Source organism: Dromaius novaehollandiae, chromosome 1 (genome assembly GCF_036370855.1).
Source record: "Dromaius novaehollandiae isolate bDroNov1 chromosome 1, bDroNov1.hap1, whole genome shotgun sequence".
Taxonomy (NCBI): Eukaryota; Metazoa; Chordata; class Aves; order Casuariiformes; family Dromaiidae; genus Dromaius; species Dromaius novaehollandiae.
The window spans coordinates 153,967,831-154,256,188 of NC_088098.1; the positions used below are offsets into that span (position 1 = coordinate 153,967,831).

The 288,358-nt window shown below is 37.6% G+C and overlaps 2 protein-coding genes across 11 annotated transcripts in view; both read right to left on the reverse strand.

The window, feature by feature from the left end:
- Positions 1-882: 882 nt before the first annotated feature.
- On the reverse strand, positions 883-168,656 carry MCF2L (MCF.2 cell line derived transforming sequence like). Of its 7 annotated transcripts, XM_064503796.1 has the most exons (33): positions 168,500-168,656; positions 159,147-159,345; positions 71,736-71,819; positions 63,243-63,357; positions 44,863-44,953; positions 32,511-32,630; positions 31,529-31,645; positions 30,873-31,022; positions 30,048-30,172; positions 28,032-28,146; positions 26,954-27,073; positions 25,863-26,054; positions 25,470-25,661; positions 24,586-24,745; positions 24,369-24,439; positions 23,183-23,259; positions 22,083-22,149; positions 18,217-18,332; positions 17,200-17,269; positions 15,459-15,551; positions 15,250-15,342; positions 13,703-13,828; positions 12,819-13,040; positions 12,175-12,267; positions 11,469-11,547; positions 11,265-11,331; positions 9,857-9,972; positions 8,234-8,293; positions 7,805-7,879; positions 4,278-4,405; positions 3,544-3,656; positions 3,313-3,416; positions 883-3,171 (listed from the first exon to the last, which is right to left on the reverse strand). In XM_064503796.1, exons 2-33 carry the CDS (start codon positions 159,322-159,324, stop codon positions 3,077-3,079), a joined length of 3,624 nt encoding a protein of 1,207 aa, XP_064359866.1. In that variant the 5' UTR covers positions 159,325-159,345; positions 168,500-168,656; the 3' UTR covers positions 883-3,076. The 7 variants fall into 7 exon arrangements, with proteins under 7 accessions (XP_064359866.1, XP_025952734.1, XP_064359883.1 ...); XM_026096949.2 differs by lacking the exon at positions 8,234-8,293; XM_064503813.1 differs by lacking the exons at positions 159,147-159,345; positions 168,500-168,656 and adding an exon at positions 147,004-147,179.
- A 14,508-nt stretch (positions 168,657-183,164) lies between these two features.
- The window catches only part of ATP11A (ATPase phospholipid transporting 11A), a 137,491-nt gene continuing 32,297 nt past the window's right edge, over positions 183,165-288,358 (reverse strand). The window contains exons 1-30 of one of the 4 annotated variants that reach the window (XM_064503842.1): positions 259,614-259,632; positions 253,019-253,141; positions 237,959-238,094; positions 236,585-236,674; positions 235,957-236,037; positions 233,206-233,313; positions 231,696-231,824; positions 231,103-231,206; positions 229,673-229,723; positions 227,265-227,329; positions 225,589-225,670; positions 224,184-224,334; positions 222,697-222,894; positions 220,670-220,843; positions 219,009-219,172; positions 218,688-218,759; positions 216,849-216,922; positions 216,488-216,591; positions 213,921-214,102; positions 212,976-213,227; positions 211,227-211,401; positions 209,674-209,776; positions 209,275-209,420; positions 208,232-208,291; positions 206,237-206,364; positions 204,288-204,423; positions 197,092-197,157; positions 196,739-196,842; positions 194,558-194,723; positions 183,165-187,436 (exon numbers count right to left, since the gene is read on the reverse strand). In XM_064503842.1, the coding sequence (XP_064359912.1) occupies positions 187,179-187,436; positions 194,558-194,723; positions 196,739-196,842; positions 197,092-197,157; positions 204,288-204,423; positions 206,237-206,364; positions 208,232-208,291; positions 209,275-209,420; positions 209,674-209,776; positions 211,227-211,401; positions 212,976-213,227; positions 213,921-214,102; positions 216,488-216,591; positions 216,849-216,922; positions 218,688-218,759; positions 219,009-219,172; positions 220,670-220,843; positions 222,697-222,894; positions 224,184-224,334; positions 225,589-225,670; positions 227,265-227,329; positions 229,673-229,723; positions 231,103-231,206; positions 231,696-231,824; positions 233,206-233,313; positions 235,957-236,037; positions 236,585-236,674; positions 237,959-237,994 (3,459 nt within the window). In that variant the 5' untranslated portion in view covers positions 237,995-238,094; positions 253,019-253,141; positions 259,614-259,632 and the 3' untranslated portion in view covers positions 183,165-187,178. Of the gene's footprint in view, positions 187,437-189,882; positions 189,999-194,557; positions 194,724-196,738; positions 196,843-197,091; positions 197,158-204,287; positions 204,424-206,236; positions 206,365-208,231; positions 208,292-209,274; positions 209,421-209,673; positions 209,777-211,226; positions 211,402-212,975; positions 213,228-213,920; positions 214,103-216,487; positions 216,592-216,848; positions 216,923-218,687; positions 218,760-219,008; positions 219,173-220,669; positions 220,844-222,696; positions 222,895-224,183; positions 224,335-225,588; positions 225,671-227,264; positions 227,330-229,672; positions 229,724-231,102; positions 231,207-231,695; positions 231,825-233,205; positions 233,314-235,956; positions 236,038-236,584; positions 236,675-237,958; positions 238,095-253,018; positions 253,142-259,613; positions 259,633-288,358 lie in introns of those variants that run through there. The other 3 variants (XM_064503851.1, XM_064503859.1, XM_026096982.2) reach the window with 3 other exon arrangements.

Genomic DNA, 288,358 nt, shown 5'->3' on the forward strand with positions numbered 1-288,358 from the left:
AAATAAGTGTTACTAGAGTTAAAAAGCAATCAGTTATCATTAGAAATATTTAGAAAACTGTTTACTCTCCACTAAGGTAAGTCTGGGCTGGGATTCTTTTATCATTTCGCTGTAGCAATTATGATGTGGTTGTGCTCAGAACAGGAACTTCCTAGTTTGCAAAGGAGGTAGCTGTTAGGTTAACAACAAGAGTAAATAAAGGTGATCAAATCTCCGAAACAGTTTAGGCTGGGTCATGCAATTACACAAAGGCACCACCTCACTCCAGTGAAGTGTGAAATTCACTTCCTACCAGGGCTTGATGGTCCTTAAAGCCCTTAACCCATGAATGTGCAAACACTTCTTCTTCAGATGCTGCAAGTATGAACCGAGTTTCTCATTTCCTCAGCCAGCTGCAGCCATTGCCAGACACAGACCTCCAACTTCTGCCAAGGCCACAGGACCAAGAGCAGTGTATGCAGAAAGGGAACCACAGGATACACTGCTCTCTTTGAAAAGTGTACATCAAAGGTATGCAGTCTTCGAAGAACAGGGGAAGGGAATCAATCTGATTAGCTGGCATACCAAAAATGGTACACATTTTTTATATCTTCAACCTGTGCACATGTTTTAATTTCCTAGATTTCCCCCCCCCCCAAAAAAAAAAAAAAAAAAAAGACAGGATCACAGGGGTAAAACAGTTTTTTTTCTGAGACGGTCCAAACAAGTAGGCAAAGGATTTGAACACACAGACTCTGCCAAACATCACATTTTCTAGGCTTCCAACAGCTAGACAGACCTGATTTGCTGTTTCAAATCCATCAACCTATTTATGTTTTTATACAATCCCTGTCAGAAGGTTTTAAAACTGTGAGATAAAATAAAACACAGAGCATGTCTATATAGAAGGAATTCAGCAAGAAGTGCTGAAATTTATTCAAATTTTCATAGTTACAATACAGACCTCTGACTTTGAAATTCTAATTCACAACAGCAGTAGAAAAGGAAATGGTGCATTGGGTTGTATTAAAGTGCAATGATGTGTATAAGATCATTGAAACAACAGAAATGAGGCTGTAGTGAGAAATGAAACGACAGTCTCATCTTACCGATGACAGCAATATATAAGTAAGTTATGTTACAGATAATTTACAAAATAACTTACAAAGACGACAAGCTGAATCTCTGCACATTACCATTTCATTATTAAATATCAGACTAAACATTCCTGGCCAGCACAGTATTACATGGGATAATTAAAAAAGATCAGAGGATTTCTATATTGGGAAAGATGCCTGAAGTAAAACCCTGATCAGTCTTTATATTGCAGTATTGCAAGAAACCTAAGTAATTTTGAATTGTAAAGTGACACATTCAGCAGCATGAAGACTATAAATACATCTTTTACATTGATACATTATATCTACATACATATACATATCTACACACACACATATATACGCACATATATATGTGCGTATATATGTGTACATATAAGTGTTTCAGTTTGTACTGACCACAGTCAGCTACATTTTGATTGTATCTGGGATGGGGTTGCTTTTGCAACTCAGGAGCAAGAGCATTCTTTAGAGGGTTTCTCCTTTAAGTTTTCTAAGCTGCAGCCTCTAAAAATTTCAATTTCTGGAATTAAAAAAAAAGGACTTTGGTGCTCAGTCATCAGAGGGTCTGATAATTAACAGCAGTTCTTGTTGACAGTTTGCTGTTACTTAGTGCTTTTGAAAAACAAAGCTCTTCCACATTATTTTTAAGAAATATGATACATGAACCAGGTTAAAACATTTTCATGTAAGTAAAAATATTTGAAAGATGGCAAGGAATGAATACAGTATTCCATACATTACAAGCACAAGTTTCTGTACTATTTGTTAGGATGAAGTGCAAAGAACACCTGACAACCTGAAAATTTACAACATTGGCTTACATCATATCTTGAAAAATGGCAAGTTTAGCATTAGCATTTCTTAAAAAAAATTAAAATTATTTGTCTATAGTACAAATCTGACTCTTCTCTAATGTTTTCTCCTGTCTTCCCCTTTTATAGAAAAATTGTGTGATTGTTTTTGTCTTTTTGACTAAATCTGCAACAAACACTATTGACTAAAAATGTCAGGTTTCTAGCCCTCAGAGGTTTGTCTGAATGAAGGCTCTTGACCCATAGTGCAACTGCAATATTTTTCTTTGCCTGTAACTACATGCTAATTGATAGAGCTGAAGGTAACCATGCAACTGCAGATTATTACTAAATTATTTAGCGAATACAAATGTTTGTGATTCATCGTGCACTTGAATTAAAAAAAAAAAAGATACCTCTAAATTGCCAAAGCTATGTAAACACAGTGATCTTGGTAAAGAATTTGGTTGTGAGGTCAAAATGCCTCAGAAAATAGCTATCCCACTGCACACAGAAAAAGGCTGGAAAGGATAAAACAGTGTTTTCTTTTGATGCTGTTGTGGTCAGTCAATTGGTCATTTCTGCATCACAGCCTCTAGGAAGTATTTTACTGCAGAAAAAGTCTCCTGAAGACCCAAGACATGAGAAGTGGCTGGGCCAAACTTACTTCCTGGCTGCTGTAAGAGTCCCATTCACATGCACTGACACAGGTGCATCCTTGGAGAAAGGGTTTTGGGGGAGCAGAAATTGTAAACTCAGTTTTATGTTCCTTATACCTATCCTGTACAGTGATTGCTAATTTATTAATTTACAATAAGGAATTAGCACTGAACACATTTTGTTTGCTCACATTCGGATTCTGGCTGTTATGAAATGATATACTTCTGCAGAAACCTGATTGTATATCTATGAGTAAATGTGTTTGATGCTAGCAGCTCTGGAGCTTCAGACTTCAGAGCAGAAGCCTCTACAAGACCTAATTTCAAATCTTTTATTTACAACTTCACATTCCATGCACTTTTCATTGGGATCTTCTGTGAGAACTTCTAGAAATCACCAAGGAAAATATACAGAGTTGGCAACACAAAATAGGGATTCTCCATTACAGTTGAACATTCAGAACTCTGCACAAGATGACAAACTCCAGATTTCCACCTTCCCTGGAGGTGGGATGCAAATTTAACATTAGCCCTTAATGTCTGAGAAGCTGGTGCTGCTGGCATTGCAACCATCACTGCAACTTGATGACGTGCTCAAAGTGCTGGAAGCAGTGCCTGATTCTGGGAGAGGGAAAGAGAAAGAGAAAGGAAAGAAACAAAAAAACCCACAATGTAATTGATTTTTTTCCACAACTTTTTTTTTTTTTTAAACAATATGTATCTTTAAATAGACAATTATCTCATTTATTATGAGTAGCCTACCAGAACTGCTTAAAGACTGAGCTGATTTTGAATTGCCTATGAGCATCAGCAGATTGTTTGCTGGGATCCAACCTTCTCTACCAGTGCTCAGATTCTTTACATACCTGAAAAAGAAAAAAAAAAAAAAAAAGTCAAACTGCTTCATTTAATGCCTTTGAAAGTTCTGCCCTAAACACCAGCCTTCTAAACAGTTCTGTGTATAAAAAAGTTTCCAAACACAAATTTGCATACCAAAGTCCATCCTCCCCTTCTCGAATCAGTTGAACTAGATCTCCACTTTTCACTGTAAATTCTTCAGAAACTCCTTTCTCATAGTCAGTCACAACTGTATATTTACCAGGTGTCTAAATGCACACAGGGAAAAACCACAAATAAATTATTTCTACTGAGTACTTTAACATATGTTCCAGCTTTTGTTATGAAAATCATGGTACTTTACCCTTCTTGCTCTCTCTCATGCACATACATGCTGAAGACAGTATAAACATGTATACTGAGAATCAGTAAAACTTTGCTATTCAATTACACACAAATCCAGTACATGAATTCTCACACCCTTAAGAATATCCTGGGAAATCTTTCCATTACAACAATTAACATTTCCAGAAAAAAATTCCGAGAGAGAGAGATAAGGAGGAAAGGGGAAAAAAAGGCAAGCCAGTGAGCTAGAGACTTCCACACATACATTGTGACACTACTGAGGCAGTAACTGAACACTTCATGACTTGACTTCTGTACAATGACATAAGCAGTCACAGTCCCACTACTCTGCAGGCACACAAAGGCACAGATGCAAATTCCCAACTAACAAATAAAAGGCTTATTTAGGAAAAGGGATTATTTTCCCCTGCCCTAGAAATTTTGCCCAACCAAGGACTTCAAGGCAAGAAGCACTTTCCTTCCTGCCAGCTTCAAAAGCATTCCTACATACTGTAATGAAAACATAGGAAAACATTTCTAGTTACCAGTTTCATCTCGCCTCCCCCTCCTCCTCCTTCCTCCTCTGCATCTGATGAATTCAGCGGATCTTCGGCACTAGACCAGCCGTCATTTTCTTCAGATGCATCAAGAGAATGAGATGTCTTAGCCCAACCTTGGTGGACAAACAGCCAACAGTCAACTTTGTTGCAGCACACCACTGACTGGGAAAAATGCTCTTCCTGCTGAAAAGCACTTAAGTGATTAACATAAATAGGAGGAAAACCTTATATAGGAAGTTATTACAACCTCTGCGCGAAATTCACAGCTGGCACAAGTTGGCCCATTTCCACCAGTGTAAGTGGAGTTGTGGCAGGCGCAGCAGTGTGAATTTGGCCCTTTGGGTTTATGTAGAGGGGAACAGATGGAAAGAACACCAATTCCCAACTGAAAATGCAGCTGTACAAAGATAGATGAATGATAGATAGATGCTCTTTTTCTTGGGAGGAGATAGAGAATGGGAACATGTACTTTATGGGAAGAGGATGAACACACATGGCTGTCACCCCAAGCAACCTAATCAGCTTGTTGGAACAAGGGACAGATGAGTATTTGCTTATTCACACTGTTGAACACTTATAGCTGTCAACAAATTCAATAGGAGCTACAGCTGCTCTGTACTTCAACTGATGAGCCAGCTTATTATTCAGGGGTACCCAGGACTGACACAACGATACTTAACCATGATGAATTATCTTTGTGTTAAGACATTGCACCAAACACCACAAGAACTATCTCCTGCCTGTCAATTGCCAAATGTTTGTTTCTCTCTCAGGTTGAAATATTTCATTTATGAGGCTGAATCATATCCAGAGTGCACAAAATCCTTCTCCAAATAAAACTACAGTAAGTTTTACTAGTGGGATGCTTTTTACTGAGGTCAGCAGCCACTCATAAACACACTGAGCTTATAATGAAAGAAGTCACAATGAAAAGCACAAATATTTTTAGGTTAAGTTACATTTTGGTTCAGGACAAATAGTTATTATAATAAAACCAATGAAAAGAGTGAAAGGAACAACCAACCCCCAACTAATATGCAACTATTAGCTAGGCTGAGAAAGGAACCAGCAGTTTTGCTTTTCACTGCTTCTGAGGCAGCTTATGGTTGTTGCGTGGCTGGCCATGCTAGTGCGTTAAAGAACTGCTGCAGTATTACCATAGCAAAGCTAAAGCAATCTAAGAAATCACACTCAGAGCACACCAAACTGAGTGGGTTTTTACCTTGCCTGCACTGCTGGATGACCTGTACAAGATTAGAAGTACTGACCCATTTGGCCCTGTCCAGGGTTAGGCATGAATTTCCATCTGTGAAAAAACTGAGTAATGAATTCCTGCTGTATTCCATGCAAATGTCACTGGAAGCTCACGGGACACAGCTAAAATCCTTTCAATCACTTCCAAGTGAAGAACAACACAAGAGAAGATAGTTTGGTTGTTCATAATTGTTCCAAGCTCTCATTAGAAACAGACCCCAAAAGTTACACAAAAGAAAAGGGAATTAAATCACTGTAACTACTGGGCCTGTTGCATCATGTTTACTGGCCTGCTCATCTGGGACATGCTGGATAACAGCTCCTGTTTCTCAGACTCTTTATTTTAATATATTGTACTGATACAGGTAAGACCAGACCTGCCTGACCCTGCCACAACACTAGTGTTCCTAGTCCTCCTACAGGTTGGCACTTCAATTTTAAAATTAAATTTTAATTAAATTATAAAAGCCATCAGATCTTGGGAGAAATGTGGCCCCCTATGCTCATACTCATACTGCCTTACTACAGGCACCAAATCTGTGTGTGCTCATCTAATGTGTATGCATGTATTTTGCATGATGTGACTAAATTAGAGCTCCATATAAAGGCAGGAAATATAAGGAAAAAAGCAGAGTCTTGAGAAAAGTGAAGGTTATGCATAAATAAGCTTACAGTTGATGTGCCAGGAAAACCAAGAATTCATAAACCTGCTTCTCCAGATTTGGGCCCACACGCCTATCTTTGCAGAGACAGCATTTATCTGCGTGACTTGATTCTGTCACTAATTCCTACTTGCATTGCAGTGAGCTCAAGGAAAATGAGTCACTCTTCAACTACATGGCACCCACTATATTATGTGAAAGGAAATAAGTGGTTGCAGTGTGCTCTACGCAGACTATCGTCTGGTACAGTTTCACCCCAAAATGGCCAAGTTCACTGCCTGTTTATCCCTCTTTGAGTTGATGAAAGGGGAGAGATGAAGTGTCAGAAAAGAGACTAGAAGGTACAAGAGAGAGAGGGGAATTACTAGATGTTTTTAATTCATTTACTTGGTTTTAGTTGTTTCTTAAAATGATGCTGCTGGAAAGGACAGCAAATCAGAGAAGTCTATTCTGAAGACCCTAACAATTTTGTTGGAAATTAGCAATGATCAAGGACTCTCCCTCTGAGAAAATTCTGGCGTCTCTGGAAGCGGCCACAAACCTCACTTTGCTTTCTGATAGCATTTTCAAGCCCTCAGGATTTCCATGATATCTGGAGATCTCAGAGGTCTGACCGCTTCCTGCGGCGTTTCCGCATGCACCTGGGCTGGGGTTTCATTCCTGGCTGCTCAGGCCACGCTGGATGAAGCTGCTGGATGAAGTCTCCCCAGTACAGCAGCTGAACCAGCCTGGTTTTCATAGGTGAGACAGTTAAAGACAAAGGCTGGGGAAACTTGTAGAACAGGCGGATGATATGGCTAGAAACAGCTGAATCTTTAGAATATTTTTCTAAAAGAAATAATGGTGAAAATAGAGCCAGGAAGAGACTGTCTGCTTTCCTCCCTACTGTCTAGTTAATTGGCCCCAGATTTGGGCTCGAGCCTTTGTCAAAAAATCCATTTTTAGCTAGGGTTGTTAACTGAAATGCTCTTTTACTCCTTGCCTAGCTGGAGGTTGGCAGGACAAAAGGCAGTTATGGGTTCAGTTAAGACATCTGGAGTTAGCAGGGTGGTGAAAAGTGACTACTATCACCCAAAAAAGAAGCAACGGGACTATGAATACAGTAATAAAAATGTATATAAAAATAGAATAAGGCAATACAAATTTCACACGACAGTGATGATCCCCACTCTTATTAGAGTAAACAAATTTCAGATTTTTTTTTCTTTTTTTAAAAGTTAAATCCTCTCCACAAGGAGCACAGTGGATGGAGAATGCTACCTGGAAAACCACGTGCCTCATAGCAATTGAATGCTACTGAAGTTCCATTAAATACCCAGCTTCTGGTTATTTCATCAGCAAAAAATTCATTTCCCACCACCCTCTTCTAAAAATGAAAATTAGCCACATGCTAACCGTGATGCCAAGGTAAAACTTTGATAAACTGTGCTATCAAAAGCAATATACACAAAAGCTGACAGATCCATTTGGAAAATCCAGCTGATATCAATACCACTAGGCACAACAGCATCATACAGGTATCTTCATCTTTTTGATTTAATATATTACACGAGGGATGTGTGGATATTTGTGGAGTACAAGAAGTGGTAACACTACCTCTTAAACCAAAAGGAGTTGGGTCACTCACTACTTCATGTCGTTTAGCTTTTTTGTCAGGGCTGGTAGGAGAAGCTGCAGGAGGATGAATAGGCAAAAAATACAGAAGAGAGATATTGAAGAACTGGAAAAAAGAGAATAGGTGGATTGCATGCTAAATACCTTTGAGTTTACACTGGAAAACAAGTGGATTTCTGTAATCACTCTAATTTTAGTTGTCATTGGTCAATTACAGCAAAAGGAGTTAATTATTCACATAAAACTATTTGAACAAAAACTGAGAAATTTATTCTATAGTAATAGATAAAAGTATATGCAAATTTATCTGAATGAACTAGGTATCAACTGAGTACAATTAATCTGAATTTCAGACAAACATCACCAGATTGAAACAATCATTTTTATGTAAGTCTAGTTGTACAGCAATACCTGGTCCTGTAAGAAGGATCATTGGCAATGTCTGGCTTTTAGCAGTAGGTGATGGAGTTTCTGTCAAGGCAAGCATGGAATATTAGTGCTCACCTCATTAGTATTTAGACTATTTAGATATGCAACCCTACAGTCTCTCCAGAAACAACTCAAAGGTAATCAGGTTTTAAAAAGACATTTTGAAAAAATGCTTGAGGGGGAAAAGAAAAAAAACTCATGCTCTCAAACAAGTGTCATCATCTTAGTGCAATTCAGACTGTTCAAAAGATAGCTGTTCAAAGCAAGAAGTGCATGTACCAGTGCAGTTACTTGGCAAGAGGAAACAAGAAAGATCTCAGACTCCTATTGCCTGTTTCAGCAACAAAAAGGACCTTTTCTGGAAGCATAGGGAAATTTTTATTTTTTTGCATCTAGCAAAGGATATTGTAATAAACATTCTGCCATAGTCATGCTTTGGGAGTTCAAACAAGGGAAGCTAATATGAAAATACTCTAGTAAAACCTTGATTCCTTTTTGCCAAGTACAGGTGCATTTGGGACAGATCCACTGAAGCTAGAAGCAGGTCAGGCATTTGATCTGAAGATAACTTCCTTCCTCTAGGCTTCCTACAGGAGTGGGGTACTCTAAGCTCCTTCCTAGGCCTCGACAGCGAGAGCTGAGGCGTTAGGATCTGCATTCCTTCCCTCACACCTCTAACAGCTCCTCTTTTCTGAGCTGCATCTCCCTCTCCCTCTGTGGAGCCAGTTTCTCTTGAAGTCTCCCTGTCAGGGTCTGCGATTCAGGAACCTAGCTGGAACGCAGGAGAACAAGCTAATACAACACTGACAGAGTATACGTGAACCTGTTACACTACACACACATACACACAAAGGGATGCGCTAATTGCAGCCTTAAATAGAAGAAAATCTAGCTTTTTTAAAAAAATTACCTTTCTGACCTTTGAGGTTAGTAAAGCCCTGCAGTGTAAAGCGCTTTTTTGACAGTACAGAGCATTCTGAGGTAAAGCTAGTGTCATCTACAAAGGAAAAGAGAGATACAGAAGGGGAGAAGCCCAAGAAAATGTTGAGGCAACAAATTAGGGAGGAGAAAGAATAACCAAAAGTCCAAGAATAACAAAAGGACCTAAGTGCTATTTATTCTCACTGTGCAGTGGTTTATGTTATCCCTAATCCAGTAAATAATTGCAGCAATAAGAACCAAACCTCAAGAAATAAAACACTCTCCTGGATAAATTTCTTGACAATAGCTGTTCTGAAGACAAAAACTCAGAAGCCAGTCGGTCAGCTCTAAGGGAAGACCTATGGCAGTCAGGCCTCACAACCCATAGTTCCCATCTCCTTTTGGCTGTCCCTCATCCTCAGTCAACGAAGTGGCTTTGGACCTGTCCACGCCACACAGGGAACGCAGCAACCCTGGAGCTAAGTGCAGACGGGACAAGCATGCTCATGCAACACTGTGGGTGGGCTACCTTAGGTCTGATAGCAGCAAAGACCAGCTCGCTCAGGTATAATGTTGTATTTACCCACACTACCATGGCTATGCTATGGGTGGATCTGCCTATATATCTGCAGTGTAGACACATTCTTCACATCTAGGGATAACAACGCATACATGTAAACTCACCTTTGCCTTTCTCAGGGTACTTTGGTGCTACTGTGGTGCCATAACCTTCTGGACTCGTGAGATCAGCTTTTCTCTCTTCCAGTTTTTTAATGTTTCTAACATTGTTCCGTGAAGGACTGTTCATTGGAAGAAAATTAAGACAATCAATCCATCTCCAGCAAATTTGAGTCTGAACAAGGGTGATGAGCTTGTGTCACAGGCTGCCTGTTGCATGCAGATATATAAGTTGAAAACTGTCTCTTAGCTACTTCTCAGCTCATAGCTTCCAGGATTGAAGAAGTCACTGATGACTGTGCACAGAAAGACCATGACCAGGTACAAAGGAGAGACTACGGCTGCAGGAGCAACCAAAGGCAGCTCAGGACAGCTTCCACTCACCCTCTACTACAGACACACATTCTGTGCTGACAGCATCCTCCTCAGCGTGCCAAGAAAAGAAAAGGAATAAAATATGCCCCTCACATGCTCTTAATACATGAAAGAGACAAGGAATGAACAAATAACACAGGCTGAGTCTTGCAATTGGATTCCCATCACACTTCAGTTTGGGAATGGAAGAAAGCAAGCCATCTCACAAATACTACACATCTGGGAAATCTCTCTGACTAATAAGCAGATGCATAAAACATGCAGGGCAGAGAGCTATTGATATATATTTGAGTATATATCATGTCGGAATGACTAAGATCATAAATGCATTGGCTCATGGGTAAAGCCCATACATACACAGGGGCACATATATCATGAAGAAAAGAGTGAGCAGCAGGGGACTGAAAGAGGGGTCAGAAAAGGGCAGAGCAGCAGGAGGGAGCAGAAGAATATAGTTATATAGGTTGGTAGGGTGAAGGATAAAAGAAATAAAAGTAGAAAAAAAAGCCTGAATTGGAACTCGGACACTGGAGGAATGAATGCATCATTTAGTAAAAGAGAGCAGAACCTGGAAGAAAAGAACCAGAAACACAGGAAAGACAGAACACTGAAAAGGACACAGAGAAAGATAACATAAAATTTATGTAGAAAAAAAGAACAACATAAATCAAGTGAGGGAAAAAAAAACAGAGAAGGAAGGGAAAGGCAGCTCCACATAACTCTTTCATCTGGAGTTTAAAGTATGTAATTAGCTATTCAACAAATAATGATATAATACCACCAGGATTTTGGCCAGCACAGAAAATTAGTAATCTGCACTGTTCTCTAGCAGCTAGCAAAGCCTATGCCGCTGCTGCTGAACTTAACAATTCTGGAGAGGTGTAAACCCCAATATCTGCAATTTTAAAGCAGAAAGAAACCTGAAAACCCTAAAATATAAGGGTCAGCATTAAGGGACATAAACAATGAAGAACTGCAATGTGAATGTGTTAATGTATTTGCAAGACAGCTAGGCTGAGTTGATAATATATTTACTCACCTTGTACAAGATGTTGTTGGTAGAGGTAAACTGTGTGTTTGTTCTAGTGTCCTGTGCTGACTAGCTTCTGTAATGGAGAAAAAAGAAATATTAAACTCATTTGTATTTTGAGCTTTTAATTCTTACAGTACTACACCATGAGTATATGCAGGGTATGTTTGGAAGCTCAAGGGAAAAAGAGAGAAAAAATTCAAAATATTTTACCTCTGCATGCTTGCAGTTGACTAGTCAGCACTTTTCTTATTTCATTTACCCAAGTAGCTTTAACTTCAGGAGTTGGTGCCTACCCAAAAATAAATGCAATCAGACATAAAGCACAGAATACTTGTTACACAAAAAGCTGCATGCCAAAGCACAGCCTCAGAGGAATCCTTCCAGAGGGACAACCAGAACCTTCTCTCTAGCTCTTAATCAAACAGAAACTATTTGTGAGATTTTGACCATGCTGAGACAGGGACCTGTACAGTTAGTACTGCCAGTCCCCAGATCCTAACACACCACTATTCCTGTGAGAATAGCAATGGTGCATACAGCTGATTTGGAAGTGTTGCCAAGTTGTTGGTTTTTTTCCTGTTGTAAAAATTCTTACACTGCAAACACACGTTGTTTCACATGTCTGAGTAATATTAGTATAACCAGTGGGATTCCAGAGATGTAAAATTTAAGTTCTTCCACGATCAATGTTGACCCTACATGCTTTTATTCCATTTTTTCAGCTGAGTTTAATATTACAGTCACTACTACAGCAGTGTTCCCACATTGGAATATATCATTTAAAAACGGTCTTATGAATTAACCTGTTCATTGTTTTTTTCCCCTTTTGCTTCACTGTTTATTAGTGATAACAAAAGGAAATAACCCAGATCCTCTTAGGGTTATTTATTTATTTGAAGTAGCAACATGGTTTTACCTGTATGATGTAAACTTCTTCCCTTGCGTTATACCAGATTTCAAATTTCTTTGCATCACCTTTCACATTTTCTGTTATTCCAACTGCTGCCATCTGGAGGCAAAGAAAACAGAAGCTGACCTACCAAATTGCAATTAAGATGACAGCAGAAGCAGAAGTCTACTGATGTTGTTTGGCAATTTTTTTTCCTGAAAAGCAAAACCACATTTAACTTCTTGCTCAACTAAAAAGAATAACCAACACCACATGGTCTGTATGCTAAAAACAAGAGATTTACTGTTTCATGTCGGCTTAGCTGCAGAGAGAAGGACGGTTTAATTATGTTAAATTGAGACCGACCCACAAGGAAAATCCAGACTGCTGGATCTTCTTTCTGTTTTATACTATCTTACTCTACCCATGATTTCATTTTCTGTGTAATTAACGCAATCTGCCATTCAGTCAGACTAACATGGTTTGGATTTTCTCAAAGCAGAGGTTTTTTTCCCCTCTGGCTCTCTAAAATGACACAGAACTGCAGCACCAGTCAAACTTGCCTCAAAGGGCAAAGCTATATCACATCTTCACTGACAAAAATAAAGTATTGTATTACTGCAACCTAAGCCTTCAGTACCACTACCTTACTGGACTGCTCAGTGTCTTACATTTAAGGAGTGTTTATAGCTATAGGAAGGTGCCTTCTCATATCCCTCTCCATTTTCTTCTCTCTTTTTACAGAACAGCACTGCTTTCTCATGGAGGAACAGGTGTCGCTGCATCGGCTTGAAGCGTGCCAAATCCTTCACCTTCGAGTGACCCTTTTTATGATCAATCCAGACACTGAAGGATCCCTGCATCAAAAGCTTGCCCAGTTCATTCAGGTTTCCCTGGAACAAAAAAAGTTATATTTATAACTACAAAGTGATAGCATCAGACTAAAACGCATACTCTGAACATGTCTTTACAAGTTCTGTTGTTGCAAGTGATCTGTTACCTCAGTGTTTATGCCAGGTTTTGAAAGGTAGTAAAAATATAATCAGTGGTGGACATTTATGCTTAATTTTCTCCCTCCCCTACATTGCTCTGGCAAGATTTCATGGTCGAGAACACCAGCAGCAAAGATAGAGTGGTGTACACATGGAAAGACGGGGGAGGCACAATACACACATTTGGTTTCTCAAAACTACTTCAAGGCTTCTTGCAGTTTTTAGTGGAAGTTTTGGGTGTAGTTTTACACTTGGAAGCCACAACTATGTTTTTACATCCATCTAGCAGTAGCCTAAAACAGATTAAAACAGCCTCTTCATGATAATTTCTGTTTCTAATTTGGTGTCAAGTAGATCAAAGGAAGAAAACTGGGGTAGACAGGCAGCAAACTATTATTCTTAGCAGGAAAAACGTGAGTATCGAGAGATCCATTTTCCATTGTTTTCATTATACAATTCAGCAAAAGGCACCTTTGTAAAATACCCTTCTCTTTATTAGCACACAATATGGGGTATGCTGTATACAGGTATGTAAAAAAAGATAATAAAATGCTATTACTCACATCATAGCCAGTAATGGCTATCTGGTGCATAGAATCATTAACTGCTTTGAGAATACCCAGTATAGAAGTTAATGCCTCCTGAAGATCTTCAGCACCTTCACAGTTCTTACTGTATTTCAGCATTTCCTAAGGGTGTGGGGAACAACAACATATTTACTTAGCTTTGGAAACAGCAGTATCTAGGCATGTTCAAATTTTAACACCAACCATGCACTACATTTTCAAAGTTATCCAGTAAAGTGTTATGCCATGTAGCTAGTGGATAAAACAGCACCTGAAACTCAGAAGACCAAGTTTTCCCTCTCACATCTATTGCTAATCAGCCTGAAAATATTTCAATCATATAACTTTTGTAAGTGCTACCTAAGAATTTTAGGAGACTAATTTTGCAAACATTTTTCATCATAATAGTTGCTAAAATTGCATGTATTTTTGTAACTTTTTTAAATTAACAAGTGTAAAAACTTAGGCCAATTTTATTCATTATTTGAATGATGGTAATATCTGGGATGCTGGTCACAGATCTAAACTTACTGTTTTGAGAATACTCTACACATTTAAAAAGGCATTCCTTCTCCAAAAGGTTTATTGGTGAAGCTGCAAGAGACATGTTAATCCAAGGGCCCTGATCCTGCAATTTGATCCAGACAAACATAGCTGCAGGTCCACGTGGAGCCCCACAGCCTTGACAGGAGATGACACATCAGAATATGCATTTATTCATGGAGGTCAGATTTCAGGAACTAAAGATACTTTAAGACACAAACATTTTAAGTACTCCTATCTTCACACAAGCATAATGTAATTAATTCTGTAAAGTTATTAACTTTAAATGAGTTCTGTTGAGCGCAAATTTAGGACAAGGTAATTTTTTAAAACTACCATTAAATAAAAGTATTGAAACTTAGTGTCTATGTGTGAAATATTTCTTAAAACAAGCTGTTTTCAAACAGTTGCATAGTAAAAGTTTTTGCTGGCAAGAAGTTTGGACATTCATTTTTAAGTTTATAATAGTATATTCCTCTCATTTTGTGCTCTCAGTTTAGTGTCTTTCCTAAAAATACCGTACAGTCCTGTCAGTTAAAAAGCACTTCTTCCATTAAGCACACTTCCTAGAAACCTGAGCAACTTTAGAGACTGTGATTAACTTGGAGATACCTTCTCGGTGCAGCCCCAGAGCCAGCAAGGCTAAGTCCTGTAATGTGCATGAGGTCACTGTAACTGACAGCTAACAAGCAATTCGGACAGTCTCTTTTCTTTTTTGCAAAGATTTCTCGGTCCTTTTCCTTTCCCTGGTCAACTTTCTCATCTTCTTCAGCAGAAATATAAAGGCAAAAAGTTAAACAAGGTATTGCTGTGACAACATTTGCCTGTCAGCTTTGCCTAGCAGCTTTTTGGCTGAAACAGAAAAGAACCGAGCAAGAAGTTCTTAGACTGGGATTTGTCTCTGTTGATTTATACGGCTCTCCGCTAACTGAGAGGAGCAGCAGTAAAACACCCCGCCCCACCCCCCAGGGTACTTTACAATACTGTTCCATAAAACATACCTTTAGCAATAACTGATATTTGGTTATTCTTTGAACAGGTTTCAGCAAGTATGAGTCCAAACTCAGCTTGTGATCAAGTTTCCTTTGACATTCCTGTGATCAGTGTTGGATTTCATTAGTATACAAACCAATATCTTTTGTCATTCATTCTTGAGATAAAAGGTGAAATTTAAAAGCACAAATATTTTTTGAGACTCAAAGAAGTATACCTGAAAGAATATGGAATCTGAAAACTGTCTCCACAAACTTTCAGATCGGGGTTTATTTTGGCAGTATTTTTCATAAATCTGGAAATCTTCCATCTGAAATTGGGAAAGAACAGCAAAAAATTAATAAATGATTGTGATTCCAACATAGTCCTCAAGAAAAATATAATTCCTTGGTGCATCACAAGCAAAAAAAAAAAATTCAAAAATATTTGTAATGGTTATTAACTTTGCACACAGAATTTCAGAAATGCTCCTGCTAATTTTTGCTTCAGTTGGATGGTAAGCACTTTACAAAGCAGCACATATTACATTCACAAATATATTTAAGTTACTATATGAAAATACAGGGTCTTTATAGTAACACCCAATCTTAAGTCACTGTCTGTGCAACTTATTTAAAAGTCTTTGCTCTTTTTCCATTATTGATTGAATTTTATGTGTTGTTCACTGAAAGTGGTACTAAGGTAGACCAAGCAATTGGTTGCACATTATCATTTCAACAGTCTTCAAATTTTACTATTTGTTATTCATGACTGCTTATGTCTGCTTACACTAATCACATACCATTCTTGCTGCTCCCAGAGACTTGCACACATAAGAAAGCTATTATTTTCATATGCTTATTCATGAAAACTTTCACTTTCTGGGTGAAATATCTTACAGAAGGACAGCCCAAGATTTTTATGGCCTCTCAGCTCAGTCCCCTAAATTGACCTTAAATAGCATTTTATCTAGAAGTTACACAAGTCTCCTCTGTAGTGGTTATTTTCATTTTTAAATAATAAAAGAAATAAGATTATATTAAAAAAATCCCACATAAGTCATAAATATGGGCTTTATATACACTCGAAAGTCATCTGCACGGCTCCACCATCACCTCATTACAATTCTAGACATGGCCTCCCAGTCACCCTTCTAAGTCTGCAGGAAACCCACCGCCCTCTATCTGCTCTCACACATTTGCCAGTTCCTTTGAATGAGATAGTAATTGAATTGCACCACTACAGCATTTGTGGAAAGCAGAAGGAACTAAGGCTGTGTTGCAACTGTTATCGTAACTACAGATTCAATGGAAAGGCTGGGTAGGAAATTAGCAAGCACAGAAGTACCTTTGTCCCTCAGTTTTAGGAAGCACCATCTCCACATAACATGGCCGTAAATAACAGAGGGAGGGAGGGCTCCTCCCAGGAATTTTAGAGCATTAATGCATACAAACAGCAAAAGAGATGGCTCTCTTATGACTGATCACAAACAGATTCCTAATTAGCTGTAAATAAACTATGAGTGAGACTCATTGTTTTATAAATCTCAGTTTACTTCTGTCATAACTTTCGATTTTCACAGTAAAAATATTTTGAACCTACTCTGTTGATGTGTAATCTTTAGAGAAACTAAAAGTGAACTAAAAAAAGTTCTGTGACAGAAATAAAATAAACCTACCATTTATAGGGATGACAAATAATGCAACGCACAACTCATCTTTGTTTTTTTCTAACTGCAAGTTTAATAAAGCAGTTCTCTTTCAACATGGTAGCAGCTCTTTCTAACCAAATGAATTACCCAAGGCAGCTGAAAATATCCCCAGCTCCAATTAACAATTACTCGTGTAACTATGCATTATCTGTTCAGGCTAAATGAAGGGGATCTGATGGCAATTATTACAAGAAAAATCGCTCTCATCTGTACAATCTTAGATGGGCTTATGAATGAAATGCTAGCAAAAGACATTTATGATACATACCTGATCCAGAAAACACCGGCCTACTTGTTCTGGGTATTCTACGTAATTTTCCAGTTCTCTCAGGAATATTCTACGAGGAAGAAGAATTTCTTAGAGCACATGTTAAAAAAAAGTTGCAGTAAAAGTTCACATTCTTACAATTCATCTTCTAAACTTTTGGAAATAAGAGTTGTAGTTTTGTACTATACAACTACAGAAAAGTCTCATAGATCATATATTTAAAAAGGCATAGCAAATTAAAACAATATTCTGACCAATTTCTTGTAGCTTACAACTGAAACCAAATATAAGACACTGGGGGAAGTAAATTTTTGCTCCCTAACCATATCTATCTAGCAGCAGGATTTTTACAGTTTGTTTGTTTGTTTTTTCCCCCTCTCCTTTCAAATTCTACCAAACACCACAAAGAAAAAAAAAAGACCAAAAAACCCCCACCCAGTGGCAAAACTTACAGTCCAGTTTTGCCTGAATAAGAAATATTTAATACGCTTAACTTCTCTTGAAAATACTTCTCTTTTCTACCAACTTTAATATTATCCTGTGAAGAAAGACCTCACTAGCAGCAGGGAATCAAACCTGATAGAGAGGTCACTCAGTTATAAAATTAAACAGTCTCAACCAGACATAAGAATATTGAGAGGTTGTGGCTTAGGATAACGGTTTATTCTCCATAGCAGGTTTCAGTAAAAAACAAACAAAACCTCCACAAACAAACCTTGCTTTAATTAGCCTGTAACCAAAATCACAATGATTTTTCTTCAGGAAAATGAGCACAATGAAAAATATTACTTGTGTTCTGCGAATATTTGAGTAAAATTTCACACAGCTTATCTTTTGTAGATACTCTTCCTCTCCTACGCAATATGAATTTTGGTATGCTAAACAGCCAGATGGGACTCGATAAAGCTCTTCTAGCAACTTTATTCAGATTGAAAGAAACAGTATAAGAAACCTAGTGGTAAATGTAAAGTATCTGCCCATTGAAATGCCTTTTTTATAACTCAATGCATATCTCACCTGTTGTGAAAGTGATAAATTTCCTCCATATTCCCAAACAAAATATCCTTCTTATTTTGGAGCTCTGATGGAATAAGATGAGCCATGAGGGGGTTGTCCATCTCTGCAGCATAGCCCTAGAACACAGGAGAGAGGCACACCGATTATCTCCATATAGTCCCAGTACCTACCCCTCCCCAACAAGGCAGTCTGCCTGCAGGCTGATAAACAGCCAAGAAAGAGTTCAGTATTAACTGTGAACTAAGTCTACTAATTCTTTTTTTCTCAGTCCAGTAAGACACACTTACAGCTTCTGGAAAGACAATTTGAATAATTACTGTAATTCTTAGTTAAGCAAGGCAAAGTTTGCAGTCATTGCCACCAAGCAACAGCTATGTATTTCCATACTGCTTGAAAGTTAGTTTACACTTCTTCCATTAGACTTTACCCAGCACAGTTTAAAGCCACAGTTTCAGTATACATGCAGACCTACACACTAGTCTTCGCTACAGTCACCTTGTTCCCTCATATCGATAACTATTTCTGCAGGCAACAGGAATGATTAAGCTGCAAATTTTATCTTTAAGATATTTTCATTAGATTTGTCACTAAAAGTCATTACTTCAGATTCAGACATCTTCCACTTGTCATGTAAGGCCACATCCTCTTGCCTGTGCATCTGGCACCAATCAGGAGCAGAGGGCACACAAGTGGCTTTAGCCCAGGACTCTTCTCCTCTGCTCCTGAGGTTGCTTACCTATTCCTCTGCAGTGATTTCCAAATGATTTAAATAAACCAGTAGGAAAACCCTCCCCCGTGCTGGCCTGACTAGTAAGTTGTAAATAATAAACACAGCAAGTCTGCTGGAACATCTTGATTTAATGGCAATGTACTGACATCTGCACGTTTTAGACTCTCATATGACTGGTACTGCAGTCACCTTCTCAAACACAAAATCAGAGGGCCCTCAGGTAAAACAACTTCCTTCAAGTTTAACAAGGGGAACTGAACCAAACCAAACCTTCTGAATTTCAGTTACTACAGATTGGAGAACAGATGTTAGGAACAATGTAAGACTATCTATTCCTGGATTAAATAGCAGATATTTTTCTTCAGTAAGTGTTAAATTAAGATGTGATCTACTATAGATTTTGATTTATTTATTTATTTTTACAACCATCATGGACAAGGTAATCATGGAAAAACAATTGCATTAATTATATTGATTTATAATAAACTGCACTGAATTATAACAAACTGACTGCTTAAATTAAACGGAAGGAAAGTGCACCTACAACCAAGACTTTCATTTGCAAAGTTATGTAACTACAAAAAGTAGGGGAACTAGCTGGTAAAGTTAGCTAGCCTGAAGAGTGTGAAGGCTTGGTTAGGAAAGTGATGGGATTTTTTTTTTTTTTTTTTTTTTTTTTAAAGAATTCAAAAACATTCTTTTAAAAATCTGGATATCATATCTCAAGCACAAGACAAAAGAACAGCACTGTAGAAAATGACACCAGACCTCATGGGATAAGCAACTCCCTCTCCCATGTCTCTGCCCCAAAATAGGAAAAAGAAAAGACTGAAAGGAAAATAAAAAGTAGTATTTTGAGAAGACCAAAAGTGCAGCCTTAAAAAAAAAGATAACAACATTCAATCATTTACATAAAATGGAGTTAAAAAAATGAACACGGAAATAAGAACTGGGAACACCATGCAGCTTAGATTGAGCAAACTTTAAAAATAATCAGAAACAGCCTCAACAGAACATCTCATTTCCATTTGAAGTAAGCGTGACATTGAATACAGCAACAAAGATAGAATTGGCTTAAAGGAGAAAGTAACCCAACTGAGATGGAAACAAAACTCAGAGCTCAGTACTTCAGAATTCTGAAAAAACGAAAGCGTGAAATCCATACATCAACAAAAAGCTTTTAACAAATCTTTCACTTCAGGCTGGCACAGTACTTATGTTTTAAAATTCAGTATAAAAACTTCACATTTTACTACCTATGCAGTACTTGTATTTTAAGAAAAAAAAGCGGTAAACTATCCAAGCAGCCACAAAGATCATGAATCCTACCTCAATAGTATATCAGGCTTTGCTAAGTCTTCCCTTTGAAAACTGTTCCAAAAGCACAGATGTAAATGGGAAAAGGAATAGAATAAAATATCGCAAAATAGACTAGGCTAATATTTTGCTCCAATAGAATTACTGGATTTCACAGGCTAAAATGGAACAACCATGTTTATTAATGAAATCACGGCTCAGATGAAAGCATCTAAAGGAATTTCCCAGTGATTGATCTTGGTGATTGCAACTTTCCACCGGAATCCTTGTCAGAGAGAAAAAGCATGGTGATGAAATGTGATGTAATATTAGAAGACACGGTCCATATAGAGGAGTATCAGGTCATTGTACAGGAAAAATGGAAAGATTAATAGAGCAGGAGAAACAAAGGAATTGGGAGAACAGCCAAAACTAGAGACGAATAACTGTAACTACTCAAAACCTGGAAAAGTGCCATTGAACAAGACATCAGCAAGGATCTGATTCAGAATTACTCTTGGCAGTTCTGATCACCCAAGTTCAAGAGAGATTAACCCCAAACAGCAAGAGGTGTACTTGGCATGGTCAGAGTATTGGAGAGTTTATCACACCAGCAGAAAACTAAGACAGTTCAGCCTAGCAAGACAAAGGATGCACTGCATTCTATGTAAGACAGGAGTAAGCACTAGAGGAACAGAAAGACAGATTCTGCAACAGCTGTCCAGCAGCATCAGTAAGAACCAAAAATTCCTCAGCTATTTAAGCCTTGATTTTATGCATATAATTATGTAGACAGCACTGCCTACAACAACAAGGAATAGATCCAAGTGATCCTTAAGGTCCACCCCAGTCCTGCATTGCTTTATCACCACATATCTAACGTGACTGTGCTATTGTCATCAGTACTTCCCAGGACTTGGGCAGGACCTAGGACAAGAATGCTGTAGGAAGCAGAGCACAAACTAGCCAGAGGCAAGGCCAGTGGGGGTGGTGGGAGTGTTTTGAAGACTTAAAAGCCTTCATACAGTACTCTTATTTGAAGGTGCACACCCAGAAATCGTCACTCCCTGTCCATAATTTTAGACAGCTTCTGCTTAAGAGCTTAACCTTGGCATGGACATCAGGAGTACCCCATTGGCTCACTTCCAATTCTTCCTGAAGAAAATAATTCATCCTCAGTTTTCTGTGATTTTCATCTTCTACAGTCAAACTGGACTACAATGAAATGATGTATCCATGCCTGAGGATTTAATACACTTGAGAAACAATATAGGATACTGCAGCATATCTCCAAAGCAGCTCATACTACTGCAGGTATGCTTCCATACTTCTATACCTTTGTTTCCTTTATAAATTTGAATCAAGATACTCTTATTTCAAGACACACCGTTGCTGTAGCTGGATCCAAGATATTTGGAAGATCGCCCAAAGGTCTACAAAGAAATACGCAGTTTTGCTCATCTGACACAAGGTTCTCCCAATGTAGGCTCCTGTTCCTACATGTGCCAGAACCTTTTTGGGGTTGACTCAAGGCTCTGTAATGAGCTTCTGCAAGGACCATTACAAATCTTGCTGCCTTCTACCTACATAGTTAGGCATATCTTATTTTCTGCCCAATTTGTGTTTTCTAATGTAAGATCCTAGATGCAGGAATATTTTCAGAAAAACAATTGCCTATTCCTGCCTCTGTGAAAATATGATTAGAGAAGAGAGATGTAGCAATCACACTGCTTGATAGGACAAGCCGAGGCACTACAGTGATAAGGAAAGTATATGAACAACTATGAAACAGAATAGATAAACAGATTCACTAACAGCCACAGTGAAATTTAATCCTTACCTCAAGAACGCAGAGAAGTTCTTCCACATACGCTCGTTCGGTTTCAATAAGTTCATTAATTACATGCCTGTAAACAAGGATTGATAATTAAGGAAGGCCTACTCACTTATGCAAATAAATGAGGCAAAAATTAACTTTGTCTGTGTGCCTATTTTATTTCAGACAATAAAGGATCAATTTCCTGTAAATGGAAAATGTGAAGTTTTATATAAAATTTCTGTAAACAGTTTACATATCCTTGTTGAGAGGTATGCATTTTTAAAACATTTTAAAGTTGAAAATGTGTTTAAAAGGGGAAAAAGCCAAGCCTAGTATTTTAAGTGCTGTAGGAACTGAACTGAAGCAGTGAACTGCTTCATCACCATACATCTGCCATGTTTACAAGTATTATAGGAGCTAGAATTAGAGCTGCACAGGATTATCAAATACAGATTTAAAGTTACTCTGGTCATTCTGAAGTTGAGGCATATAATATTCAGGTATTTAGGGCATATTTAGATATACACAGTGACTCTATTATATTTAATTTTTTTAATATTCAAGCAAGCGTGCGTTTTTTCTTTCCTGTCATTTTGGATGAATTAGCGTGAGGTTGTAACAGTGAAAAGTTAGCAAAGCATCCAGTTCTCAGGTAGAAAAGCAAGCTCTGCTATACCAATTGCAGGCAGTACTAAGTTATTTTTGGAATATAAGTGACAGTTCACTTTTTATGTGGAAAAGTGATTTTTCTTAAGGTTTATCAAAACAGGGACTAAAGAGAGTCAAATCAAAAAAAAAAAAAAAAAAAAAAAAGTCCTTTGAAGTACAGAAACCAAGACTTCTGAAAGTTTAAATGAGGCTTAGATGTTTCTGAAATGAAAACTTACAATTACCCAGCCAGGGCATCACCTAGCTATAGTAAAGCTAGAAACTGGTGCTATATAAAGTATGAATAAAGCTACAGACTGAAACAGACTAAAGTATCTTCCTCTGTGTGTAGACCATAGCCAATGCATTTCCAAAAGTACTGAGGCTTAATTCAGAGAAGCATACTCAAATCTTTCCAGATTTTGCTGGAACCAAATCAGAGAAAGAGCATTTTTTAATCAAGATATACTTACTGCCGTAATACAGCTAGGTTTTCTTCATCATCCATTGTAGATCCTCCCCTATTTTGATGGAGTTCAGTCATTTCACTCTAAAAAAGGAAACAAACAGGAAAAAGAAAAGTCACAACAGCATCATAGAAGGGGGGAAAAACACATTTAAAAATATGTAACTTTTCATCTGCTCTACTTGCATGCATTTTCACAGGGAAGACTGTACTCCATTAGAGATAAAGGCAATTTGCAAGAAGGCAGTAAAAGACTCAAAGTCAGCCTGAAGGTCTTGAGGCACACAAGACCACTTAGACACAAGCAGTTCTCCAGGAAGGGCCACCTTTGAAAACACCTTGGTTTAAGCTTCCTTTCCAGAAAAGGCATTAGAGCATCAGCATAACCTTGGAGGCAACTTGGTCTGTTTTCTAACCTAAAAAATGAAATATATGTCACCCCTTTCTGCTAATGTCCTAACTTGACATGGAAGTTCACTTTTGCAATGTTTACTGTAAACAGCTGAGCTACTCACAGCTTGCTGAAAAAAAGGGAGGTTCTGCTTCCAATCGCCCCCAAACCAACCCTTCCCCTTCCTCCCCGCTCCCCCAACTGCTGCCCCTACTGGTCATGTGGTCCTGCCTGCCTCCTTGCATCGCTTCTTGGCTCTTACTGAACCTTTGCTGAGCTAGTTCAACTCTCAAACCCAGTGGGAAACTACTCGTTTCTGTTGCTGCTGTCAGGTTACTTTCCTTGCTGAAGGCAGCACAGGAAGACCTTCCCCACTTGGGAATGGCAACCCATTAGATCAGGTGAAGCTCTCTTTGAGCCAACGACAACTACCTTTTCACTCTTGCCAGTTTTAAGTGTAGCTAATTACTATCGGCAAATAATAAATGTTTTCTGTTCACAGATTTTATATTTTGCTGCCCCTAACATTCTTCCTAATATAGGCAGCTATTTACTTTACCTTCCCTCATACCTAGCTGAGCAACAAAGCAGCCTCTATTTAAACCACGTGACTGCTTCACCAGAGTTGCTTCGATAGGGGCAATACCATCACTTTTTCTGTGGAACCACCTCATTCTTCAAGTTCTTCAATAATTTAATATTAAATATATATTTAATATTGTGTTAGGACTTTCCCTGGCAGTATGTGCATGAAAAGCACATAGGAAAAAAAAAAAAAAAACACAAAAATTACCAAAATTACCTTTGTTCTTTTGTAGTTTACCCTCCGAAGCACACTACTTTCTGAGTTGGACATGTAATTTCTATGAGGACCTAGCATGTAAAACAGAATCCAACAGCGGTTAGAACTTGAGCGGATCTGACACAGATGTTTGTGCAACCACAAGTTATAGCTGAAAGTTTCTTCAAGGTCCTTAGCACAGTGCAAAAAATATTTAAAGACTACTCCAGTTACTTACCTGGAGAGGTACAAGGAGATTTTACAAAGGCTTCAGGTCTTGGTGCAACTGGCTGAACAGGACGCATCTGCTTAGCTGCCAATTTCTTGAGGCTTACTTGTCTCTTCTGAAACATTTCCTCCATGCTTTCCTGCTTCTGGAATACCTTTTGCACATGCTCCTACAGTTGTCACAGAAGAAAAAAAGTCACTGTCTAGACCTTTCACAACAAGCTACACTACCATTTGTGGTACATAGATTTTCAATGGTTATCACTTTTATACCACATATAAAAATATTACCCTACTCTTCCCTCCTAACAAGGTGTAATTTACAGTTGTTTAGTACCCTTAAAAAAGGGGGACATCACTTCATAAAACATTCAAGCTCACTGTAGAGAAACTTACAGGGCTCAGGTTTGTATTTCTTATAGGAACTTAGGGAAAAGTTTTCTTGAAGGTGTCTAGCATTTTTCTTACAAGAAGGGATCAGCCAAGAAGAGAGACATATTTTCAAATTCTACTTCATAACTGCCTTTTTCTAGAAGTCACACAAATACCAGGGACAGTCATGTTTTTGCTACATAAGTAGATATTTTAAGCACTCATTCAGTAGAACTTCCCCCGCTTCCAGAAAAACGAAAAATTCTACCATCTGAAAAGTTGAAGTCACTATTAAAAGGCTCTTAAGTCCTTGATATCTATCCAAAGATATGAGAAGACCAGCAGCTCAGACAGGGAAATGTGCTGGCTTTCCAGTTCCCAGGTATAACAACTAGATGATTGACCTGATTGATGATTAGAATAAGGTCACCTAGCAGGATTAGCTTTATCAGTGGCCATGCAAGAGAGCAATTCTAAAAGTAACAAATGGCTGCATATATACACATAAAATTCTTCTGGTACCTTTAGGTCCTCATTGAGAATGTGTGCATATTCTCTGTAAATTTTATTCAACTCCTTGATTTTATTGCCTGCACCAGTGTCCAGGAACTTCTCAATCTCCTGTAATGCTGATTCTGCACCATCCTGAGACTGACACTTATCTACAGGCTGTGAAGCCAGCAGATAAATTCCTTCATCGCACCACTTCATAGACTAGCAACAGAAAAGAACAGGCTTAGCATACACTGATGTCAACACTAAGAGGTCTAAAACATTTTATATTTGTGAAGTATTCAGCTATATAGGGAGAAAACTTCCAGCACATGCAGATATTTTTACCTGCTGTTACGATAACTGGTTGACTGAGATTTTACAAGCAAGATGGGAAACAGAACTGTTCCATACAAAATTTACCTTTTCTAATAAGCCATGAAGTTCTAGAGATTTGTTAAGAAGATTCCTCTTCTGTTCTGTCTCAGTAGTAAAGACATCACAGAGATGATGAAGTTCACTGCATTTTGGAATAATGGAGTCCACAGCATAATGATTGCTTTGAATAAAACCATCACCCTCTGAGGCTAGCATTCTGGCCTTTGCTATAGTTTCCTGAGAAAGTAAGCATTGATTTAGGTACATCTTTTCCTGTATCAACTTCAGTTAAAAGAAAAAAAAATTAAAAATTATGCTATCTATTTTTTCCACAGTAAAACAGACATGATATAGAGTAAAACACCCCTCTAGTTAACAGCCGCCTCACTTAATAGATGCAAGTGATTTCCTGTCTTTCTAGATGCGTAAAAACTTCTGTGCCTCCACCTTTATTGTATTAAGAGTACTTCGGGAACATTAACAAGTTTAACTGTATGGCCCCCTGAGGGAACTGCTTTCAGTCTTTTCTATGCCTTAGTTCAGCAGCAGCAAATAAGTGACTTACCAGAGATGTTGGGGGTGTTTGTGTGCAACCTGATGGACTAACAACAATCTGAACCCAAATCAAAAAATACCCACCTCCAGCATCTCAGCATCAACAGCTCACTTATATTGTTCTATTATAAAACACAGATCATAATATGATAATAAGGCTCTACTTCTACGCTGTTCAGAGTATCTGTTTTTGTTTGTCATGTTTTAGCATATTCTATACTTAATACACAGCCTTCTGACTTTTAATGAAATCAATAGTTTTAATAGGAATGGAAGAAGCCCCTTGATAACTAAATCCAGAAATTGGCTACTGTACACACTTCACGTGATTCTTCGACGAACTGAACAAATCTACTTCAGGACTGGTCACTTGACTCTTTACGGAGGGATGCCCTAGACCTGGGTTACTCCAGTGCTTAAAAACTTTATTCTAAATTCCATCTTTACCTTACTTCAGACTGATTCTGTCCTGTTGTCAGCTTAAGCTCTGGACATAAGATATAGTCTGCAACTAAACATTGCTCCCCTCCAAACACCCACAGTATCATATTGGAAATAAGGAGAAATTACAGAATTCTTACACACGATTTTTCTTCAAAGTTGGCAAGATCTTTCAAAATGTGCTCCACATGTGAGCAGCTGTTTCCCACATCTGTGAAAGCATACAGTCTCTCGGACACAATATCCAAAGCTGCTTTAACCTGAAACAAGATACAGCTGTGCATCAATGAAGATGATTTCACCTCTCTGTAGACCCATCACTTAAATGGCCAATAATCAGTGTTGTGACCCACAGTATAAAATGAGTGGAACACCGAGATAAATCACTTTTTGTCAACCTACATGTACCTCCAATTCAAAATGAAAACAAACACAGAGAAAAGGCAGTGAAGTAATCTTGTTTTCTAGTACTGGAAAAAATCCAAGAAGAACAGTGCTCAAGGAACATATATGATCTTGCTTTTACCAGTTGACTATAATATGAAATGACATTAATATAAACAAATGGCCAAATATGAGGGAGAGGTCCCCACCACACCAACTGATTGAGACACAGATAGAAACCCTTTACAAATGTTTGTCTAAGTGTTGTTCCCATGGGACCAGATCCTGAGATTAGCTACACCAGTGTAAAGTGATCATAGGTGCCATCAAGCATATGAGTTAAACTAACATGAGATCAGAAACTGGCTGTACAATTTTTAATTCAGCCTCCACCCAGCTTCTAATGCTGTGGCTTCAACTTCCCACCCACAGTGCTGGAGGCTGTTTTATAAAATTTTACAAAGTAAACCAGGCAGAATGTTTAAGTAAGTCTTGGTTCCATAAAAGGGCTACTGGCAAGACAAAAGCTTTGCAGTCAACATACTATGCTTCTGTAGTGGAGAATAGGTTTCAAAGGAGTTTGAGTTCTTATACAGTGCTGAGCCTCTGAAAAAAACCCATACCACTGCAGAAGAGAAACCATTATGTCTCTATAGACAAGTATTCAAGGTAGTAAAGATAACAGGATGTCAAGTAAGGACAAGAAAAACAGTTGGAGAAAACTTTCACACACACACGAGTTGCAAAAAGAAAAAAAGGTGGGGGGAGGGGATGTATTTGCTTCTGAATCACTTCTGTATTACCAAATATTGACTGTCACCAAGAAGTTCTCACCTCTCTAAAATTCTGTTCAAAATTCCGAAGGTGCAGGCACTGCTCAAGTTTTTGCTGATGCTTAGTCCAAAACTGATCAAAGGCAATCTCTGTTTCATGCAATTGAGCCAGAAGCCTAAAAAGAAATACTGTAAGAATGATGGATGCAACCTTCAAGGGACAATACAATCCTCCACAGTAAACAGAAGACCTCCCTCAAAGCAGTATTTCCTCCCCCCAAATGACTGGGACACAGGAAGCTTTTTTCCTTTTTTTGGTATTGCACAGAATCGTATCCTAGAATAACACTGATGAAAAACTGAAACCCAATACAAACATTAAGTTCTGAAAAACTGGCAAGTGCTGATTAGAGGTTAGCTGCTGTGTGCACCTACTTCTCAGTTGTGACTCGGGACATGGGGACTTGGGGCTAGCAAACATGAAGAAAATGTGCAAATGCAGGTGGGCCAGGACTCAGGAGCCAAAGCCCTGGGCTATAAGGAAAAAATGAAGGCAAAGATACATACTGCTGTGACTAGCGGGCTGCCCTTACATTACATTTCTTGGAGAAAGGCCCATAAAAAACCTCAAGGTCATTGCTCCTACTCTTCTGAGCAGAGAGGCTCCTTTATATCATAGGCAACTGCACAGCAGTACTGCTCCACTTGTAATTTTAGCCAAACACCTTAAGGCTTTATTTTTCAACTCATCTACCAATACTGCATTTGACATTATGATATCCTATGGACTTATCTCTACAATGTGTTTTGCTGTGCTTAGGCTACATCAAGAGAAGGCTGTAGGTCAGAATTTTAATAAACTTTCCTTTTTCATATCACAGAAATGAACCTTGAATTTACAGGCTGAACTGATTAGAAAAAAGGCGCACACACACAGAGTCAGCTCATTCCAACTTTCTTCAGATGTTATATGTAGTAGGAACACTTTAGATAAATTAATACCCCCTGCAGCTGCCTTTCAGATTGGTGATAGCAACAATGACCACAAAAAAAAGACTCCTGCCAAGCTTTGTTCATTAGAACTGGCAGTTATTCAGAAAGAAGAGTCAGTCCAAGCGTAACAGAAACATGGAATGACAGAAAAAAAAAGAATGCAGACTACTGCCTTGGGGAAATGAGCTATGCCCTTATAGCTTTGTTCAGATTTACATCTGTGTTATGACGATAGAATGTCTTGAAAACCAGCAGTAATTTTGGGTGTTTGGAGGGAATAACATCTATTACTTCCCCTAAGCACACACACATTTCTGTGTAGATACTTCAAGAGCAGAGTACTCTCTAAGGGCCCTTTAAAAACTGCTAGCTACATTGAGATCAGCAATGCTAGAAGCTCCTTCAGGCATGTTTAAAGGAAAAGCAATCTCCTAACTCCAATTCTCTCTCTGAAGGAATGATGTGAAATTAATAGATAGCTCACCCCAGAAACCACAAAAAGCACTGACCATTGCTCTTTCAAGATCGTGGGGGTTGAAGAAATCCCAGAGTTCAAAATCCTCCACTGAAAACACCTTGTCTCAACAATGGATGTATAAAAAACATCCAGAGCTCCCAAACAACTTAATGAACAGTGGGCAAGCTACTCAAAAGAAGGGATATATCACTTCCATCTTTTTCCCTCTGCCTTCCTGACAACAGTGAGACATCTTTGGATTGTGCTCTGGTCTTTTAAACAGAGCACCGATCTTCTTTAAACCCAGGAAAAGCTGTTCAACTATACAGTCCAAGTATGACAAAAAAGAAAAAAAAACCCCACAAAATAACCAAAAAACCCCCCCAAACACAGTGATACTTTGTTGACACTGGAACTCAGATTGTATCCCCTATTCCCTTATTTGCAGGTGACCAAGAGATTACTTTGCTCAAGACAGATTTGATAACAGAAGTGTTGTTTTTGAAAGTACCTTTCACATACTTGCTTTGTAACATTTGCTAAGCATGCATATAGAATTAAGTACTAGAGGCAGGGAGAGGTCAAAAATCCAGAAAAGCATCATGCTCAGTATTTCACACCTCTCACCTTTCTACAGTTGTTTGATTGTCTAGTTGATCTTGATTCAGTTTGTATTCAGGGTTCTCAGTAACTGGTTTTGTAATACCTCCAAGGATATCATCTCCGTGTTCTACTGCTAACCTTATATCCTCCTACAAAATAAACAAACAAAAAAAGTCATCACAGGAATTCTGTAGGTTTCTGTAAAGACTTCATAAGGCACCAAAACAGAAAAAAATATTTTGTTTTAATAGCAATAGAGCAAGCATAGTTTGATTAAAAGCCATGCAATATAAAGACACTAAATGCTAAATGTCAACTTTTTGCATGCTTACTTCCACCTCAAGACTCTGTTATGAAAATTCAAATTCAGTGTAATAGATAGCCTTATAGTTTCTCCTTAGGCTACAAACATCTCGAAGGTTTTAGACATACAGTTTTGAAATCCTGACATAGCTTCTATTTTAGCTGATTTGAAAGAACATTTGTCCGTTCTTCAAGAGATCATATGTTTTTACATGTATGCAAATACAATCAAATTTATTGCTGCAAACAAAAGCTATAAATCAAATTCACCACAACTTATAAAGGAAATTCTACTTCCACACAAGTCATTATGCATTTGTACATAAGTACACTTGGCCTTAAGAAATGTCCTTTTTGAATGCAATAGAAATTCTTTCTTAACTTCTAACCAAACAAAACAACTTTAATAGGATTTCAGCATCTCACTTCATCATCATCCTCATCATCTATTAATTTCAAATACTCTCCAGATTTTCTATGAATGCTGCTAGTCATGGATTAAAACACACTTTAACAGAAAACAGTATCTTTACACAAAGTACATACCTTCATTTTGTTCTTCTTCTCTGCATGTGCTGCAAGAAGGGAGCTGGTTGACTGCACATCATTTGGTAGTTCTGTTTCAGCCAGCTCAGTCCCAAAGGACTGAAGAATCTGAGCTGTTTGCTTAACCATTTGGGCGAAACTTTCTATAGCCTTTTGGAATAAAAACCATGAAAGATGTTTCATGTCCTAAACACACTCACACATACACACAAACGCATGCACACAAGATACAACTCATAACACAAACCCGCACAGCTGAACTATAAGACGGAAAAATGGTCTAAGTATAATTTTGTAAGCAAAAGGAACCGTCACCATTAATTCCTTAATTGTATATTTTTCCTAGGCTTGTATCAGGTACATCTTCCTCATATTTTTATAATCTGGAGTTATTTTACAACTTGAGATTTTCTTTCCTCTAGCAAAAACAATAAACCTCAGCACAATATACTGTAGTTCCTTTGCTCCAAGCCCTAAGAAAACCACTCCCAAATTATTACTCATATTATTTCTCTAAGATGACTAAGTACCATTGGGAACATCATCTCACTCAGAGTATGTCAACTTGCATCAACTGGAATCTGCTTTATAAATGACAGGGTATAAAACAGAAGGGCCCATTAAACTGATAAGTTAAAATAATAACTAAGACTTACAGTGCGATGGGATAGCCATCTGTTATGGCAGTAATCCAGGGTGCCACCAAGATCTTCTGTTAATTGTGTTTTATCAATGTAACCCTGCAGTTCTGATACTGAGCCCAGCATTATGATCTGCAACAGCAAAGAAAGGGAACACGATCGGTGGTGGCAAGTCCCTTATTAGGGATTTTAAGCCATATCCTTCAGCCTCTGAGGGAGTACTTTCAATTTAATACAAAAGCATATGATGGAAGTGCTTCCTCTGGGTACAGAAAAACACAAAGTTGTTTCAATGAAAGTAATGTAAATTTAAATAACTGCAAATATGAGCATGAGCATCAGGCTTAACAGCACATACTAAAATAAAGCTTATGAATTACACAACATAGACAAGTCCAAAAGTGTTTTTTGTTGTTGTTGTTTTGCTAAACCACACACGGCTATCTTCTAGCAGAGCAACACCACTTCATTCATTACTTGCTCATTTTTCCTTGCTGTCCTGGGTCCATGGGAGAGAATACCGGATCTCCACAGATTCTGCATGTAAGGATATGGTTCCCAAAAAGCAGAAATAAGGGGATGGAAGGGAAGTATCTTAAAGACTAGCCTTCACCTTTGAAATTGGTATCTGATAAGTAAACAAACAAACAATAATAAAACCACTCACCCCCTCTCTGTATTTGTTTATCACCTATAGTTTTACATTTTTTTCTTAAAATATAAATGCTGTACACTTAAAGGTATAAACAGTGGGTTTATTGGTGAGCTAATATCAGGCATCAATAGTATGTTCACTCAAATGATAAAATTTATTGTATTTGTCCTTGGGAAATGCATTTGCCTAAAAATTCACACACTCCCAAGAATAAAACCATCATGAATTAGCCAAAATTGCTGGAACTACTTTTAAGCTTTTTTTTTTTTTTTCCTCCTCACTGGCCACATTAAGTGCTTTAACAGATCCCTGATAATGAAGTGAAAACAGAGGATTACTTACAGGTACTTTCATTTTAAACTCATCTTTGTTGAGCTTGAAAGCAATGTCTGAGAGCGCTCGATGAAAAAATCCCGTTGGGCGCAGCACGAGGACTAGTTGCAGGTTTCCTGGGAAAGATGCCTGCAAAACAGGTTCACTCCGTAATTTTCTATGTCTCAGTTCCAGAAGGTATTTTTAAACAACGAAAACCCTCTGATAAACCACAGACTAACTGTAGCAAAGGCACCGTAACGGGGCAACCAAGACTTGCGCGGAGCACTTCGTTCAAAAAGAAACGTACTCATCTTTGGGAGAATGGATCTATTTTCCTGGTATCAAAGTTTTCAGGGCTGGCTTGTATCGCCCTTAAGGTTACATCACAGCCAAAGAGACTAATGAATGGAGGTGGCTGAGTCCTTTTTCAACAGCATTACTTTCATGGTTACCCTACCTTCTCTTTAATAGGGGGTGCCAAGAGAAACCTCCATTACCATCCAAGTGCGTAACAGCAAATTTGTTTGTTCATATATTATCTTGCTAGTTGCCTACACAAACTATTGGCACCCTGGCCGAATTTCTCAGGCAGTAACTTAAGAGAAGCAAGGCTGAATTTTTTGGACAAAAATAAAAATTAGAAACAAACACAAAATAAACCTCAGCTAAGGTTTTCCGCATCATTCTCTTCCAGCTAGTAGTCCAATAGATCTTTTCCAGTTTTACATGCGATATGGTAGGAAATCAGCAGAAAGGAGAAGAAAAGCAATGAAACCACATTAAATTACTAAAAATCAACCCCTGTTGCAGCAGATGTTCACATACTTAGTATTTAGCCATTCTTGAAATCATGCAAATCTTCTCCCCTATTCAGTATTTCCACTGTAGGGAGGGATTGAAGTAAAAGCTCACTAAAGAAGTGATCATTATAATGATTAAACATGCAATTTTCTGCATTATACTGTTTGAAATTATGTCACATTTGTAGCAAATTGGATTACTAAAAGAAGTGAAACACTGACTGAACGAGCTGTCTGTTTCTCTGTCTCTAGAGAAACTGTTAATATCTGGATGGCTGGAGAGTGGTTTAATACATATTTGAAGGTTTTCAAGGGTTCCAGTCATTTAGCATTGGAGGTGACAAACTTTTAAATAGAAAAGTAGTTAATTTTTCTGGAAGGCTTCACAGATTATACTGCGGCTCCCCAGATAATCAACACACAACTGAGATTTCAAATTGATTGATGCACCTTAAAGAGTTCAGCTTTACAGTCTGCCTCCACTTCACTGATGTCTAAATTTTCTAGAAAGCGCAGCGATTCAGTCCCAAAGGGGTGCGCTGGACAGCTGGGAAAAGAATCCAGATAATGCTGATTTCCCACACTAGCTCTCCATCCTTGTACTACAAACAATCTTTCTATGCGTAGTAAAAGTAGTAACACCTCGTGGCCTGATTAACCCGGTTACCAAACACAGACAAAAAAGGTTACAGAAAAATCCTGACTGCACTGAGAAAGAAAAGTGGAGAAGAGTTTGGGTTTTTTTAACATTTATTCTAAATTACTGTAACGAAGCTGACAGCAAATTTATTTGAGAAAATGATTTAACTCATGCTAACAAATACTGCAAGAATGGACAAAAGAAAATTTTTACTAAATCTCCTGAAAAATATTTTTGGAGTGATAGCTGCATAGCCTATTGATATAGACTTGTACCAGCTTATTTTGTGCCTGTAATAGCAGTGTGCACACTATAACTGAGCTCTTAATTTTCTCTCTCGCAATTCCCCAGAGTGAGATTTATTTAATGACAACACCAACATTTCAGAAGAAAAAGCTCCAAGAAACAACATGTTTCAGATGACATTTTGAAAAAAAAAAAAAGATGGATATTCACATGAAATATTCACCTCAGCACACAACATCCAGACACAGAGTCTCTCGCAAGGTGAGTGGATAGAGCACAGTATGTTTTTCCCATTTAGCCTTGTCTAAAACATTGGTAAATGTCTATCCAGTTAACTTCAAGTTGAATATTTTACTAGATACATTAGAAACACATAGCAGAGTGAAACTATTAGGTATGAAAGACACTGAACTGTAAGAGTAATTTTTAGTTACATGTATGAGTAAAATTTCTTTATTCTCCCTTTACATTCTCACTTTTACACTTACTGACTATGATGTAGATTTTGATGCCAGAATTCTAAGGAAAATATTTAGACTATTACTGGGGGGGGAAGCAGGGAACAGTTGCAGCCAACTGCAAGGTTAAATTTTTCTGAACTCTGTTTTAGGTTTTTCTGAGATACAAAGTCTAACTGCATGACTGAATCAAGTGGGGTCTCCCATTGAGGTTCAATCCAAAGGAAACAGAGTATATGCATTACAGTTATTCTCCATCTCAGCACATCTGTCTGAAACAATGCTGTTGAGATCACTATGGGCTTCTGCTGTTCAGACTTATTCCCATTCAAGATTTGTCAGGAGTTTGGTATCTCCTGCAAAAGCTCAAATTCTAGACTACTTTGTTTGATCTTGTCTCTACTAGTCTCTGTCTCATGTGCTTCCCTTCTGTTTTCTTTAAAAATGTCTTTAAAAAACAATGCTTACTCTGCCTGGCACGCCTGGGAGTCAACTCTGCAAATTGACCTTTGTCAAACAACAAAAGGAGAATTTCTTTGGTAAACAATGTTGGACCAGTGCCATCCTATTTTATCTGAGCTTACATCTTCACTGTTTAAATACTACTGTTTTCCTAACTTTTATTTTATTTTATAGCCCTGGTGACCTGCAGAGACAACGATATGATGTAAGAGGCACTCCTTAAACATGCTTGAACTCCACCAACCAGCCAACTTCACACTGAACAAAAGAGAACAACCACCACAACAAATCTCCACCCCAGTCCAGCAGCATGTGTGTTTGAAGCCACTGTATACTGAGCAGACAAAACAAACAATGACTTCTCAGTAACACTGCTGTGCCAAATGCTGAAAACAAATAAATATTCATGTAAGTTTAATAGTGTCATAAAATAAACTACCTTCAAAGACTGTTTTAGTAGAGTCATTGAACGTTGCTGTGACTTGAAGAAGGGTTTGTGTTACCCGGGACTGCTTTTTCCGAAAGTGTCTTTCCTTACTAGCCTAATAAATATGGATTGCTCCCCCAGCCTCTTGTCTCAAATATCATACTGTAACTAATTTGATGCTTATACAAAAGAGACCAGGGATAAAACACTGTCACATCTTTAGTATCCTTTATTAACTGATGAAGTTATCATTTGAGGGATAATGTCACCTATTCATAGAGAAATTGAGTACCTCTAGGAGAGCTATTGAATGGGAAATTAAGACCTTTCAGCATTCTCTCATACTCATTAATGCAGTAGAAGGCATCCTAAAGGCTTTCTCAGTTCAACATTTCTGATTAGTTAGTTAGAGAGAAATTTTCATGGCATCACTCCCTTTTTTAGGTAATCGATTTACAGAATTTATTGTAGCTAATAACTTCTGGAAATTTATCTAGCCATTAAAAAAGAGACACGATCTTTTGACCCAACTGTAATTCTATGGTCCACGACCACATGCAAGTGATACACAGTTCCCTCTACATACAGAGTAAGAACTGTTCCCAGTCTATCCTCTGCAAGAGCCCCTTTCAGTGATCAAAAAATTACACTATTTCACTTCTGTTCATAAATATCAAACTCCTTAAACATCCTGATGGCAAGATTTAGCTTCTGATAGGTCAGCTGCAGCAAAGCCATTTTCAGCAGTCATTAAAACAAATTGACACACAGAACACCAAGAAATGTACTCTAAGTCCTTCCCTGCAATGCAGCAGGCAATAGTGTGTGTAACCCACTACTGCAGCATTATAGGAATGCAACAAAACCATAAAATGAAAGTGCACTGAATATTATTTTCAGCAACTATGAATCTATGATTTAATGCTGTGTGACTAAATAAGCTCTTTACTTAACAATACAGCTGCCTTCTGATATGGCTAATATTTAAGCATGCCTAGTGACCCAAGTTCTCTCTCCTGAGGCAGAAAACACAGTCCATATGAGTCACTGCATTGCATTCTTGTATTTGCTAACCAAAAATATCAGTGAAGAAAAATAACATTTAAATAGCTAAAAGATTTTTCAAGAGCAGTATGTTAAAAACCTGTAATTTTCTACACCCATGTGGGACACTGTTCATTTCACTTGAGAACTTTGAAATAATAATACAAAAAAACCCTAGTTTTATTTCATGATGTTGAAATGGTGAGAAGAAACTTTGTTTTTAAAGATGAAAATCTTTTCTTGTACCAATATGAACCTATCAGTACCTCATGTTGGTATATATGTAAGCATATGCACCAAGGTAACTTATGAGAAAAAATGTCTAACAAAATTAACTGGTTAATGACAATCTTATTTTCAGTGAAAAGAGTAAAAAAGACAATTAAAAAACTCTTTACTTTTTTTTCACTTCAAGATCTGGTACTGCTGGTAAGAATTAAGTTTAGAAATGCTACGCCTGAACAAGATCACTTCACAGAATCACACAGTAGTTGAGGTTGGAAGGCACCTCTGAAGATTATCTGGTCCAACCTCCCTGCTCAAGCAGGGCCAGCAAGAGCAGGGTGCCCAGGACTGTATCCAGTTGGGTTTTCAATATCTCCAAGGATGGACTCCAAGGACAGACTCCAACTATTTAATTAAAAGTATTGTGAAGGCCCATGGCAGTGGAAGTAAGTAAAGTCAGCAAGCTGGACCCATAACTTTAGGCTCAAACATCTGTCATCCTCCCCTGCTCTTGCTGTGTCCTAGTTGGAAAATTTATGTAAGATTCTTCCTTGAAAACTGTTTATAGAAGTCTACACAAATTAGAGTAGAAATACTGATTAACAGACAAGTTCCTGTATGAACCTCTCTAGATCCGTGAGTTCTAGAGTAAGGCTCTCTAAAAGCAGCCTTGGAAGGATTTTACACCCATACGTTCCGAACATCTGGGCTGAGCTGTCGAACAGCAGCCTAAGCAGGCAGTCACTGACAAGAGGGACAGCCCGTATCCCACCCCTGCCCAACTCATGTATCGCTTCCTCTCACTGGCATCAGCATTGGCACTTGTTCAATCCTACTCAATGATACCAGTGCTTCATTTTCTGTGTTTGTCTCCTTTCTTCACTTCTCCATCAAGTCAAGCAAGAGTCAGTTCCAAAGATATATTAAAAAGAAAAGGAAAAAAAAAAAAAGACGGACATGCATGTACATATTAGGTTTGAAAAAAAGCCTACCAACTTCAACAGCTGAGCACAATGTTTCACTTAAAATAGTTAAGACTAAGTCTGCCCAAACCAGGAATTTATACACAGCACAGCCCTTAAATCAAAGCTTTCCAATACACAGAAGTATTTGCCACCCTTCAATTTCCTCAAACCTGGAAATGAGAAGAACCTTCAGTGGCTGAACAAAATGAGAGCTACCTTAAATCCTCATGGAAACTGGCTAACGCTACTCAGAAATAGGCTGACCCATCTGCTTTAGGCCTTTTTTTTTTTTTTTTTTTTTTTTTTTAAGAGAGAGAGAGAGAGAGAGAGAGAGAGAGAGAGAGAGAGAGAGAGAGAGAGAGAGAGAGACTGAATCCAGCTGTGGTTTAAGCAGAATGTAAAAATCAAGTTAGCTGCATACAATCTTAATTATCACTTTCCTTCACAGAACATTAACAATAGAGACTGTCTTCAGCACTGAAATGCATCCTCAAGTTAAGAAGCTGTTTATAAGGGGACACAAAGAGAGGCAGGCCAGACCTTGATTATGTCACTAATAAAGAGGATATGATGCTGAATAACTGGAAAGGAACAATGAAAGCAGAGCAGGAAGCAATCCTCACCTGCTCTTTGAGGGGAGAGTGAGTAGTAGCAGCTTATTTAGTGGGGAACAAAGATCAGAGTTTCCTTGCAGACAGGCACTGGCATTTTTCCTGTCTCCAGACTGCCATCGTGTAGAGTGGCCTTGCTTTGTTGGTGCCAGCAGGGAGCTATTTAAACTTGCTGTCACCTGAAAGCTCAGCCATTTCACCCACACCAAGCAGGCAGAGCAGCAATCCCACCCACTCCTACTTTACAGGAGCTGTAAACAGCATTTAGGTGCTATACACTATTGGGCTGACGGCATGTTCAAAGAAGGAATGTGGCGATGTGGTCAAACTGCCCAAGACCTCACAGTATCAGCAGGAAAGAAAGAACTGTATCTTAGTAAACTGCATGTTTTGCACTAGTCCCACCAAGGATGGGAGGCACTTGTTGAGACAGGTTGCAGCGCAGTCAGAGTGCTGCAGCCCACCCCTCAGAAGGGGCAGCACAGGAGCAGAGCTGTGCCTTGGGACTACACCCAGGCAGGCAGCCTTTCTGCAGCAAATGCCAGAAGGTGAGCTTTTGGAAAAGGAAAGCAATACCTTTGAATTTTCATATCTCAGGTCTCCTCCTGTGATGCTCTAAGCTTATTTAAAACACAAATGAATTATGTTGATAGATACGTATACCTTTCAGATAAAGATGCAGTTAAAATAAAGTTGCAGTCTGCTATTCAGTCCCACTTGGCATCTGTCACCCCTTCACCTACACATATCCAAGCATGTGGATCACCTAAGGAGAACAGAATTTCCAATTTCTATGACTGAAACTTTTCCTTCAAGAGCTACAGAACAGTTCATTCTGCTGCTTCTACGCTCCTACAGAGCAAAGGAAAGCCATTCTGATAAGCAATTAATCCAAAAAGCTTTTTCTTCCATTTCCCAGGTAAACATCCAGCTTTCAGATATGACACTTGAACCACATGAGCCAAAGAGCTAATGCTTAATTCCATTTTAGTCTAAGGAGTGCAGTTTTAAAATATTTGGAACATAACTCCTTTTTGTTTTATGAAGAGTCTCAATATAGCTGCATTACCCAACTCTGTGGTTTTGTTTTTCCTGCTTCACTTAGTAGTATGCAGTAAGCCACCTGACACTTCTTTCCAAAATACCTCTGCATATAAAAGAGCTAATAAGTACCTTTTTGCAAGACTACGTTTATTCCTGGCTAGAATGAAGTCTCTTACACAGGCTTCTTGTCAAGAAATAATCTTGAATAAATCAATTTATCAATTTTTTTTTTAAACTAGATTTCAAACGATAAAGTTGAGCTTTTTTTATGGGTTAGATCTGTTTGATATTTGTGATATTACAACTTCATTTTCAGTGTTTAAGTGATTCTGTTTTCTCCTTTTATGCATTAAAAATAATGTAATAAAAAAGAGAAATGACTGACCAAGAAGACTGTGAAAGTGCACATATAATGTTCTCAAGACATCTAAACCAACAGACAAAACCATGCAGCATCTCCAAATAACCTTTTAATTTAGTTTATCAGTCACTGGAATCACTCATTTACAATAGCTAGAAAATTGATACAAATTATTCTAGCTTAATTACACTATTAACTTCTCGGTGTTGCTTTGAACACAAGCAAAAATGCCTCAGATCAGAAACATGTCTAGGGCTTGAAAGACCACCATTTTTTTCAAACTTTGCCCATACAAACTGGCAAATGTCATTTCATTTTTCAGAACACGATGCAAAGAGCTAGCTAGAAACTAGACTAGCAGAAAACTATACATAACAAAATAGCACTTTTCATGACCGTGGAGCATTGGTTATTAAACACATTTTTCCTCCATCATCCGCTAAGTAACTCAACCTCTCTCATAAACAAGGCCAAAGAACTCCAAGCTTGGATTACTGTAATTCACAGTTTCTCACCTTGGATGTAAAACCAATGACAAGATTCCAGATGGCACAGAAATGGGACTGCCTGGCTCCTGCAAGGTTTAGGCTGGTATTAGCACTGCAGTCTCTTCACTGGCTTCCAGTCTCCTCCTCCTGCCAGCTTAAGGTCTTGGCCCTAAGCTTCAAAGCAATTAATGGGCTAGGCCTCTGTTGCATTGAAGGCTGCATTTTGATTTATGAAGAGCTAAGAAAAACACAGCCTTTGGACAATGCAATCCAAAACAGAAGGCATGAAAGCAGCACGCAAAGCATTCTCGGTCAAAGATGGCAAATCATGAAGCAAACTTACACAGGAGGCTGGATGAAACTCAAGTCTTGACATCCCCCCCTTCCCCCCAACTGCTTCCTAAAGATCAGTTGCCCACATACGTTATTCCCTAAGCACCAAACGTAAGAAAGTTTATTTCCTCCAAACTTTCAATATGACGCTCATTGATGGCTATGAGTGAAACTCTTCACGATACTGAGAACAGGTTTTATGCATGTAAAAGGGTGAGCTCACCCTTCAGCCTTTACCCAAAGATGCAAGATAACAAAACAGAGACACAGACAAAGTAATTATATAAGTTTCATTTTTCTTTTTAAAGAAACCACACTGAAACTATGAACAAAGCAGTATGAAACACTAGAACACACTGATTAGTATGGTGGCTTGCTCCTACACTGTGCATTGATTATTGCTTCCTTGGATCTGATAATGCAAGGAAAAGAAGAGTCATCTATAACTCCAGGAAGGGGGAAAGAGGTGATCTGTTTTGTCAGGTGTTTGTCATTCACCACTTCTCTCAGTTGGGACAATATGGAGTGGTTTTACTGACCTCTGTGACTGCACCCTCACTCAGAAGTCCTGCCTTTTTTCTACAACCCTATCCACTTGCTCAGCCAGGGAGCACAAAAGGTTCAGTAGGCCATTAACTCTTTGCCTGCCAGCACAACTGCAAGGTCTGCTTGGTCTCCATACTTTCAGCAAGGCATTTAAATGAAAATGGGACATTTTAATACAGATTTATGCTGAAGAATCTCAATCCAAACCTTAGCAGCTAACAAGACAAGAGGAAAAAAAACACCCAATTTTGATTTCAAGCAACAATGTAATAACAGAAGAGTGAACAATTTGCCATGGCTAACTAGTTTTCTTGTAATACATTTGAGTTTTCTACAGCCTCTCCAGGAACATACCAATTCAGTGCCAAGATTTCACATTTAACAACATAGAGCTTGGCTTTTGGCATCTCTACCAAAACTCCACCCCTTAGCCCTGGCTTCCCCAATAGGCAAAATTTCTCAGAGAGACCTCAGGGTAGGATGAATTCTGTCCAACTTAGAGCCATCTAAAAGCTACGCTTTTCATATAGTCAACAGTATCTCCAGAAGGTTATCCATCCCACCTACATCAGACAGGATGATTCACCCTCCAAATGTGTGCTTCTTGACTGCTGTAGGAGAATAATCTCATTTTGCGGTAGCTAAATCAAGAAAATAAAAATATATCGTGTTTGCAGTGTCTTGTGAGACAGAGTCAGCACATTTGCGAAGGACACCTTCTTGGGCATCCTCCCTTTGCAACTTTGTCAACTAGAAAGCAACAACAGCAAAGCCTGCATGCCCATGCACACTTGCCACAATCTCTCTCCTTGTCATATCTCAGGGAAAGTGAGGCCTTTTTTCAGCCTAACATCTCTGTCGTTGATTTCAGTTCTGCTGTTGCTACATGTTCTTCAACAGCAGTTACTCAGAGCAAATGGTACAGCACTGGCCTTCCACTACTTCTGCTAAAGTAGCTTCAGATGGTCTTCATAGTCTTAGTAGACTCTACAGCAACCCTGAAGTATCAGCATGAAAGAGAGATCAGCACTTCATCACTCATTTTCTGTCACAAAAAAAAGAAATGAGTCCTTCCATCCATCCATCACAGCTAGCAACGAAAAACGAAAAATAAGTGCTAGAAAGTTTTCATAAAATGTTTTCCACATTAATTTCAATTTGAAACATATATATATACATACATATATATTCCTTTGTTCTCTTTCTTTCAAAATGCATTTCCAGCATGCACTAAAACAAGTCAAATGTCTATATGCAAAGAGTATTGAAAAGAAAAGGAAAAAAACACAGTAAGAATTTCTGGTTAGCAGCTGCTTAATGCTCAGAAGTGCATTGCCCTCAGTTGTCAGGATAATACTGTTGGGCAGATGCTCCAGCCAGGATATTAGCGTTGGCCAGAGGACCTTGTGCTGGCATCTCTGATTTCACAAATCAAAAGGGTCTACCACCTCAGGGCAATTACAAAACATCAAAAAAGACTGCAGGGTAGATGTTGCAGGAACTAGCGTAGATGTGCCAAAAGCCAGAACTCTCTTCTCAAATAACGCAAGAATAGTATTTTCACATACAGCAATAAGTTTAAGCAATACAAAGTTGTTAAAGATACCAGGCTTTCAGACAAAGTTCATTCTGAGCAGCCCAAATGATACTTAGATACTTGATCATCTACAAAAAGACACAAAATCTGACAGTTTGGAAAACCAGACAAGTTAAGCCTCTAGTTACCCTTGAGCCATTTAAAATTTTTGTCTATCAGTAGAACCCAGACAAATCCCCAGGACTTTGGTGCAAGATGCGTACTGTATGTTTGGGTTTGATTTTTTAAGGCACAGACAGCAGAAACCTACACTTTTAGAGTTCTCTTATAGCAAATATTACATTATAAATATAGTAGGCAAGGATTTGTCATGTTATCCTTTGTTGGAATGGATGCGAGGGTAGCATTTTCAAGTATTCAGACCTGACGTGACTCCTGCTGAAGCCCACCAGGAGTACTGCCACATGCTGCTGTGGCAGCATCAGAAAGCCAAAGCTGAGTGAGTTCAGGGACAGAAACGTAAATATAAGAAAGAACAGATAATACTTCAGCTAAGAAGCACAATTTCTCTTTTAAATGAAGCTCTCAGAAGAACAAGAAAGGAAAGGAAGAAAAAAGAAAAAAACCCCAACCAACTACAGCACTACAACCTTCAGTGCTCTCTACATTTAAGACTTAATACGCTTCTCCAAGCAGAGACTCCAGGCATCAACACAATCACTACAATTATAGACCTGTTATCATAGGAAATAGATAATCAGGTTCTGTCTACTGTGCTTCTAAGCAAAATAACACGCACCGGAGTAGAGGTACCATAAGCATTAACACTATGGCTCTAAGCACAAATACAAGCAAGTGCCCAATATATTTGTAGCTGCTCCCAAAGTCTCACCCTAAATAAAGCACTGTCACCTACAGAATAATTATATGCTGTTGAACAGAAAACACAGCATTGAATTTTGAAAGAGATTCACAAACTCCGTAAAAATAACTATTTATTTCATCAACCCAAACTATGCTGCACTTTGTTTCCACTACTGAAACCTTCTTAATCCTGCACCTCAAAGTTTCGAAATGAGCTTCAAAATCAAATTTTGGTAGTATTACTTCATATTTTCAACTGTTAACTTTCATAAAATCCTTCACTGTGGAAAATGTATTGGGGGAATATTGTATCATCATTATACATTCATTCAGGAAAAGTCATACTGTGACAGTAATGTAGCACCTCTAAATAAATACATTTTAACATATGATAGACAAACAGTTCTTGGATTAAAATGGGGCTACACAAAAATGACATTTACAATTTTGATCTGACTTTTACTTTACAGAAATAAAATTGTCAGGGATGAAAAATTAAAAGAAAAGATGCTTACAGCTCGGTTCTTCAGCACTTACTGAAAAGATTATAAATATCAATAATTCAAACCAGGATAATGAGAAAAAAAAGAAACAGACAACATAGCTTGAACACTATAGCTTGAAGCATGTCTTGAAAAAAAACATGAATCTCTCTTTCTCCTAATTGTGTGCAGGGGGGAAGTAATTCTTTAACAATTTACTCTTAAAAACAGTAATTAAACAGGAGACTGAATTTAACGGTGTGTGTTGAAATCTATTGTAACAGGTATGTAAGATTTTCTTGGTTAAAAGGCAACCTTTGTTTACATTCAAACACCACAAGAGTTTTTACCTCCGAATGCCTTTCACAAGTAGCACACTTTTAGGAGTCAGTTCCATGGGTGCATTGTTGAAAATGTAGATTATAAAGTCTGTTACTTTCAGTACAAACTGTTTTTAAGTGAGGACCCCAAACTTCAAATCTTTCTAAAAAGAAAGCTGACTTGAATAGTGAAAAGTGGTTCCCAAGCTCTGTGAGACGCAGGCTGTAGGTGCAAAGAGCAGGTCCCACCTGAAAGAGCGGCACGGCACACACATGTGCACACACATATTCCCAGTGCCTTCTTGGGCTGACATTCTCAGCCACAAGCTGTACGAAAGACATATTACAGACACATGATGCTGGGTCCCAGTTGGTTGAGATCGAAAAGACTACTAGATACTATTTAGGGTCACATATAACCTCATATTTTGTTAAGGAAATAAGGTGTTTTCTATATTTTTATTTATAGGAGAAAGGTTTGGTATGAAAAGATCCTTTTAAGGATTTAAATTAAAACAGTACTCACTGCTATCCTCAGTATAGAAGCTTTCACAGAGGTCCATTTGTCCTGTCTGCGATCAATGACAAGAATAAATCCAATTCCAGCATCTGGTAAACTAAGTTTGGAGAAGGAAAAAAAGGGGAAAAAAAGAGACAGAAAGTTTAGTTAAATGTATAGGTAAAACTGTTCTGGTTCTCTCACTCAAAAAAAGCATACTTTGGACATTTAAAAAAAAAAAAAAGTAGCTTGACCTTTTTGTGCAGACTCTTCTTTATTTAGGATGTTTACATGAACATATTCTATTCACATTAGAAAGATGCAGCAATCCCAAATATATTCCACAGAGCTTCAAACCATATTCAAATCACGAACTGTTCTTATCCACAAAAGGCAGGTTTTTACATTTCTTGTACAGAGATTATTTCAGAAGAAAATAAAACCCACTGATCCTCAATAGTTTTGGTGCTGATATAATCCATCTTTCCTGCTGTTTTCAACAGTATAAATCCAGGATAAAAACAAAGTCATTTTCCTTTTGCATCTGCTTTTAGCCTTCTTTTCGGATTGTCTTCCTCCCTACCAACATCTAAAACTCCTTAAAAATGTAAGTCCTTATGATCATTCCCTGATCCTGATCTGTGCATCTGGAATTCTCATACCCTTCTCGGTTACAAATTTGTCCTCAGGTATATTTTTACGTTTACCGAAACAAAAAATCCCTGTGGCCTTTAAAAACTCAAAGTCATAGATGAGAAAAAGGAGGTATGATGCACTTCTCTGAAATGGAAACATCTGTGAAAACAATCGCACTCAAACCCTTGCGTGAAGATGACCTTTCTTTTTCTGCTGTGTTCAGCTGCATGTGCTGCACAGTACAAACAGGGAGATCTGCTCATGTTTTGTAATTTTGCGTCCAAGCCAATTGTGTAATGCCAGCAGCGGCCGTCCCAGCCAATCGCAAGCAAAAACAAAATGACAGGCCAATACCAGGCAGAGAGATGTGAATTTGTTATTTTCTTGTATATTTACAGAATATACAAGAATATACAGAATTTACAAGAATTTACAGAATTACAGATTTCACAAGAATATACAATATAATAATTATATGTGCACTGTACTTTCATTCTAGTTAATAATGGGGAAAAAGAAAACATACGCAAACTTATTGCAGGGCCTACAGTTTGTACTGTGCAACATTCATGGAAATATTATATATTGATTTATCATCATACTTTAAACAAAACCAACACAACAGAATGTTAGAATTCCTTATTTAAGGCTGAACTGTATAAAAATACAAGCTTTGATTTATAATAAGATTATATGTTGATAACATAACAACAGGATACCAAGGAGGAGGAAGATGACAGCTATCCAGATGTAGCACCTCACGCTAATCTTCAAAATTAGAAATTTTAACATGATCCCCTCTGCTTTATGCATTGTAAATCCCTCAAATGTATAAACCAAATATTTATGGGGAACAAAATATTCAGAAAAAAAGAAACACAGAAACATCAACAAACACTTTCTTTCAAAAAAGCTAAGCAGTTATTTTACCATAGGAAAATTTTAGAAGCTACCCCTCACTACCCACATTCAATGCATTACTTGCTTTTGCCTCTGGGTAGGATGACAGTGATAAACAGCATCTGAGTACTTGGCTTGTAAACCCAAATAACCTCAGCAGACAAATAGATTTTTACATTAGGAATATGCTTACTGCTACAGTAAGTTTCACTGGTTTACTAAAGCTCTCTTTCTCCCCCCCCCATTTTTTTTTTTGAAAGGCACAAGGAGGAGAGAGATCCAGATTGCTTTTCAGCATCTTTATGTTTCCCATTAAATGCTCCCACCATTTTAACTTTTTGTCACTGAACAAAATAAAATGCTAATAGCAACTATGACCCAAAATAACCAGGTAACAAAAGGAACCTTGGGCCACACAGCCCTACATGGATGAATGGAATCAAAAAGGTCCTACATCTGTTTCCACAACAGTTCATGTGGGTTTGGGAGAGCTTTTAAGACTCTCAAAGTGCTATTCCACATGCTCAATAGAAGCCCACGGGAGTCCTGAAACTTCTGCATAATCCCTCAGTGCAAAGCATGATCTCAGATCCAACAGAGTATCTAAATATTTGTAAGATATTTCCAGAACCTACTGACAACTTGCGCAACAGGAACAAAAGCCTATGACGGAATATCAATAAGATTTCTTTTCAGAGCAAAGCAGCTGACTTCAAACCATACACACTCCACACTCTCTCAATATAGATTGCTAAAAACAAAACAAAACAAAAACCACCCAAAAATCCCTATTCTGAACCTGTCACTGAGTTTTGTATGCCACTCAAAAAAACATAATCCATTATTAGCAGGGCTTAAATCAACCTCTGAAACCTATTTTGGCATCCCACTACCATTATCCCACTACCAGAATGAGATGAAAGACAGGAAAGCCCAGAGACAAAAAGTGAAATAACTCCAACTTGTTACCAGAAAATATTAGAAATGTAACAGTTCCTTTCACATATCAAACTGCTCCTAAGTTTAGGATTGTTACTTAAGATACTCTTGACAACAGGTATCGTGACAACAGCATCTTGTTTCAAAGCACTGGCTACCGAGTCTGGGATCCAGATCGAGCAAGCGGTAGATAGAGAGTGACAAACAGAACTAAGATGTCACGTGCAGCAAGATGGAGTCCATTATGAAGGTGGCAAAGTCACATATTCAAGAACCAGTACCTACTGGAAGGAGGTCTGCCTGCTAGCACAGCCTTACTCTACTCCCCTCTCTTCTGTGCCACACACACCTGCATACATAGCTACAAACTGATGTGCAAGACCCTTCTCTTTCAGTGCACAGGATCAATGGTGATCTGGTAACAAGGAGGTATTCAATGTTTTCTTGCCTCCTGATTGAGCTGTGGGTGCCACCGGTCCCTCTTTACCACAGCCATATTTATTACAGTCTATCCAAGTATTCATTTCCTCTTCCCCCCCTACCCCCCTTGATGTATTTGCTCAAGAGTGTTGATTTTGGCCTGCATAATCTCTGTCTGAGGAGAAGCACGTTCTGATGGACACAGCCTGTTCCCTCTCACCAGGCTTCACCTCATGCGTCGTTCCAGTTGTGCTGTATGCAGCTCATCAGCCTAGCCCGCGTGGTCTAATCTACCCAGCTCACTCTCCAATAATTACACCATCGCCACCCTCACTTGTTTCCCATTTGCCTCTTGAACCATGCTCATGCCTTGCTGCCTTGTCCCAAGCATAACTCAGAATCTGCAAGCACTTTTTCTTAAACACTACCAGCACCAGTGACCAAATCAGTTCTCACCCCTCTCCTTCCTAAATATCCCAGTCCCCTCGTCATCCAACTGAAGCCTCCCTTAGCCTATGCTCCACTAGATCTTTCAGTACTTTCCCTTAGGCAGACACTTCCCTTGGCTGTGGTCCTGCCTGCCAGCTGTCTCGGGCAGCTTGCCTGCGCTGCCTGCTATGAACAGGAGGCACCTGCGCCCCACGAGACAGCCTTGTACTCACAGCTCTGGTAGCTCACCTAGGTCTAGAGCAGCTCACCTTGCAAACATAAAGAAGCCCCTCCTCAGGCCTTGGATGAAGCATGCGTAGTAGGACAGTTTTAAGCACAGACTCAAATAGCTAGTGAGCATCTGTGACCTGGGATTTAGACAGATTTTTCTCAAGAAATTTCCTTGACACAAAGGCCATCGTTCTTAAAAATGTCAAGTCCCTGAGTCCTTGACCAAAGGACGGAGACACTTGAGCTTCTCAAACAAAGGGCTGTTTGAATGTTTGAAAAGCACAATGGATTGTCCCTAGCCTCTTGGGAGCAACTCAGCTATTTTAGTCAAACACTAAAAAAAAAAACTCAGATGGGATACTAGGAATGGAAACAGAATTTGGCAGAGTCGTAAGCAACTGGAAATTGAAACTTACTATGAGGAACAGCAGACAACCTTAACAGGAGCACCTGCCTATTAAGCTTTGTTGACATTTTTCTTACAACTTTTTTTTTTTTTTTTAAATACAGAAACTCATATCCGGTGTACTTTCTGAAAGATAATTTATAAGCTTCTAATTCAAATCTAGTGTTTCCTTCCTGTCTCCCTCGTAACACAAAAAAATACATCATGGGATAAATTCTGTTCTTCTGTTTATTCCCAAGCACAAAGAACAGAACATTTTTAGAAAGGCAGAGAAACCATCTGTGTTCTGCAGGGAATACGTCTGGCAAGCTTACAAAGGCCAGGTCAGAAAGGTAGAAAGCAGGGGAAGGGGAATAGGGGCCACAGAGGAAAGATAATGGGAGAAAATACAACAGAAGGTGTATCTGCTTAGTCCTCCTCTGCCTTAGGGGACTAGTGTAATACCAGTCAGAGAGGGTGGGAGAGAGAGGTTAAAGAACCTTCCCAACAAGCACTGGCTTCTCAAGTGTAGAGCAATAACTGAGTTTTCCTCTTAGTGACTCCTCAGCTCTAGATTATGGTGACATCTCCCTTCTTTGTCTCGTTTGCAAGACTTATGATCTCATGTACCTGGGGGAATGGGTGGGAAAGCTTATAGAACATAGGATTGCAGAAAGAAACTTCCCTCTGGGGTGTGTGGAAGCAATTACATAGTCATCATCTGAAAGATCCTTGCATTTCTCCAAGGTATGGGTGGTGACAACTGCTACACAAATAAGTTCCTTTTGCTTTTACACCATTGGATGAAAAACTGCTTGCATGCATTGCTTTCTACTACAAACAAAACAAATCTTCAGGTTTGCCACAGCAACTTGATGATGTCAGGCTTTTGGACATTTGAAATTCAGGGCAGCATTTTTGGCTAAATAACTTGTGCTTAATAAAAACTGAGTATCTTTCTTAAAGTTTCATTATTAAACAGTAGGAAATTAACATTAAATTAACAAAAATGCATTTTCATCATGCCCCCATTGATAAAAATGCTTCCAGCAACTATCACTTTGAAGTCAGAAATCATCCTATATTCAGTCGTCAAAAGACAAGTTAAAGTGATCAGGAACAGCATTCTCTATTACTTGGCTTCCGAACAGGCTATTGGAAACCAAACAATAACCAGCAAGTTTATTGTTTCTCAAGAGAAACTTTGCATCTTGCACTTTAAGAGGCATTTCAACTGATTGAACCCAAGTCACTTCAAAGATCACTTCTCCATCTCTCTTAGTATTGCCAAAAATGTCTTCCTTCCAAGGTGAGTGTGGGGGAAGACAACTCTTTCTTACCCATAAACATTTCAGATATAAAAGTGAACCTATTAATGCCTTTGTCAATGAATGAAAGTAGAAAAAAGCACATCTCCTTATTAGCCTTTATATGCTTTAGAAGACATATGGTGAAGAACATGGTATTAAAGCAAGACAGAAATCCCCACTACAGCAACTATGAAAAGAAATAATTCTGCTAAGCCCTATGGTGCCAGGAACCAAGTGGACTAAGATCCTTTTCATGTTACCTGTTTTATACTGGCCTCCCAGCAAAGAAGAGGGCAGCAACAGTTCACCCGGCATAGCCATGCCCACATCTCCCTTCCTTGCACCCCTGATGTAGGTTAACCAAGGCTAACTCAATGACTAGATAAGTTATAGAGGATGCAATTTTTCCTACAGCAGAAGAATTTAATAGTTTATGAATTTAACAAAGAAGTTAAAATTCAATTGTAAGATTAAACAAGATCTACTACCCAGACACTATCAGATATACAGCAGTTTTACTTTCCTATCTTTCTTGATTGCTTATTATCCTAAAGGCTACTTTAAGCAGTTTCAAAACTGGTTTGAAAAATATCCATTTAATTCCAATACCAAACCCACCAGCTGGCTATTAAAAAAGAAAGCAAACCAAGATTTGCTACTTTTTTCCTCATTTTGAAAGGTGCTTGACTTATGAAATTCTTTTAAAATCTATTTATACTTGATTGGATCTTTGACTATTTTGATATTATGACAGCTTCTTTTTCACCATCCAAAATGAGACCAAGACTGAAGATCTCAACCTCAGAAATCACTACCTTTAAGGAGAATAAAGTGGTCTTGCATTTTCTTGAGTAAATGATGGAAATAAGAGGATATTCCATGCTCCACAAAGCTCTGATTTGAAACAGGTATCACAGGCTTTTACAGCTACATAATTCACAGCTGCAGAAGGCTCATGATGGAAGCAATTTAAAGTAGGCACTGAAGGAAGACAATGAATCAGGTATTGTTTGAGCTTTACATTGAACAGTGAACTTTCTAGATTCAACTGCTAAGAGAGTTTGGAGGTTTTAACACCTATCTACGCTGAATGCTGCTTTGTAACGCTGATAATTGAGACATTACTCATGTATTTTCTAAAAAACTGTACTGTAAAGAATTACTTTAAGGGGTTCATTTGAAGAATAGCCTGGAACATAAAAATAGTTTCAATTTGACATTTTATAATCCTTTATAACAACAACATTAAACATGATAGGCCAAATTTGCTATGTAAACACACAAATCAAAATGACACACACACCTAACAAAAGTTAGAAGCATTTTGACAAACGGAAAGTGTTATTTTCCAGCTAAATATATTTGCCATAAACTAGCACACTTTAAAACTGCATTTGCTATTTTTATGACAGAGGTTTGCATAAGTATCAAAACATTGGCAGCAAAGAAACAATCTTCCAAAAAAATACATAGAATGAAAACATTCTCCCAAAGATGGCTGCAGATACAATTGCATGATATCACGATGACGTTTAATTGGTTAGACAGAAAATAGCAGTTTAGTGCCAAAGATGTGTATGGATAACTAATTGAGGTCAATGAAAAATCACACAGATCTGAGAAGAGAATTGTTCTTAACAAGCATAACATTTAGGAACATAACATTTATGGACTGCGGGCCTGACAACTCAGCCTGGAGTCCCCCAAGAATCACTATCAGTTGAGGTGGTAATTAGACTATCAGACATCAGTTCTTACTCCAGCAACGTCTGAGATAAATCTATGCAAGAGCAGCCTCTAGTGGTCCATCCAAAAGTCACTGAATGCCAAGTATAAATGATTATATAAAACTCCTGGCAGCAACAGTTGCATTTCACCCAGCACAGCTGATGTCACAGCACCCTGCAACAGGAACATGTAAGGAAGCCTTATGTGTAAGGAAGGAGGCAGCATTTCTCATTGATTTTTATGTTTAAAATCTGATGTGAAAAACACTGCTTTCCCCTCCCAGAGTGCAACTAAATCAGTATGGATAGAACAGCATGCACACTATACTACCTTCATTTTCTTTCTACACTGGAATCCTGTGAATAGATGAATTTTTAAATGTGCATGCAAAAAACACAGCATTTCAACCTTATCATTACTTTGGTTTTGATAGTTACTCCCTTCTCTTCAGAGAAATAGATGAAGCCGCAGGGGAAAAGCAGCAAATCTGAACTTTCCTGTTGGAGCTGAACCTGTTTAAAGTTCTCATGATTAGATAAGGCTCAGATAGGAAATTTTACCTGTTTCCCTCCCTTATCCTATGCACTGTTCTCCTCTATCTCCTCATTCCAGTTGACTGTCCTTAATCTTATCCAGAGTGTACCACTGATGAAAACCTTATCTGCTTCCTCTCCTATTATGCTTACTTTTGGTCTCAGCTCTTATGAGTTCATGCTCCAAGCACTTCTGAAAACACATGCTGTATTTCAGCTCTCTCAGAATTGGGGAACTGGGGAATCATCAGATACACAAATTTAAGTATTAGCAGGTGCGCGGCACATAGAAAGAGAAGAATTTAGATGACTGCTCTGTTGTGATGTGGCACAAGTGAGAAAAATGAGGCAGAAGGGACAAGCAGAATCACCCAGCTCAGAAGAACACCACAGTGAAAATACTTTCAGAAAATAGATTATAAGCATAAACAAGACAGTTACACATGAGGTTGCGTCAGTGGCAAGACATTTTAAAGGCCAGATAAACAGGAGACAAAAATAGCGAAAGCAACTGCAAAGCACTTTGTCTAAGGAGCTGATAAAAGTTTAAAATTTTTGAAGTCTTATCCAGACTTCGCAGGCTCTCCTAAAAGGACCATGGCCGAGAATGTCACCTGTGGTTAATCCACTCCAATCCCATTTCCAGTTCTGAAAATCCCTCAGTCACCACAAGACAACACTTCACTGCATCTGCCCCCAAAGCAAGAGCATACATGGAAAATGGGCTACTGCTATCAGAGACATACTGTAGATGAGGCAAGGAACAACTCACTGATGACCAGTATGGCTGCTCTTAAGCCTTGGTCTCAAAGGAAACCAAAGGTCTTTATCCTGCACAGCAGAATAGGCCCCTTGAAACTGTGTGATACAAGTCCAGATATGGTCATTTTAGGAACCTCTCTCATGCACTACTTTTTACATTCCTTAGCCAAATTAGCAGCATTGGTACACACTTCATTTATTTGTTTTTGAGTATTTACACTGATTTATGCAGCATACACAGTCCCATTTCTCTTTCCCTACCCACTCAGCTTCAGAGATGTTAGTATCTTTTTTGACTGGTCATTATAGCTGTTCTCCACTATCTGCAATACTACTCTGTGTCCTCAAAACAGCCTCTTTCTAACTTTCAAGCCAATGCCTCCTTAAAACAAAAAATTATTACTGACTGGAGTACAGTAATGCTGGCTATATCCCCATCATACATACTGACATCCCTTCTGCTCTAAAAAGCTTATACTGTAAGGGGGAAGCGGAGGGAATGTCGCCAATGCTATAAATTAGGACTAAAGTGACTAGGCATCATCATCTAGCTGTGCTTGTACCACATACATTGATTTCCTTTCTGTAGTATCTGCCAGCCTTTTTATACGGTAACTTGGCAAGTTTTACCCCACTGAGGAACCCCACAGACTAAAATCGAAATGGCTAAGATGAATTTCTACAGGTAAAAGAAATAATCCTTAAAAAAAGTCACTGCTTAACATACCCCCTTTCAGTGTGTGAAATTAAAATATTTCTTTTGGTTAAAGGAAGAGTTTTCATATTTAAGCAGAAAATTGAGTATAAGTTCTTCAGGCCACATAGAATTTCAGCTTTTGTAAGAACTGTTTGAAGACAGACAACAATTCTGAGCACTCATTTAGGCTTAACTGCAGATGGTTGAAGTAGGCCACATTATCCTTGAGGGACTATTAAGGATAAATAGGTCAGCAAAGGCAGAAGTGCTCTATGCTGGCTAAGCTTAAGTAAATATGAGCAACAGAAAGCCTACATGATCCTGGTTTTAGGATTAGGAAGTCAGACTCTATAAACACATTTTTCCAGCTATTGAGAATTACAGTATTCGAAATATATGTATTTCCAATACTCTTCAGGAAACATTAATGCCAAAGGATTGACACAACCTTATCCGGAAGCATTGTGTTTTGGAAAGGTTACTTCTTACTGAAATAGGTGTAGAGAAGATATACCTGGGCGAACAAGGAAATAAAAAGCCTTCTGAGAGAATCTGTCTCATTTAAGCAAGGAAGTTGCTGCTGATGCATATATCAAGTACAGGAAAGCATACTGGTGTACAAAAGTTATCTAGACATATTAAGTGGCAGAAGTCTATTCAAACTAAATAACAAGCAGGAATAAGCTGAAGTTTAATACAACGTTGCTACATCATTCAGGCAGTGAGGCCCCTACATAACACATCCTACATTTTTTTCCTCCACAGGCTTTTTACTTTTCTGGTCAAAAATCAGTATTTATGTCACTGCTCCTTAGGCAATCCCTATTAAGCGCTTGGTTCAAGTTGTTTGTCTCTCTCGTCTTCGCCCCCCCCCCCCATCCCTGCTTAATCAAACATGTCATCAATAAGGCTAACATCCAATACTCATGAATTGGTGTGTCAACTCAAAGCATGTTACAGATGCTCCTTTGGCATGGCTACAGCAAATATAACTGAACATTTTCAAAACTTAATTAAATAAACAGCTTAGAAAGTTCTTTTCCCTAAAGCCGCCCATCTCTCAACTAAGCAAGCTGAAGGACTTCATTACTTTGAAAATCATGCAATCATTGGGGGCTGGTGGATGTACTTAAAGAAGGGAAGGTAAGTAACTTTGCTAAGCTTGACAGAGGGAGCAATGAAACACATTTGAAGTCTAGTTTCACTCCTCTTTTTCATCCTCAGCTGCCTATCTGTATTGTTTACTGATGCCCCAGCATTGCAGGGAACATTCCACACTGTTTATAAGATTTGCAGAAACTGTATCACTTTTAAGAGATGCTTGAACTATAGCTGAAGCTGAACACTGCACTAATTTACCAAATGGATTTCCAGCAGTCTGGATTACAGTGAAGACTGCTTCCTGAAGGCAATGAACCAGCCTTAACTTCAGCATCTCTTTGCAAAGGTGCAGAAGGTAAAGACCATAAAGTTGTACCTCCAGGATTTGTAAAGTCGGTGCTCAGCTTGTTAGCCCAGAAATTGCTCATCAGAGTGGCAGGAAGACAAACCAACCAACACCTCAATCAATCAATCAGGATTAAAGGGTACTCAGGTTTTACTAGATGGTGCATTACAAACGTAATATTTACTTCTCCTATTTTAAGAAAACTAAGTAAGTCACTAGAAAAAGACAGCCAAGTAAGGAGAAAAAAAGAAACCGGTATGTTAAATTCTCTGAATATTGGACTGGACTAATGAAAGCTCCTGCCTGAGGTACAGGATTTTAGTAATTAATTTTCACAATTTTACAACGCTCTATTTACCCTATCTCCTTACCAGATTATATTTACCTCTGGACAGTGCATTATCCATACAGAGCCTAGATACTTCTCAAATTCTGTAAGCACTGAAAGAGTGAGCAGGATTTAAGAAATAGAAAGACTTTGCCTGTACAGGGATGAGCTTTAAAACAAGTTTAGGACATTCACAAGGTGGACATCAAAACAAGTGTAAAAATGCTGCAAACCCAAACCCAGTAAAAATTGAGACAGTCTAAGTAATGTGTAGAGCTTTGACCCAATCTCAAACTACCTGACACACAAGCTTCAGAATACTACTTAACTTTCAGATTCTTACTTTAAACATAAACCGTCGCATTTCCTTTCTGCTTACAGGAACATGCAGCATTTACAATTGTTTGGCAGCTACGCTCTGAAAAAGGAAGGGCATGCACAGCATGACAGATTTTGCTAGAAGTCCTGGGATGTTCTCATTGATGGATCTGAGGGGCTGCCAAGGTAACAGCAGGATACGGGTTCCACATCTTTAGCCTGGATTGTAATCTGACAAAGAGGAGAGCATGGAAATGAAACACAGCTGACCAAAGTAGACACTGAAGCTGCAAAAGTGTTGCTTGGCGTGTCAGTGAGAGCTGTCCGGGTGTCTGCTTTTTGGCACATTTCACCCATTATGTGGTAATGTCCATCTCTGGTCCTCTATAAAATAAAAGTAGAGGACTCTTAGCTAGTGGAGGGCAGCTTATTTAGTTTGCAGATAAATGAGGTAACATATGCAGATGCTCTCCCACACTGGCTCTTCACAAGGTCAGCTTAGATCCAGAAAGATTTATCAGCTCAAATGTAGCATTACCTAAACATGACTGTGTTTACTTCCAGAGTGCAGTGATAAGTCCAAGCTAATGAGACTGGACAGATCTGAGCTAGCTCTGTACTCTCCACTGCTCCTTATGCTGAGGAGGTTTGTTAGCTTCAGCAATGTTCACACAGTGCTGGGTTATGTTCTTCTGGTGTCTACCTAAATCCACCTCTTCACATTTTGCTGCATTCAAGCTAATGGAGTCTTCTTGGATCCAAACACACTAGAAAGCTTAGCACAGATGCTTCTTTTTCAGTTTTCCAGGTAACCCCAGTCTCCTGTTATCCCAGATGATAGAGAATGGGTGCAGTTAATAAAGAAGAATTTTACCTGAAACTTGGTTTTTAAAGTTCTGTTGTGACGTGCTATCAGAAATGAACGCTTTCTGGGATTATCTGTTCCACTGTGTTGCCTGGACAGGATTTCTCCCTAATTTCAAACACCAGACAGCATCACAAACAATAGAATTTTTAGGACACCACATGGTTTTTAAGATCTTATAAACCATTAGTATCCTAAAGAAGAGGACATTTTCCTGGACAGGAAACCGACAGGGACAGCTTTCAAAACAGGAAATAGCAGAACATGGTGAGTTAACCTGAGATCTGCTTAAGATCACGCCGTGGGACAGAAGTGCGTTACAAAAAGAGACTGTACAAGGCTCATTTCTGAATACAAGTATAAAAGGCCTACATTTAATAAGCAGCATAGGACTCAACTGGCTATCAAAAGTTGTTCTAAATTTTCTAACCTAGACTATGTCTCATTTCTCTTGAAAAGAGCTTCCCATTTAAAAATCAATATTACACATGTAAAATTTCAATGTTCCAATCTCTTGTGACTCCAAGAATTTTATCTTGCTTTTCTTTGTTCAAAATTGAACCTATAATACCAAAGAAATGCTTTAAAACCACACCCTTTTGTTCTCTCATACAGCATATTATCTGATGGCATTAAAAAGTGCTAATTTACCAGAAAACTGTATGATTGAATATTTGAGATAGCCTATCTTTTTTTAAAAAAAACCCACTGTAATCTATTAATTCTTTTTTATTTTTTTACTAAATCCTCATGTTACACCCCACTTTCTGTAAATTCATATTCCAAGCATGTGTACACACTGTTAATAAAACATGTTTGTGTGACAGCTGTGGCAGATGGAAATAAATATATATAACATTTGCCTTCAGGGCGCACCACAGATCTTAAAAGCCTATTCACTAGGATTAAAAGAAAGAAGAATAAATACTTTCGAACAGAAGAAAAAAAGAAAAGAACAACAAATGCCCTGACATGACTTCCTAAGGGTACCTTAGGCAGTTGTTTCAGAAGCCTATTCCAGATCCGAATGGAAAATTCCACACACTGTCTGTCTGGGACGTAGAGGTACATCTCACAGATGCCCTTCCCACTTTGCAGTGGGAACAACTGACGCTGTGCATGAAGGTCTTCAGATATTTATTTGACTATGAGATGAGACCACCTTGTCTTGCCTTACCTACCCTTCCTAGCCAGCTCAGTAGTGCTAATCATGGGAGTCACCCTGTGAAAATGAGCTGCAGCAGTGGACCTTCTTCTCTGCAGGCTCTATAGGAATCAGACTAGCTATGGAGATGTTCTGAAATGCCCTCAAAGCATCTCAGATCAATGCTCAATTTTGACTCACTATTCTCTGTTAAAACCCAGTTTGTTACAAATACTTTAAAGAGCCCAATATTTACAGACACTTATCTACATATGTGAATTTATTCAGCAACACCACTGATAAAAACTATTAATTCCTGTGGATGGATAATTACATGTAAAGTGTTTGTACAAATTCAACATTTTAGTTAAAATATTCTTCCTAGAAAGCACTGCTTCAAGTACGTTACACATTGCCATGGATTCCCTTTCTCTGATCTTGGGTAACATACATATATTAAAGACCACTACAAAAGAAATGAGAAATTTTACACAGGAAGAGCTCGTGAAACCCACAGTGTTTAGACAGGACAGAACAGTTAACACAAGATGAAGGAACAAGGTCACATTTACACCTGTAAAATCAGAAGGAAAAGTAAAGATGGGTTAAGAGGTTTTGTTTTTTCCTCTTTAGACAGAGGGTCCTAGGCCAATCTTATCAAGATTTTACTGGTACTTCTTGCACTTGGGAACAAAACTTTTGCAAACCTACCGATGCCAACACTAAGATTTGCCATAACTGAAAGCATTTTGTTGGGTAAACTAGACTGGAGAACACAGCAAGGTCCTTTCTTACAGAGCTCTTAGCAGCATACGGGTAGTATGGTGTCGTTCCCACAAAACATCATTTTCCCTTAACATATGACAGAAGGCAGGCAAACGATGCATTTTGAGTTATTGCTGCCAACCCCTTGCTGTGATCAGGAATCTCGTACAGGGCCAAGTGGCACAAGGAGCCTAGCACACTCTCTGAGGACCTGGTGTGGATCCAGACATGTCCCTCATCTACAGGGCTTTTCGCGGGAAAAGTCTGATTCACCCCAAGTCAGTCAGAACAGCCGAAAATCAGAAGTGATGTATTTAATAAGCTAAATGATACTGATCAGAACAACATATTCCATGCATAAAAGCTCTGGGCTATTTTTATCCTTCCTGTAAATCTGTATACTGTAGGCCTCTTTAATAAACTCAGAAAATAAACATTTGATTAACTAACTGCCTCTACTTCTTCCACAAGCAGTTTCCAAAGCATGTAAAACAGTCTTTAAAGTGTTAGCCCTTGAAAATGAACATAACAGCAGAACTCCTGCCTTAAGACACCCTAACAGCATTAGAAATAACAAAATGCAAGGAGAATTACAAAACTGCCCATATTTGGGGAATACGCACTCAACAATCTATCATTAGCAAAACATATTTTACATAAGGCAGTATGCTGACACCTAGTTAGTGACATTTCTGCAGTTTGTTATTCCTATAAACCTACACAAGGTCTTACAAACAAAATTTTATATAGTATGCTTGTAACACCACTAGTGAAGATATCCAGGATGCCTTCAGACCTTTCTAACTACAGCGATACTCAGCCACAAAAAGGTCCCAATTCTATCAGTATTTTAAAAGTAACTTAAATTTCAAATTGAAGTTTGAGACAAAAAAAAAAATCAGCTTAGAACCTAAAATAGTTATATTCCCTCTAGTTAATACCTTACTGTTCATATCTAGCCAGCTGCTACTTCCTTAGTTTACACAAAATAGTAGTCTCTTTCTAAAGAATTAGAAATTAAAGACAGAAGAAACAAAAATATCCTACAAGAACAACCAAACCATAAGAAATAGCCGCTTCTGGCTGAGATTGCATAGGATAATTGAAGGAGAAACAAAGAGAAAGAAGTCTAGCAAGTCTGTTCCCAGATACTTAATTGGTAAAAACATGCTCCTGCCAAACCACTCAGTAGCCACCCCTGCACCAGATGCTGTTTGCTCTGATGAGAATTTCTCACATAAGCCCCATCCTGTGAAGAAGTTCAATGGGCCAGTATAAAGCCAACTGTCAAGGACTTTCAAAAGCAGGGGCAGATGCGAATTTAGTACATAATTATTTTTAATAACAGCATTTAAGAAAGACACCATCAAGGGAGGTTTAGCACCACACAGTTTAAATACCACAAGTATACATAAAGAAAAAAGTTTCAGTGTTCCTCTCCCTGGTAATCTAAGAGTTGACAAGCACAACTCAGCACCTAGCAGTACCATGCTGCACATAACCAGTATAGTAGGTCTTACAACATAATTAAGAGGAAAGCCATTTACAGGGGAGACCAGTATTTCTCATAGTGTGCATACAGTAAACAAAAATGTGCATGTAGGAAACCCACCACTATCAGTTTCAAACATAAATTCAGCAAGATCCATACTGAGTTGCACCAAATGCTGTCAGTGAAAAGAATGAGGAGAACTGCTTGAGACCAGCATTTGGTTGCTGTTATACAACATGCATTTGTGAGAGTTTTTAACCTATCAGAACCATGTAACCCAATTTGGGAAACATAAAAAGAAGATCTCTTGATTCATACAATCATTCAGGCATGATGAGATCGCAGGTCTCTAGTCCAACCTCCTGCTCAAAGCTGGGTCACCAGCAAATTCAGATTAAGTTGTTCAGGGCTTTTTCCAGGTCTTGAAAACCTCCAAGGACAGACTCCTTAACCTCTCTGGGCAACCCATCTCTATGCTTAAATATTCTCCCCATGACAGATTATTTTTCCCTATGTCCAACCAGAACCTCTTGGTTGTCTTTTCTGCCTCTCCCTTCCTGCCACCCACCTCCATGAAGAGCCCAGCACCATCCTCCCGGTGCCCCCCATCACAGAGAGATGATGGCTGTTGGGCCCCTGCCCCCTACCCTCCACCACCTGAGCAAGTCCTGCTCCCACAGCTTCTCCTCACACATCAGCTCCAGCCCTGGTGATCATGGTAGCCCTGCTGTACTCCAGCTTGTCTGCACCTGTCCCGTCCCAGGCCCAGAGTGAGGCTCAACCCTGCAGACGGGCTTTGGCAAGGGCCACCCGGGGATTGTCGCTGCCACCAGCTCCTGCCCACATTCCTGCTGGTACCATCCCAGGGCCGCTCACCTTCACTGCTGCCAGGGCACACTATTGGCTCATGTCTAGCATCCTGTACACCTGGACACCCAGGTTCTTTTCAGAAGAGCTGCTCCCCAGCCAGTTAGTTCCTAGCCCCTACTGCTGCCTGGTGTTAGCCCATCCCCAATTGCAGAATTTTGCATTTGCCTCTTGAATTTCATAAGGTTCCTGTCCGCCCATTCCTCCTGTCTGTTTAGGGTCCTCTGAATGGCAGTCCTGCCTACGAATGTATTGACTGGTTCCCCCAGTTTCTCATCCCAACTGGATGAGGATGTGCTCTATCTCCTTTCTCCAGGTCATTGACAAAGATGTGAGGCAGGACAAATAGGCCTGGTGGACCCCTTAAGGAGCCCTTTCTCCAGGTACAGTACGAATCATTAACCACTATTCTTTAAGACTGATGATCCAAGCAGTTTTTCACCCACCACTAGTAGTCCACCTGTCAAGACTAACAACTCAGCTTGGATGCAAGCGTGCTGGGGAAGACTATTGAAAGCCTTCCTAAAGCTGATGTAAATGACATGCACAGTTCCCCCTCATTCACAGATCTAGTAATTTCATCACAGAAATAGGTTGGTCAAGTACAGTTTATCCTTGTAAAATCCATGCTGGCTATTCCCAATCATGTCTGTCTTTCTTGTGCCCAGAAATGTGTTTTAAGAGGACTGTTTCCAGAATTTTCTCATAGACCAAAGTGATGCTGACCAGCCTGTTGTTCCCCAGATCATTCTTCTTGCCCTTTCTGAAGATGATGCAACACATGTCTTCTCCAGTCATCGGGGACTGCCTCTGATCTCAAAAACCTTTCTAAGATGGAGGGCAGCATCATTGTGACACTGGCGAGCTTGCTCACCACTTTCAGAAACAGCCCATCTAGTCCCACAGACTAGACTAGGGTCAAGATTTCTCAAGAGATCCCTGACTTGATCCTCAACGATTGCTGATCGTTCTCTTCCTTGAGCCCTGCATCTAAGCACAGAGGTCTGGGAGACACTGTCAAAGGAGACAGAAGCAAAGAATACATTGAGTACTTCAGCCTCATTGGTGTCTGCTGCCACTAATTTAACCATCCCACTCAGCATGGGACCACCTGTAAACATCTTTGTTTATTCTTTGCCTACTAATGTAGAATATAGAAGTAACGTAAAAGCTCCTTTTGTTGTCCTTGATGTCCCTTGCAACTGTCAACTCCTAGTGAGCTTTGACTATCCTGAAACCATCCCTACATGTTTGGGCAAAGTTTCTGTATTTCTCCTTTGTAGCTTGTCTCTGCTTCCCCCTCCTGCATGCTGTTTTTTTGGATTGGAGCTCAGTCACAAGTTCCCTGTTTAGCCAGGTCAGTCTTCCAATACGTCCACTCATTTTTCAGAGTATCAGGATATACCATTCTTGTGCTTGGAGGATGCTGTCCTTAAGGACTTGCCAGCTTTCCTCAGCTCCTTTACCTTTCAGAGTTGCCACCCATGAGATCCCACCTACCAGTTCCATTAATAACCCCAAGTATGTTCTCCTGAAGTCTAGGATCTGTACTCTACACTACTTGCCTTCCTCACTCCTATCAGGATTTCAAACCATGCTTTATCATTCTCTAACAGATTTTCAACAAAAAACAATTTGTACTGAGCAGCCCATTGATAATACTACAGTGCTTTCTAAGAGAACTAAGATTAATTGCTGGGCTTGCTTAGCACCCTTGGTCAAAGAGTTGGAAGTGCTAAAAAAAAAGACTGTACACTTGGCTGAGCTAGGGAGAGGGAGCACAAGTGGTTAGGACAAACCCTTGTATGTAACTATGTATTCCCTCACACTGAGTAACATCTTGAATAAAGTCCAAATTTACAGGAATTAGAATGCTCTTGTTTTCAATTAAAACACAGAGCACAGCACTCCAAGCTATAGTAATGCAAAGATAAGAAGCAAAGGGGACAACTTCTATCACGGATCTGCAACCATACACATCAGGAAGTAATTTCTTCTTTCATGCCGTGATGAAATGTAAGTAATGCAATACAGTTCATCTAACAACTGCATTAGGCAGTTCTCACTGATCAAGACTCTTATCAACACTCTACTACTACAAGCTGCATTTTCATTTTCTTTAATTAAATACCAAACATTGCCTGTACACCATGACTGAATATGAAAAATCATTTAGCAGATAACGCTATTTTTTCCTAGACAGGTGCTCACCTTGGGATGCTCGTCAGGTAGGTCAGGACATTCTGGAACTCCTTTTCGGGGATCTCGCTGAAAGTTGGATAGTCTGGAAAGGTGATAACGGGGCAGCCATCTCCTCCTCTTCCACCTAAAAGAAAAAAAGAAAAACCACCAGAAGACATTTTTACACCTAAGTCCTTTTATCCAGGTTGAAATTTCACAGCAAAGGAATTATGGTATTTTTTCATTTTTGATGCAGTGCTCATCAGTATCCTTCCTACTCTTAGGATAGCCTAAAGGAAGTGTCAGAACATTAAAAGGATTGGGGCAAGGTGTTTCAAATGAGATTTCTTGCCCAGCTTCTCAGATTACCTACAAAAGGTAAAACAAAGCCAAACATCTACACTGGAGTATGGCTACTGAAGAGGTAGATCCCATTATCATCATCTATGTCTTTTCTTGCATTTCCACTGTTGTGAAGAATTCACAAATGCAATTTTTTTTAATGCACTTCCCACATGCTTTTATGTGCAAAATGTATATATATATATATATATACACACACACACACATATTAAAAAAAAAAAAAAAGCAATGCTAATCTTTCAGGACTTAAGCAATCATATTTTCTTAAAGATGGGTCAGATAAAGGACTTGCTGAGCCCTAGCCACTGCATGATGTTAACAGTTCGGGGTGGGGAGGCAGGTGAAGGTAAGACATTGCTAGATTATTATTGCTTGACAGTTCAAAAATTGGAAAATAACCAGAAAATGACCCTGCCAAAATAATAAGGATTTTTTCCAGCCCTCAAATCTGACAATTGTGTATAAGTAAACTGTATTGTTAACACTGTGTTTGAACATGACAGCAATAGTGATTTGTGAAAATTAAACTGTGCTGTTACCCAGTTCAAGTGCCTTTGTCTTTAACACCACCAGAAAAAGAAAAGAAATAGTTGAGCTCAGATGTATTCAATAAAAGAAACTACCATTTCCCCCCAAACCCTCAAATAATTAGAAAAGCACACATGGTATTGTTATGTTCAGTAGTGGTGAATCTGACTTCAATTTATTTGCTTACAGAAAATTTCATGCTATTACTATGTAGCTCTTCAATACCAGCTATCAGAAATTAATGTGGCCTGGATGCAGTTAAACAACAACAAAAGTAACTATTATGCAAGTATCACAGCTTTGCAAACATAATCTTTATGACACATCCAAGAGCTGCAAGAGGGGAGTTAATTTTAGCTACCTAAATATTCCCAACACAAATGTAAATTAAGACCAATTTTGTTTCTTCTGTTCTCTTCTCCTGCACAAACTCTAAGGGCCAAAGTATTTTTCTCCCTCATTTTTATTAAAAATATTTTTCCAAGCACAGAATATTTCTACTGCTTATGAAGTGTTCTGCTCTCTCCAAATTACCTATTTTCAGAGACAATTACACATTATTTGCAGTATCTCCCTTGGTTATTTGCTTTGTTCCACTTAACTTCTATAAATAGAATATGTGAAACAAAGAAAAAGAACAATATGCTTGCGGGACACATTGTAAAAGCGGAACCATGGACTATGACTTTCAGGAAGTTCTAAGACCACAACAGGTTGTCAAGGGCAAAAAGAGTAATCCTGCCTTGCCATAGCCTATTAATTTTAACTTTCTAATCCAAGGTTATTGTGGGTGGAGACAACTCTGTCCTGTCATGTACTGTTAGAGTATTTAGTTGTTTACTGATTATGTTACTCTAATATTTACCTGACTGGACACTCAGACACACAGAGCTTCGAAAGCTGCTCAAGTGCTTTGCCTCATCAGGGGGTCACTGCTGAAAAAAACTTAAGGCCAAGTCATCTGAAGTGCAATGCATAGTAAATTCTTTAGAATTTCAGCTTTAATATTGATGGTCTATGAGAGCCACTCTCTACACTGAAACTTTAAATATACCATCACATGCCATTCCAGCAGAGCAGTCGTTACGTGTAAATGAGCATTTGTTACTGCAAGCTACAAAAAGGTTGTGGAATACGTAACAAAGTGAAAATCCTACATTTCAATTGCACTTCGATTAAATAATGGTAAATGCAGTAGATGGGTTCAACTTTTAGTGTCCCGTATATGTTAAAGTGTCCTGTATAATGAACTGTGCAGGCCTGAGGCAGCAAGGAACGAGACACTTTCCTCTATTCAGAAGCACTTTCTTGGTTCATCTCTATAAAAGCAGCTTTACACAGCTTGTTCCTAAGTTAGCTGTGTAAAATGTGATTTCTGTCCTTCTCCCAGAACTAAATCAAGCCACAGAATCTAGGGAGGGGAGATAAAAGGGAAGCGGTGCTTTGGGATTTTTTCCCTTTTAAGTGAGAGGAAGAAAACATGCAAATGAAAAGAAAAAAAAAAAGCGAATATTATCTCATCCTCCTTAAAACACAGGTTTTAAGGCAAAAATTAAGTATCTGGTTATAACCATATTAAATATTAACCATCCAGTGTTTCAAAAGTATATGCAGCTAATTAGAACAAAGGACAAGAAAACTGTTATGAACTCTGCAAGTCCTACAATCCATGAAGATAATTCAATTCACACAGAATAATTTTAAAATGAGCTACTGGAATTTCAGTCATGATCCAAAGAAATATTCACTGAAGTATAATATTTTAATAAATTCAGGCCTTTTGGTAAAGTGACTGTATCTACTTACCCCCCAACTACAACAGCTAGACAATCATCTTCCTCCCTCTCTTCTAGTGCCTAGTCCTGAAATTTCAACCACAGTTTTGCAACAGGCTTATTTGCTTGGCCAAGTTGTGCTCACAGTGACACACACAAGCCTGTGCTCTACTTCTAGCCTTAAGCAGGGTTGCACTGATTTATCCAACTGGAATTTAACGGTTTTACATGTTCCTAAGACAACCAAGTATCTCTAAGATTATTCTTTTTTAATCTGTTGGATCTAAAATTCTAACAAAAATATGGCTTTTTAATATCCTTTTAAAAATAGATGCTACTATGACTATACAATGGAACATGTTAAAAAATGTTCAATATCATCTTTTTGAAATATTAAGCAAATGCCATGAGTGCCAGCTTTTCTTTTTGTTTAAATTGCAGATAGCGCAAAAGCATGCATCAGTTCTCAAGCAGGTATAATCAGTCTACACATACTTTACCTGAAAGAATTGCTAAGAATTGCTTGAGACTTGTCTCATAACACATAACTGTAAAGAGTGTTCTCCAAAATAGAGGTTTACTATCTTTCAGTCCAAAAATGGATACAGCATGGAAGCAGAGTACTGAAATTTATATCAGTAATCAAAAAAGCAAAATGCCACTTTAAATGAAGTACATCTACTTCTTAACCCTATTTCCATGAGACTTCATTAATGCAAAAATTTATTATTAACTCATTTACAACTGACTTTGTCAACCTATGCAACTGAAACATCCATCAAAGCACCCATTTTACGTAGGTAATTTGTGTAAGTTTTTCAGAGCGTAAGTCACTATAATTCCAGTAAAATTCCAGCTAGGTGGAGCTGTACTCTAAATAGATCTTCATTTTCTGGACTATGGCCGGTTTTTATATCAGCCCTGTATTTTGGGCAAATACGCATTTTAAAAATGTGTTGAATTTCATTAGCTCCACAGATTAGGTAGAAAAATGACTTAATACTGCTTACGAAACAGCACTTACTTTTGTATGCAATTATTTCCCACAACTCATGTATGTGGGGAGTAGAAAAACGATCCTTTCAAACTAGCTGTACTACTGTGGGATGAGACTGGTCAGGTTTACCTGAAGTCTACATAATTTAGCATTTTTTCTTTATATTCTACTACATCTAACTTTTCCCACCACAATTGCAACCTTTTTTTGGTAAAGTAGCTAAGGCGATAAAGATGTGCCAAACCAAGGAAACCAGAACACTGTTTTGCACAGATCCGAATCAAGAGGCATATGAGTGCTTTTTAGCTAAAAAGCATCTTAAATGAGAAATGATTATTAACCTTAAAATGGCATTGACAGGAAAAATTACAAAGATGATGAACTACTTACGCATCTTTTAAAAACAAAGAAAAAACCCACCCAAAACACAGAAAAGGAAAATCATCCATAACCCCATTCAAAATACGGTATTTTTTTAGTAGGCCTGGCAAAATTTGGGAACAGCAAAGTAGATTACACAGACTTCCAGGCAAGAACAGCAGGAGCAGGTTATTTTGTAGTGCTCCCCAATTATTCTGCTCCAGCTGAATAAGAAAAGATATCCTCAAAAGTACTCCGCCAATCTCTCAAAAAGGAAATAAAATGAACAGAAGATAGATGGATATAATTAGATGTTGAAGAAGCAAAGATGTAGATCCTCTAGCCTTAATCTGTGATGCAAAATAAATGGTATTCAGTTTGAAAGAAAGAGATATTATCGCTATGTTGATCAGTATGCACACACGAGACTCAAGATCATCATCCTGGTTAAATAGCTCAGATCAACAGTCTCAGTTCAAAAGCCCTGCTAAGGAAAAGATCTTAGTAAAAAAGCCTCTTGTTAGCAGTGATGTCCAAAGTTAGGTATTGGGATAAATGAAAGAAATGCTTACTACATATTTTGTCTTACTGTAGTTGTGGTTCAGGGATTACAGTCATGTTTCCAATACAGAATTTCTTTTTTCTGCTTGATTATACTTAATTGGAATACTCACAGTATTTGGAATTAAGAGTGTAGACTTCAGTGAAGTAGTGGATAAAAGCTTCATTGCATATTCTTTGCAAAACAGAGAGAGTCAAGGGGAATTTATTAAAATATTCTTTCTTTGAAATGAGAGAGAAATTTACCTATATTACTTCAAACACTGCATTTTTCTGAGGCTGATCAGCAGTAAACACACTGGGTTACAAAGCAGATTTCAAATACATTCAGGTACAAATTTGATTATTGCACTGAAGATATGTTAGTCAGATTCATTCTCATGCTCTCATGTTTTTTTCATCACTACAGGCAGTGAGTTTAGTATGCTGACTATAAAACAACAGTTAAGACCAAGTCTACACCTGAGCGAGCTAGAAAGTGGTAAGCAATACCTCTTCTATTGCCAATACACATACATTTAATATGCTATATGGGTAAGGGAAAAAAAAAAAAATCAAGCTGGTATTTAGATAAAAGTTGTCCTGCACATGGCACAGAATTCAGCCAAAAATTCTCAAACTTAATTTTATAAACAGAGTCAGCAGCCCAGGGTGACTTCAGAAAGGAACAGTTTAACCAGGAACAGTTTAATGTTCAGATCATTTGCACAGAAGAAGGAAGGACACTGCCAATGAACTAAAAGCTACAGAGAGCAAGCAGAAGCATAACATTTAGAATTTAAAGGGCCAAACATACCAAGTATTTTGAAAGCTCATACCAATGCTAACTTTTGGAACTGTAAGAATAACAACCACAAATCAACAAGCAAAAATGCAAGTAGCACAAGAAATTACAAAGAGCAACTCACATGTATTTTCTTTAATGGAAATACTTTGTTTGAAGTTGTGCAATGCACAAAGAGGCATTCAAAGAAAAGCAAGCCAAAATAAGTGGTTCAGCATTCACAGTGGCCAAGTGTCATTTGTACATTGTGTAGCTTGTACCAGTTAAGATACATACAAAGATACACAGCAACCTGTACGCTCCTCTTCAACTATATTTAGTTTAACATACCTGCACATAGCACTTGCAGATAGTTGGAAAGTTGTGTTTGAAAGTAATATAGCAACTTTCTAGTCAAGGAAAGAGAGAAGGAAATACTTATGAAAGAAAGTATTATATGTGAATGAAGCAGACCATGTGCAAGGTGCACATTTTCCAGACAATGGTCTTTGAAATGATTAAAGAAATCAAACCAAAACAAAAAACCCACAACCACCACATGCAGAAAACTCTTTGCAATACAGAAGGAAAGTAAGTGCTTGCACAAATAATAACTAGAGGAAGAAAATGTAAGACAGGTGAAATAGTGAAGCATGTAGAGAGGACCACCTGTTTTGATATCTGGAAGGGGACATCTAATGTAGCCTAACAACAACAACAAAATCAATTTTTAAAAACGTTAGGACCATGCTCTGCAGAAATAAAAAGCAGCAAAGACAGTAGTAAACAAGTGGGTCAGAAGTAAAAAAAAAACATTAAAAAAACATTACCTTTGGGGTTTACAAACTTATGTGAATGATTGATCAGAAACCCTGTCTAAAGCTTGCCCATCCATTAGATTTAGGATGAACATGACTGCCTACTCACAACTAGGAGCAACAGCTACAGCCTTCAACATCTGTACAAGTAGCTAGCAACTTCATGAAATTACACTTAGGCATATTTACCGAAAAAGTAAAGCACTAAAATAAGTATCTTGTCTCATTTCAAGCCTTTCTATTACAATCTAACAGAATGGGAGATGGGGTACTTCGTACCTGCAGAGGAAAAGACAGAGAGAATCAAGTGACCCTGAATTAGACCAAAATACAGAAAGTAGCTCAGAAAGGGCTATTGTCTTTAGCCAGAGAAGACAGCTAGGTTTCACTCACTGTTCAAGCAAGCATCCCACAAGACCTAGATACTTCCCATTAGAGAAAGTAATGCAATTCTCAAATATATGCAGCATTACCACTAAAAAAAAAAAATTGTCTTCTAAAGACAAGTGACTCACCACACCTTCAGAGAAACTACCTACCTAAAAGTATTCTCAATCTACAGACTTTCATTTTAATGAATTTTGTGTCCTAAGAGTCTATTTCCAAGGCAACATACTGATAAACAAAAAGTACTCTTCTCACACACAATTAATGTTTTGAATGGCATACCAGCAAAAACGCTTGTAAGCACAACTACAAGAGCAAATAAATTCTATATAAACTGAGTACCAAAACAAACTCCATTATTTTGTTCACAGAACCCATAGCAAAACTATTTAGTACAGCACGAAAAATTAGCCTTTAGCATTCTGTAGGAGACTATTAGGATAAAAAAACTGAAGTCACATGAAAATGCATAACAGTCAAATTACCCACTAGTAACTACATTCTCCATTATATTTTGTTACGATCCACAATAATGCAGCTGCCCTACTACTTCAGGCAAACAGAACAGACTTATAGACACAAGGGTTAAACACAAACTGAGAAGATAGAATGAGCAGTGGCTGCCCTTGCTAAGCTTCGCTGCACTGGGAATATAATGAGTGCTGAATATGCTTGTGGCTGTGTGAACTCAAGGATCTCAGGGCGTAAAGACTCTCCAGCTTGACTCAGTGAGATCCTGTTCATCCACTCTAGTAACCACAGTTTTCTACTCACCTCTGTGGGATAAAATGTAAACCCTGCTTGCAGTTTCCTAACAAGGCCGATTCTTGTATAACACTATCACAAGCAACTTTTTGCCCCGGATAAGGAAGAGCCTGGAAAGTCACAAAAATAAATTGCCAGAAAAGAACGGCAGTTTAAACACCTTTTCACTTCTTATCATTCAGTCATCTCAAATGGACCCTGAACATCCAACTTCATAAACCAAAAACATCTTATTTCCAAGTGCTACCATCACCCAACAGAGAAAACAGTCTCTACCACGGATCTGTTCAGTTCATGTGGCAGGAATAAGTCAGAATTAATGATCAACTATGAGTACAATGAGATTTAATGAATTTGTGCCAAACAAAGAAAGTAGTACATTGTTTCACTACCCTGTGCACCCTGATCTCACGCAGGGGGAGATTTAAAGGAAAAGGGAACAATTATAAAGCCTAACTTTAGCCTAGACAAGTAAATCTCCTTTACAGTGAAGGGGGCAGGACAGCTTTGCAAAACCACTGACACTATCCTTCTCTATATACTGGAGGGAGGACTCGGCTCCAACAGGGTCACCTGTGAGACCTTTACAGACAGGCAGGCAGGACAAACTCTAGAACCTTATCAAATCCCTCCTTCACAGTCTGATCAGTGAGCAAAGGCACCATCTCCCCATACATACCCACTGGCAGCTAGTCTAGGTCCCTGCATTACTTTAGAGGGACCAACTTCAGCAGTTGGAGGACTGCAAGACCACAGCAACAATCAGGCTACCTATGCATTGTACTCTCTGGTTTAGTTAACTCAGAGAGCTCCAGATCAGTATTTGAGCAGTATCTCAGCTGAGAGCACTGGGAAGCACAGCATAAATACCCACAGCTCCTTAGCACTGACTACATTACACTGCATTCCTGTACTAGGCTCCTCAGCACTTCCTTACTTATTTTTCTCTCCCCCATTATTCTTCTGTTCTACCCGTCATTCCATCCCATTAGCCTGGACACTGGAAAATGAACTATAATTTTGAATTTTTATTATACTTCTTTTTGTAAATCTCTAAATAACAAGTCTTGATAGTCTGTATTTTGAACTGCTCATAAAGAATAGATTTCTCAAATACAAGGCCTCAGAAATTGTGGAAGGGTCCACACTTCCACAAGGTCCAACCATACATCTGAGCACTGACTGTAAGAGGCAACATGGTCTTACCTGATAGGTAAGCAAACTGCTTCTTTAACTGGTCCTCAATATCTGCAGCATAGAGGGGAATGATATCTTGATGCATGATTTCATCTGTGGAAAAAAAATTACATCACAACATCATTTTATGTAAAATTTCACAACAGACACACAAAACATCCATCCTAGAACAAACACCCAGAAAACTGTCCACGTTTTCAAAAGTATTTGAAAGTGTTTGGAGTCTTTCAGGTGCTTTCCAGCAGGAAAATTTTTGCCAGACAGCACACTGATAAATGATTAAAAGCAATGTGGATTTGCCAGCGTTTGGAAGCAGCACAGGATGTCACTGAACCTAGTTTTAGGGCTATTGTACTTCAGCAGTGATGTTAAACAGGGGTTTTTGTACATCTCAATTTGAATTTTTATTAAAGTCTTCTCAAATGATACAAAAAAGAGCAGCAGGAAAATGTTAACATTCAACTTGGCAGGCCTTGCTGAAACCATCTCACAGCACACGCAGGGGACCTTCATAGACTGCTTAAATTGTACAGACATCTACACACTCATCAGTAGATTTTCTGGAAAGAGCAGCACGCAGCCATGCAAAACATCAGTGCTATGCTATTCAAAGGGAATGCATTTTATTGATGAAAATTCTTAATTGTTCTGCACAGTGGCACCAAAAGATCCGTCATATTCAGTAAAACTTACGTCTCTAGCCTGTTGCACAGTGTCTGAACACCACAAGGAGGCAACGTTCTTTAAGATATGTATGTCATATTTGAGAGCATATCCTCACATTGCACCTGAGTTGGTACAAATGTGGAAAAGCATTGCTTAATCTTCTGTTTTAACCCTTCTATTTTAACTCTTCTATTTTAGCTTAATAACAGATACAATACTTTTCTGATTCTTAATTTTCTGCCACAGGATTTGAGTAGCTGCATTTCCCACAGCACATTTCCAGAAGTCAAACAGAAACCTAAGTTTTGCTGACCACTTAAATCTTCTGAGCACTATAAAGATTTTAATTTCAGCTGCATGACAGAGTTGCCTCACTCATTGAACTACAATTTCATTCTTAGAGAAGCAAAATAAGTTTTACTCTCTTGCTGCTTTTAAAAAAAAAAAATAGTTCTCCTATTCTCTTTTAGCCTAACTGAAAAGCAGTGAAAATAATAATCTAGCATTTTCATTACTTTTTGAACATTTCTTTTAATTTGACATTATATAAAGGTATTTTCATAATGTATATTGAAATGCCATTAAGATACACCCCTATCTGACACTCAGAACTGAGTATGCACAGTAAAAGCAAGTAAAAAATTTAAGTGAGATATAGGAATAAATGTCATCTGCCTTGATATTTCAACTTGATCAAATAGAAGTACTACTCTAGCCCTCAAGGAAGCCACTCACTATTACTGATATCTCTCAAATGCTAGAAATTGAGGGGAGGCTCAATCATTTTTATGAGCAAGTCTCATGAATTCTGAAAAGTGCAATTATTTGAGAGTAGCCAAAAAAAATTTTCAGTTATTTCTTCCACATAAGCAGCAACTTATACTGGGAAACAGTACTTCTCTGTTCTCCATCCAGCAGTGTGACAGAGGAACATGCATGATTTCTTTCAAGGTCACACACTGATCAGAGCTATTTTGCTGTATCTGGTGAACTGCTGCTTGATCAGAAGACCTCTGCATACCATGCTGTCAAATCCGTAAGTGGATACGTTAAGTCATATTTCACTGAGACCTTCAGTTATGTCATCGTCTTAATGCTTGCAGGAGAAAACTGAAAACAGATCTTTTAAGACTCCAATCTCAGATGGTCAAGTTATTTCCAGAAGAGGAGAAAAAAACTCCACACAAAGGAAACACAGATTTTTACTGTTAGTGCTTTTAAATGCAAGGAGCTCACTTGCAACAGTTAAGAAATTAAAGCTAATCCCTGATTCTGCAAAACAATGCCTACAGGTGGACCCATTTACCTGAATATAACCTGTTACAGGGTCAATGCCTAATTCGTGTTGGAGGAGATGAAAGCAGGAGAAAGAATGTAAACACTTTCTAATATGTCATCCTGTCTACAGTCCCAGGCAGAAATAATTTTCATAACTGCACCATAAGCACATAATAAAATAGGTGTGCTTTGCATATGTAAATATTTGACACAGAACACGCAAGCATGCAAAACATTCTTGAGTCAGGCAAACTCTTTATGCTATGTGTCCCAGACAGGCAGGGATCACCGCTTCCTCATATCTGGGAGATCAATCATGCCGCTATCCCTGCTTATGGTATGTAAGGATGCAAGTATAAATCTGACTGCTCTACTGTTCCCATCGACAGCAACAACAGCTTTTGTAACCAGCACAGGGCAGGCTACAATCTGGAGATCAAACATCACTTCATTGAAAATACAATATATCCTTCACCGAGGGTTTAAACCCCGTTGTAAGTCACATTTAAAAGTCAGCCTGTTTGGCACTGCAGAAGCAGGACACTGTCCCTTCGTGCACTGCAAACCTGGAGAACTCCTTCCTCAGCCACAGCACAACTCCCTTCTCTTTTTGCTCTTGCTTGTCTCCTATAATGTAAGCTTTTGCTTATTAATTTTTTCTATTCCTAACACATTTCAAGAGGCACTGTCCAGGGCAACACACTATCCCCGAAAACGTAGCCTTCTATAGTATCTACAAACGTACAGTTTATTCCAAAGTGATTCCCCATCTGTATTTTATTATGTACTAAGAAGCAAGAGACTCAGAGCTACCCAGAAGGAAAATGAAGAGAGAACAAAGCCATTCAATGGAAAGTCACTTGAAACTGGAAATACATCAAACAAAACACTGACTGAAAGCTATTCCATGCTTCAGATCAGTTATGGAAAAGTGCTGTTTTAGAAGTAATTGCGGGGGGGGGGGGGGGCGGGAAAGAGGATGGAAGGTTTAAGTTAGCTTTGTAAGTAGTGTCATCTGTGCTTTCAAGAGATACCAAAAGGAAAGGACATGCTGGATATCAGGATAGTATCAAGCGTACATGCAGGCAGCTGGATCAAAAAGTGAAGTGCAGGTAAGTTTTTGAACTAAAGTTTTCTTGTATGGAAAAGGGTTCAGTCCACCCGAGGTATACTGTGGTTATCTCCTCCTCCTCCTTTAATGAGGAAGCTAAAGCACTTACAGTTTGCTGAAGATGATCTTTGGGCCTGCCCGGGGATCACAGGGCATAATTAGAACTGAGGAGACAGGCACAAAACAGCAAATCACAAGCCATTTATACTGGGAGGACCTCAAAAAGCATAAAGCAAGAGGTTACTGCCTTTACAAAGGCAGGTGACTGAAAGAGGCAATTCAATGCACTGGATACTTTGGCGGGTTTTCTTAAGAGAAGAGTATATTCCCTCTCGGAATCAGCAGTCCATATTTGTCTTAAAAAAGAGCAACTATTTGTCAAGTCAACATCTATCTACCCTGCATGCAATGAGGTCAAAGTCTCCCAGAGGGCACGCAGGGCACAGAGGGCAAGGAAATCCGGTCAGGATGCAAGGAGGGCATTGCGGCATGCTCTAGGAGGCCTCAGCAACAGCAGCATTGGCTAATAGCTAAATTAACAAATAGCTGGCACCCCGCCTCTACCAGCAGCACCAGAACAATTCTCTCAAAGGACTGAGGCTAGAACAGTCAGCTGAGACCTAAGGGGGCCAGGGATTTATGCTGGCAGATCATTAAGCAGAATTACAGCACGTCCGCCTGTATTGCTTTTAGAGACTCAGTTAACTGTCTGCTTTGTAAGTGGGTGCGTATCATCCATACTCAGTGTTAAAGACTCACTGTTCAAACCTATTCCAGCATTGATCTTTAACCCCAACATTTTAAGTAAACAGGTCAGAAGAGATACATACAGTACACATATACCTATCTATATCTATCTGCACATATATAACTCTGTCCCACTCCCTCCAAAAAACTAAATATAGGACTAGTTGCTGATAATTCATCACAGTGGTCTTCTCCAGCTCAAAAATCACAAAGTCGCCCCCCCCCCCCCCCACACACACACTCAGGCTCTCCATAAATTATTTGTTAATGTTTTTGGAGGAAGTTTTTGACTGAAGAATCTAGATATAATGCTACCAAAAGTAATACATACGTGTGTGTGTACATATATAAATATAGACTATACAGAGAGAGAGAGCGCGTGCACACATGCATGCAAGCAAGCATGCTCCCATTCAGTTAGGCCTCAACAAATGTTTTCCTTTTCATTTCTATTTTGTTGTTTTAGTAGCTCTTCTTTACTAGTAAAATGTAGTTAAATTACTCACCAGAGGAGATTTGAGATTCAGTATAGAAGACATTTACTAAAATCTTTCATGCATCTTGCCAAAATTTGGGGCCAAATTTAAGTTCACAGGAACTGTTTTAATGAAGGTGGGAGAGAAGTCTGTAAGGCTGTAAGACAGCCACTTTCATTTTCCCCATGTGCCAGCACCTATGCTGTAACAAGACTAAATCCCAGGTAGGAGTAGAGACTGCTAGACTGGGAGCTTCATCCACAAAATTACGATAGCTTTTCTTCACGTGACATCTTTTTGGATTATGAAGATTAGTTTCTATCTGTAAGTTATATAACAAAACCAAAAGACATGGCCTTGAAGTTACTAAAAAAGGTAGAGTTATCTGTCTTGTGTTACCCACTTTTGCTGGTGACTAAAAGAATAAACAAAATTTCGGCAACAAAATTACAAGTTCCAGAAGAACAGAAGTGTTAGCCGCTGATCACCTGCGAGGACAAGCAGCCTGTCCTAAACCTGATACAGGAAAAGGAGCCCCAAAATGCAAAGTCTGAGAATCAGTGGTTTAGACAACTGTTACAATGCAAAAGCAAAAGGTACCCTGAACATGCTCTTACAGTATTCAAAGTACATCCAGTAACTCTCAAACTGCTACAATATGCACCAGGGCGGGGGGGGGGGGGGGGGGGGGGGGGGGACAAGTTTCAGTGAAAGAGAAATCCTCTCTTCTAATCTGTCTACATTGCAGCTGTGTGTAAGGATTGTAGTTTATGTTCACAGTCCTAAAACACCTTTCAAATAGTTAGCTTGACCACCTACAACAGAAAACCTGCAGAAGCTAGGGACTTTAATATGGGTTGCAAAGCCTGCCTAGGACACTAAGTTCCACCCCTAAATACTTAGTAATATCTACACATAGCAGGCTAGAAACCATTCACGATTTCACTGCTGTACTCCAGCATTTTGATTAGTCTAAAATAAATCTTTAGAAAACCTTTTGCTCATCATATTATGAATTAGATAGAGCTGCCTGGGTCAGGACTTGTTTCTTTTTGTTGTAGGACATAACACGTGATTCAGACTTCTTATTCTGCGCACTTACTGTAATGTCACTACTAACCAGAATCACTGCTGGCAGTATAAATAAAGAATTCCTCAGCCTTTAAAGATAATGCTGTAAATTCACTCTGAACAGTTGCCCTTTGGATTTAAACTCATATACAACATCTGTCATTCATTCTTGTTTGCACTGCTATGTGTGGTTCTATTAAAATGGTAGAGTAAATTCAACTCCCAATTAGGATTGAATTTACTTTCCAATTATCAATTCTGACATTTCCTTATGAGTTAAATTGGATTATTTAAGATAAAAAGACAAAAAAAACCTTAAAGAATTTGCCAGCAGCCTTACAAGCTTAGAAGATTGTTGTCAAGTTGCTGTCATACTTTTAAAGAGTTTAGTTCCTAATATTTACATATCAAAACAAATAAAACCCTGTCTTTCTTTAATGTAATTCTTTCATTACGTTCATTTCCATTACTCTGTTTCCCAAGCCTGATGAGCGTTGCAATGCTGGTGTACAGTTTCATTAAGACAACAGAATTTAATTTCGTCTTGAAAACAAGCTCACAGCAAGAAGTGAACATACACATCTGCAAACCTATCTTTCAGAAAGGGGTCTAATCCATGCGTACCCATTTGATTACATGATCTGTTGCCAGTTTAGAAAATGGAAACAGTATAGAAAACCAGGCTACTTCCAAATACAGATTAATTTTAACATGTCTAAAACTCTTCTCACAACAACATTTTCTAATCCTTCTTGCAAGACTGATGTAGGAACACGGTCTTCAATGCAGAGACAGCAAGTCTCAATTTGGGAGAGAACAATCCCAGATTTTTAACAGTCATCTCGGAGACAAGAGGTGGTCTATCAATGTCCCAAGTCTATGGCTCTCCAATCCTCTCTTCCAAATACAATCCCTATTTCAGATCCTCTTTAAGTCTGGGCTCTTTCCCTAGCGCTGCTGCTCCCTAATCTCCGCTCCCTGTCCCCTTTTCAGTACAGAGATGCCCTTCATTAACCTTTCCGAAAGGGGAAGTGGCTCACCACAGGTTTAAGAGGGAGTTTTACTCCTCTCGCTCTTTGAGGGAGTTTTCACTGCCCTCGAATAGCAAGTTCAAATATCACCCGTTTGTCAAGCTCCACTCTCCTCTCATGCTGTCCTCCTGAGAGCTCTTCTCACAAATTTAGTCAAAAATACTTTTCCATTCTCTCCAATAACCGGTCTCCCTGTTTCAGGGGAGAAGCATTTACAGAAACTCATCACTTTGTAGTATTTTCTTTATGATTAGGATCCCCCTATGAAAGAAAATTCACCATGGTTTGTTTGGGATTGAGCCTAATTTTGCTTTAAGCTTTTCCATCATTACTTGAATATGCTGTTTTCTTAAAAGGAGAAGGTAATGAAATGCGTACACAATGAATAGACTGCAGTGGCATACACTCCTTAGACTTGTGGACTTTCAGGAAAATAATTTCTTGGAAATATTCTTTGAACAGTGAACCCACCACCTGCTATTCTTCAGGGAAAATTTCCATTTAAGTGAAGCTAATTCAGTGCATATTAAAATACAGAATTACTGAAAATCTGTTTTTCTAAGGAATTTTTTATAGCCTCAAATTCTATTTATGCTTCCATGAATTAACATCTACATAGTCTGTGATTTACCCTGCCTTACCTTGACTATTTTACATAATATTTTCTAGACAGAGACCTAGGAGTTTGTCTATTTTATTGTATCTAAAATTGTTAAAGAGATACCAATATCAAAATATGCTAGAACATACAGTCATTCTTGAAGAAGTTGTTTTAAGAGTTTTCACGAGTTGCCTGCCTAAGATACAGCCTCCTAGATTTATGATGCATCTAGTATTGGGGGTGCTATTAAACAGTATAAGATCCTTTAAAGTTATTCCTTTATTATTTTTACAACTGAACACACAAAAGCTGGGAGTGCACAAAGATTTTTTTCTAAGCCAACAACTTCAGGTTCTTAAAAAAAGAAAAACCCTCAGTATCTACTTTTCAAATTATAAGAGAGGATAGACATGTCATCTTTCTAATGTAGAGAACTCAGTTAAACATATGGTCATTTCGAAAGTGTTTCTCTTTAAAAATGTGAACCATGAGCTCGTGGATATATCATCCTCTAATTCAATTTTAAATCTTGCTGTCATAGTTTTGTCTCTATAATGGAGGAAGATGGCTTACTGAGGCCAGAACCCATACCAAAGGCAACTCACTACATTTGAAATGAAATAAGATTACAGTTTAACCATGAAAGTACAAGGATAACTTGTACCTGAATTACCTAATGCTAGTGAAAGAGAAGAGGATCAATGTCACTCATGTCAAGATTAACATTTATTGGTAAAGAGCTCTTCTTTCTTTTCTGATCAAACCTATACTGATCATCATTCAGAGTTAGTCTGCCATGATGGAGCAGAAGACTTCGCACATAACACAACATGGGAGGTGAGTCTGAACTAGCTGCAGCTACAAGATGCTGAGGAAAGTCTCCTGACAGGATTCAGCATCCACTTGTAATGGGTTTAATCCAACTCCCACTGAGCCAGCTGGAATTACACCACCCTTTGAGTAGTTCTGGATAAAATCTTACAGCCATTACTTCATAGCAAACTGAAAGCCAACCCATTTGTACTTTTATACACATATGGACACAATGATGTCTTTCAGCACAGACCCCAGTAACATGCCATAAAGCAAACTATAAAGCAAACTACAAATCATATTTCTTCATCTTTTTCACTCAATCAGCAAGATTTTCCCAGAGACATGACTATGCCTTCTGTATGAAGCTCAAGCCTTAAATTGGAGAAGTATGTCTTTTTAACTCAACCAGTTTTGTTTTGTGCTTCCTCTGGAACAGCCTACCCACCTGAACACTTGCATGCTTCCCATGAGGGGGGTCTTCATTTGAAAAATCTCTTCATTAAAGCAGCCTCCCATCTGGTAATTATAAACCCAAGATAATGACTTTCAGGACAGGCCCTTCATCTCTCTCAGCTGGGAAATTAAGCCTCAAGGCAAACCTTTCATTTCCTCTTTCTTTTTTCTTCACCTTCACCCCCCACCCCGCCCCTGACCACCATCACTAACAGTCAGCTCCTTTGTGTAGCCCCCAAAGTAGAAAGGGTCAGGGCAGCAGAGCTGCCGAAGATAGTCCTCTTCCACACAACGCCACATGAAACTACTTAGCCAGTAAAAATGCCAGGGGAACTCTCTAGTTCAATACTCTTCTTTACGTGGGCAGTTCAGTCTGCAAACAGGTCTACAGAATTTTTTTTTTTTTTTTTTTTAATTTCCTCAGAAAAGGGTCTGGGAGTACAAAGAAAGAGAGCAAGAAGAAGCCTGTAAGATGAAAAGAAGATGGTTAAGAAAAAAAAAAATCAGGCTGTGGCTTTTGTGACAGCAGGTAGTGGGGAACAACAGGCACAAGAAAGAGAGATTTTCAGTGAAGGAAGCAAAGAGCAGGATGAAACTTTGAGTACTGTCTCCCTTCTTTCCACATCTCTAGCTACCAGAAGCTCATGCTTCTGCAGCATTTTTCATAGTCCCTAAATTCTGGTAGTACTTAATGATTCCATGAAAATGAAACTCAAGAAGCCCACTCATTTAGCCATTCCTGGAAAAGAACAGAACTACTTCAGGTGATATGTTAGAAAGTACATAGGTTTAGCCTGAAAGGTTGCAATGTGCAATATTTAAATAAATGGAAAGGCACTTGCAATGTGTGGAGGAAAAGAAAAAAAAGAATAAAAAGGGAAAATAAAACCTCTTTGTGTTATGTAGATGGCTATTGAACCCCCTGTTTTACCCAAATAATCCCTGCTTCCTATTATCACCAAAAAAAAAAAATTGTCCATCTGTTTCTGTGTCTACAAAGCCATAAGGATGATGGCCTCATTTCATGTATGGAAGTTAATTACTGATTCTTCTCATTAAAAAAAAAATAATAATAATTGCTGAGTTGTATAGCAAAGGCAGTGCTCCCTGGCTGGCACAGCAGCAGAATAGGTCTAACTCCCTATTGATTCAGATTACAAGATAGCTGATTAAGAGCATACTTGGACAGCCAATCAAGATTTTGTTTTCTTCCAAACGCTTCTCCAAAAGTTTTGGATTTGACCACTTAACATTCCTGTCAAAACATGTCACTGATCTTGACTCATTGCCTCCCTCCACCTCCCATTTTGCAAAAGGGGACAAAGTTCTTAGTTTTAACTTGACTAACTAATACCATCTCAAAGCAAAAACATCACAGGAAACTGTTCCCCTCATAATCCTCTCTTCCACCTATAGTAAAAGGACTCGCAAGGTCCTGTGAGTGTGGAAAAAAATACATCCTCATCCTCCTCTGCTATATCAGTCACACCTACCTGACACACCTAGTCTGTAGCACCAGAGCTTCTCAGAAATCATTGGACACGCTTGCAAGAGTGACCAAATACTAGTTAATTTGTAATTACAGGAAGGCTATATAATAATTAGGAAGTCAGTCCAGATATCAACAAGATCTATTATTTATTTATACCTGAAGAAAATCTAAAACAAGATAAATCAGATAAGAAGCATGGCAAAAAAAGAAAAAAGTTGAAATTGTTTTAACAAAGCTGAAAGTATTACCAGTTACACTGAGCATCCAAACTGCTTTGGCACAATTCTGTTTTATACAGTATTCAAGTGAATCTAGTCTGTTTTAGTGAGAAAGAGATGCTCTTCATGATATTTCAAATAATTATAATTACTTCCATCGCAAACTGAGATGAAGTGAAGCATGCAACACAGTCATATTACAGCATAACTTTCTGCCACCAACAAAGAGGACTTGCTGAGAAGGAATACAGCAACACTGTCACATTGATTTACTACCTTAAAACAGAAATTCTCATGGTATGTATGGCATCTATTATTAATAATGCAGCAATAATCTTTCCAGGATGTCTGAAGAGAGGCAAAAAACTGATGTTGTGCCTACCACTAAACTCTCTTCTGTTCTTGCAGTGTAGTTTCAGACTGCTAGGAACCACACCCCAGAAATAGGGTTAACAAATGTTGTTAAAACAGGTGCATTATGAAATCCTTAGTACTGTAAATCAGTCTTAAGTTACTTGTAGTGAGCGTATAGTATCAAAATATTTCTGAAGTACTAGATGTACTTAAAGTCACCCACAAGAAGCAGATTTTGCAAAAAGCAAAGACACAAATTTTTTAAATGGAGAAATACTGGATTTAGACTAAGCATCATTAAATGTTCTTCTAGCAAGTACTCAAAAGATGAGAAGGCGATTGACCCAGATGTGTCTCATTTAGTACTTTATCAAACAGGCCTCCATGGAGCAAAATAAGTGTTAGATTTTGCTGGCTGCCTGTAATAAGATTTAATGCTCAGAGAAAATTATTATTATGGGAATTTTGCGCTCAAGTAATAAAGCATTGAAAAGAAGGTTAAAAATGATCTTATAAATAATAAAAAAAGAAACTAGAAACCCAACCCTGAATAGAAGAACTTAATGCAAATTATAGGACTCATCTTCCGTGTGACTTAAAAATAATGATGCAATCACACAATTTATGCACATACCCACAGAAGTAGTCTTTCCAGGCAACCAGACCAATGTTGCTCTCCATTGAAACCAGCTGCTTTCAACCCTTGCTTCTTCAGAAACATACATTTCTCAAAGCATGCCCCAAAGCTCCTTTTTTTCTTTTAAATGAAAAGTCAACAAATGCAGGACCAGCTGCATGAATACTTGGAATTTCTGCTAAACAGGACACTATTTCTGTGTGATATTTTCAAAGCAAGGTAAGATGTGAAACAATGCATGCTTTCACACTTGATTTGAAATTGAAAATCACCTTCATATAACAGAAAAATGGTAAAATCTAGTTGTTTGCTGTACACATCTATTCTGAAGAGAAATTATAATTTCATCTGCTCAAGAAGAATTACCAACACACATTGCTATAGTATGCACCTGTATAGCATTGTGCTTGAGACACTGGAAATGGGACTCAAAGTTAATCATAGAATTAGGCCATCATGCTAACAACTATGATGGTTTCAACAATTTGGACGATGATAGAAGCACTTCTAACGAAGAATATATTTCATGGCACTCAAACACTCTTCTCCATAGAACTGCAGATTTATAAACTATTGTTTTGAAACAGGAACATAAAGAACACCATGGATGCGAGGGAGAGAGTGTGAAGTAACAGCTCAGTATTTACTAAGTGACTTATTTGGTACTGAGTATTAGTTATCAACCGAGAAACATGTACCTATTGCCATTTATAAACTTTCCAGTATCTGGGACCGACTAGAGTTGGTTTTCAAAGGAGCAGCTGATGAGTTTATAATTAAACTGACTGCCCCACCTTACAGAGACAATAGACTTGTTCACGAAGCAGGTCTTGAACCACTATGCCTTTCTGCCTGGTAGCATTAAAAAGTTGAAAGCCACCTACTGAGCTCTGTCTAATCCATATACATGTATCTCTAAAACACTGCTAATATTAACTGCTACAGGTAAAGCAAATCATGTTTCAGTATCTTTCACATGCAGCTACAGAGTCCTTTAATGTAATACAGTCAGCTCTGCTGCTCACATCCAGCATTTTGGTGACGACATGCTAGAGGCATAATAGGAAATATTATTCCTGCTCTCTTTTGCCTTATAGATCCAGTTTTACCTCTTTTAGGTCTCAATCATCTACTCACTATCTAATCTGAGAATTCAGCACATTGCCTTAATGACTAATCAAGCTCTGCTAAATCAAGCTCTGGCTTTGCAAGCAAACTCTGACCATGACCTTCACTAGTGGTGGGGATTCTCATCTGCCATTTCATTTGACCAGATGTAAACAAGCAGAACTCACAGGATCACCAAAAGTCACATATTTATTTTTTAAAACCTAGCCCTTGGTCCCAGTAAATACCATGTTCCAATGACTCTGCTGAGATGGTATATAGATGTTTGGAGAGTTGAATTTAATTTTTAAAGGATGCTAATGCTTATTAGAACAGCAGTGAATCTATTCTCTATGGAAGCTTCACACAGCAAAGGGATGAGAGGCAACAGTTACAAGTTGTAGTATTGGAAATTCCAACTGGATAGAAGGGAAAATAATATCACCGTGAGAATAGTCAAGCAATGGTACAGGCTGCTCAGAGAGGCTGAGGAATCTCCATCCTTGCAGATACTGATAACTCAGCTGGAATCAGACTTGTCAGCTGGACAAGTCCCTGAGCAACCTGCTCTAACTTTAAAGTTAACCTTGCTTTGAGCAGGAGGTTGGACTAGGTTGCCCCCAGGGATCCTTTCCAACCTAAGTTCTTCTATGATTCCAAAGAAATCCTTGGTTAGCAGTCCCCCAGCCCAGCTCATAATCCTGGAAAGAAAGGAGAAACATCCAAAAGGACTATCACAGCCTTAGAGCAAACTGAACTAAATTCAGTATATTGACTTTAAAAATTAATTCAGAAAAGGGTAAAATAAAGTGACATAGACATACCTGCCTTATCTCAGGCTAACAAAGTCTGATACAAAGTCATATATAAAGTCATATATTATCCAAATAATAATAATTTTCAAACAACAAGAATTAAGGCAATAGTGTTTCCAAAGTACAAGGAAAGAGGAAATATCCATGAGTCACAATGAAGTAACTGTGCTTTCTAAAATGATTCCAGCCAATAATCTGTTTCCTGAGAACTGTTCACAGGCCTCCAGAAGGTTATGTCTCCATGTCACAAATTAACAACTTCACAGGATGCAGAATCGTCACCCAATAGCCCAACCAACACCAGATCCTTTCCAGCTGCAGTACTACAGTCTGGCAAGATGACATCATACCAATCTCATAGGCAAACAAGCATGGTATTGACTTGCTTTGCTTTCCTCTTCTCAGATAAAGCTCTAGTATGCTCTTAATATGGAGACATAGCAAAAGCTGATGATTCATCCATTACACCATTTGCTCCCCAACACATAACTCTCCCATGTGCTGTGTCTGACTCCAAAAGCTGACGGAAGTCCACTTTCATCGCAAATAAGACATAGTGAAACAGCCAGGTTTTAGGAACACTCCCCTCAATTACAAGTAAACACAGGAGACCTCTGCTTGGACTCCAAACTTGCCAACTTGACCATACCCTGGCAGAAAACTATGAGAATCGCCAAGGGGAATCCTCCACTTGATCTTGCCCCCTGGAGAGAGCCTGCTAACTTCTGTGGCTCCAAAGCAGTATGGGACAGTGCCAGCTCTAAACCTCATTACAGTAACATCCAAACCAGTTTTTTACAGTTAAACATGCAACATTCCTGCAAGATGGGAAGTGCTTTCATACCCATTTTAATGTTGAAAAAGGAGAATTGGAATTGCTTACAGTTATCTGGAAGTTTTTAAGTGGATGAGAGAATTGATTCTGTTTACCTGCATCCTGGAATCATATCCTAAACCTATCTTCTTTTTTTCAATGTGTTCATCCTTTTTCATATCTCCCCACCTTCACTCCCTGACATGGACTGACACAGGGACTCCCAACAAGACACTGCTTTCCTTGGAAGTTTTCAGGGAGTTGAGAACAGGCAGACAGACCTCTGAGACGCCTCCTTTGCTTCTCTTCTCTCCTCTTTACTGACTGTAGACGCCAAAAATACCCCATATAGCACTCACGGAAGGAGAGGAAAGAACACTGCCATGGAAGGAGACAATACCTCTGCCCACTCTGAAGCTCTGAGCACAAAATCTTTTAACAGGTCTCAGGGAAGGCATCATCTAGGTCACCCTGAACACACTCACAAGAGGCAGAGGCAAACAACAGATGAAAAATCAAGCCTTGGCAGCTGCTAGCAAAAACAGCCTTGCCAAGAGGTTTGTGTTGTGCCATATCTCACTTAAATTAAGTCTCAATAATTAATTATAGTTTTAAATCCCCTATTATTAATTTGGCAATTTATACAACATAGTCGTGGCATAGCTACATATTTACCAACAAGAAATCATCTTATTTAACACAAATATTTCTTGGTTCTCCAGTTCAACACAGAAATCCCCTCTCTCTCATATAATAATCAGCTGTTTCCTAAATCTGCCTCTTCCCTCTTGGCACACATAAGAATGCATACAGAGACCAAAAGTTACTCACAATAATTAATCCCTCCACGCTTTTAATCTGGCTAGCCTCATCCTCCTTAATTCTTTCATTCATTTCTCCAGTCAGCATGCCTTTCTGTATCACCCACAGTAACATGAAGCACTACTGAGAAGTAGAGCACACAGATTCACATGCTGATAATTTACTTAGTTATACTAAGCAGAATATCCACCCCATACATACCTGTTTCATTTAAATTTGACATTTCAAAAGCAACAATGTTGAAGGGTTAGACACCAGTCCTTCGACTCAGTACTATTTCTCTGGTACTCCTCTGCAATAGTCACACAAACCAAGAAACAGAAAACAGAACTGGAAATGTGAATTCAAGCATCAGAATAAGGAAGCAATTTTTTGCTTGTCCCTATTCCACAAAACACGCTTTCAGTTTTGCAATGGACTGTAGCTGCACTATTAACAGCAAATAATATCTCCACTGTTTCATTTATATCTTAACAGAAGCAAGATTCCTATAGAAAGCTTTGACTGAAGGAATTTAAGAAATAATGCATTTTAGATTAACTCTCCTATACTAACAATTAGGGGATGCTAAATTGCATCCTGTGAAATAAACTGCTTTTCCCTCATCTCCAGTTACATATTTTATATTTACATAAAAATGCACTGAACTGAAAATTAAAACCCACTGTAATTCAAGAACAGGATGGCTTGCTGCAACAGCAAGTTCTCCTTGTAAGCTTTTGCAGTGGTTCTGATCACCAGAATCATTGCATAATCATTTGCATGAACAAAGTACATTCTGTATAAAAAAAAACAGGAATAGTGGATAAGTCTGATGTGCTGAAAAACACATACGCAAATAAAAGGATACACTGTAAATTTACACACGCACAGAACACACACACCCATAACAATAAACTATATTTATGTATAAAAGTACACAAAGAACAAAAGAGCACAACTTCTGCCTCCGTATTAAAACACGTCATATTTTCCTCAGTAGGATAATGTTATCTGCCAGAGTTCCTGCCTCCATGCAATTAAGTAAGAAAGACTGAAAAAATAGACACACCTGTGCTTTTCTTCAGAAGAAGCCACAATTCAGCAATATCATTGTAGAGCAAGGAGATCAGACTTAAGGTCATATTGCTACTATCAATTTAGTGCAAAACAGTTCAGTAGACAGTGACCTATTTCTCTGTGAGCCTGTCTTCAGAACACAAAGCAAGCAGAAAACTCCATTTTCAGGCAAAGCCAAGCTACACAATACCTTTCTTCAAATTACATGCAGAGCAAGTGTGCCTTTCAGCAGGATCAGAGGTGCTCCAAAGGATTAGCTGTTTACTGGTTACTTACAGTGGTTAAGTTTTGTCTTCCTGTATAAATCGCCAGCATGCATTAGATTCAATTTATTTACTTTAAGTATGAACAAGTTTACTGTTCAAATCAGAGTAGGAATGCAATAAAAAATTAATTCATAGTGTTGCATGTCAAGAACCTCCCTTTAGGAGCCCTAGTTTTAACAAATGTTAACCTATCCAGTAAATCCATCATCATCATCATCTTCCCTGCCCCAGCTTCTTCTCCATACAAGGAAATCAATTGCCCAAAGGACAGATGTCATTTTCAAAGGAGCCTCTGATTAGCAAGTTCCTCAGAAATGCATCAATCATTCCCTGAGGGAATTCTCACCTTTGCATCTTTGACAGAAATGAACTAGGACATTTTTCTTGGTGGTAAAGCATCCGTTCCTTATGAAGTCTACCAAGGACGGCAGGAACATCCAAAAAGAAACTGTGTTTGAACTTACAAAATTGCGTTACTAGAACATGTAAAAATCTTCGTAGAAAATGGGAAATTAAGGCAACAGATAATGACATCAACTATGAGTAAATATTCCAAGTGATCTTTCACATAGTAATGCTCAACAGCCTTTCTTTACTTGATCCTGTAAGATAAATGTTGAGTGATGGATTACCTGTTGATTAATACACTCAAGATTAGTTACCAGCAATCCAGACTCACTAATACAAAGAGCAAATTGAAGAATGAAAGTGACAGCAATGAGCATATGAAAACAAACAGGTTGTTTTTCCCCCACTTCATGATGTCCTAAGAGCCCTTTCCTAAGAAGGGAGGTCAAGGAAAGACAGCAAGGATAAAAAGCTTGGATTGATGGTTACATCTGTTCACAAAATCTGTACAAAAATTTGTAATGTGTCAAACTACAAGATTTTCCTAAATAATATCAAATATTTTGAATTAAGGGCAGATTTAAAAGAAATAACCCTCTTTAAAAGTGTTTGACTTAACTGTTCTGGATCTGACAAGATCATTATTAGAATATTTGATTTTGAACAGAGTTATCAAATACAAGTGAATTAGTCTTCACACCACTCCCACAAGTCACGTAAATACTCTTTTGGTTCCATCGCATATGTGAAAATTGAGACAGAGTAAGTGACCCATCTTGGATCATGTATCAGCACTTGTGGCAAAGTCAGAAACAGGATCTACATTTCATCTCCAAGTCCATACTCCCTCCTCTTGAAGCTTAACATGTTTCCAGACCTGTCACCTGACCCGCTCCAGGGAAGTGAAGATACCAAGATCCTCAATTCTAGTCCTCAGACAGAGATCATAATCCACTGAATGTTATTTCCAACTCCTGCCCTGTAATGTGGCTCCAGAAAAAAACAAACAAAAACACCTTACAGCAACTAGAAATCCTTCTATACATATGATATACTATACACAAATCAACACACTGACATTCATCTTTTATTTATCAGGTCAAAGCCAGTTTCAAATATTTCCTCAGCATTATGCTTGGCTAATATTACTGTGAATAGTAACAGCAATTTAGTCTCACCTGCTATACAGCATGCTGAAAACTATTGTTATCAGAAGTTTTACACTATGATAAAGCAGTCATAGGAGTGCTTTCCAAACATGAAGAGAGAGGGAGAGGGAGCTCTGTGGACTTCATTCAGAGATTAAAACCAAGTGAAAGAGGAGCTACACCTTTTTCAAGGGGTGTCATCCTCACCTACACCCATTTAGTAAGATACAGGAACCTGATATTCTGGCAAGCTGGCTACTCCCTTAAGAAGAAAACAGGAATGTAAAGGAGGAAAAAGAAGCACCTACACTGTGTTGTTCATGTTTGTTTTCATGGTCAAGATACAAATGAAGTATAAACCCTTGTATTAATCAACATTGCCTGTTCAAGAACCTCTTTATGCTGTATACAGTGTGGACAGCCACCTCCAAATAAGGTTGTTTTAAGATTTTTGAGCACAGGAAACAGTGGAGCTAACAAATGACTCAGGAGAAAGCCAAGAACTAGTTTAAAAACGATTCAGTTTCTAGGTCTAGAACATAACCATCCTCCAGGTTCCCACTCAGCTTCCTTCCAGCCTTCAAATCTCCCAAATCCATAGTTACATCTGTTTTCCCTGGGCAACTCAAGATCCAATAGCAACCATGGCTAAGAGCACCCAAATACAATACTATTTATTTTAATCATATCGCCCTTAAAGATTAACAAACTAGACATATCTTCCCCCCTCACTTTCAGGACTCAGGGTGTGCGTAGAGTGAACAATGCACAGGAGGAAAAGGTGCAGAGAATTGAAGAGCATATAGGAGTCTCCGAGTCTGGCCCCACTTTGCTGGGGTGATACGAACCCACACTTTCCATCTCTTGAGGAAAGTGGCCACAGCAGCTGCTGGCTATATGGTATTTCAGGTAAAGATGTTTTTCCTAACAGTTCCATTCAGTATGGAAAACTTAACATTTCACGGGGCTAGAGACAGCACATGCTTCTGTGGAACAGAGTATGAACCATCCTCCCAGGAAGTGTGTCCCAACCAGTAACTGACTGCATGGTTGTTTTAGCACTCCGCTTTGGAGCTGGAGGAGGCTTGTTTCATGTTTGCACCTTGTCTCCCTGGTGTGTGCTTCAGGACAACAACAACCACCACCACCACCACATGAGTTTAAACACAAAACCTTTCCTGGCCTTTGTCATCGAGTTTGAAATACAGCTGAACAGGAAAGCTGCAATATGTGGGAACATGTGTTACTAACAAGACTTGGGGGCAAGTCTAAACTTCATGGAAATGCACAGGAGCAATAGCCCCCTCCCCCAAACCCCTATGTGGGTACACATATGTGTATACTTACAAACTCATGAAAACTCAGTTCAACTCCACTCACACTCCATGCCCAACTTAAGCTCACCCTGACACCTCAGCATGGTCTGTGACTGAAACATTAAAGACCACAGAGAAGTGGGGAAAAAAAAAAAAACCTTGAGAAAAGTTTTTTAAAGGATGCATGCAATACCACTTAAGGGTAAAAGGCTGTGTCATTTTAGTTTTATGAAACCCACGGGGAGACTCTGTAACTGTGACTTGAGTGTAAAATAACAGACCTGCTTAATAAAGCATACAACACCCTCATGCTGCATACTTGCAATGTTCATGATAACATTTATATTAAAGCTAATACATATATTTCTTCCTTCGGGGGTACAGTAGTAGCAAAAAAAAAAAATTTGCTTAGAAAAAAAAAGAATGATGCAACACTGATTTAGCATGACAAAAAGATATCCTTACAGCATCAACTGTTCAGCACATTTACAGTATGCTATCTCCCTAAAAAAAACCCTACCATCCTAGCAAAATACACCAAAACTCACACCTGTAGCTATAGAATTTATAATTGGGTGGAGTTTTAAAGACATTAAGCAATTTAATGCATCATCCCTTGGCATCTAGTTTAGCATATTAGACTATTTAAAAAAAAAAAAAAACCCTATTCATTTTCTCCTTTTAATCCTTCTTCATGGTGTTTTAAAGAATGAATGCAAAAAAAGGTTTCACTCTTTTTAAAGTGATCAAGCATTCAAAATTCACGATTTCATCTGGATTACATCAAAAGATTTTAAAGCTTTAAAAAATGAGTTTATATACACCTTATACATATGTACTCACATGTATGTGTTTGTATAAATCCATTATGCAAAGCTTTCTTTGGCCAACCATACCAGCAGTTTTTAAAACCTCAATGCAGCAACAAAACAAACCCATTTTGAAACACCTTTAGCAATTTTCAGCTTGGGTGCTAAGCCATCAAAAGAGGTCTCTATATTGCATCCAAACTGAATGTAAACAAGCATGAACAATCAAAATTCTCGTTCTGAGAAAAGCAGTAAAAACACAATCTGTGAGGAAAGACACTCTTTCCATTAAAGCAGGCATGCTGGTAATAGGGCAAACCCTGCAATATCTCATAAAAAACGATGCCAGGAAGAAGTATAAGGGAAGCCACCAAGGAATCACATCTTAAAAGTACTACTTTGCACTGTATGATAATAATAAACTTCAAATCTTTTAAGATAACATACCTCAGACCAGGTTTTCAGAAGGTAAAACAAAAGCAAAACAAAAAACTTCTGTAACTTTCAAAGAAATATAACTTAATATCAGGGATCATGTTCCTCTGACCCCATTAATTCTTATAGGGCCATCACACACTTAGTATTATATGGCCAGGCTCCTGTCATGTTTTACAGGGGAAAGTCTAAAAATCACACATTCATTTCCATCTCTGATTTCAAAATGGAATCTTTCTGGTGCTCTGTGGTCTGAATTTTAATCAGTTTACATTTTTCTATTTACATGTCCTTTCTAAAGGAGTTTCCACAAGTAATAACTTATAGGCCTCTCCTTCACTGTGCTGCAGGATTTAGTGTGGTTTCTCATTTCAGAGAGTCATAAAAACTGGACTTTTCTTCAGGTCGACTTTAATTGTGCAGGAGTTGTTCAACATTTTATCCTGCAACGTTTGGCCACAATTCTGTCTGTCTACATCTGCAAAAGCCAACCAAGAAATGGATTTGACCTCTTTAACTTCATGGAACAGCAGCATGAAACATCTGAAATCAGAAAGGGCTACTCAGACTGCACTGAGATGAGTAAAAGAGTGAAACAGTAGAATTCCTGGCTTTGCACTGGAATTGTCAGCAGCAGTATTCAAAATTCAGTAGATCAAAGATTGCAACCTGATTAAAGTTGCAAACTGTAATTAAAGGTAGAAGCAAAATCACCACTGACATGAGACAGAAGCTAGGACTAGAAATTCAAAAAGACAAGAGGATGTGATCCATTATTATAGGAGCAGTGGAATTAGAGGAGCAAGTGGAAGACAAGAAAAAGAAATGGATGTGGAGTTTAGTGGTAGCAGAAAGGAGAACTGAACAGTAACTAACAAGAGTAGCAAAATGGCAGTAAAAGTCATACAGAAAAAGAACAGGTCTACTTTGTATTCTAAAATAATATATATTATTTATAAATATAGACATATATATTATATTTAAAATTATCCAGAAAACCAAGAACACACACCACTACAAAAAAATGAAGTATCACCTCACACTCACAACTATATTTATAGTCTAAATATAAAATAAAACTTCATCAGTGATAGGAAATTTTTTATGACTATTCAAGGGCACAGTATAATTGTTTTCCAGGTTAACAAGACACTCAGGAAACAGAAAAATTTTCAGGTCAAAAGCTGTGGGAGAACTGGTTCCAACAAAAATATCAAATGCTCACTAACACTGATGAACACAGATAAAGGCTGTAAAACTATTCATTACAAAGGAAGGAAAGGAAAAGAACATTTGCAGAAACCATCATTCCCCCAAATCCTGAAAGAGCAAACAGGATGGAGAGAAAAAACAGAGAAACCCTCTTCTGATCTGAGATAAAAATCAAGAGACAAAAAACATTCATTCCATCTCATTTCTAATAATTAGCTGGGGTGCTTTGGTTAGTTATGACAGCTTAGTTGTGACATTTCAGTATCAGAAGACCACTCATTGCTCTCAATGAAATAAATACAGCTATCAGATCATCTCGGACACCCATCATCTTAGGTAGGTGAATGGATGAAAAATCCTTCATATGCTACCGAACAGATCAAGCTCCAGTCTCACCTATGCTACACAAGTGCTAGTTCCTGTCCGAACCCAGAGCTCAGACTCGCTCCTCCTTTCACATGGGGATTCTGCAGACTGGTCACTTCTGCACTGGTTAGCTGCTGTTCCCCTCCACTGTCACTATAGCCTCACTATAGTAAAAGCAGCTCTACTAATAGTAGCTCTTATGATTCTGTTGTAAATGATGCAATGTTTTTTCTTTCCTTAAAAGTACCTGGAGTACCATCTCCTGGAGACAAGCCATTAAATGAGATTTGTATCTTGCACTTCAAGAAAAGAAAAAAAAAATCTGACCCATATTATTGTGAGCTTACATTTTAAAATGGTTAAAACCCAAATGGCAAGAAAGATAAAGACACTACTGTCTTTTTAACAGCTTCTTACTTTTCATACTGTTTTTTTTTTTTCCGACTCATGATTTGGAATTTTTGTGGTCAAGGAAAGCCATGCAATTCATCAAGTCCACACTCAAGGGAAAAGTGTGAAAAAAGAAAGAAAAAAGCTTTAAGCAATCCTCAAAATGCACCATTCCCCTCACTTACACTTTCCCAAAATGTTATCTTAATTTTTCCCATTGCCAATCCTTTCAGCCTCTTGGGCTTCAACAAGCTCCACAGTTCCCTCAAGAAAAGGGGACGCTTTCATTGGCAAAGGGTAAGCAAAGCTCATTTTCCAGCAATCAAACAGAAAACAGCAGATAACACAATCAGGCGGGTTTCTTCTGGAGAGCCAACTGAGAGAACTGCTTTAGGTTCTAGACAGAAATTCATTTCCTTGTGCAGAAAGGAAATCTCAATACGACAAAGGAATTAAAATCCTTAACCCCTGTGCTTAAGGGAGCAATATTCTTGGTTAAATTTAGTTAATAGAGAAAAGACAGAGCTCACAGCAGTTACTCTGTGACAAGGTACAACAGGCAATCATACCTGACCTTTTTACTTTCTAGATGCAGTATTCATACTGAAATATTACTGTATCATATAAAATGCAGTAATCCCTTCAATAAAATTGTTCTTAAAAAAAAGAAATCTAACTTTGCAAAGAGTTGTTATGACATGTATAAACAGTTGCCAAGAAGGTACACAGCAGCTGTAGTTCTGTCCTGTTTCTATTCTCTGGGAAGAACACAGGAAAGCTATAGCCTCACCTGATTGAAAAAGCAGCCAGTCCCTGAAATTTAATCGACCTAAAGCAACAGATATTTTCCTTCTTTTCCAGTTTCCTAGGATGCTTCCTGGACAGTTCAGGACAGTAGTACAGAAACCACGCTTTTAACAGCAGCATTACCTCCATTTTCCACATTCAACACTGGTACTTGCACTATTACTCTATTTACTTTCGGTCTAGGTGTGACAGCACAGGCATGGTTGTGGATTCGAACAACAAAACCGCTCCTCAGCTAAGAGTTGTTGATTAGTTTTAGCCTCTGACTTCCCAACATAGTGTTTTTTCGTACACCTCAAAAACCTTCACACTATTTTGAAATGAGCAGTAACTAAAATAGATGCACCAGCCACGAAAGAAAGGTAATTATGCTAACCTTTAGCTAACAAGGATGAAAGACTTGCAAAAGCTTTGCAACCCATCACACTACCTTATGATCACTAATGATTAGAATTTTGCGATTAATATTTAATACAAAAAACAAAACTTGTAGAATTTCCCCTTTGGCAGTTCTGGGCTGGAAAGGAAACACCTCAACTCCAAAATGCTTTTGAAACAGTTTTGCACTTCTTGACCTTTCTGTAACTAAGAACAAATGTTTAAAGAGGGATGAAATAAAGGCCAGTGAGAAAACCCACTTGTCCTGACACACACAGACAGCAGCTAACTAATGCCCATCACTATTGCAGGAGTAAGGGACAACCTACAAGCAGCCATCAACCATTCTTTCTATTCTTCCTCTTGTTGCCATTTCAAAAACTGAGTTTGGTTTCCGAAAGCTCCTCTTTCTTCCATTTTATTGCTGCCATATTGCTTAAGACTCTCAGAAAAATAGTATGGAAGAATACTTCATATCTCTTTAGGTTCAAAAGGCTAAGGTGCAACGCAACAGCTTCGAAGAACTGTCATGTAAGAGCTGGTGGGTTTGTATTTCTTCCTCTCTCTTTTTTTAAATTGCTGCCAGGCTGTAAGTCCTGTAAGAAATACTGCACCACTTGTCACACAGCAAAGTTGACATTTAGTTTCTCTCTGCTTTTGCAGAGTCCTCTCTGTCCAACAGAATTCACAACCAGAACAGACTTATGCTTGCAGAGATGTTCTTTTATTTACCAGATGCAAACCTGATTAGTTCAACATAACTTTTACTTGCCCTTGTGTTTGCACTGAGGAAAAAAAAAGCACAAGGCAAACGGATCAAAGGTAAGGGCACTCTTTGTAGTTCTCTGGCATATGGCAGAAGCCAATAAGGCTTCTTCAATTAAGGTTTCATCCTGCAGCCAAACTTTGAAATATTCAACAGCATCTTTTTAGAAGGAGAGATTTCCCCTCCTTGGCTAAAATCCTCCCTCTCCCCCATTGCTCAAACACAGAACACCCTGTAACCCCTATTTTGATTCCCAAGATACAGCAGTTCAGCCAGTGCTGACCACATTTATACACCTTTTCAGGACACAAAATGGAAATCTTGATGAAAACAAATATGGATACCTAGGCAATTCAAAATGATCATGAAATAACCAAAGATATTGCTCAGATATAAAGAGAAGAACAACAAAGTAATCTGCTAAAAATATTAAAAGTATCCCTCCCAAAAGGATTGGTTTGTTTTCTGCAAAGAAATTCTGTTCTTTTAATAAGAAATTCCCTGGACAGACTTCTTAACAAGCACTTGAGTAAATTAAGGTGTGAGACTACCACAAATATTCCATTTTGTGATTCTGGAAATGTTTTCCAGTAGCTCTCAGTGCTTTCTTCATTAGAATTTCTTCTCCTGCACTATGAACAAATTTGATACAGCTTTTATATGAAAGCTGTACTCATTTCCCTGCTCTTATTTGTAATTCCTTAGAATAGGAAAAAAGAAAAAAAAAACTATCTTCTTTTTAATCTCCCTAGCTTATTAGCTAGTGGAAGAAACAGCAGCTCAACTAAAAATAAGTAAAAGCATGTATGCAGATTAGTCTCAACCAAACAACAAAAAAACAGGACTTAGTTGAGCTTGTTTCATCCTTTCTTTTCCAGGCAAGAAGGCAGAAGCTCCTACTGTACCTGAATGGGAGGAAATGATTTGCAGCTCTATCATCAGCTCATCCAAAAAAAGCAGTATATGTTTGTCTGGCACCTCCTACATGCTGACTAGTGCTCAGCTTCAGCCAGCCCAGCTGGGACAGCTTTAAACATGCACAGGTGCAGCCAGAAGCAGCTGGCTGACAATGAGCTAGTGTAAATAACCTGGTTCAGAAGCAGCTCTTTAAATCAAACACAGCAGTGTAAACCAGCAACTGAGGTGTCTCCTGAACCCTAAAACACTGAGAAAGGGATTCAGGCCTAATTTGAGCCAGGCCCTGTGTGGAGCAACTCCACTGAAGTTACTGCCTCCTATGCAACAGCAAAAATGAGTAGCTAAGCAGGATTGCTCTGGTATGCTCCACAAGTTAGCAAACTGTAATCAAAAGCCTACTTTGGCACACTTCCTCTGTTCTTGTGTTATTGTTTTATACCATTTTGCCTGCTCTCGTTTGCTTCAGTATTGGTATTATGTTCTACAACATCCCACCTTGTGTTCAAATTCCTGATGCTGTTTGCAGGTAGCAAGCAAAATCCATGTTTTTGTCTTTCTAAAATAAACATGGTCACATAGAGGAAATTGTTTAAAATTTTTTAAACTATCCAAGAGCAAACCAGCCCATTGTCTAGAGGGGAGACTCTGACGCAGCAACGTAGTAGCAGGATGGTGTTGTGGAGCTCCCAGAGAAGGCCTGTGCGGGACAGTGGCTTTGGGGCTGTGTGTGCTGGGACAGAGCATTCTCATTGTTTAACTCTAAACACAAACAATAGGGTTTCCTAACTGGAAGAAGGAAGCAATCTAATGTGGGAAACAGTCGTTATTACTCTGTTTACAACTCTCTGTTCCCCTCAAAATATGCCAGGTTGCTTAATAACGCTGAAGAAGGCTAAACTGATGTGACCTGAAATTGGGGTGACCGGCTCAAAACCCATCTAATAAACCCAAGAATCTCTCTTCTCTTAAGATTACCTCATACTTGGAGAATGCCAGAGATGGAGGACACTAAAACTAGGATTCAGAGCTCTTGTGACTATGAGAGCTTTATCCTCAAACCCCTGGACAAATTCCAGTTGTTTAGGTAGTAAACTGGATTTACTGCCACAAGGTGGCTTCAGCACTGTCAGGGAGAAGGTCGATACCCAAGTCCAAGGGAAATGATCCTCAAAACAATCTCCTAACAACTTGAAACCTGAAGGTTCATTAGAAATGTTCCCAACACAGCTGAAGTTCTGTGCATACTTAGAGCTGTATTTAAGAGACACTTAAATATAGAAAGAAATCCCATGAACAGGGCCCAGAACCCAAGTTCCTCCTTAGGCAAGGAAATACGTTTTGTTCAAGGCCACTATGATAGCTCTTCCATTTTAAGCTATAATATTAAAAGTGGGTGCCTTCAAACCTCTAATGTTTTTTATGGAAATGGCAGTAGAGGTTGGGCTTTGTGCTGAACGCTACTCATGCTCAGAGCACACTTACCAGACCAGGATACCTCATGCGACATAAGCAGAGGATTTCCTAGCTTCAGGATCCCCCAGCCCAGTTTAGGCTGCCAGCTCTGAGTATGCCCAGGGGGAGACTTTGGGGCACTGTCAAAATTTTACTCACAAAGTGTTGCTACCTTGTAACCCAAAGTGCCAAGTGAGGACTCTGGGGGTCCCCCTCTTCAACTGATGCACCCAACTTCCATTTACACCATTCTGTGTCTTTGAGCCTCAGTGGCTCATATGAAGCTTAAGTATTCCTTTATGGCAAGTATAGCAAGTTACCTGAGCCAAAGCAGCTCTTCCCTAGCGTTGCAAAAAACTTCAGTCCCTCTTTCTGGTCATGTAAACCTTATAAATTCCAGTCACATAAGTAAAAAAAGGCAATCTCCCCTCAGGCCTTTTGTAACATAAATGCATGTTTTATCTCACTGCTTGAGCTAAGAGATGACTAAATCTATATCCTATTTCTCTGATGGTTTTTCTGCCATAGGGCACTCTGTTATGTCTATAAACTGTTTCATGAGTGAAGCATGACAAGATTTCTTTGCAAGCAACTTATCTACTTCATTTGATTGAACTGGATACCTTTTCATGAAACAGTGAGTCAGTACTCTTTATCATTATTCAGCACATGCATCTAGAGAGTGTCACATTTTATCTGATTCAAGTAACAAATCACATTGCTTTTCTGTAAGCAAAGCGTACCATAAAAGTGTTACGATTTTACTGACATCAGAGTATTTTGTTTCTCAACTTTGAAGCAACTACTCTGCACAAGAAGACACTCAAAAAACTCAGCAGTTTGTTTTTTTATCACTTTAAATGTTTTTCAAGGAATCTATCCCTAAAATATTACTTTAACTTAAGTTCACATGACATCTGCAAAAATTATTATTACAACTTGCCTTGCAGAAAACATAACTTTCAATAGCTGGAAGTCAGAAAAATTTAGATAAGGAACACACTTTAAATATTATCAAGTAATAGGAAAAAGTTTACATGGTGGATGGTAGAGAGCACCTCTACTTGCACTTGAAATCCTTAATCAACCTTTGATAGCCAGTGGTTGATGATATAGAGACAAACAGCAAACCATCTGTTTACCACATGCACAGTCTAGTTACAATGTAAACTATGAATTCACTACTGGAATCCTTGTGGTTTAGATGGTAGAAGCTAGAGAGTTTGATAATAAGTTGAAGGAGAGTTAAGTGGTTTGGGGCTTCCAGGAAAGAGGATATTGAATTTCTGGTGCCCAAACCTGGCCATGACCTGCAGTGCTGAAGAGGCAAAGCATCTCAAATGTGAAAGAACACAGTTCTGTAACTTTTTGTTTAATATGCTAGCACTCCTTAAAAACAAGAATTGTCCTACTAATGTCCGTTTTCTCATATCTAGCTTTTAATCCACCAAAGATAGTAAGGATTAGATAAGTGTTAGGCTAAAACAGAGAAAATGCTTATTTTTTATCATGAAAGCTTCAAATTTGAGGAGTAATTCTGCAACACAGACTCACTTCATAAAACAAGTTGCTCATGTTTATGCTCACGAAAGTTTATGACTTCACCTAAAAGGAGAAAAGGAGGGAAACATAGAACTGCATCTTTTCTTCAGATAAAAGCTTGAGAACTAACCAGGCCTGCCCTGCAAAACCAAAGGACACACTTGAAGAAGTTCTTCAACTAGTCCTCTGACATCTGTTCACATGAGATGTATCTCACATTCTGCAGAGGCTTTTCAGGTGATTTCTCAGAGAAATAAATCAGAAGGTATATTCATTTAGAGAATTACTTGTGACTAATGCAACTAAGCAACTGTGCTAAGACTGTCCACCTGGAACTCCTAATGATTTTTAGACTGCAGTCTCATCCACACTAGTTCACTGCAGTATGAGTCACAAACAACAACAGTTGCTGTAAAAATAAATCAAATTGTCCCCTGAATTGTACTATTCACAATTTTGAAAGTATATGCTTGACTACCCACTCATATCTGGGATTTCTGGATCATTCACAAATATAACTTCCTTCCTGACTGCCCCATCAATTCTTAAGTGTTTGCTAAGTGGACCAAACTCCTTAGTAAAAGAAAACTTAAACTATTCCCGCTATCCTCTTCAAGATCCTCTTCTAACTTGCTCCCAAGGACTAGCTTTTTCTGTGGCCTCTGCTTTACCAAAGTTCTAAAACTGTCTAGAAACTTTGAAATCAGAGTTAAACGTAAGTCTGACAAAAGTAGTAAGATTGGGCTGGAACTGACTGCATGCTGATGACAGGGCAGCTGAAAAACTCTCACATTCACCTGTGAGGGCAGAGAGGGTGTAACAAGCAGAAAAGATTCCTCCGAAAGACTCCTGTAGGCGCCAATAAACTCCCACTAGTGCTCTGGCCTCCCTCCAAAAGGAAAGAATTAAACTATTCAACAGCCGTGTCATTCACCCAGACTTGTGGGCAAAGTTGACAAACTCTTGCTGTCAATGATATCAAAGGCTGCTGAAAGATACTAAACAATAGTAATATAAAAACTAAGACTACCGCCAGGCCTTGTCCATTAATTTTAGAAAAAAGCACTGACCAACAAGATCGAGGGAGAGTCCACGGCATACTCGAAACCAAGTGGTGTGTGATGTTGCATCCACTGCTGACTAAAACAGAACCTCTTTTGGATTCTTTTTTTAAATCACTGAATAAGAAATGAAACACACAAAAGTTGTGTTGCTCTTCACTTCCTGCTTTGGAAAAAGAGGTAGTGATACTGAGATAGAAAAAAAAAGGTCTAGTTTAAATCAGGAAGAACTGGAAAGTTTACAATAAAGCTGGCTCCTTTTAACTCAGCTTGCTTTAACAAGAGGCCACGTATGTTCAACCTTTCCAGATTAGTTTAACCTTTGAGGTTAATTTCACAGTCATGTGGGATTTTGTTAAACACTGTATGTATCACAGTAAGAGGAAGTAGTACAAGCCATCTTCTTAAGCCTGACTAAGGACAGCAAAACGTATTGCAACAGCATGAGATTGCAAACATTTTAAAAAATACAATACAGAAGATAAAGGAAGGAAATAAAATTACATTGTGGCTCCAGGACAGGCTCTGCCCAGAGAGTAAATACTTATTGTTGACAATTCTCTGTATGGAAAAGCAAAGACATGTTCTAAGAATAGCACGTAACTTCTGCCCTAAATTATTGAAGTAAAATGTCTCTACTTATTCATCAAGGAATCAGTAAGTGCTTTTTCTTCCACTATTGCATTATTCTTTAAAATTTCTTTTCTACACAAGGGCTAATGTTCTTCAACAGCCATGAAAGCAGGAAAAACATAACTTCCTACTAGCTCATCCCATACTGTAGCATTAATGCCATATACACTAATGCCTCTAATTAAGTAGGAATTTAAAACAGCACTGGTGGTCAGGAAGACCACCAGTTTTTCCCCATTTCCAGAGCTGCAGGCACAATCAGTCCAATTTTGTTTTCTGAGGATTCATTTTTCATGTATACAATGACTAAAGCATTTTTTTAATGTTTTTTCTCCATTCGCATGGGTTATCTTTAATGTCGGACAACCTTAATCCCTTTAAAAGTTCTGTCCCTTGTAAGAACATTCGTGGGTAGCTAACATCTTAGTAAACAGGGAAAAAAAGGGAAAATCAAAGACAGAGGTTAGAGTGGTCCAAGGGAAAAGGGAGCAGGTTCAGGGAGTTCAGGGTCAATGGCTCTATCAGAACAGAGGCAAGTTCCTCTTGCCTTTCTTTCTGATGTGTATAACCTGTACTGCCCCTAATTCCAGGGTTTGGGGTTTTTTTTCCTCACTTTCATTTTTTAAAGAGCAGTTGCAAGTTACATTTATAAATGCAATACTCATTTTAAATGATTAATTGGAATGACTTTTGAAAGCCCTCGTAAGAAGAGAGCAGGTGTAGCTACAGTAGTAGTCATATTCCTTATACGGGGGAGGAAAACACGAAAGAAATAACAATTTATTTAGCTTTTCCACAACTTTAAAAGACACTTTTTATAATATTCCACTAAATTATAAGGAAAAAAATCCAATGGATAAGCAGCATATGACCTATTATCCCAATGACTATTTGGCATCAGTTTTCTTGGAGGACTCATCAGCGAGGTGAATAAAAGTGGCAGCCTGTAAGTCAATACCCCAAAGTTTACATATTCCTTCATTATTATGCATAAAACTGTAGAATGAACATCTTTTTTTCTACAAATTGAGTAAGGCATCAAAAATTTATATATATTAATTTTAATAACATTGTCCTGATAATATAATTTTATGTTATTTCAAAAGCAATCCAAATAGCTTTTTCATACAAGAAATGGGAAATAATAAGTGATTTCAGAGGTCTCATTGTTGTAAGTGGGACTAATCTAAAAAATCTGTTGTTAATGTAATCAACTTTAGATATTTCTCCTTTCTCTCTCAGCATGCATCTTATAAGGATTGTGAAAATCACCCCTCAAATCATGCATTTCCTTGATTTTTAACTTTTAACACAAAACCCCCCAAGATTTTAAAATTAGAAAACTCCTGTAATAAAAAAATGCAGAAAAAAAAACAGTAAAAAAGGAGGCTGGTGTCCCCCAGTTTTATGTCAGTATAGACACTAAAGTGGAGGAGGAAAAACAGTGTTTGCCAGTGTCACTGAACTGGTATCTCTGAACTGTAACAGTCTCTTTTTCTGAAAACATGGACTGAAGATGAGCTCCAGCAGCACAAACTGCCCTATAAAATTCTGGGAGGATGCTCTGAGATTGATTTCTGAGGGAAGAAACAGAGGTCTCTGGATGGACACACTCCTTGGTAACTTTTCTGAAGGCTGGAAGGACATCGGCTGTGACCATGTTTGTGCTGATGCGCTCACTTTTCACTGCCTAACTCACTGGGCTGAGCCCAATAAATCATTTCCTTTTAGCATATCACAGATATAAAATGGGGGGGAGGGTTTGCTATCACTGACTTTGAAATGAAAAAAAAATCTGTAAAAGGCCGAATATGAAAATTCAGATCCTAAAATATCTATTCTTTTGCTTCCTTTGAAAAAGGTGATTTTAAAAAACATCTAAACACTACCATTCACCATGTAGGCTCTTCAAACACATGCATTTTGTGAATAGATACATTTGCAAGAGTCAGTGAGCTATAAAAATTTACGGTAGTAAGACTCTTGAACTGCATGCTTTTTTTGGCACGTACAAGAGATTTAGCTCAAAATGCTTCCTAGCACACAGATCCAAGTTACACACCTTAAACATCCCTGACTAAGGAGGCTGCACAGTTCGTTTACATTTACGAGATCAAGGAGTTATTATAAAGTTAAGTCGACTTACCCTGAGCCACCAAATCCAACCATGAACACCATTCAGAGAAAAAATAATAGCTCTTCATTTCTGCTACAGAAATTCTTCTGCGGTTCATCATGAGTGAAAATCCTCAGAGAAAAAAAGCTTCCACTTTTCCCTTCCTCCGCTTCGAACAAACTCCCGTGAAATGGTAAGAGCTCTCGCAGTAACTGAACTTTGTTCCATAAACGCAGCAGGTGGCACAAGACGACTTTCCCAATTTATTTTCCTCCAGTAACTCCATTGTTGTAATTATCTCTTTAATTATAATGTCCTCCCTTTGCGTCCCCACCCAGAATATTTACAGACTGCAGATATGGCCAGTGTCTGATACAGCATAGCTAGGCTATAGACACAGGCCCTGAACACTTTTTCACTTATGTTAGACTTTAATAAGGCTGAGCAAAATTGGTTTTCACTGAGACATCCAAAACACTCTTTATCTGGAAGTACTTGTATTGAACTGCCCACTCCTGGTTTTAACATTTCAGTGAAGTTTGTCACCTCTCCTATGGAGCCACACTCAACTCTCTTCACCAACTTTTTCCAAGAAAACAAGACGAGGACATTTCCAGTCGGGCAGCTAATGGAAGGCTCAAATATGGAAGGTGCAAATTTCAAGTAAGTCCCTTCTCAGCACATGTTTATCCAGCCAGCAAATGAAGATGTGATTGCAGCAAGAGTAAATAGTCTTAAAAGCCCAGACCAAACTAGCATGGGGAATAACAGTAATGAAGTTGTAGTGGCAAAGACTTTAACACTGACCAGAGTGGTTAGTATTTACCCAGGTTCCAGGCAGGCTTTGGCTATGCTGAAGCCTTCAGGGACATAGGTATGCCTGCCCACACTACATTCATATATTCAGTCTCACATCTGTTCAGTCTAACATGTCCCGCATCCATACATTTTGCCATCCAGCTTGTGAGTTATAGGCCACACACTCTTCTCACACAGGAAAGCCCAATACCCAGCATGAATACTCATATGAGGAAAAGATGCACCACATCTCCATCCCCTCAGCTGACACAGAAGATGTACGAGTGTGCTTCTTCTAAGCTCCTCTCCATTATCTGTGGTGGATTGCCCAGGCTGTGAATTAACCCGGCTTTCTCAGACTCTTTTACTACAGCAAGTATATTAGTATGTGATATCCATGTTACAGCGCTGCCTGAGTGTACGCTGTCAGAGAACTTAGTCATTTGGGTGGGAAGGACCCCAGGACATGGACTGTCTCTTCATTCACTACCTGCCTGAAGAGTACATAGGAGAGCAGACTACTACAGAGCTTCAGTCTTCTTCATCAACCTGAATCCAGTGCGAAAAGATGCAGACTACAGGCTGTATCCAAAGATGCTCACAATCCCCTACTAACCACTGCACAGACTGAAGATGGATGTCTCTGGAGCTTCCACTTCAGAAAGTTTTACATACCTTGATTCAAACTGACCTACGGTTTCTTTTTGCTTAGAGAAAGAGAAAGAAGAGGAGAATCTCAAAGGATGGTCTGTTCTTGGCCCCACCCCAGGAAGCTCATTACAACGGGCCATAGCAGGCCTGGGAAAACTTCCTCCACTGATAGGAGACAAGTGTCCCCACAGGAGACTGCTTAAAGCCACATGTTTCCAGGGCTGAAACCTTCCACAAACTCTACAACTGCTGCCGCACCTATGTACAGCCAGAGACGTGGAAGCATGCAGAACATGTACTGTCAATGACAGAGCAGCTCCAGGTGGAAAATGCAAGCCCCTTCTGCCTGGGGGCAGGCCTGGCCGTACCTAAACAGGCCCTACCTGCGCAGTCGGAGAGCACGGGGGGAGGGGCACTATATCCCAAATCTTTATGTTCCAAAGAGCAAATTTACAGCGAAAAATACAGCAAATATACAGTGAGGGCTCAACCAGTGCAAGGGGATAAAAGCAACATGGCCACCCCTAGGGAAAAGACACCTGCAGTTTCCCACTTGTAGAGGACTGAGGAAGGATGATAAGGCCAAAGAGGACAGGTCCACCTGCCCATAACATATAAGCAAATATCCTCTTTGTTACAATTAAAAGCAAGAGAGAAATTTGACAGATTTGATGAAACATACAGACTCGGAGCCAGCACAGTCTCCCTTACTTATATATATGTAAGGTAATGCAAAATCAAATACATGAACTAGGACATTCATTATTCACATAAAGATTTCTATAGTTCTTTTAATGAGCGGGGAAAGACTGAAGTGACAGCGACCAAAACTTCTCTCAGCAATTTTCAGAGATGCTAAAGAAATGAGAACAAAGCTTTGTGGGATTTGGGGACAAGAGGATTTAGTGGCTTAATTTTGTCATGGGAAGAAAAGGGATTTGTACATCGTGGGATTCACAGAATCACAAGTAAGTTTACTTTATAAATAAATGCTTGCCAAAATTTTAATTTTACCTAGTGCAGCTAAAGGATAGAAATGTTCCTAGGCTCCACTCTCTTTCATGTTCCCTAATCTAATACCTTGATATACACATACTGCGTAACTTTTTGTCTGAAACTTTGAATGCTAATTAAGGGCTGCCACCAAAAAGGTGGGAAAACTCTTACCAGTGCAAAAGCCCACAAAGTGTCTTTGATCAAAAACAATGGAATAATTCTTACTGGATACATAAGGTTAAAAGTAGAACCATATAATTGCTTTCCTACTGTCAACATAAAATGGGTAACAGGAAGGAAAGGAAACTGCATTTTCGCTTACTTGAAGACTTCAAAAAGAAAGACTGCAACACAATCGAATGGAGTTTTGGAATAATAATAGGGATGGGTGGGAGAGAAGAGAGACAGTTTCCAAGAGAAACATGTATTTTTCTGGCCATACAAATCTATACATGTAGTAAAAGGAACCTGTAAGCATATAGCATTCCAAGATTTATGTAAAGGATCAGAGTCTGAAGGATATTAGGCTAAACAGGAAAATTAAGTACATTAGAAAGTGTTCAATATATTTAATTTGAGTTTTTCTCTCATGCAGTCAAGGCTTTCCCTACACTTGGGATTAGCCCCATTTCATTCATGAATGGTCAGCAGGTGCCCAAAACTCAGAACTGCATAAATGTTAAAAAAAGAAAAAAGATACAAGTGGCAGTTTTTATGGCTACACTGTGAATTAACACAAACAACTGCAATATGATTACTAGGAAGTGATGGTTGAATCCCAAATAAAAGTAAGACTGAAATTTGAGGAGGCTTTGTTTTATTTTGTAAGACTGCATCTCCTGTGTTTAAAATACAACAATTTTTTTTTTCTGACTTTACTTTTCTATCATTATTAGCAGTTAACATCACACCTTTCATCTGAGCTGCATGGAGTTACTTGTTGAATTTTGGTAATTTATTAGTTAGCACTCCTAAAGGCACGAACCCCTGGCCTCAAGAATGCCCAGAACAGGTAAGTCAGGAAAGGTGAGATCCTTACATTTTTGAAATTATCAAAAAAACATAAAGAAAGAAAAGTTATAATCTTCATTTCAAACAAAATAGATGACAGAAGACTCAGTGAGGACAGTATAAAAGAAAATGTAAGCAAAAAGAACCACCAGAGATGCATTTTCCTTTTTCTAATTTTTTTCCAAGAATAAGTATCAAAATTAAAGACGAAATGTTCAAAAGCCTTGAAAAATATATATTTACAAAATTTACCAAGTAAATATAAAAAGAACCAAACAAAATCATCCTTTTTTTTTTTTTTTTTTTTACAATAGTAGGTCATTGTAAGAAAGGACTAATTAATTATCAAAAAATCTGCTTCAGCTTATGTCAACCAGTCAGGGTGAATCTATTTCAGTGAAAAACTCCAATAAAATGTTGCTTTATTAAACACAGAGATCATTTTGAGTAACACTATGGTGGCTAGTCTTAAATTTAGTACATTGCACTCAGAAAGCAGACATTCCTCATTTTGTGAATACAGTTATAATTTTTTTTTTAGTGTAATTAATTATATTTTTAAGAGTGGAGCACTTAATGAAATTCTTTTAAAAATGAGTATGGAAGGGAATTTGGTGTAAAGCATGCAAACCTGTATTTGTCAGATATCATACGCCTGGAACTGCTAGGAAAACCAGTATTGCATGCACATATAATGTTTTTCTCCTCCAAGTACCAATGACTGAGAGTAATCACTATCCAGGAATAATATATAATATGGATAAACATTTTTTTAAACTGTAACAGTCACTGGATCCCAACGTGAGAATACTTTGAGAGAAAATACTAGTTCCTGCAAGAATTATCACAGCTGAACAGATAAGCAACTCCAATAGCAGGCTACTTACTGCTCATATTCACCTCACGTGCTACTCAAATTTAAGTGCAAACACTCTTTGTAGATAAAAATTACAATATAGGATCACCTATGTAGTCACCTCACCAGAGCATGTTTGGCGTGGATTATTTCGTGGGTGTCTTCTACCATGAAGGATTTGGCTGACTCTTGGTAGGATCCTAAAATGACTTTCACGTCCTTCCCTTAAAAAGCGACGTTGAGACATGGATGTGTATCCCTGTATCTTCACCAAGTTATTCACCAAAGGAAAAATCAGCTCTTCAGAGCTTACACTCTTCTGAGGCACAGAAAGATACTGTGATTTTGTTTTTTAATGTCAATGGAGTGCAAAGTTTCTTTGACCAATTCAAATGCTATCAAAAAAAGAAAAAAAAATGACAGAGATTTAAAGACTTGGAAATAGGTACAGTTCAGTTATTTGTATCATATGTGCTTTTCCTCAGAAACCAACACCTGGTTTTACTACAAAGAGAAAAGAAAAATCAGTTGTACTTAATGGACAGAAAAGGGCAAGTTTCTACACAAAGCTAAAAGATCCTCACACTTTCTGGTATACCTCACACAGAAGGTACAACATCTTGGTACACATTACAGTCCGTTTTCTTGTCTCCGGTGTGAGTAGTACAAATAAAGAAAGCACAGCTTCTCACACAGGCACATCAGACTAGCAAATGAAATCTTCAAAGTAAGTGTAAAACTCTGTATTTTTCAATGTTTCATCCAAAAGAACTGCAGCTGTTTGAAACAACCCTATGCTGTTTTCAGTGAATAAAAAAAATCCCCCACAAAACATCCAGCGTGTTAGTGCAGATCAACCACATACAGTGTTCCACAGTTGTTTTTCGTTCCAAGTAACTTCTCCTATTGGCTCGATCTTCATATCCTTCACATTAACGTGAGGAGATGTTCAGCAGTTGCAAAGAGACATCCTAGGTCTTTATTGAAGAAGGGCGGTTGAAGGTCTTTCTCATAAGCTCACAAATCAGCACTCAGACAGGCAGAAATCTAATGCTGACACTTGCTGCATTTCCTATTTCTGCGTTTGAAGCATCCTGTACTCCACAGGGGCCAGCACTATGCTCATGCCAGCAGATTAAAAGAAAATACTGGTGCCACTACAAGGCTGTCAATTAAAAACTACCCTTCTGTTAATCTACTCTAAGTCAGAGTTTTATCACCTACTCTTCTTCCTCTCCCTAAATTTGCACAGAAGAGAACTGAGCCCCCTCAAATGCAAAGTGAGTTTCCAGAATATGCAAGCAGAAAGACTTGAATCTTCCTGGGAGTTAGCAAACAACTAATAGGAAGGAAGGGAGGGGAAATGAATCCCAGGCTTTCTTAAAACATATCAGGAAACTCTACGCTGTCTGCTCCCCCTGTCTCTTTCAATGCAGGAGAGAGAGGAAACTGATAATACTGCTTTACTTGGCAGTCCACATTTTCCTCTCAATTCAGTTTAACTATGTCCTGTATGGCTACAGATCTACCATAACCCCAACATATACCATTACACACATCAAACTGAAGAAGTGTTCTGGAATATGATGTACCAAGTACTGGTGTTCTGAAAGCAAATTAAAACTATCAACCTTTACTGAAGTCACATGGAAACAAATATTAAGTAACTTGCTACAAAATACCAGCTTGAATTTACCTTGCTAACAGCGCAGAACCATTAGAGTTTTATCTTGAAATTGTTAAACTTTTATCACAGGCTAATGTGACAATCTTAAAATGCAATGATCAAGAAAAGACATAAAAATAAACCAGAATTGACAAATTTTGTGCAAGTATCACTTGTCTTCCAAATTCATTATAATAAACACTGCATGATGTAGCTGTGCTACTAATCCTGGATCAAAGGCCTACCAAGCTTATTTAAGTAATAGAGGAAATAAAAAGAAGGAAGGTAATAGCTTGGTGGAAAACCACCATGATACACACTTCCCTTGTACTATATATTCAGGGTTCAAACAAAAGAGGATGGAATTGAAATAAGGCAGTGAAACCGTAACATCAATATCCAACAAAATTCCACATTTTCTTCAGCTGCTCATCACTCAGGGACACAAAGTAGTAGTTCAGACACAGCGAAACAAAAACATCTGCAGAGAGAAAAGTGCAACGTGCTCCCTGCTGCTCGGTTTCTAGGTGGAGGCACCAAACATGACCAGGAAATGCGTGCCGCAGATTGCCAGCCACCCACACTGTCCTACCTGCCAGCTTCCTGTACATTCAGGGCTTTAGGGGCACACCAGCCTCGTGACCGAAGGCACCAGTCTAGCACTTTAGAGGAAGACAATGAAGCTACAAGTTTTCTTTCTGCAGCTGAGCCACCAGCCAGAAAAGTGACTCTTTGTCCTCGCGGTGTTCGAGTGTGCGGTGACACTAATAGCGCACGGTTGAAATCTCACCAACAATTCATGCAGCGGATTATTACACTGAAGCAAAAAGACTTTCTCCTTGCCTTCTTCATGTGTCTAATGCACGCAAAAGATTGATGGCTTGAGTTGTAAAGTTGTTAAGTACAGAAAATCCTGCTGAAAGCTAGCCATTAGCTACATCCCTGTCCGTAAAACTAGCTTTTAATCTTCTTTCAAGCACTCGAATTTGTGCGTAGAAGCAAAGAAATTAATCACAACAATGACTATGGTGGTGCACAATCAGAAGGAAACAGATGGTGTAATGCAGTTTTTCCAAACAGCAGCAGCCTCTATCACCAGGAAAATAATCTGAATATTTTCCCTTGCTGTTGGCATTACTGTAACAAAAGCTCCTATTAGGAAGATTTCTTCTGTGCTCTGTATTGCATCAGCAAACTAGCAGTTTAAATATGGTAATATTCTGTGATCATTAATTGGCAAAAACAACTAGACTGAACCTGATCTCTTTCATGTCACATAAATGGTAACATCCAATGGGTAACCTAGATGAATGTCTTTTAATAACTACAAACGCCTTGATGGAATGAACAAAATCATGGCAATGAAACAGGTCTTATTTTCTCATGCTTCCTTTCCAGGTCTGTTTTTGATTGCAGTTATAGTTTTGCACATTCATTCTAAAAGCAGCCACACTGATTTACATCTGTATACGCTCTCTGATTCTACAGAGTGTCTCATCACTCTTGTAGAGTGAAAATGATGAGACAAAACCTGTCTGAAAACCTGAGAACTAAATCATTGTTCCAAGATGTCAAGTAGACTGAAAAACAAGACAAGAATGAATCTTTCTCTTGTCAAAGTGGATGAGCTCGATATAAAGTTTATGTACATCTTTTACCCATACTGTTTCTATACTTGTTGGAATTTGATAGGTGTGCTTATACTTGATTTTTTAGGATACTCTATCCGAACTTTCTCTCTAAGAAAAAGTTTAAAAAGAACTCCCATAATGTAATCTAGAGAATCTGCAAACTGAAATTACATTTAAAAAAATACAGTCCCATATACAGAGAGGCTGGGGTAGGGAAGAAAACTCAGAAATTGGTATTAATGGAGATATATACAGGCAAACTAAAAGCTATTACAAACAAACTCAGTATGTCCGAAAAAAAAAAAAGATACAGATGACAGATACATTTTCAAAATACATTGATACTAGTTTATTAAACATTAGAAGGTAAAAGAATTACCTATTTCATGATAAATCTACACACAAACCCTGAATTAAGTTACAAGAGAGAATTAGGTTAGTTGTCCAAGCTTAATCCTAAATGAATGTGTCTGCTCAGAGACAAACCATGATTGTAATAAGCATCAGATGAATATAAGTAGATCAGGACTGAGATAAATGGACAGCTTCCATGCTATTTATATTTGGACATTATGTTGCTGAACCACAGCTGATAGTCTTTCTTTAAAGCAACCTCTCTCTCAAAAAAAATTAAACTATCATCATTTAAATAAAACCTAAAATCAATACAGATAATTTTATAATTTAAATAATGAGAAACAAAAAATTTCACAAGATGTAAATTTAAGGTTTCAGTGTTCTGGAATTGTTAATATTTCCTTGTAAAAAAATAAAAATAATAAAAAAGTTTTAAAGTTTAATATCTGCCTCTCTAATTTAAGTAATTTTGTATTGCATGCCTGAATTTCTTGGAGTTCAGAAATAAATTTGACCCCTGCCTCCAAAAGAACAAGCTAATCTACCATTAGGGATAGAAAACATTGAGAAAAATCACAATGGATTACTCAAATAACTAGAAGAGAATGCTGCCAAGCATTTGTAGCATCTAGCTAGATAGCACTTCTTGTTGGTCTTTTAATGCGGTAACTTTTGAAGGCAACCTGCAGACAATTTCAAAACTTTAAGAGAGGTTCTGCGAAACAGCATGAAAACTGTAGTGATTCTGGTGCAAGTCAGGTCAGAATGCTGGAAAAGCCTGATTAGCATCTAGTGCCAATGCAATGCTGCAGGTAAAGGCTACTGTGACATTAGAAGTAATTAAGCTATTGCTACTCTCCCCAGGTCACTGGTTTACTTCAATTCAGTCAGGCAGAATGACCCAGCAAATGAAACTACAGGCCAGGATTGAGCACTTTTGCCAGAGGTGTGAGGCCCACATTTTAGACAGAATTGAAGGCAGATGAAGAACAGGAATCCCTTCAGGTTAAGTTCATGGGACCTGCTTCTGTCCTATCCTTGATATAGGCTCATACTTTCACCAGACAAACGGTTTCAGATCTGCATTTGGTACCCACTTGCTGTTGCTCTGAGCAGAGCACAAGGGAGAGTGATAACACAGGCAGGCAGTGGGCCCACAAAGAGGGAATTTCTGTGCCAAAAGAAGGAGAAAGTCAATAATGGAAGATGAAGAGGCCTTTGATATTGCTACGTGGTGGCTGCAGCACCACAGAGTCATGGGTAAGGGGAAGCTGCTGATGCAAACCAGACAAAACAATGGCAAAGAAAAGAAAAGAAGTGGTTTAAACGTTTATCGAATATAGTTTTAGCGACAATGTCCTGTAAAGACACTACAGTTTCAGGCATATTGGCCATTCCCGGCATGTACACCTTGGAACATAGTTGCCATTCCCATCATGTGCCAGCTTCCTCTACATAAATAATAACCGAACTAAGAGGCTGAGGGTAAATAGTTGACTTTATTATATATTAAATTATGCTAGCAGAGGCTCTGTTCAAAACACATCTATATCTAATATATATCTTATTTATATATATGTACTTGAATATATATGAACGAATAATAAAAGCAGTCAATAACTTCAGCTGATCTTCCACCAAACAGCTCTATCCAGAATCAGCTGGGAAGAGAAAGCCAAGTTTTGATGCAAAAAGAACTTTGGCTGAAGTTCAATAATACTTTACTATTCTGAAAAAAAAGGGTTCTAGTCCAAAAGTTCCATCTTTTAACAACTACATACAGCAGGTACAGAGTATTTCCTCACAAGTCTGGTTGATTTTAGCAGCAGTAGTAAGGGAGGGAAAGGAGGGGGTCTGTAAACGTTTACAATATGGTCAGGTACTGCTTCTCTTCCCAACCTGGTCTGCCACATTTGAGATTAGTGATCAACTCACCAATGAAACTTGCACTTCCTTCATTTCTTTAAAGGAGACAGAGCACCCTCCAGTTAGGAATACACTTCTCAACTGTTCAGAAAAGATTTTGTGGAGATTCAGGACACTGCAAAAACTATGATTAGATGGGTGATCTTCAGAAGGTCTTTTCCTGAAGACAATACCTTTGGCAATTACAAAATGTGCAATATGGTATAGACTGCTGCTCAGTCTGTGCTTCTAGACAATTCACAGCAGTGGTGGACCCTGGCTGTAGCTTACTGTGTTCTCATAAACCTAATGGTACAGTGAGAAATGACTACTGTGCACCTACATAAGTAGCTGACATTGTCTCATTGTACTGCCACAGGCCAGAAGCACCCTTTGTTCCTTCTGCCTCTCTTCCTGTAGTTCCCTTCTTCAGAAAAATGTTCTCCATTACCACGAGTTTTGGACCCAAGTGATCCTGTGCTTGGTTCTTATCTCTTCCCTGTCAGACTTTAATCCTTTTCCACATCTCACGATCTTCCCTCTTTACTCTCTTCTTGAATAGTGTGTGAATGAAGTGCAAGAATTTTCAGTTGAGTAGCTGTTTTGAAATTCTTCTGCCTGCACTGTAACACCGATTATAAATTTATATGGCAGTAATCCACTCTGCACCAAAGAAATGCTGCTATTAATACATCACAAAGCTGGTATGCAGCTATAATACCTTTAAGTAATACCTTTAGAGACCTTTCAGAAATGCTATAAAAACCCCTAGGCTGTAAGAACCTGAAAAGACTTTTCTCAGGCCCCTATTAATATGCAGCACAGTAGGTTTTCCACTGCAACTTCTAAAAAAAGGCTAAAGGGATGCAGGAGTGACAAATCATATAAACGTTTGGAGAAAGAATGAGATTTTCATAATATTAAGGAACACAAAGAATTCAGGAACTGCTGATTTTGATTACCACTAGGCCTGCAGCAGAATGGGATTTTCCCTATACACAGATTCACATATTTAATTGAACTGGCAAGAAGGGAGTTATCAGTGGGACAATTGCCAGTTTGCTAGCCAGACAGCCAAAGTTTTAGTCTAAGCTACTGAGCTATGTTCAGTTAGTTTGCCTCATTCTGCTTATCAGCTAATCAGCTCTGATAGACATATTTTAATTACACAGCCATAAATAAAGATACTCAGGCAAGCAGATCTGAATGCACAGTAAGAGAGAGACCTAGACTTTTTAGACCATCTGGAACTGCCAATGACTAGGACAAGTCTGTGTTTACGTTTAAAAATGAAAAGCTCTTTGACAACTAAGAATCAACAGACAATTTCCTTCTGAAAATGTAAAACGAATGCTGTATGCCACACAGTTACTATGGCTGTAACACTTAGAAAGAATGAGAAGCACAGTCTATCTATAGCTTGTTATTAGCTAGCACTAACACTGAATACAGCCATAATCACATAGGCATGTTGTTTGACCTAAGTCCATACTGCTGCCAAAGGGAGAATTCCTGCTCCCAGTAACTTCTTCCTACTGCTTGTTTTGTGTTGGCATTTGCATTTGTGCAGCTGCATTGCACATCAGAGGGAAATGGTTCTCGTGTAGGACAAGCAGGAAGGACAGACAATGTGGTTCCTGGTTAAAGAAGCCAATAATGCTGGCTTAAAATATGGCATGTGCCAGCATACTCAAATTACAAATACCTACTGATTTCCAGGTTGGACATAGTGTTTAATGCTTATTTCCTAAAACCAGTAGTGTTTTTTTTTCTTGCAATCTGCACTGATCTCTTTTGGATTCTTCAGCAGAAGAATCTTCACATGATTTAATAAGATAGTCCTGCTGACTACTGTTTATGGCTATACCACTGCACACTTAGAACCCAAATAAAGGTACAGTGGGCAAGTGCATCATTGGAGTTACAGTCTCCGAATGCAGTATTTCATTAAAGCCTATTGAAAGACACTGAAGATTTTGTGAATTAAATACCTTAAGCAGAAGTAGGCAATGATGAAGTGATGGTTCCTCTTGATATATTCTCACTGCATGAAAAGGCTGAGGGAAATAACGTTGTTAGGTAGTACCAAAATTACAGAGAAAGAAAAGGTCAAGACGACAAAAAACACAGATTGCACCTGAGCACAAAATGCCTTCCCTGCATATTCTTTGATGCGAGTAAAGCCTACAAATGCGGATTCCCATACCTGTAGAGCTGTACCAGCAAAGGTCCACTCCAGTCAATATCCCCTTTCTCCCCTCTAAATTTTGATCTTGTCACATTTGCATTCACAGTTTTCTTTTTCAAGCAATCTAAATGATGTTTCTCAGTTGTGAGTTAAAGGTAGTACTCAGCCAGCAGTCTTTACCTGGCCCCAGACATAAAGAACATTACAGAGGCATATTCTGCTGTCCATCAAAGATGTGTTTCTGAAAAGTGTGAAAATTAAAATCATTACCCCATTGTTTCATTCTTCATCCTCAATTGATTTGATAGATCCTGATTCATCTAAGAAAGATGATGATAACAAAAATGTAACTATTCAGAATGAGGCAGCAAGAATGCTGACATCAGACGACTGACAGTGGAGACTTGATCTCAGAGATGAAGCAGCTGGGTTCTTGGACAATAGTGATCTGCTCCAGAAAGCTGACATCTCTTCCAGCTGACAGTTTTGATCCTGCTCCCACGACTCCATCTCCCATGCCCTATCTACTGTCCCTGTGTATTTAAACTGTGTGTATTTTAGTCCCTGCACACATCCCCCCCCTTACAGAAAAATTGCTTTGCCCTTGAAACTCAATTGTTTCATGTGTACGACTGACAACTGTTAGCAGAGCAGGACGTTAACAGTCAGCAATGCAACACCAAAACCAGAGACAGTGCCTGTATCAAAAGGTGATTCTTTTCATTGTGCAATGAAACACAAAGCAGAGACTTGGTCATATGAGCAGACTTTGCTCAAGTTTGTCATGTGTAGAGAGACGCCATCAATAGCAGGCTCCTCTATTAGTATGCACAGTACTGCACTGGATTATTCCTTATTTTGTACTCTTAAATAGAGACAGCACATCTGGAAAGCATCACAGATATTGACCTTCCCCATCAGAAGAACATATGGGATTCCCAGATATACCCTTGGGGTCAGAAGCAGGTAGAAAAATGAAAGAGAAAAGACACAGATGCTGTTCATGTTAAAGATATACATTAATCAAACATTTTAGAACTTCCCAGCTGCTCTCCAATCCAAATAAATAAATTCAAATCAAATCAAAATTATGCCAGGAAACGGTTTTTATTGAGTGGAGAAACTCTGCAGAATACAGGTTTAATTATAATTTATCTAAATCTTTATTAAACAGTGAATTACACCTTGCAAGCTTTTCTGCATCAAACTTCACAGGTACAGCACTCCACTTTGCAGTTACATACCTGGACTTTGTTGCTCTCACAGACACTTACAGTACTATTCAATTCTTCTCTTCAAATATTTAAAACCAGTCTATGAAAACTACTACAATGTGTAGTATATATGGGTATGGCAAAATAAAACAGTAAATAATGAAAAGAAACAACCAGCTGCTACAAAAATAAGCAAAAGTCAGATTATTTTAACTATCAAGACCTAGAAGCCTTCATAAAGTCAGTGTGTTTTGATCGCAAGATCTATTAAAGTCATAGTCAGAATGAGCAGCAATTTTTTTGTCCTAGAATTAAGCCCTGCCACAAAGATCTTAGCATGCCTATGTGTTCTGCTGCAGGAGTTTTAACCAGAGGGAAAATGTTTACCACTGCAGGCCACCATCAAACTCCAGCAGCCAGCCAGGAGCAGGTTCCCCGTGCCCTGCCCACAGATCAGAGGACAGAGGAGTCACTTGTGGGAATCCTGGAGCATCTCCACCCTCAGAGATGTTCAAGACTCACCTGGACAATTCCCTGAGCAACCTGATAATTAGATCTGCTTTGACCAGGCAGTTGGGCTAGATGACCTCCAGAGGTCCCTTCCAATCTAAATTATTCTATAATCACCTTGCTCATTTAGCTCCCTTGCTGTTATCCAGCTGTGTTCTCTGCTCTGACTCATCACAGAGAAAAAGGAAACAATTTTTGCTTGCTAATTTATATCGGTTGTTTCAATTTCCCAGTGAATTAATAATTTACTAGAATTTTATCTTCCTCATATTAGAGCTATGTGAAGCAGCAAAGCAGTAGAGTAAAACTTTAAATAATTTACAAGTTATACACACATGCAGGCAGACAAATGGTAGAAAGAGCATTATATATTTAGCAGTTGTTACAAAGTACAGCAATTATAAGAATGATAGCCCCACTCCTTTGTCAAAAGAGAGAAAAATGCTCTGCAAGTCTATGTTAAGTTTTTTAGGCATTAAAAAGAGATAGACGCAAATCTAAGGTAGATCTAAAGTCTGTACAAACTTTAATACTACCACAGTAAACAGTTTTTGGCTGCAAGTGAAGTAACAAGACTCAGTTTTCCTATTGGTAGAATTTTTCATGAAAGGCAGTTAAAATCCCACTTAGTATCTTTGCAGGACATAGCTGGAGAAATCACAAGTGTGCAGAACTTTAAAGTACTGGCAGCTGATTAAGTTATTACAGACTAATGAAGTATATTATAAATTCATTTGTACTGGATGGATAGTGCTATAAAACACTGAACAGACTCAAAGTCCTCTCATTCTCCAAATTACTAACTTCATTCAGTTTGCTTAATTGAAGGATTATGTCGTCTTCCTTCAGTGTTCAAGAAATAAAGATCTAAGACATAATACTGAACGGCTGAAGTTTTAGACCTTACAACTTGAAATAACCTCTATAGATGATGAAGACAAGTACAACGAACAGAATTCCTCATAATCCAGCCCTTCTAAATCTATTTGTCTTTTTACAAATGCAGTTCAACAATCTTTTTCAAATAAAATTTAACCAAAAACAGGTTTGAAAAACCAAAACAGGTTTGAAGTCCATTCCTCAAAATATTTTCCACAAAATAACCCTGATACAGAACAAAACAATGCTATAAATTTTTCACGCTGTAACTTTACATTTTTCTTGAAAACCAATTTAAAAGATATTTCTTTCTTAGTCTCCATATATTTTACACAAAGGCCTTCTGTTAAAATTCATTTGGCTATCTGACCCTCCCCTTCCCCCAAATGCACGCAGACAGACATAGTCATTAAAGGACTGGCTGAACAAGATCTCTTTTCTTTTCCAAAGGGGGCCCCTCTAACAGAGTACCTCAGAAAATCATCTTTTTTGTTAGGCACCGAGTGATGCAATCCTTTAAGCCAGTAAAGATGCAGGATCCACTTCCTCTGTGTCCTGATAAATAGTCACTTCTCTTATCCAGACGGTATTATTGTCCTTCTACCCTCTGGTTTTGATAAATAGTTAAGGCTTTTCATTGATTTTAAGGCCAGCAAGAACCACTCTGAGCACCTAATATAACCTCCAACATAATGACAGCATAGTTTTCTATCCATAATGTGTATTAAAAGCCCATAACTTCTGGTTTAAGTACAGCAAGGGGAAAGCGGAAAGGAACCTCCAGCATAGGGTCTTGATAAGGCTTCCCAGAAATATTTAATGTGGCCGGGAGCTCACTCCTCGCCCTGGTGCAACCTCCTGCCAGGACTCACTGGTAGAAAGACCAACAGGAGCTGGAGGCAGTAGGATCGCCAGCAGAAGAAACATGGCTCTAAATGCAAGGTGGATATGAGTCTGCCATCATAGGGAAGGCAAGTGAGTGAGACTGCAGGATGAAGACAAAGGAGGCTGGACTTAGATAAGGAAATATATTGGGCAAAAAGAGTAATCTTTTAGTGAGAGGCAAGACTATCCTCATAGACAGGGAGGGAAGGGAATTAATACAGAAAAAGCTGGAGAGGCACAGTAGGTACGGAAGAAGGAGGAGGACAGAAGGGCACTGGAAGATGTGCTGTATGAGTATTAACTTCTTGGGGCTCATATAGGGAGAGGAGAGAGAAGCTCTATCCTGCAAGGGGAATTGTTCCTGGCTTTGTCTGAATTCCCCTGCATTTACTGTCTGGTGCATGTCTGACTGATACTTTACTTGGATTAGCATTTTTACTATTGTGCATTAAAGAAAACAGATGAGAAAGATTTGAAGTCATCTCATTAATATTGTATCAAAGAAGGAATGTTCCCTACCACACAGGGAGGGAGGAGAATAGAGAGGGAGAGAAAGAGCAGCGCACATGTGCGAACAAGACATTATGTTGAGAAACATCCTAATTACAATATATTTTGACATTAGAAGTATTGGCTGTTTAGGAACTTAAATTTTAATCAAGTGTGATAAAACACTTAAAAGCCAAATGAGACACAACAACTCAGTGAGTTACCTACCCTTACATGATTTTATAGATGATGATTTGTGGCCTACAGAGCACAAAAATGCAAGGCCATGCAGGAGCAAACACAAGTCAGTTGGCAGTCAAATGACACTATATATATGCTCTTTGCTTTTCAGAGTGTATGTTTTGCCTCAAATCCATGGTTTAAGGTATATTTCCAACCAAAGGAAGAGTCTTCACAGCCTGAATGTATTCTCATCAGACAAAAGCACAACAACTGACAGCACGTACAAAGGAGGAAGTCTAAAAATATGCATTTTTCACATTAACTTTGCAATTATTATACATAATAAAACTTAATAACCAATAAACAACTAAAATGTTCTCAGGTAACAATTAAGATAAATAACTTAGCTCTGCAAGAAAAGTTTAGTGTGAGTATAGATTTGTAATTGGAAAAAAAACCCTAGAAGTGTGTTTCTTATGAAGGCTAGTAAAACAACACACAACTGTCATGTAATCATGGCTTTTCTTAGTCAGAACAGGATAAATGGCAAACCTTAACAACAGCAGTAGCTCCCAACAGATGGCCTGAAAAAGCTCAAGGAAGTGCATCAGCAAAAACATTTAAATAAGTTACTTACAGTTCTTCTTTCTGTTGAGGCTGATCATTTACAGACAATTAAATGTAATTACCGATGTAATGTACACTTTTGTCTCTAGTTGAAGCAATAATGCTTTTCAGATGCTTTTTTCCCCACTTAATTTTGGATTCAGCTACGACAAAACTGTAACTTGCTACCGATAACTTTCACTGAGACAGAAAGGAGGAGAAACTTACTGGCTCAGTAAAGTAACAGTAAAATACTCACACTAAAAATAACACTTTTAGACATAATCTGTACATTAGGCTTTCAGGCTTATGTCTTTCCAGATCACCACCCTGTCACAGATGTATTTCTTCAAACATGGTGCAAGGTCATATAAAAATACACTCAGACTGTCAGATAAGAATAAGGATGCAAAGGGAAATACAGGATCTAAATCAAACACAGGTTACACCTGCATCCTATTTACTCACCCTGTGAGTAAAAAGTCTGGTCTGGTACTCAACAACTCCAGTATTGGTTTATATACACTAGCAATCTGAATTTCCCTATTATTTCTAAGTATAGAGTTTTCATCTTCAAAGCCTGCTGAAAAACATTGCTTGAGGTATAAAATACCATTTATTTGTTTAAGATGCATGAAGAATTCTGCAAAAGAATCTGGATGAGTGGTGTTATATAAAATGTAAGCTTTGGGAGCAGTGAAGCAAAATTTTGTGTAAAAATGAATAGTGTACAGATATTACATGTTAAAATGCAGCAGTCTTCAGTAGAAGGTAGGGGAGAGGATAAGCAGAAGTCTCATATGTTCCTAATTCATGCAACAAGGAAACACTAAGAGCCTGATACAACACCCACTGAAGTCAACCCAAGATAATCAATGACCTCAAAATTAATTTGAACCCTGACAGAGGCATGCGCCAAAAGTCAAGTCTCAATCCAACAGCTGGGTTCAATGGACACAGGATCCACCCAGATCTCTGTAGAAATCAAGTACCCAAACCATCATATTACATAGATTAAGAAGCATCTCTCTGCTTTACAAGACAACAAACCAACAGACATAATGTTCTACCATAGTATATCCACATAAGATTGGAGGTTAACCAAATACAGTAAACTTCTAAAGAGATAACCATACTTGACTCAGTAACCCAGGAAACACAAATTATGGGAAATATTCACAAAGACTAGGAATTTCACCATATCTCATCTGGTTTACCCGCAGAGCACTACTAAGGGGACTACCTGAGAGTCCCTTTCTCACTCCCCCAGTGCCACAGCCATGTGCTCCCGAGGCTCCCCTGATATGAGCTCAAAGACTGTGAGGCCACAGGATGAGACAGGGCAGCCTACAGATTTGACAGCTGTTTCCTCCCCCTACAAAATTCACCAGTTACCTGTTGAATCAAAGACCTCAACCAGTTCAATGGTTCAGACAACTGACAGGCAATGGTCTCTCACCTGACACAACAGAACACTGGAAGCCACAGCTAGAGACAAGGGAGGAAAGAGTGGGACTACCACTTTTTTCAGCAACTCAGTTACACTAGCTGACACACAGTTTAAAAACGTCCCTTATCTTTAGCCAAGGGTGACTAATATCCATGGATGACTCTTACAATGCATAGAGCAGATCCTCCCACAGGCAGCTCACAAGAGTTACTAGCCTTTCCTCTGGTTAGTGTCAGAGGATCCTGTCCACCAAGCATAGGAGGAGCCTCAGATCATCCCTACCAGACTAAAATTGGCTTGTGCAAATACCTGCCTACACTAAAATGCCATGCAAAATCATTTCCTCTATCTGGGGCACTGAATTCATCAATTAAATAAAAGCAGGAGAAGTCACATGCTTACAGAAGCATCTTTTCTCTTCGGAGTAATCGTAACATAGAAAGTCTCTTCATGGAAAGCTCAGAATATTTATTAGTCAGAGTATTCGTAATTTGGAAGCAGCACTTTGAGAATTCCCTCCACACCTCCCTCAGGTTATCTAGAGGTAGATTGGGAAGGTATTTTGCAATAGTCCAAACAGATTAGGAGGCCAAGACCTCTGGAAGAGCAAACTTCATCTGTGTAAAGCCAAATGTGGCAGTCATTTTGCAAAATGTTCAAAATCAAGTGAAGTGTGATATTACACTGGCACTTTTGAAAATGCATATGCAATTCTGACTTTTTTTTAGAAAATCTAGAGTTTAATTTAACTGATTAATTTCTCTTGCCCAGACAATTGATAGCCAGATAAAGTAAGTGCGAGCAGGCTGAAAAAATACACATGGTCTCTCTTTATAAGGGATGATTTTCCCTAGAGCTGTTGACCAATTTTTAAAGTGGATAATGCTGGGCAATTATTTCAGCATGCAGACAACTATGTTGCTTTCTCAAGTTTGTTATGATTTGTTTTTCTGTCATGTATCCCATGACATGGGTTTATAAAACAGAAAATTTTTCCCAACTTACTATGCTGTCATTGTCAGTTGCCTTCAGAAAGAATCATGGTTTATTTATTTTTCTAGCAAAGCAGAAGACATTAGGTTTTTTCCAGCAAAATCTAATGTCTCTGACCTGTTTTTAGAAATGATACAAAGAACAATTTTAGGTAATAATTTGATCAGATAATTTATTCAGACATACTCTGCACTATCTTTGCTGTAAAGGAAAAGATCATCTTTTTTAGAGGCTCACATAATTCTGAAAACAGCATCTAGAAATGAAGTATTCATTATAAAAAAATTTGCAGTTACAAATAAGAATATTAAAGTCTCCTCTGCTTCAACAATACTCATTTGCTAAATACTGCTAATCAGAAGTTTTCACCAAAATTATTTCTCAACAGAAAATTAACTTTTTTACTACAGTAATTACTTTTCGCAAAAAAATGTTAATCTCCAACAAACATGCTTCAACAGTAGGTTGAATTTTTGCCCTCTTTTTGTAATAAGAAATATTACAATCAGTTCCAATAAAAAACAATGAAATTTGATTTCTTCCTTTTTACTGACAGCTTCAGTAGAAAACTGCCTTCTGATACACACATGGGTATGAACATTCTAACACATATACCTAGGGCAAATGATATACTTGCAAAGTGGCTAGGGATCAACTGTTTTCAAAAAGCTTCCAATAAAACTGAAAACTTTATTAAAAATGGCTTGTTTTTTATTTTTTTTTGTTAACTGGCCTAATTTATTAGGTGGCAATAATGTGGTTTATTCCTAGGAGTCCAGCTATTGCTTGACATTAGAAAATGCTTTATTTTGGGAAACTTCAGTTTTGCTGACTAGCCATCTAACCTCTGTCAGAGTCTAACGAGCTAATGAAGTCTTGACTTTACACTGTACCGAACCACATTCCTGCATTAAGCATTGAAAAATTTGGTATTTTATGCCACTTCCAATCAGTTTCCCCAAAAAATGCCGCAAAGATGAAAACTAGAACAATGTTAGAGCAAAAATACTACTTCATATCTTACTACAGCTGACATCAGCAACTGAAGTGAAGAAAAAGACTGGGTAACAGACCCAGATATCTAGGTTTTACCTACAGCCATCACCAAACACCTGTCACCTAGGCTATCTCTAGATGAGACATGAGAGTGACTTTGGTTCCCTGGGTTCACACCCTAGCTATATCCTGACTTTATCAGGGAAGAGCTGGGTGTGAGTGCCAAGCCCTCCCTCACCCTGCTCCCTCCCTCCCTCCCCAAGAAAGGAAACCCAAGCGGCTGAGCTGGACATGAACCACAGCATGCTCCGGCAGGTCTCCCACCTCAATAAACAGGGGACCAGACCTGACAAGGCATATTGTGGGGCATAAACCCCTTCCTCTCCCAAACAAGAGTAGGTAGAGCTGGAAAAACTATTTGAGGACTACTGGAAAGTGCTATGCAACCCTTGTGCAGTAATGTGCCTGACCTTATTTCATGCTAGGAATGTTCTTCCCTCATCAATTCCAACATGCTCCTCTGATGTTCCCCTTTTGCTGTGTCTGATATAGATGACAAGTTACTTGAGGCAGGGAGCTGTCAAATACAGTATAGTTCATCTGTAAAGAGCAAGGCAGGCAGTGCAGAACTATATTCGATAACAAAAATAGAACAAAGCAGATGACCAGCCTTTAAAGCAAACACAGTTTCATTTATTCATAGCTTAATAACTTACTAATTCATTGCCTAATGTGTTATTAGCAACACACTTTTAAAATCAGGCTTTAACTATCAAAAAATCCCTTTCTAATGGCACGAATAGTTCAAACTAAGCTTTTTTCCCATAAGTATTTCATGAATGCAATGGTAATTTTCAAAGCCAGATATTTCAGGGATTAACGATGCTATAAAATTAAATCTGATACTTTTAATAACTTCTTCCTGAATAATTTATACTCCAATAAATTGGAGTTAGTACAGCTGTCTGTGGTGCATTGCAAGCTCAACACAATGAAGGGCCCTATGGCGAGGGTGGCCCACACAGAGCTGTATGGACGGTAAGGCAGGACCTGTGGCATGTAACCAGGGAGAGGGTCTGCAGACCCCCTGCACAGAACCCAACACAGCCCAAGCTCCTTGCGCAGGATAGCAGCACATGTGGTGGGAATTCAGCAGACCTGTGAATCTTCATCTTCGTAACTTGTATGTGAGGTTTGGAAGACTCCACAAAGGCTATTCAATAAAAATAGTCCCCATACAACTGCTCCACAGCTGATTTGCTGCCAGGAGGAAGGAGTAGAGAGAAGGCAGAGGAAAGAGTGGAGAGGGGGTGCACAAGTTGCCTTGCTTCCTTTTCTTCCATTATATCTTTAAAGCTGAATAAACTGGATTTGCTCTTATTTTATGTCATAGGGCTAATTAAATATACCAGCCACGTGTCACACACCTTACATGACACGGAAGCGTGCAGACTCATTGTCAAACTGGCCAGGTGGCAGTTCAAGGGCTGTGGTGATAATGAATGAGCTGGAAGGCTCTTCTCTCTTGCATCACTGTCTGCTCCCACTTTTCTTCTCAGCCAGGCGCTACAGCAGATAGCAAGCAGCGACCCAGCAGCAGGAGCAATGCTGACATGTGAAAGGTCAGGAGCTACTTGATGGGAAAGGAACTCCTGAGGGAAAATGTGGGAACAGGAGGGACTTCTTTGAGATGTGAGTGCCAAATGGTAACACCCAGATTCCTTCCTGCCTTGGCAACCGTACTTCTGGACTATCTCAAATACCTGTATTTCCCTCCAAAGCATTTTGGCTCTCTCTGAACTCTTGCCCTCCGTAGGGGACAAAAAAATTTAAATCCTTCCTCCTCCCACCAGCTCTGAGAGAGCTCCCTGAAGCATAATATAAATGTCAGAGTCTTTACTGAATTCAGTCCTAGATCACTAGCCTAAAAGAGCTATCCCATCTTTGGGTGGGGGTTGGGGGGAGAGGAAAAATAATGTTAGATAAAACCAAGAGTAACTGTTCTGTGTCCAAATTTTAAAAGGCAGGCAGCAAGATATGAAAAAGTTTGTTCCCAGCTTTCTGAACGCTCAATGGGCATTGTAGTACTACTGCAAATTAGACAATTGCCAAGCACACTGTACAAAATTAACATAGCATCTAATGCATACTTTCGCTCTTCTGATATGAAATGTATGGCAGTCCTCGTGATATGCACCTTTTACCAGATCTGTATAATTCCCTGTTAGACCTCCAAAAATGTGAACAATTGCTTTAAAAAACACCTTTACCTGCCACACTGAAATAACTCATCTTCTGCCTTTACACAAGTACTGAGAAGAGAAGCTGTGTCTGTAAATAACCCTCTCACTCTGGGCTGTGTGCTCTCAAAGCAAACCAAGTATACTATTTTCAAAGGAATTTACTGCGAGACAATGATGCCACTGAAGTCAGAAGGAGATTGCATTGTTCTTGAAGATGAAAGGCAAGTACAACATAAGCTATGGGGAATAAATGCTGAAGAGACTTGGAAGAGGAAACTTAAGAATGTATACAATTAGAAAAGTTAGAATTTTATGTGTTGATTTATATTTTTTTCTTACCTTTATTTCATAAATCACTTCACAACTGATTTGGCTGCCACAGAAATGACCAATTTTTCCTGTGAGCTGCTGACACCATTTTCACCACCACAACTTCAATGGCTTCCTCTTGCTCTCTCCAATGCACTCAGACTCTCTTTGCCTCTCTTTACCTTCAAATCCCTAAAATTAGCACTCCAATGTGCATCCTACAGGTCACTTGCAGCCTCAGCAGACTTTCCACAGAGCCAAGAAAGAGAATTTTTGATTGTGTTGTCCTCGGCAAAACCAGCTGTGCCAGCATCACAGCAAATGTCTGGTACTGAGCAGACTGGAGCGGTCTGAGAATCAGAGCCTGGCATCCACTCAAGCATGAATTAAGCAATGGTGATGAATTTTCATCACTCTTGTGATTCTGTGTATGTAGGTCACATTACATCACAACTATTAAACATAAAGCTATTGTGCTTCAGACATATTTTATGATGGGGCCCCCAGCTTCATGTCCCACTAACTGACTATGAGCAAAACTTCAAGAACATCTTTTTATACCTTCTAGTATCTGCCAGCCCTCTTTTCTCATCCAAGCAGCACAACCAAGCACCTGCTTAGTTTCCTTAACCCATCCCTCCCTCATTCTCTTCTTCTCTTACTTCCATTGCTCCACAATCCTCAAAGCTGGGAAAACCCCCTATCTTTTCCTCCCTCGAACACAAAAGTGCTTTTTCCTCTCTCTGTTTCATTGAATGTTTGTATGGGAGCTTTTACTCTGTTCTAACATATTTTTACAAGAATATACTGCTACATACAAATGCACTTTGTCATTACAAATACTATGCTTAATCTGTGAATAAAATTTGTGTCAAAAAATGAAATGATAAATAAATATCAAGCTTTCTTTGTTAAGCCAGCTGGATAATAAACAAGTCACAGACTTGTTTAGAAGCTGAAATCAAGAGTTAGTGGAAGAATTACCTGTTTGGAGAAAGGAGTCTAAGTTAGATGGCAGTGAGAAGAGGTAGGAAGGGGTCAAGTTTTGCCCTGTCACATAGCACATATACAGCTGAATTTAGACACTTCTCGGAGGTAGGCAGGGAATCTGATAAACTAGCTCTTAGTTTTCATCCCTGCAAATAAATTTTCTCATTCTTCCCTGCACTAAATATGAAAATTTAAGATACTGAGATAATGGAAATAGGCAATAATCAGTTCAATTACAGATACTGTCAACCTCAGTGGGGGCAGAATACAGAGCCTTGGGGAACCTTAGGAGGAGAAGAGATGTGCATCATGTCTTTCTATGGTAACTAAAGGCAGCCATTTTACTGCTCTCTCTGATAAAAATACAAGATCCTTTGGTTTGACACAGCCTTTTCCAATACAGTTTTTACAGCACGCATCATGCCTGCAGTAATACTTGTGGGGTAAATAATGAAAGAGGAAACAAATCAGTCACACAACAAACTGGTTTGTTTAGTGTACTGCATTAGCCAGAAGTTCATTTAAGGTTGGATTTGAAAAGCAGCTGTTACAACACAAGCATTAGACATGAGTTAAAAAACACAGGGTAACATGGAGTGACAACCGGCAGTCTAGGACAAAATACTGACCAAAATAAGGCTCCTGGTCCAGTCTAGAAGCCAGAGACAGGACTCTTTACTGAAAAGCTATAATTTATCATTTAGTATTTTTAATAACACAGTTCGTAGCCTGAAAACTCATTTTTAGAATCAGCTATGTGCCTTTGTGTTTTTTTGTGTTTACATCAATTATCCTTCTCTTTTATATGTAAAGCTACCGTCTCTTTAAATTAATTTGATTATAGGGAGTAGTTGAAAGGAAAGGAAGGCTCATTCCTGGCTTCTGACATGAGCTGAGAAATATAAAAGAACAGTCACTGGCACATTCACTTCTAGATGCATTTCCAGCGTGCTACAAAAAGTGATGAAGACCAGACAAGACTGATACATCGCAAGTATCTAAAGTTCATGAAGGGTGACAAAGTTTATGCCCCTGAAGTACCTGCTCAGGTGGAAAGAGACAGACGTAATGTTGCAATTCTGAACTGTCCAAATCCCAAGTCACCCAGGTTATGAATTTTAGCAAGTCAGACTGCTGCAAAATAGCATTATACACCCACAACTTCAAAAACAATTAGTATTACATTGTACTATGCTTTGTCACCTTGTCGCAATTTGAGCAACACATTCTCTTAGTAAGCAGTCTTCCACTTTATCCTTAAAGCACTTCAACTGTCTAAGACCCCTTCACACTGGCTTCTCCCAAGTGCTAACACGCCCAGCCATCATGGGAAGATATGTGTGTTGGGGAATGGATATCACAATGCCTCTCCATTTGAACTTATCCCTGTGCTGAAACTCACAGCCAGGCCTGTCTTTTGTGTGATAAGGCTCAATGTTTTCCCATTGTACCACTGGATTCACCAAGTCTAACCCCCTGCTGCTCCAGGGAACCATGCAGGAAGGACAACAGCCAGAACGGCACCCGAGAACGTCACTCCATGCTCTTGGTACACAACTCAAAAAACACTTCCCATCGGTCATCAGGAAATTAAAAGCAATAATACAAAAAAAGCTACAAAAAGACTGACACAGACAGACAAATCAAGGATATAACTAATGTCCAAGTTGCTGCAAACAAGGATATCTGTTGTCTGAAATTGTCTGGATTATGTAGTAAGTAGACCGGCAAGATAATGATGAGCCTGTCTTTTTACCTGTGCCCAAGATTATGTGCTTAAGTGCACTGTTCGACAAGGCTTGAATTGCCTGCACCTGTGCTGCCGGTAAAGGCAGGGCTGGACTATCAGACAGTTCCCCTCAACCACAAAGCCCGTGTTTCTGTGCCTGCTGAGCCAGATGGCTTGCTCCAAACTCAAGCTATGCAGTATGGCTAACTGGGGAATTTACAGTGAGGTCAAAATAGCTAACATGATCTTATAGACTTACCACAAGAGACCCAAAAGTGATTAATCCATGTAAAAGCATCCAAGATCCTATTCCTTCTGTCTGAAATAAAAGTGTATCTGGTTGGTATTTAATGGGACAAGAGAAAAGAAATACAGAACAAAATTAAAGTGGCATTGCCAGATATTCTACAACAGCAGGTTGAAATTTTCAGTTAAAATGTTTTGTTTCAAATACCTCAAAATCTTAAAAAGTCTTTGATCTGGCTTAGAAATGACAAATTGCAAGTCTCTCTTGTAGCTCCCTTGATCTGTTGTGTTGCAGGAGAAGGTGAGTGACCAAACACCTCCTAATTCCTAGCTCCACTTGACATGTCAGCTGAGAACAATGCCTTGAATACAATGCAGCCTGTGTTACATATCACACCTCTTTCTCCACACTGTACTGTTACTCTTCTACAGAAATTCTCTGTCATTTGATATGCATGAGGTAATCTTATGGCTTGGTTCTCTTAGGCTATAGGTGTGCCAGGCAGTTGTGCCAGGGAGCTATGCCAAGAAAGTATTCTGAGTCATAATAATAAAAATGTATCAAAGACAGATTTTTTTTCCTCAATATCACTAGCTACAGAAGTCCAGCCAGGGCTTTCCTGGCTCCACAAGCTTGAAGTATCAAGAGTCCATATACTGAAAGGAAGACTTACAATTACGTATCCTACAATTATTTGAAAATCTACTCTACATGTGCCATCATTTACTGTTTTATGCTGATTTTGCCTCTGATGTCCAGTTTGTCTGTTGAAGGATATCTACCTAGATTTCAGTTTTCCTATTGTAATTTAATAGCTGCAATTAAAATCACACAGTGGTTTACATCAGTGAAAGACTAGGGTAAGTGACATGATAAGAGACATTGTTATTGTAGACAAATAGCCCCAAAATTCCACATGGACATAAAGTCAACTGAGCATTTTCTTTTTTTTTTCCTTTATTGTATATAACAAAGAACAAATCCTACTGAGCTGAAACTTCTTGGAATGCATTTTTAAGCAACATTAATTGGGTTACAAAATAAAACTTCATCTCAATTTTAATCAAAATAATTTTCATCAGAATACCCAAAGGCAGCTCTCTTTGATAATGACAAGGCTATTGTCAGCTCTGAACCTTACTCCCACCAGTTTTACTAGCTCTGGCTGTTTCAATGGTAAGACAAAGATTTTGATTTGAGCATGAATCTAATAAGAAACAGATGCAATGTAGCTGCATACAGAAACCACAAGACTAGTGACCTGTTCATACCAAATATGAGCAAACCACTCCAAACTACTTAATTGGGTCTGTTCAATTGTAGCTCTCGTCCTTATTCTTGAATTTTGAAATTCTATGATAGGAAGAGCATGTCTACATAGAGTGTGTCTATACACTCTGGCGTGGGAAATCAGACGCATCTTTTATGTTTCAACATGGAGGCAAGAGAGCTGAAACAAAGGACAGCAAGCTGTATCAGGCAGAGGCATAGCCCACTACCATCAAATGCCATCCTGGCACAGCAGATGAGCAAATAACCTACACATTTCAGAGCTCTCACCTGGACCTTTTCAAATCCACTGGTTACAAAGAAACCTGACAAAGTTGCCAAATAATCATCTAATGCCCTTCACACTCAGCTCTGTCTGCCTGCCAAATTAACACGCACACACAGCGTTCTGCCACATGGAAAAAGATTTTTTTGGATTCCCAAACTGGAAAATCAGGTGAACTGAGAACTGACACTGAAAGAGTAAGAAAGAACAGGCAAGCTTGCAACGGCCACTTGACCTCACACTTGTGTTCCCTTTCCTCCACGATAAACAGTAAATCAATCACTCGCCCCTCACCCCATGGCAATAGCTGAAACGACCTTTAGAGCCTCAACTGAGGTGCAGTCTGAGACCCATCCTAGCATCCACTATTTAGCACAAGGAAAGGAAGAAGTGGAAGAGAGTAGGAATGGAGAGGACATAGGCAACACATCCATAACTCGAATGTCCCTTTAGAGTGCCTGAGGGTGTCTCTGTTGCTCCCTGCAGTAAGCCAGCTCCTTCCAGGGATGTCAGTATACTTTTTCATTTAGTAAGGTGGCATGTGAGTTCATTCCTCCTATACTTATTCCTAATTTTTCAAGACAGGTGAACCTCCTTCAAAACTCAAAAGACAAAGCGATAGTAATAAACAATAAACTTCTAACAGAAGTGTGAAGTTTTGGCCCAAATTGTAAATATGACAAAGTCCGGAGCTACTGAAAACAGACTGAAGCTGATATGTCTACGCAATACTACTTGTGCTTGAGATACTAGCGCTACACACATATTTACTAAGGAACTACACACACATTTACTGACTGATTTGCACGTGTTCTTCTTTTTGCAGAGTGCTGAAATTTTGTTCAAGGAGAGGAAACAGATGCTGGCTGTAATAATGGCACCTTTCCAAGGTGGAAAGAAACCATTAGTGGGGTTACCACAGGCTTAAAGCTGGGAATCTCAGATTTCCATGGTCTGTTTGCATGAATTAGATGATACCGTAACTGCAAGGCTTCCGAGCTCAATGCTCATGCAAATACAAGTAGTAAGTGGTAGAAAGTTACTGCCATAACGCAGTTTCTGTATCAGTCAGAGCAAATGGTATCCTACGCAGATAACCCACATCACACAGCAATACAGACAATAGATAAGGTCGCAGACCACAAGTGTTTACAATCTGGGGCTTCAATCCTGTAAGCCACTGCTCCAAAGGGAGGCGAAGTTCTGCCCATAAACAGCAATTTATGGAATAGGGTCTAATATAACAAAGCAATGGAACTGAATAGGTGGTAGAGAAGTAAAAACTATGGAGAAATGAACAAAAATTATGTAATTACTCATCAAAAAAAGAAACAGGGATAAAAACAGGATAAAGATGTTTTTAATATCAATAATCATTTCGTTATTTTCTTAACAAAAATGATAATGAAAAAAAGTAGGCAAAAATAGGTCATTTCTTTAAATCACCTCTGTCTTGTTTTAGGGAACTAAAACTTTTCCCCATGAAAATGGGGAAAGCAGTAGTCTGGTCCTTTGAGCCCAGGAGGCCGTTTGATAGACGGGAAGAATGACTGAGAAGACTGAGGAGTGTATGTGGGAAAAACAAGATGTCATGGGAGCACTCTCATTAGCTGCTTGGAGAGGGGAGGGTGCAAGGTCATGTCATACTGTGGAGCAGAAGCGGTCAGAGAAGGAATATGCAGAGTGTGGAGGATCATACTATAAAACGAACAAGTAGAGAATATGATCTTAATAGCTATATTTGGCCAGAACCAGAAGATAATGTGAACATCTGTGAGGCTCTGGAGGATAAAGTGGAGATAAACAAGATGAGAAATAATCAAAGCTTTGCTAGAGAGAGCTGTCCGGATTCTGAAAATGTGGCAGTGGCACTGACAGGATTCTGTGGTGGAATCACACATGTGTAAGGGAGTAAAGAAAGAGAGGACAGTCATTTGTATAGGTGCGGGTTTGGATACCAAGGTGTTGGGAATGTTAGTAAACAAGAATTTATGCAGAGCAGAAGGAGCAGAAAGACTGCTGAGGAAAGTGCTTTTGTGGCCGTATTAAACAAGTTGCTCCGAAGGCTGTGTCAGAGACAGACCAACGCATGGGACTCGCTAGAGCGACAGACGCTAGAGGCAGAAGGGCTGAGGTGGTAAAAAGGAACAAATGGCAAAAAAAGATTATGGGCTGCAACATGGATTTACTGCATCTAACTTCAGACATTCAGGGGATGGTAGGATAGAAGTTCAGCTACTCCAGGCTTTCCCCAGTCAAAGCAAAGACATATGCACCACAAAGGGTGGACTGAATTGCCTTCTGAAGGTGCCAATTTCCTTCATGGATCTTAGAGGATTTCTTCTGACTTAGTATTTCAGACATCTAAAGTTAGGTGGGATGAATCTTAGCCTGCCTGCCAGGTGTAACATTCAGACAGACAGTGAAGGAAGAGGAATATTCTTTATCTGGGGGCTCTGAAAAGAGAAAATCTATTGACTCCTGAAGGTGAACAGCTATGTTATAGAGCACTACGGAAATCTGTGCATTTCAGTTACTTATGAGTAGACAGCTATTAAAAATGGGACTGAAAAAAAGCTGCATATAATCTTGGGCTGCTAAGGGAACTTATTTGCTTGCAATAGGATCTTGCCAACAGAGAGATGGTTGTGAAGCCATATGAGTAGATAATTTGACTCTAGGGTAGAGAATAGAGAAAGAATAGGAGATGCCAGCAGAGAAATAATCTAAGGAACCTGAAAGGAACAAAGAAAAAAGGAGAAAGAAAATATCAGTTAACTTGACACAGAGTTACCTATAAATACAACTACGGGCTGCAGAAAAAAGATAGGAAGTGCCTTAGGTTAGGGAATGCCTATACAGGGGTTACACAGAGGGAAAGAAAGAGAAAGAGAGGGGGAGGAAGGAAAAAGGGGAGAGGGAAGAATCAGTTAAACCATCTAAACATGAAAGAGGCAGTAAAATACCAGCTGCTTTTTTTGGAAAAATGTGCGAATTTAACAAGCTAAATATCAACACACAGTCAGAGCCTGCCGGCAAGTGTGAAAATAACACTTGGAACTGGTGGTGGCTTGTATGCAGGTCACAGTACATACATTTACACAGCTGAGAGTCGGGCAGCATCACAGGCACATTAACAAGCCCACTGCCAGTCTAGAGGCTGATAATATTTCAATTCACCAAGAAAAGCCTCCCATATTAGCCACCAATTCCATCGGGCATTATTATAATTTATCTTACTTCAGAAAAAATACAGCTAATAATTTTAAGGAAGTGAAGAAATACTGCATGCATTATTAAAATAAACTGCAAAAGGCAATAGCCATTATCAAGTATCACACAGGTTTTCTTCTTACTTAAAAATTCAGAAAATGAAAACATGCAATGAAACAAATATCCAAGCATTTAATACAGAAATATTTCTGAAAATAAGATGATAGCTAGGGGAAAAGTGCATATGAAAAGCAATAAAGCAGAAAATAATCTGTAGAGTGACCTTTACTTGAAAATTACTATTTTTCTCTTCAGATTAAGTCTTGCTTTTGCCCCTCCAAAAATGTTATTAAAGAAAGTAGAACAACGACTGATGCAGCTAATCTGTCCATTTCACATTTGTCATTTAATCTATCTGTTCATCAGACTACAGCATCAGCCATCTTGCTAATTATCTCCTTGTATCACAAATTGAAAAAGCTGAAAAATCAGTCATTCTTAGGCAACAGTGGCCCCAGGGAAATGAGAAGAAAAATTCCAAGTTTTGATACTGCAATGAATAATGCCTTGAAAGTCTGCATCAGCAACCCATCAGTTTGCCTTATATGAGAAGAAGATGCAAGACTTCTGACATCTGTCAACAGACTAAGAATAAATGGCAAAAGAAGCCGTTTCAAAGGATGCAAAAAACACCTCTCTTCTCTTTCCAGGTAACCTAAAATTCTGGATTATGTTCACATTTCTGCATGAACAACAGACAGGAAAACAATCCTAAATCTAATCACAAATCACCTTATTCTATGCTGCTGTTCAGCTCTAGTTTTGAGCATACAAGCATTTACGTTTTCAAGAAAATAAGAAAATCCATCAGAAATCATAATAATCTTTTTACAATGTTAAAACCATTTAGTAGATTGACTGCAGTTTTAAAATCCATTCAGACGTAAAACTAAATTTACCATGATTAATGCATTCAATCTTCATTCTCATGAAAGTGCAATTTAGATCCACCTAAAATACTAGTTTCAGTGCCTTGCAGTTATCTGGGCTCTTCATTGCTTCATATTAGATCAGCTTTACATGGCAAATTTGTAATTCCCCTAGTTCTTAGATACAGCTGAGTCAGAGATAGAAAAATGAAACAAAACCTGCTTATAGTATTTGATTGGGCTAGCAGCTACTCAAAACTAGAAACCTATTCAAGAGGACCTTCTAAAGGTGGCCTCATGAATATCTACTCATTAAAAATGTTAATTAGTGTCAATATAAACAAAAGTTTAACCCTGTGACAAAAGCTCTTAAAATTTTCTTTCCTATTAATGCAAACATGCATAAAGAATGCTAGTCAGATGACCAGGATTTTCTGTAAATCCTATAAAATCACTAACACCATCAACACAACATATTATTTAAGACCAGCAGCTCCTCCTACCAGTGCATTGGGAAACCGCATTTAATCTTTGCATCAATTCTTCCAGGGCCATTTCTTCAATTTTCAGCCAGCCTCTCATTCTCTGATAAAACAAAAAGAATCCACAGCAAACATGTTCCCCTTGGTCCAAGAATGAAGGGGAAAAAAAAAAAAAAAAACTACAGCAGTGCTTCGCAGCCCTGCATTTCAATTACTCCACACAGATTCCCTATCAGCACAAAAGGAGGTATAAGTGCACATTCTCTCCTGGCAATGCCCGGGTGAGGTGGATGCTGCTTGAAGCCAGAGTCATGAATGTTAATTACAGCAGGACCACTTAAAACTTCTATCCCCTCCTCTGTGTATGGGTTTGCCCGCAGTGGAGTCCTCAAATGCCAGAATTAATGTGAAGCATTGATTAGACAATGTATCACAAATCTCTCCCAGCCTGCAGCAAGCGCTGGGAAGGACTGCACTGAATCAACAGCGCATTTAGGAAACAGCAAGCAGTGTAAGCTTGCATAAAGCAGTATCCTCAGTCTTATGTGAACATTAGGCTCCTTTTTACCTTCTTGTCAGTTTGCTGCAGGCTAAGTAGCCATGGAAGAAAATTCTTTCTCACTGACAACGTCAAGGCTATTCTGTTTTACTAGCCTGATAATGTCAAGGCTATTCTGTTTTACTAAACTGTACAATGCCTTTATGTTCAGTCTGAAATGTTCATATTTGAAGGCTGGGGGCTCCAAATTAGCTTTAAACACTGAATTAATTAGAACCATCTTCCTGACTGTTTGGAGGAGTTTTACGGCTAAATGTCGTGCCCTAGCAGCCTCTTTAGCTATACTTCAAAGAAACCAGATTTTTCAGCCTACCACTGGATTTACCAAGATATCACCTCTATTACCACCTTAGGCCAAGGGTTTTTAGATTCTGAATCTGTGCACCTGACCAGTCCATCAAGTCTATTGGCTGTAAGCTTATATGCTATAGAGGGGTCTACATGACCACTGGAAAACTTTTAGAGATATAGACAATCCCAAAAGATTGAAAGTCAATCTGTACAACACCTCTTTGTATAACTGCCCCTCATAATTGATTCTCAGTGTTTTTACACAGGCTGTAGTACAGGTCTCAATGAGGCTTTTACCAGTTCCCTTTTAGATTACCTTAAAGCCTATTAAATGTTACTACTGACATGTTTTTGTTGGTGTTCAGGTGAATTCTCCCTGTCTTTCAATCATCCTGTTGGTTTTAGTTATGTCCTCTCATATTTCAGTCATGAAAATAAACAAAATAATTACTATGTCTAAAAGAAAGAGAGAGGCTTTCCTGTACACTTAAAAGGACTGTACTGTGTTGTTTAGGACGAAGATTCTTCTTTACAAATTATATGTAGCTAGCAAAAAGAAGCACTCCTTTCCAGGAAAATAATGTGGGTATCTATGATGTCTTGCTTGTAACTCTCCACAATAAAATTGAGGAGGGAATGAACTAAAAAGTTATTTTGGAAAAGGATCCATCAATATATCTGGCCTTCCTCTGTCAATAAAATTCATTGATATCTTTAGAAAAAGTTTCACGTCATACCACTCCGAGTCTGACAAGCCAACAGCAGCTCCATGTATTATATATGATCAGAGTATACTAATAGAAATGAAAAAAATCAGTCTTCAATCAAGATTTTGCATAATGAAGTGTTATTATATGAAGTGCTTCATCTACCGGACTCTAGATACAAAAAGTATTTTGTTTATCTGATCGCCATTTAAGAATGCACTTTTGCAAAGGAAACAGTGATCTACAGCAAGACCATAATTATCAAGTCAGTCTCTGGCCATTCAGGTAGTGAACTAAGAGCAAAGGAACTAGACAAAGTGTGGAAATACATGGGTGTGCATGGATATCTGAAGTTTGTTTTGAAGCAAAGGATGTGGGACGGAACACTGTGTCCAAAGAAAGCCCAGGGAGAATTCCAGATTTCAGGAAGTCAATCGGACTTGCTGTCTGCAGCCAATTAAATAAAAGGACTAAGATATTGTAGCTTATGCAGAACAGTGAAGGTCACTTACATGATTACACTATTTCCCCATGCAGCAAGAAGTGCAGGAGTCATGTGTGCATTCAAAAATGTCTAACGAAATAGAACATGCTAGTTCAACCCCAGCTTTCTTTGAGTGTCCTGCCTCAGTTCATTAAGAATTTTATATTTTCTGTGGAGAATCAATAAACTGCATGGGCCTCCCTTATCATCATAAGGTCTGTCTTTCCACATGATGTTTTCTCAGTGAAACAACAACTAATTGTAAGCAAGATATAGATAGCCTGATGGATTTTATCAGATCATACAGTCAACTTTCAGGATCACTTGTATGAAAAGTATATTTCTATTTGCGCAAAATGAATGGAGAATTCTCATCTGCTAGTTCAGAGCTCAGATGCACACACAACCACTTCATATATGTTTTCTACACCTCCAAATGAATTCAAAACATGCAAAGCAGGAGCAGAGGATCAAGCCAACTTTTCAGTTGGATGGACTGCTTATCCAAAACTGTTTTTTCCTTTTTCTAATCACGTACTTCTGATGATGTTCAGACATGAAGATCAGGCACACTGATCTGGAGTGATGTGATAACGAGCTCAGGTGTACTTTCTCTACTAAAGGAAGTGAAGAGAGTGTAATGGACTTTACCAAAGAATGTGGGATTAGGATCACTGCTGGTTTGAAATGGGAAACTAATTTTTTTCCGTCAGTACTCTGTTTGCTCTGTATGTTGTCAGAGACAAAGCCTGTTCAAACACAAAATTATTACATCCCTTTTATTTTCAAACAGCTCCAGCCAAAAAGTATTATCTTGCTCTTCAAAAAACTGTAGCTATTTTGAAAATGTTCCAGAAGTAATATACAACTATCTTCTCATAGTGAGGAACCAGGAGCAGTAACCTTGCACTGTCATTAACATATAATGAGTTTTGCCTGAGCAAAAAGTAGCTGCAACAATATACCTTAAGACTTTTAATTCAGCTTTACTTTGATCTCCACAACACCATTTGTCAATGAGTTCCAAAATTTAATTATGTGCTGTGAGAAAAACTGGATTTGTTTGAACTAACTTCCTGAAATTTTTCTGGGTGCCCTAGTTTTGCTTTTGTAAAACAGTGAAAAAAACAGGAAATAAACACTCTCTATTCATTTTCCCAAGCCATTCATGTCTATACAGATCTCCACTGTAGGTGATCTTATATCCCCTTCAATTGCCTTTTCTCCAGACAGAATATTTCCTATGCTAATTAGTTCCTATTTGTGCAAAAGCAATTCCATATCTCTGATCATCTTTGCCGTCCTTCTGTCTACCCTAATTCTGCTGCAACGAAGTGCACAAAACTGCACACGGTACTCAAGAAGTAGGCACAGCAGATTACACAGTGACATAAAGATTTGTTGTTCTCAATTTCCCTGCTAGCAATTCCTACTGTTCTGTTTGCCTTTTTGACCAACACCAAGTGCTGACCGAGCTGCTGCTGCTTTCAGGGAACTACCCACAGTGAGGCAAGATCTTTTTCTGAGGGGTAACAGTTAACGTAGCGAATACTGTTGACTTCTCTCATATGTATTACTTTGTACAAGCAACTAATTTAATCTGCTATACTGCTCAATCACTTAGTATCACAAATTTATTCTCCAAATATTTGCAGTCAGCAAATTTGACTATTCTGAATAATTTCTGACATCTGCAAATTCTGTCTGTTCATGCCTCATTTCCATTGCCAGCTCATTTATGAATATATGTTGAACAGTTCAAGCTCCTGCAGAAATCCCTACTTTACTCCACCAGTAACTCCCTTCCATCCAGGGAAAACTGACCACCTAAAACGACTGTTTGTTTCCTGCTTTTTAATCAATTCTTAATCCATAAGAAGGGTTCCATTTAACATATAGGAACTTAGTTTCTCTAAGAGCCTGATGGCAGCTGCAGTGAAAGAAATACTATTTATAGAATGTAAAAGAGGGTTCTAAGAAATTAAAACACATCCAGTTCTCCCTACTGCCATGCATGGGCCCTGCCACCCCACTTCCTGCAAAGTAAATGGGCAGAGCCCAAAGACAGTCATGCCTGTCCAGCTAAATCCGTTGCCTCACATCCTATACTGCTGTCTAGCAATGACATGTGGCCAACACCACGCAGGCAAGTCAGCTGCATGCCTTCCTAGATGGGTCCAACATCGTGTGTCCCAAGACAGTATGGAGTGTGTAAGCAGCAATGCTACAGACATCCACATCACCACTTTAGTCCTAAGACAGTGCAGACACAGCCAAAAAGACTTACCTCAGATGGCCTCTGCCAGAGCAGGAAGAGACCCCCTGAATGTGGTTTTCATAACATAGATCCTCACAGGTTCTACAAAGAATATCCACATACATGCATTGCATAAGCAATATTGATCCCTCGCCTTAAATAAAGGGAAGAGAGAGGAGACAGGACAGTTGATATGAGAGATTCAAATAGAAAATGCATTTTTAACATTTCAACCTCCTTTTGGCACTGGTTCTTCCTCCATGAAGCAAAGGGTTTTTCTCCCCTTTTATTTTTCTGAATGACTGAGTTCTTTTGGCAATCAGCCCAGTTAGGCTTTATTATGTAAAGCATCTGGGATTTGAAACTGGGATTCATAAGCAGAGATGGCAGTATTCTGTTTTTGGCAACACCTCAGTCTTTTACAAGGACAAAATTGTTCACAATCTCAAGGAATACAGAGAACTTTGAACTGCACAAGTCACTACCCTGCTTGTACGTGCAGGAAGGGAAAAAAAGTAGAAGTTTTTTCTTTTTAAAAACTGACAGTCAAACATTCATACAAAGCTAGAGTATTGGCAAAGTTCATAGAGGAACATGGAGTACAGAACCCTTCAGATGCAAAGGAGCGTATAATGGAGGTATTCCACCAAAATGATGCCTTATTTTACTAATCTAGTAATTTACTGAATCTCTATCAAGTCTTCTATGTCAGATCATCCTTCATAAACTCTTTCTTTGAAAAAGTAAGGGCCATACAGAGAAAAAGGCCCAATGGCTGTTCCTTATGCTTTCTCATCTGGGATATGTGTTGACCATGCATGTTCCCACTAGGAAGAGGTGGTGTCCAGACCGAGTGCTCGGCTGCAGGGGAGAAGCTGGACTCTTCCAGCTCCATCACCTTTTCTCACACACACATCCCCTTTCTATACAGGTGGTCACCTTCCCTTCCATTATCACTCATGGCTGGGAAGAAGTAGGAGATAGAGGAAATGCAATATGCACTTCCATTTGGTGGGTTCCCCTCTCCCTATAGCTGAATCTTGCTATAATCTAGCTCCCACTACTTTCACTCTTCTTCTCCAAGGTTTTTCCTTTCCCCCACATCAATTACAATCTACAATCTCCTTAAAAAATGTTAAAATTAGTTCTTAAAGCTTAGCTTAACCACTAACTCTCCTATGAAAATTCATTTCTTTCATATCCTGTATTTCAGTTTTATGTGGACACATGGCAGCATTTATCATACTCCTGCAAAGTTTTATAGTTAGGTTGAAAGAACTAAAAACAATCGATAGACCATGGGCTTCAATATTTGCTAGCATAATAGGCAGGGCTATCTCCCCACTGTCTCAATTTTCTTTAGCATCCCACGCTTCTATGAGGCAAATGATTAAAATGTCATTTAAATCTCTTCCACTGATCTACTGTGTTTCTAGAGTATTAGTTTCCAAGTGGCTTACAATTGCCGTATTTTTCCATTTCAGTTATTTTCTTCATCCTCCTCTTTTGCGACATGGGATTAAGGAATCACTCCAGAGCCAATACAGTTGTAAGAGTCTGCTTGTTTAGTGAAACACCTCCAGCTGCCCCTGTTTAGCTGAGCATTGCTCCAGCCCTCTATTCTCCTCCAGTCTGAGAAGTTAAACTGCCTAAATGTACAAGTGGCTACACTCCTCTAAAAGCAGGCATGACAATGAATGAATGCTGCTTTTCAGCTAGTGCAATGCCAAGCAAGACCTTTCCTTTTTATGTTTACTAAGACATCTTTGCAGATATGGGAAGTGTTTTCTGTAAGAAGTTAGGAAGACTGAAGATAGGAAGCACATAGGTGGAAGGGGAAAGAACCTGCTACATAGAGATATACGGAAAGAAAGGAAATGACACAATGCTGTTATCTTCTTCCTCAGAAAGCTTCCACAGCATGTTTATAGTGAGGCTACACAAGGGAAACTGTACTCCAACCCCTGAAAAAATGAAACCACAATTCTTTAAATACAGAAAAAAGTGGGAATCAGGGAACTCTTGTTTTAGAAAGCAGCCAGATATTGAAAGGTACTGAGAGAATGAAATAGTGTTAGGATGCAGAGATGCCATGGTCACATTTTCCCTCAGAGTTAATATTTAGTATTTAAGTGGAGAAATTAAATTAATCCAGATAAACATGGTTCGTCCTCTTCGGTCCTACTGGCTTTCTTTTCAAAGAAAATACAGGGTCTTAAAGTTAACTTCTCCTGAAAAAAATCTGTCCAATATTTTTTAAAGGTCAAATATTTCAATGACTCCTAAAAAGTATTAGACTTCAAAACAATTCGTTCCATTGTGTTCAAATTTGGAGGGTTAAGAAAAGCCCAAGTTTTACTGCATGTCCCACTTTGTAAAATCACTATTTGAAAAGAATTAGCCACACATACAAGTCCAGTGGATCCACTATTCAAGAGTCTGGGCTGATTTAAAACATTCTTAGCAAATGACTCTCTAACAAAGTATGATATTTAACTGTCACATATAAATGTTAATTTCACATACTAACAGTAATCTAAAAAGTATTCAGAAGAGAAAAGTAGGATACTTCCAGGACCATTCAATTTGACTGCACAGAAAGAAACTGAAGTGCATGCTTGCCCCTGAGGAAGAGGCTGACTAGTTATGTCACAGAGTAGACAGAGTAGAAGGATGTCAACTTTAATTCTGAAGTTTCTTTTTTTATGGTATGCATCTTAAAATTTGACTGCCTTTTACACTTCTACATCTTCAAAATGTAGCCTTCACTGGAGTTTTAGAGCCACAGAAGGCTTTTCCCCCCTCCAGAAAAGTGAATAGGGCAATAGTCAGGGAATGCACCTGAGACAGGCAAGGATTCACTTCACGACAGGACGAGCTGATCTGTCTACCTCAGGCAGATGTGTTACTCTAAGGCTGGTCACTAGTCTGGCCAGGGCAGTAGTATCTCTCCTGGACCACACCCCAAGCACTGTGAAAGGACTGGGCTTTTTCTTGATGCAAAAGGGGAAAACTTAAGAAGTCTCAAAAGGTATTTAGGAATAGGAAAATTGCTCCCAACAGCCTCAAGAGTATTTAGCCTGTAGCCAAACAGGCCAAATCTCAAACAAGATCTCAGTCTTGCTGCAGAACACTTACTGAACATTCACCCTTGCTGCAGTTCCTTCAGTGGTTCCTTTGTGTCTTTTATAACAGAGCTTGAAAACTTTTGTGTATGAGTTTCCTTAAGGAACCACTTGCTCAGTCTATTTTACAGCATACAAACTTCAGTAAATAAAATAGCATTAGATTTCTCACTCTGTTTACAGATGCCACATTTGTCTTGACAGATGCTTAATGTAAGACAGAAAGACCAGATCAGAGCTGGTCAGACTCACAGGAGATTCTAGGCAAGGAGGAAAAAAAAAAAAAAACCAAAAAACAACAAAAAAAAGCCTCTGAAGAAGAGACTGTTGCAGAAAATTTCCAAATTTATTCATTTTCTGACAGGAAAAATGAGTATTTCCAGTTTATTATAAGGAACTCTTTATTTCCACATATAAAAAAAGTGAACATTTTTGGATCACATAATTTTTTCCATTTAATCTTATTTACAGAAGACATCATTTCTCAAACCAGCCAAATAATCTGACCCTTCCTGGGAAGTGGTCTGCAAAATATACCATAAGCGGAAAAGGCTGCTCTTGAATTTATACAGTCCTTCTGCTTTCATTATCATAAAGTTGTCAGAAAGGAAAATGCCTGGTTTCTTTTGCAGTATGCACCACATCCAAACTGCCTTTCATGCTTTTTACTTGAAACAGAAAAAGAATGAGTTTTTGCTTCCATGGACTTCTGAAAGTTTTGTTGTTAGTTTTCTTTAAGAATAAAAATTCTGAATAGTTAGTGATTCCAAAAGAGATATTTTGAAGCCCAAGTATTGAATCTTCTGTAAGTGTGCATATAGAAATTTCTTTATTATTTTGATTACATACTATTGTTGCTTTTTTCATTTTTTTCCCCTCCCTCACTCTTGCAGCTATTCTCAATCCATATCAAAGATTCTTGTGTCAGTGACAGGCTTTATGCCTATTTTATTTTCGCTTTCTCTGTCTTGAAAAAGCAGTAAAAAGAAACCATTTTTGACAAACTACCTATTATACAAAGAGGTTGCATGGGCTACCACTGAATTTCAAATAATTTTTGATCTTTATAATGTCTGGATACTTACATCTTGAGTTGAATTGACCACAACTGCAATCAAGAGCTGGCTACATAAATCCACAAAGATTAACACAAAAGGATTGCCTCACAGAGAGGCTCATATCCAGAGCACAGTACTACAGAGTTTCTTATTCCAGCTCATGAAATGTGTTTGTTTCTATCCCTATCCAACACACTCAAGGCAGTAGCACAGTTATTGGTAACTAACAGCCTTCAGGCTGTAGCAATTGGAAAAATGAGATATAGCTCTCAAATATTTTGAACATTGGTATTCTTAACAGTTTGGTAATCACACTGTTTTTACTCATACTGTGTTGTCCATTAAAAATCCATGTCCTGTTTTAAGATACCTAAACAAGTTTGAAATGAGATTTCTGCAAGATTTCACTTTTTTGTACTCTTAGTATTTCTCAAGCTCTTCAAGTTTTATTTTTGCAAAGTTTTGCTGCCAGAGTTCTTTGCTATACCAGTTTCGGCATGCTAAAAATTACTTTTTCCTTCAGCTTTAAACTACTCACCCCCATAGACACTCAGAGCATCTATCCAGGCTTGTCCTGTATGTCTAATACAATTTACCCATCTATATGTTTAATCATCAAATATAACTATTATATCAAGATTTAACTCTAACATTTGGCATAGACTCCCCCGAAACATTCGATAGCTTAATGCATACTGAAACAAAGTCCTAGAACCTATATTTACCCATTCAAAGGACATATCTCTAATGTGGGTTTTGATCCGATTCCAATCGGATGGTTTTTTACTACAACAAAAAAAAACATGAATTAATAGAAAAATTCAGATGTACATAAAGATTTCCAAGAAAATAAAGGAAAATATATACAAAAATACCAGACAAAAAACACAGCATCTCACACCATTTCATTGTACACACTCATGCATCTGTCATAGCATACAGTGCTCCTGAATGATTATAGGTAAAGTGTCAGGCCTGGATGAGACTACAAGGAAAGAAGGAAATATTGCACCATTTTTCCCCTTCCAAGACAGGAAATGTATAATGTCTCCAACTATGTTCTTGTATACTTCATGGCAACGCCTTGATCCCTGAAGGAGTACACTTTGATTCTCTTCACCATTCCCACCTGTGCACCCAAGAGGAAGAGCATTTTTAGAGACGAATATTGTCAGTGCATCACTAGACTACAGATAAGCAGCAGGAAGAATGGGAGGCCAGAACTGTGAAAGCTAATTTAAAAGCTGTGGTTGCAAAAAGCAGCATATAGAGGAGGCTTGAGGATGCCTGATACTGTGCACTGGCATGACTCAAACGTTTAGCTGTATCACACCAACACACACAAGAGGAAAACAGTCTCTTTGCTCCCTGGAGACTGATCTGCATTAGCATCACCCTAAAAGCCATTTATTTCCTTCAAAATCTTGACTGACCCTATAAAGAAACAAATGGAATATGGCCTTAGGGGAATTAGTACCTTTTTGTTTTGCATCTGTGGTGATCAGTGGGATCTGCCGTTACCAAGACCATGTGCTACAAGTATACACCACTGAGCACCTTGGGTTGGAAGGCACTGTAGGGTTAAAAACAAAAACAAAATTAAACCAAAAATAAAACCCCAAACCCCACAAAAATAACTAACTTAAATAATGCTTAAGATGAAGTTATCAAATACAGGAGTCAGATATTCTTTAACTATCCAAAAGCCTTTCACAACATATTGCTAACAGTAAGAATTGTTACTGTATTTCATCCTTCTAGACATCAGATTACTCTACCAGACATCCCACTCACACATACATGTGACAGTAAAGAGCAATTAGCAGTGGCAAGGTAGGAGTTGCAGACCAAAAATCCTCAAAGAGTAGAAGTGGTGTGTTATGATGTGGTTTAACTTGGATCTTCCAGTTTTTGTTTAAGCAACATGCTGTACAAGGAACTGTACTGTTTACAACAGAATAAGCTTTTCTCTACCAATTTTCTAGCATTTTAAAATGTGTAATAGGAACAAGAAAGGGAAGGGGGGGGATTATGGAGAAAGGTCATGAACAACAGTTGACATACAAATAATTTTTCCACTCTGCTTCTATCCCCCTTCTCTCCTCCTGCCCTTTGCAAAAGAACATTTAAAACTAAAAATATTTTCTTCCCATGGAAAAGCCTGCACATGTCAGTATTCTCTCTATCACTCCGATCTCCAGATAGTCTTACTTTGAACACAAACAGCACACCAATCATTCTACTGTAATGTCAGTAAGCATTAGAGCCCCCAAAGCACATAGTAATAAAAGAAAGTCCATGGAACCCTCACTTCAAGTCCTCTCTAGAGAGAAAATTCTTTAAGAGATGCACCTCAGCAATGACTGCCAAGATTATCCAGGGAGAAAAACATAGTAAGGTCTCAAATTTAAAGGCTTCCTATTGAATACTCATGAATAAAACCCTAAATGCAAAGGGCCTAGTGACTGAACTGATATATTTCATGTGAACAGCTGCCTCCTTTTAAAGAACAGAAGTTCATGAAACATTTTTAAACCTATTTTAGAAAGCAATGCCACCATGGAATCATTGCCAGATGCCTCTATAAAATTTGCCAAACTACAGCCAATGTTTTGTCAGCATGTATTAAAAGTATTTTTTTTTCTTAAAAATGTAGTCTTCTCAGTCCTGTGTGTTTTCCAATATACATGGGAACTAGTTTTACTAAGTGGAACACAGGCACAAGTGTTACTTCTATCTCATGTACCTGTGACCTAGTTACTGACATGAAGCTATGTTAAACATAGCTGTCAAAAGAAATTTACTCCATATGCAGTACTTGCTTAATAGAACTTCTCTTTGGTAAAATACAACAACAGAAATAAAAATTTTAAATAAATCCCTCTTGATATAATTACACAAAGCAAGCTACGTGTTAAAATATTTTAGTGGTGCTTATAATCAGCTTCTACTGTTCAAGCCGAAAGCAAATCTGTGCAACACTATATGAAGTCATACTTTGGTCACAGCCAAAACAAAAATACTATTCTTTGAGAACACATACGTGTATCCCATATTGAATTAATTGAATAAACTACAAATAAAAGCAATGTCCTGCCAAAATCCTATTATGAGGCAAATGTACTAGCAATTCTTTTCAGCAGCTCTGATCTCCAACTCAGAAAAACAGCCAAGACCGCAACAATATGTAAACAATTGTATTAAGCTTTAAAAGAGAAAATTTAAAAATCAGCGTGCAGAAAACTAGATGCTTTCTGTAAGTAAAAAATATATACAGTCCATGTTTAGCCTTGTAAATACCAACCTTTCTTGTTGTCGTATCCCAAATCCAAAGCATGTAGCACATCTCCTTTGACCATGCATTTTATGCGAGAAAAGCATATATGGAACAGCATTTGAGAAACAAACACAGTAAAAAGATCCAAGTGTGCATGTTAAACTCTTCTCAAATAGAATAAAATTAACAGATTCAGTGCACTGCATTGAGCTTTTGCAGTGAATTTGTTTCCAAGGAAACCAATAGCTGCAGATGTTTTCCCATATAACAGAGAAAGAAAATTCAGCAGTGAGATTTTTCCTTACTTGCAAAGCAGGTTTCTTCAGCATAAATGTGTGAATAAAATACTGATCACTGATAAACTATCAGTCAACCTCTGTTAGAAGACTAGAACTGTGTTTAAAATAAATAAATAAAAGCTTACTCTACACACAATCTTACTAAACAGATGCTGCTAAATGCTACCTTTGAATGTTTTCCTATTTATCCTCTTTCAGCCTGCGCTCCCAAAGTGACCTGCCTCTCCTGCTTTGCTACCTCAAAAAAGCATGGAAAAAACCCACCCTGTATCAGGGATTTTCATCCTAAAAGATGCTCCAACAGCTGGCAATATTCCAGCTTCCACAGAACAACGCTGTCTTACAGAGGCTACAGAAATGCCTATTCTTACCAAATGTCATAGCTTTGCAAGCTTGTATCATACCATAGGGGTATTATCACTGTCACTGACATGATTTACATTTCTTAGGATGAGGGTATTGAATACATATATTTAGTAAAACCATAAAAAGGAGGCATGTTTGAAAAGTCACTTTCCTTCTAGTTCTTCCACAGGGCATTAATTTTGTAACTCAAAGTTACATTTATAGACAATGATTACTTTTTTTCATTTACACAGCAGGTTCCCAATCTGCTATTTATTAATGAAAACATTATGAACACTGCATTTATTTATTGATTGATTTTTTTTAAAGTTAGACCTCTCCTCTGTGTTAAATTCAGGAATATTTACAGTGTCTTCCGAACTTTGAAAGCTTGTTTCCCTTGTCCTCTTTCAATGTTATTGATTCAACAGCAACATCTGCTGGGCAAGAAGGGACAATATTCAGTTTCTGTAAACAGTTAAACAGCCAGGCACAGAAGCAGAAATATTTGTGGTGTACATTTCTAGGTACTTTTGCAGAGTCACTGCCAAAACAGAATTTCTAAAAGGAGCAAAAGTTTCAAATATGTATTTGTTCTCAACTCACCTGTCCAAAAAGAAAACAAACCCAACAAAAATATGGATAAAGGAATAGCAGTGACTTATGGTTGCTATTTGGAGATCACATATATGTTACATCTTCTAGGAATCTTAGATACATTGGGCTAAGAGACCCAGTAGATAAGAATTTTAGGGTCACAAGCACAAGTTGAAGTAGGTCCTGTTAACTCTGCTGCAAAAGTATTCACACAACCTTCAAATTTATGCAATAAAGAGGTTTGCTATATGCCCTTCTGCTCTTTGAATCTGTTTTCCCTCTTCATTAAACAATTATGCATATTTAAGAAAAAGAGCAAAAAACAGTGACTAATAACCAGCCAAATCATACCAAGCAAAAGTTTTTGAGAAGGTCATGGAGAACAAGCTGATTGTTGTGAATCTGTTAAAGGCTGAAGGCCAGGATCCCGAAGGACTTTGGCATTATAATGGCCAGCATTTGCCTTGCATTACAGAATCCAATGGTCAGACCTAGGTGTCTAAATTCCTCAAGCAGAGCATAAGAAGATTCGGGAGATATTCAACAATGAAGAGGGCTACACTTAAGCAAGCCAAAGACAATGACAGAAGGATAGCTCAAATCCTTTCCTCTTCCCAGTCCTTTGCAGAGACTGATATTTAATCTACCTGCTAGAAGACACACATCATTATCAGGATTCACAATCAAAGTCCTCACCTGGCTTTACATATCCATGCAATTTCTTCTTCCAAAGACAGCCATCTTCTAAAATGCAGTCAGATAAGAACAGGATCTCTACTCCAAGCTCTGATTATGCACCACACGTCAAGCAATTATTTATTGGATGTATAAATACTACTGGCAGCAGAGAGCAAAACCCAAGACACTCATAAATTAGGGCCTTACTCAGTAGGAAGGGAATCAAATTTCCCTTCATTTCTACCCTCTCTGTTCCAGTGAATCTTGACTCCCCTAAGGAAGGTAGATACAGCATCTTCACCCAGCAAGAGCCTGGGGTCTGGTCAGCTGGGCATTCACTCAGCCCTCCAGGCTAAGGAAGAAATTGAGTGGAGACTTCTTTGGGGACAAGTGCTCCAACCACTCAGTTACTGGGTATGTGGAGAGCGTCAATACCTCTGTATCTAGCCTGAATAAAGTTGACCACTCTACCTTGTGAGGAGCTCAGTGAGGGGTGTACCAGCCCAAGATGCTCAGCAGCATGATAAATGCCAAACTGTAGACAGCCTCCTCAAGAAGGCAGCAGGTCCAGGCAAAAATCAAGGGCCTAAAGCACCTCTAGATACCTCGATCATCACCAAAGGAATTATGAAGCAAATCTGAGGGTCACCCTCTTGAACTTCATCACCTAAGTATCTTAAATCCCCCTTTAGTCTGCTATGGGTATTTTCTGGACTTCTGAACATTGTTGCTGGTCTCTCCTGCCATTTGCCGATTAACATCTTCCTTAGAAGTGCAGTGTACAAAAGCAAACCCAGCACCCAGCTGGGGCTTTACCAGTTTGTAAAACAGGAAAATAATCTGCTTGCTCTCTTTGAGGCCATTATGGCTGCACACACTTATTCCATTATAATACTTTCCAGAATCTCATGTATAGTCTTTTTAGGTAAATATGTTTTCCTGCTGAGAAAAGAGCAGGAAAGATCAATTTATGTGAAATGAAGTATGCCACAGTATACTATACCATAAATTACACTATTGTACAGAGCTGGAACTATGAAAAAGTATACAATAGTACGGAGATGGAACAGCAAACTTCTATGAAATATACTGAAGTATATTACAGTATACTAAATCTAGGTTCTAAAATGAAGGTTTCTTTCCTCAAAACAAGCAATAATAGGGAGAAAAAGTAAAAAAACTTCCTTAATACTGCAAAAATGTGCTATCACATGTATTTTTCCCCTATTCCTCTGACTGCAAGATCTACCTATGTGGAAGAAGAAGCTTCCAGGAGAAAGCTTTCCTCAGCACGCAGTGTTAGTGAGGAGCACTTCAGACAGCATTAAGAGAGTCAACTTTGATTTTGGGCCCACCTGCCTTGTCCCCATCAGATTTTTTTGGAAAGTCCTGACAGCACGATGGAGAGGCCCAATACCTTATCTGCACATAATCCACTGTCATGCATGTATCTATACACCTTGCTGGAAATAGTAGCTACTAGCAAGACTTCCTGTTTTTTCAAGGACCTGTTCCTCACCTCCCAGAAACATCCGTGGAAAGAATATTGACATAGTTCCTCCGGAACCTTTTGGAGAGGTCTCCTTGGAGCAGTTTAATTCTAGGCAGCTTATTTTCCACTGCTTCTTTCCCCAAAAGAAATACTCCATCCATTATTTTCAGTGTAGCTGTTCTTCCTAAGATGATTCTTGAATGGAAGTCATACATGCAGCAGGGTTATCACAGAGCCTCCTCCCCCTCCACACATTTACTAATTAACGAAAGTACATTTCCCCAGGTAAGCCTTTGCAAAACAGACCACAAATTTGACAGCAATAAGCTGTTAATTCAACAGACTCCAGATGCAATACCTACTTTGTTTTTCCCCCTTTGTCTAAGAAAAATTGTTTAGTAATTGTCAATGGAAAATATATTTATCTGTTCAGCAATTAGGTTAGATGACATTTTAAAATTACAAGCAATAACCTAATTATGTAAAACAAACTAGTTTTCAAGAATCACAATTTTTCTAATGTACCTTGCAATCAATAAATAGCCTTAAACTGATCTGATAAGCTGAGCTGAGAAAATAAAACTATTCGCTAAGTAACTTAAATTGCATATCCAAATTAAATAAACTCTCTTTAGCCTCCAGCAATTGAAGAAAAAAACCCACCCCATCTTTAGCTGGAGGAAAAGCCTTTTCTTTGACAGCTGGCTATTTAACCAATTCTATTCAATTCTAAAATAATGTAGTCGTAAAATAATGTAGTCACAAGCTTCTGCATCTCCATGGCCTTTGAAGCAAGTGCCTAAACCAGCACTTTTTCTGCCATTGCGAAATAGGAGGCAAGAAGCTAGGAAGAACTTTAAACTTGCTGTGTGACTTCTCTTCATTCCAGGGAGGTAGGTACATTTGAGGCATGACCTGTCCAAGGTCAGGTATTACCCTGTCGGAAGACTCAGTCAGTTTCCATAATGGAATTTGTTTTTCCTCCTCTTTAGATATTATATTCAGCAGATTTACAAAGGTATCCACTGCCCAAAGATACCAAAAAATGGAATTTACAGAATGCCTAAACAGGTTAGGCATGCAACTTCTACTGAATTTCAATTACACTTCTGCTTAGGCACTTTTCCAGTTTCTTTGGAGCCACCTGAGGCACCAAAAGCACAAACATACTTATGTCAAGCATTAAACAGAATTGACAGAGCTTTCCTACTTTAGTTTCAGAAAGTATCTAATGTTTTGCCCTGTAAGGGGAATATCTGAGAAACTGAAGCATGATTTAAATCAAAAGAGAAAGTTGCACTGCATTCAGAGATATCACAAAGGCTATTAATTTCCATAATAACTTACTACTGCTTTCTCTTCTGATTAAAAGGTCATATAGTGCATTTAGATCAAACAAAAGACTTACAACTACATATAATATTAAAACATGGAAACCTCTAAGAAAGTTGTACTAATTTTTACTAGCTTAATATTGTTAGAGAATAATTTCATACCTCACTATGCAATATAAAATGACACTAAGAAAACAAAATTGTGATTTCTTAAGAGATTTAGGATATAATTTGTAACATATTCATAGCACAAGCGGTAGATGCTAAATCCTTCTGACAACTAAGAGGTCTTTTACTACCCTAATGGTTCTGCTTAAGGTGATCTTAAGGTCGGGTCATAAGGTGTAAGAGGCAGATACTGCAGTATTTAAGTATACACAAAAGAATTCACTAATGACTTACTAAGGATGGACACTACAAACTTATTTCAGACACCATTCAGTCACTTTTGCTCTAGGTCACTTCTGACATTCACAATGATGTCAAGGTTTTTGTTTGTTTGTTTTAACCCTTAATTTTGGATTAAGTAAGCAAATGTGTTGTGAGGGATCTCTCCATACACTTCGGAAATTCTTCTGAAGCCAGAAGTGACAAGATCTTTTTTCAAAAAAAGATTTAAAAGCCTCAATGAAGTTTATGAATTGAGGGTGTCCCCAGGCCAAGTTTAAAAGTGTTTCTCTTTTGCTAGTTCTATACTGAATCATTCACTTTTACCAGTGTCAACACTTCCTGCAAAGGTATCAGAAACAACTCCAAATTTCAGTTTACATGCATCATCTCTTGACATGAACACGTGCTGAACGCTACTCTGAGCAAAGCGGGTACAGCGTCCCTGCTGACTTCATCTTAAAAAAAAATCCTTGCTTCTTTGTAAAACTTATTGGTGGTAACTGCATTTGCCTCCTCTTGAAAAGGGGCTCTCCCAGCACTGAAGAGACAGTAAAATGCAGGTAAGGCAGTGAAGGGACAAGAGGCAGAACTTCAGCTGTAGCTCCCAGGTTTACATGCCCCCCTGCCATGCTTTCTGAAGAGCAAAAGATTCTCTAGGGAATGGGGGAATGGAAGGCGGGGGGGGGGGGGGGGGGGAGGGAAACAACCACAAACTTATCTAGTTACCGAGAGCAAGGAGTGATTTCAGACCACACTGCTTCCAGACAATTTAACTGTTTTTTTAAAAAGCCTCATTCTTTCTCTGATGCTCCCACTGAGACAGGAAAACAGCAGCTGAACTGAAAATCCACAAAGTGTGGCACTGGGGCAGGGGCTTTTAATTTTACTGCTTACGTTACAGAAATACCTCTCCATAGCTCATTTCTAGCTGGCAATGCCTTTTTCCACTAATGGACACTTCCTGCTCTAACTTCTTGAACTGAATGCTGCTAGCTAAAGAGGAAGTTATTTTTATATATTCCATATTTGCTGTAATTCCCAGAAAAGAGGGAATTAGAGAAAGATGTTTAATATTAAATTCATTTAAGAGGCTGATTAACCTGCATAGCTTATAAGTCTTAGAGAAAAATCCTGACAAGTCTCCTACCGGTTTTAAACAAGCAGGGATTTCATTGCTCTATTACTTGAAGCAGCAACACAATAGAGATGAGGTTTGCCATGCAAACATTCTCTTTTCCATGTTATTTGAATCAGCTTTAAACATGTCTCTTTTTGAGGAGTTAAACTCCTAAGAATTTGCCAAATTCCTTTAATAAAAATTAATTTTTATTTAAAGGGGCACCTTTAACTTAAAAAAATACAAAAACATTTGCATGTACAGATATGCTCAGACTGATACCAGTCATACAGCCAGTAAAGGAACAGACCTGTAAAGAGACATACTTCCACATTACGCTATGCAAATAGCCTAGAATATTAAGAAATGCTAACTCCACTTACTGTACACACATAATATAGGCTATATCTTATACGGACATACTTCACATCAATCAAACTACTTGTGTCAACCAGAATATTCAACATGGATATATATCCAAGAGCTCTCACAGTAAAATCCAGCCAGTCCTTTAGTGACAACTGCCACCAAGCAGGCAAGAGAAGAGCATAGCAGAACAAAGCCTTAATACTTTTCTCTGCAAATGCATGTTACTTCTAGCTCTATGTTCAAAAAAAGAAAATAAATTCTGAGTTTCACCTTTAGCATTATAACAGATACCACCAGTGCCAGCAGTAACTCTCAGCTCTATGCCAGAGCACATATCACTCTAAGTGGCTTGTGTATTACAACTCAGGGATTCCTGTCCTCGTTTGTTTCTGAAGGCAAGAAAGGTCATGGTCTATTTAGCATCTGCGTGGACATGTTCAGAAGTTTGCAAAGCCATCTCTGTTCCACAGAAGATGTACCAACTTTAATCAGATTATAGGACGATGGTTTGTCATTCATATGAGAAAGAAGTCTTTTTGCTGCTGCACAGAGCTGCGTACAAAATTCTAACGCAGAAGTCTTAGGTTGCATCAGAAGTTTTGGGCTTAACTTGATATTTTACAATTTTTTGAGTATGCAGTCTCATCAGCAACACCTGCTTTGATATTTATAACCTAGTTTTCAACACATACCTGCTGGCTGTATTAACCTAGCTTATAATTAATCCTTGAGAAAGCTTTTTATCAAGTTGTTACTTGAGGTATGGTATAATGGACACAGCCTTGCAAAAAAAAGAAAAACCCAAAAACAAAAAAACCAACACCAACACCCCAAAAACCAACACCCCAAAAACCAACAAAAAAAATCCAAGCGAGATATCAAGTATGATAAAGCTTCTTGGAGAACATAAAACAGCTCTGATATGCAATGTATTGTGGAAGTTTTTTGGTTAAGTTGAGGATTTCTCCCCCCAGAATTTCGTGTATTAATCCTGTCACTTTTTTAGCTACTGACAGAAGCAGCTGGTAAGATAAAATTTTAAATTTACTATTTTTTAGTTATGATTTTAAACTAGTTGAATTTGTAGATATCAAGAAACAGAATGGAGTTAATCCAAACACCATTAGCTATTGTTATTCTGAATAAAGTCACTTAATTTAAAAAAGTATAATTACAATAATAATAAAGCCTACAATGTTTCCCTGGTACATTACTATTTCAGGGATGAAAAAAGAAGAAAAAAAAAAGTAACTGAAATGTTACTTTTACTGAAATGTTACAACATTTATCCTGTTGTGACTAGTGTCAATGAGGAACTAATGACCTGAGAGTTTAACTGGAGTTACCAGGATGTGCAAGTATTTGAGAGACTTCCCTCCCCCCCACCTTCGTTGTTCTTCTCTGATGCAGGTGATAAGCTATCAGTGGTTTTGACAACATAACTTGACCAAAGAGCTCCAGACTGTGCTGTTCTAGCAGGTGTAATTCAATCAAAGATGACGGTTTCAGTAATGCCATTCAGTAATGCCTAAAAGATGTTTGTGCATGGAAAACAATGTCATTTAACATTTTTAAGTGATACCACGCAGATTTCTTTCTAAGAGCATGTGAATCTAACAGATGAGCATTTCAAGTGCCAGTGAATACAACGGCTGATGACTTGTTTTACAACCCTGTTACAATTGGCATATCAGACACTCATTCAGCTGCCTTTTCAGTTGCCTTGTAATTTTTCATGTAAAAATCTTAACAATTGTGTAAAATGGTAATAGGAAGCCCATTTTCTAATTTTATGCAGATATTTTCCACTCCTCAAGGATGTCTTCTCACCTAAGTTTGGACCAGGGAGATGTCAGACTTTGTAATGAGCAATCGCTTTAATTCTTCTTTATCCCTCAAAACCTAGGCAGAATGATAGTCTCCTCTCTTTTGTAGGGGCTTTGATTGTAGCACCCTTACTGCTGTTTGCTACAACACCAGCAAATACAGTTCCTGATATGTCACACTAGCAAACCTTCATATTGCAAATCAAGGGATCCCCTCTGCTTCCCTATTGCTTTAGCAGCATGGCAAGAGGCTAAACAAACTATGGAAAGATCAATCTCTAAACAGTTCCAGAAGTGAACAGAGGAGGAAAAAAAGGAAAAAAAAGAAGAGGGTGGCAATTGTTTAAAGGAGACCAAATTCAGAGCAGAAAGGCCCCATGGAAAAAATGATGTTGTTATGTAAACAGGCCTCCAAGCACAGCACTGAAGTCCTATCCAGACCAGGTAGAAGAATGAAGCAAACGACATAAATCCAGTGTTTCTATCACTCCTGTCTGCCTTTTTTTGTTGAACTCCTCCCCCACCCTCCACCCCTTTTTTTAAGGGCTCATGAGTGTCTTCCACATCCATCCCCTCTCCATACTCCTTTTGCTTTCCAGCCTCCTCTGAAGACAAGAGGAGGGGGTGTATTACCTTACACGCTCAGCTAGAAATGAGACAGTACAATACATGACTTTGTCAGACACTGTCATGCTTCTATCTTGGTTACACTCCGATTCAAGACGAATTTTGCATGTTTCCTCATGTATCACTTTCAAGCTAGGTTCTTAAACCTTCCCAGATGCAAACTGTTCTCAAGCAAACATGTAAGCCTCACTGGCACAATATAGCTCTGATCTTAATTAGAGCTCCTGGGAAACATCACTGTAAAAATGCTGCTATTAATATAGTATCAATAGTACGGCAGATGAGTTCCTGGAGAGGGGGAGGGAGAAGAAAAGTTAAAATTTCAGCAACAGCAACATATGTTTTAACTAAGAAGAGCAGCAAGATGCTTTCCATCCCACAGTTATCAGGCTGCATGAGATACTAAAACCCCTCACATTTGCTTATAGAAGCCAAAAATAGACAAGAAGGGAAAACACTCCAATAACGTTGTTGCAATTTATTCTCTGCAGCAGCATTTCTTCCCCCTGCCCCTCTTGCCTCCCAAAGATTATAACACTTAGCTTAGTGAACACACCACTGTGGCTCTCTTTACCAACCACAAGGAACAGCTTATTTAAATGACTTCTTTCAGAAAAATAAGTACTAGAACTGCTCCACCTCCTAATCTATCCAACACACAAACTGCCATTTTAAATATTTACCACAATATGACATTGTAGCTCCTTTCAGAGCAGATTCGTTTTTAGCAGTCCCTCAATAAAGTCAGAAAATATTAACATGCAGATTGCATTAATCAAGCGCAATAGTTTGTTAAAATCAAAACCTATTAAAGCAGCCACAAACACACCGATTTTTTCGGCCTCTGATACTAGCAACACTGTCAGTTATGACAGAGAAAGAGCTTTCATACTGAACTTGGTTTTAAAGTTTAACAACTTTACCAGAAAATTATCTGCAACTAAGTTTCTCATGCCTAGCTCTAGGAAAGCTCCCTTCCTAGTCCCCACACTGTTCTCCTCTTCAGGTCTAAAGAAAACAAACATACATCTTTTCAAAGCCTACATCCCACTTTTTCCAGGTATAAAGAATATTTTCAGGTGCTTTTCAGTTTCAGTTAATGGTCTGGAATTCAGCTGTCAAGCCATGCATGGATGTAATCCTCAGTGAAAAGTCTGCCATATCCTGGACCAAGAAACTTAGTCCAGAATTTCTTTCATTAAACCTCATATTGCTCTTACAGGGACTTCAGCGCAGAAGGACAGTGGCCATAGTTAAAAGGTGAAATTAGCATAGTCTAGTATGTGCAGATTATTACAGGCAGACCCATGTCTGTGCAAGTATGGATATCCACTCAGTTCTTGATATGCTTCCACTGCATCTGTTCTGCTCTGTGCAGTTTACCCACTTTCTTTACAGATCAGCCAAACTATCCTTTGACACAGTGATGTATCAATACAGAATACATAGGTACCTTACATTAAGCCTAACACAGCTCTCCCCTGAATTTCTATACAGGAAAAGTAGCAATTTCCTATTTTAATCTCTAGATGACACAAAACTGAATTACCTTTCCTTTGACTTCAAGCCCCAGGCGTGGCTCCCTAGGACTCATTTGTTTGTTCTTCCATCACAGAACTGCTGTACTGAAAAAGATGTCTTGAAATCTTAGTCTAGTTCAGAGCACTGAAATGGGAACTAGTCACCTAGCAGCGTACACCCAGTACCTGGCAGTACATCTCTAGCAGACATTTGTTTCACTGGAGATTTTGTTAAGAACAGGTTAGAGATTCCTGTTTCACTGGAGATTTTGTTAACAACAGGTTAGAGATTCCACAGGCTCTTTGGATAGTCTGTTTGACAGTTCTTGCATTTAGCTCTAAGTCTTCTCTGCAGAAATTAGTCTGGCATTTTCTTGTCCTTACTCTACTAGATAAGCAGAACAAGAAAAAAAAAAAAGGCACCTTTTCTGTAACTTACAAAGATCTCCACTACAGAAGTCAGAATGTGTGTGCTCTCCCTTCCATTTTCCCTCATTGGATATAGATACACCCTTACTACTTCCATAGATTTTTGTCAACCTCTGACCATTCCTGACACCCTTCACTGGAACTTCTGCAGAGGTTTCTCCTCATCTTTCTTTGTTGCCCTCAAAAACATTCCTGTATTCCAGCTGAGATCCAGTACCTAAATAAAATGACTGCTCTAACAAGTACTTCCTGTTAAGACATACCATACCATCAGAACATGCATCACTCTTCTGTGGTAGCATCAGATTGTTGGCTCATTCAGTCCGAAAGAGTTACTGTTATTACAAAGCAGTGATTTCCCTGCCTTGTATATTAGATGAAAAACTGCCCTGTATATTAGATGAAAAACTGCTTTAGCAAATTTCATCTTTCTGATTCTGGACCATCTTTCTAGCTGGAGAGGCTTGCATGAATATGTTCAGTTTGGGTTTTTTTTGTTTGTTTGTTGTTTTTAACAGTTTAACAAAACGAAATAAACATGCATTAAAAAAAGAACAGACCAATTGCTATCAGTTGCAACTGCTTATCAAATTTATCTGAACTACTACCAAGACAAAGATCACTTAGTTCCGTTGAGAACACAATCTATTTGCATGGGTAAATATAAGATAGGAATAGATTTTTCCTCTACCATATTAATCCCTACTATTATAAACTAGCAGTCACTATACCTTTTCTCCTGCTTATGGACCATGGCAACAAAAGCAATGTGATAAGGTATTTTGTATTTGCTTCTTCAAGCAGTTTCTTTACAGCAGGCTTTTGAAACTGACTGCATGAAGGTAGGTCAGGTTTCCCTGGGATGACTATTTTTGCCATTTAATTAATTTCCAGAATTATTTTAATTTATTATGGCAAGCATTAGTACTCCTGAGTAAAATCTTCACTGTCTGCTACTAAATACTTAGTGTTTTTTGTGGTGACATCACTCTCCAGGTGAATACTTGGCTATGGCTTTACTCAGGTTCCCTGACCTCATTGTGAGTGATGAGACACCACTGCTAAAATTCTCAAAGCCATTAGTCTCTCCTTAAGACAGCCTGGCATCCAGCAGGCAAACTTTCAAAATATGGTATATTTTTCTCACCTGCTGTGCTTTCTGGCACCTCCTGCTTATCTCGCACAAGCTGCATGATATCTGACACCACAACCTGATGGTTTGTATCTTCTTCTTTTTCCTCATTAGAATGACTGGCTGTTGTGAAACAGTTACAGCTTCCAGTTTCTTTGCAGGGGATCAATCTCCAATACCAGTAGTCAGACATGAAAAAGCTGTCAGTTGATTTCTGTAATTTAAAAACAGACAAAAAATCATTTTCTGCAAGAAGTGAGGAAAATGTAAGTACTTAAAAGAAAAAGCTCGATACTAAGATTGATAGTTACATATAGATTACCAGTACCTTTTGATTTTATTTGAAGAAACAAAAGTGATACCATTTGCAGTTCATAACAGCCATGCATGGTACTGTACCCAAAAATAAAACCTCAAGAGTCTCCTGTGGTCTTTCAAAATGCTTATATCACAGGTCAGTGAGCCAGTCACACACATGCACACACACACAAAGAAAAAGCAATATACCAATATAAAACTGCATGTAATCTTAGTAACAAGTATATAAAGGCTAAAAATATCAGCATCACTCTATTTACAGTGAAATAAACCAATATTCATAGAAAAAGCATCCTCTGAAACCTAGGTTAACCACATGGAAGTACACCCCAGAACATGAACTGGCAAAAAGTAAAATGAAAGAATTAAAAATTCTGTAGTGTTTAACACAACATGGGGAGCTGAAATTACTGTTAGAAGTTTTAATAAACAAAATTAACTGGAGGAAACCTTGACACTGGAAACATGGCAGGAAGGAGGAGATAACATAGAAACAGTTTGTTTTGGTTTCTGACACAGTGCCCAGGTCCTTTGAGGCTGCTCTTTTCCTGCACAGAGGAAAGAGGCAACAGTTCCCTTAGCCTAGATAGAGCTAATTATCAGGCTTGTGTGTGCTTACAGGTAAGAAAGAGGGCTAGGTGCTTAACCATCTGCAGGTTTCTAAATTTGTATATACAAAGGCCTGCAGGTTTCTAAGTTTACATATACAACTGCCAGAGAAAGAGTGTTTTTGTTCTTCTACATAAACAAAAAAATCCTCTTTTCTTGAAATTACAGATGAATACATTTTCTACAATGATTTATTTCTATGAAATAATAGCCCAAGCTTTCCAAACACATACAATTGCTAAGCTGTATTTGGTAATTCTGCAAACTGCTAGCAAAGTGTGCTTTCTTCAGGAAATTACACCCAGTCCAGAAACTGGTTTGTTTGCGCTCCCCTCCAGAGGGCATGCTGGCAACAAAAAATGGCCCAAAAGATGATGTACTGGGGGTCTAAGCAGACTCTTTGAAGTGTACCTGGATAACGCTGATCACAACTACAGGAGACGTACCTCTCCTCCAGGTAAGCATAATGACTTTTGGAACAAAAAAAAAAAAAAAGAAATGCGTGACCTTCATTCGTCATAAAAGCACCTAAATACTGATCTTTTAGTATATCTGTATTTCTAGCTGCTAATCAAGTACCTTGGGTAAAATTATCACTCAAGACTACAGATATTAACACTGATACATGTAGGAATTCTCTGAATTATATTTAAAGATCTTCCAGGAGTCACCTAAGGAGGATTAAGTGTGATCTCCATCACTTATTACATCTCTTTAACACAACAGAAAATTTTAAAAGAAAAAAAAAGATTTTTTTTCTTTTAAAAATATTATTGCAAGGTGCATGTTCTTGCCAGTTTAAAGATAGCATTTTTGTTTTATTTTTAGACATTGTGCTGACAGTTTCCTCTATTTTCCCTTTTCCTGTTTCCAGACTTTTTAGGCTTTGCAATATTTGTAAGGGGACTGGTAACACAATTAAAAGCAAATTACTCAGTCTTTTCTATAGCTTCCTAAACTTATATGTTCAGTACACATATCCCTTTACCAGACAGGTATCAGAAAACAGCTTTTCTTTAGTACAGCTGTACTGCAGCCCATGCTGCTTGTAAATAATTGATTCAGTTTAAAAGTAAATAGTAACTATGCAACTATTTGACAGGACACATGCAACAACTGAAAGAAAATGCACACATAGGTAGCTAAGCAATATGTACTGGAGTTCTAATGAAAAGCGTGTTTCATAGCACTTCAGTGCGTTTTTTAGTTCTAGGGAAGGGGAAGAATCCTTTCAATTATCCTTACATTTTAGACATTAAGGAAATAGATTTTTGTTCTTAAAGTCATTTAGCAAAGTTTAAAGTTCTCCAGTCCAGAAATTCCCCCCCCCCCCCCAACTCCAGTACGTGCAGCAGTGTAGGGAGGGGCTTCCTTTGAAGAAGACAGGACCTCAGAAAGCTCCACTGGTTTCCCCCCCCCACTCCTACACAAGGTGAACTGACATGCAGCTGGATCTACACTTCAGTAATCAGCAAATTACTCTAGGAATAAAATTTTAATTTATTGCCTTTCCTTAAGGAACAGAAGCTCCCGAAGATCACCAGAAATAATCACATTCAAACATGCAGTTGGAAACTCACATTTATGACCTTCATTCTGCTTTAATGAAGTGTTCTGACCCACTCATTTTCTTTCTGTTTTTAAGAGCAATAACATGAACTTACCGTTGGAGCCAACAGCTCAGGGACTCAGATGGCAAAAAAGTGGGGAAATAATATGAGAGGGCTAAGATATGATCACTATGTTTGTTTTTCACACTTTTCATTAAGAGAGGTAGATTATGGACACTTTCATAAAATTGACTTGAGCAAGACTGATTTGAAAATGGAAGACATAAAAAATAAGTTTTCCTCACCTTCTAGTCTTAAGAGCTAATGTAGTATGTTTCAAATGTTCACAGCACCCTTGATAGATATACATGCCTATATGGATCACTGCAATGATACTGTAGACACAATTAGATTTGATTACTATTTCAAAACATCCCAGGATAAAATAATGCCCTCAGTTATACATCAGCCTAGTTATGCTCAAGCAAAAATAAGAATAAAACCTCTGTTCCACATTTGCAGGTGTGCTATCTCATTTCACATACTCAATATAACTAAACAAGTGTTCTTGAGTCTCAAAGTTTTGTTTGGCTTCCAGCAAGGTTGGTGGAATAGCCAAGCAAAAGCAAGGGCAAAATTTGGCTCCATTTGTCAGGACTCAAAAGCTCTGATAGAACTTTAATGGCCCTGACCAGCCTCACCTGGGACCTCCACCCATCCTCCAGCAATGCCTATGCCATTGGAGCACTGGTCTTCAGCCCTGCCTCCTGGGCAGGCTTTGGACCTATGTTGCAGCCTTCTTTGAGTCCTCTCTGGCTCCTTTTGCTCCTCAGATGGACTGAGACCTGGTTCATCCCTTGCATAATCCAAGACTGTTGACAGAACCTGTTACCAGCACCTGGTTCTGCCTCCTGTGTTCAGTACCTGTGAGACTGTGCCCTAGGCAGTGAGGTCTGTGCTGGGGTCACTCTTGGCTCCTGGCTCACCCCTCTCATGGGGCAGCCCTGCTCTTGCTGCTCCCTGACACCATTTGTCAAGGTACCCCTTATGCAACTCAATAAAGACTTTGCTCCTCCGTCCTGTGAAATGTATCAAAATACAAGTTGAACCTGCAAAAAGTGGTCTGGAGGTTATAAACAGCATCCATGATTTAACATAGCTCTAATAGGGATGCAGCAAATCATGCAGGAACACTTGGGATTTAGTAAGGTACATCTGATACAGGTGGTAGTTTCTTACTACCACAAGAAAACACACAGAGGTATGTTACAGTTTTGGCTGTAAGTTGGGAGGGACTATAAGTCTCTGAGAACATGGCAGGCATGATGGGTCACATGCAAATTCACAGTTCCACCTAAAAAGTCCAATCTCTGTTTTACATCAATGATCAGTCACTTTCAGAGTGAACATCAGGCAGGGTTCACCATTCTCTGACTTACCACAAATATTTGCAAGCTATTTTGACATCAATTAGGTAAGCTACACACTTGTCTACAGCTCTGAAACATGCTAAATGCATGAGATCTTAATTTTGAAGCAGTAATTACATACATGGCTAATGATGCATTAATATGGCACTCTACACTACTTCTTAATTAAGGCATAAAGATTTCCTAGACTCCATTGCTCCTGAAATTAAGACGAAAAAATAACTTCTGAAAGCAACAGTCCCTATATTTTAATCAGACTAAACACACTTCACTGTATTTACTTCAGTTTCCCATTCAAAATCCTCCTTTAATTCAAGAAAAACACTACAAAAGGAGTAGTTAATAATTATCTTCAAATGTAACCGGATGCCTTTGGTAAGCTGTGGTTACCTCACAAACTTAGATCCACATTCTGCAGCCATTTCACTATGAAAGTTAAATCTGACTCACTTACAAAGGTTTTTCAGGATCACATTGCACTGAGCTCCAATATTCCTGTTATTCTTGGTCAATATGCTATTACTGAATTTCTTTTGCTGTTATACAGTGGAATTTCTTAAGCTATTTTTCTGGTCATTTAAAGGGTATTATTTTGAGTCAGGTATAATACAAATTTAAACATATTTCACTTCTAAGACCATTTGTCTAATATATTCAGATTATCCTGTGAGTTACCTCATTCTGTTTTAATCACTGCAAGAATTTACCATATTTTTACTACAGCTTTAAGTCACTATGGAAAAAAATATATTATTTGGGTAACAGTAGCACTTACTAAGATTTCACACCCCAATTTCTCTAAACACCATAACACTTTATTCCAATGCTATTAAAGCAAAACTGGCTGATATATTATCTGACTCCCATAAGTTGGCTTAAGCTTATTAATTCACTAAACTCAGTACACCCATATCAATGGAGATATGTAAATCCAACTGATAAAGTGAGAGCTGGTCTGCATACCTGGCAGGTTGCTGCAAGGGAACTGGACTGAACTGGACACCAATGTGAATAGTTCTAATTAAGGTTTCTTTATTTTAGACTGGATGAAGATATACTGAATGATATTTAAACCTACACAATATTATCCTGATGAGAACATTATTTATAAGGTCATGCATCTGAGGTGCAGCATTCTATACAGTTTTTATTTGCTGCTTTGCAATACTGGCCAGTCATTCTTCCCATTGCACATATAAATGGAAACTGTACAATACGCAAGGCATACAGAAACTATAGCCCAGACTCCCCCCACCTAGTTTCAGACATTGAACTAAGAGGTCTAAGTTAAGGATCTACTTGACCCACACTGCTTCAAAATTCATTGGGGGAAAAATCGATGTACATCTCTCAGGGTTCATCAGTTCCTCCCAATGACCACATACAGCCTAAGGCAATTGAGAATGCAACCTGGATTTATGACTAAATGCAGCATTTTTGTATATTACCAATAGTGACATAAAGAATAAAAGCAATAAAACATTTTATGATTCTTAAAGTCTGTTCAACTATTCAAGTTCTGCCTATGCACATATTTTCTTTCTTACCCCTCCCCCCGTTCTTAAACCTTTTGTTCCGAAAGAAAGGCGGGGTGGGGGGCCAGCAACAACAAAACCCCAAACCCCATCAAGATAAAGGTTTGGATATTTTATTTAGAAGTTTCTCACAAGCATAAGAATTTGTTGAAGAATTCTAATGTAGGAAATACTACAAAAGAAATTGCAAATACAGCAAGAGCTAAACCAAGACCTCCAAAACCTTCAAAGAAAGAAGAAAATTGCTTTTGTTTAATAAGAGAAGTGCTTTCTTATTATATTTACTCTTTTTACAAGTAGACTTTTCTCCTTCCAGGTACATTTATAAGTTTTAATGGAAATCTCTTAACTTTTTCTTGTGTGGCTGTACCCAAAAGGAAGAAGGAAAATGGCTGTCTCTTGTTAGTTAACTTAAAATCATACATCACATTTTAAGACATATAAACAAAAGGAATAAAAGGATAACCATATCCACATCACGGAGCACAGCTGAATTCTCTTAAGACCCAAGAGGCCTTCCCTAATGCCTGTCTATAGTACTCTGCATGTACCCGCTGCATGTATACACAAGAAAAAACTTCAAGTACCTAGTTAAATTCTGTATGCCTTTCTACAGAGTTACAGGCTCAGTACACATCAAGCTGACCATCAACCATCAGACATGGGCACAAGGGCAAGGGAACAGTTTCTTGAAGATACAGACAAAGTAGTCAGAAGTTCTTCTTCCTCCCCACCAGCTGCAAGCATCCTGACATGAACTGCACCTGAAGCCCCTCAGAAACTTGGGCCTTATTCATGCAATATACCTATTTCTGATCCATCACAGGATAAGAAAAACCAAAGGCCCTCACTCCATTTAATATGGCACTGGATTTGTAAAGTAGCATGTTTGTTTTGTACAATCTTTGTGTCTCCTGCTGGGTGATGGACATTCCCCATTTTCAGTGGGCATCAGCAAAAAAAGATGAAATAAAAGATCAGAGTTTGAGGATTAAGAATGCATGTAGATGTGAGAAAGGCACCACATCACAGAATTCTAGTTGCCTAGAGAACATTATTGGCAAAAACATAATTTCCTTGGTCTTTAGAACTCCCACCAAGCCACCTACATTCCTATAAACTGAGCTTCTGGAATTAGGCACCTAAATTTCTTCCCCTCCTTCCCCCTCACTCTGCTCCCACACACTCCAAACTTCTCATTCCCACTAACTTCTCATTCCATCAATTAGAAATCAAATAATAGTTCTGGCTTGAACACAGTGTCCTTCAGTTTTAACATGTCATGACTCTAAGATGGACTGGAGAGCAGTTTACATCCCTTTAAAATTGTTCACAGTCTGTATCCATTTCCACTAGGATCACATTTCAGAGATTATCTCAAAACCTGAGAGAATAAAAACCTATGTTTCATTTTAAAAATAAGCCTGAAATACAATAGAACCTAGTTGTGCTACACAGCATTTTGCAGAGAATGAAAAGGTTTGGTGCTTGACCCCTTATTTTAAACACTGATAAGTCTCCCCTTATTCAAGTTGTTCTCACATGAAATCCTAACTTCCATCCCAACAATGCATTGTTCTTGTACATGCAAAGCAACCAACATCGCACACTGCCATGAGCATGAAGATATCCTATGCAAATACATTTGTTTAGCTCAGCTGCACTCATGGCCAAGCATGTAAATCCTAACAAACAGACTATTCAGTTCAAACAAGAAAAATATATGCTACTTTCTGAAGACTAATGTAAACACTGCATGTTCTGTTTATTTCTCATTTGTTTATTATGGAAATAAACATTAGAATATTGGTGTTTCTCTTGAAGTCAGGATTTGGTATGCCAAAGACCTTTCTCCGGTAAAGTTCCTAGCACAGCATCTTTGTTCAGTGACCATATAACATGAATATATGCTTTGCTCAGCTTAGAGGACACACACAGCTCTCGAAGAGATTGCTTGGGTCACCTCATCCTACAGAATTGCTGACAAACATGTAATAGGTATCCAGTTTCAAAGGCCTCACAGAACATCTACTCCACAAGCCCCTTCTCTTCCTCCTTCCTCCTAACCCCAGCTTGTCATAGGTCAAAAGCATTTTGCAATTATCCATTAAAGAAAATAAAAAGAAAAAACTTGCAACTTCAGCATTCAGCCTTCTACTATAGCACATCTATGGACAAAAGTGCAGCAGAGGTCTGACCCCAAGACTCCAGAAACCTTCCCTGCTGCTTGTCGATAGAGATGAAGAACACTGTTAATGTCCTGTGTCTGAAGAAAGTTTGTTGAACAGAAGTGCAAGACAAAGCAGACTGCTTCAGAAAGAAGTGATAAGTTCTTTTCTTATCTACTTGGGATTTTATTTTCTGTTAAGTGACAGTGCTGAGTACTTCCTAATGAAATTTTGTAGATTTACGTGGCAGGGTAATCATCTTGAAAGACAAGCTGTATTAAGAGGGTTTTAGCTAACGCACATTTTAAATTGATTAAACCTGCTATCTGTTTTGAAGATCCTGCAAAGGCTCTACGGTGCACACAGGTAAGCTACCTTCAAGTCTGATTCTACAGACATCTTTGTCACAAAAGGGCCTTTCTATACCATTTCTGTAATTACTTTTGTGTAGTCGAGCCCTGAATCAATGAAGGGTGTGACTTCTGGATGTCAGCTAAAACACAAGAATTTCAAAAGTCACAAGAAAGTGCATGCCACATCCACCAGTGCTAGAGGGAAGCTCAATCCTCTACCCTACAACCATGCCTTTATTAGAAACCTGTTCTAACACCTTCCTGAGTTGGAGCCCAAATTAATTTTTGCTTCTCCTGGTACTACACAGTATTTTAAGACAAAAACCTATTTGTGTTTAGAATTATATTCTTTATTTTTCAACATGCAAACCAGACTTACAGCATTTACATTTAATAGAGACCCCAGTACTGAATGTTACTGATGATTTTGACTGTTGCACTTACAACACCAGAAAGGACTTCTGCATGTACTAGCACACCTCAAGAAGCATTTGAGGTTTTACTTTCCTAAGGTTTTCAGCTAAAACTATCTTTAAACAAATGTTTCTCTCTGGCTTTAGGATTGCAAACACTTAAGCCTCCTCCTGTTCGTAGATACAAAGAGAAACAGAAATCAGAAAAAAAAAAAAACAAAAAAACCCAAACAAGCCTACAAGCAACTGGCTAATCTATTTTGATAGTCCAGCCCCAGCAAAATACAAAAAGTAAATAAACAGCACATGCGGCAGAAACATCCTATTTCACCGCCTGCATGATTAACCATTACAAGTAACGCCAGTCAACAAAGCCTCGTATTTAAAGCATTTTCTTCATCATACTAACAGATCGCTTTATATCGCTAATTCCAGGATGCTCGCTTAATCCGAGCTACCAGACCAACAGAGGAAGCCTTGCTTTAAAAGCCAGAGGACAGAAGCGACTGAGGTGGGGTGGTCCCAGCCATTCTCCCCTACAGCAAAGAGACGGCATCCGGCGGCGTCCGACACATTTATTTATTGGATCCTTTTTAGGCAGGTCACCGTGCTTCCCTTTGTTTCGCTCTCCCTCCTACAGCCTCAACCTAACGCCACCGAAACTGAGGAAAAGGGAGGAAAAAAGAGGGAGAGAAAAAGCAACCCCCCCAAGCCCAAATCCCAACCAGAAAGTGCCGGTGGCTGTTGGTTACGTCCCGGCGAGGAAAGCCCAGCCCGACCGCTGTCACAGGGCACTCCCCAACCCTGGCGGCGCCCCCCGCCCCGGCCCGAGGGGCCCCTCTGCCGCCGCCCCCCGCCGCTGCGGGGCCCCTCCGTCCTCGGCCCCGGGGGGAAGCGGTTCCCCCGGCAAGATGGTGGCGCTCCCCGTGGGCGAGAGGCGGCCGGGAGCGGTGCGGAGCCCGCCGGGCCACGACGCGCCCGCCTCCACTCACCTCGGCGCCCTGCGCGGAGGACCAGGTACCCGCCGGCACTCAGCAGCCCGCCCCGGAGAGTGGGCAGCGCCCGCCCCCCGCGGGCTCGCTGGCGGTGCGGGACCCCGCCCGCGGCTTGGCAGAGTGGGGGGCGGCTGCCTTTTGTCAGGGTCCCCGCCGCTGGCTGCGCCCCCCGGCCCCCGAGCATCCCCCTCCCCACGCACACTCGCCCCCCACATGCCCGCCTCCGGAGGAGGCGCGAGGTCCTTTGTTTGCCGGGGGCGGGGGCGGCGAAAGGGGAGGGGAGGGGAGGGGAGGAGGAGCGGCGCCCCCCTCTCGCCTCCTTGCTGCCGCGGGCCCGCCCGCGGGGCCGGCCTGCGCCTCCCCTCCTTGCCCTCGAGCACCTGTAACGCCTCGCCCGCCGCCCCGGCGGTCGCCCGCCTACCCCCTGCGCCCCGCGAGCCACGAGCCGGAGGGAAGAGGCGGCAACGGCCGCCCTCGTCTGCCCAAACGGCCGTGCCCGAGGGGCGGCGGCCGCGGCCGTTGGGACCCCGCTGAGGCGCGGCCAACGGCCGACACCTCGTTCCGCGCCGCCTCCCTCTCCCTCCCCCCAGTAACGCGGGGCGGGAAGGCGCTTGTCGTTGTCGCCGCCGACGGGTGAGAGGTGCCGCCGTGGCACCGCTTGGGGTCTGATGTCACTGCTTGAACCTTCACGGGCCCGAAGCCGCTCGCGCTGAAACTGCCCCTTCGGGATAAAAATGAGGAATTGAGTTGGGAAAGTTTGTCTCACTCTAAGTAATGAAAGTGGAGGAGACGACTTGGCGTATTTTCCGACGCCCATTTGAGGAGAGGTGATTTAAACTAAATAGCAACAAAACACTAGGAAATAACAGGTAGACACCAACCCTCAAAGAGAGTCCAGGTCACGAAGGCAAGTACTCATCAGCTGGGAAAGGTCAGACTTGGACTTTTCACATGTGTTCTTAAATTACTGTCTTTGTACAGATGCATGGTGATAACGTCTTTCCTTACTGTTTCTAAGAAAGCTGTTACTGCCTATAAGAGCATTGCTTCAGCTGTTGGGAAACTGAAGAGTAATGGCATAAATTTAAGGTTGGGTCTCATTTCACATACTTGAGTCAAATGAAAGTTTTGCAGACTTGATTCTGATACTTCCTGGCATTTGAGTGTTTATTTATCTCCTAACATTTTATTTTGCTTTTATCTGAATGTGTATATAGAAGGACCAGTGCTTTTCATGTTTACATCTTGTTTATACAGCTGAACAACTGGAAGTGAATGAAAGGGTTTCACCATTATAAAAAAAAAAATCAATGGATATTTGCTTTCTTCTTAGATACCCCTGCATGGTAAAAACTTAGTATATAAGCAAAACAGTGAACTTCACGTGCTTTTGTAAGCTTGGAAGTAGTGGATTTATAAATACTTGAAAAACGCATGCTACATAGAAGGCATACACTTCAGGAGAAGCACCCAAGATGTGTGCGTAATTCTGAAAACACAGACTTTTCAAATCTCTTTTCCTGTGACCTTTCAGACTACTTTATGTGCATCCATGTTCCAACAGTGATAGTTCACATTCATGATAACTGGACTGCAGGTTCAACTGAATTTTTCCAGGAATTTCTCAGGAACTGAAATGTTTAGGGAGAGTATTGCAGTACCTGGGAGAAAGGGGGATTATCACAGAGATTAGGTGCCTGTATATTTTAACCTGCTTTTCTCATTAGTCTTTCCACATATTTCTTGTACTTTCTCTTTCTTGGATGGGATGCATCTAATTTTTAGAAATGCATCAAATGATGGCAGTATGCTATGTCTTCTTGATAACCTGAAATGCTCTCTAAAACACAGTGACCCAAGATAGTGTCAGGAAATGGCTTACAGGAACAAGATTTCAGTATTAGCTGCTTCTTAAAGCAGCTTAGCCCAAAAAGCAGGTTGAACAAAACCTGAGATGTGACTAGGTGGCAGAGTCTTTGTGTAACAGCAATCATTATATATTTTGCATGAGATATTCCGTATCATAGGATGCCGTAGGAAAGAGTAGCCCTGCTACACTTCACTTCAAAGCAGGATTTTGAAGAGGGAAAATGCAGATGCAGATAAATCATCATAATTTTTTCCAGTAGCTCACAACAATTTTTTTAGTGTTGGTTGAAAGTATCTGGTTGGATGTCCAGGAAAAGGGCCAATTAAGGATGACATGAAACAGCAGAGAAGATGCATTAGTTTGCAGACACTGTCAAAAACAGTAGCTTGAAAAAACAGTCTATGGAGCACGAGGGAGATGTCAATAAAACATACATTTAGATTTCGGTTCTATTTTGTGTTGCAGGCACCTTTTGATCTCTATCCCTACAGCTACCTCTAGCTGGTGTGAATAAAACAGGGTCAGGGCTCATGTTCAAACAGTGGCATGTGGTCATTCATACTGTTTACTTGCTAGAATTGTCCCCAGCATGGTTCTGTCCCAGCAAACTATCAGTCTTCCAAAAAAATCTGGAGCACAGTTCATGGGTTAGCATGGGCCAGGGCCCATTCCCAGTAGACCGTCTGCATGCAACTGACCTGTTCTGGGAGATAAGAGAGTTTTGTCTGGTGTACATAAGCTATGTTGTGTCAGCTGATTCCAGTGCCAAAGGATAGTTCCTGGCCTGCTTTATTTACTAGGAGAAACATGGGGCTTTTGGCCTTTATGATCCCCACTTGGATTCCATCTCAAATTAGAAGCTTAAGCACTAACTGGTTTCCAGTAAGAAGTCAGACAGAAGGACAGCATTTTTTGGTTTAGTGCGATTTCTACAGAAATCTTTGCCAAAAAGAAGAAAGCAGTTGTGTTAGCTATCATATCAGAATGTGTGGAAGAAAATTATTTCATTATAAACCTTTTGTCTCTCTTTTGTTTCCTTTCAAATGTTATTTCTTTTGCATTAAATAAAACATATTCATCAATATAACATTGGCTTTGAATAAGAATGTTGCGTTCCATGAACAATACTTCTTTGTTCTGACTATGCCAAGAAGCTGGGGTGGATTTCAGCAGGGAAGCAGTTAAGTTTCAAGCAAATATCAAGACCAGATGGTATTTAGTAGTCCTGAAGAAATTAATAAAGAAAGTAACTAAGCTACCAGAGCAAATGTGTGTTTTTACATTAGAACAGCTGAAAATATAAGTGGGTTCAAATGAGGTTAAGATATCCATCTTAAATATAAGTGGTGTGGGATTCCCAAGAATTGTAAACCAGTGGAGTGTTAGGGCTCTAATACCAGCAAGTTCCTTCTTCAAATGCATTTTCGTTGCATCTCTAGTCCCCTGTCAGTGCAAAAGTGCTCTAAATAAGACGGGAGGTGGTTTTGCTGATTTTATAACACTTTTCAGCTCAATAAAAAGCTGGGATGAAAAAGCTCAGAAGGATCTAAGGAATGCTGAGATGCTGGACATGCTTATCTATTGCATAGATATTACAGACTATGAATCGACAAGTTTACCAAAGGGTTTGAGATTGGTTGGTGTAATTATACTTTGGAAGTATGGATATGAAAGACAGGCAATAGTATTTTCAGTGGACAGCCTGTAGCTCAGGAATTAACTTCCTTTCCTAGTCTAGTGCCCAATGCCTGTTGCCAAATTTATCCATAAGAACACTGTAAAATATAGGTTCTACTTCAAATTGTAAGGCATAGGAAGAGATATACAGAGGTATTTAAATATAGCATTTTTATAACCTGTGCTATACCATCCGGTCTGATGTATGTGTTTCAAGAGAGAGTAGAAATAACTAAGATGCCATAGGAAGAAGTTCTCTTAGTATGAGCTGTACCTGTTTCTCCCGTTATGAACTCTGGATGGGTGACAAAATGATAACAAGTTGGCTTTCTGGGAGAAATTATATGAACATGTCTCTCAGATATCTGAAACCTTTCTTTATTGAACAACTGTGCTGAGTTACATCTTGTACAGAATCAGAAACTGTCTGTAAAATCAAAGTAATCTACCATACTGGACCTTTGTGGTAGCTTGTAATTATTTGGCATACAGGAGAGAATATATATAAAGCATGGGAGAAAAATATCCAGAAAATTAAGCCTCAAAGCTGATGAAGCTGCTGTTTGGAAAAGTTCTTCAAGGTACGTTAGGAAGATTTTTGAAGCATGTGATGAGAATAAAATAGTCATGAATGTCCACAGGGGAGAAGAAAGTTAAAATATTGATATTCTCTCTTTAAATAGACTGACAGTGGTTCTTTTTTATAATCAAGGCAATACTGAATGATGTAGAGTAATTTTGATTAAAAGAAAGGCAGGCTGAAAAAAAGAGCAATTGAGACTGCATGATATAGCACAGGGTTGAATGATTTATTAGTACCTAGTATCACTGAAATGTGATAAAGTGGGAAAAGAAAGTGACTAGACTTTAGAGAATCCCATTGATAGGCTATACAATTCCATGTTTTTGCAAGATGTGAGCAAAATATAATGTTACCAAAAAAAGCTTGTCTGTCTTCTTCTTATGCTGTGAACATTAACATGACTCATAGGCTCAGGGGGCACTGCACAATCATGCCCTGCTTTCTGATGGTTTAAAGTATCTCTAGAAATCCTTCCTCCTCTGGTATGAAATATTTACCTTAATAAGAATCCTAAGAACTCACTAAAAATAACAGCAGTTTCTCCATAAATAATAGAAAACTCTTGATTCTACAGCTGGAAATTCAAGCTGAATGAATGAGAAGAACTAGTAGCCCGTGGTAGCCATTTTAGTAAGTTAGATTTCATCAAAAGGGCACTGCTGAAGATTCAGCTTGTTATAGCTGGATAATCCCTTTGTGTCACTGCAATGCTCTGGTGCCCACCAGAGCTCTTAATGAAACACAGGACTATTGCCATAGCAAAAGGGATTGCATCAAAAGGCACTGGTTTGTGGAGGAATCAAATGAACAAGTCACTCAAATGTGTGCATTGACTAGGACAAAAGCTGATTAGCCACAAAGAAAAAAAAAATGTGTGCACCAACTGCTCTTTGGTGTCTTTCCTGAACTCATTTTGAACAAAAAGCAGTGTACATGTTTGGGTTTTAAAAAAACAGAAGGTAAAATGGGAGACCTTTTGCATAGTCCTGGAGCAAAATTGAAATCCTCATTCAAATCTTTGTCCAGGTTTGCTGGACTCACTACATTTTTTGTTAGCTTTGTGTTCTACCAGAGATTCAGTCTGGTTAGGCACCTAAACTGAAGCTGGGACCCTCGGTACATATGAATGTCCCAAATGAACATCTTGGTTTTCAGTGTGCTGATCGGTGTTGTGCAGGTGCGGATTTACTGGTGGAGTGAGGTAGCAGAGGAGGCGAAGGAGCTATGGAGGGCTGAAGGAATACCTGTTTCCAAACTATGTGACTTGTGTCCTTCTTTCCCCTGTTCCTCATTGAGATCAGGGAGCACCTCCCTTGATTATGTTCAGCTCTTATGACATTGAATGGAAGCTGAAGTCCAGAGTGTTTCTGCAGTGACCTCTTACTAAAAATCCTACTTTTAGGCCCTGAAGAGTTAAGATAGCCTTTGACCATTAGCTTGCTATTAGAATATGCAGGCCTTTCAGCATGATCAGGTGCATCATAACTGTAAGAACTGACACACCTGCACTAGGACTACATTTGGGGGAGTTTGGTGATAAACTCATTGATTGTAAGTTTTCTACCATTTACTGCCACGATTCCTTGAGACAGTCACTGGAGCAAAAGCAAAGATGCAGTCCAATCTTGTGAGATGTCAGGATTGAGTAAAGCAGAAGAAAACTAGCTCCAGGGAATCATCTGAAAATGGGAAATCCATTGATTGGACCTACCTATCAGAAGGTACTAGATAATCTGTAGTGACAGCAGCAAGGTTTAAGAGAAACCTTGGACCCTTTACCACAGCTGATATGGAGGAAGACTTTTCATTTATATTGCTGTAAGGTTAAAGGCAGATTAAAAATGCCACACTCTTCTGAAATCCAGAGGGGTTTATGTGCTTTTTCATCCTGATCAAACCAGTGCTGTGTGGAAAGTGTTAGCAGTACTAAAAGAGGCAGTGTTTTTGCACATGATGCTTGCCCTAGCTACCCTGCATGGCAGAGCTGTCGGAAATGGCCTAGAAGACCTGGGTATTGCTCCCTATGAGCCCCATGATCTCAGAGGTGAGAAACGCCTGCCACGAGACATGAAGCAGTTCCCTACAATCAAGGGGGGAATCTATGGGAAAAGTACCTCCCTGTACACTGATCTAGCAAATATCTGAGATTTCTAGCAAATTCATGCTGGAAGTGGTCAAAATCTGTCCTGTTGTTTTCCTTGGTGACAGGCACAGAATCAGACTGTTCCAGCTTCTGGTGCCTGTAAAGCATATGTGCTGTGTGGAGTAGATGATTCTCTTTCCTCTCTTCCCTTCCTTTTAGGGCTATAAGGGTGAGGCAGTGCCTCTTCCTGGCAGTCCAACAGCCATTAAAGGTGTTGGGGGGACCGAGGGATCTAACTATAACCCTGCGTGTTGAAAACATCTAAATGGAAGGAGAAAGATTCCATTGCTAGAGACCTGGGGCTCTACAGATGCATACAAAATGCTGTTTTGTCTTACAGAAACCCACAGCTTCAGGCTGCGAGGTTCAGACCTTGTAAATTAAATAAGCTTAGTGCTAATCTATATATTGGGGGCACCACCACAAACAGCAAAAGCCATGTGGGAGGACAGGGCTGTAAGTCCATCCTGCCAATGGCTTGTGCAGGAGCCCCAAATTCCTCATTTGCTTGTGATCTTTGGAACCTGTTTCTATTTCAACATTCTCATAGTGCAAGAAGGCATTGAGAGTATTTTGCCCTTTTTTTCTTGGACATGGATGTGAAACATCCTTTGCTACATATGTTTTCTTTCCTTCTAAGTTAAATTTTTTCCTTTCAGTGTCCAAACCTGAATCCCACACAGGATCGCTGTCCTATATATCCTGCCAAGGTTTCTTTTTAGAATTCTTAACGTATTTAGGATATGGCAATTGTCTCTGAGGGGAGAAGAATTTTAATATAGCTGTTAACTCAGCCTTTGATAGGTCAAGACAATTGAAATCTGTGTAAAGAAGATATCTAAAGAGCTAGCAAATTTTTTAGAAGAACAGAAAATCTGAATGGTATTTAGAGGATGAACAACACTGTCATTCTGAACACTGTTGTATTATACTGTTCAAATACTGCTCTGAATGATACAACTGTTGGAATTGATAAACACCATGAATTAATTACTTCAGTGTTCATGGATCTGATTGTTCATGGGAGCTAAGAGACAGGGAAATAGAAAAAAAAGACAATGTCCAAAGGAGAAGAGTTAGACTATCTCAAGTATCTACTCCTGCCTTAAAAATAAAAGATGAAAAATCCCTAGGAAGACCCACAGCAGAGGAGGAAGGGAACATTGTTATCTGAAGACTAACAACTCTGATGGGATTTTAACTGAATTCTGCAATATACTAATAAGAGTTTTAACTCCTGTATTAGCAGACTTACTTAAAAAAATCATGCCAGCAGACAATATTCTATCCTGTTGGAAGGAATCAAGGATCTTAGTATGTAAAGAGAAGGGGCTGTCCAAACCACTGTCTGTATAGACCTACTATTAATACTGACCTAGTGGTTTTGCCATGATAGATGAGGGAGCACACACATTATGCATGTGAGCCCAGACTAATACGGATTTCCTGTAGGCAAAGGAGTTACAGATAATACAAGAAGGGCCCCTATCTAGCAGGTAACATGCATAAGAAACAAACCCTGCAGAAAGCCTACATGTCTTTCCTGACAAGGGAAAAACTGACTGTAGAAAAGGGGGGAAATGGGTTCTATATTAAAACAGTTTGGTTTTGGAGAAAAGCTGCAGATGTGCATTTCTCTTTTTTTAAAGATTTCAGAGCTTCTGTTGCAGTGAATTGAACTTCCTCAAATGGGTTTTAGCTAACAAGAAAAAGAAAAGAAAAGGTTCCCACAACCATCACTGCATGGTAGCCTCTGGCCACAGCAATCCAGCAGGATTCTCCACCAGACAGATCAGAGACAAGAGTACCATGAGATTTATAGTGCCTGACAACAGTGGTCTGGGTGCACAACATCCACTTTCCTCTTTAAAAGCAATAGAATTCCAAACATTACCCTGGCTTAGTGCCTGGATATAAAATTAATCATGATAAATCAGAATTGTTAAGTGTTTGCACTTCTGGGAAAAGTTAGGGGAATGTAAAGCTTCATAAACTGAAGCAATGAAAAAGTTAATAGGATGGTTGTATATTAACCTTATGAAAAACATAAGTACCTTCTAAAAACCAATTATTTACTGTTCGAAAGTAATGACAGCTCTTAAATAATGGTAAGGGTGGACATTTCTTGGATGAGTAGATTAGTTACCAGTAAAATTAGCACACTTACAACTTTCTAAATTTCAAACTTCACAAATATTTGACAATATTTTAAAGACTTGGCAAATGGTTCTCACGAACTGCATCTAGAAATATAAGAAGCCAAAGTTGAGTGCATGAGTATTATGCTAAGGTGGAAAGATCCATGGTCCCACTATGATGGCATATTGCCACAAGTTTGCTGAAGAATGTTACAAGTCAGGATGTGAAACCTTATTGAAATGCACTGATTGATGCAATATGAGGGAAATGCATCTTTCAGATATGAATAAGATTTTTCTTTTTTTTTTTTTTTTTTTTTGTCAAAATTTAAAAAGCCATCCCCTTTCCATGCTACCTCCAAATCTTTGGGTAAATATGAAAATTGCCCTTTTCATTTGTCCTCCATACACTGTTGCTCTTAAAAAAAATCTCCCTGAAGCCTCTTAAACATGTCAGTGATCAGGTAAAGTATTATTCAACCAAAATTCTAGTATACAGGCAATTTGCAATAAATTCAATGGGTTAAACATTTCTCTTTTCCAATAGCTTCAAATTACAACTTTTTGCAATGAGAAAATACTGAAAAAGCCGCATTAGACCACATACCCTTTTTGAGCAACTAGCATAAATGGACTCAATAGGAAAAGGGTTAATTTCCAAAATGTACACAATTTTAGTAGAGGAAGAGACAGATGAAGTTATTTTGAGGTTTTGCTTAGAAAGAGACCTGGGGAAAGGAACAGAGCTGGATGCAGAAGAAAGATAGGAGAGAGGTTATTTATCTCCCATGTGTAATTTACACACAAAACTACCCTTTCGTAAAACACTTGCCAGCTGGTTCTGTCTCCAGTAAGGATGAAAACTACATTTTTTAACAGGGATTCATCATGCTAGAGAGGCTGAAAAGAGACAGAGAGGGGGGAAAAGGAGCCTCTCTGTGTATACTGATGGTGTTTGTGTGCAAATACCCAAGTGTTTTTTGGATGGAAGGGAGTAGGGTAGTAACCATTGTGGTGGTGACCATATTGCTTCAGATCTACTGGTTTTCTTGCTGAATGCCGCTCTGAGGCAGCATGAAAAAAAAGAGATTCCTCTTGTAACCATGTATTGGACTATGCTTTGCTCAAATGTGGAAGGAGTAGGCTCCTTCTTTCAGAATGGAAATTTGGAGTGCTAAAACATGGACTTCCAGGGGAAGAAGAAAATACCCCAACATGTAAGATGTAAGAAGGAGGCAAGGAAGGCAAGATGTAAATTTGTGTATCACATTCCTGATTTATGAGGAGGACAAGAGTTCAGCAGGCAGTAAAGCCTGAAACCCTAGTCGAACTCTTTAGAATAGATAATTGTCAATTACATAAAGCGTTTCTGCATGTGCACGTTTTCTTACTTACCCACATGTGTTTCCATCTAACCATCTCTTAAATCTGTATGTCTGCTCTTTTTTAAGTTCCTCCTGCTACCTGATCATGGTAGTTCCTCTTCTCCGCATTTCCTCTAACGCTTCATATCCTTCCATCAACACATTAAACTGAGTACAGTGCAAGCTGTAAACATACACTGTGGGAACCAAACCATGTGTATTAACCTACTTTTGCACATAGAGTCTAAAATAAATAGACTGCTTGCTCAGGTTCTTTTTTTATTATTACGATTATAGAAGTTAGTCTAGTTTTGTTTGCTCTAAAAATCTTGCATCTGAAATTTGCTACATTTCTTTACCACATTCTAGCATTTATAAGCTGAAAGAACATATAATTAATTTCTATCAGCATTAAAATTTATTGGTTTTCTATTTAGGACCTCTTTATCAGTAGTTTATGATTTTAACTTTTTCAAGATATACTGTGAACAGTGGGAGGGAAGCTGCTTTTTTAGGATGTCAGTTTACACAACTGAGGAGCCACTAATCCTAAGATGTTTTAAGCATGATCATAAAGAGATTGCAAGGTGTAACTGCAAAGCATATTATGAGTGTTACTACAGTTAAATTGAATTAGGATGGAGATAAGGTTGAGAGGACATACATGTAAATGTAAATACACTATACTCCAAAACTAGGAAATGAAAGACAATGTTCCTAGCTGTGTTTCATCTGGTATATTCTCGATCCTATAATTTGAAAGCATTATAGTGCATAGTTCAGATGAATGCAGTTATAAAATATAGAAAATTAGCATTGACATGTTAATTTCAACTGATAAATAACATTCATTGTGTTACTGTAGCAGCCTTTTTGACTTTGGAGGAGACATTTTAATGGAGAAGATTGAAGCAAACTTGCAGACTGTAATAAGATGAGTCCAAAGACGATTATTCTGGGCATCCCTGGGTACTTACATCTAGGCCCCTGCTTCCAGGCATGCTGCTGTCAATATCCACATAGCCATGGACAGTCAGTTTTCTAACAACCAAGTCCTTCCTTGTAAATCATATACAATCATGTTCTGCCGCACCACGTGTTTAACAGTCTCTTTCCATTGCCTGAGCATATAAGAACAAGGTTCTGGATTACTTTAGTACCTCCTTCGCTCTCTTCTGTGTTTGCTCTCCAGCACCTCTGGCTTGCAGTCTTTAGTCTCCTTAACTGAACTTTACCACCGTGGACTTTACAGACCGTTTTTAGTTTCTGGCCTTCACCCTGCAACTGCCATGAGGAGCTATCCACAACTCTGAAACTTTTATGTCTTTGAAGTATTCACACTGACTGCTTTAGTCCTCCATGACTTCTGAATTACAAATTCCAGAAAGAGATGCCAGAAAGAGGTCAGCCAGATGCTGGCCTAATGATAGTCTTAAAAGTCCCCTTACTTGATACTGAGTCCCTAACATTTTCACACTATTTTTTTTTTTTTAAATCATTTCAAGCATGAGGGAAGCAAAGACTGTAAATTTCATACAAGTATAAAGATCTCAACTACAGAAGCAGTTTTATGAGTAAATCTAATTTTAAGAATAATATTCTCCAAAAGTTTAACTTACTCTCCTAAAAAGTGTGTTTTAGCTGCTAGTAAAAGTTCACACTACAACACAGAACTAGAAGACCAAGATAACTACAAGAAAATGAGCAATATGGGGGAAAAAAATTGACCAGCTTTTACTCTTTATTGTAAAGTGGCAGTGCTGTGGATTTTTGTTTACTTGTTGTGTTGACTTCAGAATGGAAAATAGAAGTAGTTGAATACATTACTTATTTAGAAAAATAAAATCTCTTCTTTCTAGGCTGAGAACAAATATGTAAACTTTCAACCCACAAAAAAGTAGATATAAATGAAGTCCCAGAATTATCACTAACAGTGATAGTGTTTGCAGTTAAGCATCCATTATGCTATACTTAGATCAGTACTAGCTGGAATAAAATTGTCCTGTATTCAAACATACTGTTAACTGCAGAAATGTTTTGGCCATGCACTCAAATGTGAATGCATATTCACCTTCTGTGCAGCTGCTTCTAATAAATACCTAGAGAAGTTAGAAGTTATCAGGTAGTTGTGCATTTCTCCTCATCATGAAGAAGTTAGGGGCCTATAAGGAAGGTGGATGCCGAATCGTTTGCTTTAGGTCCTGTCTGAGAGGACATAGAGAAGCCTGACTCCTGTTGCAGTACAACCTAATATGGAAAGATCTTCAGTTTTTTTCCATCTGGACCAGTTCCCTGGTCCCATTCAACACAATGATGCACTTGGCGCAGACATTCTGCAAACCACAGCCTTAGTTTTCAAGATGCTTCTGTTCTTTTGGGCTAAACTGACAAATAATTTGGACTTTCTAAGAAGACTCACTTTGAAGCCAAGCACATCCCAACTATTACTGAGCTATGTCACTGTTTCAGTTTTAAGTTTTGGTTTTGTGCCTGAAATCCACCACAGGGTGAACTCTTTCCTTCTGGGATATAATTTCCTCAGAATGAAAGGGAACACAATACCTCTTCATAGCGAGGAATAAGCAATTAGCATTCAGCCTAATTAATATTGACAATTTTCTCCAGCCATGCAGTTTATAATCATCTTAAAAGCAAGCTGCTTAATGTTTCATAGAAGAATATTCCTGCTGCTTGGTTGGAGGCATTTTCTGAAATAAAAGTCAGCATACTACTTGATGGTCTTGAATGGACCAAGATTTTTTTCCCCCTTCTTTTCTAAAACTCAGAGCTTATTACCTTATTAGATTGGATTAGCTTTCAGATTTGTCTTTGGTTTTGATGTTAACATTTCAGTCTCAAGTATCTTTACAAAATACATTTAAAATCTTAAGGTAAGCGATGATGGGCTTTTTTGAACAGCTATTAACATTGCTTTTCTTGTTAGGAGCAGGAAGCATATTCTGTTTTTCATGCATTAAATAAGGAGACTGGATGTTAACAGTTCTTCCTGATATAATCTGAATAGTGAATCTGTGAACCTAGCAGGATGCTGCCTCATATATATTTTTAAAAGCATGATGCACCATGATTTTTGAACTGAAATGAATAATAGAAAACAACAGCAAGCCTTTTGGTAGTTTAGAATTGAATACTACTCGTATTTGTCTCCTTTAAATGGAAAATAAAATAAACAGTTACTAAGAGTCATCACTATTACCTTATTGCAGACTCATCAGTTAAGGAAGATAGTCTCAGAACTAATCGCACACTGGAATTTTCAGATAAACATATCAAAACATATATGGGGGACTATTAAGCATCTGATAAACCGTCCTATATAATGAAATGAATTAATGGCTATACTTGTTCTCATCCCTGTGCTACCATTTAACAGTGTAAATGAAGCCCTTGAATGGCCATTATTTTTGCATTAGCATTTGAGTGAAATAAAAATGAAAGGACCTAAAAATAACTGTAATGGAAACACACAAGAACAAAGCTTTATTCAAATGATCAATTATTGTTTTTAACTTCCCGTAGAGTATCAGCTGAGGAAATCAGAATATGCAGAAAACAAAAACGTAAAATTTCAGTCTGTCTCCAAACTATCTTACTTCATATTAGAATTAACTTCACTAAAGATTTTATAGAGCAGGATTGCATATATTGAAGAAATAAAATTGTAGTTTCATTCTAGAACATGAGAAAATTTTCTTCAATTAATTCTACAATGTAACTTACTAAAAGACCATAATTTAAAGATCTAAAGGCAAACATACAGTATTCAGTTCAGAATTAATAATATTTAGAAACCACTGGTTTTCTATCAGTGATTTTTTCCTTTAAATAAGTAAACATATTTCACATGCAAAATGGAAACTTGTCTATTTATGAGATAATTTGTTCCTCTTCTAGTGTGTTCCTCCTGAAATCATCATTATTCTATAGCCTTTCATATTCATCATCACTTTCTTTTCTCAAAACCAGTTTCTATTTAATATTTTTATCTAATTGCAATTTGTGCATTTTTTCTTCATTTCATAAATAAAGGGAAAACCATCCGTTTTAATCTTCCTTTCACAAACAACCTTCTCCAGAAGTTCTTTCAATAGAAAACCAAAATTCCTTGACCAAAAAGCAAATAGGTACAATATGCTTGGATTATTTGGATAAAAAGTTCATATAAGTTCAAAACCATTACTCTAAAATCTGTATTTTAGGAACTGAGAAAACAACAGCTATATAGCAGTGCTCAAAACCACTGAATTTTAAATACAGAAAAAAGGTGCCTATGCATTCTATGTAGCCTCAGAGAGAAAGAGGGACTCACCAACCTAATGCTCTTAATTGCTTTGTGGAAGCTCTCTAGGAGAGCTTCAGTTTGACTACGTGAATATGCTGTATAGTCTTTCCCAGTTTCAAAAATACAGAAAGTCCAATAATTGTACCACCTAAAGAAAGAAAGAAAATGATGGTATTTGCATGCTATCAGTTCATTTTATAAGAATCTGTGAACATTGCTACCAACTCAGATGGTAAAGCCCACTCTTTCTGCCTTTTAATTCAGTTTCTTTAAATTGCCAATATTGCGAGAGAAAGGAGAACTTGCTCAGGACATCAGAATCACAAGGAAATACTGATCTTCTTATGTGTAGCTTATAATTTAGTTAAAAAGGTGAAATTTAGCACTAATCCAATCTATGCGGGAGGAATGAAGCTCTCCTAGACTGGCACCAGTTTGTATTTACTTTGAAACAACACCCACACTGTTCACATTTCATCCTTCTTTGATTTTTCCCTTCTGTTAGCTAGCTTTTTTAGCTGGCTATATATCCTCTGAAAATGAATGTGACTACAAGTATATTCAGGAAGAGAATCAAACACTAATTTAATTTTCTGTTATCTACTTGTATTTTATTACAGGTTAATAAGAAATCATCTCATATTCATACTTAAATTAGTTTAATTACCCATGAACAAACTTAAACCAGTCTTGAATTTTTAAATTTATTGCAAGCAGATTCATGTCTCCTGCTTATATATTCTACATAAAGATCCAAAATGTGACTGAATATAAACAAGTTATATATGGTTATCTACAGAAATGAAAGTTAAAAATAGCACTGAAAAGAAACTTTACAGTAACGTATTCACACACTGACTCTTCAATCAAATAAATGAAGTGGTATATGATAATCTAAACATGAGATTCGAAGTCTGATTTATTTTCAAATAAATGCACCTATAATTGTTCAATTAAAAATAAATGTCAGTATTTGGTGCTGATGACTACAGACATCTTTAATGTTTAATGCACAGATAACTACCCCCAACCCCCCAAAAGCACTTCTGCAGATTCTACTTTACATTAGATCATGGAAGGACATTTAAAATGCATTGTATACATACCACAGAATTTGTGTCAGAGACAACGCATATTAAAATTCTGTGTATTTTCATAAGGTAAAAAAAAATTAAAGCTATATAAACTGATTTTTAGATTATTCTGCAAAGTAGGATCACATACTTTTTCACTTCCATAATACTTTCGCAAATTACCATTAAAGCTTTTTTTTAACAGAGACAGTAGCATGAGCACAGTGATCCCACTGGCTTCCAAAAGAAAAGTAGTGCAGTTGCTTAATTAAGCTATTTTTTCCTTTTATATTTGCAAGCCAGCTGGATCAAGACAAACAGGCTAATGCAAGCAAGAAAGTAAACTGTAAGCTTTTATATTATGTGGCTGAACAAACAATATTAATTATTGTACATCATGAAACAAAAAAGATTTAAGTCTTTTGCCACAAGCCACTGCAGCAATACATACGCTTCAGTGGCTGAAAAGCTTGAAATACTTTCTAAGTCTTCACATACATTTGGTTAGTGCTTACCAGTTTCAAGACATTTATAGAAGCAGTTATGGAGACATTATGCTGTTAAAGCTGCAACAATTTAAACAAGGCAAGTTAGGAAGATATATAAATTTTTCTACTTTTCCCCTTTAATTTTTCTTTTATTATATAAAAACCTGTCTCCTTTTAGTGTCCCATCCCTAATAAAACTTTCTAATTCATTTTGATCTAACTTCTTCTTTTTCATCTTCATATTGTCTGATCCATTTACAATGAAACTCCAACACCTGCTGCCGTGGACTAGGTTTGCATGGCAATAGTAACAAGGACTGAAGCAAAGATGCATCAATTGAAACTGAGCTGTTACATGCCTTTTCCTTTAAATGGTCTATTTTAACAAGCAAACTACCAACTTTTAAAGGTAAAAGTATTGCTAAATCAAAGCAGAAACTTCCACTTAAATTCTATCATCCTTCCCCTTCCACAGAATGACACGTTTAACTAAAATTCCCCAAGCACTTATATAGGTGTTTCAGCCTGAATAATATTTTCAATAATTTCTAAGTGTTGGGTCACAAGAACTTTGCAATGAACTGCTTTGTTAGTAGGCAGAACAGGAATGCAGCATTTACAAAAACATCAAGCAAGAATTTTGTTATTTAAGGCTAAAAGTTGGAAATCAGAATAAAGTAAAAAAGCAGGAGGCTTTGTAGAATAAAAAGCAGTATAGCACAGAAAGTATACCACTCTAATCACTGCTGTCACAAACAACAATAAAACATGAATAGTTTGGGCGAGACTGACAGAGCAATAGACCTATATTTCTAACTTAACATTCATCAAAATTTTAACATTCAGCCACAATTCCACTGTAAGCTAAGTTTAGGTGGCCAAAACTCAAAAGTATAAAAAAAGCCTTCAAAACTTAAAAAAAAAAATAGAAATGGTGTGTTAACAAATGTATGCGTAAAACAGATTTATAAATAGCTACAGTATGAAAATATTTCAGTGCAAAGGCAATTTTAAGATTTCTAAAAAATACATTACAAATAATTTGTTAACTACACACAAGAAATTTGTCACTGCTACTGGTATAAAATTTATACCCATATTAATTTTTTTAAAAATATATACACCAGTGTTTTATGTAGGGGACGGTTCTAACTGACCAACATTCAAGTATGCAATGGCAAATACATATATACACACCCACACCCATATACATATTTATGTATTTCAGATTGTGACTGCTATGATGACATTCTTTGAAACTGAAAAGTGCTACATATTAAATGGTAAAAATACCTTCATACCATTTTAAAGGACAATGAATGCATTTGTGGTGCTCACTGTTGGATGTTTTAAAATTTATCCTTTATCTTTGGTATAATAAAGATTTCACAACTCACTTTACAGTATGTCTGTTTGTTTCAGGGCATATTGATAATATTTCACTGTTTTTTAATAGGAAATTCGCTAGGAATATTGCAAGGAACATTTCCCGGTAAGTTGATTTTTCTTTTATTAAAAAGTAAAGTAAATTATTTTGCTTCTACCTTTTTAAAAAAAAACACAAAAAGGGAAATCATTTTCCCTCCGTCCTACTCCATTAAAAAGACAATTAACAATATCTTGGTCAAGTCTTCCAATAAAGGCTGTAGCTCTGATTCCAGATATTTTGTTTTCATATAGAAATAAATTTTTAGCTAATGGCCTCCCAGAATTATTTAATGATTATGGTTATTTACCAGTTATAAGCACCAGGTTTACTGAAATTGATTGGAATCAGATTCATCCTTCAGATATTTTTGCACCCCAAAATAAAACACTGGAGTAAAGAAACAAGACAAGGATAGAGCTAACAGTAAAGTTAGTGCAAGGTAACATAAATGCAGCAGAGATAACAGACGTTCAAGTTGGCTGTCATACTTAAAATAATTCAAACAATCCTTGTCAAACTAATTTCTGTCAGAACTATGGTTCATTAGCGAACAGCCGTATGCCACCTAGTGGTTCCATTGCAAAAGTTAACAGTTGTGTACTTCTTTGTAATAACCTCTGCTGAGCCAACTAGCCCATATTTAATCACACAATAAAAAAAAAAATCAAAATTAAAAGGATGAAATCCAGATAGTAAAAGACTCATATCTAGGTAGGAAAAATAGCCTTTTTTCCTTTTTTTTCTTTTTTTTAGAAAAGGCTTTGAAAAAAAACACGCTTGCTTTTTTACTATGTATGCATACTTTAAAATCACTGAGATAGGTAACAAGTGGGAGCACTGGCTAATTTTTATCTTTGACAAATTCACAAAGACATTTTAGGCAAAATGCTTACATTCAGTTTTTGAGTAGATACCAACACTGATAATATATATTTACCTATTTAACAGCCAGCTTGACTTCATATAGTGCATATGCTACACAAGAATTATTTTGCCTATCTTTCTACAGGGGAAAACTAACTCAAAACCATACATAGCCCTGATTTGGCCACTTACAAGGAAGTGAATGTTAGAGAGTGTTTCTTGAAAGCAGATTTGCACAGAGGAGACACCAGTTTGTTCTACAGAAAAAGCAAAAAAAGAAAAAGGACAGAGCAAAATCAGAAACCGCACTTGTTAAATATACTTTAGGAGACTTTCATTGGAGATAACTGAGGTCATTGCTTCTGGCTGAAAATTAAAACTGTTAATCTCAAAATGTAGGTCACTGACTGAAACTATACACTTCAAGTAACAAAGAAAATGACTAAAGATGACAAGCAATAAATGCACAAAAGTCTTGACACAGAATGAAAAATTTTTAGTGCTATCAGTCTCACAGTACCAGACTGTGCAGATTGTTCATTGCTCCAGTAGTTTGAAACATAGAAGAGGCCAATTGGCCTGGAAGGTTTCATACTTATAGCTCTTAATCCTGTTTGTCTGAACACTACTTCAGACAGCAAAAGCCAAGTAGAGTTTAATATATTTCTGTGACATGTCTGTTTCCTGTTTTTGCAAAAAAGAAATAAACAAAACCAGTTTTTAAAGGCTTGAATTGGTGTTCTGTCATACGGATGTTTCCAAACCCGACCCACTGTAGCGGTAGCCTGCACTGGAACAACAACGCTTATTTGAATAGCCAAAGACAGATGGAAGTACTGAATAATCAATGCCTCTCCAGTGCGTAAACATCATTTTTTTAGAATGAGAATTAGACCTTCTTGCTGGGGAATTGCTGCAGTCACTGCTCCTGTATCTTGGGCTTTTCAGACAGGCAAGAGGTGTGAATTCTGAGATGTGGTCCTGACAGTGCCTTGATGCATTCTGTTAAGAAAAAATAAATAGACAGTAAATAGATAATTTCAGAGCCAGAAGTCTAAAATTGTGTCCTTTCATAAGGCTATTATACCCTTGGCATATTAATGCCTCTCACTAGATCACCACTCTGGCTATTTGTTTCAAGTGAAAGTATAATCCCTCATATTGTCGAGCAATTAACCACTTTCAACACAGTTAATTTTACATTAAGACCTACAGAATCAGGCATAATTTTACATACAATTTCTAAAGCTGATAATGGGTTTTTTAGAGAACAGATGAAGACACAGAGGATTGTTTTCAAGTTGAGGGTTTTTTTTATCAGGCTTATATAGCATTTTCCACTGATTACTGATGTATCTTTTTATCTCTGAGCTTTTTCAGTCAGTAATTTTTAGGGGGAATTTTAAGAAGACAGAAAAAAAATCAACTGCCTTGCTCTGTACTTCCAAAGAGAGAGAATTTTCTACAATCGGTTTGTGCTAACAGATGAAAGTGCCAGTGGCTTAATGCACTAGTTTTGTACTTTTAAGCAAGATCTGGTTTTGGGCTTGCTTAGGTTACATGTGGCATCTATACAGGCAACTTATACTACACATCACAACACTCTCTGAGTCTAATTACCAATTACCAATTATCTGTACTACCTAGTCACCCAACATTCTGGCAGTATCAGCATCTCCACTCAGGAAATGCTCAGGACTAAAGTAATAGCATAGTTGCATGACAAGACTCTGGAACATATGCACAGACCAAAAGAAAATTGGCACAGTGCTTTCCTAAATCAGGTTTATCTATTCTCCTTGCTACATGCACATATAATGTCCAGGTACAGGGTTATGGAGGTAATGTGACAGTATTTAAGATATAAATACATTATAAGTATTATTCAAACAAATGGTATCAATCACTCTCTTCATAAATACTATATATACCAGCAATATTCTTCATCATACGCTTTCTCTTTCCCTGCTAACATCAACAAAATAGCAAAAAGGGGGAAAAAACAAATATTAATGATGTATGTTTATAGAAATTTGCATGAGATTTAATATTACATTTTTTTATGCCAATCACAAGCTCAAAACACTACTCTTACATAACCAGGAGCATGCAGAAAGCTATCTTAACAACAGTTACTCTGGGAAGAGAGAGTGAGCCAACTGTACCAAACTATTTACTATCAGTGCTGCCTGGCTTCTTTGAAACACATATATAGACCAAATAGCAACATTAATATGCAAAAATGCAGATAATCACGTAACTGATTAGCAGACTTTGTTTTGGAAATGTTAGAGGGAGTTTTCAAACACCAATTTGCTACTAATTTTCCTATTCCTCCAGCTACAAAGTAAAGCACTTTAGTTACCGTAAGTATCTCTAAAAACAAAATTGTATTTTTCCACACACAAAATGCTGGATTCCAAAGCATGCTATCTTTTAATCTGCTATGCCTAACACTACTCCAGAAAGCTTGCACTTCCTACTACTTCTCATCTAGCAGACGTTAAAAATAAATCAAAAGAACGCTTCACCTACCTTTAAGCCCTACAGCCCAGGCCACTTTCTCCCAAACCAGCTCATTACATTGCATTTGTCCTCTTCAAATATGAGTACTTTGCTCCTTCACTTAATTCATCATGTTTGGCTTTTTGAGGTCAAGAGAGTGTGAAAGGACTGGAGCAGATATGGCATCCAAGTGGAAATGTATTTGACTAAAAAGTGTTAACTTTTTACTTATACTTGTTAGTGTAACCAGTGGTATGTCAAGGAGATAATGTAAAGCAGAGAACTTCATTCTCCTGCCCTAATGTTTTCAGGCTTTAGAAGCTCACCACTTAGGCTCCTGTTTCAGATGTTTGGCAAGACTACCATGCTTCTCTGTCGATCCAAGGCAGCAACGCATTGATGCACTGGTCTATACAGACCATACTGTTATGGTAGATACTGTCAGATGCCCGTCTCCTGACACTAGGTTCTATTCACATGTAACTTGCTTCCTTTAATACTGTTATCTTCCTGTTTTACTGTCTGCATTTGGTCTATGTATGTATTCAAGAAGTTGAGATATTATGGATAAACTGCTAATGAGCAAGCATTACTTCTGACTTTTTATATAGTCTATACCATGGTGTAATGTGAATGCATTCTGCAATAGTGGCTGCAGTTCTATAAAGCAGATGTCACACACCACCCAATGTTCTAACAGGACTTTAATACAGGTACACTGATTCATGCAGACGCATTGTTTTGAGTTACACTAGTAAGTGTCTGAGACATAAAGATCTTACCTGGGATATGGAGTACCTCTTGCAAAAACTAGGCTCTCCAAGTAAAATATAATGATTTTATATCAATATTGGTAAAGTACAGCAAAAACTCTGGAGGAAACAGCTGATTTGTAAAAAGCACAGTTCACCAACAGAAATTAATCCAAACTGGCAACACGTACAGTACTGTTACCTAGCTTTGATCTAATTATGCCTCGGAAGCTGAAAGATTTCCTTCAAGAAGTGGCCCATCGCTGTTCGCCAGTGCATTTAGGGTTGTTTTATGTCTCATACTCTTCTGCAAGGATGAGGAAAAACACTGAGACTCTTGCTGAATACATGAGGGAAATGTGAACAAACTGTACCATTTGGTACAAATGTAACTACTGTACCAAGGTCCTGTAAAGTGACAGATTTTCTGATAGATTTAAAAATAAAAGGTTATTCAGTGTAAAACAAGGTTGCTATTTCTCAGTCCTGATGTTAACCCTTTGAGCCACACTGAGGATGTTTTTAATTCCATTCCAAACTTTGTTAAAAAATACTTAATTACTTCCAAAAGTATTTAAATTGTACGACAACCAGTTACCGTGGGCTGTGTGTTCCTCCCCACTGACAAGGACCTGTACTGAGAGTTCCCCTTTTACTGAATTAGAGAGTTCCCCTTGATTTGATAAAGCCATGTACAAGCGCTGCACCTACAGCAGTGCCCTACAGGACATTTGGCAGCCACACTGGCCCAGTATTTCTTTCAAGATGTTCTTGACTAGCCAGCCCAGGCATGCCAAGTTAAGGAGCGAATGTCCTGCTTCACTACTCCCCAGGACAACGGTATAGTGAAGGCAGTGTTGCACATGAAGGTGATGGAGCCCAGCGGTAATGAAGGCCGACTTACAGCTTATTCATTACAACATGGTGGAAGAGGGCGGGAGAGTTGCCAAGGTAACTTCTTCCATAGGATTCAAATATTGCAACAGCAGGATCCCTTTCTTTGCTTTCCATAGATGAGGAGCCCAACACATGAAAAAGGCAACGGTTTACTGGTCACTAGTTTTCTAAGAGCACTGTGCACTTGTTCAACAGAAGCTAAGCCCATTGAGGAATAAAAGAATGGCAAATCCCCAGAGAGGCTTCCCAAAGCAGAAGTGCTGCTTTGGGTTTCCCCGAGAGTAGCAAAGGGTAGAGATTTCATAACAAGGGTGATGGTCTGATCTTGTGACTAAAGTGAAAGTGAAGTAAAAAACCATCAGTCAGAAGCCAAGAGAAAAAGAAAAATGTTTCTTAAAAAGGAATGAAAACATAGAAGTTATTTACAGCTCATAATCAAAACACCTGGCATTTCAGTTAGAAAATATGTTACTGAAGCATTGTTACTTGAAGGGACAATAAAACACATGAAAAGAGGGTAATTTATATTTTCCACAACAAATTAATGCAGTTTGGATATTAAAAAACCCCTACTGCTTATTAAAAGTAAAGGCTGAGAGAAACCCCACAAAACCCCTGCTCTTTTCTTCCAGTTAAAGAACAAAATTCAGATTGATGCATTGAGTCAAACAGTCACATGTATAAGACATGAGCAGGTTTTGGCCTGCATTACTCAAAGACAACAGATTCCTCCAAAGCTTTTGCAGAACCAATGCTCTAGCCCATTAAAAGCTAGCTTTTAGCTAGTCTTATGTTTTACTTCTCAACTGTTCCAGAAGTTCTTTATTATAAAGAAGGTTTCGTAGCTATATGAATGCAGTAAGTTTAAAAATAATTGGTTAAAAGCCCATTCAAACTAATACTAAGGAACCTACAAGCTTGTTTTAGCCAAAATATTCAATACTGAAAACAACTTCATGTATTTTCCTTGTGATTTATGCAGTTTCTGTCATTTTTATTGACTACATATTTTTGAAGGGAGAAAGAGAGAGAAAATGTATTTTTTATATTAACTAGTTAAAAAATAAGGATGTAAATTCTGCAGTGGAAACCAACAGTCTCCTAGTACTCAGTCAAAAACAGGTTTCTTATAAACTTCAGTGAAGCCAAAATTTACTAGTTTTTTTCTATTTCATTATTAAATTAAATAGTATATACTTCTGGATCTTGGATTATCTTCTTTCTAGAAAAAGAATCACAGAATTTCATAAAATGGAATACAAGGAAAGCTTGGTTTGAAAATGTATGCTAGAAATAACTTTCCAAAAAAAAGCTGCATATTCTTCCATAACAGCAGAGGAGATATGTCCACATATTTGAAAGACTGATTCAGTATCTTCCAGTACTACATTTTCTATACTAAGCTAGTAACATTGGCATAATCAGTATTATCATTTCTTTGTGTGGTGAATATTTCACTTACTCACAACATGCATTCACCTACAGATATATCAATGATTAAAATGGAAATCTAAAAATCTCAGATTCTTGAGGCAGAAACATTATGTAAAATTCAGTAATAACAGCGGCAAAAATGACAGAGTAATGATAGTGAGGGATTATGACAATGATTCATAGGTTCTTTGGGACAAATAAATAGAAGAAGGAAAAATCTATATGAAAAGTATTCTTCTTTAAAGTATAGTTGACGTGAATCAGAAATGGAGACAATGAGTATGGTAAATAACTTCTGATGATAAACTTTCTACTGTCCTTTGAATGAAATGTCCAAGCATGCAGAAAGGCAGAAAAAAGTCACCTTTTTTTCCATTAGAAACTTAGACTGCTTGAAGTCTGAGAAAGCATAAAGATGGTGGACTGCTCAACAGAAAGGCACTGATGTTTAGTCTGATTTCCCCAGAAGATTGTAGGAAGTAACCGTGCACATCATTTATGATTAAAGCAAGGTAGCAATTATTTAGACAGAGCGGATTGGAAGACAGGAGGAAACAGAGAGAGGGAAGAAGAAACACAAGGGATATATCTGGTTAAAAGCCAAAGATTTTCTACTAAATATTAAAAAAAAGAATATTGCCAGTGTTAAGCCAAAAAGTCTGCTTTACAACTGATTCATTTCCAACACTAACATACAATGTCAATGAGAAATGCTGTAATACCTTTGTTGGGGTATTATTTTTTTGCATTAACCCATCCACATTCTCTCTTTAAACTTTTAAATTAAAGCATGCAGAACTACACTGAGCAAATTCTTCTACAAGTAGCATATATGCCATACAGACATCTATTAAAGATATGTAAATAGAAAAATGCTACATGCTGATCAGCCTGGAACTGCTATATTTTTGCCTGAAGTAGGGCATAATTCTGTATATTCAAGGAATGCAAAACAATGGCAAGTGGTCTTACTTTACAGATATTAGAACAGAATTTATTTTACCTTTGCCAAAGAGGAAACTTTATTTTCCTTAGCAGTGAAGTTCCTTTGTTCCTTTCCTCTTAATGTAAAATATATTTTCTAATAGAAATTAAAATACTAACTAATCCCAACACACAGTCAGTGGTAACTCATTAATTTAACCTAACAATGGCAGTTGATGTGCTGAAAAGAGCAAGGGCAATAACACAAGTTTCAGAATCAATACTTCTACCATCCATACGCATTTTAACCTATGTAATATATGAAAGTTTGCTGAGGCCAAAAATACAGGCAAAATCTTCAGTTAGGGTTAGTCTGATGGCCCCAGACTAGTACTGTGCTTCCCACAGAACCTGGCTTCCCTTTCAGCCTCAGCAGAGGAGGCCTATATTTATGCAACAGTTTCTTCTGTTAGGCTGATCAGAAGAAAGGTGACAACAGTTTTAAAAATACTCTTCTCATGGGGGCAGCAAGGCATAGGTAATTTACTATGACAAATAGATTTGAAATTTTTTTCTAGAGATAATGCATCAAAATAGGCAAAATAAATATAATTTAAAATATAAAAGGAAAAATGTTTAAGAGAATGTGAATAAAGTTTAAATACACATTTTTGTAACAGGCACAGCATCAATATAAAATAGTTTACTAAGAAAGTATTATATTGCATAGATCATGCAATACAATTGAATGTTGGCACGAGTTTACTACACATTCCTTAAAATAATTGTGATGAATATATAGTGTGTTGCTAAGCATATAAATCACAGGTTTTGTTCAACAACAAAAACGCATGTAGCTGCAGAGTTCCCCTGCTATAGGATTGCAACTGCTTGTTCAAATCTCTGAAGTGGATTTCAATAAAATGACATGCTCCCTTGCTATTGGGTTTTAATTTAGACTTAGCTTATTTAGCTTAGCTAAATTAGCTTGTAGACAACTATGTTCAACTTGGACAGCAAATGCTAAAATTTTGCCCATATTAAAGTTTCCTTAATGCAGTAGAATAATTGCAAATGTATTTTCTAGGTTTGAAAGATAATTACTTCAAATCATGGCTGTGGACAGCATCCCTGAATACTCTACAACAGGAACAACTCAAGGCTCTGTGCCTAGGCTGAGAGAGATTGCTAACTTCCCCCACCCCTACTTCCTACTGCATACCTTAAACTATCCAGGCCACACCCCTATTTTCTCCCTCACTACTTCTGTCTACCCACACTGAGAATCCCATCCCCTGGTCCTTTTCATTTCCTTAAATGAGGAATCATGTTCAGCTGTACACCCATCTCCCATCATCCTTATCAGCCGATTTCCCAGTGGTTGCTGGTAAGGAGGCACACAATTCACCCCAGGGTTTAGGTAAATACCACCATATAAATAATAGGCAGCTTCATTCACCATACCACTTGGAAGCAGTTAGTAAACAACCAATGATGTATATTATACATGGGGAACCTCTGCTCTAAGCTTGTTTCTAAACCTGAGAGAAGTCTAATTATTAGAGAGACCTGTGGTACTTACAATGACTGTAAAACAAAAATAATTTTTACCTGGATTCTTTCTGTTGCTGTAGGCCACAACTGTCTGCATAAAACCTTCTTAAGAACATCTGGAAGAAGGCTGACAGTTATGAGTAGAATGATACCCAGCCACGCAGGACCACTAGACAGCATTTGCATGAACACATAATACATCCTCTGATAATTGAGAAAAGGCCTAGTGGGAAAAGATTAAATAGAAATTCAGTACACAAGAGAAAGGTTGGCAATGTTAAATACAAATATTATGACAGTCATGAAATGCAGCAGGTTCAACTTCTCAGTTTGTGCAAGTTCATCCATCCCAGTTTTCTCAAAGTGAGATCTGGACATTCACTGATGAGAGGGAACTGTCCTCCTCCTGTCTTTCAGGGTGTAGGAAATATCATGATACCCCTCCCTCCAAGCTGCCTCTCTCTTGCAAATATAAACAAAGTTATATTCTTACACTCTGTTCATGCTCTTCCACCTACTCCTTATCTTGCCCCAGGTATTCTCTGTATTCTTCTCACAGTCTCCTAGCCATGACTTCCTTCCTCTCTCATTGCACGCTCTCTTGCATGGCCCTTCAGAGCAAGGCTTGTCAACCATACCCTTCTGCACACCTCTCATTGCTCAAGCACCCCCAAGCATCTCTGATGGCTTCATGTTAAGCTCCCCAACCTATTCACCACATTTGCATCTTCCCCTATTCTCACTGCTTTCACTTGCATGCCTTCACTTGCACCTTTCCCTGTATCTTGATGGCAGTTTTATGGTCATTAAAATGCCCTCACTGCTTTCACTAATGAAGGTTTAAGGTACATAACAGTCATTTATATTTACAGTAATTGGAACTAAAGGCCATGCTTACTGAGAACAAAGATCAATGGACAGTTTGTAGCAATACTGCAGTGTAAAGACCTACTGCCAGTAATTAAATACTGTATTAGAAATCTCTTTAGATGGAAGACAGAACCCACAAATACGTAAGAATTGTTAAAATAGCCCAAATATTTCCATACTGGTATAACCATATTTCATCTTGTTTCCAAAATTTGATAGAAGTTCTTGCATTCTAAAAAGTATGCAAGTTAAAATACATTGCTGCATGTAAATAGTGACATCTCTAATACACAGCAGGACTGACAGTTTCAGGAAAAATAGCACTTCTGCAAACTGTTGTCATTCTGATGCTGAAGAAACTGAGATCTGATTTTATTGAAGAAAAAGAGGCTACTGAATATCCAAGAGCTGACAGTTGGTTACTCATTTGGAATGGAATCACCGTAATTCAAATCCTCACTCCAAATTAAATGGCACCTCAATCGTCATGCAACAAGTAGCTGTTGTTTTATCTCAGGTCCCTCAACATGTTTATTTATGCATACAAAGCAGAACAAGCTCCAGCAGGAGAGATTAAAAGAGAGGACCTTGTACCTAGGAACTTTCTACAGGAGAGAGACATGAATTTAAGTTCCTGATGGCAATCAGGCATGATAAGAACTTCAACCTGTATTTCAACTTAATCTCCCCAAAATTTCAGTCTCAAGTATGTGGAATTTTTTAAAATAAAAAAAGGTTTTAATATTTTTTAATCAGCTATGGGCAGGAGTTATATTGTTTCTTAAAAAGTTTTTTTTCTTACCAGCAGTAGGACAAGTAGACTACTGATCAATCTACTTTAGGGTAAATCTACTTTACTAAACAAAAGAGGGCAAGAATACATGGCCCCTGGTCATCCACATGGCTTCACTGTTCATTCACTCCCTGCCTCTAGGTTAGACTGTTACAATGAGCTCCCCTCAAGACAAACACGCTTTTTGAGTGGCTAGCCCCAGGCAGCATAGATTTGACCTACTCTGTGACATTTTGCCTCAGACAGATAGCCTTGGCCACTTGAACCAATCCTCAGTCTTTTTTTATTTTTTTATAGTATTGAGATAGCTTTAGTGGCAGTCTGAGGTCTGATATTCTTCTTCTCATAGTCTTCTCTAAGAATATTTTTAGCAGTCTATTCTCTAAGAATATTTTTCAGTGAAAGAAGAGCTGAGCAGCATTACTGATGTGTTTAAAATGTGATTGCTATTGGAAGTTCTGCAATACATAAAAGCTAAACTGAATTCTGTTTGGGGGAAAAAAGTGAAATATCTAACAACTCTATTTAGGTTTCTGAAATAACATTTGCAATGCAATTTATACTTGAGTTCATACCAAATAATTCCTCCCCAGAGCAGAGAAAAGATAATGTAGAATAGCAGTGATCCCCAGATCATGAAGTGATTTATCCATGTCCAATATTGTGTATCTAGTGCAAGCTGAAAAAACAATAGATTTGTTATTACTATAAAGAAGCAACAGAATACTCAGTAGGAATGAACTAAAATTACACCCTTTGAAAAAGCTTTTTGATTTTGAGCACAGTTAAGAAGGCACAGATAGCAAAACTTGTAAATTAAACTAAAAACCTCAAAAGGATGGTCACAGAGAGAAGTTGGTATTAGTAAACAGCCATGAGAAAACAAGCTCCAAGAAAGTTTCAATGGAAAAAATATAGCATACCTTACCTTCAGTGTAACTGTGAATACAAGCACAGTAAACACCAGTGTTCCAAAGGTCCAGTTTCCAAACATCTATGAAAGATGGGTATAGGTTATATCTTACACTGCAATGTCAGCTATAGGCTGTATCTTATGCTGTATCATGAACTGTCTAGAAACAAACACTTAAAGCTCATGTATTGCCTTTTATCATGAACTGACATTAAGCAACAACCTTGAATTCTTATATGTTCTGTCATGCTCTTGTGTGTACACACTTCGAACTACATACAGTAAAACACACAGTCAATGCACTTAACCCAAAGTGCATAGGTATATTTCTTTATAAAAACAAAGTGTAGCACAGTTAGTGAGTTACTGAGATTTCCAAATGAACTGCCGTAATTTCATGAGTCTTCTTGGCCATCATCTTTTCTCTGATCTCACTTCTCTGCTGTCCTTGGAGTTTCAAAGTTTCTTGGAGGTTCAACAGTGAGCAATATAGAGCAATATAGAACAATACAGAGCACTAACAGTACAAGTAAGAATGTGATAACTATCAAAGCCATATTAAGTACATAAATGTTCTACATAACATTTTAAGATATAACACTTCTGAATTGTAGTTAATTTTCTCCCCACTTGCATAATGAAATAAAAACACTTCAGCTTTTCAAGTGGTCAGAAATGATCACTCGTGATGATGGAGGCAAGTACTGGTGGTGAATATGGTCACAGAGGATTGCTTGGAGCACAGCAGCTATGAGCTGACCGCGTTCAGGGTCTAGAGAAATGTTAGGAAAATAAGCAGCAGAGCTGGACACTATGTTTTAGGAAAATGGACTGTTTTATTCAGGAAATTGCAGCCATGTAACAGAAGGGTGGCCAAGAGAGCTGAATGATTTTTAAAGAGAGAAATGCTGAGATCTCAGGAACCCTGTTCTGCAGGACGATATGGAATTTCAGCAGAAGACACTGTTGGCTAAGCGGAAAGTTTCTCAATGAATAAAAAGGCAAAAAAGAAACATGTAAGAGAAGAATAGTATAAAAGCACTGCCCGCATGCAAAGGAATGAAATCATGAAGGCCAAAGCCCAGCTGGAACTAAGATTAGAGATGGGTGCTGAGGGTAACGAAAAGGGTATCTACAGGTATCCTAGTTGAAAAGGAAAAATGTGGGTCAATTGATGGAATGATGAGGCAACCTAATGGAAGACGATAAAGAAAATGCTGAAGTATTGGTCACCTTGCATATGAATCTTCAAGGGCAAAGCCTGCTCCCTTTATGCAGCAGCACAATTTGGGAAGGAAAGGAACATCCAACAGTGGGTGAGCAACAGGTTAGGGATCACTTAGAATCTGGACACGTTCATGTCCTTAGGGCTGGATGGGATTCACCCGACTGTGCTGAAAGAGCTGGTCCATGTGACTGCACGGCTATTGTCTGTTATCTGCGAAAAATCACGGTGAATGGGGGCGGGGGGGGGGGAGGGGGGGGAGAGGTCCCTGAGGACTGGAAAAAGGCCAAAAGCCTCACCTTTAAGAAAAAAGGGAAGGAGGAAGACTCGGGGAACTGCATGCCAGTCAGCCTCATCTTGATCCCTGGAAATATCATATCTTGTTAGAATCCATTTCCATACATATCAAGGACAAAAAGATAATCAGGAACACTCTACATGGATTTACCAAGGGCAAATCACATCTGATCAACCTGATTGCCTTCTACGACAAAATGACTGGCCATGTAGTTGCTGCAAGAGCAGTGGACGTAATCAGTTTTGATTTTAGCAAGCCTTTTGGTGGTGTCTCCCACAGCATTTTCATTTGGAAGCTGAGGAAGCAAGGTATTACTCCTGGCTGAGTAGTGGCCCTGCTGAAAAGGAAATTGCAATGGGATTACGGTGGACTCCGGGTTGAATACAAAGCTACAGTATTTTCTCACTATAAATAAGGCAAACTGCAAACTTGGCTACATTAGGAGAAACTTAGCAACTGGATCAAGACAGGTGATTATTCCCCTCTACTCAGCAATGGTGAGGCTGAACCTGGATGTGAAAAAATTGGGAAGGATCAAGTGGAAGGCTACCAAGGTGGTTAGAGATCAATAGCTCTCCTCAGAAGAGAGGGTTGAAAGAGTGGATTTACTTAGTCTGGGGAAGAGGAAGTTAAGGAACAACCTAAATAGCTGCCCACAACTATTTGAAAAACAGTAATAGGTGGTAGATGACACAAGGGCCCATGGCCACAAATTGCATGTTAAGAGGTTCAGGTTGCAAATTAGGAAAAAAAAATCACTATGAGAGTAATGCAGCACTGGAAGAGGCTGCCCAGAGAGGTCATGGAATCCCTGTCCTTGGAGGTTTTCAAGACTCAGCCAAAGCCGTGGCTGACCTGATCTAGTGTTGGCAACAATCCTGCTTCTACCAAGAGGCTGAACTAGATGAATTCCAGAGGTCCCTTCCAACCAACATTTCTATGATTCTGCTAAAAGCTTCACTTGTTACTCAAGGAGACTGAAGTTCTATAGTCACTAGAGAAAACGGATTTGTGCAAATCCAGTCACAGAGTCACATGGAAGTGAATGGATGGATGACAGCATTCAGTAACCTTTCTAGGCACAACAGCACTGGTAATTGTCAGTGTTGCCGCTGACAATTTCTCCCAGTTTCCCTACTAATGCTGACTCTGTTGATGATTCTGTGACAGGAACACCTGTCTATTATTCATTTTACATACGTGAGCAGTTGAGAGATGGCAGCTTTCGATCCCTACAACATTTGTGTCAGAACCAAAACTTTCAGCTATCAGTGAAACATATTCTTTCCTGTTCTTCAAAGCTGTTCAGCCTCCAGTTCTTTATCTCATTTTTATTAATTTTCTAAAAAATATTATCTGTAAATATTTTATGTCTTTATAGTTTCAGTTATTAGGACATCTTAATTAACATTTTATGCTGTTTTTCATACTCCTGACAAGGCTACTTTTGTTAGCTCTTCTATAAACAAGTTTCTCTAGATATGCCAAATGTAGTGATTCTTCAGTGCCTCCAGTAAGAGTGAAAAGCTGCAAGACTTTCAACACAGACTTCCATAGCATTTTTATAGTCAAATTGGTGATTTTTTTTTTAGGGTATGTGAACTACCAGGCGAATGGAAAACTAGCTGGACTGCCAGGCAAAGATGTACATGATCACATCACAGAGATGCGATCAGCAGTATGAAGTCCAGCTAGTGGCTGGTAACTAGTGACGTTCTTCCAGATTTGATACTAGGGCCAGTATTGTTTAATGTCTTTTCTAACAGCCTGAACAATGTAACATGACACACCTTCAACAAGTTTGTGGATGATATCAAATTGCAGGGAAGCAGTTGATGTGCTTGAGAGCAGAGGTGCTATGCAGGGGAACCTCAACAAGTTGGTGACATGACGTGAAGCTTAGGGAACTGGGCTTGTTCAGCCTTGAGAATGGAAGGCTAAGGAGCGATCTTGTTGCTGTCTTCAACTATCTGATACTGATAAGACAGAACCAGACTCTTCTCAGAGATGCAAAGTGTCAAGATGAGAGGCAACAGATAAAAGTAGCAACAAGAAAAATTCTGGTTAGGTATTAGGAAAACTGTTTTTACCATGGAGACAGACAAGCATTGGAACAGGTTGCCCAGAAAGGTTGTGGAATCTCAAGGATATTCAAAACTTGACCAGACAAGGCCTTGAGCAAATTGATTTTAGTCAGCCCTGCACTGAGTAGGCGATTGAACTGGAAGACTTCCAAAGGTCCCTTCCAACCTAAAGAATTCTATATGAGCTCACGCAATATTAGCTGATTGAGGATCCACATGGACAAGAGATCTCACAAATGCCCTGCCTTGGAAAAAACTTTGAATGGAGATCACAGCCAGCCAAAAGACAAATCTGCAGGGAACCAGGCTGGGATAATCTGATCATGTGGCAATAGAAAATCATTTAAAACATAATAAAACAAATTATTCATGATTTTAAAATTACTCAATGTGTAATCAATTGTACAGAAAAAAAGATGAACTGCAGAATACTCTCTGAGAAGAGTCTTATGATTGAGAAGTCATGTTTAAAATGCAGCAGGAATCTGGTTCAGGAACTTCAAATTATGCCAATATTTATTGACTTTCTTCTTGCAGTTAAATCTTCCAATACTCTCATGTCGTATCAGGCTTGGAGAGCCTCGCATCAGTCTGAGTTTCTGGATACTGAACAGATATGTCCGTATTACCAGCAAAACCTGCTAGATAAAAGAATTGAGACAACCCTCCCCTGTCTCTAGGTGACACGCAAGATGGAAAGCATAAGGCTGGAACTAAACCCTTCACCTACACATGTCTTTGACTCATGCTATGAGGTCATTACACAAGGCCTGCAGACTCCATGAGGCTGCTAATTTAGGCACAGAGAAAGGTAAGCAGAGCAATATAGGATGGAGACAGTTACAAAAGCTGATGACGCTTTCAGCATGAAATATATCAAGATACTATTAATGTCCTCAGGTTGTGAACTGTACTTTTATAAGTCTATTTGTTAACATCCAGTATATTAACAAATATTTTTCTGTGATCTGCCCCGAGCCGATCCAAGACTTCCCTCTTCTGTGACTGTATTCATTGTATTCTCCATGTTCCTACCCAACGTTCTTCTCACCTATCTATCTTCCTGCTGTTTTGTATTTCCCATTGTTACTCATTTTAACTTAATTTCTCCTACCTTTCTCTGAACCCAACTTAATTATATTTAAACCACTGTGCATCAAATGTTAAAATCAAAAATCACAGATGAAGTATGTTTTATTACATGGGTAAACTAAGATGACATTTACAATCTGCAATCACTTCTACAGTGCCTTCTTTTCCTCTTACCTTTCTTATGTAGTTGATTTCTGACTATATTTTTTACAACACCAACTGTGATGTCATAGCCAAACTGTAACATCATGCACAAAGCATATCCCAAATCAGTAAAAATTAATAATAGACAAATCTTTGCCATCTTAGTTTTGTTTACCAGGAAATGAGTGAAGCAGGCATTTATGAAGTAAATTTCAGTGATTAAAAATACACTTTTCCAGTATTCTAGTAACATCACTCTACAGAGTTCAAACAGTTTCAATCATATTTCTAAGTACTGAAAAATACACTGGGGGGCTTATGTTTGGAAGGGAGCTGAATGATATGTAAATTCTAGTCTGAAACAGGAGATAATCCAAGTAAAAGACATTCACTTTGTTCCGTTTTTACTAGTTTTACAAAAATGGTGATTAGTTCACTTCTGGAGGGAAAGAAGATTTTAAAAATTTGGAACATAACTTGGATCATCTTGTACCATTTATGGTATTAGTGTTGCCCTCAACCCTTTTATTCCTTTCCCTGCATTTTACCTTCTGCCTGTTGCATAACACATTGTTGCAGTAAACCTTTCAGATGAAATCTTTCACTGACTTTTTCCAGACATAAGCATAATTTAAATACTTGGAAATAAATACCAACATCAACTAACATTCATGTATGTATGTATGAACGGATGTATGTTTCTCTGATTATTCCTGAACACTAACTTTCAAGTCTTTAAAACTGCAATTCAATATTTGTATTTTTCATACACATTTATACATTTTTATATACACACACACACGCATGCTAAATGGTACTGAATTTTCTAAACCACTCTGACACTCAAGGGCATCTGAATCTCTCACCAAGCAAAGCACCTTATCATCCAATATTATCATGGGTACCTAATTCTAGAAATACACCTTCAAAGTGTGGGATTTAGGCAGCAGTGTGGTTGTACTTCATCAAGAATTTAATTTAATATATGCAACAAAAGTGTGCTAACATTTTTAAAAATGAATCTAGTCATAATATTTGCAGTATTAAACATTTACATTATTTGTACAGCTATAAAAAGACTAATTTTCAGGACTACAACTATGAACTGATGCAGAGTTTTCAATATCTAACAGAGAACATCACTGTCAGAACAGAGAAGATCATGTATCAGAAAAAGTACTGGAATGTACAGTTATGTCTAATGGAAAGTTATTCAATCCTTACAAAAACTGATTTTCTAACATGGTCTCTCATGCAATAAAAGTCCATTTCACTGACGAATGTCACAAAGATGGCATTTAAAGATATTTGAATACTGCTTTTCTAGAAAATGTAAACATACTTTACATGTAAGTAACAATTATGCAAAGTTTGTTTTCTCTCTCACTTTGTGGTTTTTTTCTAAAGCCTTTGAAGCATTTAACAGCATACATTTTAATAAATTTTCTTTAGCAGAGATAGGAGCAAAATACAGGCTACAGAGAAGCATAGAACAATAATAAAATGCAAGGAAGCAAAAAACCTACCTATTTTTCAAAGTTCTTGGTGGTTTAATATTCCTCATATACTTTAACATATCTTATATCCTATAAAAGTTCTTTATATTTTAAGAACTTATAGAGTAGCAATAAAGAACATTTTTATTAGTAGGTTTAAGTAATATTTTTAAATAGCTGTAGGAAATATTTAACTGTTCTTTAATTAACAGATTAATTAAAGAACAGAGAAAGATGAAATGGATATCATGACAAAACCACAGTAGTCTTACCATGTGAGTGTTGGTTGTCATTAGCTGAGATAGGAAGAGAAGCAAGTAGCAAAAAGAAAAAAAAGCACACAAATAAAATAGACCAAAATATCAATGGGTAAAATAAATAAAATGCAAAGGTCCTTAAAATTTGCATTCATGTGACTGCAAAGCAAGTAGAGAATATTTTAAGCTGCTATATGTAAAAATATTTAAAATATTAAAAAAGCCTGTTATATTTAAGTTCTTGTGTGATCACTCATAACTACTGTACCTTTTCTGAATACACATTTAATAAGTTAATCAAATATTTATCAGATGCATGTTAAGCACAAAACAGAAATGTTACCATGTAAATTCTGAAGGAATACTTGAAATACATGATACACATTTATCCTAAGTTGTATCTAGTCCCATGCTACTAATTGCTGATATACAGAATTCCTACTACATAATTCAGATTTGCTAAACAGATAACCCATGTATTTCACCATAACTTATAAACAGTTGTCATCTGTGCTGGAATTCTTGAAGAAAACAATTAAACTGTGTTCACAATGACTGAACACTTGACATTTAAAAAATTATACTTAATTGAGTCTGAACAAATCCAACACTAACCTGTCCGTTGCTGGTTACAATTGTGTTTTCAAACAAGAAGTAGGCACCAAAGAAAAATACCACAGCATCAAACACTCCTAGGAATGTCCAATAAATAAATGCACGCCAGCGCAACAAAGCATTCTTGGCAACATCTCTGTGTTAAACAAGATATATGCATTCATATTAGCACATTGAAAAGAGTCCAGAGAAATGATACCAGTCAAACTATTTTGTGAGGGAAATAGAATTAAGAGACCACATATGGGATAACTTCACATTTCCACATGACAACTATCTACAACTTCACAAACAAATCTTTCCTGATTAGCGCCTCTTTATTTTTTAATTTAATTTTTACTGAACCCTTTTAACTGTTGCCTGTAGTTCTGCTTATTCCAACTGTACAGTTAATTCTCCTCCTGTGCTGCACCAATTTACATTTCAATCTTTTTACAGAAAGTATCTCATCTACAGTACCTGCTGTGCAGCTGATGATTCAGTTTAAATTGTAAGTGAAAACACTAGAGGTCTCTAGAGACTCCACTTTATTTCCCACGGGGTACTTTTGTACAAAATATTAGAACAAAACAATTAATTTTATGCGAAACATGAATAACCAGGAATTTGCAGCTCAGTTGCACCTTTAAGCCAAAATGCATTTCTTGAGTGTTTTCCCACAAAAAATACACGGACTGATCAACAGTAGAACTGATGACTAAATCACTAACATACATTTTCTTATTACAGAAAAATTTAGAGTGTACAAATTTTGTTCTTCATACAGAAAAAGTATATATGAATGTAAAATTTACCATAAAACATGTCAGAAGAGATCAGAACACAGTTAAATGAAAACGCAGAATTACAAAATTCTCATAGTAGCTGGAAACATTTACCATCAACCAAGACTTCCACCCATATATCCTTTAAAAATTGTATCTCATGACCATCTGATGTCATTTTTCACTGTAAGTTACCCCATGAGATTAGCAATACTCTTCTAAAATGCTGCAAAGCCATATATGGCTAACATTAGCTTCATCTGGCCTAGAAGAACTGCTTTATTGCTTCAGACAGCTCAGCAGACTGTTAGACATACTAAGCTTTCAAAAACCAAAATGAAAGATCTTCTGAATTACAATTTCTAAACTGAAAACATTTAAAATATAGAAGAGAAAAAAAGTGAAGGGTTTTGGTTTCAACAGCAGTATCTTGTATTTCTCTTAGGATGACATCCTATTCAATTACAAGATAAATAGGTAAAGGCATTTATCATTACCTTTTGCACATCTACTATTACTACTCGCCAAAAAAGTTTTCCTTTCAATGATCTACTATGATCACTCTCTAAAATGTACTGTTTTTGCAGCTGTAAGAATCAAAACTGGGTACTGTTGCTAATTTAGATGGCCACATGCAGATTACTGGCAGGGACAGTATTTCAAGTGGCTAAGATAAGTAAACTAAAACAGCCACAGCTTTAATGCCCTGCAAATGAGTCAACAATATCCAGAGGACAATGTTGGACGCCCTGCAGAAAATATCCTATCACATATCTACTATAACGCTCAGTTCCTCTTTCTTTCAAAATAAAAAAAGTATATGTAAGAAATGGTACGTTTTCTCTTTATAAAAAACTTCTGTTCCCCATGGCTGAAGGAAATAAATAATCCTAAAAAGAATCATATTTTCAATTCATAGGACAGTAGTTTGTATTATGCTCTCATTCACTAAAGTAGCAAATGAACAGCATTGATTGTGTGTATTTAAATATACATGTTAAAATACATGTGCCTCTACAGTACTTCATATACAATGCATGTGGTCTTCAGTCCTTCCATTGCAGTATATCTGATGCTGTTCATTTGTACCTTGTGATATAGAAATCCTGAGTACTTTGGTTATAACAGAGCCAGATTCAGCCACTGAATAGTCAAACTTTAGGAGCTAATGTATTACAACTTTACCTGTATAGAGAAGGCTCTCTCTTGAGTGTGTCTGCACTGACATGTTGTTCCATTAGACTGTACAAGAGTATAGGAAGGGAAGTGAAGCTGATATTGTACAGTGTTAGATACGCAGTATCATATAAAGGCTGTAGATGGAAAAGAATTAAATTAGCTAATTGTAATTTTCAAGCACAATCCACTGCATTATGCTTGATTTAAAATCAATCAGTCAACTTGTTCAGAATCACAAAAGTATATCCCTTCACCATGGAGGCATATATCCCTGAACAGCTGCTTGCTGATCTAAGACACAACTCTGCACTTGTACCCAATTCATATGGAGGACAAAATTTAATAGTCTGGTCCACATACTGGCCCCTCCTATGGTTTCAACTGAGACCAACTCTAAACCACCCAAACTGAACAACTAAAGATTCCTGCAGAGAAAGAAAATACTCTCGCACATCCACCCCCATTTTATCTCCTCCTTGTCTATACAACATGAAGGAATGCAAAGAGGTAGGGAGAGTATTCCAGAGGTTCTTCAGCTGTAGGTAACTGAAATGAGCGGTGCACAAAAACAGCCAAAAATGTCTCTGTTTCTTCTTTTCTTCGTACTACTTTTCCATGTGTGTACCACCACTGTAACTAGTACCCATAAATTTATTATGTCACCTCATAAAGAGGGTTGTTTATTTCCCAAAACCTGTTTGGTGATCATTTATGCTTTAAAAATTGCTGTCAACCCCCCCGCTTTTGATTCAGAATTCTATTTTTGACTTAAAAGAATAGAAAATCTTAAAACCAAATTTTCATCAACACATACTTTATTAGCTAAATCCAAACAATGTCCTATGAAAACCTACAAAGCTTGCAGTGAATGGCTGAAAAAAACCCTGAGTTCTGTCATTTTTAATCTTCCTGGAGCTTTATTTTGAGATGTTCCACAAATTCAAAGAAATTGTACTATTTTCTCCCAGTAGAAAATTGTCATCTTTTGTCTAAGTTCAGTCATTCGTTCATTTGTTTTTCACCCCCTCATTCAGGGAGAAAGGAGAGGTAGACTTTTCTGCACAGATTAGACAACAGAAAGCAGAGGGGGGGAAAGGCAGATAAAAAAATTAGAAAGAACACTGCATCTTCTCCTAAAAGATGGTACTTTTTGATAAGAAGTAGTTCCCCTTTCCCTTATCTTTCTGTGTTTATCTTTCCTTTTCAATTAACTGAATGATGCTCTTTGTATAAAGTTTGCAACTCATTCCTCACAGCCCCAGAGAAGACTAACTGATTCCTCCATTCATAACTGTTTCCTCCAAAGAGAACATTGTTGGCTCACGGTCAACTTTCTGTCCACCAGGACTCCCAGGTCCTTCTCTGCAGAGCTGCTTTCCAGCAGGTCAGACCCCAGCCTGTTACTGGTGCATGAGGTTATTCCTCCCTAGGTGCAAGACCCTGCACTTGCCTTTGTTGAACTTCATGAGGTTCCTCTCCGCCGAACTCTCCAGCTATTCAGGTCTCTCTGAATGGCAGCACAGCCCTCTGGTGCAGCAGCCACTGCTCCCAGTCTTGTATCATCAGCACACTTGCTGAGGAGGCACTCTGTCCCTTCCTCCAGGTCACTGATGAGTAAGTTGCACAAGACTGGATGCAGTATTGACCCCTGGGGGACACCGCTAGCTACAGGCCTCCAACTAGAATTTGTGCCAGTGATCACAACTCTCTGAGCTCTGCCAATTTTTTGCATTGCTATTCCTAAATTTTGTGTTCCTATAAACTTGACTTCGAAAATAACATGGCTTTTATGATAATTCATCCAATTTATTTCTGTAACTTAACTTCAACTGCCACTGAAAATCACATGAACTGAAAGTGCTGCTCTTCTTTCTACAATGTGCAAACAAACCTAGCAATTTTCTCAGCTGACCAGGTACAGTAGGAACATGAAGAATCCATTTGTTTCAAAAATTCCAAAGAGAAATTTTTGCAGTGAGAAAAAAAAAAAAGAAGACTAACCTGTTGTGAAAACCCACAAAAGAACTGATATAAAAACTGAGGGAAAATGAAGCAGACATTCTGTAAGACAAAGTGACACAATTATCAAGTGAAATACAAGCACTAATACATATGCTGTACACAATGCTGTAACTATGCATATTATGATTTTATAAAACTAGCAATAGTAAACACTGCAGGAACAGTAGAAGACCTGCATACATTAAACATTAAGCATTGACATTCTCATCTTATGTTAGTACAGTAAGAAAATACTCAAAATATTTTGAAAGCAAACTTATAAGACTACAATTTCAAAATTCAAGGGCAATGAATTTTTGATCCAGGAGTACAGTGCAGTTAAGAGAAAGCAAATAAGGTACAATTCACAGTAGAACACAAACTACGATAAGAAAGGTTGTTTATACTTTGCTCAGCATGGTTACCAGCAAAAAAATTTTTACGATGTTCCCAGCTGTAACCTCCAGGTTCATCCTTCCACAACTATACATACAGTCAAACACCTAAGATGTTGAATTAGCTTCTTAAGGTTCCTTTCTATAATCTTTCCATTGCTTGCTGAAGAAACTTAGATCAGATCCCAACATTTAGATATAATGAAAATGTCTAAATAGGGGGATGCACATTATAAATTTTCTCTACCTACACTATCCCAATGAATTTAGAAACTAATGTAATTTACAGTTATGCTAAGTTCTCAAATACTATTTCCAACTTAATTAAAAAGGCCATTGTAGAAAGAATCTAGAAGTTACTGAAAATAAATAGAACAGACTGTGCTGGAATTTGTAAGGGAGAAAAGAGAAAAGCAATTTTTACTTTTAACCATATTATAGATTACAGAATATATCTAAACAAAAGCTATTTTGCCTCATCATCTGGGTAGCAACAGTAATTCCGTTTCAGCTTTGCATCTTCCAGTCAACAAAATCTCTTTATGGAATTATTACATTTTTGTACTATTGACTTTGCAAACTGTATATAGTTAGGTATTACCATATGAGTTTTTGAAATTTAAGTAACTAGAATAAGCATTCTCCTACCTTATAAAAGAAGTATTGCACAAGTTCAGATATCCTAACATAATAAAAATGCCCATGAACAAGCAACATTTTTTTCAAATGTTTAAATTTAGCTATTGCATAGTCACTGTTTCTCGCCGCTTGACGACCTTCTTTGCCAATGATTCCTTTAAAAAAAAAAGTGATGAAACTTTTTAATAACTAAAGAACTATTCAAAACACACAATTACTTGAAAAATAATATAGCAATGCTGTGACGTTGATCCAATAAGAGAGCACCACTGTACCTCATAAAATACCTGTGGTAAATGCACTAAAAGTTGTCTATAAATTGAATAATATGATTCTTTGATTCCTATTTTGAAGGATTAAATGTTTTTGTCATTTTGTTTGAAATAAAAATCTGAAAAGCACACTTACCTATACCAACATGTGCTTCTAGAATCATACTGACATCATTTGCTCCATCACCAATTGCTAATGTGATAGGATGCTCCTTTGATAACTTAATCAATTTTACAATCTGGAAAAGAACTACTGTTAAAAACTCTTCTCTGTGATATTAATGGTTTGGTTATTTTGTATGAGACAGTATTTAGTGTACAATTTGTTAAAAAGGAGCAACACAGTTACAAAGGAAAAACAAAAACAATATTGCCCAATCCAACTACTATACATAAAGATCAGAGTAGTTTCTTTCTATTAAAAAATATTTACTACAAACATAAATTCTTATTTTTTAAATACTTTTGAAGTATTTTAAGGTGAGATTAGGTGGGAGGAAAAGTGAAGAGATGAACAGGAGAAAGGAATGCAGAAGAAAGGAAGATATTATTGAGGCTGTTAAATACTGTGTGAGCGCTTTAATAAATTAAAAGGTTTCCAGAGACACAGTGTATATTTTCAAATAAATCTTGAAACTAAAGACTGAAAGATTCTGCTTTCTTAACTGTCCTGAAACTGTCCTTTGTATTCTGCTTTAAGAAAAGACATATTAAAAGTTAATTTCAGAATCCGCAAGTGACCAAATGTATTTTAAATATAGATGATAAAAACAAGTTTGCACAGGAATAAACAGCTATTTCCTGCGTTTACAGCTATGTCCTTTATGACAATTCTTCCTTTGCATATACAGAAACAATAACTGGACTCCATGTATACCTGAACACTGTTGATACAGAAGATGTTCAAAAATTGGATTACAGATCTATCCATTATAAATGATTGCCTCTGGCTAGTCAACTGCAAATAAGAACGTCTAAAAACTTTCTCACAGTTTAAAGAATGCTGATTAAATATATTTATTTGACTGAGCAAGTGTATATATATGCTGTACCATATGTACCACTAAGAGAAAGACATAACATTTTAAGAGAAAGAAAGAAATGTAAATTCCAATGGTTTGTTTCCTTTAAAAGGTCTTCAGCTTACACTGAGATGTTTCAGTAATGGAAGAAAACTTTTTACTTGCTACAAACTCATATACAACAGTCAAAATGTACTTAAAAACTACCATGTACACATTTTTCTACCTGTATTCTTCTCTCTCCCACTTGTGTATAAAAATAGAGAAGAAATATCATTCTACCATAATAAATAATTCAGGTTCTTGTAGTATTAACAGACAGTAGACTACTACCAGTATTCAAAGCTTGTCAGGTTAAAAAGGAAGCAATTAGTTCAATTCATTAAATATGTTCATGTATCAGCATGTACCAACTATAAAATTTGCAGAGTATATACATAAATCAAATTCAGGTGCACAGCAGGGTGCCATTTTAGCATACTGTTATCTAAGTTGCTTGCCAGGAGAAATTCTCCCTCTCCCTTTCTGATTTTTTGCATCTTCCATTTTAGAAGATACAAAAGTGAATGTTAACATTTTTAATACCATAAGAAGTCATATAGAGTATTAACTTTCAATATTTACATAGTTGCACAGCTAACAAGCAATTAAGAAATGAAATACAAACCTGTGCTTTTTGCAGAGGTGCCATTCGGCAGCATAACACCGCACTGCAGTTCCTGCAAATTTCAAGAAAGAGCTCTCTGTAGTTACCAGAGCTCCCATCTTGTCGTGGTTTCATTATTAATGATAATGCTGCTCCATCAATTATTAAACCATAATCTTGCATATCAGTTGAAAGTCTGTTCAGGAATCAAACACAAACTAAGAGTCACTGTAAAATTCTCAGACATATTTTAAATTTGGCCATGGTTTATTTGGTGAAAATTAATTAATGAAAAGATAATGAGTATGGAATAGTGGAAAACTAATATACTTCAAAGGGAAATTCCTTGTATAGGACTGCTAGCAAAACCTTTTCTAATTCTAGCTTATGTTGAATATATTCAGCATTTCACCAATTTGAACATAGAAATCTGATATCTCAGTGACCATATCAGTGAGTATGAGTGTATAAGCAATGACCTTATAGTTTGGTTTGAAAGGGCTCAAAGAACTGCAGTGAGGTAAACTGTGCTGCAGGAAGTGTTCCACATTCCATAATACATGGAATAATAATAATGCTTTTCAACGGTCTGTGTTCAAGTAAGTAAACCAAACTTTGAAGAAATCCTTAAGAGACTTGCTGGCCTGGACAGATAAGCCTACATTTACAGTATGTATTCACTGCATTTATTGTGGTGGCTAAGTCTGACACAGGTATACCTGAGCAAGCTTTAAGAAAAGCTAATGTGGGCATTGCTAGAAGTGCAGCCATTGTGGAATCAAGCACAGTGTAGCACAATAAAATATGCTGAACAACCTGGGGTTGTGCCACCCCACAAGAACTGTATTCTGTAGCATCCAGACTAACTACTTCAAAGGTCTCTTGCATTTGTCTGCATTATACAGCAGTTTCAGGCTCAGCAGTGACTGCTGTGTAAGCTTACACTGAGGTTTATTTGTGCTCTAGTCTCAGTACTCTAAAGGTATAATATTGTGCTTGGGTTTCCAACAAGCATAGTTTCACCAGTATGTGTGAAAAACATCAGATTTATTAATGTTCTTTAACATATTTTAAGCATCTCCATCTTCACTACTAGAACACAGGCAATTTTTAACAAAGTATAAACTACTGTAACCTATATTTAACACTAATTTGCAGACACATTTCAGCATTTTATTACCATTGGCACAAATAGGGCAACACCATTAATATACCATAATATTAACATAAAATTTATTATTATGAAATTCAGACAATGCACTGAATGTTTGACAGATTATAGTGAAAGGTCTTCAGCCTGACTTTGAACACCCAGACAGAATCCTGCTACTACCCTCTGTGCACATTTTCCAACTCTGGAGGCAAAGACAAGAAATTCTGATGAAGCTTAAGATCTAGAAAATGAGCATTGCATGAGATAAATTAAACATGTTTAAACATACATTGTAAGATCCGCATACTGTAAGTTAGATGTGGAACAAACGATACAGAGAGAATTAAATATCACAAATGCTTTTTAGCTTGTTGTTCCTTTACTACAAATATATTGCAAATGCATATAAAATGTACTTGCTAGCTGTTTCCATATTAAAAAGAAAAAGAAAGCAAATATATGAAACTATACTTAATTGCTAAACAGTAAACCATGCTCTGACAACAGAAACTGAAACACATTATTTTTCTGCTTTTGAGCCATTCTAAAAATCATTTAGTTAATTACAAAATGCACATGAATTTTTTCCTGGCTTGAAAATTCAAATTTTTTCTTACCCTGAGAAACTATCCCTGGTTAAGCTGCCATTGTGTCTTAGCACAGTTTTGCTTAGGTCAAAAAGCACATCGTGTAAACTCTGTTCCTCAATTTTCTTTGTGGTTAGCTCAAGTATTTGCGTATTTCTCCGGAAGAGTTTGCAAGCATAGCAGGTAGCTGCAGCAGTCTCCATTTTGTCGCCTGTTAGAACCCAAACATTAATTCCGGCTTTCTGAAGTGCTTCAATAGTGTCAGCAGCTTTTTCTTGTAGTCTGTGGAAGTCAATTGACAACATACATTGACAGATTGCTTGGAAATAAGAAATTAAGGGGTCCTCATTGAAAGCTTTTCATAACCAAAAAAATTCAATAAAAGCTTTCAGATCCAAGAATTTTCCATAAATTGTGAATCTAAAAATGCTTAGAAGAATAGTACATTACAAATAATAAGTTTTGACACTTTTAAAGTGCTCAGAGTTTCACCTCTGGGCCTAAAGGACAAGATGCTTCATATGAAAGACACATACTTAACATTTTTATTGCTCTCAGTTAATTAGGTCAAGTAGTGAAGTATTGCTGAGTGATTAAAGTGCTCTGCCTGTTTTAATAGACAGTTTCTGAACTTTTTTTTTAAGATCTAAAGATTATCCCTTCACTTCCTCAAGGCCCATTTCATAGTTTCTATCTCCGAAACATTTCTCTATTTGCTGAATAAGGTATTATACTAACTGCAAGCAAATGGTTTGAATATACTGATTTTTATATACTTATGTATTGTTATTAAGTTAAAAAGTTATTAAGTGTAATCTTAGTAAGCTAATGATATAAGATTGATTCAGATAAAGGGATTTGCCTCTAATCCAAAAAAAGAGTTACAGGAGAGTTTTCAAACTAGCAGACATTTGCTTATATATAAACACTGGACCATGGTAACATTACTAAACATAGTCTAAGACACATACTAACCGATCTTCAACAGCTGTAGCACCAAGTAAAATAAAATCTCTTTCTATCTTCTCATATGCTTCTGCCAATTTCTTTTCCCGGTCCTGAAGGGCCAACTTTGCATTCTGAAGCAGCTTATGTGCACTGTAATACTCTTTCTCTGTGAGCTTTTTATATGCAACACACAGTGTTCGCAGTCCCTCCTAAAGAACGTAATCAAAACAAACAACATGTATCTCATAAAATTCTTCTTGGACTTCTTAACTGGTGTTTTTACTCTGGAATATTTGAAAACTTTGAATCATTTTATCACTAACATGAAGAGTCTCCCTGCTCACCTTCATAGTAAATTATCCGAGTAGGAGATGGGTCTGAATGATCCTGTGCTGCCCTGGAAGCAGGTACAACCTGCAGTCCTCCAGAAGAGGAACATCACAGCCACCCAAACAAAGGTACAGGATCACCGGGAAAAGGAGATCAAGCTAAAGCTTTCCTCCCCTATTTGTCTAATTAGGCAGGAGGAGTCAGAAGAAGAAATATGAGCTCTGCAGAGCCTGATTTTGATGTTGTTGCTAAATACATTGCAGGTAAATCAAGGCAAGAAAACCATACTACTGCATAACCAAGAGTGGAATTTGTCCTCCAGATGGCCTTTCCTTAACTGTACAAATAAGTAAGTTCTTTGCAGGAATTTTTTATTTTTTAGTCAAAATAAAGGGAAAAGAGGGGATTCTTATTTTCATTTTTGACTGTAATTTTACTATACTTCCCATGTTAAATTTTGTAAGATTTTATACTCTGAAAAATTCATTGGCTGACAAAGCTGAGAGTCAGTTGTAAAGACTATTTAAAAACACACGCAACTGAAAATCTTACCAAGTTTTATTTTGATGCCTAGGATTGAATTGCAAAGACTACCACCCTCAGCTTAGTTTTCCACTCCCTTGAGGAGTTAGTCTTGGAGATTAGAGGTCAGTAATTTAGCTTTTTTTTAAGACACAACATTCTGGGCAACTAAATTACTAATTACGGGATAAACTGACCATGTGACTTGACAATATTAGTTCTATTTTTCCTAATAGTGTATCATTCTGAACATGGAGTTTAAAGCATTATTTTAACATAAGAAAAGCTATGATCTATGTGAGAAAGTTTTACTATTATTGTATTTTTTATTATAATTGATATTTGTATTAATATTTCAGAAAATGGAGTAAAGGGACAAAACATCATAGGGAGTATTGAAAGTGAAAATCCAATGTGCCATTTCAGTAGAGTGAAAACTAGACTTCAGCAGTGGTGTTTCGGACTGGATCAAACTTTTGGATTGTATGATGAATATATATGAAAGGGATAATATTTAGACTTCTGTAAAATAAAAAAAAAAGCTACTATAACACAGGAAGCAACTTTAGCCACCTGAAATATACTGCCTCTCAGAACATTGTTTAACTGGCAGTTTATCCTCTTAAATGTTAAGCCAGTAGGTCTTTGCATAGTTACTTATTATCGATGCAAGAAGGAGAAGTATTCCAAAAGTATCCTGTTGCCATTCATAAGAGCAAGTGCCAAGCTGGCTGCCTGTATCTTCTTTTAGAAGCTTCTCTATGTAGGAACCAGCCCTATATCCTATTATCTAGAAGAAAGAAATAGCTAGGGGTCTGGATTTCTCTCTTGACAGACATTGGATGGATATGATACATTAAACACTTCTTTCAGTTTCATTAGCTTCCTTCACTTCTAATTATCAGACAGCTATTTCATACAGTAAAGCTTAGTAGAACACTTTGGCAAAGAGTTTTTTAAGTTTCCCTTCAAAAAAAAAGCAGGTAACTGTAGATATTTTTTCCACATACCTGTAATAATTTCTTCTCAATTTGGGTACTGGATACCAGGAAATGGTATCCTATTTGTAAGACTGACAATCATATTCCATTGCAATGTGTTTTGTGATTGTTTAGAAGCAGCAAAATTCAACATTTTACAACTCCTGATACTACCTTTCAAGTAGAACCAAGTTTTGAATTTCTTCTAAAAGTAATCAGGCAGCTCATATTTCATTTTTAGCAAGTAAAAATGTACGTGTAAGCATGATCACTGGACTGTTTCCCCATAAGAAGCACATTTGTAGACAAATGGTGCTCTAATTGCTTTTGTCTTCTGAGAGCTTATAAAGCAATCAAAAGCAAGAAATCACAGTTGCTAAGGCTGTGGACTGAAAACAGGAATGAGTTATTCAAAATTTTTTTTCACTTTTATTTCATTCAAAAGTTAATTCAAACCACCACATTTGTGAAAATGCCATTTTAAAATGTTAGTTGATGACCTCTGGTATAATATACAATATTGTATATCTAATGCATTTGTATCTCACCAGAAATCCCAGTGAGAGGATGAGATGGAGGAGAGATTCAAACAGGGGAGTAACATAAACTGCTACTCGTTACAGCCTGTGTGGACTCTGGGTCTGGGAAGACAAAACTGTTACCAGACCAGGCAGGAGGTCAGGACACCTAATTTTTTTTTTTCTTTGACACTGATATCACATGAACAACTCAATAAATGTTTTAAAGCTGCTGGAATCTTACCACTGCATTGCGTTCAACTCTGGATCGTATCTGGTCAATTTTGCCTTCTTTAACTCTAGGAAATATGGAAGAATCTGCTCCCTTACAGAACAGAAATATATCACCTAAAAAAGATAGCATACGGAATTCAAAATGGCTAAATGCATTTTTCTTCAAAAACCACAACAAATTACTAAGGCCTTCAAACAGCTTTCTTCCAAAATTTTTATAACATTCGCACACAGATGTTGGCACCCATTCCCCTATTTTACATAGAAAGGCACACAGACCAAGGTAAAAATGAATGAATTCTTTGATAAACTTGAAAGGAAAGAAAACAAAATAAAAACATCTAACAGGAAACAGAATGTGATCGTCCTACCTGTTGAGGATTTAACAATTACACTCATTCGCCGTCTCACAGAATCAAAACTCAAAACCTCTAATAATTCAAACCTGAAAAAGAAAAAGAATATTTTTTGAACAAGTCTGCTTTTGCAGAAACCTAACTGCTTGCTGATGTTAGGGAACACATCACAACTTCAAGCATATGAAATAAAATGTCTTCTAGCGTGGAAGTCATTCTTCCAGGGAATATCAAGTACTATGGAATACGGAACTACTACAGAATGAAATAACAAGTTAAAAAGGCGGGGAGGAGCCTCAGGTCCCAATTACTTGAAATAGAGTTTGTCTGCATCGTCTTCTTCAGTATCTAGTCCTTGTCAATAATTATATTTAATTGAATAATTTATTTAAGTAGAAGACTAGAAACCTTGTAATAGAGCATTATACTGCTTCTAAGGTAAGTAGATTCCTATCTCTAACACGTAGGCATAATCTTAGAGCTTGAAACATGTAAGTGCTTACACAAAAGTCTTTATTTAATATTTTCCCAATTTCAGCTATTTCTATCTCTTCAAAAAGTGCCAACCTCTTTTCATAAATCTTGCTTAAGTGCTGACTGACAGGTTAGTCAAATGAAAAACATTTCTTTTTACCGGTTTTTTACTTGCCATTGTTTTTATGATTTGATTAAATGATCACAAGTTCCTTTCCTGTTTAGGCTTAAAAATGAACACAAGTTCCTGTTGCACTGTCTCTGTATCATTCATCAGTTTATGTAATTTTATCATTTAGTCTCTTGCTTATTTCCTTTTTATCTAAGAGAGCTCCATTTTTTCCAGCACAAACATAAATGTTATTAGCATTAATTCTGATCTCTTTAGGGTTCATCTCCCTTAATATTTTGCTTATAAAACAGATCTGCTTGTTTAATTAGATCATTCAGTTCTAAGTCCTTACAATGGCCTGGGATTCACACCTGTGCGATGCCACAGCGTTATTTCATTAAAAGCACTAACAGACTCCAACAAGGAGTTGGATCAAGCCTAGGCCTGCAAAGTGTGATGCATTTTGGAGAAATTTCCCAATACTTATAGTGCTTTCATAAATCACCGACCCCATTATTGTCCTGACTGCACTTCTGATGAGTTCAGCCACAAAAAATCTGAAGTAACCTTCTGGGAAAGTCCTACATTATCTAAAAGGGATAAAATTAATGGCAGGGTTCCTATATTTCCATCTGAGAATTCTTGTACAGCTAGCAGAGTATACAAACAGAAAGACCTAGATATACAGGAGATTTAGCCAGTAGACATCTACAGAACATTTTCAAAGGTATTCACATCCCCCTGAACAGCTGTACTACTCAGATCTTACCAAAAATTTTACTCATAATATGGTCTACAAAGAAAATTAACAGAAAAACAATACCTGTTTTAAATTTTCTTTGAAACAGCTATATAAATTTATTCTAGGGATATTATCCTCCTGTAAATTATATGGATGATTTGTTAACACTACATGCAGCACTAACCATTTTCTATTATGAAACTATTATCTCCCACATAACAAACGAAAAATACCCATAGTTCCTAAAATCAGATTAGGACATGAACTACCATGTCACTCCTTTGTTGTTTTATTCATTTTTCTTATCACATATACCCCCAAACTAACACACTAAGTGAAAATATAAAAATGTAGAGTCTATTTAAACTTCAAAATATCAGTAGATCATTATTCTCCCTACTAAAATGTACAATTTCTGAATTTTCTGAATTACAAATTAATGTTTAGTGAAAGAATGATTTATCAAATGCATCAACAAAAATTCCTTTCTTCAGTCCCAGTCTGTCCATGTTTTGTAACCACTCACCTCTCTATGTCATTTTCCCGATTTAAGATTTCCATAAAATTGTCTTTCAGCCTTAGATAGGTGTAACCAAGCCTGCAAAATGAAACATACATTAAGAGAATGAGTAAAACTGATAAGCAGATAATTATCCAGTTTAGCATGTCATAAAGATTTAAGATTGAGCTTATCTTCTGAAACATGTTTTTATTTGATTCATGACTATGAATAATCATGAATAATTATGATGTTTGCTATTAAGATTTCTATGCTGAAAACAATTCCAAACTTCAGTGATTAGATATCCAGATTAAAAAAGTGCAACACCTAATCACATGCACATACCTTTGTATTCCCTCAACTAAAGCAACTTCATCAGGTGATGACGATATATATACACAAGGCTTTCTTGAGAGCTGGTTTTTCTTTAATCCATCTACATTGTCATCATCTTTTACCTGAACAGTGTGGCAAAGACAAAGGGCTCGGAAAAACAGTTCCTCTCTCTCCTAATAAATAAAAGAAATGATTGTCATTATGTGTGATCCCTTTCAAGCATTCCTTTGAAAACTTTTTTTTTTTGGAAGGTAAGCATTGTCACTAATTACTACTGTTTATTGTCAGGTAAGGTAGTGCCACAGGTCACCTACCCTTTAAAAGGAGCCAAGCCTACCCTAGTGATAACCACACAACCAGTTAATAGCTACTAGTACTATTAACATTGCCCTGGTGTCATGCCGGTCATGCAGCCGGTGCCCAAAAAGGACAGTGTGCATCTTTTCCCTCCTCTGAGATCCTAGATGTGGCTAAAGAGCCTTTTTTCTTTATTTTTGTTTAAACTTTAACACCCTGTATTAAATACTAACCAAGGTACAATTTTAGGAGCCCTAAATCCAGACTGAGGGACAGAGGTCCTGGAGCACAGATGTTAACAGGGTTTACAGACTTCACTTTCTTACCTAGCTTGAACACCTCTCAGAGCTATGCAAATATAAGGAGTATGGGCATTCTGGCAACTGCAGCCAGCTTCTAGAACCCTGCAGAGGGTTTGGTAATGACGGCTTACCATTTCTTGTTTCCAGCTTGGAAATCACACCAGAAAGAGATTTGTACTACATGCATGTATACATGGATGTATACTGCCTGTACTCCACCTGTTATCTTTGTCTGAACCATATTCTGCTGTGCTGTTCAGTACAAACTGTATCATTATAATTCCAAGATAAAAACTCCACAGAGTACCTTGGGGCCATATTCTCAAGGTTGAGAACTGCAAGGCTGTTGAATTACATCAACATATCTTAAGAGGCCTTATTTTGCCATGGTGGAGGATATGTGTGATCTGAGACATTAACAGTATTGTGAGTATTAACATATTTTAACAAATTATTGTCCTATGGCTTTGGTTATCCTATCTATTCAAACTTCTTAGCTGTTAATGTGCCATTTCTCCTGTAATTTCAGCTAGATTACTTTGCTTAACATAACAACAATGCCACAGTGTGCAAACATTGTCTGTAGTGCATTTCTAATGCGATGACATTAAGTCACATTTAAAAGTAAATTAATTTGATCATAAGCCATTCTCTGACCACATATTCACTCAATGATGACTAAGTAAGTCTTTGTATTGGGCAATCATTTCTCCCCGTCATCATTTTCCTACCTGGCTTTCCCTATTGCAGCTAATGTAAGATCGAAACCAGACATTGCATAACTTTATGTATTAACCAGAGAAAGTTCCAAATTTTTGTTTTTGATTTAATTCAATTCACAGCTGCAAAAAGTGGAATCTGTTGGGAAATTTCTTATTAAGCATATAAGTCTTTTAGCGTGAACTAGGACAGGAAAATGTTTATGCTGTGATTCATTTCCTGCAGATATCTACTTTACTTATTAAATTTCAAGGATGTTATATGTCTAATATTCCCATCATCAGCATAATTCAATATTTACGTTTCATTGTGAAAGACCACAAGTTAAGAACCTACAAAGAGTCATCTTACTTTTCCACTTCCTCCTGGAGAAGAATCAATCATATCAATGCCCGTACAATCATGGAGAATTTGGCCATTGCAAATTACATGTGGTACATAAACATGACCTTCAATGCAGCATTCTATGAATTCCATGTTGTTCTCAGTTAATGTTCCTGTTTTATCTGTGAAGACATACTCAACCTGTAAATGAGCACAAATTAAATACAGTAGGAATATGAATAGGGATTTTCCAAGGTCTCTTAACATAACTGAAACTATTACTGTGTTACACCTTTCTTTAAAGACCATTATGCAGTCTCTTTCCAAAGAGGAAAACAGCAGTTTCTTTTGGGGAGTCCACTTTCATGGAAATGTGGGCACCAAAAAGTTTTATAATACATGAACATCAGTAAAGCTATCTTTTGCCTGATAACATATACAAATACTGCTTAACCTACTTTCACTCTTCTCTCATGCCCCTTTTTGATATTAAATGACTTGCTTGCTGAAAGATGGATGCCTATGGAAACAAAATGCACACAAATACCATGTGCCAGGGACCAATATTTAATGTATGCATCTGATCAGTAACTGATCAGTTACTGTAGGGTATATCCAGAACAGTCCCTAGTGGTAGTGACAGAATTACTCACTACAATTATCTTAGCATAAATGAAGACTCTGAACTAATGAGTGCATTGTTTGTATTGCTATTGTCCTTAAACTATTCCTTTTGCCCCAGCATTCAATTTTTAATTGATTTTATCTTTTACAGTGAGCCACGGCATTCAATAACAAAACAAATTCAACAACAAAACAAATAACAATAGCAAAAATGAAAGTGAAAAGTGAACTATAAACCAGAACAACAGATAGATCTGCACAAACTCAATTTTGGATATAAATTTTGTATACAGATTGCATGCATACATGTGTTAAACTGACAGCATTATGTAAAGTTAGGAATGAAATGCTGAAAATGAGGCAATTATTTAGTTTAATCATAATGTTTACAAATTTCAAACATTTACCGATTGTATCAAACAAAATAAACTAATCGTTCACATTAATTAGAAAAGAAGTTATAATTTATTTGAGCTTTCCTTCTGGATTAACTTTTCTAACATTCACTGATTTGAAAAGGCAGTTTTCCAGATTTCCCAAAGGTTATCTGCAGAGACAAAACTTACATTCAAACTTTTTCAAAGTGGACAGGATTTAAATGGATCTCTCTCATCTCAGCTTCTACATTTAGTTTCATAAATCATTTATACAAGATACAAAATGCTACCAAGCAAAAGCTCTTTTATTCATACAATATGCTGCTTTCAGATCAGCACCCTTTGCACAAAAGGAGGAGTAAAACATTCATTTCACTGTGACAGTATTTGCTACAAGCACTAACAACAATCCCCAATTAAAGCCTTCATTAGAAATAGAAAGTATAATACTTTTAAAAATATAGAAACAAAACAGTTTATTGGATTGGTACTGATATGCCAAGTACTTACAAGGTTCCTATGTGTGGGACAGAGCTTAAATGTAGTACCAAGTAAGTTATCTTATGTAACAAAATACTTGGCACAACCTTTTGTCCAAATAGAAATAAATCTTCCTAAAAGCTTAATTACTAGTTTGGCTGTATAAAAGTAGACTAAGACACCATTTTATTTATTTATTTATTCTGAAAAGCTATTAAACATGTTTTAATGAACAGATTCACCTTAAAGACTTTTTCCAAAATGTAGCTGCATATCTGTGTCAAGGTGCAGATTTTCACAACACAGAACACTAAAAATATAATTGTTTTGGAAAAGGAGAGGGTCAGTCATTCATTTAACTGGAATAAACTTGTGCCCAGAGATACAGTGCCAGTTTAGTCACATAAAAAGGGTGTTTTTTCCATATGATTTTTACTCTAAAGAAGTTAGATACTCACATAATCTCCCTCTGTAGTAAACAGTGAGAAACTGTTATTCTCTTAAAGTGTTTATGTTTTACTAATCGTTATCCATCCAATTTATCACCAGTTATAAATTTTCAATGAAATTTACCTGTCCCAACTCCTCATTGAGGTCAGAAGTATTTACCAGTGGTCCTTCCCCTGTATCCTCATCAAACATTTCTTCATCCCATGTAAGGAAATAAGAACCAAGAAATTTCTGCATTTCCACAGTGACATACATGGATACAGGAATAATGTAGTTGAAAAGAACCATGAATGCAAGGAAGTCTGTAAATGCTCGAAGAAACTGCCGAAGAAACAAGACCAAAATATTGATTTTCATGTACCATCAAAAATTCAAAGGTGACTACATACATTTGCAAATTAATGTTTCTAATAACTTTCAAACAGTAAATGATACCATTCACAGTTCAGAGATCAGCACAGGACTTATACATTTAATGATTTATATGAGGCATGAAGAAGAAAACTTTTCATTTGAAGTTTTAATTTTTTATTCCTCTATAGAAATACAGGTGGAGAGTACAGTTGCACATTATTGTTGTAAAGTTCTAGAGCAATTAATGTTAGTGATTACATATGAATGGTGAACAACTACATGTGAACAAGGAAAATAATAAAATTCATAAGCACAAAGTACAAGAAGAAACAAAAGTACAATAATGAATAATGCCAGGATTACTGGATTATACAGACTTCAGGCAGTTTTTCATTAATCAAATAAAGAGCTTCCCTCTCACAATAGCAGTACATGTAGAATGTGTACAAATAACCAGGCTAGAGATTTTTTTTCACTGGCAGAGATTGGCTGGAGATACAGGAAGACTGCTGGGCAGGCTGAAATAGTGTTACCAGTGCTAATGAGAAACCTCTAATGAGCCTGACTACTGTGTGTTCACGATGCATTTATGGTCAAGAAGGAACTTTTCCCCAATTTTCCCCATTTCCAAGATTGAGAGGATTTACTGAAATATTATTATGCCTTCTGTAGTGTAGGGCTCATTTCATTACTTAGGATCACCAGGGTATTCTTACCTGACTAACTCCTTGCTCCTGCAAGGAGGTCAGACACTGGCAACTCTATTGGTCTCTAGTGCTCTCACTCTGCAGCAGGCTAGGGTTACAGGGTTACATACAACTATAAACTTCTGAGGGGTATTTTACAACATATGGTGAAGTGGTGGACAATTCCTATAGCAGATTCTGTTGAATAAATATCTGCTATATGATTACCAGTGGTTCTGAGATTCCTTTCAGTCCATATTCCTCTGAAAAAGTTTAGGTTTTATTTAGTACTCAACATCAATGGCAGGAAGGTCCGAAATATTTTCTATGGATTTTTATACCAAAGCAAAAACATCTTAAATACTTAATTACCATGTGTTCCCCTCAGTTAAATTAGCACATGCAGCTTAAGGGCAAAAACCTAAAAGTTCTCACAAATACACTGTCACCATTGTTAGCAAAAAGAGCGATATTTCCTGACTGGTAAGCATTCTGTATATAGTTTTCAGTGGGATTCTTATGAATTTAGAGTTTAGTGCAACTTTTTTGATGTTTTAATTTTTTCCATACCAGATTTCTCTTCCTTTCTGACTCTGTTTTCTGATTATACCATGGCTCATCACGAAATGGCTCACTCTGCCAGACATACTTCAGGACAGTATTTATTAGTGCTTTACTGATTAGAATACAGAGGTATACAATAAGGAATACATTCATTGATCTAAAAAAAAATAAAAACAAAAATTCCATTAGTACATAAACTACAGAGTTTATAAAAAAGTTTTATACTAGTATGCAAGTCTAACATTTGCTATGAGTCTAACAATGCTATGATGTTAAATAACTTTTCTACAGTGTTTTCCCAATGGAGAACAATATTATTGAGGACCACTTTCTATTTAAAATGTTAACTGCTATAAACCGTGTGTGAAATGTGTGTTAGACATTACCAGACCTACTACATTAGTGGAAACAATAGCACAGACGGACTCATAACAGAATGACTGGGCTTGTATCAGTAGACATTATTATGCCATTTCCCTGAACGAAGATAAAAACACTTGCATAAGCACTTTTATAGAAATATAAATGCATCTAGAACATTTTGCTATGTACCTGTAATGGTTTAACTGTTTCTAGACAGACCTAAAAAAAGAAAGAGCAAGAACACTTCACATTTAAAATGACATTAATGATGGGCATGAAGTAAAAGCCCCGGGTTGCACACCACTAACAACAGGAAGACATACATCATCGTTGCTCAGCCACTGTGTAAGAGAAGAGCTATCAGCTGGTCACTACATTTTGTCTTAATTGATAACATCTTTTCTTCCAAAAGGTTGGACATCTCACTCCGATCTGACGATTTCAAATAGTACAGCAGAAAATAATCCTATCTATTTTTAAAAATAAGCAACCCATGTCAGCTCATCCCTTGAGGATGGAAGTGTCTTCCTTTCCCATCTTATTGAGCCTATACGGAACATTTTTATTTTTTAGCTAAAACATGGAAAATCTGCCAGAGACAGGCTTTCTCTTACTGCAGTTGGTCCAAACTGAAGTGCACCTAAGGAGTTATTTTTACTGAATTCAATATTTAATTGTAATGAAAAGTAATGTTAAGATATCAAAGTACATAATCTTGCGAAGTATCAGCAGGCATACTCTAACCCGTGAGAGAAAAGCCCTCTGGAACAGCAGAATATATCTTATCTTAAAAAGGTAAGCACCACATTATGTTTTTTTAATGTATAATAATTCAGTAACAAGAATCTCATTTTATATGGTATTGCATGACTCATTTTATGAGTCACAAAACACATGAAACACAGAAAAATATGAATGTTAAGTCCCTCCACCTCTCTTTACTTTAGTCAATGAAAGATACGCTTTTAGTAAAACAAAAATACTCTCTTTTTTCCCCTCAAGCAAACATGCAGTTTTCCACCCCTAAAATAAATATTAGAAATTTTACTTTTCTACAGCAGATCGTTTCTGTGATTTTGCCTGGTAATTTAGGGCCATCTTAGTTTCCATGCCAGTGTATATAGCAACACCTAAAATGAGAAAACCTGCTTTAATAAAGATTACACAGTACAATAACTTATTTCAATAAAAGTACAACTTACTAGATTGTTATACCCCATCATTTCTCTAAGTCTCTATAGTCTGAAGAAAAAGAAGACAGATCTGGATGATACTCAAAAACTAGAAATGGCTTTAACATTTTGGTTCTTAGGGGGGAATATTAAAAAGCATTTATATCCCATTCCAGATTCACAGTTACAATTTCTAGAATGTTCTCCTATATGTATCAAAGCCAAACAAAACATAGGCTTCAAATAAACCATCCAGGCTTTCTAAGTTCTATTATTTTTGCTTTAATTTTAGATTCTAAAGTCATATATTGTAAAAGAAAACTCAGCATAGGGTTAAAATACAGGATACATCCAAGAAGAGTAACAGAAGACCACTGATTTTGCTCTCTTCAGGAAAATCTAATCATTCATGAAAAGAATTGTTACATCTTTTGGTATTACTCTGTCCCTTCTAATAATACAGATTGGAGACTAAACCTCAGAAGATTAAATAACAACTAAAAGCAGCTGTAAATAAGAAGAAGAATTTAAAGTATATATTAAATCAGCACCTCTGTACCTTACTAAAATAATGTAATTTTGGAAGTGGACTGTGCTGGGGTAATGGCAAACACTGCATACATCAGGCAAATCAGAATCAGCCACTCATATATAGGCAACATCTCAGTCTGATATACAAGTTAACTCAGATTTTAAAACTACCCTCTGAAATTTAAAGAAATACTTACTACAAACTAAATACATTAGTTCATTTATTTTAGATGCCAATTAAAAACAGAGAGCAAGTTTAAATGAATATATACTTTTTACACTATTTTTGGAGAAGAAGTTGCAACATTTTGATATTCTACGCTGAATAGTTCATCGTTATTTATGATCTTCTTTCTTTGAGAAGGGAAGTTTTATATGAATGCAGATGCCCATGATTTGTATCCTTGTCCCTTTCATTCCCAGCAAAGAGTGGCTTGACACAACTGAACTACTACTCCCAACAGGTTTTCTTGAAGAACATATTTAATTCCATGCTTCCTATTTCTGCTAAAATATTCAAAATTTGCCGTCGAAGGAAGACAATTCATACACAGAATACACTGTCTAGTGGAAAAACTAATTTTGAGTCAGGAATTGTTTAAATTGATTTTTTTTGATCAGCTATATTTATATTTTGTTGGAATCTGTCTGCTTTGACATTCATTTGACACTTTGAGATTCAACATTTCTTAGCAATCTCATTAAGTGCTAATGGGACAACACTTCAATTCACACTGACTGTTCAAAAGACATATATTGACACGAAAAATTTAAGTCATCTTCACTAATCCTTGAAGATTAAACCATAAACCTCCCCTCCCAAAAATTCAAGAGTCATTGGCATTGTATATCAATAATAGCTGCTATACTGTAATTATGGCAACAGTAAATCCTGTAAAAAGTTGTAAATCAAAAGATTCAAAAAAAATTGTGTGCTCAGTAATAACTGTAGACTTCTAACCTTGCTTGGTGTTCGGTTATGACTTCAGGAGCCATTTAGATAATCAATACAAATACTTACCAAAGATTTTTTCTGTGTTCTTTAAAGTGGCTCCTCTAAGAAGCAGATTTTCAGATCCTAATGGCCTATGAAAGACAAAAATTACAAAATATAAATACTTAGAAAGAGAAAACAGACCTTAATGGAAGCCATGTAAAATGGAAAATAAGTTCTACTCAATTAATTTTATTCTGTGCAACAAAATTTGTATTTATAGGCTGTATATAAAGTCTGTAAGTGAAGGTTAAAAAAATATATACATGCCTAACATTAAGCTCATAACGTCACAATTGTATTAGCAACCTCACTTTTTAATATGTTGAGAAGATAACAGATTTAATTTCTTTTTAGTACTGAAGGTGAATGCATCTCAAAACCAGGCCACATGTTTAGGTACCTAAGAATAGACTATCATCTTAGTTGTAAGGTGCATATTTTTGAAAATACTGGTTCAGGTCTTTTTAGGCTTATATAAATTATAACATCCTGGATGTTAGAAATACTTATTAAGGACAATACACTCTTCTACTTTATTTCCACTAAATGCTGTTATACAATGTACTTACTGTATACTTTTGAAAACATAAAGGTGAACATAGGTAAAATAATTTATTGAAAAGTAGGAGGAATTAGTTTAATGATCCCATGCAGTTTAAAATAATAAGAATATTCTGAAGCATGATATGTAATATAAACCACCATATGAGTGCAAAAACAAGGACAACTTTATAGATACACACCACGCAGAACTGCTTGGCTGACATATTAAACTATTGCCAGACTCTATTTATACAGCAATGGAAAAAAACCAAGAAATAGTTTCAGTATTTTTGGATGTTATTCAAAGTGTTCTTGTAGTACAAAAAACACTAAACAAACAAAAACCCCCAGGGGCCCTAATCCTGATGTAAAGCCTGAAAGTAGTTCCATTTAACCCAGTGGAATGTGTTGTATGAATGATTTGGGTTGTTAAATATTATACACCAATATAGTAAAAAATACCAATTATTCTAATAGTGCTGTCTAAGGAATATAAGCCTTAATGCCACAGTTTTTCTTCTAGTTCACAGTGTTAGACACAGATCAGTGTATCACTGTTTTTGATTAAAAAGGAGCATGTTTTTCGGAAAGGTATTTTCTGCTTATTTCTTCTTCCCCCTCCGGCCCAAGTTCATTTCCAAACAACCTGATTGGTCAGAAGAATCTTTAAAATGAAAGAAGCAAAAAAGACTGTTTTAATAGTAGATTAATACAATCTACTACTGAATGATGCATCACATAGCGTGGAAAGGACAGTAAGATCCTCAGGATGGATACTACCTGGAAGTAGGCATCTGTCACTAGAACAGCTCACATGGCCAGCACTGTGCCCTGACCCTCACAGCGCAGGGAACCACATGAAACAGTACGGCCCAAAACAGCTAAGAGCCGCATAAACTGCTCTGGTAGGTGACAGAGATCTTTGCACTGCTTTACAGAGCAGTCCTGCTTATGTTTCCTGAGGGAGCTATGACACTGACAGATTTCCCTCCTCCTCCTTGTTTACTCAGATAGAAAACTACTTATCTACAGACAAATTTAGGTAAAGAATATTCTTAGCCAGAATGGAGTTATTTCCCACATGCTGGGGCCCTGGACATGATCCAAGAGAGAAGCCTTTCCCTCCTACTGCTTTGTTCTCTTTGCTGTTAAGATCTGAAAAAAAATCAGGTATAGGAAGTCTCTTCCTTGCTGACACAGACCAGATCCTAGGCAGAAAAGACATGAAGAACAGTGCCTCTTTCGTACTGCTTTATTTTTTCTTCTTTGTTTGCTGGACTAAGAGTGTCCTGGGCTGCAGACTGTGGCTGGTAACCCTGCTCCTTGGGCAGAATGCACCTGATTCATTTCAGGATGAAACTCATTTGTGCAGGAAGCAGACCCTTCCAGGTGCCAGACCAGGATAACAGATCACCATCTCCTATACCACAGATAAAATGCACTTCCTTAGATATTCCCTTCTTGAATGCACACAACATTGTGGACTTTTGAGACAAATGTACAAATCCTCTCTAAAACTAAACATGGTAACTGGCATGTTCAATCTCTTCAAGGAAGAAGAAGAAAAAGGAGAGAATGATATATATATGATGCTGGTCATAGTTTGATGCACTACAAAGACCCAATGCTGATGGGGCAGCACTAACAAAGTACTATCAAAATACTATCAACATCAGCTACAAACTAAATATATGTCAAATAAAACCTGAAGTAGAATAAAGACATAAAAATGTCAAATATGAGAAAGATAACTGATTGAAAGACGAAATATAGGAAATTACAGTTTATAAACTTTTACGACAATAGTCTATCACTAAGCCAAGAAAACGCAGTGTTGGTGAAACAAGTCTAATTCTCATTACTGATAAAAAACTCTGCATTTTACCAACCTTGCAGTAGGCTCATTCCTATCATGGTAAACATTTATTCGACCAACAAATCTGCAAGACAAAACCAGAAGTAGTTTAGTAGCAAAGCTTATATGCATATTATTATATAGATAAGCCCCAAAGTTTTGATTTTTTAAAATATACACTACAAGGACATGTAATTCTCTGTATACAGATACATATACACAAACACACCTATGTAAATATAAAAACAAAGCAAATTACTCTCACTTTAAAAATCTTTAAGAAGTATATGTGAATATGGATTATTTCAGAAATATTGTATTAGAAGTATTTATTACAGTGAGCAAACAGTTTCCAGTTGAACATGCTCTGATCATCCAAGAAATAAACTAACAAGGAAATCTTGTATTGCTGTAAAATATGTTAGATGTTACACTTAAAGTATTAAACACCATGTAGATACCAAAATACACAGAGCAGTAAGTCAGTATAAAGTTTGCATATAAAAAGATGTAAAAGATTATAAGGCAATAAATACATCTTCCAATTAGACCCATTAGTGAGAATTAACAAAAAATATTATTCTATAACTTATCTGAGGAAAGTAAGAGTGTGATCAGAATCCATTATAAAACATACAATAGAGTTAAAAACAAAACAAAACAAAAGCATAAAGCCAATAGGCAGTTTTCCCTCTGAATAACTCTAAGTACATTTTATCTGTACTTGCAATGACACTGTCCAAGTGGGTGTCTCAAACCAAAAGGGGTAAGTCTGGCATTAGCATTCTGGACTGCAGAGTAAACTGGGGGGAGTGGGTGGGTCTGTTACCATGGAAGGGAAACTCTCATGTTCAGAGGATGGTGACCTACTTGAAGAGAGGATGCCAAGCAGAAGAGAGCACAACAGAGTACAGCCACGTCTAAAGACGCTTTAAATCTGATATGAGGCCTCATGATGTAAAGGGGCCATATGCCTTTGGAAAGGAAAAAAGATCCAGCACTGGACATCTATATTGCCCCTGCAATCAGCCTGAATTCAGCCAGAGTTCAAGATGCCTAAAAATCCCATTCTTAAGGCATCCAGTTAAAATGCATTGCTAAGTTGGCCCCATGGCCCTTCAAAGAAGGGGCTTGAGATGTCTTCTTCCTCCTGCCTGTTTTCATACAAGGGCAGGTGGGATATCCAGAGATCCCTCAAAGTGCCAGGTAACTGTCCATCAGCCAGAGAAGTGTTCCCTAAACTTGCAGTAAGCAGTACATCTGGGTTTTCTCCTAGGAATATCAGCTGAGGTGCCCTAGGGAGCCTTGAGGGAACTCTTGCAGGAAATGGATGGCTAATGTGACTTGGACTCACTCTGGGACCACCTTCACCATATAGACTCAGCCAGGATCTTTTTATGATGACATTCTTACAATTCATTGGTAGGGTACCTTAAATGAAACAGGTAAGAATTATTTTCTTACTTATAAAGGTCAGGCTGAGGTTGTTCGCATTCAATGGTAGCATGTAGTGCATCAATTTCTCGCTCATTGTGAAATGCCTTTGTATCTTGAACAGCATAGTAAGTCTGGAATGGATGGAAAGGTGCAAATAAGATCAAAAAAGTGATGACATATACAAGATACTAATCTGCAGATATTCACACTTCAGTTCAGTGTGAAGTACATTTACTAGCTTCTACATAAGACCTCATATTTTAAATAAGATACAACTTTAAATGCTTTTATTTGGGCACATTCTTACGTTGTATAAATCCTAGCAGTGTCTCACAAATCAGGTTTCCATGAAAGCATACAAATACAACAAAAGCTTGTGCATTATCTCTGTCATCTGCATGCCTATACTGGGCACAGGCAAAACTACAAATAACTATGTTTTAAAACATCTCTTAAAATAATGTAACATTAAGAAAAATGAAGAATTCAACTGGTAGAAACTTAAATTTCACAAGTGAGTATATCTGCTTGCACATATATACATGAAGTTATAATGTATTCTCTGCAAAAGGTTAAAGGCCAACTTTGATTTAAAAAGAAAATGCATAACATTTTATTACTTTATGACTGGATTCACCATCCAAACTAGCTGTTGTAACAAAACAGGTTCCATCCCCTCTACTACTTGATAGAAGTATTAAGTCACATGGAAATGTTTCATCTTCTTTTACCATCACAATGTCTCCAACCTAAGAAAAAAAACAAATGAAACACATTTGTTATTTATGTAACAGTGCAAATTCCAGATTTCAAGAACAAAATTCTAGGTTCCCTCAAATCTCCTGAAAACTCATGAATTTTATTTACATCAGGATTTTATCACAGGAGTAAAGAACTACAGAGATATCTCTCAAAACCAGAATTACACCCTGTGGAATGAATGAGAGGATTACTGTGTGCTGTCTTTCCTCTGAGGAAATTTTACATTTACATTTTACAGATAATGTCTTATTACCCTTTACAACATTATTTCATATGTGGAAGACACTATCCTCACTTTAAGGACACATGCAATGAAAATCCGTTTCAAAATGAGCTTGTGTTTGAGCTGCTCTTATTGGCTCTTGAGGATGAGCATCAAGCTCATTCAGCTACCAATACCTACAGATATCCCTTTGCACACATATGTTTGCTATGCCTGTATCTCATATCATTTAGTTCCTTAAAATATAATCTCTAAAAAGCAAGGGATAGGGGAGAAATGTAAAAAAAATAGGTAAGGCATTAATTAATGTAATACAAATTCCAATTATTCTGTACTTTATTATTTGGGATGGATAACTGTTGAGGCACACACATGTAGTGTTCAGCCTGCAATTTCTTAATTGTCTTTTTATTACTTGGAAAGCCAAGGCAGAAGCTATCACACTCAAAGGGAAAGGTCTTAGCAGGAAGGCTGTGAACACTGTAGAACTATTTATGGTGAAATAGGGCAAAGCAGAAAAAGGTATTCCTAACTAAGATACTAGAAATAAAGGAATAACAAACAAATATCTATCAGTTTTGCTGAGTTCTAAAAATAAATAAGGATGATGAGTTCATCTGCTCACAGAAAAAATTACAGACATGGATTTCTGAAGATAACCTTCAAAACACCACAAAGTGTATTTAGAGGAATTCAGAAGCCTAATGGAGAGGCTGTGATCTGATGGGCAATGCAGGATGTATTCTGAGTGTGCTGTATTTTCTCTACAAGAAATATGACAAAGTGATAGAGTTGTCTATGATAATCAGGCTTAAAGAAGTTATTAGTTTGCTTACCTACAGAGAACCAAAAATGGAGAGAAGACACATGATAAATCATGAGTGAAACACTCCAAGTTAAAAAACAGAAAATGAACGGTTATGACAGAGGAGTTAACAAAGCAAAGATAAAGCACAAACATCTGTAGCTTATTAAAATATTTTATTCAGAGGTATTCAATTAAAAATCAGTACATTTTAGGTCTAATCTCTATGAAATGTAATAAATACTACAATGTCTTCTACACTACATTTCTGAAAATTTATTCTACAAGAACTGTGATGTAAAGTCTGACTCCTAAAAGCTGTTAAGGCATAGTTACTTACTCTTAACTTTCGGCTTTGCTTTCTAACCAGTTTACCATGTTGAATGAAATGAACAGGGCATTGGTTCATTGCATTGTCAGCTTTATGTCGAAGCCAATCTTCATAACCCTAGAAAACAGTGAAATGGATCAACGGCGATGCACATTTAGTTATAAAGACACAGAACAGATCTATCTTGTAAGAAACATTTTTTAAATGATCCTTGAGCAAAATAAGGAAAAAAAAGAAAAGATTCTCATGAGAACAAATGAAACTGTGATACATATGTCATTAATGCAGTCATGTTGGACATATGTGAAAAAGACCACTTACAGTTACAATTAGTCAACAAAAATATATATTTTAACAAAGACATTTTGATGAACAAGGACGTTTACAATGTACAGAGCAGTTTCTGGTGTTTAAGTGATCATTTCTTGCTCTCAGTCTATTGACTACTATTGAGTAAGTGCAAAGTATGTATAGAAGTTGTTGCTTAGAAGATTAAAACGTAGAAAATGCATTTTGGAAGGCTGGCACTCCATACTGAAAGATGATAAGGTAAGGGCATGACTGAAGATGGTCATATTTGCTGATTGCTTTACAATTATGTTGAACTTTTTAGCCCTGTGTGCTATCAGTCCTCAAGAATGTTGTCTGAGGAAGAGACTTTGCAGACTAACCAATTTGGATTGCTGAGGAGAGATTCAATCATAATACTATGCACAGCATGTCATAATCCAGAATTTCTTTGACTCGTACCAAGCTGTAGTGAGACACTGTGAGGTGTAACATCTAAAATCTTAGAGTGGGAAAGCCGTACCTAAAATGCTAGCTAATGCATTTATCACACCTCCGCTCATCAGCAAGATCCGAATTCTACTGCAAAGTACAGTCAACTGTTTTAGCTGGCAGTATGAAGAAATAAAAACATTGCTTTTTATAGTTTCTTTGAAAACTAATGAACAATAAATTCGCATTTATCATAAAGACTATGAAGTACCAATGATGGTAATCAGTTATCCTATTCAGGAACAATAAAAATTACCCCCCTTTTTTAGTCATTGTTTTAATCGTCATAGTCCCAGAGCATGACCAAAGGTAGGTAAGGAACACAGAACCTTCATATAAGTTTTGAGCCTAAATGTGGAGCATTCTGACATAGGAATTTTTCTGATATCCAACTTCATAATCAATCCAGAAAACAGGATATTCTTTTTGAAGTATAGCATGAGAGATCTTTGTATAGCATGAGAGAGCTTTCTTATGCCCATAAAAAGTGCTAACTCCTTTGAGTGCTCAGGCAAAAGATTATGAACATCAAGCTGCTTGCACAAATTCTCCTAACATTTTTATATCCCATTCACTTATTTCATCTCCCTACCCTGCAGGAAAGAAATGGCTGATGTGCTGACCCAAAGATACAGTGAAGACTGAACCATGAAATAGAACTCACTGTGCCAGTGAGTTCTTACACCAATAGCTCTCCTGCAGGAGCAATTATGATTAGATTGGAGTGAAGGCAACAAGCAAAACAAATAACAGAATCACTGTAAAGACCATTATTTGAGCCTATTACTTTAGGAGCCCAGAGTTTCAGAAACTACTCTGTAGCTACGGTGAGATGCCACAGTAAATGCAGATGAAGAATGCTGTAGCCACACAATGCAAAGCACTGCTTATAAACTCACTTGCTAGTTCCAACTTAGTAACATTTTTGATGAGTTAACTTTGTACTGGCAGGCTATATGCCAGCTCAGGTATTCCTGCAGCTGGCCTGAAGCTGACAAAGTCAACAAATTCTGCTCTGGCTAAATCAGTGGAAGTGGAATCATGTGCTCATACCTGATCCAGATCAAATTTGTATTAGCGGAAGCCCTGATAATGAACAGATCTGATACTCACGATTGCAGTATCTCATGAATTAAAGCATTCTATAATCACCTTAAGTTGCACTGATTCCAATGAGATGCAATCTACATTTAAGTGCTCATACTAACCAGTACCACTGCAGTATTAGGGTTCTAAGTGAAAAACTACCATAACCCATTACTTTTGATACTACTAACTTAAAATTTGTACAGTTTCTTACCAATATAATGCAATTCTACTTGAACAGAACAAGTTTTATTAGGATCTTCTAAACTTCACTGATTGGCAAGACTTGATTTCTAAAAATTACTTTAGTTTTGTAGATTAATTTTCAAATTAAATGTGAGGAAATACTTTAAAATATACTTAGTACTAATCTGTAGGAAGTAATGCAGCTATCATTATAAACTGTAGGTTATAACCAATATATAGTGAAGATTTTAGCCAAAATAATTTTTATTATCTGTTCATACTGTAAAGACTAAGGACAACCTGAAACTAAAAACAGATTTATCTTACAAGCTTCTGTAGTTCTTACTAAACTAATTTTCAATCATTATGGAAAAATGTAATAGGATGTGGATTACTATTTAGAAACAGAAAAAAGTCAAAGCGTGCTGAGTAAACACATGAATGGAAACGATTGCTTGGAACACAAGGACGCTGAACTTACAAAATAATTTAGAAGCTTCTGCTGAATTAATGAAAGACACCACCATTTAGCAACCAACTCCTACTTTAACTACAGAAGCAAAAATAAAATTACTCCCCAAAAGTTCACTAAAATCATTTGTCAGGGACAGCCCTAAGACAGTATGACATAAAGGCAGGGAAAAAATGAAATATAAAACAAATAAAATGCTCTCTGTAGTTTTAGTTTTTTCTCATTAAAGTTCTCACCTGTTTGATAGCTGTTACAGTGATGACAAATAAAAGTGGAAGTCCACTTGTAACTGGACTAGTAGGTGTATCAATAATTAACTGTAATAAAAGGAATAAATATTTTCTGGTTATATTTTTGTGAATGCAAGTAGTCAATTTTTCAAGCAAAATGTTCCAAGTAATTTTTTAACCAATATGTAACCACGCACCAAAGACATTTAATTAAAAAGAGCAGTATTCTAATTCAATTTTAATATATAATAGAATACCAGCAAAAATCAAAATAAATTATAACCGTATGCTATAACAAGATATAATAAGATATATAAAAGGTATAAAATGATAAAATAAGACATATTATCACATTTGCATTTCACATTTTATATCAACTATTTGGATTTTTTTTCAAATACTGCTCAGGAAAATATGACACAAAATTCACTTCAAAATAGGTACTAACAGCACTGAAACGTTTTTAATGAAACAGAAGTTAATAAAGTGATATTTCTTTTGGAAATAGCCATCTCTAACCATCTAGACAGGGTAGTTTATTAGGCAACTAACTGCTACAGCTTTTCTTTAATCAGTGTACCTCATTGCAATTTGGAAGAGTCCAGAAATTTATTTAAAAATGGTGATAGCTTACCTGAACAAGAAAAATGATGAGAAAATAAAAATTAGCTATTCTTCTGAACTGCTCAAACAAATTTTTCGGTATAAAGTTCCAAAATGTGTACTGAAAATGAACACAACGATTTTCAGTGTTTATGAGAGAAAATATTATTCACACTTTATGCTCTAAAAAATCAAACAAATTCCTAATTCATAACCCAAGATGAAATACAACAAAAATACTGGATAATGCCTTTGTTACTTTATTTAATATATTTATTGAAATGGAATCTTAATTATCAGTCATGTATTCTTGGAATCATATTAATTGCTTCAGACAGGTTTTTCTGAACTGTGGCAATCTTGGTACTATGGACTGAAATAGTTTTTTTAATAACAACAGTGCTCATTCAGATATTTAGTTCCAGAACAGTTAAGCCATCAAAGGATCTAAAAAACATTTCAGTCATCTTATTTCTAACAGTACTTTTAATTCACTTCCATTTTGCAGGCATGACTTGTGGGGGTAGGTGGCATTCTGAGTGTTAACTAGGCACGGAGAGCAAGTTCGGGACCAAGTAAGTTGTCAGCTGCTCTTTTGTTCCCTGGCTTTAACATAAACATACTCCTCACAATAAACTGCTGAATTTTTCTACTAATCTTATAAATAGCTAAATTTTAAAAAAATTACCTGAGGTACAGTATATAACAGTGTAAACAGAAACTGTAAAAACTTCAAAGGAAAAAAACACAGAAAAGCAAGAGAGAAAGGATTGTAAGAGGTCATCTAGTCCCTTCCTCTGCCCTGCAGCAGGTTTGACTAAATGCTTTTCATTCTTACACAGTTGACTTTGTAGCTCCAAAAACTGCATCAGAGTATAGCACATCAGGACGTATGTGAAAAATGCCAGCTAAAACTCTGTAAAAACGTGTGAAAAGTGGCTTAAGAAAACTAGCACTATATCATCTTATTATCCAAATTATCGTTTGGCATGTAATAAAATGTCAACTCCAGTGTAACTTTCATTTCAAAGGAGGAGGCCTGGGAAGCTTCGACAAATTCTTTCTTCTGCCACAAATGTGTCCTCTCTCCTCTTGGCAGACTGCAATGATAACTGCTGACATGCGCATTATACTGCTCGTTACATTACTTCTGAATTTCGCCGTGAAAGCAAAGACAGCTACAGCTCTAAAAGGGAAGTACCTGTATTCTATCTACAGATGAAGTACAACTCTGAGAAACAGGGTTTGTTTGGACATACAACCCCTATTATGCAGGACAATCTTTTTACTTATTTTGGATTAAACCCCATACTTGTGTAGGACATAGGAATGAAATGCTCTTTTCCTTATGATATGCCAAAAATCAGTATAAATAAATATAAGCATTCCCTAATTAAACACTTACCCTGCTTAAGAGTTGCCTCAAAACCCATGGAGGCATACATGCAATAGCTGGAAAGTCAGGTGCTGTTGTCTTACAGCCAGAATTCTTTTCATCAGACTGGAATGCTGTTTGCACTGCCCCTACCCATCCACTTGTGCTGGCCAAGGAATTTCAAAACAGAGCTGGTTAGACATGATAGGGGATTTCGCTTGCACAACAGTCCCAGTCATTTAAAGCTGCTGTTGTGGTATGTGACAGCACAGAGAAGGCAGGTCCCACTCCCAGTGATTTCAACCTACTAGTGACAAGGAAAACACCAGCAACAAGGTATCTTTTTCCTTACAATCTTAGAGCTGTAGTCATCAACGAGAGGCTTAAATGCTGATGGTGATGCACAGACAGAAAATGAAACATAAGCAGGACTGTAGGGCATCTGGAGTTTTGACTTTCAGTTTTAAGAACAAATAAAGTAATTTTTATATTAACATTTTTCAGTTGTCTTTATGAAGTACAACCCAAATTTAACATTTTTCCAAACAAAAAAATCCTCCTTACATGCTGAATTCAACTGTTGTGATCTCACAGGCACTCTTAATGGCTACATACAGCAACAAAACTCTTGGTGGGTTTTGTATATATGATTATACTAGGCATGAGATTGTAAACCACAACTGAGACATCAAAAACACATGCTATTTTCTTATTTCTTTATTCACTATTGTCAAAACACCAGATTTCTTTTACTTCACATGCTGCAAACGATAGTATGTAAGAAGAAATCAGTTATAATAAGTCTATATTTTCATCACTGATTATCAGGAAAATTATCTCTATTTTCTAATCTTTTGTATTTATTTCCTTATGAATCTCTGCCTGCGCAGAAGGTAACGTGAATAGATGTTTCAGTGAAAACTTTTGCTTATGTTTTTCTCTGTTTAGCAGTTTTGATATAACAAGTGTTTTTCCATGTTTCCACTGTTAAATTTTGATGATTTATACAAGTTCCCCAAGAGATGATTCATAAAGTAAAAATATAATCTTTTAAGCAATAACTTCCTGTTTAAACCTTCCATACGGTAATTTGATTAAATGTATGGTGGCAGCATGCTGCTGTCAGATCAGGTATTTAAAATACCAGATTGAGGAAACCAAGTCAAATAGTTAAGATAAAATCTGTAGAAAGTTCTGAACATTCACCTTTACCCTAAGTATTTGATCCCCCTCATAATCCAACCTCAGTTCACTACTTTTCCAGTCAAGTGCTGGGTCTCTCCTTTACTGCAACTTAACCTTTGGTCAGCAGCTTTTCTGTCTAAGTATATATGAAGAGCCTGGGAGCAGATCATGTTTTGTGGTTTGAGAGGTGTTGCTTGAAATAGATGTTTCTTAAAAACAGAGAACTTCTTGAAACTTCATTTTCATTTATCCTGACAGATTTTTAGCATTTTATTATACTGGATTTAACACATATAAAGCACAACTTTATCCTCCCCATTCTTCTTCAAAGAAGTAACACTTTATGAAGGATTTTAGGCAAGAAAGAAAGAGCACCAAGATGTCTAGACAGTTTGAATATGTATTAACTATTTATATAGAAGCTGATGTACACTGTCACAAAGTAAAATGTGATCACAGCTGACAGGACTTAACCTTACCATAGTATTCTCAATCTAGGCTTGCAGGTAGCATTTTTAATTTGGATTTATTTTGGAAAATACTGTAATCAGCCACAAAATTCCAAAGACATGAATTGTAACCTTCAGCTAAAACCTCCAAGGAAGTGAAAGCAAGAAGGAAATTTGAGGATGGCCTGTATCTATGTAAATGTAACAGCCCTCATTTCCATCCAGTAGAACAATACGTTCCATTGCTCATCAAATATTGTATCATTATTTGTTTGTGCTGCACTCTTTTTCCTGTAGAAGGGCATTACAAATATTACCTGACTAGTATACATACTCTTACTGACGCACCACAAACATTAAAGTATTAAATGAGAATATCTAATAACTGACAGTTGATTCTATTAACTTCTAGTGTTCATGCTCCTCAGAGAGTGAGACAAACTCAGAATGCAGGTTCCAAACAAATTTTTAGCTGTGTTAAAATAGTACAATTATCATGATGCAGCAGCATCAGCAATGCTTACTACAGGAGTCTCTGGGCTATGAAACGCAGGCTAGCAATGCTTGCATTTTTTCCACTTTCTCCCAGCCATCAGTAGCTCAGAGCAATACCTACAAATGGATGATTAACGTGTAACCATCATAATCAATCCTAGGAAAAACAACAGAGTGGCTGCTGCTGAAAAAACATAGTTAATGGATATTTAACTACCCTTTTGAATATAGTTCACTTGAAGGAAATAAGGATATCCAAATATTTAAGGACCTGAGACTTTTAAGATGGGGAAAACTTAACTGGTCTTTTTTAATTGCTCCAGAAGACTTAGAAGGTAGAATGTGTATGAGCCTTCTGGTCAGAGAGCAAGCAGAGTTTTGTATCCATCTAAGGATTACGAACAGATGCATCTAAAGCACTGTGAAAGGAACTGCAAAATCAGTCTGCCTGCATTGTAATCACGATAGTACCTGCAATTCTGAACTTAAGACTGCTTGGGTACACCTCAGCAGTACTGCCAAATGTGCAGTTGTTCCATCTCACCTGTTCTTGCACTCTGCTCTCTTGCTAACACCAGGTCGATTACAGGTCCAACTCCAGCACCTCCTTGTTAGAGCCAATCCCATGAATTTAAAAACACCAAATAGGGTCCCATAACAATGGTTTAATGTTTTTTTAAAGACTGTATTTTGACCTTTTCATTTGATATCTGTATTCCAGAATTTTGGCTCTGATTTCAAGCTTTTCTCTCCATTCTAAGAGGCTGATACTTTCTTAAGTAAAAGGAGTTTCTTATGTAATCACTTGACATCAAAAGCTGGAGCTGTAAGGTGAAAAAAAGCACTGCACTCCAGATTTCAGTATTAAGATCTCTCAACACCACCTCCTCAATTTCTCACAGCTTATTTGTTTAAACAGTCACCAACCTCTTTTCTAACCTGCTCTGATTTCATAGTCTGACGCTCCTTTCCCTCCACATTACTGGACCCTTTTCGTTGTTTCTTGTAAGTGCTTAAATCTATTTTGCCAAAAACATCAACCATGTTGCTTCAGCCCTGGTCTGTAGATATCTTACCATGACGAATTCTAACCCCTTCTGCAAGACAGAATTAGGGGAGAAAAGATAAAAGCTGAACAAATAATGCCTCAGTCACTTCCTTTTTCAAATTTGCCCATGTTTTTCCTTTAACAGATCAAGAAACATATGCAAGACTTGAACATGCCCATACTGACTTCAGTATTTTTAACAGTAGACTGTATTTTTATATATGTATGTATTACATTTTATATATTATAACATATTACATATTTTTATATTCAAATTATATCTATGTATTTACTACATATTTTACATATATTTATACATTTTTAAGGTATTCTCCCTTCAACAGGATAGCTGAAAAAAGACTCCTCAGAAGTTTGACAAATGCTTTAAAATTGGTTTTATTTATGTAAGTATTACTCTTTTTTAGACAAATAATTTCCCAAGGTTAAAAGAGCAGAGAACTGGCAATAACAACTACTGCAAAGGGTGTGCAAGACAGTAAATCAATAATTAGCTGAAATCCTAAGCCCTGATTTCAGTCTCTATCTCAAGTGACTTGCTTAGAATCACACAGTAAGCTGTGGCAGAACTGAGCTATGATCTTTGATATATTAAAACAGTCTCACCTCTCAAACTTGAAGCAAAAAACTTCAGGCTTCTGTGCTTCTTGTGATCCAATAAAAATGGAATAGTGATATCCATGAAATTTTGAAAAGTGCTTTGCAATGTATAAAACACAACTTGGAATGAATGTAGAAATACTTAGTTAGCTATATTTTAATAGAAGTACTTACTTGAGCTTTATCTTCACAGTGTTTATGACTCTCGATGGAGAGACCCCTGTTTCTCCATACCACATGACTGAGGGAAGTTCACATTACACTGCTCATAGCAAGCCCCTTTCAGAGCAGATCAATATGCCCACACTAAAAGGCACACAGAACATTCCCTAGCTTGCTACCTGGCCCAAAAGTATTTGTGCACAGACCTCTCTGCCCCACAAGGCATACATAAATATTTATCTGCTTTATGTACACATGGCCGTGCCAGTTCCCATTGTGGCCTTTGCTTAGGATGCATCGTTGACTTTCAAATGACATTGCTTTGGGCATCTTCAACTTAAAGCTGTAGAGGCCAGACAAATTTTTCCAGTTATGAAGCACTGCTTCGAGAGGTCTGGGATAGCCTAGGACTCCTCCACCTTCCAAGCAGCTCTTCTTGGTGGAGGCATTTTAATACTTCTTTAACCTTCAGAATTAACATTTCCTCTAAATGTGGCAAGATAATGAAAAAACAGAGACTCACAGCCCCTCTTTGTGTTTTTACAACATGAGGCCGAGAGTGAGTGCTGCACGGAAGAGGTGCAGCACATTGGCATGAATTTCTACTGGAACAGTGCTGAGCATCATGGCAAAAGCAAAGAGCCTTGCACACTCTAATCCGTACTTCCTCTTTGAGCAGTTCCTGGAACATCCTATACATTGAAGTATTTCCAGTAAATTCGTATCGGCAGAGATACACAGAAGCGATATCAGGAACAACACAGTGAGAACAACTGAAGGGAAAATGGCTGCTGGAATGAAGTGAGGAGCATCCCAAACAATGTGAATGCACCCAAACAATGCCATCATACTATCCTCTCCTCGCATACACAAGTTTGAAACAGTCTGCATATTAAGATGTTATAAACTATATTTCTATAGCTTTGTATAAGCAGATACAGAAACTTAGAATAACTTTGGTTGGATTTCTGGAAGCCATCTACTTCAACCCCTTGCTTAAAGCAGGTCTAATTAGATCAGGTTACTCAGGACCATCTCCAAGGACAGAGATTCCACAACCTCCCTGGGCAAACTGTTCCAGTATTTGGCCACCCTCATGATAAAAGAAAAATTCTTGATACGTAATCAGAATTTCCCATGTTCCAAATTGTACCCATTGCTTCTCATCTTTTCACCAAGTACCTTCAAGAAGAGTCTGGTTTCATATTCTCTGCATTCTCCAATTGGGTAGTTGTAGACAGCAATCTGCAACACAGATCTCCCCTCTAGGCCTTCTCTTCTTCAGGCTGAACAGGTGCAGTTCCCACACACACTCCTCATATGTCATGTTCTCCAGCCCCCTGACCAACCTGGTGGCCTCTGGTGGGCTTGCTCCAGTATGTCAATGTCTTTTTTATAATGGGGAGCTCTAAACTGAACACAGTACTCCAGATGTGCTCTCATAAGAGCCAAATAGAAAAGGATCACTTCTGTCAACCTGCTGGCAAGACCCTTCCCAATGCAGCCCAGGATGTTGTCAGCCTTCTTTGCCACAAGGGCACATTGCTGGCTCATGTTCGACTTGTTGTCCACAAGACTCCCAGGTCCTTTTCTGCAAAGCTGCTTCCCAGCCAGGTGGCCCCAGCCTGCACCAGTACATGAGGTTATTCTGTTCCAAGTGCAGGATCTTGAATTTCCCTTTGCTGAACTCATATAAGGTTCTTGCCAGTCCATTTCTTCAGCCTGTCTGGGTGCCTCTGAATAGCAGCTCTGACCTCCAGTTTGTTGACCACCCCACACCCATCCCCCAGTTTGGCAGTGTCTGAAAACTTGCTGAGGATGCACTGTGTCCTGTCATCCAAGTCATTAATCAAGGCATTAATCAGTATTGGTCACAGTACTGATCCCAAGGGGATGCCACTAGTTACTGGCCACCAGCTAGACTTTGCACCACAGACCGCATCTTGTTGAACCTGGCATTCTAGCCAGTTTTCCATCCACCTTATCATCCTATCCAGCCAGTATCTCATCAGCTTGATAATACAGAGAATATAGGACACCATCAAAATCTTGCTAAAATCAAGTTATACAACATCCACTGCCCTCCCCTTGTCCATATCATAGAAAGCAATGAGGTTGGTCAGGCATGATTTGCCCTTGGTTAACCAATGCTGGCTGCTCTCAATCACTTCTTGCCCTTCATGTGTTTAAAAACAGCTTCTGAGAGGATTTGTTCCATAATCTTCCCAGGGACTGAGGTGAGGCTGATCAGTCTGTAGTTCTCTGGATCCTCCTTCTTGCCCTTCTTGCAGATGGGTGTGACATTTGCCTTTTTCCAGTCATCAGGAACCTTCCCCAGTTGCCTGTCCTGACTGTCAGCAGTCTCAAGGCAAAGCTCAGTGCAGTCAAGCCACTCCTTTGCACAGAGAACAACCCCTCCTCCTCATCTTCCCACCCTATCTTTTCTTAAAAGCCTGTAACCCTCCACAGCAGCACTCCAGTCATGAGAGCTATCCCACAATGTCTCCATATTCCCAGTGAGGCCATAGTTCTGCAGCTGTGCATGGATTTGTAATTCTTCCTACTTGTTTCCCATGCTACACATATTTATGTACAGGCCTCATTTGGGACGGGCCCCATGCTCTTTTTACAGGGGAAATGTGAGAGCCTCCACTGGCCTGTTGTCCCCGGGACATGTCTACTCTGTCCCTTGTGCCTTTGCTTCACTTCAGGTCATGGTAAACCCCCCACAGTATGCCTAGTTTAAAATCCTCCTCACAAGGTTGGTAAGTGTCTTTGCAAAGACACTCTTGCCCCACTTTGTCCGAAGTATCTCATCCCTGCTCAGTATCCTTTGCTCCTCAAAGAAGGTCCTGAGGTCACAGAAGCCAAAGCCCCACCTGCAACACCAGCCACACAGTCAGGTATTGACCTGCTGGATGAGTCTTCTTCCTCTTGAGCCCTTCCCCTCACTGGAAGGATTGACATGACCACCTGGGCCCCCATTCCCAGTAAAAACTCTCACCCGCCCCACGCTCTGTAGTCATTCTAATATGCATCAGGTTACCCCTAGCAGTATTGTTGGTGCCCACATAGAAGACCAGCAAGGGCAAGCTCCTCCAAGCAGCAAGCCTGAGGGCAAGAAAAGCTTAAGCAGTCTCTCTGCAACAACATGGATCCTGGCAAACAAGCCTCCTGAGACAACAGGTTAGAGCAGCAGATAGCTGCCTCCATCCCCTGCAGGAGGGGGTCTCCAGTAACTATCATTTGCCTTTTCCCCTTCATGTGAACATTAGGTTCAGGCTCAGATGGCCTTGAAGATTCACCATTCCCTGATGGGTCCTCTTTGTCCTCACCAGCACTGCGGGTATTATGCATATTCTGAAATCACAGATCTGCAGGTGGAGCAGGAGCCTTCCTCCTGCTGCCAGAAGTCACAAGCTTCCAGCCTTCTCCATCTTTACAGCTACCCCCACTACTCATTTAGCCAGGGCCTCCAGCTGTCCCTCCTTCCTTGCTTCGTGTAGTTCAGGCTCTAATCTTTGCAGAGTTTCTGCAAAGACCCTGTCAATCTCCTCTTCATTTTCCCTGATGGTACACAGCCTGTTCATCTCTCCCTGCAGCTCCTTCCCCTGGCAACTCAGCACAGGGACAAGAGCACACCTCTGACAGGAGAGGCCACTGCTGCTTCCAGCCCCAAGGAGATGCATTAGCCACTCACTGCAGGTCCAGATCTGGACAGCGACATCCACCTGCTGATACTCCCCCTGGGCCAAGGCCTCCGACATGCCAAGGGCATTTGCACCAGCTAGTGCTAGAAAGTGTGCCCTGCAGCAAGTTGAGATCATCAATGCATCCAAGCAGCCCCATGCAATTTTGAGCAGGGATGCTGGAAGCACTGCACACCAGCTGTGTTAACTGGTGCTCCTTCAGAAGCAAATAAATAGCAAATGGAAGCTGTTTCAAGGTGTGTGCCACTCTAGCCACACAGAGGAGAAGCTTTGCCCATCTCCGACCCTGCTGAGTCCCTTCTTGCAAGACTAACAGCCCACCAGACCACAGCTGACTTAGCCTGTGAACACAGTCATTGCCATGCACTCCCACTGCCCACGCTGCCCTCACAGCAAATTGCATCTTTGTTGGAATGTGTGTGCAAAACAAACACTGAGAAAATCATTCAGTGGACAGTGTTCTGAACAGCATGCACTCTAAATACAAAATTGGTTATACTTTGATATATATTAATATTACTATTTCACTAGTGTTTAATAGTTTAATATACAGCATATAAAAACATAACAATTTTGAAAATCCATTTTCTATAGGTTTGTACTTTTTCCAGCGTATATGTTTAAAATTCTCAGATCAGGTTTGCATATTTCTGTGATTTACTAAAAGCCGTATTGTTCCAAATGCTGCACTAAGTACCAGAGATGATGTGGGAACCTTAGGAAAATAGTTCAATAACAGGTCATAGAAAAATACTAACAGCCTGTCCTTTTTATTAGATTTATCCTGAAGTTATTTTTAGGTTGCAAAAGACCATTATAATCGTTTAGAATTACCTATGGTCCAGGCCACAGAAGTATGTAACACAGTTCTTTGTCAGAGTGAGGTTCTGAAATAATGTAACACATAACTTCTTAAATGTATAGTGGTCTACCAAAAAAAAAAAAAAAAAAAAAAAAAGGAAAATTGGCATTGCAACACTGATAGATTAAAAAACATATCTCTTTGCAATTACTCATTTAAAGATCTTGTATATTAGGAAGAAAGTCAGTCCTGGACTTCTGTAGGAAATTAATTAGGCTTATGAGATGAATTAAAAACTAAGATCTTATAAACAGGCATCTGATACTGTAGAAATGGTGTTGTTATACTAGGAGTAATTTGCAATAACGCAAGGAAACACTGCACTATACTGAACATGAAACAGAACAAAGTTACAGTTGTACATTCATTCTTTTTTATAAGCAAACAATTTTGCTCCTTTTTGAGCAAACAATTTTGCAATTAGTTTTTTTCATATTTTTTGTTTAGTACAGAATAAGGTATACAGACACACTCAAATATACTTTTACATTTAAATTTTATCTTTTTATCCTCCACTATTTCAAAATTTACATATGACTAGACAAGAACATTTTAGCATCATCCACTGAAACCTGACAGAATTACTTAAGTTTATTTAACTATTAGTCACTGAGATTGAGATGACTCACAAATAATCAGATTAGTGCTGAAAGCAGCTAAGTTTTCCCTTGCAATTTATAGGACTCTCAACGTGCAGCATTACCATTTCAGGCCATTCTCATACAAATCAACATTTGGATCAGTATCCAAAGAAAAGTCCTCAGGAAATGTGAAAATAACAGAAGATAATACTATTTTTGAGACAAAATTGAGAGCACTTCTGGTCAGTGAAAATATAGTATTACAGCATTTCTACAGCAGGAGATAATAGTAATACTTTTTGCCATCTAAATTCACCTCACTGCTTCTTTATAATAACCTACACAAGACATAAAGCTATAGTACAAGTCAGCATTCCATAATTTCATATTATAATTTAAATTAAATGAAATCTCTTTAATTGAAGACAAAGTTTTCAAGTTACAGTTCTTCATCCACTATAGAATCAATCTTGCATTTCATTTAGTCATATCCCCCTACTCTTCAGCACCATCTTTCTGTGGGCTTAAGCCCCACTGCTTCCAGTTACGTTACACCAGATGCAAGTGTTCACTGCAGCTGTAAAAATTTCCCTTCATGAAACTATGGCAGTAAAAGTTTGCAGCTACACAGGATCAATGTTATCAAGGCAAAATACAGTATACTGATTACTCACAAACTGAAAACAAGAATAAAAGGCCTATTTACATGGCTTGCAAACCTGAAATCTTTTAAGTTTCCCTAAGCCAGTTTTTTCTGTAGGTGGTAGGGAAAAAGAGTCAGTCCTGCAGAGCGTCTCCTGTGTTTCTCAGTTTGTCAGCTTTTATTGACACACTGGGTAGTCTCTGACCCCTTACTCAACAGATCATTCCTACCCTAGCATCTCTGAAATTTTTGATTCTTTCTAGCATGTCACTCTTTATGTTCTCTGCTAAAAGCAGTAAGCAACTCTAATCAGACAAGTCCTCACAGAGCTCCATATTGGTCCCTCAAAAAGATCTCATTTCTATAGACTCCCCTCTCTTGTACCAAAAAGAGACAGATGTACACATCAAATCAGTCTTTAGTTCATTGCCTCAGCTAGGAGATGCAAATCCCTACTGTGTCTACACATGAATGAGATTCTTGAAGCACAGCAGTTCCATAAATACATCAGATCAATGTAATAGTCAGAAGAAGGAAGTGGAATATTACGAATTATTAACAGACGAATAAAGAGCTGAAAACACTATGCCACTGCATAAAACCATAGTTAACCTATACATTGCATGCTGTGTACTTCTCCATCCTAAAAACTCTATAGCTGACTTGGGAAAAGGTACAAAGAAATCTGAGCAAAGGTATGAACTACCTTCCGCACAAAGAGTAATTGAATAGACAGATTATTCAGCCTGCAAGAGAATATGGTAGAAGACCATAAACAGAATTGAGAAGACAAACAGGGGATAATGGTTGTTTTCAGACTCGAGGACTTAGAGAATCAAATGAAATTAGCAAGTAGCAGTTTCAAAATAAAGGGGCCACTGCTAATGTACTGTTTAACTGTAGAAACAAGAAACTATGGAATCTGAAAGTTTACTTGGGTCCAAGAAGTATTGAAGAAGTTCACAGATGAGAAATCCAAATAAATACATATTAAATACAAAATCATCACTTCTGGCTCACAAATACCTAAATCATAGATCAGCAAATACTGAGAGAGTGTTCAATGAAACTATCACTCTATGCTTGCTTGTTCTTGCATTCTTCCCTAGGCATCTGCTGCTGGGGACAACATACTGTGCCAGGTGGACCTTTGGCAATTCTTATGTCATTACCATGGTAGCTAGACAGGCACACTAACATACTACTATATATGTAAAGATATTCTCTTTACCTTATTGGTTGGGGTACTCTGGGCACAACAAAAACACAAAACTTGGATCTTAAGCAAGTTTCATATTAACTAGTTATTCTGTAACTGGTCAAGTTTAAGGAAAAAAACAAAACTTTTTATGTTATCCTGATTCAGAAGAGGGGAAAAAAATGTTGTTTCTGACCAAATTCTGTTAACTGCTACTGTTGTATAGTTTTAACTTATTTTTCCTTTTTACTCCATAGTTAGTAGAATCAGTAAATTATTTCAGAATTTGCTTTATTTTTAAAAGGAAACAAAAGTAAGCAACAACACTCAAATCAATTTACTTGCATTTTTTTTCCTTTGAAACGTTAGAATTTTCTACCAGTTGGTATTTTGCCATGCTGCATTACTGTCAAATGATAAATCCAATCAAGGGCATACAACAGCTATTTTAAAGGCCCATGCAGCTAAACTAGCTAAAAATTCTATCAACATAAAGATCCCCCTTACAAAGGCCAATACTTTTAGAACATAAGCCAACTCTGCACAATCTACAAGACATTAATTTATGCCTTCTCTCATTTCAACACAGCCTTTCTGTAGTACATTCTTAAAAACGTAGGTCTTTTTCTTTGGTCAAGGTCTGTCTAGAAATCATTTTTCACAAGGAACATGTCATTAAGCATGCAGAACATCAGCCACATTGTACAGTAACATTGCAATATACAAAAAAAATCCTTCCGTACTGGAATCAAATTATTATCTTGCTGACACCAGGAAACCTCTCATGAAGCCAAGTAAAGTTTACATTTAGAAAGAATAATGATATGAACCTTAGATTTCCCTAGCAATTCCAAGCTGCCATATTTTTTCAGTGTTTTATGAAAGGACATTTGTCAGTATAGCAGCATACAGATAGTCTAATTGATGAGGTTTCTTCATGGTTTTAAACATCACTTTCAGAAGTTTAGTTTGTCTTAAGTTGGTAAAATCTGTACTTAGAAGTTCAGAGTCCCTCATCCTTGAAGAGCAATTATCTTCCTTCTGGTATGAGCACTAAAGACCTATAAAACCATAGGTGAAAGTTATTGTCTGTCTTACCAATGAAGGAGTAAGGAAATATCCTTCATGGTTGAGATACCATTACACAGCATGCTTGTGTGTGTGTATTTTACTTTAATAATTATGGATTTCCCATTTTAATTTTGTATATTCAATCATTTTTACTAAGTTTAAGGCTGTGTTTCCTAAGCTGTGGTAGGTGCCCCCCTAAAGGTTACATAAGGGAACAGGTAAGGACAGTGAAAGGTTAAGAGCTAGCTAGTTTACAGAACCAGAAGAAAATAAGCCAAGTCAGCGTGGTGCTTTACCCAGGCTATTTGGGGAGTATGTGAATAATAGAGTTTACTTGAAAGGAATAGTACAGGCAAGATAGATTGGAAAGTTCCCATGTAAAGACTGTCTTTAAAACGGAGCTTTCAGCAGTCTAACAAACTGTACGATATTATAATGCATTTATGTGAACTCTGTTCCCTCCTGAAATAACTCTGCTGTATTTACTTTCACAGTAAGACTTAGAAATTTTTTAAAGTGTAATGAGTTTAATGAATAAATGGCAAATTTGAGAAATATTTAAGATAAAAAATTACTCCCACTAATAAAATTTTGTTCATGGAAAACTACTTACAGTTGACAACTAAAGAGTTTAATATTTAAAACATTATAGTTGACAACTAAAGAGTTTAATATTTAAAACATTTAACTGGACATGTCTTACAGCTAAATAAAACTATAGTGAAGTCTCCTCTTTGAACTACTTGAAATCCCACACGTTTACTAAATGCAGGCAAGGATCTTCTGCTCAGAGCAGCTTTAAGCCATACTTCAAAGCTCATTCTGTAAAGCATAATAACTTGCAACTTACACTAATTTCAGTATCACAAAAAGATGTCAAACATCTTGCAGGGCTGAGTTCACAGAACAAGCTAAGGGCACATGAAGCAGGTAGAACAAATATTTGTAATATTTTACAGTTTTCATTTTATCAATATGAGGATTTTAGGTGACTTTTTCCATAACCACATTGACATTTTTAGCTATTAATTTCATTTAATGTATATGGATGAATACAGAAATCCTTCTTTCTCACTTGGTTATTAATTTACTTTAAATGACTGAAATAGAAATATTTTTTAAAAAGTATCTAAAAAGAACCTATGTTTGAGGCATCTAAATATGAAATAATGTTTTCCAATAAACAAACAAAATTTAAGAAAAATAATTTATTTTGTTAAAAACCTCAGAAAATAGACTCTCCCAGCTAGCTCTAGAGATTTTATGCCTGACACTAGTGACTTTAATCCTATTTCTTCATTGCACACTTGTTACGGACCTTTTTGTCAAATGGGATCAGCTTTTCAATTAAACAACGTTATTCCTGATATGAATACAATTTTGTAACATTTCAACATAAATGGAGCTACATAATCTGCATTTCCCCTTACTGAGCATTCTTAGTAACACAGAAAATGAACTTCCCTGGAGTAGAAAAGTCATTCCATTTTTTTCTTTTACCTACTGAAGATCACATAAAGAAAAAAAATACCTATAGAAGTCTGAAGAAAATCATTTCTAGTCCTCCAAAAGGACCTAATATTTTCAAAATTAAATTTTGCCAAGATTGAAGTCCTCAAAAGTCCAGTAAAGACATACTGGAAGGGTGAGAGTAAAGAAACCTGCGAATTCAGTTGCTACAAAATGATACAGAAATAAAAGAGATAATGTAAAGGACGTTTTAATTTGAAAAAATGTCAATAGTAACTTACTTCAGTGGCTTTATTTAGGTATGTCCCAGATGAGATGTACGAGATGAACAAACAAAAAAAGTGTCACAGGAGTACAAAGATTTGCATAAAATGTGTTTACTCTTCAATAATCCAAAAGGCAATATAAACTATTTGTATAAAGCACAGGATTTCCCCTTGTGCTCATTTGGTATTATTCCACCTGGACTATTTACTGCGTTGTCTTTTGAATAGTCTATCTAATTAAAGATGCCTAGGTACCAAGCTGTTTCCTTTTGTACTGTCTTTGAATGAAGTATGGAAGGAAGGTAGTAAAATATATTTTCTTCAAATTCCACATAAGAAATGAGACAGAATTTGAGAAAAGTGGGAGTTTTACTACCATTTGGCCATATATTATACATATAAGATATAAACAAATAGAGATGTTCAGCTCCTTAAGATTACAATGGAATTAAGTTTCTTAAATGGGTCTGTGTATCTGAGCCACTATCCAAAAAGAAATTTTCTCAGTAGGATAATTGTTTTATCGAATTGATTATTTCCTAGTTTGTTTGAAGGTGTGCATTCATTAAGATTAAAACCTAAAGCACATTAAAAATGTGAGTTCTTAGGGTGTTAGTCATACACTAAGCTGCAAGTGTTCAATATTTAGATAATATTTTCCATGCCAGGGGAAGACGGACCTTGGCTAAAGCAACTCCGTCAGTCTAAAGAGCCTAATTCCTCATGGAAAGCTGCTAAAGTATAAGGAAGGATACACGAACTAACGCGAGGGACAACTGGGAGGTTTCCAAAGGGCACAAATATATCATAAATACCAAGAGTTAAGAATGACCCATTTCTAGATGGATAACAATATTCTATTATTTCTATTTTTTTTGTCAATATGAGCTTTTGAAGGGAACTGCACTGTTATCCTGGAGACAGCTTAATTTGTGGATCATTTGTATTGATCTTATTACTTCTAGTACTTTGAGGTATTGCCCTAGGTTACAAAGGACATGGTCTTCTCTTTGGAAGATTTTCTTCACTCCAGGGTCACCCCAAATTAAATGTAATGTCATACCTCTGTGTGGAAAAGCACTGCATCATTCCAACAGTTTACTATGTACTATTTTAAACATGAGATGAGTCATTTTATTCCTGTTCATGCTAGAGGCAACTTGGCAATTAGTTTTGGTAGAAGAAAACTGAGGTATCTTCATTTTACCTTTTCTAGTAGTTGTCACAGAAAAGGAAAAATATATAGGAAGCAAAAATTCTTGGAGGAAATAAATGAACAGAAAGCATAACTTAAGCCAATTTATGTAAATGAATGAAGGAAAATACTACTACCTTTGATGAGACTATTCGGTTATCTGGATATCTCTGTGGAATGTATGCTTCAGTGCCTGGAGGTGGTTCATGGTGCCCAACATAAATAGTCCGACTGTCCACCCAATTCTCTTCTCCAGCACACTATGGGGGGGAAAAAAAAGGTGTCATCTCAGTTCACGCAGTATTTCTGCATGAAGATGAGTCACAGTATGAATTATCTAGTCATGTCTCTGATCATCAATGCATACACAGCCACCAATGTATTACTCCTACACCTCTATATATAAACTCAAGAACACTAAAAGACACAAATACAAGGCAACTGTCAAAACTCTGCCTTAATTGCACTGAATAGCACTTTCCCTTAAAGCAATAAAGGAGCATCCATAAAAGCTATTATTGACTTTGTAGTTTTATTACTGAAAAAAGAACGGTTTAAGATTTTTTCAGTCAAATTAGACTTTTATTAAGCGTTTATGTGATCACTACGGATTTCACCACTGACAAAAATCAGTATTAATTTAAAAAATGTATTTTATATGTGACAAGTACAATCTCATTTTTAAGAGTGGCCAGCCATAACTCAAGTCTTTTTGTTTCTAAAGAGAAACCCTGTGTTCTCTGAAATACTAGTAATAATGATTTTCCCAGACACCAAGCAAATTTAGGAGATCGTAGATTGCTAGTAAAAGACCTCAGCTTGTCAGCTCAAATCTTTTGCTCTTTAATTAAAGCTGCGTCTGCAACTAGAAAAAAGTAGATGAACCAAACTGAAATGTTCATACATTCCCATCTCAAAATCCCCCTACATCTACAGCTTGTCTAAAATCATCACTTATATGCTCTCAATTCACTGTAAAATTGTAAAATTCACTGCAGAGGAGCATTTGCATATAAACAAAATGATTAATGTGTTTCTTTTGAATTCTGATAGTAATTTTTTTATGTACTTGGAAAATGCTCATCCCTAAGTAGACAGTTTTACTAATTCTCATCTATAATATGAAAACTATTACTCAAGTACAGTATACATTTCTAATATCTTGTCCCATACATTGGAAAACTCAGTCATTAGCTCACTATTTTAATGCTATCATTAGGTCAGGTTTGGAGTTTTATAAGTAAATTAAATATTTAAATGTATAATCAGTTTAAACAGAAGAACATTGCTTTATAGTGTAATGTTGCATTTACACATACTTCCATTAAGCATATTAGAGGAAAGCTTCTTCTTTTCATCCTCAATGGCAACATCTATTTACTATATTAAATGCTTCCTGAGAGTGCTCCTGGGCATTGGTGCTCGATTGTCTCTATGGGTGAATTGTCAAAATGGTTTCTAGCAAACTAATACCAAGCAATTACTAGGGGCAGTTTGGTAGTTAGCATTGCCAAAGCATTGCTCCCCATAGCAGCTGGATGTAGTTGTATAGTTCTTGACAACAAGAGTTTAATCATATGAATGCCGTCTCTTCTTTTCTAGTTGGTCCCACTGCCAATAGTTGTGAGCACATTTACTTTACTAGTACAGACAGAGCCAGTAAGTCTAATACAAAAAAAAGAGAATTCACCCTAGTATTGCCTTCACTGGTTCATTTCACAAGATTACTCCATTGTCTTAAGTGCGACACATACGCTAAGAAGAAATTTCCAACATAAATTATGTTAACAAAGTTTCATAATACCCTGAACACCTGGAGTAGTTATGCTTATAAAACAATTATCTATGTGATTTGAATAGCTTTTGTTAGAAAAAAATGAAACTTCAAAAATATAGAAAGAAAACCTATTCTACTCAGATTATTCACCACAGAATAGCTGAACAGTCATGAAGTGAAATGTAAAGTGCAATAAGAAGCTTAAACAAAAGCAACCTTTGCTGTCCTACATGTGTTCTAAAACTAGTTAAAGAGAAACTTAAATTATTATTAATTCTTGCACTTTACAGAAAAACAAAGGTTGGAAGCTACCAAAAGGTAGCTTTCAAAGGTTCAGAAGCTACCAAAGACCAAAAACACAAAACTAAAATTAAGAATAAAGGTTAAAAAAGCTTGTATTTTTAACTATCCTAATCTAAGACCCCTAAGAAGAGATCCTTAAGAAGCATGACACTAAGACAAGTTACCTATAAAGGAAGTAAAAACGAGAGCCATTCTTAAGACAAATCAATGGCCTAGTCACAGTTAGGTTAAACTCCATAACTATTATTGACTTCAGTGAGAGTGCATGTACAACATTTCTCAGATACCAGATCCCTGCAGTGTGGACCTGAAAGTAGAATGCAGGTGAGTTTAAACAGTAATCTAATTTTCCAGGCAGACAACCCCTTCTGTAGCTCCAATTTGACTTGCTGCAGTTCAAAAGCAGACTGCCATTCTAACTGTTTAGGCCACTTCTGAAAAACACTTCTGAAGACTAGGCAGGGTTGACTTGCAGTGAGTCTAAGTGTTTTGGAAGGAAGTAAATTGCAGAGAAAAAGTTTCTATATTCTATCATCCTTCTATGGCAAGAACAAAAACTGTTATCCTTTATCATTCTACTGGCACAGAACACATTTTACCTTTCCAATATACTTGAATGTATAGTGCACGCAAATGATGTACTGATGCTTGTGTCAAATAATGGAAAATGGAAGAGAGCATGAGATATTCCTGAGCAGTAGATTAGATTGTACAATATACTTATTAGTTTTTCTGTTAAGAAGGATATTTCAGACATACAGCAACATGAAGATTATTCCTAATACAGTCAAGTGCCTGAATCCAGAGATGATTGCATAAGGGATGCACACACAGGCCAATGGGAATTCAGTACATAAATCTTTGAACATCAGGAATAAACCACTCAACTTCTCCTTCCCTCTACACAGGCGCAACCTGAAAATATATTTCCTATATTTATCGTGAACCAATCTAAGCAACTTGGCAAGGACATTATTAGTTCATATAAGCATTTTTTATTTTCACAGTACAAGCTGACCTTTATCATGACAGTTAAAACAGTCCTCTGTGAAATTATTTATCAACCTTGTAAGAATAAGGGGCAGAGCTCTTTACACAGTATTCTCCTATATTAGTGCCAACCTTTTCATGGTTGGATGCCCCTAGAGTACTGTAGTAAAACTAAGTAAACCAACTTAATGCCACAGTCCAAAAGTTGTATGCCTAATGAAAAGTTCCATAAAATTTACTTTAAACAAGGATATCAGATCAAGACAAACTCTTCTGCTAGCTCAATCAGATCTACTTTTACTTTAAATTGTTAAAATCACCAAAAAGGACAATAACATAACTGTAACAATTTTAGCTATCTGCTAACACAGATTTTTTTTTAATTTTTCAACACGTTGACAAAAAATAGTAAACTAATGTACTTTATTAATCTAATTCAAGAAGTTGACATAAAAACTTCAAAACCTCAAAATATTCACAGTCCAAGTGTAAATTGTAGAAGGAAGCGTGAGGCTATATTACTCAGAGAGGTAAAACTGCAATACAAAGAGAAGTGTCATGCATTATTCAGTAAGGCCACCAAGGAACTCACTTCTACCAATCGGTAAAATATGCTTTTAGGAAAACAGCCCTGTAAGTCACAATGCATGCCACTTATGGAAATCAAAACAAGACATTTTAATGTCTGGTAGCGCTAACCTACAAACGCAAACACTTTGAACAAACAATTCTTTTGATGTTCAGGTATCTTATATGAAAGATCATTTACAGAATGACACCAGGGTAATTGAAAAAAGGAATCTGATGCTGCGACTGGTACAATGAACTGTACTCACATGGGGTTTTTATTTTCCCTTTTTTTCTTCCTTTTTTTTTAAGTGCTATTACTTAAGCCCATTAAGAATAAGTTGAAGAAACCATAAATAAACCTTTGCATTATCTGTTTCTATTAATAGTATAAAGCTCAGTGTACTGAGACCTAGTTTCATTGGCTCATCAATGAAGAAACATTACTTGGTTTTACTCTTTCAAGCAGGGTCAGCAATACAGAAACCAAAGACCAGCAAAAGACTAAGTCATCTCTACATAATATATAATAATACATAATAGGGATACTGAAGATTAGACCTTAACAAATGTTTGTCTTCAGGAGAAAATACCAAATATTCATATATCTTTTTCAGATTTAAAAATTAAACTGAATTTAGCTTCAGATTCACCTGAATGCTATTCTGCTAATTTTTATCTAAAGTTGATTTAAATAAAAATATCTTATATGAAGAGACAAAAGATTGTCATTCAACAGGTGACAAGGAAAGGATAGTAGGGAGATATCAGCAGTTTTTCAATCTTTTACAAGAGTGCTCCTTGTGGTTAATTTAAAAATGGCCCTGTAATTTTTCATAGAAAAACAAATGCAATGTGATCAAGTCCAGGAGAATAGCCAACCAAACTGTTCTTTGCGTTTTATTTTAGTTCCTTCCTCCCGAAGCTATTTTTAGCCCATTAACTAAAACTGAGCATACACAGCAGGGCTGTCATTACAGTGGGTAGATCTTTGAAAAGTAACTGACCGTGAAAGATTCCAAGTCTTTCCAAGTATTTTTAGAAAACTGATTTGACTTATAGTTTGAGAAATCAGTGGAAACATTGAATGACATTTACTGACTCTCCACTTAAAATACCAATTTGGGCAAAACTAGTAGCAACAATCTTAGACTCAAAATTACATTCTCTCTCCAACTAATGTAAACAAAACCACAATAAGAATAAGGTAATATGCATTAGGTACAGCTGAAAATTCAGCTAAATCTGCACTGGCCAGGCTGGAAATATATGTCATGCAATATTCTCTCTTTTTTTTTTGCTAAATTCTTTCTCAGGGAGAATGTGTATGTTGGAAGAGTAATAAACAGATGGCACACACTAACCATAAATTTGCTAGCAAAGAATTCTCAGACTCAGTGGTAATCTTGCTCAGTCAGGCTATAACTAAGGTTCATTCACATAAATACATTTTGCACTCTTAGAGGCAAAGTTTGGCAAAAGACTGCTGTTTCAATAAAACGCTACTATTTGATCTCAGTAAAGCAATTAACACTTGGTAAAACTGCACACAAAGCACACAGTCACTCAATCACTTAAGAGTATTAGGATAACAGATACTGACAAGCTATTATCACCCAAAATCTGCATGAAGTCCTAAAGTTGCACAGATCAAAAAGCTTTTGCACGTAAAATATTTTGCTCTTATCTAACTGGGTATGTTACTATGGGTCTGCACTACAAGATGTCCTCAGTTTTTAATTTTTCATTCAGCAGACAGAAAAAAAAAATCAGTATCTTAAGAAGCTGTAACTCATAGGAACTCATTCTCATTTGTAATCTCTTAAGCAAATTGCCTCATTTATCATATTCCATTTTTGTCACAGGTACTGAGGTACTGAGAACCTGTTCTTTCACACTTGACTCAGCATTCTGCAGGTTAACCTGCAACCAACTTCCCTATGGAAACAATGGGGCAATGCTTAATTTTATCTAACTTTTCTAAATCCAATCAAATCCACAGTACTTTTAAAGTTAGATCTGATCTATAAATCATAAAAAAGCAGAACCCTATACATTTTATAAAACTGATTTTATCTCTACAGAATAAATCTATATTTTCTCTTAGAATTATTACTAGTAATTGCTAGCAAGTAAAACGGATTAAGAATTGAAATTGCACACTTTGCATAAAATCTCATGAATCTGCATGTATTTCTCCGTGGAAATACAGGGCGAAATTCATACCCATTAAAAGGATCTTAGTAAGATCTTAAATATTTGGCAAACTCACTAAGATCTATACAGAGCACTGAGTAAGATTTAAGTTTTGTTCGCAGCATTATATTAGCCCTCTGTATGGATGAACCAAGCTCAGAACAAAGAGTAAACATAACTTTAAAGGCTGTTGTTTTTGTGTGTGTTTCATATGAATACAGAAGGGGACTTATAAAATAACTCAAATACATATTTATCAGATAAATTTCATATCAGGTTTTATCATCTGAGAAAGGACTACCTCAGTATTGGGTATTGTAAACTGTATGAAACAACTTATTATATGTATCTGTAAGCCATATAGACAGCATGAGCAGTTAGACAGCATGTAGACTTTGCTGTCAAACTACCAATTTAATGGAGGTACTAAAAGCAGATCTTCAGAGGCAACCATAAAAAAAACAAAACAGCTCCTCTCCCCCAGAAACTCCCTCTATGACATTCAGAAACCCCTATGACAGAATTAACACATTCCCTATGGGAAATGTCATGGCATGGCAATCTCATGGGATCTGTTGCCTTATATCGTTGCTACAGAGTATTCACTGCTAGATTTCTTTTTAGCAACATATTTTAACCCTTACATGATAACTTTAGTCAGATATAATGCTTGAAAATAAAACTCTCCCAAATGCCATAGCCTACAAATCACACAATGTTGGTTATCAGTATATGCTGAGGAAGAGGGAAGATAAGAAAATAAACATTCTTTGCCTTCATTTAGGTTACTTTATTTATGAATCTCAGGTTAAGGGATGCAATTAGAAATAAAGACTGGTAAGTCTTAACTACAGAAAGCAGTGCTAACTTGATAAGTAAATTACCTAACCAAGCCATACCTATAGCATTTGGTGAATTTTTTTTTCTGATGCTTCCTTCTGGTATGGACACCTACTACCATCTCCTGTGAGGTTCTCTTGCGTGTCCAGGTAGAAGGCGAATGGCTTCATAGTGATAAGCTGCATAAAGTTTTGTGACATTGCTGAAAGTTTGGAAGAGGAAATGCAGAAACATGATGGCATCATGTAAAGTTTTGTAATGCACACCAGCTGGAACAAATGTTCCGACACAAAAGCAAATATTTTTGTAAAATACCTAACATTTCTGAAAATGTACTTTAAAATATATTTATCTCAACTTTCCAGATCATACCTCCTTGAGTAAGATACTCAGCATAAAGGGTTTCTAAAGATATTCCAATATATCTACATTCAAATCACATATTAGTTTGTACAGTTCTAATATAGTGCTTTGTCTGATTTGCAGTTTAAAATGTCACATTTAATTGAATTCCATATAATATATACCTGATTGGTTAAACCATCCAACTTGATGGCTGAAAAAACAGTGATTTGTGTTCCTCTTAAAAAGAGTTACAGTAATTCTTTGTTTCAAATACATAAATATTTACCTAAGTTATTCAAACAAGGTAAAGATCACTCACAAACATGCAGTTTAAACTTCAAATACTGCTGACGTATCAAAGACTTAAACTGGCACATCAGGTGTAGCTATTTGTGATACTTGTGATAAGCAAAAGAAAATCTTCTGTGTGTTTTTCCTGTTTACTTCCATGAAAAATTGTGTCAAAAACAACACAGAGTCTCCCATCCTTTTCATACATCTGATATTGAACCTATTTCAAGGAAACATTCAGGTGATATCAAAAAGGAAGATATGCAAAATATGTGAATTACTGGACAGCTGGAAAAATGCTTTTGTTTCACTTCTTTTCCTTCTTCCCACTGTAATGACTGTCCCACATTTTGCTCCTTGCTGCCTATACATCAGCAAGATACAATAGGATAGGGAGAAACTGTGCCTCCCTGTATGTCTTCGCAGCCCCAGCCAAGAACTGCTACATGGAAATCCTTTCAAATGTCTGTCTTGCAATTAGAAAGGCAGATGAGAAACAAACTACGCTGTGTGTAGACGTGACAAGAGAAGCTAGAAGAGACTAGTGTCACATGAGATGCCCAATACTTGACAGCCTTGGCACTTTAATTAATTATAAATGAAGTTTATATCTAAGTAGCTCCAGACCAACAGCTGAAATTTGAGTTTGCGGAGAAAACTTGCAGCTTCGCTTGGTGCTAAAAGAAGCTGGAAGGCAACAAGAACAAGTATATTTCTTGCAAGAAAACTAAGCAGCTCTAAGAACTGCACGCACTGGCAGCCAAACTCAGAAAGCTTTACAGATACTTCAGACTGCAGGTTACTTTACCCTTTTCATTGCTAGGAAATAACTGTATTTGCTATAATTCATCAAAAAGCTGGGAAAGAAAGAAGAAAAATTTTGGTTCATCTTCCAACTGAAATTTTTTTAATTGCTGTTTTTACAGTATACAGATTTTAAAGAAACCAAGAGGATGGAGGGAGGCAAGCAGTAGAATATGTTCATTCAAAAATAAGTAACAAATCCCTAGATACACCAAACTTTATTTTCTTTTATGTGGTGATGTTAAATGAATAAGAAAAAACAAGCAAAAATACCTGCATCGACCTTTTCAAAAGCACAAGTTAATGCATATGGGGGCAAATATTCATGAAATTAGATACAAATAAATTGACTGATTCATTCTTAGAGTAGCTTCAGATTATTGAAGGGGGGTCATATTCTAATACACCCTTTAAATTTACAGCAGCAAATTACTCTACCATCAGCCATCATGTAGATGTGATCAGAATTGGTCAGAGAATGACAAAATCCTCGGCCAGGATTTCAGCAAATAATGAGCTCATATTCAATTTATTTGCCATGCTTCTGTTCAGACACTCTTTGAAGTGACGCTCTTCAGCAAACAACTGTGTGAACATTCATTTAAGCAAGCAAGAAACAAAATACAGTATTTTTGTACAGTACCTATGCTACCAGCAACATGGAGGCAGTCCTGCAAAACCCTCAGGCCAAAATCATGCTATGATTTTATTCAAACAGGAAAGAGATAAGCAAGTGGAGGAGTCAAAGTTCTGGCCAGGTTTCCAGAACAAAGACAGCTAAAAGACATGGGTTTTTATATACTTTTTTACACTTAGTACAAGGGATGTCAAAATGTCTCATCTCTATGTTAGCTGTTTTCTCAATTGTTTGGGTGAGCCATGGACAAAAATGCACATAATACCTATTGCATTCTGCAGCCTACTGACATATCTGCTGATCAAGAAGCCCCTCTATTCCTACCTTCCACTAGAGAAATACACTGCAGTTTTCCCCCAAGTTAACATCATCCTCTTTCCTTGTAAACCTTTAAAAACAGACATGAAAAGCTTCTGGAATGAAAAAAAGGTCAAGATTTTCAAGATTTTGCTGCTACATGAGACCATCGGCTTGAATGCCTGTATGCCACAACCACTGCGTGAGCTAGCTTGATATTTTAAAGTTTCCTTCCAACTCATGTTACAGTAATCTCCTCTTTTTCACAGCCAGATAGGCCTTTCACAGTCATATTGGAGACAGGCTCATGCTGACTTACATTTGTTATCAGAAAATATCAGGAGGCCGCACTTAAATCTCACAAGTTTATTGCAAGTGCTAATTACTCACCGTTGTGATTGGTAACCAGTCAAAAAGGATTTTCATTCCTCAACAGATACACAGCTAATGACATTTCAATTCTGGCAGAGAGAAGGTGAGAATATTCTCTGCTATCAGCATATATTCTAACAATTTTAACAATCTGTAAGAAGTTCTTAGAAGTCTTCAGGCCGCTGAGTTAAGACACCTATCACAAAAGAACATCCAAATGTTGTTGCATAGTGTTCAATCTGTAATAATCTAGGGCTTTAGTCCTTATGTTATATATTTATACTGTAAATTCACCAAAGTATTTGTTGTAGATAAATTCAGATCTATATATGTCTTTATACATTCATATTTAGCAGATACTGAACTACAGTTTCTTAACAAACACTCACTTACTATTTAACACGGTTTTCTTTGCTACACAGACAATAATTATGTGAAAGCACATTCAACCCTTGGACTGACAATACACCATTGCATCCGAGAATTTGTTAGTAAATTAACTTTTATCTTGTTAAATCAAGCTGTCAGAATCCAGATTATAAAACACTATGTCAATTTTAGCATAATGTCTCAATAGCATGCAAAAAAGTATATATATTCTAAGTATTAGAGGTGTCTAAAGTGAATACCAAAACACAACATTCTTATTACAGTTGGCACCATATTTATAAAATTCAATTCACAGAAACACTATTGCAAGTATTGTTATTAAAATTACTGAAATAATTTATCTTGTCTAAAAGGCTTACTATTTTAGTAAAGTCGTTCATTTTTTTGTCAAATACTGTTGCACCACTGCAATAAGCCTCTTCTGGGGATGGTCATCTAAACCTCAGTTTTTCATTGTATGTCAGTAGCTATGCTAACCAGAGCTGGACCCTCATCAGATGCAAATATGCAAAGATAAACAAGAGAGACAAAACAAACTATCACATGGACGCTGCAGAAAGTGGTATGACTGATGTTGGTACCTGTTAGTCTTCCACACCTATAACAACAAAACTAAATCCTCTGCAAAATTAGCACTGGTTTTCTTTTGCACAGGTGTCATTTTTTTGACAAAGCTTAAAACAAAGATCCTTCTCCCCTGATCCAGTCCCCAACTTTTTCCTCAGGCTAAGAGCTGCCAGATTTTATCAGCCTGCATACCATCCACAGAAGTAAACAGATAAGATACAAATGACAAGTTTGTGCTGCATTACTGTCAAAATGGCAATACTAATGGTCAAATTGTACTATGGGTAATTACATTTTGCCATACCCCCTGCGGCGTCGGTTACAAATTATATACCTCACTTTGTCTTGTATGTGATTGTTTTTGAGAGCTATTAAAAATAGTCACATCAATCCCAGCAAGCTATACTTCATCTTGAACAAATCCTATATTTATAGCTCTAAAATAACTTGTTCAGAATGTTCAGAATGGTAAGTGATTAATAATATATTGTTAGAAGCTATTTAGTATTTTCCTGCATCTCCTGACTTTTTACTGTGCACTGGCACCAAATCTCCTGTGATATAAATTTAGTTTGGTGAATGCTAACACACACAGACACAAGTCTGCCTGGATATCAGAGAGGACCCTAACTACAGATTGTTATAAAGATTAATGAAACATTTATTTGGCGCTGCTTAAAAAACTGACTTCAGTTTCAACAAAATTCAGACTTGCATAATTACACAACAGTGTTCCAGAACAACTCTGACACACTAATAAAATAATATAAAAAATTAATCTATTAGTTCTTTTAACACCACAAAGTAATGCCATATATGATGAAGTACTTTAGCCAAAAGGTCACGTGTAGGTTCAAGTACCAGCTCACAAAATTATATTTTGCAGTTTTACCTACCATCATATAGGTGTTGATTATGAAATAGCCTGCTTGAACCCTATGTTTAATTATGAAGATCTTTTAAATTATCCAAAACTAGAAAGCCTCAGGATCATAAATCTGAATTCAGATGAGATCTATACTGAGGAAAAGCAAGAATTTTAAAATTGGTAAATGGCATGGTCATGAAGGATGTTCATCACCTTTGAGTGTTAATGTCAGGAGTATGAATAAACCTACTCATAATGCATAAATAGCTTTATGACACCAATAATAACAAAATTTTTGGAATACATTTTGTTTTCACTGCACTTAAGGAATGTGAAATCCATCAAGATAAAATATTATTTGACAATGCCTTTGATGTACTAAGCTTTAAAATAGTATTTACTTTTACTCTCAAGGAACAGAGATGTAATGATTTGTAACTGAACAAAATGAAGTACAATAAATATTTCACAATGTATTACTTTTACAAACATCAAAAGATTTATTTCAAGAAGCAACACTGCTATGGTAACCAGTCAAATATTTTAAAAAGTAAACTTTCGTAATGGTTGCTACTATTATTTGTATTTTAAAAGTTAGATATTCATACAAAGGATTATTTTACACTCCAGGTATTTCTTCTGCCAAATATATGTTCAGAAAAACATAAGAAAAATTTTAAAATATTATAGTCTACAATACGAAAGAAGAAATAGATACAAATATTAAGTTGACTAATCAAACAGTTAGAAACTAGTAGCAGTCACTATTCAAAAAAAACTCAAGAGCCCAGAATATAGGTATGTATAGAAACCTGCATAGCTGTTCTGCTCTTTTTCAGAACATCAAACATATGTTATCCAGATAATTAAACAGCAAACCGCAGAAGTCAAAACCACCAGTGGTTAATAGTCAAACCTAGGGAAATAACTAAACTCTTTACAGTAAGTACATTCAGAAAAATTCCAGTATCTAACTAACCTATCACTGAAAATTATAATAAATCAAGATAGGACAGAGGAAAACAAGGAGGGACTCTCAGGTTTTACTATCTGAAATAGTTTAGTGCAGATTGGGTTAAGTTTAAAATAAAATATCATCAATAATACACAGAGGGAACTTTTCTTGACAAAACGAAGCTGAGGAACACTTAAAATTTTTTTTCAGTATATATTTAATCACCATACATTACTAGATGTTAATCAGCAATGGCTGGTCAATATAATTGTGTAATCCATACTTATAAAATTGTAATAATAATAACATTAATGATAGCCAGGAAGTTTACAGTAAGGTTAATATAGATATTGTATGCCCAACACATCTGTAGTCAAGCTCCAGTACACTGCGTATTTCTTGATCAGAACTATCAAACTGGAGCCAGGATCTCTCAACTTCCTGTTCAGACATGAAGCTGCCAATAAATATTCTACTGGCATTGAAAAACCACCATAAAGAACACAGAGATCCCTAAGTTTAATGCCAGATGTAATTGCAGCATATGTGGTACACTGATTTATTCACAAAAAAAGAATATTTTCATCTTTGATACCTAAGGTATTTGCCCCAAAGTCTGACATATTATGTACTGCTAAAGTATTAAAAGAAAATAATCATATATTTATTACTTCCTAAATTCACATTTTGAAAACTGAAACTGTTATTTATTTGTGGACGGGAGAGAAAAGAAAATTAAACTGCCTAAAAGTTAAGGCTTGGCCTGATGTTTAGAATTGCTGAGTATCTGAAATTCTCAGTAATTTCAACACAGAGTTGTGATTATTCAAAAACTAAGAGTAACAGACAAGCGGAACTTAATTTTTTACCCATAGCAAGCTTTTACTGAAGTGCTACAAACTAAACTGGATGAAGGGACAGAGTGCATCCTCAGCAAGTTTGCAGATGATACAAAAATGGGAGGAGTGGTTGATACTGCAGAAGACTGGGCTGCCGTTTAGACAGACCCTGACTGACTGGAGAAAGGGGCTGGCAGGAACCTTATGAAATTCAGCAAAGGGAAATGGAAAGTCCAGTACCCGTGGAAGAATAACCCCCCATTGAATCAGTACAGACTAGAGGCCAACTGATCAGAAAGTAGCTTTGCAGAAACAGACCTAGGTGGCTCAGGGGGTGGATCTTATCAATGTGTATAAATACCTGACGGCGGGAGTAAAGAGATGGAGCCAGACTCTTCCCAATAGTGCCAAAGGAAGTGACAAGAGGCAATGAACAAAAATTGAAATACTAGAAACCCCTTTTAAAAATAAGAAAAAACTTTCTAACTGTGAGGGGGGCTGAACACTGGAACAGGTGGCCCAGAGAGGTTGTGGAGTCTCCATCCTTGGAGATACTCAAAACCCGATTGGACATGGTCCTGGGCAGCCTGCTCTAGCTAACTCTGCTTGAACAGGAGAGCTTGACTTGCTCATCTCCAGAGGTCCTTTCCAACCTCAGCTATTCTGCGATTCTTTGGATGGGTGGACACTCATAGACAAGACTGACTGATATGCATCTCAAATGACAAGGGTTCCAAGAGTTCGAGATAAGATGAAGCTTTATCAAGCTATTATCAATGTCCATAGGTCAAGCTATGAACAGCTCAACTCAAGATACAAACAATCTTTTTACCTGGTCACATCTTCTACTTCCCCTCAGATCCTGTAACTGTTACAAATTCTATTTTTTTTTCTTTATTAGGAAAGACACAGCAGTGAGCAACTCTAGTCCAAACTTCTCAAAAGTCTTCTATTTACCTACCGAAGCAGGATGATGAAGGAGTCTTTTTTATTATTGTGTATGTGGTAGAATTTTCTGTTACTGCTACTTCCCCATTTCTGAACATGTAGCTTAGTCAAACAACATTTAAATAGCCCTCTATGTTGTAAAGGAGTAATCTTCATTGCAGTTCTTGACAATCTACTTTCAAAGTGTATTTGCATACTGAGACTTTACCTTCCTGCATTCTGGCTGCACATTCTAACACTGCATATACAGTGTTAAACATTTTTAGGTGAGGGGTTACCAAAGCCTTGCTGTGAAGCCAGGGTGGTCACTGGATCCGAGACTCATCAAAAAGGTGAGGCTGACTGAAGTCAACAGATAGTCCTTAACTGTGGACAGGGGTTCAAAGCATAAAGGAGAAGAGTCTTATCCATCCTGGATGTTGTTAGATACAAATGACTTACTTTATTTTAGTAAAAAATGTGGCTACTTCCCACTTTAAAATGTAAATCACACACTGCAGCATTCATCTACAGTTCAGCAAGCAAGCTCCTGAATAATGCTGTGTGATTGGTGCCAATATAATTATACAACATAGGGAACATGCTTTTGAAAGCTTTTCATGCTGTGTACCTCATTTTATCTATACATAGATGAAGAAACGCCCATATTGAACTTTAATATATAAAAACTATTCCATGTCCTTCATCCAGGAAAGCCAAGATATCGTTAAAGAAAGATTTTTCTATCAAGTCTAGAACTGTACTGTACAGTGAGATTAATATGTTCTGAGCTTCAATGATTTTGATAATAAAGGCAAAGCAGGTTATGTAGCTTTGTCTGGGATGAGACGATAAATGTAATCTCAACCTCCACATGTCTCTGTTATTCAGTGATACAGAAGAGATTAAACAGCCTTTTGATGTAGCAGGTTTCTATTCAGCGGCAAAAACATACATAACGCGTGAGAAGGCACTCACTTCTGGGCTTTGATTTACTACTGTGATTTCTTTGATGTGGCAAGGGATGAAGGCCAGTAATTTCAAGACATCACCCCCTCAAAAGTTTGTGATGGGATAGTCTCTTCTTGCCATAAAACTATCTCTCTAGGGGCTCTAGCAATCTAAAAAATCCCCTCTCTTCTCCCCAAGAAGATGTACCCCACATCATTAACTCACATCTTAAAAGAGTTAATGAACTACTCCCTAAAAAAATGTTTCTCAAACTATAGAGGTGGATGTGTCCTTTTGCCATTCTTTCCCTTTGCTAATAAAAATAAATAAACAAATAAATAAATATATAAGAAGAAAGAGAAGACAGAGAGAGAACAGAGAGGGATTAAACACATTTCTTCTGAATAGGAGACCATAAATGAAACCAACACTAGCCAAGAGTATCTTACAGAAGCTGGCAGTCTCCTATGCCCCACACAATGGGAACCCCTACCATAAGTCGACTCACAGTACAAAGTACACGCTGGCAGGAAAGACCTTCTTTCATTTACTCAGCTTCAAAAAGCATACATATACTTGAGGACGTGACAGGCCCTATGGGCCCTTAAAGAACCAAGCAGAGAGTATCAGGCTTATGGATCTTCTCTATGGCAGTTCATCTTCATCTTTAAATAGAAGATACCTGAGAAGTGTTCCTTCAACTGAACAAGTATCAAAAAAAAAAAAAAATCTTGAAACCAGAAAGAATTATCAGAATTATCTGTTTTAGTCTGCTGCTAAACAGCAGGCTGATGACAGGCTAAAGAATCCACAAACTGAAACATCCAAGTAATCATAAAAGGGGAAAATGATCTATTTCATGTATTTTTTCCTTTTGCAACATTTTTTGTATTTAAATTTTATACACATATTTAAGAAATGGAAAGGAGAGCTGTTACAAAAGCAGAGAAAAATAATTTCAGTAAATTATTTTCTTTCTTAGTGTGATCTTTTTCAAAGCAGTCCAACTGACAGATTTTCTTTTTAAAGATTGAGTTTTATTGAGCATAAGACCTGACCTATTCCCAGAACCCCAACACACCCCACCAAACAATGTGGCTCTTGCTGTTTGACTACAAATTCCTGGAAGCAGGCCAAGGAACAGAAAACACAACTGCAAAGGTTCAATTGCTGCAAAACTGGGTTAGGAAAAGCAATGAGGAGTTTCAACCTAAATTGTCATGGTATTTTTTGCATCTCTGCATCAAGGAAATAAGTGAACATGAAGTTTAAGTTGCATATCCAGTACACTTACTACACTACAACACGTTTACCAGATATTCCTTATTTGGAAAATACAAGACCACAACAACTGAGTACTTTGAATCATGCTTTCACATTCACAGATCTTCTCAAATGATTACAGATTTATTGAGCAATCTGATCTGACTGAAGTTCAATAGAACTTAAAAATGGGCCATATTCTGAGCAGAGGCTTGGCCCAGACAGCTTCCGGAGATGAGTCTAATTGGTTGCATAAATTTCCAGACAAATATCTACAATTTAGATGAACCTGGGGGAAGCAATTATATACTATATCTAAAACCAGTTTAAACTAAGTTAATTGACTATCAGGTCAATTTTAATTTACAAGTGTGTTTGTAATCACAAGCCAGAGCACTCTGACATTTATCCTATCATGCCGTTTTTTACTCTTTGCCTTATTTAAAAATATTTACAAAAAAGGGCAAAGCCCAAATTAAATCAGAAATTAATGTCCTGCGCCTTTTTTTTTCCCCAGAAAAACTTTCCTTAATAATAAAGTAACAGAAAGTTCTACAAAACCTACTTCAGTCATATCACAAATACACAGTCATAATGAATGAGGCATGTGTGGCTTCTGCAGAAGAGCATATGATCACTTTTGTAAAATCTGCACGTTTCCAAATGGTTTTGATTACACGCTGCACAATTCAAAACACATATTCTAGAGGCAGGATCAGCTGTCCTGCAGGCAAAGAAAACAGGGCAAGATATCAAAATTACAGTAACAAAATTCAGATGATAGCACAAGGAGTATTACTACAGATGAGATAAGCTAATCATTGTCAGTGCCCTAGCTGGTAAACTAACAGTTGGTAGCACAATGTCGTACTGGAGCTATTTCTGTCTACTTCTTAATACTTCCCCTTTTTTCCCCCCTAAGAAGATTTAATCTATAAATAAGAGAGGTGACTTCACGGGGAAAAGTCATTTACTTTTGCTTTCTAGAAATAATTACTCTCTCATGTTTCTAGAAAGTATTCTACCGGACAACATCTCAGAAATAAAATATATTTAACAACTGCAGATTAAACATGGTCTGGAAGGCTGCACATGAAGTTATTCTCTAGAACTGGCAATTTCCAGTCCAGTTTTCTTTGCCACACACAAGATGGAAATACTATGCACAGTTGCTGACTTGACCTCTCTTTTCAGGTATAAATCAAATTAAAAAGTAAGCCCAGCATCTTGTCTTATAGATAAGCAGCTATGACTACAAACAAACAAAATCTTTTCACACTTACTTTATTTTTCAGAATGTAACTTCATTTGAGGCCTTGCCACAGCTAGCAATATCACTGACCATATCCAGCAACCATGTACTTGCAACTAGACAGCTGATACAGATATATGCAAGATATATTAAACTATACAAGATATGTTAAAGTCTAGTGCAGAGAAAGATCAGGAGTCTACCAGTTATCCTGTTAATTTTTTTGTAGTACACATGGTTCCTAAGGGGTTAATTATACACCCTAATTTGAATTCAAATGGAGTAAGCATTCTGATCGTAAGAGATAATTACTTACCTTGTTTCTTAAGTTGATTATGTGCTTATGTAAGAGGCTATCTAGTGGCAGCTGGAACATTTTCCTTATGCTGAACCACTGCCTACAGTCAGTGGAATACTGTGTAGTGGAAACGACTCTGGACTTTTTTTTCCTAATGGTAGGTCAGGTTCACACCAGTTTGATGAGTTCTGGGATAAGCAGGAACAAGGATATTATCTGGCAAGTTCCATCACAAGTGAGTTAAATGTGCTATTGTTTTGAGTTAGACTTTAACTTTTAAGGAGCTGCATTATGGATGACATCCTATTCAAATAGTTCAGAACATCCTTTTTTTTTTCCTCTCCCTTCCAGTGATGATACAATGTTACAGAAGGAAAAAAAACTCACCTCAGTTGCAAACTTCTGGATATTTTTCTGAGGACACTAACGGAAATCCATTAAGTAGGATAACAGTTCATCTCTGGGGATTTATTTACATTTACAAAAATAATAAGAGGAACGTATAAAAGCTATATCAAAACTTACTTGTTCTTAACATAAATTCTTCTAAATGAAAAATGTTGAAATCCTACAATGATTATACATACAAGAGGAGTATACCTCTAATTTTATGCTAACCTCAATACACTATAAAAACATCCTGGAGACAAGGCCTGAACAGATCTACTTGGTAGGTGCAGACCTCAACCAGATACACAGCATTCTCTCCTGACTCTTTGTCCCTTGTAAATAGAGTCAAAATACCAACTGTCAAAGAAAAGCCATGATTTCACTTGTATATATTAATCAATGCCTTGCATGAAACAGAACAAAAACTGTAATATTTAAAACCTGAATAAGTCATGCACATATACTGTATACATATATCAGAAACCTGTATCCTTCCTCACATATACTCTAATAAAAGGACTATAGGCTATCAAATGAAATCTTCGCACTAAATAAAAGCAAAGGCTTGTATCTGTAAGGAACAGTGCTAACCCTGGACTGTTAATAGGGAATCAATACGAAATAACAAACTGCATGCTTTCATGTATTCTAAATGTCACAGCTGAAAGACCTGGGAGATGCTGTGAGAAGAAAGGCTGCTATGTCCCAAACACAAAAGCTACGCTGACCTAGTGGTCCTATAAAAATTCCATTTTTCTTAGAAAGCTGCTTAGTTTTCTATAGCAGTAATTTTAAAAGTCACTTTGCAGCAAATCTGTAAGTTCAGTATCAAAAGCAGATGTTTTGAAAAACATCTATATATTGAGTATTCTTGTGAAATGACAAAATTTCACTCAGACCAAGAAACAATAAAAATATCATTTATCTACAATAGTGTTATTTATGTCCGACTGATGAAGCTGCTTACTTCGGATATATTAAAAGTACGGAGAGGGTACAAGTCCTCTCTACCTACTGTGGCAAGAAAAAGAAAAACAGTATCACCTTCAGAGACAGCTCTCTTCTCCATTTCACTCAGGGAGCTGAAACAGGATGAATTTTAGAAGGAAGAGTTTTCTTTTAATATGGCTGTGTGAAAGAAAGTGAGGTAGGCAATGGAGATGGAAGAGAGGAAATATCATGAAGCAGCCCATGCTAGAGAACCTGTATCATCTGGCAGGTGCCCATGCTTTCCAATTAACGTTCAAGCACATGGTAATTTTACCTCACTTCATTATCCGCATTTTAAGTTATGCCTTAGAAAATTCTAAGGTAAAGTTTTATTTGTAGGAATAAATTGTTATGTAGAGCTCTAGAAGGAAATTCCAATTTGTGTACCAATGGAGTTTAAGATACCAAAGCTACCTAAGTGTTATAACTGTTAACTGTACTTTTGAGAACAGTCTACGAAACAATTTGTTTGTGTCCACATATTCATGAAAAATATGCTACTCACCATTTTAAGGGTCTCAATACTTCAGTAATAGCAGATCTAATATCAGCCTAAAGGTATATTCTAAATTATTGTTCAAAGTAGGGGGAAGTTGGTGATGAAAGTAGGAAGCTAAATAAAGCTGATTGACAAATTATTTTAGTAAATTGTTATTAAAAACCGCATTCCTCACTTTCTTAGGAAAATGGAGAAATGTTCCGGAAAGTCCAAATGTGCACTTTAAGATAATGTGTGCATTAAAATAATCACCTCTTGTAAGACTCTCCTATCACTTTAGCTTTGCTTACAAGTTAGTCATTAAAGCAGTGTCAATACTGCCCATTCTGTGAGAAAAGCACGGTTTATGTTTTCTAAACAAAAATTAGTTACTCTATCACATACAAACAACCAAGAGTGCAGAAACAGAGGAAAGAGAAAATGTACACTTGAATAGCTGGTAGGACAAAAGAGAAGTCTGTTTCCTTAGCAGACTGAAGTACTTTCAAGGACAAACTTTTTGTTATATCAAGGCCTGAAACTACTTCACTGTTGAAAACATTTTGGATAAATGAATACTAAGTATATGAATAGGTTATCATTACCACGTCTTAAAAAAAGAACAAATATTATAAAGTTTGATCTTAACTCAGAAGGTATTTAAATCTCAGATAATAATACATTAATATAGAACATCACTAAAAAATATTCGGATCTGGATTTAAAGACAGCAAATAAATTTTATTAGTCTCATAACTGTGATGCTACTTGCCTTAGGTATACATCAATTATACAGGTTAAGGCACACTGTCTCAGTATTCTGTGGTTCCATGGCATGAAATATTACTCTATATGTTTCTCTAAGTTTTCTCAGTGTAAGATTGTCCTTCTAATTCTCAAATAGTATCTCTGGCTTTTCACTGCACTTTCTCCAAGACTTAAACAGCTTTCCAACAATGTAGACACCAGAAAAAGAAAGGAATAGCATGCCAGTATCATTCCTAATAGCATAAAAATCTCCTTACTCTTAATGTTTCCACTTTAACACTATATACTTATTAGAGGTAAGTGCAATATCATTTATAGATCCTTCTGTGCCATGTTATTTAACTGCACAGATATAAAACTGGACAGATGGGAGGGGATTTTTCTCAGATGTAATGCTAGGTAGAAACCTTATGGGTAAAAAAAAATTTTTTTTTTAATTTGTTAATACATACTTTGGTTTCAAGATGAAATTTTGCATTTTTTTCCCTTTTCCTCCCTTACCTTAACATCAGCCTCCTTATTGCCATCTCCACTCCGAGAGGGAAGTCTAGGCATTTCTAAATATTTTAGAGAATAATACAATATTAGGTTTGCCAAACATTTAATATTTAGTAATGCTCTCACGACAAATATTTTTATTTACAGTCCTGGTGAGCCTGAAAGAGGAGGTGATACACATGGACCACCCGTTCTGGTGAGTTTTGCAAGTTCTCCAGTTCAAAGAAGGGGAATTAAGTAACACCATACTTATCCCCAGAGGGATTTTCTAAGCAAATTCAATAGAAGATTGACTGGTGAAAGAAGTGAAAAACCAGCAAGCAGAGGGTTATATATTAGAAGAGGCTAGACCTACTTAAAAAGGGGAGGGAGGGGGTACACTCATCTCCCTGAGAAAAATCCTAAAGCGGGGAAAAGATTTCCCCATGGTAAAGATGTGAAATTCCCCAATACTATTTCTTGTACTTACAACAGATGAAAAAAAAATTCTAGATGACTGGAGTTATTAAAAAATGAAAAAGCCCACACAGGTCAACGGGCTTCGGAGAACAAGAAACATGCTAAACTGCTGACAAGAGGAGGCACCGGTGACACCGTAAACCTGACTGAGCATCGGCCGCCAGAGGCTGTTGGCACTGGGTGGGTGGAAAAATAACAGCCGTTTACCGTGGCAGTGCTGGCCTGGCCACGCGACAGTCCATCCTCTGAAACCAGGCCTGGCCGAGGGGCCCCCGCGCACCCCTGGCGCGGCCCCTCAGAACCTTCTGGAAGGAGCCCTGCCCCCTGCCCCCGCATGCCCCCCCAGGCCACAAACTGCTGCAGGCGCGGAGCAGGGCCGTTGCACCCTGTCCCCCTCTGCTCATGGGGGTGAGGTTCTGCGGAGAAGGGCTCCTACGGATATGGCCACCTGGGGAAGACCTGCAGTGAGCACCTTCACACCTTCCTCCTCAGCGCGAGAGCCTTTGGCACTATCCAACTCACTGTTTTCACACACATGCTGGAGAAGAGACCCCAGACTTCAAGCGCAAAAAGGAAAACCAATACTTGGCTTAAAATTCAAAACCTGGCGCCCAAAGTGATGGGAAAGGAAATGGGGGGGGGGGGGACAGAAGGGATGGCAGGCGGCTGAACTAGCTGTGCTGCGGAGGGTGGGAAGGAAGGGAGTGCCCAGTCGCCACAGCGCCTGAGGCGAAAGGGTCCCATCCTGACAGACATGGCTGTATGGTAACTCCCACAGCACTTGCCCCAATAGCCAAGGGTGTGTGTAGGTAAAGGGATGTACTTTGCTTTTGGATAGCTGCAAAGACCTAGCCATAGGATGTGGAAACCATCAGCAGAGTAAGCTAGGAAGAAGGAATTCAACCTTTAATCTTATAAAGGACCATCTGCATTCTTCTTCTTCTAAGCACTCAGGATTTACTGCTAAAAGTGGCTTTAAAACATACACTTCTGGAGGAAGAAATCAGGTCCATACGATAATTCAGTTTCCTGATGTTAAAACAAAAGGCTTTTTTGAAAGTCTGGCAGCAAAAAGTGAATTCACCTCTGAAGTTACACAAAACAGCCAAAACACATGGTCTAACCCAATATTGCTACTCTGTAAATCCCAGAAACTTGGAAACTTTCATCATCCTTCTCAAGCATAAGCTTTTTAAACATTGGGAATCACTTTACACCACTGAATCAGTTAACATACTATCAATACCCTATGCTTCCTGGTAACAGGAAATAATGCAGCCCCTCTCGACATCTGAAAATGAGCCCAGTACTAGATTTTGCACTGACTGTATCACTTACTGTCGCATGAGCTAAGCCTCAAAGAAATTCAGTAACTACTGGTCCTGAAAGCCATTTCCTTTTAACAGAATCATAGTCATGACAACTGACTATACCACTGGACTTTTTTTTTTTGTTTTTCTTTAAAACAACACATTTAACCCCTACTCACACTAAAAGCTTACTAGACTTTTAAAGCCCAGACGATAACACTGTTCTTAGACTGCTTCTCTTTGTACAGGTACTCAAATTGCCAGAAGTTAATGAACACCCTACATTAAAATAAAGTTTGAAATTTTTCCATTATTGTATTTCACTTTGTAGGTACATCTAACTGCGGGTGGCTTCTTTGATCACCTTGCAAAATCTTACATCTTTCCATTTTCACATAGAGCCAACATTTCACCAGCTTTCTGTTCCTGACTCTCCAATATTAGTTAAGTAGTTCTAGTGTCTTTGAAACTATTACACACCAAATGATCTAAGCACACTCCTATTCTCTTGAAATCTCTCCAAAAAGGCTATTCTTCTTTTATTGCTAGCTTGTCATTATTGGTTGGTGCCACTTCCTTCAAAAGTAAGTAGCACTAAAACCTATTGATTCAAGAAGTTTCACTCCAGGGAGTTCACATTAAATTCAGACAAATGATGAAATTTATTGGATCGTCCAACTGCCTTAGTTCAAAAATATTCTGGGTTACAAAACAAGACTAAGAAATCACATTGGTGATTCCTTAAAATTAATAAATACATGGGAAGGCCCATATCAAACACTTTTCCTTCATGTCACAGAAAGTAATAAGAATTAACACAGGTCACATTTATTACTTTTTTTTCCCTGTTCTCTTGTATTGAAAGAAGAGAACAGATTACATTTTTTGCTAGTAAGTGCTAATTAAAACATTTATTTCCAGTGATGTGAATTATATCAATTTAAAATGATGTGAAGCTGTTTTAGAGAGATAATTACTACCTCTCCACGCCCCAGATTCCAAAAGTGTCCATATCGGGACATTTTGAAACTCTGATCATCTCCATACACTTTCCTTTCCCTGATGAAGCCCTTCAGAGATGTTCTAGTTCTCTTTAAATGTCCCAAGATAGAAACTCGATACTAATGCACCAAGATTACCAGTCACCACTGTGTCCAAGAGGACAAATTTGATAACATAAAACGAGCTTCCAAATGATAGCTCACTGTTGCTGCTTTTTCCCTTCACAAAGGAATAGTGCTGAAAGTGCTAAAAGGTTCAATTCAATTTGCTAAGAATTAAACTAATGACCAAGAAAAGTTTTACAGATATTTTCTATAGGTTTTTAAATACAAATACCATTTCCAAGCATTAGTAATTATGGAGACTGGTACAAATATATGATAAAATTTTGCCCTGCAAAAATCTTTGCCAATTCCATCATCACTTACATTTAGTCATTACTCTGCTGTGTTTCTCCCAGTACCAGACATAACCAAGAACGAACACTGTGCATCCAGTTTGTGTCAAACAGTGCCTATAATACTTGTATCAGCTTCACATTTAAAACAAAAAATTAACTCAGTTAGCTCAGCCTTTTATGCATGTTCCCTTAGCTATATCTAATATCAAACTAAACAGCAAACTACCAGAGAGATATGAAAAGTTGAATAAAACAGAAAAAAAGAGCTACTCAGGCTGAGCAAACGAACCTCTGAGCAGGATCTAAAGGTTCCCTAGCTCAGGCTCTAGAAAATTCACGTGGAGGTCAGAGGACCTTCAATAGCCAATGTCCAAGCATACACAGATGAGTAGCCCCAGCAAAAAAAAAGGAGATAGTAGCTCAGGGAAAAGGTTCTTTGGCCACAGATTTTTACAAAAACGCAGCTAGCCTTATAAATTCAGCAGATGGTTAGACTTCGCTGCACCTAAGTATGACGCCGTCACACAAATCTTCTCTGCTCAACAACTGCTACTCCTGCTCAAGTTTTTGAAGGTTCTACAACATGCTAGGTATACTAAAGTAAACAAATTTGAAGTTAACAAAATCTGGGTAACTTAACATCAAGAATAAAGATCTTTCATACACAGACGGAAAGTCATGTTAGTCCATGCCTCCATAAGCAGGTCTTTTTGTTTGGCCTTGAGAGGCATACTACCAAAACCCAGAAACAACAACAAAAAACTCTCAAAACACAAGTAGTCTCAAACACAGATACAGAACTTCTACACTCCTCTGAAGGTCCTCATGTTTATCAGCATCACTTCTATCTTCTACCGGGGCTGTATATACTGCTGGACAAAATTAATCTGATAGCATCCTTCATCGGAACTACTGTAGAGCCAGTCAATGACACAATATTAATTCTCAGCCTCTACTGGACCAGAGGTGATCAAAACTACTTACATATGTCATGCCATTTCCACAAATCAAATGAGCATAGACCCCTTTCCACTATTCATCACCAAAAACAGAGAAACAAGCAATGGTATTAGCTAAAGTTTTCACGCTATATCATATCTAAGTCTATAACCTAGAATGACACAAATCAAGTAACTTTAGGATGGGCAGTGAATCTGCAACTACTTTATTTCTCATCAAAATCTTTCTTCCATGTATGAAACACAGCAAAGTAGCAAAAACACTTCTTTCTCCAAGTCAGGTAATTTAAGAACTTCAGAAATCTTACACATTTCAAAATGTTTATATAGAACAAAAAAGACCACATCAACATTTTTTCCTCCTCTGTTACTTGTCTCTCCACAACATGTGATTACTCCTAATTATAATAAACTTAATTTAAACATAGTATGAATAAACGAAAATGATTCTGGAAGTACAAATGAGTACAAATGGCTCTCTTGCTAGACTTGGTGTGGCTAATCTTACCTGCACTGATGGAAAGAAACTTAAAGTTTACACGTTTCTGGTTTTAATTGTTATTGTATGTATGAGCAGATTCCACCCTTCTTCCCTCACCACATAAACTACAACTAAGCCTAAAGCAGTAAAGTTGGAGATTCAATTCAGAATCAAAAACATTTACAGGGTAATAACCGATTTTCATATGTATGGTGATATTGTAGAAAAAAAACAATGTTCTCTCTCCAACAGGGTTGTCTGCTACATGCAAATCTATCCTTCACTAGTAAGACCTGTTGCTTCCGTCAACATCACATTTCAATAGGTTGTCTTATAGCTAAAAAGGCAAAAGCCTGTGTCCTCAATATTTTAAGAATCATGCAGTGTTACTTTATTATGCATAGACTCTTCCCTAAGTATTGTTTGATTTAGAAATCTGAAATTTTTTCCATCTGTTTATTCTTATGTTAACACAAACAAAATAAAAATGTTTTGTTACAGCACTATGCTGTTTTTTTTGTTCCTGCAAAAGCAGGGCACATAGAATTTCAAACTTCAGTTTCTGTGCTCTCTAAGTAATCATATAATAAGAGATTAGCAGTTAACAATGCACCAGTTGTTACAGCTAACAAGACTTACTTGTTGGTGCAAACAAGATATCTGCTAATATTATTGCATAAATTCATAATAAACATGTTCAAAGGGAGAAAAAAATAATCTGCAAAAACAAAGCAAAAATGCAGCCAGTTTTACTGCAGGCATCACAAAGGAAGACTTTTCAGAGCCTCACCGCAAATACTGTGCTACAAAGTGTCACGTTAAAAAAAAAGGACTTTTCAGGGCTTTGTTTGCTATACCGCTTCATTCCTAATTGTGTTCACAGCAGTGTGATCTAAGCGGCTGAGGTGGGACTTATTCAGGATTATTCCAGAAGAAAAACCTTTTATGAATAAAAATGTTTCCTCTTTCATGAAGAAGAAGTAAGCTATAGCATAAGCTGTTAAGTCACCAACACATAATATGGTAAGGAACATCCTCCTATGCAATGTGTCACTTGCTCAATCTTTAATATAGTTTGAATTGTTATAACCTAGATGTGTGGAAACAAAGGATACAACACATCCTGAACAAAGAAAAAAAATTTCTTTTGTAACACATATGAAAGGCCCTCCAAACACTACCTGGGGCTTTATCTCTACGCTTTTATTCTCACAAGGGTACCATGCATAAGATCTCTTTTATTCCCTAAAGAGAATAAGCGTTCTAATAAAATTCTCCTCTGCTCTTTCACTGTTTATATTATTCATCTCAGTTATTAAAAGTTTCCTTCTACTGTCTTCCTGTTTTTGTGAAAGCGTTTTCCTACATCCACACTGCAGACAGGCTTCCATCACAAAGCCAGGCTCACACTGTGTTCTCGTGACTAGCCGGGCTCATCCTATTCTTCGCTGATATGCAGCTCTAACAAATGACCAAAAATCTGACCATAAAATCAGTTCTACCCTGAGAATCTTCACAGCAGAGATTAGAGTGAGTCAACAAGAGAAAGCAGCCTTTAGGATAACACTTTAATAAAGAATAACAGAACCTTGAGCTGGGTCCAAGATCAGACAAGCACCACGACCATATACTGTATCATAACATGATGTGTTATTTCTGCATCAGTGCCTGAAAATGATTAGAAGAGCTGCACAAACTGCTTTTATCTATCCTACAAAAAGACAATCTCAAATCTGATATCAGCTGTCCTTCTGAATTGGAGCAAGGAGAGAAATAAAATCCACAGTCCTTCATTTTACTACAGCAGAATCAAATGAAATTCAGGGTGGAACAACAAATCTGCTTTTTTGTGGAGAACTGCCTGATAATGAAAGCCAGGAAGCGGCAGGCTAGACTGAAATGGTATGAGCCCAGGTGCCCAAGCACTAACGGGCCCTTACACTGACCTCTTGCAGTGCCTGGCAAAAATGTCAAGCAAGTAAACAAACTGGCTGACATGCACAATGACAGACATGGTGGCCAGCAACATGAAGGCTACTTCTACAGCTGTGGACTAAACAGGGCTAGAGTGTGGGCTAAACTGGGATCACTTACACTGTTTATTAATTTATTCCTGGCACAGTTTTGGCCTGGGTTAACTAGTACTCCCACATAAGATTCCTGACAGTGACCTGGGGAATAACACAGGGCAAAGACCATTCCCACCAGAAAACATGGATGAGTTTGCTCTCTTCTGGTAGGAAAGTATGCTTTGCCATATGGATGGGAACTATTCCATACCACTCGTTCTTGGGGTCAGAGTCCCTTGGGACTGCTTTATTTACCAGTATAAACATGATCATGGAATCCCACAAGTAACTTGCGATCCTTTCGAATCCATCAAACCCTTCTCAAATTCATAATTATCAACAGTTTCAAAGTCACAACCCGTGCATCCTGCAAATATGAGGTACCTATTCCTTCCACTGCAACAGAGTAAACTACATTACATGTGGCACTACATGTGCTATAAAGCAAATGAAATACATACACTTTATCAGGGTAGAAATGTCATATTTAGAGAGTATATTTATCTATGTAGGGGATGACTTCCCCTTCGTATTGTTTTAAAAAACATAAATAATGTCCAAACATAACTTTTCAGTCATATCAAACACAGATCAGAAGTCACTGGCTGAAACAAATCAATTCAGCACAACATAAGGGAGATGGTAAAATCCTTAAGGAAGTTATTTTGAAATTAATTTAAATGCAGGTGTTATTAAAAACATACTTAATCCTCAATGACATGAAGTAACAGAATCTAAGAAGTACTGGAAATTTCACTCAGCGAAAGCTACAAAAACTATCAGGAACATATGTCCCAAGCAAATGGAAAGTAAACTAAAAAACCTTGAAGCTCATGAGATAAAGGACCAATCCAAGAAGGGTATCTTGATTTTCTCAAGAAGAACAAGCATATAAGAAGCAAATGAAGATCATCAAAAGTCAACGTTGGACTGCTATATAGCAAAGGTTTGGCAGAGAACAAAGGTAACCTAGACATACCATCAAAAGTGCACCTCATTCTTCAACAATAAGCACAACAATATTGGTCATGAGATCAGCCACATGACTAGTGAGAAAAAGTACATGAACGGGAACTACCACAACAAAGGCAAAAGCAAAGCTGTACCGATTTAGCATGCTCGAATTACAGGAGCTGGTAATGGCCTCTCCAAAATTCAAAAAGAAGTGATGTGTGAGGAAACAAGTCAGGAAGAAGGATTTATAAGCAAATCTACCAAGTCCAGGTGGTACCGCACAACTGTGGAAGAATATGTCGCATTCTGACTTCGTGAGCAAGCAACTGGTATGTTAGAGCACAGTGGTAAACAATGCTTTCAGTAAGTTTTGAAGGAAAGAATAATTAAACATAGAGGAAAATGGAAGACTGCATAAAATGCAATATGGATTTACCTTACAGGAATTAGACCAGAGTAGTGTTGGCTTTTTTCCCTGATTTTAAATACTCAGGAGACGCATGAGATCTGCTTGGTCTGGTCATTGATACAGCATTTGATAAAGTACCACAGAGCAACTGACTAGATAAAACAAAAGCTGGAAGCTGTGCGTGGAGTTTCACAACAACAGTCTGGGATCAATATTATAAAATATTTTCATAAATAACTATGGCACTGTCCTACACAGTAGTGGTGCATTTTGATGACAACACAAAGCTGGGCACCAAGCGGGATATGGTACAGAATTGGGATATTGTACTAGAACACCTTGAAAACTATAGTAAAAAATGCAATAAAATGTAATTGTACAGAGTACACGATCAAGCACTTCTAAGGACTAACAGCAAGAACTGTGGCTATGAACTGGGAGTTCATTAGTTGGAAAAGAGCCAGAGGATGAGATGCAGCCTGCAGAGGAAGTATTGTATTGACGTCATTATAAACGGCATGGGCAAGATCTGGAATATATCTATGATTTTGGTCCTCCTTATTCAAAAAAGATCAAACTAAAACAGGCACAGAATAGGGCTATCTCCCTAATCATCATGGAAGTACAGAACCCTGCTGATAAGAAATTAAAGCATCTTTGTTTAGTTAATCTAGGAAAACTAAGTGTGAAAAGAGATGTGGCTGCCCTCTAAAATACACTGGAATGAGAAGGAAAAAGACCAACACAAAGTTAAAGCATAATGTTGGCGTATGAACAGATGTGTATAAATTATCTGTAGGTTTGGCTGGGATTAAAAGGAAGCTTCCAAAAAAGTGATTTTTTAGAAAAAAAATCTTTCTAATTGGAGAGATAAAAAGATCTGACAATTCCTAAGCTTGAACTTGATAAACTGATGACAAAAAAAGCCTGGCAGATTCACAAATAATGCAGGCTGCCTAAAATATGAAATTTGACAGAATAAAAGCCTAAATGCATTAAAAAAAAAAAAAACAACAGGTACTGCTAATCGTTTACTTGCAGACATATGCACTCTCACCGAGAATTTTTTAAGCCACCACCAAGCTATATATTTTTTACTAGATAAATGTTAATCTCTTAAAATATATTTTCTTACAGAAACATAGTCAATAGAAGTGATATGTCATTCTATTTTATAAAGTGAGTCTACAAAGAGTACTTCAGAAAACAGCTTAAAATAGTCATCTGAGGCATACATTTTATTTTACTAGAAGACTTCTACCAAACCTAACGTCCCATATTGTTCATCTAGTCTATGCCTGAAATGTCCTTGTATTCCAGAATATTATTGCTTACAAATATCACTATATGGTAGGTGTAGTCAGCTATATTTGTTGGATGTACCTAATAGATCATTGTGCAGTCAACAGAACTGGCAGTGAGTCAGAATTGAAAATTAGTGCCCTCTTCAGATGAATGGAGGGAGCTCAGAATTTGCTTATTTCAGTTATCTAAAACTAGCAGGCTGTAGCCTCAAAGCTGTAGAGCTTTGCACCTATTTACATTCAAAAAATCATCTTAACAATTAGAAGTGGAGCTTGTTCTAACTGTTATGAAACAGCTTTGGATACCAAGAGAAACAGTAAAGTACATAAAGAGAGCAGCATGACCCCACAAGTTTCACATTTTTCTTCTCCATAATGCAAATTTGGATTAACAAAACAAATTAACATTGAAATAGCCAAGGGTCAACAGTAAGGATAATCCATTACTGTGAAGACACCATAGTTAAAAATAGTATTTTTACAGAAATGATTTTGAAGTGCCTGAATGAGTGGCAGTATTCAACTGAACGATAGAGTCCAGGTTTAAAAACAAGTCTAAATGGCATGGCCTTTTTTGCATAAATGACCCTATCCATAAGGTACCAGTGGATTCTGGCCCAAGAAAATAGTACTCGAGACATGACTGGGAGTATCTGCACAGTATGACCTCATAAGTATTTTGATGTAATTACATTTACGTTGCAGTTACATTCATTTTGCAATAGGATTTCTACAGAACATTTTCTGGGTTAAAAGGGTGACTGAATAGAAACAGCCTGAATCACAGTCATCATAGTCTGTAACGGAGCCTGATTTTCCCTCCTGATTCCCTCTTAGAAGCAGGGAGCAGTCTGAGCCTGCAACACAGACAAATGAAGCAGCTTCTCTTCTTGCTACGGTAGGATCAAGACAACACTGTGTCATGGATTCAATACTGCTAAATGAAGTGTTCCTGCTTCTGACCGCACAGCTGGTGCGGCAAGATACAGATATGGAACGGCAGGCCAAGGGCAGTTCCACAGAAATTTCTTCTGCCTCAAAACGTAATGGTACTTCTTGGTGGAGATACCTCGTGTGTGTGGCAATCACTGAATTTACTAATTGCAACAGATGTTTCTGGTGAAGGAAACCCGAGCAAAATGGTGATGCCATACCTAGCTAACATGCTAAGCTATGGCTAATGGAAAGCTACCTACTTCAGTCTTATAAAGACCTACAGATAACATTTTTTCAGTTATCACATCTCAATTAATATATTTAATCTCCCACATTATAATAACAGCTTACCTGTAAGTGTATAACCAATGTGCCTGAAATTAACAGCTGACTTTTAACAGTATTTGACTCACTGACCCCCAAATCCCGCTTATCTAGTGGCTTCAGTCAGCAATAGCTAAGTTCTTAGCACTCCCTGAACAGCTACCAAGAATGGGACTATCAGCATACCCGACTAGGCACATTGATGGCTCTCTGGGTAAACTGAGCCACGTACTGAGAAGTGGAACAGTGTTCTACACTGAAAAGCAGACAACTTACAGTTCATAGGAAATGAGTGGGTAAAAGGGCCAGAAGATTCTTAAATGTGGTTTCACGCTCAAGGATTATCTAACGTGAGCTCAACTGCACATCCTCTCACCAAAGTGGCTGATTCAGAACACACTCTGAATTGAAAACAAGGCTGTAAACCACATCCTAACTGCACACATGAACATTCACATGTAAAGTGACCAGAAACCCATGTATAACCATGTGTATGACTATAAAGGGAGCTGGGAAGACTGTAAGAACATCCAGTAAGTAAGTCTACAGCAAAGACACTGCAACCTATATAAAAATTATCTTTAAGATTTTCCACAGAAGCTTATTTGGTACTCACTTGAGACAAAGCTTACAAAATGCTGTCTAACTGTATTTGTATTGTTAAGTGCTTCTCAAACTTGACTGCTCACCAGAGACAGCCATCAGAGAGAAGAATTTCTCTCTTCTGAAATATGAAGAAATAGATGTGACATTCAAATCAAGTTTCAACGAAATAAATTCTTAACTCAGAAAATAGGTTAGGATGGGTATAGGAGCAAAAATACTTCATGTGTAGAATCAGAGGAAGGAATTCATATCTAGGAAGGCAAACATCTCAAGAAGTAAAATGTGCTCTGAGTACACAAAGATCAGTAGGTCCAGTATTCTCATTTTCCATACAGTTGATGAGTCCTCCAAGGCAACAGCATTGTCTATGGGATAGCACCATGTACTGGAAACCAGAAGCGAAAGAAGCTGGAATGAAGAGAGAAATTTCCTGAAGAAAAGGAGGGGTTATGAAAGGGGAAAAGGAAAATAAGTAAAGGTCCTTTGAGAAATGTTATTTCTTCTGATTTAAACCTGACACACTCAGATGTCACTGAAATAAGGTTCTTTGTAAATATGATGCCAAGTTAAAATGGAAATCGACACACAAAACAAAGAAGCTACTCTATTCCTGACAGAAACCCATTTAAGAAAAATATGCCCTACTAGCAAATTGCTAAGTGGTACTGACACTCAAACAATACTTAGATAAGGTATTTATTTCAGACTCCATCAGCACTTATAAAATTATTTGTCATTTTTCCAAGGGCTTTTTTTGTTTTGTTGCAGTAAACTTAGATAGCAAAATTTCTGGAACAACTGAAGAGATTTTCCTTTTATATGCAGTGCTACAAATACTGCAATCCACTTATACTCATGTTTCCATATCTTGATTTTAAAAAGGAGCCCTATCTCAAAATAGTATGAATCCTTATACTTTCCACACATTAAGTGAGAGAATCCCTGTGACGTCAGCTTTGAGAGGATATTCTCTAACTGTGAAAGCAGAATCCTTCTGTGAACGACACAGTTCTTTAGACAATTTCCACTACAGTGGCATGTAGAGTAAATTATGCAAGCCCAGTTTTTCCAATAATAATACAGCTATATAAAGTGACAGAACCACCAAGATTCATTTTTAGTTGAGAAGAAGACAGTCCAAACCCTGCCTTTAAAGGAAGGCATTTCGTGTTTAAATCTCAAACATTCAGTGCATCCAATGCCTTAAGATAAAGGGGAAAAAACAGGCACAAAGCAAGCAAAAGCTGTTGAAAACATACTTTTCTAAATGTATAACAATCTTACCCTCTTCCTACATTGTTCCTTCGGTTTGGATAATAGTTAAGAGGCATACATCATTTTAGCCAGCAGCCCGTATTACACAGCTTTGACTGCTTAGACAGTACCCAAGTAGCAAAAGGAACTAATTAATTTACTGCATAAATGGTAAACCACAAAAAAGAGAAAAGAGACAGAGGCAATTCAGTGGTCATGTATTTGTAGAGTGCCAGAGTCAGCAAACAAAATAAAAGTAACAGGATTTCTAATTACTTGAACCAACACATTTCAGCATTTCTAACAAATCAGACATTATCCGGGGTTGAATTCATGCAACATTTCTGCCTAGAGACAAGACTGCCACACACAAACTGCAAATGAAGCCAAATATTTTTACCTTTAAATAAATCATTTCCAACACTCACAGTCCCTAAAGGAAAACCTGTTCTAGCCCTCTGCAATCTTAATCGTGTTACGGCCAATTTCCACACAAATTCTTGCACAAAATAACGAAATCTTTATACAGGAGGAAATTTTAAGTTGCAACACTAAAATAGCAATAAATATTTAAACCGAAGCTCAGGAACATTTATCCCCTGTTTGTACATCACTTTTGCAGAAAACACAAATGGCAAAAAGACTTTAGAAACTAATTTTTCTTCAAAAACTGTGGACCTGGTGTGGATTAGTCTGCATTTTAAACTGGAAGAAAATTCTCCTCTAATAGAAACTCTTTAAGAAATTGTATACATTCAAAAATGTTTGAGAGCAGTGTCACACAAGTACTGTTCTTTAACTACTCTGAAAGTCCACTCATGATTACTACCAGAGGAAATATTTAACAGGCTTTTGAAAATGCTGAGTTTTCTGTAAATAGAAAAAAAAAATTAATAATCTTTAGAAGAATCCACAAAAAAAAGATTACTATAGACATAGCTAACTTTCAGATAGCTAGGTAACTAAGTTCTTATTCGGGAAGAAACCCCAATGCACCAGATTTTAAAAGGGGATTATCCTAATCTCCATATACAAAAATTGAGTATGGTCTCAGTTTAACAAAAATTAACAGAATTAAGCTTGCAACATAAAATAGGCACCTAATTCAACAACTTTTAATCCAAAATTATAGCAATTCAAAAATGCAAAGATAAAAAAATACAGCTTGAATAATTACATTCTATTGCTGAAGTAAATTATTCCATATGGGAAAAAGCTAGTATTTCATAGAATTGCAGATTATTCTCAGTTGCAACGATTTCAGCATACCAGGATTCTCAGCTAAACATTTTTTCTTAGCTTTTAATTTGAGGGAGAAAGAGTACATAATCTCTGAGAAGCATTCTTCTCAGAACACAATGTCTAACTTGGTAAAGAAAAATCCTCAAATTGTATCAACTTTTTTCTCTGAATCTGTAGTATGTAGCTCTAAATAAAATGTTGTGTTTTAATCAGAGTCTGTCCCTGATTACGTCAAATTTAGTTTAGAGTTTTGTTGCATTAAAGAAGTAGTAACCTCCATCAGATTCTTATTCATACATTTCGCTGAAGACTGTTCAGAAATCTGTTCAAATAGATTAACTGTGTAATTGCATCTGCTTTAAATGATCAGTTGCAGAAAGGACTGAAAACAAGACACCTTCCATATTTGCAGCCCATTAAGGTTAAAGAAATTCAAAATATAACTCCACTCATTCTTTGCTGTCCTGTCCACTCCTCTTCCAAAAAACAGGCCCTAAAAACAAGGGAACTATAAACTTTTCAAAGATTCGCTATTCTTTAAAACACAGCATTTGCTATAACTGCAACTTTATACCCTGCAAAAAATGAGGACTAAATTACTAAATTGGTAACAAACAAGAAACAAACCTAACCAACTCCCTCAAAAAAGATAAACAGGTGAAAACAAGAGAAATATCCCAAGCCATAGGGTCTAATGGCAGTTGTCTCCAGCTGTCTCTCTGCAGTGGCTTACAGTGCGGCATTCATCAGTTTTTATTTACTATCAGTATTATATTGTTTTTGATGTTTATGTACTGCAGTTTCTGAATAACTTCCCTTTTGTTTGTATTAACTCACTCTAACTCTGGCCTTGTGCTTTACAAAGTGTTTGACTTGTGCCTGACAGTCTCCAAAATGTGTTCCCTTTAATCGTAA

Coding starts and splice junctions, on each gene's coding strand:
- MCF2L (XM_064503796.1), bottom strand. CDS start 159,324: ATGTCTGACTACTGGTATTGGAGATTGATCCCCTGCAAAGAAACTGGA. Junction 71,820..159,146: donor GGTGCCAGAAAGCACAGCAG/GTGAGAAAAATA, acceptor TTTTTTCCACAG/ATGAAATCATGCATCAAGAT. Junction 11,332..11,468: donor TCAACTGCAAGCATGCAGAG/GTAAAATATTTT, acceptor TCTCCATTACAG/AAGCTAGTCAGCACAGGACA.